Consider the following 228,902-nt stretch of genomic DNA (forward strand, 5'->3'; position numbering starts at 1 on the left):
CTTTCTAGGTCTTAACCTACTAGCTTTTTTAGTGAATTTTGGTCGGTAAGCCTTTTTCAACTTAGTAGATTGGCCATATTTTATCAATTTATCTCTTTTGGTTTTGCTCGAATGGCAATGCTTAGTTGATGATTTTTTTTCCACAATCAAACCCAATGGACACATTTTGAGTATTACCATCAATTGATAAACAATTTTTCCTAGGTGTTGTTCAAGAATATTAAATATTTTTTAATTTGACAAAAAATTGTTCATTCTTGTATGGTTGAATCTCGGTCATATCAACCATATCTTTCAAATAACTTTGCCTCTCATGATTAAGATTGGTGGATACATATCTATATGATCAATTTTTAAGTAACTCAAACAATATGTCTTGAAGAACCATGACTCTCAAATTTAGAATAAAAGGACACACACACATATATATATATATAGTCAATTTTTAGGTAGCTTGAGCATAGTTTTGAATGATTATGCACCCTGAGTTTAGAATTTGAATTTGGATGGTTGTATGGTTGCATTTTAGGTGAATCAACCACATGTTTTGAATAAGTATGCTCCTCGAATAAGATTAGAAGATATATATCCATAAGATCGATATTTATATGCATCGATTATATATTTTTAAAACTTATACCCTGAGTAATCTTGTATTTTTTAATAGTAGTTTTGTATAATTTGAGATAATCTAGCCATGAAAAATCACCTTATTTGAAATCATTTGATTCTTTTGGTAGCTGAAGTATAATAATTTTTATTAAATAGTCATACTTGACTTTCTTCTCATTTAGATGCAAAATCATATCTTAAAGTGTAGTCATAGTTGGCATCATAAATTAAATTACTCAGCATCCCGACAATAAAGAGTATCTCAGTGCATAAGGCTTTTGATACGGTGGGGTTTGGAGAAAGTCAAATGCATGCAGTCTTATCTCGATGTACGAAGAAGCTGATTCTATAATCTGAATCCGTAATACCTATGTTGCAAGGAAGCAATCGTACAACTATGCATCTCGGCAAGAGAAATAAACAAAATATTTTAATATTCCTCTCCCAATTGACCTTGATATGGATCAACAGAAATACACAATCTTTTCACTAGGTCTCAGGTAAGAGAACCTCATATTGATGAGTGATTAAAAGAAAAAGGCATCAAAAGCATGAAAAAGGTAAAATGAAAGGGATCAAGCGGTATTTCTGAGACACCAAACTAAGATGCACTCTAAAGTAAATCGAAACTCTGGTCTAGAGAAAAATCATAGTTCGACGATATGCAGCCAATTTGGTGTAAACACAGCCAAACTATGTATCTAAGGATACGAAATAGAGAGCCATAAGATCTTTCTCTTGCTTTTTTATCCTGAAAGAGGAAATCATTTCCAGCAATAGTTTCTCTTTGGCAGTTGCCTTTTGTCCTAGTAACTCATATGGTGGTTGTCGACGGTTCTTTGCATTATTAACTTCCCCTTTGTCCAAATAATTTTCTGTAGGAAGTTAATTACAAGAAAAACTTTTGGTACATGGCCTCTTATATGAGCGACAAATAGTCAAATATAATATATAAATTAGTTAACCAAAACTCGATTAATCTAATATTTTTGACTATTTTCTTGATCGATGATTGATTGATTTGTGGAAGTAATTTTCTTATACCTGTTATAATACTAAGTAATCTAAGAACCTCGACTTGCATGGTAGACAAGAATCAGTGCATTCTACTGCAAGTATACATCTTCTTTTAGTACATATAAACCTCATATACTCTTGTTTCAGTAAAATATTCTTCAAGCATTTTTGTTCCCACGAATATATTTTATAATAAAAGTCATGACCGTCTGCTAGTTCTCATCGGAACCAGGATCCATATATGGTTCATTCGATCATGCGAGTGCTCGTAATTTTAGGAGGAGAGGCCGAGCTGTCACTTTGTCGGCGAGCGTTGACGGACCTGGCCGACAGGAGTCAATTCTTAAACCGCTTGGATTCTTGGGATCGTCTAAAATCTCGTTCCGCACGTTGATCCATCAAAACAAAGATCGCTCCGCATCCAACGGCGGATCCGAAAACCATCAAAAAGCGAATTGAAACCTGCGCCCGCTAAAGACTTCAGATCTCTCCGCTGTCAGATGACATCTGTCGTCCATCCAGCCCCGTATAACGGATATCGACATCCGTATTCTGTGGTCTGATCGAGAGAGAGAGAGAGAGAGATGCGGCCTCGCGAAAGTGAGGAGGCGGTTCCGCTGCCGGAAATCTCGCCGCTGCCGCCGGCGACTCGTAGCGGAGGCGGTCTTAGCAGCATGGTACTGCGCCCGCCGGACAGAGGCGGAGTGGGCGACGTCGTGAAGCCCGCGGAGGTCCACGCCGCGAATGACCGCCGTGACTCGCCGCGGGACCTCCGCGGCCGGGATTCGCCGCGCAACCTATGCCGCCTAGACTCTCCGTTTGATCCACGCCCCCGCGACTCGCCGCAGGACCTTCGCCGCCGGGACTCGCCGCGCAACCTGTGCTTCCCAGACTCGCCGCCGCCTTTCCACCGCCGCCGCTCTTTGGCAGATTTTCGCCGCCGCGGCAGTCCTGCCGGTTTTCACCCCCGTTACCAACGATTCGGTTCAGGTGCGTATCTATTCTTATCCTCCTGAAACCCCAGATTCCGTGAGTTAGAATGAATTTTGAAGAAATTTTCTTTTGGGTTTACTTAAGCTTAGAGGTAATGTATGGCAAAGAAAAGTGGACGCAAGTGTCCTTTTTCCCCCTGAAATTTTGAGTGGTTACAAGTTGAGGGTCTCAGCAAATTAGGGTTTGAGGATTTAGATTGTATATCGTTGGAATAATATTAAACTTAAACTTGAATGATATCTTAAAGAAGCACTGAAAAATTTATTCTTTTCTTTCTGTATCTCTGCGTTTCTGGTCATACACTATTGGCCAGTGTACTATGATTTTCGTAACTATGGATACCAAGAATATCTGCCTCCTCTTTCTCTCCCTTTCAAATGAACAAAACAGGCTGAAGAGCTGAAATTTTTATAATAGTCTTTTCAACTGGCTACTTCTAAATTGATCACATCCCTTTTTAGTTCTGCTGTTTATTTTTTATTATTGCTATATAGTTACAAGTGAAATGATGAAGTTGATACTTGAAATGAAAGTAGGAAAGACAAAAGTATGAAAGACAAAGAAAGAGATTGACAATATTATGATGATGTGTGGACGACTGGGAGAGAGATGTATTTGAAAGCATTCTCTGTCAGTTGCCTTATTTTCCTAAAACTTTTCAGGAGATTGTTCAGAATGTTCCCTTCTCAAGGGTAACTCTGGAATCCAAATTTTGGTTTCCTTGAAGCATGTAGAGATTTGGTAACAACATGTTACGTGGTGAATGCCGTTAGTTTTGTCTGCTTGCTGCAACAAACATATGCTAATTAGTTAATGGATACCATGAAAGATTAAATCAAAAATCATTCCTTCAATCTTTAGTAGTTTATTGTGTTGATTGCTTTCATAAATTGTAGGACTTTCTTGGCAAAATAATCTTAACAATCATATATCTTATGTCTTTCTCATTCCTATTTAGCTTAGGTCATCTAGTGTCTAGTGATATGGTGAGCGCATTATATTCAAACTTGCTAATAAAAGCAGACATGTTTTGGGCTATATTGCACTGCAAGGCAATGACATCTGCAGCTATTCTGTTGCTAATTCTGTTCAAATTAACTGCAAGATATATGAAGTTAAGACAGTTGCATTCATGCACGGGATTGCATGTAGTACTTTGCTTTACTAGTTTTTAAAATGGTGTATTTCTATTTGTTAGATCTATAGATGGATAGAGTCATAACTCCAATTATTTTTTAATTAAGAAGATGAATGAACCTTGAATTGTTAGATGGTTGGTAATTGTGTATTGTGTGATAATTTAACTACTCTAGGTTGCTTTCAGTTTATGCTAATTGTCTATTAATTGTGTGAATGAGTTATAATTGCAGTTCCTTACATCAAACCTTGCATTTTCCTCTATTTGCCTAGACTTTCAAGTCTTGGTTGCATATCTGATATGGTAAATATTTGTGCTATCATCCAGTGTTGTCTTGACTAGTAATATATCACTGCTACTTAGAAAGGGATGCTAGATTTAGGATCAATCAGGTGTTCTCAGACTTTGATGAGTCATACTGTTATCCATATTCTCTATCTCATAATTGAATAGGCTAGGCTTGTTTATGAATTCACCCAACCATTTTATTTTGCCTTGATCGATAAACTGGAAATTAACATCAGAGGTATCCCGAACTTTGAACACCTATTGAATAAGGATTTTTGAAGCCAACCCCTTGTAGCTGGGGCAAGGTTTAATGCATTAGTTTGGTATTGTAAGCTAACAGTTCTGTGGGCTTTCAGCTTATACCTGTTAATAGGGATGGCAATGGGTTGGGTAGGTCATTGCCCATACCCGCCCCGTACTTGCCTCGAGGCGAGGTTGGGTGGGTAGGGTCTCGGGGCAGATAGAGTTAGACAGGACGGGTTGGACGGATTGGGTCAAATAAAGTTACACAAATCATTTTTTTTACATACAAATCAATTTTTTTTGTCTTGGAGAGGGTATTTGTGAAGAGTTATATATATCTAGATCGTGTTCAAAGTAGGTTTTACTATTATCTGTATCTATCTCGAATCCATCGTAGGTCAGGCTAAACCTGCCTCATTAGGGTCGGGTTAGGTCGGATACCCGATGGGATGGACTAAGTTGCCACCCCTACCCGTTAGCTAACACTTTGAATCAAATGAGCAAGTTAAAATTCTATTAACCATAAAACCATGTCGCACTGTATAGGGTACAAGAATAAACTTTTACACAGCTGTAGTTCCACATAGATTAGGAAAATCATAATATTCCAAGTTATAGGGGACTTATTTTTTTGTCTAAAACAAATTTATGGATCATAGACTGTTCACAGACCTGTTTCTTAGTTATCCTAAGTTTTTCTAATAATCAAATGGCTAATGTCACATAAGCCTTCCTTTATGACAATGAATGGGCAGACAAACTTTAAAACATACAATCCCAAATCTGTGCAAGTCATCAAAGGAAGTTAAAAAATATACAGGTCCCTAGTCAATCATACCAAGCGAAATAAATCCTAGAACTCAGGCCATGCTTAACCCTGTAGTTTATTGAACTCTTTCCTACTATTTTGTGTGAATTTTTCTCTAAATATTTGAGTATACATTATAACAAAGGGAAGGAACAGCTACTTTTTTCTTTTTGTCATTAGGTAAAGAAGCTTTGTTAAAAATCTGCTGAAGGGAGGATCTGGCTTTCTCCTAGGGCAGTGAAGCAAAATCCATTTTTGATTCAAAACATCATTATGAATCCGGTCACTAATTAAAGCTGTCCATTGGTTTCTCACTCCTTGTCCCACAAAGCCACCTTGTGCAGCTATCAGTCAGCTTTTGGTTGTAGATGTAAGCAAGAAGTTGTCCTAGTAGCAGTCATTTCAAGTTGGTGTAGTAAGATATTAGAAGTTTTCGCTGCTTCCCATTCCTGATTCATAGTCAAGCCCTTGGACCCTTTGCTTTGCTTCCTTGGGCCTTATGTTGGCTCGTCTTATACCTCTGTTGGTCTAGTCACTAAATATCTTCTTTATAAGATTTTGACTTACGTTTATGTGTTTGAGTCTCTATAATCACAAACTAGTCGAAAATAGCCTATAAAACTTGTATGAGTTCTGAATGTTACATTTAAGAAATTGTTATCATAAATTGAAGCTAGAACGGTTTAGTTGAAGAAAATTAACAAATTGAACATGGCGAATGCTTAGAAAGAGGGATTGATGAATTATTCTGCAAACATTTCTTTATTCATTTCATTATTGTATGTCTTTGCCCTTCTTGGAATTTCATATGTTGCTTGCCAAGTGTACTTCCTTGTCTTCAAAAAAATTGGTTCTAAGAGTAGCATCTGTAAGTGCTATTCTATTTTTATTATCTTATTCACATTACCTGGTGGCTTGCATGAGTTTGCATTTTGAGCATATTGCCATGCACATGCTATTTTACTTCTTGAAGAAGCTGAGTATCTTGTTTGTATCACTTCTGAGGCATGCTACTAAGCTCTTATATAATTTATAATTAAATAAACAGAGCAGGGTCTTATTCCAATTTGATGGCATGGTGGTCAGAGTCAGACTTATTATGAATATGCCACTTGATCATGCATCTACGATTCATAAGTAGAGCCTTTTGCAAGAAGGACCTTTTTCTCATCTGTGAACAGATATGTTTTGGAACAAGTTTCCCTGTCTTTTGATTTTAAGATTTTGTGTATGACTAGTCTGCAATGAGCATGTTATATACCTGTAATCTCATATTAATGTTTGTGCTGAATGCTTTTTGTTTAATTTATGCACTGACTTGAATGTTCAGTATAATGTCAAGCGCTACAAGCTCCAAAATATGCCAAATTGAGAATAAATTTTGCTGTTGTGCTGTAACAGTTTCCAAGTGGGCTGCAAAATCATTGGTAATGAAGGCAGGATTTTAGTTTGGTCAATGTGTTGGAAAATGCTTTTTTGGAAAATGTGGTGGGTCATGAAATAGAGCTTGAGGATGGATGTACCTGCTGAAAAAAGGACTGCTAATGGATGTTTGTGGTTGACATTACAATGTTCTTGATGTTGTTGCCATTTTGTGCTAAAAGGCATCACTGTGGTGTTCCAGTCTAGTTGATGGAGCTGTACATGGACCCAAATTTCACATAGACCATAGCCAGCGTACGTGTACAAAGCAAATAATGCTATCGGCACATTATTTAAGACATTTTTACAAGAAGTTAGGTTGAGCACTGAAACATGGTTCATGAATTGGTGAAGTGGAGGGGGAGGGGGAGATAGAGATTTGGGGGGGTTGGGGGGGAGGTGAATTGCCTTTTCTGGCATTTAAGTAAGTTCTGTTGTTTAAGTAACAGTACCATGACAGATTCTATAGTGCAAATCCTTGGAATGTTATTGAGTAGAAACCAGTTGTGCTCATGGAAGTTAAACCTTCTCGGGGCAGTCAAGATGGTTATTTGGGATTTGTTTTCTATTTCTTGTCCAAATATTTGGATGCATCAAGTGCATTGTTCACTATTTCCAACTTACAAAAGTCTTTTCCACCTTCACTCACCTTTATAGGTCAGAAGATCTTTTTCAGGTATATGGTAAAGGAAATAACATGCATTTTAGTAACTTTTATCGGTTAATATCTGTTGAAGATACAGATAGTTGGATTCCCCCCGGATAAAGAAGCCGACCTCTATGCTTTTTTTTCAAGAAAAGAATGGTAAATGAGTGTGTACTATTGTTTGGAGAAAGGAACAAGAGGTGAAGTCTGGGATTTTTGCTACTTGAAACAAATAATGACTTTGGAAAAGGGTCGATGGCACTGGCAGTTTCACGGTTTGGGTGAGCAATCAGTTGTGATATGAGACAGGCAATGAGTCGATACATTAGGTAGAATCACGAAAAGTGGAAACTGAAAAGATACTTTGAAATTACTCAATCTCTGAATGGGGGAATTGGTTTCAGTTCTGCTGAGGCATATTTTAAGGAGGCATCTCATAGCCTCTAATTCAGCAAAAGATTCTGGCACTGGATAAATTTGGTAAAGAACTTGGTTGTCAAAGTGATGCTCATCTTTAAGGATTCCCTTGATGCATACAAGAAAATTGAATGGAACCCTGTCATTAGTTGACTTGAATCTGCAAATTTAGAACCTTAATGTTTTCTGAGTGGTCTCTTTTCCCTTGATGTCTGATGGTTGGTCCTTCTGGTTAAGTGGGTGCAGCCTGGTAGAGGATTGACGTCATTGATGGTTCTGATATGCTATCTAATTCATGCACGGAGGAACTTGATAATTGAGGTGCATCTAGGCATGGTCTCTAGGTGTCGGAGGTTTTGAAGAAGGATTTTTTTAGTATTTGTCATTGTTGGTAATGAATAGTTGGCTCTATAAAGCAGTCTTTGGAAAGACTATCAGTGTTCTCCAGTCATTGAAGATTGAACTCTTGCACATGCGCTCTGATTTCCTCCGGCATTATTCTTCTAATTGGGAAGTCCAGCTTGATTCTCTCAGCAGCGGGTGGGTTATTTTGAATTCATATGAACTAACAAGAAATTGCTTTGTGATTATGATGTTTGGCATTGAGTTTCTTTGGGGAACCTGGACCGTTTCCTTTCTACCATATATGAAACCAATACTATATATGAAACCAATGGAATGCTAAAGCCAATGTGATTGTGAGGATTGTGGGAAATTTAACATCAATAGCTCCTGATGATACTTAGGTCTAAACTGCATAATGTGGTACAGAATAGATGGTTTTGGTTCTTGCATTACTGACTGGTTTCAGCGTGCACCTTGCACTTTTATTTGGTTATATACCCAATATGCTGGATTCTTGCATATCAAACAAAGATGTCATTGCTAGTTATGCATCTTTCTGCTTCCTGCTTGCATGGAGGAGAGCTTTTAGTGCTGGTAGTGCTCTTTTAAAGTTGTTTGCGTGATGGCATGTGACTGGTATACGAAACAGATGGCTTCTGACAGAATTCTCTTGTTCCTGTTATGCTGGTAAGTTAACTTTTTAAGCTTTCTGCTCTTGTTTTCAGGATATGCTATGCATGCAGGTTCCATTTCACCTTCACGCCGGCAAAGGCTGGATGATGGTCATTATGACCCGGAGTTTGATGGTCCGCTAGGACCACGTTTTGGCCATGGACTTCAAGGTGAAAGGTTTCGAGATGCTTCACCACCTTATGGACCTGGAAGGGGTGGCAGGCCATTTGGGAGACACTATAATGCATCTGGACAAGGTTTCCCACCCTTTGAGGGAGAATATGTTCATAGAAATGATCTGAATTTTTCTCCTAGAGAAGGTGACTGGATCTGCCAGAACCCCTTGTAAGTTCTCCCATATACCCATGCATTCATTTGCTACCAAACAGATATTGAATTGAAGAGCGTTAATCTATTGGCTATATTGATTTTTCTTGTTCAAAATCAGGGTCTATTTGGTTTTGAAAAAAAAATGCTCCTGGGTTCTCTCTTTTTGCTCTGTTATTTGCACATCTCAATTATCATTATTTTTTCATTCCAGTTGTGGAAATCTGAATTTTGCACGGCGAACTTATTGTAACAACTGCAACAAGTACCGCTATGAACCTCAACTCCATGGTCATGGTCGCAGTCCTCGGAGAGGCTACTTTAACTCTCCTTCCCCTTGTGAATCTCCTCCAAGGATCTTTGGTCCACCTATGGATCGTGGCCTGCGGAGAGACTTGGGAAGACATAGATCACCACCTCATGGTTGGGGTATGGATGGGCCCAGAGATTCTGGTTTTGGCTCACCACCCACAGGGCGCGTGGGAAGGTTTGCGGATCACATGCACAGGGAGAGATTCGACTACCACTATGAACTTGATTATAGGGGGAGAGGGAAATTTGACTGGCCAGTGCTCGATGAGCAGGATCGTAGAGATCGTGGGAGGGATGGATTTGTTCCTAATAGAAGAGGATATGATCGACGCCCTCCATCACCCTGTGGTCGGTGGTGGTATGATTCAATGGAGAGAAGCCGCTCGCCGATTGGAAACAGGCCACTGAAGAGATCTTACATGGCCCTAGATTGCGATGATCGGCACTTTGATGACTCATATATGGGTCAAGGGCTGACTGATGATTTGGATCTGCATCGTGGACGTGGTTATCGGCGGGGCGGCAATTCTTTTGCAGGTCCAGGCCAAGGTGATAGACGGGGCATAGCCCGTGGTAGGAATGATGATGTGTACTAAATATGCTGGATAAACAAATGAAATGCCTTCAGGTGGGAAATTTTTGTGGGACCTGCTTTAGCTAAGAGAACTCTCTTATATAGACTGAGACTCAGAAATTTGTTCAGATTAGTTTTTCAGGCTCCTTGTATGCCTTTTTTTGGTGGTTGTAGTTTCTCCATTATATAATAGAGTTTTTGACGGACTCAGGTTTAATGAAAGAGAATCTTCATGGTCATGTTGAAATGGCGAGTTTTGTTTTTATGCGGACTTTGAAGGTTTATCTGGTTCTGTTGCCCATTTTATTGATGGAGTTTCCTTTGGTCCTGCTTGATCTCTGTTTGCATGCTTCAGTTTGTTTTCAGGATGGGCTTTGTTGTCTGTCCTCATGCATTTCAGGCCATGTAGGGTTAAGAGCTGCTCCTGATTTGTTGTGTGTGAAGCTTCACATGATGTGGGAGTTGGCCCTCGGTTGCTTTATTGTTGCTCTATTCAATGCTATATTATTATATGTTCCCATTGCCTTCTCTAATCTTCAGATAGGAAATTCCTTCGTGGACAGACTTATATATATATATATATATATATATATATATATATATATATATATTTTAAAAGCCATTCAGTTTGATATTGCTAGGAGGAATAATCAACATTCTTGGATCTTGACTAAACGGATGTCTAGTGGTGATCCTAGTTTTGAGGCAGTGCTCAGAAGTTCTATGTATTGTTCTGTTGGTTTGTCGACGAGCCCCACTAGCTTATCAATACATTTCTTCCACCATGTTTTGGTAGCTCTGTAAGTGACTTTCCATACGCATATTTGGGTTTAAAATCCCAGCTAGTATGCAGCAAGTGAAAAGAAGTATCTGCTGCAGCTGTATACCAAAAGCAACAACCCTGTGAATTGGTCACATGTCTCTGTAAATTATTTTAAAGGTTAAGTTGGTGTTCATTATCTTCAGTTTGGTGCTCCTTTAAGCATTTATTCCATGTAAGCTCTCCTCTGGTCCCGTGCATGCAACATGCTTCTGAAATTATGCCACCTTCTGTTAGCCTAAGAGGACTTTAACATTCAAAGATTAAATAATTCATATTACCAAGTAGATGTTCATCTGAAAGTTAATGACCACGTAATCTTGTATGGCCATCTAGATTGTGATCGAATTAAAATAGTAGTATAACAACTCCGAATTTTATCAAAAATGACTAGTCGAAAAGTATATTTTTTGGATTACTTTGTATAAGTATCTAAAATTTTTTCAATGAATAACTGATATAGAATTAAACACACGTCCGTACGAATATTCATTGGACATGATCTAGGTTATACCACTATTTTTGAATTAAATCCATATTACTCCCTTACTCCATCTTGTGGATAACAAGGTCTACCCATGCAATTAACCTGCTGCAAGCTTGGCTGCTGCTATGATTCCTTTCGGGTGTCCCATACATTGTAACTTAGCTATTGCGAGTGGAAGACCAGTCATCGGAAATGAGTTTCTTGTTTAGTTAGCTTGTTTTAAGTCCGCTTAGTTCGATCTACAAATGCCTCATTTCCAAGAACTTATCTTCTGGTCAACCTGGCATTCTAATTCGTTGCAGGGATTAAGGTTGCCAGGTTCCACTACGAGCGTTTCCAAGTGTAGGCAATGATTAGCCAAAAACACTGTTCTTCAAGTTATATTTTAAAGTTAAGTTTGCTATTTATATATAGGATCCTTTTTTTCCCTACTATCTTAATTTCTTTTGTTTTATTAGTAACATAAAGAACGAAGATATCCATTGAAGTCTTCCTGCTGTCGTTGTGCTATCCCTTATCTTCTCTTTCTGGTTCTTCTTCAATTAAGTGTAGCTACGTAACCTAGTGTAACTCGGCGCTCCAGAGTCGTACCCCAATCGCCTGTGTTCTGTGACATTCAATTCCATCCCTACACGTGTCCAGATGAAAACGGCCCTTCACGATGAGAACCAAGTCCGGGTCGTTTGCCCCAGTAATTTTAGCGGGAAGAGCCCGCTGATAATCCTAACCCGTCGCGATGCATCCAAAGGTCGTGATGGAATCAAGCTATGCCATGCGCCCACTTTATCTTTCTTTTATTGTTCCCCCATTTTTAAACCCCCCGTTTTAACGCCTTTTGCAGGCTAATCCGACGGCCGCCCACCCGCCAGCTCCAATCCTACGAATTCGCACCGCACGATGCGTTCACGATATCACATCCGTCCGATCAATTATTGGAATTTGATTTCAAAACTCGAGAGGGAGAGAGAAGGAAGAGCACCCCCCCCACCCTTGGCTTCTCCTGCTCCTCCCTTCCCCTCGAATTTTTTTTTTCCTGCAGAACCCCAAAAATCTCTTCTTTTTCTCCCTTCCTCGCCCACTCCACTCTCCCTCGCTGGATCTCCGCCGCTAGATTCCCTCTCGGACCGCCGGGATCTCCCCGGTACTTTCCTGCTCTCTTGCTCGTGCCGCTCTCCTCTCCGTCGATCTCCCGGCTGCCGCCCGCCCGATCCGAATTCTCTCGGGTTCTCTTCAATTTCCCGCGCTGATGCTGGATTTGATGTTTTCCGGTGGGATTGAGATCTCCTGATCACATTCGTTGGCCTTTTGGTTCGATTTCTTGGTTGCTGGTTTTGGGATTCGGCGGCTGCGATGGAGCAAGGCATTAAATCGGCTGCGCCCGTGCCGTCCGATTTTCCCCCGAAGAAGCTCGCCCGGCAGCTGGATTTCACCGCGGCGCATTGTGGAGCGCCTGGGGCGGGGGGACCCGTGGCCCTCGAGCAGCCGTCGCCGGCGTCGGTGCCGCTGCCTGTGTCTCGCCACTCGATTCCGGCGTCCGTGTGAGTTATTTTTTCTCGTGATTTTGTTTGATTCTCGAATTCGAAGTTGGGGCTTTGATGCTTCTCGATTCATGGTCTTGGATTTAATCAACTTTGGGTCGCCCTTTTTCTCATTTGGTGGGGATTATTTTCCATGATTGCAGTTGTGTTGATAAGATTCCGCTATGTCTTTCGACAATTTCATTTTTGTCCGGGAAATTTGACGCCCGGTTTAAATTTTTTGGAGGTAATAAAGGGGCGCTTTATTTTTCGGTCTTAAGGTTTTTTGGATGATGGGCAGTTGAGATTTGGAAAACTGAGGACTCTATTGTAAATGGAAAACTTGATGATAGTTTCCTCTAAATTTTTGAATTGGGTATCAATTGTGTCACTAAATGGGATTCTTAGATACAAGAGTTCTGGCATGCTTGGTAACTCTTATGCATAAATGGTTTGATCTAAGATTACTTACTATTTATGATTGACTTCCCCTTTTTTCCTGATGCTAGTTCTTGTTGCCAATTTTGGTTGTTAATATCCAATCTTACTTTAATTGTCGAATAAATTAATTTTCTTAAAGTTTAAAGTTGAAGTACTGTTGGAGTACAATGATTATTCCATGACAATCCAATAATCTTCATATAATTCAGCCCATATGTTCTTGGAAACATGTCCAGATTTGGGAGGAAATTATGAATTTACTGATGCTTCCCTGACAATTCACGAATCTTCATAAGAAATTCACTCCATATGTTCTTGGAAGCATGACATGCATGGATGAAACATGGTTCATTTTCTGAACGTTTGTATTCAGCAGTGTGATTATCTATCCAAATTCTACCTGTTAGTGAATGTGAGTACCTGTTTTTCTATCTTCAGGAAGCCAGAGTCCCCAATATCAAGACCACTGCCAATATTTGAGGCTAAAGATGGTACTCCAAAGAAACAGAAGCAATGCAATTGCAAAAACTCAAGATGCTTGAAGCTGTAGGTGCTATTGCCCCCCTCCCCACTTCTTTTGTGGAGATATTGTGTTTACAGTTTCTATTTTCCTTCTTGGCTCCAGCATTTCTCTCATAAACATCTTTGTGTGAAATAAGCGTATCATGATAAACTCATTTATTGTTATTGAGGGCTGTCTTTGAACGAACCTAATGCTGGAACCTAGTATACCATTTGTCCATGAGGATTGTAAACATGCTTTTGTCTTTTCATGCAAAAATTGGCTATGTGATGGCAGAAGATAAGCCCATACTGATGGCTGTAGTTGACGTTGAGGTGAGAAAGTAAACAAGATGGAAATTGCATTGCTGCTCTAGCTTGTGGAAGATAATTTATTCGTAACGGAAACAATTTATGTGTAATTTGATCAAGTCAGAAGCTTGTTAAAATCAGCAATCGATATATAGATATTAACAATATGTAGTTTGTAAATATGTCTCCATGATAAATTCTATATATGGACTTTTAGATAACTCCTTGTTTGATAGTGCTTGGAGATTTTGGCACGTGGATGTCAATAATAAACAAAACCTGATTATATGATTTGATTAGTGTTTTGGATTGGGTTGAATGCATTGGTGACAATAAATCGATGTTTGAGGCTTGGCATGGAGTGCTAAGACTTGACCTGCATTCATCTCAAATATCTTGAGATCAACATTCAAGGGAAGTGCAAGGATGGAGAAACATTTTAGTACAGGTGCAGGTTACTTTTTGTGCCTAGTTGAGCTAGAAAAAAGTTATTTGGGTTTGAGTCAGACATGCAATTTGGTCCTGTAATTCTTATTTGGGGTCCTAAACCCAGGGTTTGTCTCAAATTTAATTGATTGTGTTTCTGGAAGAAATAGGTTAAACTGGAGTTGACCAGACATGTCTGAAATAACATAAATCGTTTGGTGTAACTCAGAAAAGTGGGGCTGAATCAAAAATTACCCGAACCCATTAAGTCAATGAGTTGCTTTAGGTTTACATTCGAGAAATTGAAACAATTTTGATAGTGCCTGAGACTCTAGGTCAAGTTGGAGTTAGACAGTTGGATGCAGCCTGGTTCATTTGCTTACTCTATTGCTTTTCTATGGAGAAAGTAAGAGTCAGACACAAAAGGGAGAAGGGGTACTACAGTTTTTTTTTCTTTTTTGCAGTGAGGCAGAGAGCAAAGTTGAAGAGTAAGACTATGTAATTTAGTATCAGTTACTTATTTGTTTTAGTGTCTTTGTAAGTTATTAATGTCTAATTTTTCACTTGGGGTGCCTAACCTGCTCCAGAAGCTTTATCTCATATCCCTTTTTTATCTATACCTGGGTTTCTATACTTTCACATGATTGTCTTGTATTATGTACCCTGATTTCCATGTATCAATGAAAAAATATTCGATTTATTAGCTTACTTCTATTCAAAGTTGTTACTCTTACCTGCTCTTCCTTTCTCCTAATTTAAATTTTAATTATTCATGCAGGTATTGTGAGTGTTTTGCATCTGGGTTATATTGTGATGGTTGCAACTGTGTAAATTGCTCTAACAATGTTGAGAATGAAGCTGCTAGGCAGGAAGCAGTTGAAGCCACTTTAGAGCGCAATCCAAATGCATTTAGGCCTAAGATTGACAACAGTCCACCTGCAAACCGGGACAATAGGGTATGCATTTATTCTTTGATTGGAACATATACTGGCAGTCATATATGTATATATGGATGTATATGTGGATGCACGCATGCACGCACGCATACATGTATCTTCTTACAACATTCATATCATTACATGCTTTCATATATTAAGATTTCCATGTGCTACTTACTCATAATGCATATGTAGTATCTAAATGTGTAGTGGCAATTCATTTTATTGATTACAAATTATTGCATCATGGAAGCTTTAAATTATTGGTACAATTTACATTTTCTTTATCCTTTTATATGTACTCTGTCCTGAGCAACGAAGATTTGGGCCCAGCTTGCTTACCTCTGAGTAGGGTAATAGGAATATTGGCCATTACATGCAAACCTCACCTTATGAAGGTTCATGAAGTTGTTTATTTCATTGCTTAAAAAATTACATATTGAGGCTAACCTCACCTCATTGTTTGCCTCCATTGCGCTCTTCAAAGATGCCTTGATGTTCTTTACAATATGAGTCATATCACATGAAGAAGCAAGTGAAAGCACACACCTTGTGTGCATCTTTTTTTCTTTTTTTTTCCTGCGGGGGGGGTGGGGGGTGGGGGGGGCTACATTTCACACAAAGTTTATATTGTATGCAACTCCAAGCCTCGGTATGGCAAGGTATGTGAGTGAGTCTAATTTTAGTACTATGGCTTCTGTCAATATAGGTCACCTACAATTGTTGTAAATGAGTAATTTGAGTTGGAAGTATTTCTAAAATGCTCCATGTTCCTGATATGACCTTGTCACGACTCATGAGATGAAATGTAGGGACCATGTTTTATTTTATTCACATTATTATCTTTGTTTGCTCCACCAATATTTCAGTCTGGTCTCAAGAGTTTTCTAGATGCCAACCATCAAGTTTTACTTCGAAATTCTATGGGTATTTCACTAAATCGTTTGAACTTAGTTTTTGTGTAGAAGTTTCAAAGATCAATGCTTCTATGCCAAAATTTAACTTGTGTAATAAGGATAACAAGGTAAAACAGAGAAGATAATAGAAACATAAGAAAGAAGGTGGCCTATTCAGGGCATCTAGGCCTATGCTAGATTTTTTTTTGTGGCATATTAGAATTTCTATCGTTTCTACATATTGAGTTACTGGTCTGTCACCAATTCTTCATAATCTCAAAAAAAGTACACCTAATCAGCCTATGGTATTTAAAGTTTAAAAATTACACAGCATATGGTTTTTTTCCCTATTATACAAGATGTTGAGAAATAAGATGCCACATTTAAAAGATTCAAAGAAGTTTTTTTATGATATACAAGCTTGAAAAATAATTTTTAAAAAATGTCCATTCAATATGGTGGGGGTCATTGCTTCATGCAATGGTAAAAGGCTTGGGATGACAAGCGCAATGGTACGGGTTCAAGTCCTAGTGCAGCCACTTTGTGAAAAAACAAATATGCCATAGGTTAGGTCTGTCCCCAATCTGCCCCTCCCAAGACCCCATATTGTTGGACCAGAACTAGGTAATCTTTTTTCATTTAAGATTGTCAAGCAACTGAAACAACATAAATTAAAGAATAGGGTAATCTCACGTCTCTTTGCAGTAGATGGGGACATTTTGTTTATTTTCTTGCTGATGCTTACTAGCACCCAATGCAAGTTGGTTTCCCCATTTCTCTTTAGGCACAAAAGATGTAACCTCTAACATCATCTTCTACTAAAACTCTATGAACTAGTTCTTTATATTTGGAGAAAACATTTCTTTCCTGTAGCTAACATTGCAGCTAACCCATCATCATGTGTCCCTTCATGATTAGATTTTCATGCAAATACATAAGTGAGATGTGGACAAATTACATTGTCTAAGTTGACTCTAGTGGACCAAGGTGTACCGCCATGTTGGAGAACTAAATGACATTCAATATGGAGGACCCAGAAAATACCAAATGTTCCATTTAAGGTGGGAGAACTCAACAGAATGAATGATTTTAGCATGCAAAAAATGGCAAATCCATGTGAAATTGACAATAGATGAGCAAATAGAATGAAGATCCAAAGTGTTCTGCAGTATGAAATGTAGGACTTTGAGATATCATGAAAAGGTTGGTTACCAGAACACATTGTAGGAATTGAAGATGCGACCACTTCTATTAGATTGGGCTTGAAATAGCTTTTCGATACAGTTCAAATCACTAAAATAGAAGAGTTTAAGGGGTCATTTCCTTGTATGTGAACTTTTTCCTCATCTTCTACTAAAACTCTATGAACTAGTTCTTTGTATTTGGAGAAAACATTTCTTTCCTGTAGCTAACATTGCAGCTAACCCATCATCATGTGTCCTTTCATGATTAGATTTTCATGCAAATACATAAGTGAGATGTGGACAAATTACATTGTCTAAGTTGACTCTAGTGGACCAAGGTGTACCGCCATGTTGGAGAACTAAATGACATTCAAAATGGAGGACCCAGAAAATACCAAATGTTCCATTTAAGGTGGGAGAACTCAACAGAATGAATGATTTTAGCATGCAAAAAATGGCAAATCCATGTGAAATTGACAATAGATGAGCAAATAGAATGAAGATCCAAAGTGTTCTGCAGTATGAAATGTAGGACTTTGAGATATCATGAAAAGGTTGGTTACCAGAACACATTGTAGGAATTGAAGATGCGACCACTTCTATTAGACTGGGCTTGAAATAGCTTTTCAATACAGTTCAAATCACTAAAAGAGAAGAGTTTAAGGGGTCATTTCCTTGTATGTGAGCTTTTTCCTTTTAATGATAACACCTGATTCTCTGCAAAACAGGTTTTATGAAACATAGGGGGATTCTTTTCCTCTAAACATTTTTCAGGTTTTATTACTTTGAGTTTCAATGTAGCAGATTTTATTATAAGCAGGCAAAACAAGGGTTGTTGTAAACCTCAATGGCTCATTCTTTTTGGGTTTTCTGTAAATCTGTTTAACTAAAAGTTGTCAAGAAAACAACCCCTAGATGATACTAAGGGTCTTAATTATAATTGATGGTTAGGATTATTTTGACTCTGGATCAGCTTTCTTCTTGAAACTTTCATGACAAACATGAGTTCTCTTTAGAAAATTTGGGGAGAATTCAGTATCCTTGGATTGTTGATGCTTTAGCATTCTTAGTAGGGGTGGCAATCGGGTCGGGTCGGGTCATAAACGGGTCGGGTCACATGCAGGTCGGGTCAGAAAATCATAAACTTAAATCCGACTTGTTCATTAAACAAGTCAGAAATTACAACATGAACCTGTCATGTTTAATAAACAGGTAACTCGACCCGATCCGTTTAACCTGTTTAATAAACAGGTAACCTGTTTGCCCAACCCGATCCGACCTGTTTAACCTGTTTACCCAACTCGATCTGTTTAACCTATTTAACCTGCCCAACCCGACCTTTTTAGACCTGTTTAGATCCGTTTAACCTGTTTAGATCTGTTTAACCTGTTTAACTCGTTTAACCTGTTTAAACTGTTTAACCTGTTTAATCTGTTTAGACCTGTTTAACCTGCCCAATAGTTAAACGGTTTAAACGGATCAGATATCTAAAATCCGTATCCGACCCAATTAATAAACAAGTTAAACGGGTCGACCGGTTTACGACCCGAACCTGTTTAGGCCAAACCCAAACCTGTTTATGGCGGGTCGAATACGGGTCGGGTTGGTGGGTCGGGTCATATTTTGCCACCCCTAATTCTTAGTAGCATTGAATAGGGGTGGCAATTTATGACTCAACTTGCCAACCAGATCTGCTTTAAATAGGTTCAGGTTTGGTATAAACGGGTTCCGGTCATAAATGAGTTGACCGGACCTAACTTGTTTAGTAAATGGTTTGCGTTCAGGCTTAGAGTTATGACCTATTTAGCCCATTAGACACATTTAATAGTTGGTTTCGATCACGGGCCATCCTATTTAAGCCATTCAAGGCATGCTTAACCTATTTAAGACCCATTTAACTCGTTTAAGACATGTTTAACTTGATTCGACCCATTGATTAGACGAGTTATCTGGGTCGATGTACCTATTTAATAAAAAGGCCTGGTCTAGGGTTTGGATTTTGACCCATTTAATAAATGGTTTGGGTTTGCATTGACATGTTTTCGACCCAATGCATTTGACATGACCCATATCCAACCCTGTCCAACCCGATTGCCACCCCTAGTGTTGATTCTTTCAAGTCATTGTTGAATATAGTGATTCCTAGTTCTTCATCTGTCAGTCTCTAATCTATCATTCTAATGAATTTTATATTTGAGGGTAAACTTTCATTAAGAAATTTTTATATTTAAGATTGTCATTTCTAGTTATTTGATTAACTCTTGCATATAAGTAAGGCAATTCTAGGGCAGATTTTTCTATACTTGTCTGGAATAAGATGAGTTTGAATCATGCCTCACTTATGTCCACCCTGTTCTACTCTCTTTTACCTTCTTTCTGTTCAACCCTTTTTTTGCTTTCTAGTGTATTAAATTAACTCAGTTTGGTACTGCAGATATTCAATTGAGTTTTCAGTCCCTTTTTCTGAAATTCCATGTATCTTCTCATTATGATGCAAACTTTAGTGTATACCGATTCTTTCCTCCTTTATGCATTGTATTTCCATTCAAATTCCTTATAATTCTCTTCTCTGTTCAAATTATTTGTCAAATGCACATTGCTTTTAGTTTGCCACAACCATCCATTTTTGGCTAAACCTATATATGATTGTAAAAACCTTATACCCTGGGTATAGCAGCCACTTGAGAACTTTGTTGCTTCTTTGCTCAGGTTCTCATATACCTCAACACATGCCATTACTACTATTTATCACTCTAAACCATTTTTAATCTGTAATCCTTTCAGTTTTTCCTTTTTAGATTATAGTAATCTTGATAAAATGACACTTATAACCATTGCTTCCTTGTTCCTATTGACAATTATACCTCCATTTTCTCTTGCTTTGTCTAACTTTAGTCCCATCATAGCTTCTGCTTTATAACTCATTTGATTGCTAACCAAGTGTCAGATGATTCAAATTATTCTTTTCTGTTGCACTATTGTAAATATATTTCAAAGAACAAAAGTTCCGACATTAGTGTATAAGATGTCTTGATCTTTCAAACTGAATGCTAATTGAGAAAATTTTGCACATGTTGCCTGGAATTTGGGAATTTTTTTAATAATATATGGGAATACTATAAAAAATTAAGTTTCTTTTTAATTTTGCTTGTTTGATGATATAATTGTGATGTGCACTATAAAGGTTGCCTGTATGCTAAACTTCTTTTAAACAGGAGTGTCAAGTTCTCAAGAGTTAATCTGAGACACTTAAGAATCAACTAGACTGCTTTCTTTTTGGCTATTGGTTTAGTGAAAAAAGATTAATTTACTTTGTGAAGAATGATATTACTGGCGTAATTTAGAGAGTTTTTTGTGGTGTAAAATTAAAAATTAACAACTATGCATCGCTAATATTTATTTCCTAACCATAGGCTCGATTTGGAATTTATTTTCCATATATATGTATTTTCACTACACAAGGCGAGCTCCCCGTTGAGTTCCTCAACTCTAATGTTCGTCATTACATTGCCAATGTATGACGCCCAGTCTCATCTGACATCAGAGTTGTCCTACTAAGCCACCGAAAGTACTTCGATTAGGAGAGCACAATGACACCAGTGACACCACAGCACCCCTAATGTGCTATCATAATTGTGAATCCAGCCCTGTTCGTTCTTGATTCCTGTATTACAACTCTCTGCCCTAACTCTCCTGTCATGTGTAACCACAGGTGTGCAAACATCCTGTCCCAGCATTTTACACTCATGTCATTGTGAATATCAGCACAATCCATCACTTGTTTAGTCAGAAGCATCCATCTCTTTGACTTCCTGCAAGGCCTGTGCCTTACTGGCTATAGGCAGATTAAGAAGGTTATGGGCAGATTAAGAATTTGAATCTGCTTAAATTTTGAACTCATCAAGTACACTAAGCTGATGTCAGGGGGGAAGAAGAGGATCTAGCAAGCATAGTCTTTCTTTTATATTAGGAGCACATAAATAAGATACTAAGCATGGTCTGCCGTACCGGTCCGTACCGGCTTGTACGGGCTGGTACGTACCGGTCCGGCCTGGGACCGGTACCGGATCAGCGTGGAATCCGATACCGGTAGTTTATTGTTGGAGAACCGGTTCGGACCGGTACGGGACCGATTTGGACCGGTACGGGACACCATCGGTACGCCGGTATGGGACTGGTTCGGACCGGTACGCCGACCGGTACCGGTACGGCGGACCTTGATACCAAGTGTTAATTCTTAAGGAGAGAATTATGACTATCTACCTCTTGCAGGTGGGCCTGCAAAATGCATACAGGGGCTGTGCCAATCTATAAGTGCCTATAAACCTGTTTGTTGTAGTTAATTGTTGTTGCTTTTGCCATCTTATGCTAATGCACATGCATATAGATCATTCGTGAGAAGATGCTGTTCGTCAAGATGAGGACCTTTGTTTTCAAATTGATATCATGTAAATTTTATTACTGCATGCTGTTGAGCATGCAAGGAGGGGAAAACAGTGAAAAGAAACAGAGGAAAAATAACTGATATAGAAAAGCAAGCACAATTAGAAAATAAGTTTCTTTACAATTACTGGTATGCAAACATGAGATATGGCTCATTATTTGTTCATTTGCTTGATCCAGAAATTGCCATTTTGTTCAGTTTTTTTTGCCAGACTTTGCTAAATTAGACCACTCTGATTGCATTTGAAGTGAATAAAATCTTTTCATTCTGTTTGCACACTTGTGAAATTAATGTGCCCTTATATGCTAGGAAGAGACAGGAGATCTACCTTTGGTGGGAAAACATAATAAAGGATGCCACTGCAAGAAGTCAGGGTGCCTCAAAAAGTACTGCGAGTGCTTCCAGGCAAACATTCTTTGCTCTGATAACTGTAAATGTATGGACTGCAAAAATTATGAAGGAAGTGAAGAGAGGCGAGCTCTTTTCAATAGTGACATGGGAAACTCCCATTCGTTCATCCAGCAGGCCGCCAATGCTGCATTAAATGGGGCTATTGGATCCTCTGGTTTTGGATCTCCACCAGCATTTAAAAAGAGAAAAAGTCAGGAGCCCCTTCTTCCCCCAACAGTAAAGGATCAATCTGTTCTCAGGCATGGACAATTCCCACAGGTATATTTCTGTAATCATTTTTGCCCCTGCATTGCAAAGTCACAAGTACTTGATGTTTTGGCTCATAAAAAAAATCCTATAGTGCATATGTTGGCAGCTTCTGATCTTTTTCAATCGCCTTGCATTTAAGTTGAAAATGCACAGAGTACAGCTCTTATTTGTTGCCACCACATATGTGGTTATGATGATCAAAATTAAAATTTTTAATGCTTGTGGAGTTTGAACAAGAATGCACAGATTTTAGTGTCACTGACATTTTCTGATGCTTAGTAGGCTAATCATATGAAGACAGCTGGACCTGCTTCTTCTTTTACTTCCAGCTCAGTAGCCCATGCTATTAATCCTAATCTACTAGGATCTTCTAAAGTCACATACAGGTGAGAAACTACCTTGAGATGATCTTAACCTATTAAAATATTTATGATAGCTTGACTTTCTAATCAAAGTTTTCGTTTGTTTTTCAAGAATTAAGTTATTGTTATTTCATTTTGTAGGTCTCCTCTAGCAGACATTGTCCAGCCTGAGGATGTGAAGGAGCTTTGCAAGTTCCTGGTCGTAGTGTCAAGCGAAGTTGCAAGGACATTTGCTGGTAGGTTTGGTAATAATATAACTTTGAGAAAATACAGCATGACCCCCTTAAGTTTTTGTGTTTTGCGCTTAGACGGTCCATGTTTAAAAAGTATCTGGCCCACCAATATTTCATTGCAATATGGTCGTGCCATTCATCTTCCTCATGACGCCATTGATAGCTATGCAAAAATATCCAAAATACTCCCATCCATCTGGTCCCTCTCCTATCACCACCGACTTCTAGCCGCTACATGCCTTCGTGACTGGATTTGGTTGGTTCAGCCTCTTCGGCAACAATAGTGCCTTTAGCTTCTTGACTGCAATTACTAGCTCAACAATAAAAATCTCATTGACAGCAGGGAGGGTGGTTGCTTGAAGATCACCGAACCATCAAGTGGCTTTGCCACAATAATGGCCTCCGTCGCCACCTAGGTGGACGCTCAACTCCGACAAGAGGGGAGAATACCAACATACACCAGGCCATCACCCTCCTCCAAAGGCTGCAACAGCATGCCAAGCCTAAAGAAAAATCCATGCCCATGTCCTCATCAGCGCCAACCTCCACTGTCGACACCGTAAAAAAATTCACACAGGCTCCTTATCAACAACTACTTCCACCATCCCACTGTCTCCACCAGGCTTCTCTCCTTCTGTGCCACCTCCGCCATCGATGACTTCTCCTGTGCCCACCTCCTCTTCTCCCACCTCCATTTCCTTCTCCTCGCCAACCACTGTAGCTCCTTCATTTGTGGCTCCTCCCGAAGCCCCTTCCCGCTCAACTCCCTCCATCTCAACAACACCTGGCTCGAAGCTAATCTATTTCCTGGCCTTGATGCCTTCATTTTCTCCTTCCTTCTTTAGGTTTGCAAGTGTACCATGGTCGTTGCCAAGTGCCGCAAGGCCCGCGGCTCGATCATGCAGAGCGGCGTCTTGTCAAGCATCATCATTTGCACCAATATGGCTTGTTCATATATAAACAATGGGTTCATGAAGGATGTGAGAAAGATCTTTCATGAAATGGTTGAGATGGGTTTGGTTTCTTGGAATTCAATGATCGGAGCTACACATTGATGCATTCGATGATTTGTAGCCAAAGAGAGCAAAGACTTATGTCACATTCTCAAAAAGATATGATGCTAGAAGTGAATGGGAAAGTTTGCAAAGACTAGGAGGTTGTTGAGAGAGGGATGTTCCATCTAGAAAAGAAAGGGAAACATAGATAGGGTCGACGACGGAACGAACAACGAAACTTTACAAAATGTTATAGAAAACACTTTCTGGCTACTGGGCAGGGGTCGAAGCCTTTTGTTCATATCTCTCATCAAAAGGTGCTATTCTATAATGTTTCTTTAGCAGATCCCCCGCTAATCCAAGGGGGAATGGAATACGGGAAGGCGGGAATGACATAGGGAATGGGAGACTTCGAATGGAAAGAACTGTGGAGTAAGAAAGAGGCCAGAATGAGTTGTAATGCAGAATGAGGTATACAGTTTTGTTTTTGGTGACAATTGCAATCCTTCTATTTATCTGGTTTATAAGGTATTAGAAATCCTGGTTCAGTACATGAATTAAGTTCAGATATGTCTAGTTTTCTGCCTAATTTGAAAGGAGTGGCATAATAGCATGTATATGATGTTACTATCACTGAAACAAGGATTGCACGATTTTAAAATAGGAATGCTTTTATGAGCAAGAAGAAAAGGGCCATTCATCATGACAGCTCACTCTTTCATGAAATGGTGAGAAAGTAGTCGGAGGAGGAGTTGAAGGACCAGCCACCAGCAGGAGGGGGATTCGATGTTGGAGGTAGTGGTGGTGGACTAGAGGTGGTAGTGGTGGCACCACCAGCACTAAGAGCGGCGAAGTTGGTGGGAGAGCTGCGGGCATGGAGGGCAATGAGGAAGGTGGTGCTGACAATGGCAACCATGACAATCAGCAAGGTGCTGAAGTTGGGGGTTGATCCTCGCCTTGGAGCAGCCATCTGGATTGCCTAAGATGGGCACCACTCAGACTTGTACTCCACTGCCTTCGCCAGCAGTGCAGGGGTGAAGGCTTCCCGTTTCCGTTCTCCTATTTCACTTTAGATGCCAAGGGCATTTTGATACTTCTAGCAAATTTTAAGACCCACACGATACTCGTGTATCATTTACCGAAGGCTGGTTAACAAAGATGGACAGAAGGGTCACATTGGAACGAAACTAACTTGTTGGGGCACATTGAGATTTTTTGAACATGGAGAAGTGTAAAACAAAAAATTTGAGAGGGTCTTACAGTATTTTTCCCTATAATTATTTATTTATTTTTCTAGGGCACTTGGAGATGAACAAATCAGTTTGGGGCTTTTGTCCAGCCCCTTAGTGCTAATTACCCAATTCTGAGTGACTCAATAGAGTTCTCTCTTATAATTTCAAATTAGATGTTTATTAAGTTGCCAATATTTTCATGAAGTATAGATGAATTGATAAAGTGGAAAAATTAAGAAATTTACTATTGAAATTGTCCATTTGTTTCCTCTCCTTTATATGGTCCACTTTATTATTTTCATTATTGTCTATCATTCCTTTATTCAATTTTTACTCAAGCAAATTGCTGAAAGTATCAAGTGATTCTCCTTTCTTTTCTCTTCCAATATTCAATCCTTACTTTTTTCTGTTGGTTTTGCTTAAGGTGTGACAACGTCATTCTTCTGTATAATGCAGTGAATTGATGTAATTAATTCTTATAAATTTTAATATCAATCATTAGTTAGAATCTCAAAAGATCTTCTATTGCTTTCATGACTTAAATCAAGTTGTAAATCTCATTTGTCCCTTAATCCCTTTCTTTCTCTCTCTCTCTCTCTCTCTCTGTTTTTCCCTTTCAACCTTGAACCTTTTTTTGTCAATTTCTTTGTATCTTCTAAGTTTCCCTGTTCAGCTTATCATCAACTCTGGCAAGTTGCAGCTTCATGTTCACCTTTCAAGAGGGATAAAATGAAAAAGGAAGTGTGTTCATCCAAAAGGGACTAATAATAGATTATTTGACATCGGTAGGGTTCATAAAATTGTTGTCATTGTCGCAAGAATGAACTTCTTGACTGCGAGAATGACATATTCTTGAGTGAGAAAATGATGCTTTAGATATTTATTTGGTTTTTTTCTTTGTTTTCAGCCAGCAACTAATAGGAACATGTTTGATGAAAAGAGAAACAATACTTCAAGTATGCTTTTACCGAAGATCTTAGAGCCTGCAATGCATGGCTACTTGCTATCACTAGGAGGCACAGGGGGCTTGCATAAGCGGTGCAACCTGCTTTGCGAAACTCTAGAGCCTGTATTATTTTGTCAAAGAAGGAAGATGCACATAAACTGAATAGGAAGAGACTTTGCCTGGACTTATGTGGTGAAAATAATGGCTTTTAGGATGATGGTGGCCACTATAATAACTTGAAAAATCTTTTCACAGAAGGTATACAAGGTAGAAGATCAAGGAGCAGAGATTATCTTAGTGTTATAGCCTCCCAATTATCCAGCTTGCCGCCCATATCTAGGGCTGGTAGCAGTTCTCCAGACATGAAAATGAGAAGGTAAATAAATTGATTGATAGAAGTTATGTTTCTGAAAAAAAAAAGAGCTGTGTGGGAAATATGGCCAACATAATGGTGGCATCAATATAAACTTGGGGTAACAATGTGAAGAAGTTGAATATCAGAAAGCAACGCATGGACTTTGTCTCTCTGATTTTGCTCCCCAGCTATTCAGCTTGTTGAAATCCTCCAGCAGATAAGTCCACAGACATGAAGAGGATTGGAAAGCGAAGGTAAATCCAACACCACTAAATTAAGTAGTTCAGTTCACAGAGGAGCAAGGAACATGCCAAAACATGAGGATAGTGTAACTTGACTTTTGAAATATCAAGGGATGACAAGTCCTGGCCAAGAGATAGCCAAGGAGATTCATTTGCAGTTTGAATTGTAAGAGAAGTAGGAAAGAAAGAATAAATTATAGAACTTTCAGATGCCACATGATGGAGGTCCCAAAGTCTGATAAACATGAGGACAATGAATTGCTGAGGTGCAATGTGTGATGCAAAAGGATCAATACTTGAGCCATTCGAGAGGCTTTGAAGGATCACAGCATATGTAGCTGGTGCTAGTACAGCTATCCAGGCTGCTAGTTTAGCTAAATAATGATGGGGTCAAGAAGAGGACTTGGAGAGGGAACTTGAAATCTAGCAACAGCAGGATAAGGTGACGTGCGAGTCTCCCAACTGCTTTTAGTTGACCTCCTTTAGGTAGTCTACCTGCTTATAGCAGAACATAATGAGAAGCCAACTGGGGAATTGACTGGATGAAATGAGACTTGAGGAGAAATAGTCAAAATGGTCTTGCAAGCAATGATCGGAATAATGCATATTTCATAGTTAGGTTTCTAAAGAAAGTATTTGTAATATTGATTGGTTAGCAATTCTCAACAACCTCAATTCATGATATTATGGTTTGCCGTACCACCCCAAACTGCTCGGATTGAGGTGTACCAAGCCGAACCTACAAGGAACTTTATGGAAATAGACAAACACTATGTACAGTTATATGTCTAATCGATATCAAGAAACATTTTTACGGCAAGCTGTGGTTTCTGTTTTTTCTTCAATATCTAAAAGATATGCATGTGGGTGTCTGTATTCTGGAGAGATGCCATAAGTTTTGCCATCTGTCTTGGATGAAATGGCTCCTCATTCTTCTTTTTCTTCTTCTTCTTCCTCTCTCTCTCTCTCCTCTCTCTCTCTGCATGCGCATGCTGCTTGCCTATGTATTTTTTGGTCGAACAAATCTAAGGACTATATTCATGAAACTAGTTGAGTTAGTACTGATTGATTCTTGGTTGAATAGCCAATCAAGGTTTTCTGAAAGAGTTCTTATTTATTACTTAAGCTTGTGATAATTTGAGATAGACTGCTTGTCTTTACCCAAACAATGCGTTGCCATAATTTTATTTTAATGTTTCCCATTTGGTTCTGTTGGCATTCTGATTTAATGAAGCTGTAATTTTAACATCTTATTTTATATATTACAGATCAAAAAGCTCATGAAGAAAAGCCAACAGGGAGGGAAGACCAAACAGATTGCTCCCTTGCCTCATCGAACGAAGACAGCAATGAGAGCCAGAGGGAGCCAGATATTCTAAATGCATCAGTGGATGACCGTTCAAATGGAACTGATGTGAACAAGGCAAATATGGAGGACTCTGGGTCTGACCATGTTGATGAGGCTGAAGGTGGTAGGCCTATGTCACCTGGGACACTAGCATTAATGTGTGATGAGCAAGACACAATGTTCATGACATCCCAGAACAATAGTACATCTTCTAGGTTTTTGTCCAACCAGAATGTATCAGAGGTCTATATGGAGCAAGAGAGGCATGTGTTGATGGGACTCCGAGACTGTCTCCGAAAGCTCATCACATGTGGAAAGATCAAAGGTAAGGCAAACTACTCACTACTCAGTAATACACATGAGATGTGATTATGCATATGTTAACTATTTAATTATCAATATAAGGTCAATGGCTCTCTCATGGATGAGTGGTTCCCAAAATATGATGTCATCGGTCACAGTTATGAACTTTTCACGACTTTTGCTTGTGCGATTCAGAAATTTCAGATGGGGTTTTCGTTGTATGCCATGAAGTGACCTGTGAATTGATGAATTTGGGTGTGTCATTCAAATTTTCATTGGTGGCTGGTTTAAACGAGTGTCCAGATATGAGCTTTATCGCCCCATCCACTGTAATACACTGATTAATATCTAAATCATAACATTATGTAATGGTAATTCTTGAATTGATTTTTAAGTTTGAAACTACTGAAAATGGAAATACCATTTGTATATTTGGTCATTCTTTAATGAATTAAGATCTGTTGTTCATTCATCTTTTCATATTTATAGTTTTTTCTGTTATTTTTGGCAAGTCATGGGAGAACTGATGTGTACTTCCCTATATTGTTGCAGAAGTACAGTACTCATCAATGGCCATGAAATTCGGAACTGCCAATCATCAGGATTCAGTCAGCAAGGTTCCCATGCCAAGTAGTGCAGATGCAAATCGATCTATGAACACAGTATCTGCTTCTGCAAATGGTTCTGTGACTCCAAAAGCTGGACACCGTTCAATGGCAAATGGCGACAGAAAAACTAAAGACTGAGAATTCATAAATGTAGAAAACAAAGCCAAAAGGAAAGGAAAAGAAATTTCACAGCGAACTGCTGCAACCTTATGTATTTTTCTCCAATAGATGCTGTTGGAAGCTTACTGTCAATTGAAACCTCATCGTTTATTAAAGAATAGATTAAGCCCTGCCAGCACAGTTATTTCTTTTCCTGCTAGTGATTAATGTAATATGCGTTTGTGTTTGTCTTTGTGTGCATGTATCTATCTATCCATCCATCCATATTATTCTATAAGGTCTCTGTCAACAAGATGATGCTTTTAGAGTTCCAAGTGCCCTGTTGCGCTTTGTATACTTCAATGTTCTTCGGTTGTGCTGTGGGTCTCAGGTCATACATCCAGGCTGGGTCGACGGCTAGGTTGGCCAAGCCACTAGGGGTTTTCTAAGAATATATCAGGTGGGCCCATACAATTGCAACGTTAGTGAATGTAACTGCTGTTACGGTTTTACGTGCTCGCATGGCAGCGATGCATGGGCTGCTTCTTCACGACAAATGCTGCCCTATTAAGATATAGCTTTATTCAAGATTTTAAATCTTGCAGGATGGGGCTGACCCATTTTTCTCTCAGCCCATTCCGATACTCAAGACAAGGGATATCTTAAGATGTCCGATCGAAATGTTGGAATAGCGCTCGGATGGTTATGTCATGGTATTTCATCTCGGTATCCCTTGAATCCTTGGCTTCAGCATCCGTTCATCACGTCTCATGCTGGCAATCAATGTGTCAAAATGTTTTCCCTGAATAGATTTAGTTTGACCGGCAGGCAGATGTTAAAATAAAATTATTCTTCTTCCTTGAGCAACGTTAAAATATGATTATTCTTTTTAAAATATTTTTCTACAGAAGTTTTCAGATAAAAAGAAACAGCCACTGTAAATTGGACACCAGCGGTTCAAATTGGTGACCGCCGTGCCGCTGTCCCTCTCCTGCTCCTGTGGGCCCCACCTGTCACGGGCTTCGCCCTCGCTAGAGAGTCCTCCGTGTTGCCGCGACCGACCTTTGGTGCGGAGCCGGCGGGGGGGATCAGCGGCGGCCGCCTCGTCCAACGCCGGATAATGGATAAATACGCCGCCGAGCTTCGGTCGGACTTCCTCCGCGTCCTTCGCAGCCGGCGGCGGACTCATGAAGGTTCTCGATTTTTCCCCATCCATTCCTTTTGGGAAAAAAAAGGAAAAAACCTCAGTCGATATAATTTGGTCTCGAGAAAAATCTGTTAAGTATAGAGATGTTTGGACAGAAAAGCTAAATCTTTTGTTCTATTCCTTTCTTCGATCTCTACATTGAAAGAGTTTAGTCGAACTGAGTTGGCCTATAAATAGCATTAAAGTAGTATGCATGTTTATACATCGAATTTTGACCTTGTGTGTTTTAATGACTCGAATTCTTTTTCCTTGTTTGGTGTATATTTGATGCTTATGTCTTGAAGCGGTGTTAATCCTATTTTTTTTTTTTTTGGGTAAACTAATCCTATATATTTTCAGTTCGTTTTAATATGCCAGTGTTGCTGTTGCTTTTTATTAAATTTGCGTAAATTATTGGTTAATTGGTTGGAATTGTATAAATTGGAGGTATGATCAAATTATCCACTCCCTTTGACTGCAAAGATTGAATCAGAAACAGGCATTAGCCCCAGCATTTAAAGTCTCTACCAGCCACAGGTAGTATATTTCGAGTCAATTTTACCCTGGCCAAAGTTTAGGGTTTCAACCTAAATGGTCATCAGGGCGCCGGACAAATAAATGACGGGAAGGAGGAGAAACAACGGCGAGGAGAATGGCAAGGTTGTTGGACCCGATTGGAGATGGTTAGGGTTCTTGCAGGAGGGAGGGGACGACCTTAACGCCCTCTTTTGCAAGCTAGGGGGTGGCACGCGTGAAGGTTAAAGACCATTGCGCATTTCCAGCTACATGGAGCCCACATCAGTTAAACCTATTTTCGGCCAAACCCTGCAACTGGAGTCCACTTGCACTCAGTTACAGATAACCAAACAGGCCCTAAGTAGGATAAAGGAAGACAGCACAGGACAAGATATCGTACCTTATATACATAGGAATAAGGCTCAATAATATTACTCTTAAATATTGATATTATATTTAATGTAATATATGACACAAAATATGCTATAACAAGTCAAGAATAATTGCCATCTTGTGAAGAATTAGATAATTTATTTCAATCTTTCAGTTTATTCCCAAATACTAATCAAACAGTGACTTACCCTATTCCATCCAGGCATCAATAACTTAGGAAAGCTAGAAGTACCTGGCGTAGCTTTCCTTAATAAAATTTTGGCTATGCTGCTACCAGACGCCACATTAAGGTTGCGAAGCTCATGCAATGAAAACAACATCATGTGCCATTATTCACTACATTTGATAAACAGCTAGACAACAAGCAGATCAAATTATTATCCCATCCATCATGTACGATTACTAGGGGGCAAGCAACCATCAATGGTCCACCCGTGTGATGATATGCTGTGCCACTGATTACTGGAACAGGATGAGGGGAGGGGAGGGGGGGGTAGAATAGTGGTTTATCGTTCACACCTTTTGCGGCAGCTAGCAAATCAAATACTACAAACAGCAAGGTAAAACATGTTGAATTATTTGGTGCTTCTCAGAGTGCTCGAGCTGATTGTATTCGAATCCTTCAAGCCAAAACAGATTCTATAGCCAAGCCCTGAAACCTTGTCCGGTTGTTGGGAGAGCCGCTTACATGCGTGACCTTGAAGCTTCTGATGGGGACAGACTGAGCATGCTCTGTAAGAACAAGTTCGTGAATTCAGAATATAGTGTAACGCATACATAGAGCGTCTAGAACCAATATCAGGGCATGCAATTATATCACAACTTAAATGGTCTATTTTGGTATAATTAATGACTTCAAGGACCAGTATATCAGTCAGTTTATGTAATTTTACTTCCTATTTATGCGATAATGATAATATAATGACCATGAACTCTCCATACTGCATATTGGTGGTGTGAAGAGACAGTCTAGGTAGTATGTCCAGCCAGCACCTCAGTTGCTGGCTTTGCTCCTGGACGAGCAGATCCTCAATAGGGCGCTTGTGATTGTGAAGCCACCTCATAGAGAATTCTTCTCTTTGTGATATAAAAAAAAAACACCAGTTTAGAAGTACGTTTCTCATAATATGTGCAAGTCATGTAGATCTCAGCAGTTGCAGAACTCCCAAAAGGTCGTTGTACCAAACGAGATTTGGTAGTTTTCCGAGACACATTTAACTTTAAGAAGCCTCCAAGCAAAGTAAACTGGGAGAACATATCAAGGTAACGTCTTAAATATATCAGGGAAAATAAAAACTTGGATGTAGCTTGAGCAACTTGAGGGATACAGTCTCTTTCAATTCTCAAGTAAAACTAAAAATAAAAACAGAAAAAAAGGTGGAACAGAGGTTCATTTTAGTCATGGTCTGCCGTACCCTGAGACCGGTATCAGATCAGCGTGGAATCCGGTACCGGTAGCTTAACGTTGGAGAACCGGTACGGAACCGGTACGGAACCAGTACGGAACCGGTATAGAACCGGTACATACCGGTCCGGGCCGCCACCGGTACATCGACCGATACCAGTACGGCGGACCTTGATTTTAGTGAATACATAATAAATCAGTGTCTCATGCAAAATTGGAATGACATGTTCTGGAGTGGGACGTCGAACTGAGGAGAGTGGCTAATGCATTACTATGATCCAGATAGCATGTTATAATGTAAAGAATATCAATGCAATAGAAAATGTGAAAAAGCTTCTGTATGCAGCCAAATCATCTCACGTAGAATGTATGCTTTAAAACAAAAACATCAAATCTAAAAACAATTGAGATTAATAAAAACTCCAGCAAATTAGTTGGCCCACCAAAAAAGTGTAGGAAACTGGAAGAAATCATAATGAAGTAATGTGGGGTTAGACCAAAGGATGATGAGGTTCATACCAGGGGTAGGCCTTTGCTGGCTCTTTCTTCCAAGTAAGATGATGGTTTAAAGAATCCACCATATACTTCTGCCCACTTTTTGAGCCTTGAATTTATGTAATCAGCTCCAACAGTATCAGCCCAAAACACAATGCCACCCCTTCAAATAGAGGGGAAAAAAATCAAGTCATATTTGTCGAACTCAATATGAACATAGAAATCCTAAGCCTACATGCATGCAAAAATGTTTGCAGATACGACCAAAATAAAACATCACAACAAGAATCAAGCATGAAAACATATGACAGCAGTAAGCAAAAGAAGAGGAGCATTATGCTACGCCATCATGATGATGTTTCAACATAAGAGAGCAAATATTAATGTTTGCAGAATATTAACCGTCATGAGGTTGCTAAGGATTCAACAAAGTTGATAGTAGTTAGCCAGTAAATAGTGGTTAGATTCTTTATTGATGATCCAACAGAGGCAGTCATGTCCAACAATGCAAATTGCCAATAAGTGATTTAATCTCCAATAAATGGTCATTGAAACTCTCATGAAGAGTCGAAGGAAGGAAGGAGACTCTTAGCATCTATGATTCAATTATATATAAATACAAGAGAAACATTGGAACCATGCAATAAAACAATAAAAATCACCATGGCAGCAATAGGCAAAATTTATCTACTAACAAAAAGCCACAGCCATCCCATATATTCAGGTAAAATGAATGTATATTAACTATCAAGTAGTTCAACTCTAGGTACAGTCAATATGGCATGCTTCAATACTTAACCTAGACTTCCTAAGGGCTCGTTTGGTTCGCGGGAAAAGAAGGGGGGAAAGTGTGGTCAACGGGAAAGTAATGAGATGCCTCTTGTTTGGTTGGAGTTTTCAAAGGAGAGAGAAGGGAAAGTTGTATTCCCATGGGAATGTGATTCCCACATTTCATGGGAAAGTCTTTCCCATGAGAAACATGGGAAAGTTACTTTCCCATGAGGTGGGAATCACTCCATTTTTACTTTTTTCCAAAAAGTCCCTTCAGCATTAAAGAAGCATTAAAGAGGCATTAAAAACCTAATTTTTATTAAGGGCATAATAGGAATTATATATAACTTTCCTAGGAAAGTGGATGGCCAACCAAACATAAGCACCTTGGAAATTTGTCACTTTCCCATGGTCAACCAAACATGCCAAAAGTACTTTCCTAGGCATCCTCTTCCTAGGAATTTGTTTCCCAGGAATCATATTCCTAGAAAGGAAAATGCTTCCCGTGAACCAAACGAGCCCTAAAACATGAACATATGAAGGTGAACACCTTTTTCTCAGGCTAATATCAAACTGGAATAAAATTGTTCTTATATAGTTGTCTCCATCATCTCCTTGGTTACCAGGTCAGCTATTCTACATTTAAAACAAATAATCAATATTCTTTAAATAAGTACATGGCTTTTTTTGTCCATTAATTCATCCATACCACATAACTATTTGATTATTCTTTAAACAAGTCCATAACTTTTTTTTCTCCATATTCAATTATTCTTTAAATAACATTTTTCTCCATTAACTACAAACGTGAAATCTGGAAAGTGAACCATAGCACATAATTATCGACAATTGTGAATGGACACTCTAATTTAATAATTTTGTGCTCCTTTCTTCCATAAATTATTATTCAATCTTTCTTATCTTAGAATGATTGTTCCATGTCCCCGAAAATGCAAGCAATCACGCTGGACCCTGATTCAACATGATCCAAACCTAACATGAATAAAATTAGGTTGTGTGTGTAGGTATTTTACTGGTAAAACCAGCCAATTTACTGCACAGTCAAATCTAGTCAGCTTGGACAAGGCTATAACAAACCCATCAGATGGTCAAAAGGCTTCATGTTGGTTGAATTAAGGTTTGGTCCAGCATGGTTGGTCCATCAAGAAAGTTGAAGAGGTGAAGCCAAATGTTCACAATATTGCTGCAGTTTATAAACTCATCACAAATTTATGGTAATCAGAGACTATTATGTGGCTCCAACCTAACTAGGTATAAACAGTAATAAAAAGCCTTTAAAATCTATGTTTATAGCAGAATTTCAAACTTGCTGACCTGGACAGAACCTTTTTTTCATAGCCAGGTCATGTGTCATATATTCAAGCCCAGGTTAACCAACTGGATCCACTGCCCCTTTCCATCTCCATGATACTCAATGTCCAAATTCCAAAACACCCACTTTTTTCAAGCCGGAAGAAAGGAAAAAGAGAAGAAGAGGAGGAAGGAGGAGAGGATCTAGCCTAAATCCTTTCTCACAAAAATGACCAGCTCTCCTTCCGGGATCTGGCTTAAGGAATCCCTCTTTCTCCCAGATCTGGCATTAGCTGCCCTATCCTCCTTAGATCTGCGACGCTGACCCTCCTCCGCAGACTTTATGACTCACCCCCCACCACACAAAATCTGCGATGGTGACCCTTCTTCACAGATCTCACGAGTTCGACCTGCAGCCTTTCCAGATCCAGCAAGGTCTCCTTCCCAGATCCAATGGGTCTGGTAACAACAATCTCTCTTCTTCCCCACATCCAGTGCAGACCTTCTCCCAAGATAGAGAAGACAAATCGAACAGGAAATGATTAGGAAAGGGTTGTTGATTTCACATTCTTTTATTTATTATTTAACCCATGCAGGTCAAAAGTGGTTGGGTCCAGTAGTTCGAACGGTTGAACCACCTGGTTCCATGGGTTGAACAAGTTCTATGATATGTGGATTTTGATATGACCTGATCACCCATTAGTTGTCAGGTCCACCTGCTCACACTTTAAAACACTGGTACACAGTAATTAAGAAATCATTTAGCAATTAATAATACTTTAAAAGTAAATTGTCAAGTGATCAATCCTTTTAAGGCCACAGAATAAATAACTCAGCCAACCAAGACTGACCACCAGATCACGTCTAACTCAGGTTACACTCAGTTAAACTTTAAGTGAAACATACACAATATTAAAGCTATATAAGATCTGATTCGGACCCAAATGTGATCCATGATGGCTTTGTAATTTGGGACTGATCAGTTTTTTGTCAGCCAATTCAAATTACCTTTTCTTGAAAACATTTTTTTTCTTTAACAAAAAACTCAGGGTTCTGAAAAAGGAAAGCTGAAGCTAATAATTCAATCACACGTGAGAAGCAAGTCTTAGCCTTTTTAGTTACTCACCTGTACCTAGGGAAACCCATTCCAAGGACAGATGCGATGTCAAGGTCTGATGCTCGAACAACAATTCTTTCATCCATCACCCTACATGCCTCATTCACGACTGGAAAGAAAATCATCTCCAGAATTTCTTGGTCGCTCAAAATTATAGGCTGCAAGGAATATTAAATCATATCAGGCAAACTCCAATCACAGACATTCAGGTTAACGCGAATAGCAACAGAAGCATAGGATGAGAGAGAACAAGAGAATAGCAACAGAAGCATAGGATGAGAGAGAACAAGAGAACCTTTCCACCAGGCATAATGTTAGTACGCCTTCTAGATTCCTCAACAATAGCTTGTATGCTAGGATCAGGTTTTGGCTTGCTTCCCTTTTCATATATGTAGAAACCCTTCCCATTGCTCTTTCCTGTCAGTAGAAAACCTCCATGAAATGCCATTTGCATAGATCGGACAAGAGTCAAGAGGACATACGTAGAAAGATAGAGTTGCAAGATCTAAGATACAGGGAAACTAAAATTTACTTCATACCATTTCGCCCATTTTCTACCAACAATTCGACCAGATCGGACTCAAATGTACGACCCTTGAAGGCAGAAGCATATATTTTCCCAACTGCAAAATACACTCCATATCCAGCCAAATCTTGTAGCCTGTCAACACAAGAAACATAACAATTCAATAGAGCTGGAAACATCACCGATTAATTAGATATCAGGTACATTATTCCACATGGTGCACAACCTACTGTTATAGCATATATGTCAAGAAAGGTAAGTCTGTTATATGGGATGGGACAGTTGAATTGTATCCCCGGATGAATGCATGTACACAACCCAAACATGATGCTTTCCAAATATGTGGAAGGATATTCTACGATCTACATTCTATCCCCCAAAGTCTTTCCTCTGAACTACTACCATCACCAACAAAAGGAAGGCAGAAGCATTAGCAATACAAATGCATCCATGGAAAATATAGGGCGACACATCAAGTTCAAGACCAGAGTACTATTTTATGCAGAGAAGCACAGATGCCACGGCATACAAATGAAAAAAGAATGTGTAATGACTGAACAAAAAATCCATGAAAGCAATCTAGAAGTACGAGTAAGTACTACTTTGCAATATAGTGACCTCATGAGAGAGGAAACAGATTGATGAATACATATCCCATACACAGCCCAACCCCCTGCTTGAAGTACTGTGTGAATCATATTTTGCTTTATTGTAGTCTAACCTATCCTAGTAGATAGTTAATTTTATAATCTTTTATTGATGGTCCCTTATGCCTATAGGTCTCCATGAAAGAGCTAAAGCTGCAGCTGAGGTGATAATTGATGGAGTAAGAGAACACATTCAGCTGCCAAAGAAGCTACAAAATGCCTGTCATTGCACGCGTGCCTTGAAAAATCTAATACAGAAGATCAGCACACACACAAAAATACCATCAAATATGGTGGCAAAATGAAAGAAATTCTGATAATCAAAGTGAAGCCAAAAAAAGAGTAGGTCACCAAAAAGAAAGCAAGATGAGAGAAAAAGATTAATAGGGAAAATATACTAAACATACAAATTTGCTTTATTTTGTAGATTCCAGAAGGAAAACACCTTCTTTCAATAATATTAATAAATACCAAAGGACATAATCTCAGTAGATGAAAAAGTTTCTTTTGTTCAATAAATTTTTTCTCCATGAAAATAAAAGAAACCGATCAGTCTTCCTCCATATTTTCTGCAGTCAATTATTAAGAAAAATGAGAAAACAATTGCTATCTTCTTTTCTTCCATCCAACTAACATCATTGCAAAACAGTAATGTGGGTAAAGAGAGCTTACTGAAAAGGACCCATTGGCATGCCAAAATTGCTTATCACTCTATCAATTCTGAACACATCAACACCAAGATGAACCAACAAATTTGCCGCTTGATTGTAAGGAAAGAATGTACGATTAACTGCAAAACCAGTGCAGTTTCCAACTACAACAGGGACTTTCTTTATGGCCTTCCCGACTGTCATGAGATCATAGATTACTTGTGGAGATGTCTTCTCTGTCCGAACAATTTCCAGGAGAGGCATCACATGAGCTGGACTGTTTATTGCATATCTCATCAGTACAAAATCATATTTTCCAATTAATAAAAACTGCACACAGAGTACAATAAAATTTTCGGGTGATCAAGGTAGAACTCCCCAACATATGTGTATTATATGAGTACTTACATAGATTGATCTCAAGTTTCCTTGCATATTCAATTTTAAATGTGTAATGCCCAGGAAAGAACACACAAATTTCAGAAATAGTTATGCAACAAAAGATGTTCATTTAGTGATTCATGAGACAAGATTTGATTTAAAATTCAAGTTTGAAGTGGTTCCACATTTACAAGAAATTAATAACAGATTACATGCATCAAGAAATGGTGTTGTAAACTAAAAAAGTTTTTCTTCCGCAGGTCTTTCATAATTATCATGGCTATTTATGATAGCTTCAATCTAAAAGGGCTTCAAAACAACTTGTAAAGGTCAACTAATTCTAGAAGATGCACCACTAGCTTGTACAAAGTAGAAGGCAAGCTATGCTATGGCTGGGCCTGCCCTATCATGGGTCTAGTTTGAGCCCAAATAAAAAATTTGGGCTATTCCAGCTAGGCCAGATCCCATTTAGGGCCCAGCCATGTGAAAAGTGGTCCTGGACTTGCACACCACCAGATCAAAAAAAAAAAAAAAAAAAACATGTCGACATGCATCAACAATTCATATACAGTCAAGCACTTTTGAAATGTAGAGATTCACAGACTTCAGATTTTAAAGATCATGCTCAAAGTTAGAAAGACTTGGCCCAAACCTCGCATCATGGGACTTGGGCTTGCCTGAGCCCATCACCAACCCTATTCTTAGCAGTTTGATAGCGCATTAAAAACTTCATAAATGGATATCTCAATGCACAAGGCTTCACTATAGGGTCTGGGGAGGGTCAAATTATGTAGCCTTGCCCCATATGCGGAGAAGTGGTTTCCATGTTTTAAACACATCCAAGTTACAATAGAGCAACCTTATCATTGTGCTGAGCCCTGCCCTCTAGCATTAAAAAGTTTATATCCATCTAAAATATGCTAAGTACTCCTGCAGCAATGTTTTAGGAGTATGTGAAACAAAAGTATAACCAAGTTACCCCATTGTTCATGAACTTATCAACAAGTTTCCGAACCATATTGACTTCATCATACAGTTTACTACTTATGGTCAACTAAGGTTTCCACCATATCTTGTTTTGAACAAGCTTTCCAGTCGAGTACTTATCAATTAAATGAATCACCTCTGACCTGAAAAAATGTGCCCCCAGGATACGATCTTGAGATCGTGTTCTCTCTCCAACAATATTCAGATCAATGGTGGATGTGTTGGTTGCCAAAATGCAGGTCGGAGGACAGATCTTTTCAATTTCAGCAAATATTGACTGTTTCAATGAAACATTTTCAATAACAGCCTGCAGAATAAATGGAAAGCTGTTAGAGTTTCAGAGAAGAATCTGGAAAATAAGGCCCTCCAAGATATAATAATTAAACCACACATTATAACAACTGAAAAATAAGAACCTTTAGCTAGAAATGCTTCTGTAGCCTATGTAACCATAGTAAGAAAACACTAATTTCAGAAAGATAGGCTGCATATTTCACGCTAATAATTTTCAAGTTCACTTGAACTTGAACTTGGTTTAATTTAAACAGACTTGACATTAAATCTAGCAAGTCAACAGGCACACTTGTACTATAAACAGAACCCTAATGCCTGAAATATATAATCAATTCACTAACAATGAATAGAAGATCAGAAAATTATTTGCTAGAATAGGAAGCATTTCTTTCATTCCAATTCATCAAACTGTAAATTTGTATACAGTTATATAAGAAAATTAAATCTAAATTACAGTACGGATGGTTCAATAAATTGCCAGGAAGAGTTGGAATTGGAACCTCTATGACCATATCAACATGCTTGAACTCTGAATAATCTAATGCACCCTTAAGAAGCGATAAGGCCTTATTCATCTTATCCTTTGTTAATGAGCCTTTCTTCACTAGCCCTTCAAGATTGGCTGCAATCAATAATATTGGCACAAGTTCCTTAGAACAACAAACTAAAGTTGGCATAAAACACAATTCTAGATAATCATCTGCTGTAATTCTTACAGCTATGAATTATAAACATACTACTTTGTCGAAACATAATTTGACCTTAATAAGGGGGAATCTACCACCGGTGATTGTAATGGCAGGAAAAAAAATTAGAGCTAGCCATTGAGGTTTAATGCTTTGCACACACCTGATATCGTTTTCAGCCCCTTCTGCAGAAACTTGGAATCAATTTCCTTGAGAATGACAGATATGTCACTTAGTATAAGGGCAGTAGCTATGCCAGAACCCATCAAACCACCACCGATAACAGCAACCTTTTTTATGTTCCTAGGTGTGATTCCGATATCAGTAACATTAGGTACCTGTACAGACAATCAAATAAGTACTAATCCAGATTCCTAAACTTATTTAGACAGGTAAAAAGTAAATTACAAGACAGGATGATCCCAAAAAAAGCATACAGAATTTATAGCTTGCACTGATTCAAATAAAGCAGATAAATCTTACTAGAGAATGCCACATACTACAAGGAAAAAAGGTAACAGAAAACAAAAGAAACTACCATCTAGCTTCTGCTCATGCAAAGCTGCTGGTATAATTCGCTAAAAATAATTATAATACAAAGTTCGGTTTCCGTCCCTTCTCCATTAAACATTCAATTGCATCAGGTAGATTGCAAATAAGTAAGGCAGACTGCACACACTTAGAATGGTAACCATGAAGCATGGTTTTAAAAACCGGCCCAAGCACCCATGTAGGCACTCACTTAGGCAGATCAGGCCCCTTTCTTGGGCCTAGGCAGCCCACCATGTGGCGGGCACCTGGGCACAGGTCCACACTAAAGCACATCTTTAGGCAAGCGCTTGAGCATTGAGCCACAGGGGCGGATGCACATAAATGGGTCGGGTACCCATCAACCTGGTACTCAGTCCAAATTATTTTAATCTCTTTACCCTTTTCTCCGTTCCTCCAAATCCACCATTTCTAACCCTAAATCCTAGCAATTGCAGTGGTCGTCGGTCGAAAATCAACAGTTAGTGAGCAGCAGACAGTGTACAGCGTAAGCATTGACACAAAGGTAATTTTTTCCTTCTTTTGTTTTTCTTCTTCTCAATCTTTCTTTCCCCCTTTTTTGTTTTCAGGATAGTGCGTCGCCAGCTGAATCAGCTGCTGCTGCAGTGATTCCACCAGCTGAAGCTGTTGCTACTGGTGGTATGCCAGCTCTAATGGTGCTTGTGCTGATGCAGCAGCCAACAGTAGCTGCTGCTATCATGCTGCTGCTGGTGGTGCCACTGGCAACCCTTGCAGAATGGGCTGTGGTTGAGCAGCCACCTAGGCACCGACTTAGCACCTAGGCACTGAGCACCCCCTAGCCACCAGCCTCACGCCTCCCATGTTTAAAGCATTGCCATTAAGCATAACCTAAGACTTTCTTTGCGCCCCCCGCCCCAACCCAAAAAAAAATGCCATTTTTGTTTTCACGAATAAATGAGCACAAACATTACTGTATCATTTTAATATTTTGCTACAATCTTTTTTTGCAACATTTTAAAATTTCGACAGAAACCACATTCAATTTAGGTTACCATATCAATTATGCCCCATTTTTTCAATCACTATCAAAATGATAAAAAACAACAATAGGCAACTGGGAAAGATAGACAATGAAAAAGAAATAATGAACTGAAAGCACATAATCAACAGAATTACCTTAGAAGTTGCACGTTGTGAAAAAAAGACATGAACAAGCCCCTTTGCAGTGCTTGATAACACCAACTCTTTAAAAACCTTTGCTTCCTGTGGATAGAAAATCAAATCTAGTACAAAAAAGTTGTACATATATAAAGCATCGGTCCCTCATAAACATGACAAAGAAAAATGAAATATTACAATATCTAGAAAAATACCCTGAAGAAAAGTTACAGAATGGATTTTCTTTTTCTCACTTCCGAATTTGGGAGACACCAAAGTCCCGATAATATTTCTTTGATGTCAACACAAGAGTGTGCAGTCCCCTCTTGTGAGCTCACAATTAAACTCACATAGCAGGCTACAAAGTGACCCAGTATGTCACCATAGGATCCGAAAATGCATCCTCATTTTTTTAAAAAAATCACTCAATATGGATCATTATTCTGGTTATCTGCATAGGATAGAAATGCTACATGTTCTGTTTCTTGCTTAATTGAAGGTTTAGGTTCTTGCTGAATTATCCCCCCTAATAACAAATTTAAGTAAAGAGAGGTTCCTTTATTTCTTGCTCACTTCATCCAAATTCTCGCCCAAAAGTGCGTATTTGGCATGGTTGATCAAACTTCCAACAAGCAGTAAGTGAAATACACAGAATAATTTTTACCTAATCAATTTCTTGAATTTAAATGGTCACATATTCAAAGAATGGACCTGCAATCCGAATCACAGTGGCTTCAAGCATAGAACTTAAGCGTTCTGCATTGCCAAATATTGCATCCTCATTATCATAGCAAATAAAGCAAATGCATATATACCTTCAGAACACCAGCATATCCTCCAAAAACTATGCCTTCCTCCATTGCGTCAAGGCATACTTGGTGCTGTGGCATATTTGGAGCTATCCTCTTAGCCTGTTGCCTAGCAGCTTTCAATATCTCACGTGCTTCAGCAAGGGAACTGAGTCTGTCAGTTCGACGAAGAGAGCTAATCCAAGGTTTGCGTCGTTCGGCAATTTCTAAAGCCCAAAGTCGTGATATCTTCATCAACTCTTCAGGGGAAACAATGGCATCAATAAGGCCATATTCTTTCCCTTCCTTGGCACGAATTGACTTTGATAGCTGCATGAAAATATTAGCAATGTGCCCTATTGTCAATTTTAAAAATATTTAATATAGTGAACTTCATGGATGTGAATGAAATGCATAGCATTAACAATAAAAAAAAGAAAAGAAATTGTCATGTCAAGATTACTTCTTCAGCGGTATAATGTCATTCTCATTATTAAGTAGTACGTGCTAATTGAAAATGAATTATCAGGGACAATATTATGATTTATGGATAATAATGAAATAATAAATGAGACGGCCAAATTTGCAATGCAAAGAGATGAACAGTAATATGCATAACAATTTCCAACATCATAATGGAATGGGTTCACCTCTTACTAAACAGGTTAGTTTCCTAAAACTTACCAGCACATTAGACTCCTAATGAAAATCAATATTGAAAGTGATCACTTGAAGAGTAGACCAAAAATAGTTCCTTTAAGACAATAAATTTCCTGGTTTAGGTTTACCTATGGCATAGAGTACATTTACTTATTTGAAGACCAAATGCCCTAAAGTCCAATGACATTATTTGTTTTAACAAGTTCTTAGGTTCATCAAATGATAGGAAATCATCCTGAATGATAGAATGCCCCCAGCCTATCATGGCCCTGAATCCAGTAAGGTCTAGGAGGGCTTGCATCAGGACATATTTTACAAAATTTAAAGGCACTCCAAAGGATTTAATCACCTGATCAAATCTTTAATAGGAAGCAACATACATGGACCTTAATATTTGGGGTTTATATCAGTGTGTAGTGGGGGCTCATTGTCTAGCTCGAAGTATGGCATATGTTTGTTTTTGAAAACTTTTAGTCAGGAGTCATGGTAGAAATGCTTGGAATTTTCTTGAGTCAAACAACTAGGCAGCTGTCTAATGTAATAGTTGGTTGCTTCTTGTGGTCATAATTATGTTAAGGGTTAGTGGAAGATGTAGATGGGCATCAGCTGCCACAGAGATAATATGAAGTTACTTTGCAATGTTTGGAACTCCCATATTGAACAGACTCAGTGTTGTGTATCTTCTTATATTTATAAGTCAAGAGAAACTTAAAGTCAGTAGAACTACGTTTTAGAGGGTCCTCCTAGATGGAAGATTTTCAAATTCTGGAACACAAAAAGTGACTGCTATGTAAAAGAACAGAGTTGTTCTTAGATACAAATCACCTAGATTAACCACTAGCTACAATCATGGTTTAAACTGCAGGTTCAATCCAAAAGGTACGAGGAGATTGCTTGATCTTTGGAAGGATCTCTGCTTCAGATAGTAATAATTTTTTTCTTATAATGCTATCCCCAACAAAGGCATGACTATCATCATAATATTAAATAATTAAATCACACCCTTGACCCTTCAATACCTACTCCCACATAATAAAACCTCAAGTTTTCCACATTAGCTTCTCATCTTACAGACCATTACCTGTACATAAATATCATGCTAAATACCAAACTATGTTTTTCTAAGATAGCAATCCAAGCAACTCTTGGTTCACAGCATCAAATCGATGTGAAGATGGCCAGATTAGTTCAGGTACAGTGTCATAGCAGGCAGTCCCACTAGTAGCCAGCCCATAAACTAAAACCATCTTCCCTGAGAGCAAGAGCTTAGATGGAGCAACATGACAGAACCAAGAGATCAGCTATCATTTTCTGGTTCGGAATGCTAATTGAAGCCAATAAGTTTCAAACTACCCGGTTATGAAAAGCAAAGCAGAAGATAAAAGGACATGGCCGACAAACAAAGGTAGCTCAAACTTCAAGAGTAAGAGCAATTATGAAATAAATGTATTATAACTTTGTTCCTATGAGTGCTCTGAGTTAAGAAGAGGTCAGAGAGCAAGGTCCTAAACAACAATATCGAACCTTGTACTATTTTTTCATCAAAACGGTATGACATTGGTACGGTACTGGTAACGAAAGATATGTACCAAAACTGACAACTTCACAAAAAGGAAACAAAAAAATTAAAAGTGTTGGTAATTTGATATGCACCAATTTGGTTGGTACGGCATTGTCAGTATGGACCAGTGTGACCTATAGGGTTTCATCATCCTGACAATCGTAGCAGTGCCAAGTTAGCACCAAAATGGTATAGCAGCAGTTGTACCATCCCGCTGATCATTTTTGAACCCATGGCATAGAGGTTTAAACTCTTCCTATTTCTAAATCAATAGGAAGCCATTATTACTTGTTGGAGGATGTTGAGCATTTATACATAACAAAGGGAGAAAAAAACATGCATTGTCGAGCTTTGTTAAAGGTATGAACCTAGACAAGAAGAAATCTTCTTCGAAAGCCTCAATCAGAAGTATATCCACGTATACATCACATGATTAATTTTAAATATCCAAAAAGTTCCTTGTGATGAATAAGACTCACCAACATCATTTCTATAGCCTTTGGCAGCCCGACAAGCCTTGGTAGCCGCTGGGTACCTTTAGATCATGAGTCTCCAAGTGAGTTTATTATTAGTAAAATGTACAAACAAAATAACAAGTACTCACTCCATGGATGTATCATATATGATAATATGAAACTATCATTACCTCCAAAACCAGGAATAATTCCAAGAGTCAATTCTGGCAATCCAAGTTGAGCTTCAGGGGTAGATATTCGAGCATGGCAACCCTATAGAAAAATAGCCACAAGAGTTTTGAGAATCAAATCTAAAGGACAAGATGATCAGACTGCATCTTGTACTAAGCAGTAAGCACAAACCATTGCCAACTCTAAACCACCACCAAGTGCAAGCCCTTGAATGGCTGCAACAGAAGGCTTTTTGGCATCTGCAGAAATTGATGCACAATGATTACACATCCATGAACTAGAACATTTATAAGGAATAGGTAAATGTTGGATTTAAGTATCATAAAGATATTTTCCAACATAAGCAACATAAAGAAAACTAGGCAAGAACTAGCAGAGATAAAATGAAGACCTTCAACTGTGTTCACCACAAGTTCAACAGATACATCTGGTAGACGTGACAGATCTCCTGCAGAGCAACAATTCATAAGTAAACCAACAGCGAAAAATTAGTGAAATAAGAATTATGTCATAGTTGTGCATCTGCAAAGAATTTCGTACCTGTCTTATGAACTTCAGCGAAAACATTGATATCAAAACCACCAGAGAACTTGCCCATGTAACCTTAAGAGCACATTCACATATCGGCAACAATGCAAGATAAGTCAGTCATGTTGGTGGACGTTATGATGCTTTGCTGGGATTCCCCACATCAAATTAAAACAAGAGATAACTAGAGCATTTCATCAAGCCTATCGTTATAATAAAATGCCAATTGTCAATCTATGCTCCTGTAGTCAGCCACCAAAAATCTGGATATTGCAAGTAGTGGACCAAATATAATATTACAAGGACATGTGTGCATGCATGCGTTCATGTAGGTTCAATCACCAAAGAATTATGTGTTTAGAAGGTTATCCACCTCCATGAAGAAGACAGAGTCAGAAAGCCAGCTATACCAATCATCTTAGCTTAAGAAAGATATCATGAGATAAGGTATCTTTAATCTTACCAATCATGTTTTAAACTTGTGTAACTTATGAAGTCGTGCAAACATTTCTCTTTTTTCATTGTTGTTTAAAAGAAAGGAGTGATCTATGAGATCATTGCATAATCTTAACTAAAAATCTCTTCGCTATCTTTGTAATACCTTTATCAAATCCTGCTCAGCGACCTGTTCATATGCCTATTTTCTGGATTAAAAATAAATATAGAAGAAAGCACTTAAAAGTAATCATTCATAAGAAAAAGGAGCTCCATAATAGTTTTAGAATGTAAAGAATCTCTGATGCTAAAGAACATTATCAGCGGCAAACCAATGACAACTAAGAAAAACAGCATACATGCAGTGTTGCCAATAAAAGATCCAAGCAGGAGCATGGCCGTTGCTTATTTAACATGACTGAAACTTTTAAATGGCAGCTGATCGATTAATCGAGACTTTTTGACTTTAGGTGAAGACTAATTGATAGATAGCGGGAGAAAATGATGCAATTGCAGATCGGGAATGTCTTGACCTCTATCGAGCATATTAGGGATGAGAAATGATGGAAGAGAAAACTAAGACCATAAATATTCTCCTTAAAATTCATTTATCGTTCTCCTTTGTTTTACACAATCACAGGAGTTCTGCGCCTTCACTAATAACTGTTAGCGCTGTTTTTTCATATGACGAAGCGGAATCCAGGACTAACAGCTTAGAAAATTCATTCCTTTACTACAGGTCAAAGAGGAAAATACAAGAACTTTTGGTCTATAAAGAACAGCTAATTAAAGCGAAAAAAAAATAAATTCTGGACCAAAGACACCACAAATCTTCAAGAAAAACCTAGAAAAATTTCAAAAGCATCAGAATCTCACCAGTCAACACAACAGCCTTGACGTCATCCCTGTTCATCGCTTCGGCGTACTTCTCCTTCAATCCGGCAATAACTACACCAAACCAATGTAAACCAATGTAATACCAATCCCAGAACAAGTGAGTCGGCAAAAAAAAAAACAAAAGTAAAACAATAGTCTTCAATAAGGACAGCAAGGTAAGCCTCGATTCAAGAAAGAGCGGCTCTCGAACCCAAACTCAAGAAAAAAAGGGCAGAATAGGGCATTGAAATTAAAGATACCCCCGAAAAGAAATGAAATAATTCAAAGAATTAAAGGAAACACGAGAAACGAATCAGAAAAATGCGGCGATCGGGATTACTTTTGGGATGCAACGCATTGACGGGAGGGTTGGAGATGGTGATGACTGCAACTCCGTCTCCACCGACCTCCATCGAGACCCAAATCCCCGCCATCTCGTCGAGCTCCAAGAATCAAAGCTACGGTTTTCGACTAGAAACGTAGCGTCCACCGATCAAGAATGCAAGAGAGATCGCCTCTTCTCCGACGCAGGCGGTGTGACGCGCGCAATACGTCGGCTGGTGATCTATTTTAATACGCTAGGATCCGGTAAGTTATTCCCTAGACGAGATTTTGTCGACACGCGTTGGACTACGTGGCAATCATTTATTTGCCTGGTGCAACTCCGCTTTATTTACACGCAACCCATCTTGAATCACGAGTCAATACAAGATAATATTTTATGTCAGACCAAGGATCTATCACGACCGTACAATCTCTCGTGGGCCGCGTGCTTGTGGACGGTCCGGATAGATTACGAGTGCGAGGAGGAGGTCCCGCGTTGCAATTGAGGAGTAGTGGAGTACGTATCCCGCGAGCATATACTCATAGTTGTCCACCGGATCACCGTACTGGGAGTGCGTTGAGCCGTTGATTTCAGGCACCACCTGCATTGGGAATTTAAAAAAAAAAAAAAAGAAAGAGGAGGAGAATTCCGATTGGAGGCGATCGGCTGAAAGGATGATATTAAAAGATATACGATTCGCCCGGACAGTTTGTCTGACACGAATCATAAAGTTATACGTGGCAGCAAATTATCCGTGGAGTTACCATGCCGCGAAAGGAAGAGCAGGATGCCGTGCATCAAGTTTGCTTTAAAAATTATTTTTTTCAAAACTATCTCTCTATTCAATAAATTTTTTAAAAATATTTTTTTATTTAATTGATTTTCTGATTTAATAGAATATATTAGAAAAATATGTTTATTTTAATTTTCATTCCAATTATTTTGATTTCGATATCGATTATATTTCTGGTGGCGAGGTTTCATCTCTTTGGCTTTCTCTATTGTTGCAGAAAGAAAAACTCTTTTTAAAGCCAATTTGAAGAAGGACTCTCTCGTCTTTCCTTTCTCATGAATACATGACATTAATCTCATAGCTCACAATTCATTTTTAAAGAACATTTATTCAATCAGAAAAGACTCCCATGAGCAGCTGGGCGTTATCAGTTCAGCTTTGACTTGGCTTGAGTTTGGTATTCCATTTCATTTTGTAGCCCAATTTGAAACAACTACAATATTAATCAATAAACAAATCGGAAGACCAATCTCTTTATGACTTCCGAATAGACGAAGCGGACAAGTTGGTGCTTGACGCGGTACCTGGTTGGTGCTTATCTCTTGAGGCATAAATTATATGTGGTTGGTGCAGTCTCTTTCGAGAAGATATGTGGTTGGTGCATTCAAGAGGAACATCAACGATCTACGGTTTACTGTCCCGTGGTTGGGGGTTGGTGTGCTTTGGAGAGCAGAATGCCAACCCATTTGTCATGTCCCTGCAGGACTTAAAACGAAAGCCTTGATAATTTATTTATCTTAAAATGTGTTTGATCCTAATACACAATTTATGTCATTGAAAACGAGTACGGGTATACATAATAAAATTAGAAAATAACAAGTTTCAGAGTGCTATAGACAACTTCGCATCTCTAGCCCACAGGGTATTACAGAATGGCAGGCTACATAAGAAGTCACCTAGTCCGCAGCCCAATTAGTCTTTCTGAATATATGCTTAGCCTAAAAGCCCACTTCATCAATCACTCATCATTATTCAAATATTCTAAAGCAAGTGTGTCCCTCTCCACCGCCGCTTGTCCCTCTCTGAAGTTGAAGGTGGCCGGGAACTTCGCCAACTTTTAGGCCTTCCCTGCCAGTTTCAGAGAATCGGTCCAATCTTGGTTACCTCAAACGTGCTTTCGTCTATCTTGTCCATGGATCCTTACCCTGACCTGGTCTGTGGGATCATGGATTAAATTTCCCTTTTTGAAAACTGGTGGCTCACCTAAGAAAGGATTTGTTCTGGCAAGTGGTTTGTTCTATTATTTTTTTTGGGGTCGTTAAGAGAAGAGTCAAGGAGACTTCTTTTTATTGGCTTGGTCCCTGTAGTTCCCATTAAGAATTTAAGGGGGGCCGGTTTTGAAGTTGAGAGGACACCTGCTCGGGGTTGGTAAAGATTCTTCCTTATCATATGCCCCAACTCTGAGAGAGAGAGAGAGAGAGCATTATAAGTCGTGCATTATATTTTACTTTGAAGAAACGCTGTCCCCATTGAAGACTTGCACTTGGCTGGTGTTTCACAGAAACACAACCTACCAACCTCGTGTAGTTTTCATCTGGTTTCATGGTGCCATCCACGAGGTTTCGTAATCCATTGACTTCAGTAGTTGCGTCCATATTATCTTGTGCTTTTCACCTTTGACGAGCCTGGTCAACGTTTCTTGATACAGGTCACTCAGCTGACTTGTCTTGTTCACATTGCTCCATCTGAATTGGCATGTGAAATGAGATAGAAGCAAAGTGAACGGTGCAAAACAGGTGGTGACTTGTTTGAGTGATCTTTCCACAGTTACCTCACTTACAGTTTTATAAACCATTTTTTTTGCTAAAGCGGGTAAATTATACATGACGAGTACAGATGCACCCAATAAAATCAAAAAATAAAATGGCTTAAAATGCACAATGCGTGTTTTGCACTACACAAAGCTGCACAGCTCTTAATAGCCGCCAATCACCAATCTTAGAGATGAATGACCATGGCCTCCAAAATGGACGTTGCGGCGACTATCTAGAACATAGATAATTGAAACTCAACAATTTGCATTTATACAAAATACAGTGTCCAATATTGACCTAAAAATAAATTACCATTTGACTGCTTTTATTTTTCCTATTTTCAGAAATAAAAATAAAAATATATTATTATTTTTTACTTCTAAAATTATAAATATATTTGATATTATCAATTATTTATAAAAACACATGGCAAAGATAATAAAGATGGAGATATTTGCAGTGATGGCATTGCAGTGGTTATATTGATCGCAAGTCCAAGTCTAGCAGCACCGCAGCAATGGTGACAACAATGGTGGCCATGATATGATATGGAGATGATGGTGATGGCGGCGGTGATGATAGCAACCAAGGCACCAACAACATGACTGAAAGCCACGCATTCCGTATAACAAAATTATGTAGCACTCACTATAAATCCATGATCTCTAGGCAAAAGGTCTATAACCAGTGCCATTCAAATGCATGCAAAGTAACAACATCAAGACCTGGAATTGGAGCTCATAACATAGTAACCAATTTTATCCACATGCATTAACATCACAATAACATTTGGATATGATGGTACACACAATACAAGTGAGTGTCCATACATGATACACTTCTCTTGAAGCTTAACCTTTTTTTGGCATCGCAGCAAGCCTTGTATACATCCTTGCCATCGACCGGTAACCCCTAATGTCTCCAGATCGGAGAAGATTGCCTGCACCAAAAGGAAGATTTCATTCAAAGAGAATGAGGCGTATGAAGGGTCTCTATAAGCAATTCAATGTATATGAGTTTACCACAGGGTCTATCCATTATCCAACACGATATAGTAACACAACAGATAACAGGTGGTTAAATTCAGAAGCGCACATTTTGATATGATAAAAGGTCATAATTTCGCCTCTTGAATTACAAGAACATTAATAGAGCCAAAGGTCAAACTAATACGTTCAGAATTACTAGATCCTTTGTTTTTCCTGAATCATACCTCCTAAGCCATTGACCCTAAGGGCTGAAACTTGTAGAAAAGGAGCAAGGAGTGAGAAAGGGGGAAAACAAATAGGGGAGTAAGAAATAAGCTAATTAAGTCGGAGAAGCACGAGCTGATTTGATTACTACTTTGCTACGGACCAAATCTAGACCGTGATTCCAATTGTAATATTTTACTCCCCTACTTCACTAAGTTGGCCATTCAGGATGCAAAAGGATTGAACCTTCTTCCAAAGAAATCCAAATCAATTATCATGGGTCTTTGACAACAGTGAACCTTGGAATACAGAACTGCCCTCAAATTTGTTTTATTCCCAGTCGAGTTTATTTTTCCATTTGGTTAGAGAGATCAGATATTAATTTGATGATCGGAATTGTGATCTCCTAGCATGAAATTTCATAAACACAAGGCAGAAGAATTTATTGTTCAGAGAGATCAGACATTAATTTGACGATCAGAATCGTGATCTCCTAGCATGAAATTTCATAAACACAAGGTAGACGAATTTATTTTCCATTTGGTTAGAGAGATCAGATAATAATTTGACGATCAGAATCGTGATCTCCTAGCATGAAATTTCATACACACAAGGCAGACGAATTTATTTTTCCATTTGGTTAGCGAGATCAGATATTAATTTGACGATCGGAATTGTGATCTCCTAGCATGAAATTTCATAAACACAAGGCAGAAGAATTTATTGTTCAGAGAGATCAGATATTAATTTGACGATCAGAATCGTGATCTCCCAGCATGAAATTTCATAAACACAAGGTAGACGAATTTATTTTCCACTTGTTTAGAGAGATCAGATAATAATTTGACGATCAGAATCGTGATCTCCTAGCATGAAATTTCATACACACAAGGCAGACGAATTTATTTTTCCATTTGGTTAGCGAGATCAGATATTAATTTGACGATCGGAATTGTGATCTCCTAGCATGAAATTTCATAAACACAAGGCAGAAGAATTTATTGTTCAGAGAGATCAGATATTAATTTGACGATCAGAATCGTGATCTCCCAGCATGAAATTTCATAAACACAAGGTAGACGAATTTATTTTCCACTTGTTTAGAGAGATCAGATAATAATTTGACGATCAGAATCGTGATCTCCTAGCATGAAATTTCATCCACACAAGGCAGACGAATTTATTTTTCCATTTGGTTAGCGAGATCAGATATTAATTTGACGATCAGAATCGTGATCTCCAAGCATGAAATTTCATAAACATGAGGCAGAGCAGTTAGCATGAGAATGCCTATACAATGCAGTCCTTTGCACTGGCCTAAATAGCATAAATATATAGCCTAATAATAATAACAAGATTCATGTTCAATGCAATTTAAGTAGATAGTTGAATGTCTTTTGACCAACTTTCTTTAAAAGGCTGGGTGCAACTTATGAATCAATGAACATGTGAGCTAATATAATCATCATGAGGCTCAGTTTGTATAGATAAGTCTAATGAATGAACGAAGGAACAAATGAATTAATGGAAGGACCACATCAGCAACTATAATTGGAATATGGCTCTTGCGTTATTTGCAGATCCAACTAATTAGTTTAATAGGTTTTCATCATTAATGAAAAGGAACAACATATAGCATGAGCTTCTGAGACTCAACCGATAGGTCTGTAAACTAAGTCACGGTTGCACAGAAACATATCTTCCCGTCTAAGAGGATTTGGAAATGTTGAAACAAGAGGACCCCAGCCCCCTTCCTTCTCTCCCCCCTTGCTCCCTTGTGGTAAAACAACTAAGCCAAGGCATCTCTCCATTGTCCAAACAGCAAAACATGTGCCCAACCATTATGTTTTACTTCCGACAGAATTTCAAAAAGTCTAAATCATGCTTTGACTCTCTCTTTTCCCCTAACAGACCCATACCACTTATGGGTACCATGGAGTAAATGAACATATAACTGAATTGACTGACAACATGAGAAAAAGATCTCCACTAAAACAACAGTTTGTGGTTCAGTTTTCACAAGCCTCAACTCATCAGAGTTAATAGTGTGACACTGCCAACATAATTGCTTAGCAAAAACTTTTGTGTTCTTTTCATCACTATGATAATTGTAACCAAGTACATCCTATCTCAATGAATTCAGATTGCCATTTTCTTAATGGGGCTTAAGCTTAAAAGTCATGAGTAACTTGGTATTATTTTAAAATTTTTTAAGTACTAATAACTATAGTTTCAACAGGTAGAACAAACTTGGAGGAAAAAATGAATCAAAAGCTTATAACAAATCAAGAAGAGTGGCAGCTTTAACTACCTTGAGTCGTATGGGTTGGATATTTTAGTTAATTAAATACAGTGAAAGTCATCTCATAATCAACATTCAAAGTTTGAAAACAAAATGATAAATTGTGTTTTAGTAAATACATGTGTAGCCAAACTGACTAACCTGAATCGCAATTGAGAGGGCTATCAGGTTCTGGATGAGCCATTAAAGCAATTATAGCTCTGCAAACAGACTGAAGGGTCCATGCAGGACTCCAAGCATTCTTCAAGATATCAAGGCAAATCTCCCCAGACTAGAGAACACGAGAAAATGAAATGTTAGAACTACAAGTACACAAGGAATAGAAAATGCTATTTAATTATTCAAGCAAACTTTCATGACAAACATTAGCAATGAAGTTAAAAAATTTCTAACTTCCTGGTATGGTAATGTTAGAACTACAAGTACACAAGGGATAGAAAATGCTATTTAATTATTCCGGCAAACTTTTACGACAAACATTAGCAATGAAGTTAAAAAATATCTAACTTTCTGGTATGGTCAGATATTCTTAGCTACAATTACAAAAAAAACAGATATGCGATGTGATTGAATTTGAATGACCACAAAATGACACCATTATTTGGACATATAATGAAGTAGATTACCTAGAAGACAAGCATCTAAAGGCATCTGCTTCAAGTTTACATAACTTCTCCAATGTTTATTTCTCTTCAGCTAATGAACTGCCCCTGTTTCTTACATACAATGAGATGTAGATCTATTGTCATGGCAGATATGTTATAGCTAGTATCTATTTGAAGACCACCTCTTGTCACAGTTGTGGAGAGATATGATTGTATAATGTCCATGACAGTGGAGAGGCAACATGATGTAAAAGAGAACATGTGATGACTGGAAGGGGGGATCAAAGGGACCATTATGAATTTGGATAGAGTTATCACAAAGAACTTAAGAAGAATTACCACAACAAACACATAAGTTGAACAACCTGCTTAGGACCCTACGTTGGCTGATTATATATAGATTCCAAGAATTAACAGTGTGAAAGATTCTACACAGACTGTATATGTACCTCACCTCAAGAACTCCCACCATAAACAAAATCCTACAAATTAAAATATGTAATGCGGAGAAAACCCTGAAATCTGGAGTAGTTCACAATTTTCATCAATTTTTGACTCTTGAAATTTGACCTTGACCTATATCCATCTAAAAAGATTTTCCCAAAGACCATTGGACCATAAAAAATTCAGGTCATGGCGGTCATATATACTTTTTGGAGGCTGGATAACATACATGAACTTACTTAATTATGCAAATCAATGTGACAGACTTACAGACATCAAGTTCAGTCTATCCTAGCCTTCAGTCAATAATTTCTGCTATTCATGTTTTCCAGCATACAATGCATGAATTCCTTAAGTTCAGGAGGTATATACAGATATATACATACAACTCTTTGAGTTAATTCAAGGTCCTTAAGATATTATTACAATCATATGCCTTAAGTTCAGTAGGTGTATATATATATATATACACAAACTCTTTGAGTTAATTCAAGGTCTTTAAGATATTATTACTATCATATGCTCCTAGTTCCAATATCAGGGTGCCAATCTGTTGATCTATGGCCCATGGTTGCATATCTATGGTCATCAATGGGGTATAACAGTGGTGAAGTGGGGATCCTCTATCTCACCAGGTATCATTCTCCTCTTCCCTGCCTATATGACCCGGTCCTCTGGTGATCCTCTATCTCAGTCATTACCCTCTTCTCCACCTATGTGACCAGGCCCTCCCAATCCTAGGGTTTCTCTAAATTTCTTCCAACGTCCTTCTCTTGCAATCCCAGTTGACCCAAGCTCGAGCTGGCCATTTAGATTGTTAAACTAAGCTCGAGTTAGGGTAAGCTTGTTCATGTTCAGCCTGTTTACACCCCTAAATGTCAGTGACCATAGCACATAGCTTTTAAGCTTTGGTTAACATTTGAAAACGACAACAAAACATGTAGCTACTTTAAGTTGACATTTTCATTATATTGTCTCATATAGTAAAATGTTATATCTGCATTCATAGCTAGAATTCTAGGAGCCTTAGTACTTATAATGAGCTCTTCTTTCTCCTGAGAGAGATTAGAAAGATCCGTATAAGCCAAAAGAGTTTGCACATCAGTTTAATTTATTGATCTCTACACAACATGATGAATGAGACACATGCATATGGGTCATTTAACTAACTTAACGGCACACATAGATTAGGATTAAAGTAATAGCTAAACATCTCCATATGCGCAATGATGCTTTATCTTCTAACAGCTAAATTATCACCTTACTTTTCCTTTTTTTATCTTAAACTATTGCAAAGGCAAGGAGATGGTTGGAAAAAAAAAAGAGTTGCACTATGCAATTCAAATGAAAAGCAAAGACTTCTTACCTTGAAATGCACATTTGGATGGAAAATTTTAGTCAGGAAACGCACTTGTGGAGGTAGCAAAGGGTACTGCTCTGGAATAGCAAATACAAGCTGAAACACACCACCTTCATAAGGAGTTTCTGAAGGTCCCTATATACACAAAAAGAAGATCCTTTAGTTTTATCATGATGCTGCCATTAAAAATACCTTGCTATTACATGCTTACCTTGATAAGAGCAGTCCATTTGAATATGTTAGAATCATCACATACTAACTGGATATCTGGGTCTGCTGCTTTCTCTCGTTGCACCTCTTTGTATTCCTTGAAAAGCCTTGCTCTTGAAGCCTGTAAGAGCAAAAGTTATTGCTTTAAATAAGAATGACGCAATCAGACACAGAGTAATTCTCGCTGCGCTACTTGAAAAGCATTTCATGGTCTGGATGATAATAAAGAAAACCAGGGCTGATATATCCAAGGAGGAAATAAATTAAATTCAAATTTAGCACAGTAAAAATATCATGATTAAATAGAAAAATGTTAATTTATCTATACCGGTCTATTTTATGACTCATAAATCATGATACATCCACGTATATGATTGTAACATTTTTCCGCTTGTCCAAGTTAATAATATAATTACCCTTCATGAACCTTACTTCCAAGTATTGGTATCAGCATCCATAACCTTTACAGGCATATGGTGTATCATGTGTTGGTATGCTATGTTGGTCCAGTACCATGTGTCAGTATGAGGGGTTGCACTAAGTACCAGTTCCCTACCAGTCCTGCATGGTCCAGTAGTTAAAACCTTGCTTATGCCTATGTTTGGACTGAATGTTTAGCTTCATATCCTGGAAAATGGCTTATGATCTGTCACTTGCTCATCCAGGGTCATACTTTATGACTGAAATAATTACTCATGACACTCGTAGGCGAAAGAGCCTGCTTGGGTCTCTGTTAGGCTACAGATTTGTACAAGCTTGAACATAATCTCTTTTTTTGTTGAAATGGTGAAACCTTAAGTCTCGTGCATATTTACTTTTTCGTTTTTTTTAATTTTACCCTTGATCTCATTCACATCTCGTATAGCCCTTAAGTGATGAGCGTATCTTTCCACATATTTATAGAATGGATCAACCCTTATATCTGAATCCTGTAGACATTTAGTGATCATTTCTTACAGGAAGACATATTATACAAATGTTGGCTATCAAATAATTCAAGTGTTGATTAATTATATATATACGCATCTGTTCTAAAAGCCTAATGATTACTAGAAATGGTTCCATAAAGTACATCCAAAATGTAGAACAAGCATTCAGAGCATGAAATATTAACTAACTCAAAAATAAATTTGATTTATAGATGCTTGCCAACTACATCACTGATATTCCACCTCAACAAGATGAAACCAAACCATAAAAACAATTATTGATGGTAAGAATCATGTCGACGCCAACAGAATGCACAAAAATTTTAAATAAAAATGTAATGAATAAGTATTGAAATAGATATCGGCTCATGAATATACATGTTTATCTATTTGTGTCTCTAATTTGTACTGCAAGATTATTAAATCTTCTAATCAGCAGAAAACCTCCAGTTTCATATTCATGGTGTGATGCCTATGTGATATTAAAAATAGTAAAAAAAAACACATATACAGAAAAATATAACACAAATTGCAGATTATACATGCATATTATGTACATTAAAGAACAGAATGAGCATAAGATTTGTCTAACATTATGGATGGTTTTACAATTATTTTAGCACAGGAATATTACGAGCAAATATTTCGCACATGAGATAGGAAAAGAACAGAGAGTAAGTTGCACAAAGAACTGAATTACTGACCTGCATGACTTCTGCTGAACGTACCCCACAACTTAAAAGCCCTGAACTGCAAATGGCCTCGAACTGAAAGCAAATCTCGTTAGGGGTAATGAAACCATTAAATATGTGCAAATTGGAAGATCCATCTCCCAGTGATGTTACTGAAAATTTATCTGTAACACACTAAGGAACAACAGACGGATTCATGATAGCTAAGACCAAGAATTTTTGAAAAACGCCTTCCTACCCAAGTTCCAAACAATACAATCGGCAACATATAGGATAGCTCGCCCTGGGAAAGAACTCATGTCTCTCACTGATCGACTCTATTCACCAAATATTATGTTGGTTAAAAGCATAACCCTTCATGTAAAAAAATTAAAGCAATGTTCCCTTTGCAGCATGCATCGGATCCCAGAACCAAGATAACTGAAAATTTGCGAGTTTTTTTTTTTTCACAAAATAGAGCTAAGAAGTGCCACATAATGTGTGCATTACATAACGATCAAAAACCCGTAAATCCAATAAAAAACACCCAGATAATTTTAACAAAACCTCAGATGGGATCAGAAACGTAATATTTTACCCCTCCCAAGCAACATCAACCAGATCAATAGAGATCCAATTCACCGTTTCAATCAGAAAGACAGACACAGACGCATCAGATTGCCCTAATATATAATATAGTCTAAAATTAATAGACTCTAAGATCCATGGAAGAGCATATAACAACATTCAAGAAAAGATAGCATGTTCCAGAGAATCTATCACACAAAAATCCAAAACTTAATGAATAATCGAAAAAAAATGCCTATCGAGAGAGATGAGAAACAAAAGCAGCCCGAAAGAAAGAGATCAAACAAATTAGGGTTGAAAAAGATTTTTAAAAGAGAAATTAATCTTTTTCAACAGAGAAATTAGGAATGGAGGAGAAAAGGGAAAGAGTGAGGGAAACGGGATCGGACCTTGAGGCTCGAGGAAGAGCAATCGAGAAGCCGTCGAAACGTGTACGGACACCCCAGCTTCGAGAGGGTCAATCGTATAAATCCGCCTAAGAGACAGTTTCGTGTTTCGCGAAACCTCCTCTCCAGTTTTATTTACTGATATAACCGGTTAACAAGGTGTTTTATGAAAAATATTTAAATGCACATTGAACTAGTTTCGGCACGCCGATGGACGAGACTAATTCAAACATCAACTAGAATTCTATTCACTAATGTGGCTCGTTAATTCTAAGACTTTATAGAAGTTATATGTAAATACTTTAAAACAAAGCACGTAATGAAAATCGAGTTTGGATTCGGATTGTAAGCTCACATCCAAACTTGATTAATAATTAAATTTAAATTCAAGATTAAGATTTTTTAAGATTTAATTTAGCATATGACTTAGTGCAACTAGCCAAGTATTAATAATTTTTAAAACTAAAAGGACTCTTTTTTTTGGTAAATTATAATATAAAAAAGCATATATAAAAAGTAGAGGTTTGATTTACAAAAATCTAATCATTTTTAAAATAGATTTAAAATTTCTACCTATGTTTGGTGTCACTGAAATATAGTCATAGTCTAAATACCAACACAATGTAGTTATTGAAGTATTTCTAAGATTTAAATACTACATGTAAGCCAATATTAGCTTTAACACAATTATCATCAAAGTAGAGCTGAGAGCAGTATGTGAATATCTCATTTATGTGAGGTTCGTTCTGCATATAGATTATATTTATCTTGAAGAGAATTCTACCATGGTGATCGAATCGTCTTTTTTTTTCTTTTGGTCAAATTTTTTTTTGACTTTATGAGCTGCGCTCATGCAAAATCAATGTGAGTTGTTCGTGTGAGTTGCCAGAAAAAACAAAAAAAAAAAAAAAATATATGCAAAGATTTTTAACCTGATTAAAACTAGCGTCGGCAAAGCAGCTGCCAATGTTGGCTTCGCATGTGAGTCCAATACATTGTAAATTCGTGTACCGTCGTTGTTAGATTAAAACCAATGTCGTAAAAAAGAGCGGAGAATGCACCAATTGAACGGCCAAGATACATCAAGAACTTGGGGTCCACTGTCGGTATCGTTCGCCGGAAGGCACCGCCCCTGTAGGGTAAACCCTGCACAAAACCCTCCTCTTCTTCTTCCCAGGCGCGCAGCTCCGAAGACGCAACGAAAAGAGAAGGAGAGAAAAATGTGCGCTTCTTCTCTCCTGTTCCGATCAAGGGTTTCGGCTCGGACCATTTCGATGGCTCTGAGGCCCTCCAAGAAAGCGATCCAATTCGAAATATCTCAATCGACGTCGAGCTCATGCTCGCAGATCTCGTCTCCCAGGAGGCGCATTTCTTGCATTTCAAGGTCAGAGCTTTCGGTTTCTTTGGTTATTTTTAATTTTTTCTTTAAATATTTCGCAAAGGAATGATTTGGATACGTGTTATAACTGTTATTGATTAGGTCAGCGACGTGTTCGAGCTGTTTGGTGTCGATGCTGCCTCTCCACAGCGCGATTGCTTCTGCTCGTCTGCGATCGGTCCTCTCCGCGGAGTCACAAAGTTGGGGAATGATTCCGCAAGGTTGCTCTTTTTTTTCCTTTCATATTATCCGTATACACACACACACAGTGACACACACACACACACACACACACACACACACACACACATATATATATTGTCAATTTTTGCTTTTTCTTGAATTCTTAAACCTTTTTCAAATTCTTACATGAAACATGAAAAAAAGAAAATGGTCATGAACGAAGAAAATTTTAGATGATACGTTGTTTTCAAAATTTCTGTTAGTGTTTTGTGACAATGGTGTTCATCTGTTCTTCCTCGATATAACTACTTTTTCCATTTTATTTTATTTTTTTTATTGAAAGCTGCAATTATATTTTTTATCTTGAGGAAGAAGAAATTGAGTCTCTGAACATATCGGTGAATTTATTTTAGAAACCTTTTGTGATTTAATGACTGTAATACTTCAGGAAATATAAGCTTCTTTCGCTGTATTTTCTTGATTTTGATACCTAGCAGCCAGAATCTCTTGCCCAAGGATGTTGCATACACTCTAGAATCTGGTCTTAACTCATACACTTTCTTCCTGATTTCTTGGACGATTGTTGTAGTCATTCCCCCTTGCAATCAGTCTTTATATCGCTTGTACCATAAAATGGGTATGTCCTAACTGTCTAAAATTTAGTTAAATCAAGACACTGAAATCGGGTGAGTTTCTTGTGAGTGTTACTTTACCATACCCATTCTCTAGCCCACTGGTCTAGTTTTGAATAGCACAGAATCAAGAATATGGTTTTTGGAAGGCCTCTTGGTTATGGTCCAAAATATATGATATCCTATACAGTTACAAGTACTCCAATGGAAATATTCTGTTGCTTTGATGGAGGGTTAATCTTATGTTATCTTAATTTGTAAGGCTAATGTCATCTGTCTTCACCAAAGGGAACCAAAGACAAATGAAGATGTGCAAGATATTCTCATTTACTTAGAAATGTTTGGATTATAGGTATCCTGTTTGTGTCAATATCTTTTCATCATCCTATGAGAAAGTTGTGATGGTTATAGACTTTTTAATTGTTAACTTTTTGAACAATCCTAAGCATTTAGCTGTTGAATTCTAAGGGCCTATTGTATTTCAGTTCCATTCACCTGCTATTTCTTTGTTTATGTTTGATTGCTTTTTCAAACCTTTAAAAAATTCATAAGCATGGCCTTCAATTATTCTCTTCCAGAAATAAAATTTGTTTTAGGGCTAAATATTTAAGGGAATTCTAAGGCATGATTCCTCTATGGGATGACTTACCAACTAGTGACAAAAATGCCAATGGCATTGAACTGAACATACATGAAGATCCCACTACAATACACTACCCATCGCCATAGTAAATTTTAAAGAGGTTTATAGACATTCATATTATACCCAATTGACAATACTTGTTGTAGACTTACACCATAGGAAGCTTGGATACAGATTAAGTGATGGTACGGTACTGTCTCATATTGTCACGTACTCGCGGAGCACTACCATCTGCACCAGTATCAATCCTATTAGGGCAGGACGAGACGACAATAGGTAACCATAGTGGTTTTATGTCAAGGCTGTCAGCACCTATTATGATAAGGTCAATTTAACCACATACGTTATACGTTATCACTTCGTTACTTTGTTGAATCAGGCTCTGATCATTGGAGGTATGAGACTGCAATCACACTTACAACAGGGTCAGCTTCCCAAGATGATAGCCTCGCTTATATGATGATAGAGTTACAAAATAACTTAATTGAGTCTATGAATGACTGTCTTCAGTCTTCATGCTGCTGTATCGATCATATGGAGAATCTTTCGATAAATTTAAGTTTTTGATTAATGTATATAATATGTCATTATTAAGTAAAAGCATGCATGTGCATTAGCTTGTTATATATATTACTGCTTGTTTAGTAGGCATCTAGCTCAAATTTCAGCATAAATTTAAATATTCTTTTCAATTTTTTTTAGTGAAAAATATTTAGTGTGAGATCAAAATAATTATATGAATTATCTTCCATATTCATGGTGGAAGATAAACCGTACAAAATTAGATATTCATACTGTGAAAAAAAGATGAGAGGCAGGTTGTGTCAATTCCAAGATGCTCTTGTTAAGTGGGCTGTCAATATTATAGCATGTCTTAAAAGGCTACCATGTTCATCTTCAAGTAGTAGAGTTTTTACTTTTCCAGGCCACATTTGGATGCCTGATTCCTTAATTGGGGAGTGCCAAATAGAGATGGTTAAGAAAGAAGAGAGGTGGGGAATGATGGGGATCATCAATCCATATCCCTCTATTCTTTTGGATATGGAAGAAACCTTTGAACAGGTGATTTCCAGTTCGTTGGAGAAGTTGGATCTATAAGATCGCGTGCACCTCATTTTTCAGCCAACCATCCTCTGATCTTTTTCCCTGCCCCATGTGGAGACATTGCATGAATATGGTGTTATAGGCATCCAAATTCTATACATGCCCATGAGTGATGGACTATATTTATTTGCTTAATCTTTGCTATTACCTAGACCTATGAAGTCATTGAAGAGTCCATGAAAGATGTTAGGCTGCAGGGAGTTCTCTGGTGTAGTATGGAAACCCTACAATACATGAAATGTCAACAAGGTGGCTGACTTGTTTTTGAAGCACTAGACATGAGCTGGCTAAATATGATTTTTTTTTTCTGTGAAAACAGTGTAAATATGATTACTAAGTAGTTTTTAAAAGCATCAAAACCTTCTTGGAATCTCTGTAGTTTTCATTAAGTGGGGATTTCAAAGTTTGGAGAGGCAACTTGATTGGAAGAAGGGACAATGATGTTCCACCTATATGTATGCATATGCTTTGGACACATTTAGTTGTTGATTTTTTTTTGATTAAATACGGAAGGACCTTTCATCTGGTTTTCTAGAGGGTATAGGGTCCCTTGTCCGTTAGCAATAGGTCTAACGGATTATGAACCTAGTGTTCATTTGCTTACATAAAGACATGCTCTCCTTCGAGGCACTTTTGTAAGAGATGACACTTCATTCATTTCGTCATATGCATGAGAAGTTTGCAAACTTTGGATTGTGATTTTGTAAATTGCTAAGGGGAACAAATAATTGTTATGAGTGGTGGATTGGGCACCTGGGGGACCACCTAGGTGGTAGACAGGTCATAGAGTGCTAGGTAAACTTTGCCTAGACTTCCAGGAGGTGTGTCATCCACTTACCATTATGTACATATATGTGTTTGTGTGTGCCTATTGTTGTATGTAGGTATATATACATATTATAAATGTTTGTCTAGATCTGTGCACGTGCTCTTACGTTTTTACAAGTCTGGTTAGGTGTTTATGACACATTATCTTTTGCACTCATATACCTTAATTCTGAACTCTTGAATGGCAAAAAGCTAAGCGGCTTCTGCTGTTTGAGCAGAAACAACAATGCACATTACTATTTATATCAAACAACCATGCACATTGCTGTTTCTATTATATTTTGCATGTGATCTTAATATCATTTTCTTAAGATTATTATATATCTTGAAAAGTGCACTTTACTTTCAATGATTAGTTTGTAAGAGTGTTTTCTGCACATTTCTTGAGGCATGTTGAAGTTTTAGTGATGAAATATATATAGTGCGGATTCTGATAATGTAAATGAAGTAGATTGGTTGAAGGTTAGCAACTTCTGTACTAAGTTGCATGGGTGATCAAACGTGGACCTTCCTGCCTGGGCAGTCATCTGGCAGTTGGACAACCACCAAAAAAATATAAAATGACTCAAATTTTCTTGCTGTTTTCTATTTAGGAATGCTGTCCGGTGAAGCTTAAATTATCAGCAGACATTCTCACAAGTGCATTTACTTTGTCAAATTCTAAGAACTTTGTTAAGTTTCGCTTCAATTTATCAGCTTGACCAAGACTGCTGCCATAAGTGGATTACATAAATCCTTAAAACAACCTGGAGCAAAGTTATTAAATGTAGACTGTAAAATGTTGCCTTATTTTGAGTTATAAAACACATGTTACTTCAGTTATTCTTGGTTAATTATAACTCTCTTTATAGATGACGGCTTTTTAAGGTGGTTATAGATATTTATATAAAAATGAAGCTGGTACACCATATAAAGGAAAACATGCTATTATCAAAGCCTGTCATGGTGCTGAAGTATGCACACTTTATTTTGCTATGTCCCCAAACATCTCTTAGAGTGAATTTGTATTAACTACCGTGCTTCCATTTAAGGGTGGTTGCTTCCATTTGAGTGTGATTCAGTCGTATTTGTCGAGCAGTAGGATCGTTAATTGAAGTAAGTTCATCACTAAACAGCTTTTGTTTCCCCTCTTTCATTTAGCAATGTTAACAAGGTAGTTTTTTTATTAGCCTTAGATCCTGTCTTTCTTTATGTCTTGCCAGCTTTATATCAGGCCTGGGAATCAACATTTAAGAGTTGCCAACTTATTGAACTCTTCCACAGTAGGTTGGGAACTTATGTGAGAGGCATGAACCGGCCAGGGAGTATTCTTTTCTATATGGAGAGGTTTAAGGACTATGTAAATAGGTCAAACTCATAAAATGTTCAAAAGGATTGCCTCGGGCAGGTTGTTAGCTGTCTGCTGGTAGTTTTGATAACTGACCTTTACCGCCTTGTTTAGGAGTCTTGCTTTAGCCTACTTATGTTGTATCGGGAGGCATATGTCTTGCAATGAAAGGATGCACTGATGAGGCCTGCCTTGGGTAACCTTGCATGTACAAATAATATGTAGTATAGTGTGATGCTTTCTAGCTATAATTTTCTCCGACAATGCCATACCTGATTTGGAATTTTATTCCGTCTCCCACACCTGCTGCCAGATGCTTCATCCACCCCCTTTTAGCGGACCAGGTCCAGTGGACCAATCCAAATTCTGGAGCATATGTACGGTGGATAACGGGCACCCCTCATTTGATCTTGAATTGTTTAAGTAGAAGAGGGTAATGCGGCGAGTGACTATTGGACTGGTCCACTGGACCTGGTCCATCTAATAATTAGATGTATTTCTAGAATAGGACTTCCTTGTGATTAAATTACCCTTCTTAAAGTTCCAATACAACCAAAAAATAGAAATGCTTATCGTTTCAAGAAAATCTACACAAGGGTATTGAGGTTGGAAAAAAAATCTGGTGATGAAACCTTCTTTCATTACAATAGTAGAAATATTACTCAATAACCAAATGAGCATCCATGTGTTACTTTATAAGTTTAAATAATGTGTAAGCAGGTTTTTATGGTAGCCGAGTAGGCTTGCATTTTGATATTTCTGTGTTGATCAAATATTTTTTACTTACTGATATTTATTTTGTAGGCATCTCCATGCCTTTATGACGACACATGGTGGTCATCTTGCCTGGCACCTAGACGCTTCTCTGTTGGGCAGGGGACAGAACTGCATGTTGTATTTGCTCGCTTCTCATACTTCGGAAACTATTATTCAAATTCATGAAGGCTTTGTTGGTATTGTATGAAGACATTTTATTTTTTTTGGATTCTCATATTCTACTATAAACTGTTTCTCTGCTCTTATACTCACTTTGGCATGGAAAGCAGTCATTGCCATTTTGAATAACTAAATACATTATAGGATTTGATGAAAGATAGCTGAAACAATTGGTTCAAATAAGCAATATCATGTCTTTCAAAACGTTGGTTTGCATTATGAGGCACATCTCGGGTGAATGAATATTGTGGAGTAATCAAATTAAGTTGCAGCCGTAGAAAGGTAAATGATATTTCAGAAGGCTGCAGTTTTCTGTTATGATTTACATTGTCCTGGGCTATAAAAATGTTTTAATATTTGGAAACAGGTACCTCTGTCATACGATGCTTTCAGGAAAGATTGGGAAACAAGATATTTTCTAAGAGAACGCTAATGTTATTGTGTTAATCAGTGTTTTTTTTGGGTTAAATGCTGCAAAAGGTGTTCAGAGAAGAGTACCTTTTCAGTTCCTGGTACAGGGATTTAAAGCGATCCAATATTCATTCAATTCATACCCATCACAAAGTTATGGCCTCATCTTTAAGGGTGTTTTTGTAAGTTTCACACCCTACCAAAGCGTAAGGCGGGCCCATGTGGGCTTTTTTAGGCCGTAATTCCTTCCTTCTACTTGGTTAAGTTGTACTTTCGCTTTATTACCTAAAATAATATAGCAAGAAAGAGAAAAAAATAGATTACCCAAATAAAAGAGAACTCTTTACTGTTAAATGCAGCAAGAGTGCTTGGCAGAGAAGATTTCTCTTGATTTATATATATTTATATATATATATATATATGTGTGTGTGTGTGTGTGTATATTTATATATATACATACATAATTCCCAATCAGGAGATTTAAAGTGATTGGGTCTTAACAATTCATGCCCAACTTAACAAAGCAAATAAGCTTAACCAAGCACAAACTACAGGTTGGGTCATATTGGTTTTTGTGTCATATTGGTTTTTGGGTTAGGCTAATCCAAGTCGCGCATCTTAACACATTTCTCCTTGAAAAACTTATATTTTTCTAAATTATTTAGCTGGCTTTTATATCATTTCCCTATTTTTATTACTATTTTTCATAATTCAGAAACTTGCTAATATAGGCTTGTTTATATATGTTTCTTTTTTTCTTGTTTAATGCTAGAACTAGACACATGCAGAGCACATGACCAAAGTTCAAGTTAGTCTATGTTACACTTCCAAAAACATTTATCCTAGGAAACTATTTTTCGCCCCCAAAATCTTCATATTAAGTTCTCTATTTCTTTGCTTATTTTTTATCAGAAATTTTATCCATAATCCATAATCTAAAATTTTTAGGCTTCTATTTACATTCTTATTTTATTATATCCAAAACTGTAACCAAATACATGCAAGGTTTATGATTAAGGAAAACAAAAGAAGATGTTTTGGGGTAGGGTAGGGCTCAAAGTCTATGGATGTATGTGGCATTGGAATATTTGGTTGTATAAAGATAAGGATGTTGCTACTTTGCGCAACGACATCTACATCATGAGCGCAAACCCAACTTCTTAGAGTCACACATGAGGGGTCAAGCTGTCAATGTGGGTCCAAAGTGCCAATTTTACTCTTCACGGTTCGGAATAAAATATGAGTTAGATGCGTTTCAGGGAGATTTTGGGGGATGCAAAGCATTTTCCTCATGATGATTCAGCCACAAACCAAATCTTTCAGTTCCGTAAGCATTTCTTATTAAAATGGTAGTGATATCATATTATAGAATCACTAATATTGTACAAGTGCTGGATTGCATGAAAAGTAATTAATTAATTAGTATGTAAAATAAGTTTATTAGATGATCTTTGTGGAGAAAGGATCAATCCATTAGCTTGTAGATATTTGTTGCACCCAAACAACATATAGATGATCAGATGCATCGCTATTGTAATTTTCATAGTTAGAAGAGTTAATCATACCACAGAATTTAGTTATCAAAAGTCTAATTTTTATTTTGATTCCAGAAGAGGATGTGAATAATATTTCGATCCTCGAAAACTCAATCTTTACTCTTCTTTTGTATTTAAATTTTATTAAATTTTCGGTTCTAATATAGGTTGAGACATGGCCATTCCAATTTGGGTCGTACGTAGGATTCTGATTTCTATGCCATCTATTCTAATTTGGATTCGGATTTAAAGCAAAACACCCTTTTATTACAGGTCCCGAGTCAGAAAGGGCAACACATGAGGCCAATCCTGTTATGACATGTGGCCTTGGCTCGAAAGCGTTTTGCTTATCGGGTGCCGTACGGTTGTCCTGTGGAGACCGCAGCCCGCCCCGATCCAGCGAGAAACTGAGAGGTCATCAGCGTAAATTTCGTCTTGGCCTTCCCAATCCTGTCCATCTATTCTAGATATATCCTCTCCCCCGCCATGGAACTCTCGCCATTCCCGCATGGCTTCCTCCGCTTCCCGCCCTCTCCACCGAGACCTCTTCCTCTCTCGGAGCTTCTTCCCATCTCCAAGCAGCTCCAAAGGCCACTCCATTCCCCATTTCTACCCTCTCTCGGCAACCACAGCTGCTCTCCTCCATGAGTTCCCGATGCTCTCCGTTGCTAGATCGCACGCGAGCAACGTAGCTGAGAAAATCCCCCAGAGAGAAGAGACCTGTGAGAGGAATGCTAAGAACCACGCGAGACACAAGGACGCTGGCTCCCCGCTCCCGTCTCTGAGTTCGCTGGATGAAAGGGTGGAGAGAAATGATCGAAAAGCTGAGAACCGTCCCGTGGTGAAGGAGAAAATGGTAGAACTTGGAGCTGGGAAACAAAGGATTAGGTCGAAAGGTAGAGGTTCCAGGTCGGGGACGTCTTCCTTCGGATCAAGAGTTGAAGGGGGAGCTAGAAAATCAAAAAAGATCGAAACTTTGGGCAGAAGTCACGGGGAAATGGAGGAGAAGAAAGGGATTAAGAAAGCTGAGGTCAGTGCAGCAGAAGTTGATCTGAGACTTGGGCTGGACATGTGCTCCAAAACAGGGGACGTGATGGGGGCGATATCTCTATATGACTCGGCTGTGAGGGATGGCGTCAAGATGGAGCAGTACCACTATAACGTGTTACTTTATCTGTGTTCTTCTGCGGCCATTGGGGTCGTTCGTCCTGCAAAAAGTGGTACCGGTGGTAGTAGTATCGCATCCTTCAAAGAGGACGCAAGTGACTTGGATCAAGACAGGGACTTGGCTGATGGACGGAATCCAAAATGGCAGCTTTCAGGTGACATCAGAGGAGAAGGTCAATTACAAGATGTTCTGCATCATTATAGAACAGAGTTGAGGCGAAAAAATCTGCCCAGGTTTGATGTAGGCAAGAGCAGAGATGATCTCTTGGATGGAACAAATGAAAGTAGTAAGAAATATGGCGTTCCAATTCAATTTAGTGATGATGCCAGAGAATATGCACGAAGGAGGGGATTTGAAATCTATGAAAAGATGTGCTTGGAGAAAATTCCTATGAGCGAAGCAGCTTTAACATCAGTAGCTCGAATGGCAATGTCGATGGGTAATGGAGACATGGCTTTTGAGATTGTAAAACAAATGAAGGTGCTGGGTATAACTCCAAGACTGCGGTCATATGGTCCTGCTTTATTGGTCTTCTGCAATGGTGGTGATATCGAGAAAGCATTCGAGGTAGAAAAGCACATGTTGGAGTCTGGGATCCACCCTGAAGAGCCTGAACTGGAGGCACTTTTAAGAGCTACTGTGGCAGCTCGTAGAGGAGACAAGGTTTATTACTTACTGCACAAGCTTAGAACTAATGTGAGACAGGTTTCCCCACCCACAGCAGAATTAATTGAGGCATGGTTTAAGAGTTCAACTGCTTCCAGAGTAGGAAAAAGGAAATGGGATGTAAAGATGGTAGCACAAGCCATACAGAATGGTGGAGGGGGTTGGCATGGGTTGGGTTGGTTGGGTAAAGGAAAATGGACTATGGCACATACAAATGTTGATGCAGATGGTGTCTGTTTGGGCTGTGGCGAGAAGTTGGTGACCATAGACCTTGATCCAATTGAGACTGCAACTTTTGCCAAATCTGTAGCTTCTATAGCTAGCAAGAGGGAAAGGAATACAAACTTTCAGAAATTCCAAGTACGAGAGCTTTACCTATAAATTACCATTTCATAATGCAGCGTTAGATACTATATAGTCAATCTTCTTGTAAGATGCTCTTCTCCTGCAAAAAGCTTTTATATTCTGAATATTCATGGCAGTAGGCTTTGTGCTTATGTCCAATCATAATGAGTTTTCCAGCAGTAGCATTTTTAACTTTTCTGAAACTGAAAAGAAGAAATCCTAAATTTTGTCTGAAAGATCAGATATTCTTTTTTTTCAGTCCATTTTTCATATTTTTATTTTTTATTTTAAATAGGTGTTCTTAGCTATCCATTTTGAAGAGCTTCTGATTTTTTTGATTTGCAATTTTTTCCTGCAATTCATTATTTAACTCCAACTGAGCTTCATGATGTCTTATGATCCGTGAATGATACACATCTAGGTATGAGGCTGATAAAAACTTATTTCACTTTCAGAAATGGTTGGACTACTATGGCCCTTTTGAAGCTGTTGTAGATGCTGCAAATGTGGGTCTTTTCAGCCAAAGGCGGTTCTCAATAAATAAGGTGTGTCTTGAGTTCAATAATAAATAAGGTGTGTTATAAGAATATCAGTATTACATTTAAAATTTCCTGATCTTTAAAATTCTTTGCTATTGCTACTATTTAAGTTTTTTTTTAATATATACATATGTATAGGTAAATGCTGTTGTCAATGCCATACGCCAGAAACTTCCGTCAAAGAAATGGCCGCTGATAATTGTGCATAACAAACGGCTCAGTGGAGGCAAGATGGACGAACCTATCAACGGGAAGTTAATAGAGAAATGGAGAAATGCAGATGCTATTTATGCAACTCCTACTGGATCAAATGATGATTGGTGAGTCTGTCTTGATGATCTTGATTATAACATTTTCCTGATTGGCATAAGCCTATATTTGCTATCCAGCTTCTTTCGGTGATCTGTCTTTTATTTAATTTGCTCTATCTAGTGATTTAACACCTTGTTGCTTTCATTGTGTGGAAGCTGAAAAAGGAACAACCAGCTTGAATTAAGCTACTTTAGAACTTGAACCATGGAAAAACATACATTTTGCAGCAGCAGAAGCATCCATAATTGTATTAGACCTATGATGATTAGAGGAGATTTTAACATTCTCTTGAAATATACCAACATTTCTTCGGCATGAACCATAATTGTATAACCTGTTTTTGCATATTCAGATGGGAAATTTTCCAACAATCAACTCAACCTATGGGTCGAGGAGAATGGAGTTTTTAGAGAAAACTGAGAAGCGTGTGCAAGTAAGAGTGATTGTGAGCCCTTAAGAATTCCACTAGATTGAGAAGACTAAAATTGGGGGAGAACGGAAAGAAAGGAGGAAGAGGAAGATGAAGATAGAAAGAGAAATTTGGGTTTGACAAAGCATGTATATTGAAGGTGGGAGGTGGTAGAAAATATTGCAGTGCTTCCATAGTCACTATTTAAAGAAGCCCCAGAGCTGACGGTACTTCTCCTTAAGTTGGCACATAGATATCTAGCAAAATTAACTTGTGAAGAAGTTGGCTGTCAATATTGACGTTCCGTGATCACAAATGCAAGACATCTTTTTCCTAACAAATTTTCCCCAACAAAATAAGTTTACTTCTAGATCTTCACTAGAGTCATGCTGAATGGATTGTTCAGAAGCAGGAAGTAGAAGCCCTGCAGAACTAGCTGTGATGTGTGAAGACAATGCCAATTGGTGATAGATATCTCACTATAGAGTTAAAAAGAAAAGAAGGACAGATTAATGGGAAATCTTTCTGTGGACTAACCTATAACTTTCTCCAGGATGCATGGATGAAGAATCTCAGCTTTAAACTGACCCATAACTTACTGCTGTTAACAGTCCCAAAGTTCTTGGGTCTAGGCATACAACATGGGCTTCGTAGCTGAAACTCCTGTACCATATAAGTGCAACGTGTAAGTCATACATGTATAGAACTGCTAAATTCCACCATCTTGTTCTCATAAATAAAAAGAAAATGCAAAAAGTAGAATTGCTTTATAACTTGATTTCTCTGCTCGGCCGGACGGCCCATTACGACTGTTGAGTCAGTCCCATTTTTTGAATGGAAGAGAGGAAGAACCATCCGAATTTAATTATAGGAAGGAAAAAAGTTCAAAAACCTTCTGAGGAGGCAGATAATTAAAGATTATAAAGCTTGCCATAGAGCCCAGTAAAATTAGAAAATTGCTTCTGATTGTAAATCAACGACCAGTCGCAGAAGAGGGACCAAGCAGCTTGAAGAAAGAGGAATCAGAAGAAGATTTCTTGAGTAAGAGCCTTGCATTCCTCTTGTATACTTGAAAGGTGTATCTAATTTGCAACGGATAATTACTTAATACTGGACTTTTGTTTAGATCATCCATTTGCCCTTTCATGTTATAACCCCTTAAAAGTGAAGCTTCATGGAGATACAATTACGCAGAAAAGTTGGTCAGAGGTAACGAGTATGCGCCATGCCTGATCCATGGAGTTTCACATGATACACGCCTATAAATGAATGCTTGGTGTGCTAAGCTTGTAAAATCAAGAGGAAGCTAAGGGGGCAACAATCTCCCACACTTAATCAGACTCATTGCAGAAGAGCTGGGTAAAACATTATGAACATTTAGAGAGCTAGGTAGAACTATAACCAGATAATAACACATAAGAACACCTAAAAACTGGTTTAGTTGAGAGAAAATTAGCGCGATATCTCTTATCTGCAATGAAACAGTAAATGGTTCAAATTTGTAAACCTGATATTTTCAGTGGATCATGCATGCAAAAGTCAAAAAAAATAAAAAAAAAATGAACTTATGTGGATTTAGATTCTTTTTAATCAGAAAATATGACATATATAGGATAATAGCAGTTATAAGGGGCTATAAGAGAGCCTTTTGATCTCTCAGCTAACTTATTGAATGAATGACCCTAAATGGATGATGAGGGAGATGTACCAAAATTAGATTGGATCTTTTAAGGGTTAAGGTTTAATACTGAGCATTTTGTGGTTGCAAATCATAACTCTGGATATTTTTCACCAATAAGGATTATTCTCGAACCAAACTCTATGGTACTTAACCAAAGTCATGATTCAGAACCCCTAAAGGGCCTAAACTCATGTATCCCAACATATTATTGAGCAGTCGAAGGTTCTCAAGTCGCGAGATTCTGGAACAAGATTTTATGGTTGCAAAGTGTTTATATGATTTAAAATTCAGCGGCGACAATGAGCTCTGGAACTCAATTTTTAAGGAAATTGTTCTCCCTATAAAATCTGCAACAGGAGTTCTGATAAGGGTGAAAAATTAATTGCATCTATCAACTGATAAGGGTGATAGTTACTTAGCTAGCGTATGAACAAAATCCAAGGTGGTATGTCAGCTTTGGCAGTGAGCATATAATTGTGCAGGTATGCACAAGATGCATCTGATCAATATCCTACAATAGTTATGATGTTACATGCAATCGACATTTATTTTCACTGTTCATGTCTATTGGATGATAAAACATGGCATTTTGCTTCCAAAGAAAAACCTGCAGAAGCTTAAGCAAGAACTATTTCGCATTTTGTTCATTATGTTCTACAGTGGCTGTTAACCTGACACCAAAGCCCAAGTTTTCCTGCCTAGAAATTGATAGAAGCTGTGTTTCTTTATCGTCTATTATGCATAACCACTGTCATGCATGTAATATTTTAGTTTGTTGTCACAGTCATCGCTCAGGTTGGTGATCTCTTAGGATGGCACAGAAGAATTTGGTTTGTTTTTTGGAGTTTCCTTGGACAAATCGTCAGCTGCTGATTCTGTTGTTCAGGTCATCTTGAAATAATTAATACATTATGGGCACTGGCGCCAAATACATCACAATACAATATCTATACATATTTAGAAATCATATAGATCACAACTCAACTGTTGCATGTTATAGCTAAGCAACTCTGTTTTTATTCCCACACCATAACATTGTTCTTCTCTCTCATATTGCTTTTGCAACATCTTATGTGCCTTTTTGCCCAACTGCAATAAATCAACTGTAAGTAATGACATATGGTTCAGGTATTGGTTGTATGCAGCTATAAAATGTAAGTGCTTGATCGTGACGAATGATGAAATGAGAGATCACATATTCCAGATCTTAGGAAATGATTTCTTCTCCAAATGGAAAGAAAGGCATCAGGTATGTATGCATTTTCCAAAAATAAAATTCACTCATTTTAAATAAAGCTTGTTATTATGTTTATTCTGTGCATAAAACAATTTTTTGGTCAAAAAAAGAAGTGAACTTCTACAAGATAAAATGACCAGAAATGCCAAAAGTGGAAGTGGTACACCCTGCATGCAATGACGACACCACTCTAGATTTTTAGTAGACAACATGTTTTTGAACTCCTTTTGCAGTACATCTTTGATATATTTAACTGAAAGTTATATACCTTTCTGGTTGCTAACAGCCATGTTAATGTTTTAAAAGCTGATCGATGTTTTTTGCTCTGTTGCTAGGTACGTTTCAGTTATCATGACGGCAATTTCGAATTTCACATGCCGCCTCCTTGTTCTGTGGTTATCCAGGTTTAATTCACTTTCACTTCCCTCTTCACTAGACTTCATTGTCACGTCTCATATTTCTGAGTCAGAACTATGGACAACAGTAGAATTTATGTCAACCAACATGCTATATTTGCATTATTTAGATAGGATAGGTTTAAAGGCTCCTAATTTTCTTGTCCTCTCGTAGACTCTTTACTTTACCAAATAGGATGCCTTTGGTTTTCTATTCAGTTATTTTATCTTATACATGCTAAAATGTTAGCTAATAAGGGGATACGTATGGCAGTGAAAGCCTAAATAAACCTTGATGTAAATAACTACATTGTTATGCCAAACCACCAGAGGAAAAAGTAATTTAAAATTGCACCGAGTGGCCACAGGTCACTTACATTTTGACCATAAAGCACTGTGCTAGCTTGATATTCTAATGGAAGTAATCCACATGCATATATTGTCAGATATGATGAACTACCAAAAATCAGAAAAAAAAACTAAAATGTGATTTCACTTGATGGAAATCCATATGACAACCAGAATTCAGTTATTTTAGAATATTTTTTTCCTTTTTAAGTGGATCCAGCTTTTCAAATCATGATATCTACTTTATCTGAAGTTCAGGAATCTGAGAAAGGTCATTGGCATATCCCCATCTCAGTGGAACATGATGAATCAGAGAGAGAGAGAACCTGGTTATGTGTAACGCGTGCCCGCTCGCATATGATGATGGAAGAATTGTCAAATTCACCTAAAGGTTTATTGATTCATTCCTTTGACTTGTTAGATATTTTGGCAATCTGTTATGATATAAATGTCATAATTCCTGTTATCCTTCTAGCTTGGTAAAATTTTACATTCAGAAGTATCTAATAACTCTTATCTAATAACTCATCCTTTTCCAACACGATACTGGAAAAAGGAAGCACATCAGGACTTAGAGGATGGCTGACTGTAACTGGAGGTAATATTGATTTATATATATTTTAAAACAGAAAAACAACCTGAGAAGATGGCAATCAGTCCTACTTTATACATTGGAGCTAGCAACCAGATCAGGTCTAGTGAAAGCCCAAAAGAGAAGGTCATGAGAAGTCCCCAAAGAAATATAGCTGACAGGGAAAATTCAAATACAATAATATCCAGTATTGAGGCTGCCGAGGAATTGTGTGGCTGTGTTATTGATTTCCAAATCTAACAAGGACCAACAAGTTTTAATCAGCAGACATGATATGGCCTATCAGCCAGGAAAATTTGTTGTTAGAAGTCAGGAAATATTTCAGGTTCATGAAATCAAATTTTCAATTTTAGTGGTTCTTGTGTACATATTTACTTCTTTTTTGCCCCTTAATTACCTCTATCTTCAAGAGTATATGATATTCTTTTCTTCTTCTTTTTTTTTCCAATGATATGAAACATGAAACCCGCACTGAAAGTGCTTCGCTATATTTGTCTGTTGCAAAAAAATTTGAATTATGAAAGTCATTGTATAGCTGGTGGTGAATAACCGCTGTGTTCTCAAAAAAGTAGAGACATTTTAGAGCTCCAAAGGACATGGTGCTAAAGCTGACAGATTAGTTTGAGCATAAATACCTGAGTCATATGATGTCGGTATCCTCTCATCAATCCTCCAGAATGAATCAATGATAAAATACATTCGTCAGCTGATACCTGGAAGTTCCAGATGAGCCGCTTGCTGCCAGCCAGCTACCATTTATGGTGAGACAGGAGATGTCTCCATAATGAATTTTAACGGGCCAAATAGGAGCAGGGGTGATTATAAGTAGGCTAAACAACTAAACAGCCATTCTTTTCTTCTATTTATCTCAGATCCATTCAACTCAGAGAAAGCCTTAAGAGTCCACTTCAGGCATCCAGGCATCATTCGAGACTAGCTGGTTAGTCAAATGGACTTTTCTGATCATATTTGGCCACTAATATGCTGTGTCAGTACAACATCGCGAGAATGAAATCCAAGTACTTTGATACACTCCTGCTTGGGTTTCATTCTCGCATGGAATGATAATTGAAGTGTAATTCAACTTAAATTGCAGTATAAATTTAAAGTCATTCCTATGTATAACAAATATGAATGATAATTCAACTTGAATTGAATTATACTTAAAATGATAATTCAACTTAAATTGGCTTTAAAGAGAGGAATTGCATTTGTTAATTCTCACTCGTCGCACATCCCACCACTCCATCTCCAAAGCCATTCCTATCTATAACAAATACAATTCAACTTAAATTGGAGTAAAATTTTCAGATTATATATCATTTATGTAATTTGATAAATATACACACTCAAAAGTCTCAGAAGGTGAATTTTTCTTGTTAGAAGGAAGCATCATGCTACATGTTCTTTTCTTTTTTCTCTTTTAAGGCCGGGAGGGAGCCCTACCGTGTTTTTTTTTCTTTTCTTTTTTTCTTGCTAAAATAGAAAGTTACACTAATATGAATACATCCAAAAAAATCAAAAAGAAAGAAGTCCCAAATATTGAGAGAGTCAAAAAAAAAAAAAAAAAAAAAAAAAAAAAAAAAAAAAAAAAAAAAAACTAAGAAGGATTCCTCTCTACTTGCGGGAATGGGCTTGGGAAGGTTGGTTATCGTGTGGAGTAGGCGGGGCCTGATATACTCTAATGGCGTCATGTTTGGAAACTTCCGGCGTAAAAAGCCGGGGTTGAAGCGGAGTTTGACAGGGAGAGGGAGGGTACGAGAGAGAAAGAAAGTGCGAGAAAGATCTTGAGAGGCATTTTTTCTGATCCTGTGGACAATCTCACTCCAGCTCCCACTACCTGCCCTTCGTGCTACAGCCCTAGGTAAATCCCACCAAAGTGTCTAAATATATTGGAATCCTGTTCCCTATCTCATGAATTCAAGCTTATCCAAACAGGTCCTGATCTCTGTGGCATCCAATGGATCAGGAATAAAACAGGCCTAAGGTTTGCCTTTTAAATAGCGGTTCTGAAAAATAGGCATGAGTAAGGAGTATTTATATCCATTTATGCCTATCCACCTGTTTTTTTAATGGACAATGAATACACCCCCAAGACTGGAAGTATTCTAAAAACGGTAGCCAACAAGAAACAAGTAACTTGTCAGATAATTATTCTACTTTTTTTTAAAAAAAAAATGTTTGGGAATTAAATTTTCATGCCAGCCATAATTGTTAGCTCCAGTACCAAAAAGTTTGTTTCCGTCGACCAACCTAGAAATATAGTTAAAAAAATAAACTTTCTCACTCGGAAGAATGAGTGGAAGGCGTGCTCCACACAATGCAAAACGACATTCAACAAGAAAACTATTTCGTATATAAGCCAAGGCACGAAAGTATCAACTTACCAAACTGGTAAGGTCTTTAATAATTGTACCTAATAAATTGGGATCAACCCTACATTCATCAGGGTTTGGGATGTTATAAGCATTTGGAGGAAAGATACCCCCATCCACTATGAGTCCTTTCTATCAAAAATAATAATAACAACAACAATAATAATAATAATAGGCTAAAGAGACCTATAAATGTCTCAAAACAGTACATGTTTCTTGCGGAAGTTATTCCTGCTTGAAATACACTAATTTTAATTGCGTCGTGAAAAGAAGAAAAATGAACCAAAAATTCAGACCACCAGCAAGAGGAGAATATAGCAACTGATGCGAACTGAGGAGATGCATCCCCACCTTGCAAGCAGTTGACACCGTGAGAATGCTCTGCTTGCACGATTAAAGAAAAAATTCGAAAGTCAATCCGCAAAAGTTTCACTTTTACCTCTCCTTGGACTAACATGACAACATCCGAAGGCTAAGTCTCTGAGTTACTTCAGCATTTCTGAAATTTACTATCATCCACTAGGACTTGGTACTTAGCAATCAAATGCAGTTTAAGTAAACTTAGAGATTGTAAATATCTGATGCACACCGTTCAAGCCTTCAAGGACTTGCAACATTATAGATAATGTAACTTTTTTCTATAAAACAGCCATCAAGACTCTAGTCATTAACAAAAACTCTGAAACCTTGGGTTAATAAAAACAAAATGGTATCTTAAATCTCCCTAATCAATCTATTTCCATTTTCCCTCTCTATAATAAATGTACATGATTAAAACCAACAGACACAACATACAAACAGGGAGGCAGAAGAGAAGAATATTTATAAAAGAAGGAGCTAAAGCGAGAACAGCAAATCAAAGAAAAAAAATATAAAGAAACAAAACAGAAAGGACCCACTCACTGATTTTACAAGCTCCCAACTTTACTAGCAGAAGGTTTATTTGGCTTCGATTTGGCCATATTAACAAGATCACCAAACAGCTTATCTTCAGGCTTGGTTGGCTTGCTGGACTGCTGCAGGTAAGAAGAGGAAGTAGGTGTCTGATAAGAGGGAGTCATGTTCATATATATGCTGTTATCTTGCATGGAAAGCCCATACATTCTTCGAGAGAGCTCATTTGCACCAGCAGAAAGGTACATAGGTCTCCTCTGATCATAAAACTGAGCTTCTGGCTGCTGTCCATATCCATATAGTATTAGCTGACCTCCCTGCATGTGTGGTTGGTGCATTCCTGCCATCTGTCCTCCCAGCACTGCTTGAGAATAAATACCTCCAAGCTGGCTGTTCGGCATCAGTGGAGGATACATGCCTGCAAACTGACTGCTCTGCAAAGTCTGCATAGGCTGAGGTTGCAAGCCTCCAAGCTGGCCGCCTGGCAATAATTGGGGGTGCATGCTTCCTAGCTGGTTGCCTGGCATTGGTTGGGGAAACATACCTCCCAGCTGACCACTTTGCATTAGCTGGGGCTGCAAATTAGGCAATTGGTCACTCTGCACTGTTTTAGTTTCCCAGGGTGGTGGGGGGAGAGCTCCAGCTTGATCACTTGCATCTGTTAAGAGACATAATAGCAATCATAGGCCAGCAAATATGCACGTAGAAAATTATTGAAAACGCCCTCGGTATGGGATACTTGTTTTCACATGAAACAGTTTTGGAAGAAAGTAAACCCAGAACTGCCCTTGTTATTATTAATCAATCAGTAGTTTCATACAGCACTTGCTTCGTTCTGTCTCAATACATAATTTAGCGGTCTCAATCAATACCTTTAGTATAAAAAAGATTTCAAGCAGGTAGCCATAGATAAAATGTAGGCACATCTACAATCAAAAGCAGTTAGGATTCAAGGAAAAAGGTACCAGTGTTTACCATAGCCTAGTGCCTGCTGCTGTGGATTTAAGCCCTGAGAAGCCTGACCATTCCATGTAGAACCTGCATGGTTCAATTGGGCTCCTTGATCATACGCTGCCTGCTCATATTGAGGAGCGCCTGTGTTTGGGATGCCTCCATTTGGATAAAGGGCAGGCTGTTGTGGCTGCAGCTGAAACTGGGGTGCAGCAGGATATGTTTGTGATGCTGGAATTGTGGAATGTGAATCAAGAGAGCTGGAAGGATTGCCATTCCTATTGTTAGAGTTGTTTTGGGGAAACATGTCCACAAGAGCTAACAGGTTCTGATCAGAAACAGAAGTTGCAAGTGGTTCACTGACAGGAACAAGGGCCAGTGGATTATCATTTTTAGGTGTATTGTAGTCCTCCCCGCTAAGAAGGTCCATATGAGGATCAATTTTTGCTGCTGGAGTTGCTGAACCGTTGGATGCTGGAGGTGCAGGCAACAATAAGTGCTGAGGAGGCTGCTTACTTGTGCTTGCACCTGTACTGGACCTACAGAATTTTTTCACAAGCATCAAATATGGAATATGTATTGTGACTGAAATCAAAATACAAAATCATCCACTTAATTAGTGACTCATTTGCAATGTAAGCCAAAGAAAACCAAATATGTAGCTAAATATTTTCTTAAGTCTAATCTTGAGGACAATCAATAAACTATAAATAAGAAGTCCAAATTGATAAATTTCATTTAATCCAACTAATATACATGTCTATGTACCGGAAAACACAAGCAGGACATTCAGATCAAGGAGATTTTTGTACCCTTAGCAGCAGCTAATGTGTTTTAAGTGAACCAACTACAATGCACTTGAAGCTTAAAACTGACAAAACTTCATCACATATGCTGCATAAGAGAAAAAACAAGTGACTTAGCAAGATTACCTACGATCTGGCTGTACTGCAGAATCATCAGCATCTACTAATGCCTGAAGTGATTTGGGTTTTTCCACACGAACAGCAATACCTGCAGCAATGGCATCACGTTTTGCTAGCACACGCTGCAAGTCATCATTCAGAGAAAGTCCTTGGGCAAGTAATTCCTCATCCCTGTAACAACCAGAAAAGTTGTTATGCAAGCTGATAGACCATAATCTTCTTTACAAGACAAATAAGTTCAAGGGCTTTATGATACAATCTAACAATTGTCAAATTCAAAAGTGATAATCAAAGAAAAAGCAGGCATCTAACCAAAAGCATGACTTCTGCACGCATCTGTTCCAACAACAGCATTAAATGAATGAGAGAGTGAATGAATTAGTGAGTGGGTGAGAGAGAGACAGAGAGAGAAGGGGGAGGAGCTACATAAAAGAAGGGGGCATACACCCAAAAAGGATGTAGAACGTGCAAAAAATGCACTTCCAAAATTTTATCTATTTCCATTTACACTTATGCCGGACAAGAAGGAAAAGAAGTACTACAAAGACTTACGAAGTTGTGTTCACAAGCTGTACCACTCTTTGTTTGTAAGTACGGCACTGTTCGACAAGGTCAACAATTACCTCCTGCCTGAGTCCCTGCATATTGGCATTAACATGGCTCAGCAGCTGGGATTTTAATGATTATACCAACTTTGTATTGAACAATCATCGGACAAATTGGAGCAACAATATTTTAAAAAATAAATCAGCATGTGAACATTAAGAAACTTGAGTTTGGCAAATTGTCTGATAAAAATGTACGAATAAGCAGCCAAGTTAATGACAGAATTGATATTATCTTCAACTGCAGAATTTAGGAGATCATTTTGAGGAAAAAGATGCATCCAATGTTTTCAAGCATTAACTTATATGGTTTTAACAGAAGGAAAAAAAAAGTAACAGAAATATTTTCTCAAACAGTATAACAAATCACGTTATGATAAAAAGTGTCATATTGCAGGATACCTCTCTGTTTCCAGGATCTAAAGCATTAAGCATTTCAGCAAGAACATCCATGATTCCACGAGCATTCTGAATTTCTGTCAGGCTGATAAGATAAAGAAAATTTCAATCCCAAATCACAGCACTGGAACTTAGAATGTCAATCTGAATGTAAAAATTTGCAGATAGAATTGCACCCAACTATTGCATGATTCTAAATTAAGGAAAGGAATTTCTACTAGCTTAAATGATGAGAAAACACTTTATATAACCATTGTTTTTATTTGATTCAAGAGAAATATAAACAAGTTTATATTTTACACTAATAATTTGATATATCATTTGAAGGAAAAAAGTATTACTCATAACATAAAGTGATCCAGTAGCGAATATTTTTTTACTACCTCTTTTATCTAAAGTCAGCATGAAGTTCAAAGAATTGTAACGTATCAACATATTGATCACTTTATGTTTTTATCAAAAATTATTTCATATTAGTTCTAAAAAACATTTCTAAATGTAATTTTGGCTATCAGATTTAATATGTGGCAAAACAATATAGTGAAAACTAAAAAAAATGAAGAACTGGAATATTAACCAATGATCATATGCATTTACAAGTATCATACTTTGAAGATGTAGTATATTCCAAAATGTAGAGATCAGAAGTTAGGCACTGCACCTCAAAACAGGAAACTCAGATCCAACAGATGACTCAGGCACTTCTTGTTGATAATCAGGACTTCGCAAAGATGGTGGATAGGATCTCAGAGGTTGCGTCTGTGGAGGAGTAAATATAGGTGCAGACCTCTCGGGCCTCTGAGGAAATACAGCTCCAGCACGCTGATGTAGGGGGGAATTTTAAGAGAACATTTAATTAGAAAAAGAGTTTTTTGCTAGCATATTATAATTATTACAGCACTTTCTCCTACACTTAAAACAAGATAGGAGCTTTAGTCAGATAGTGTAACTTGCTTGGCAACAGGTTTAGATGGTAGACATATAGCTCATAACCTAGCTTAAAAAATTATGAACATAGTCTAGTATACCAACAGCTCCTGGTAAGCTGCATAATATTGTGGATATCTTGCCCGTGGACCACCAAAGGCTTCTTGCCAGGTATCTATTAATATTAAAATCTTCTCCTTGACATGAAAATCTGGCTGCAGAACGAAAAAGCATCAGACTAGTTGAGATTTTCATCATGAGGAAAGACATAGCAAAAATGGAAAATATTAAATGAGCTATTACAACCTTTCTTTTCACTATCTTCACCATCTCATGCAGTATATCTTTCTCTGCCACATGCATATGGACTATGTCTCCACAATTTTTTATCACTGTTTCCAACAGCTGAAATATGATAACAAGAGCCAAAGACTAAGCAAAAGACTAGATTAGTGTAAAATAACTGCAATATGAAGCCTTCAAATAATACAAGAACCATAGAAACAAATGATGCTTCTCAATTATTAAGAGCCTTAACCAACAAGTCTCGTTCAATCTAGATGATCTGACTTTAGTCGCTACCAACTGGATGCTCACCATCAAAATGTTCTAAGACAGGCTATCAACCAGATGGTAACCCTTTGAGTTGGTGCAAAAGTCCTGGCTGAGGCATCTTTATACAAGAGCAGTTGACTGCCATGAAACCTGAAGGACAAAAGACAGGCAGGACCAATATTTTTTTTCCTTCATTTCACACTTTATGCTTGTGCAGTCACCCAATGACACTTCAAAGTTCCCTTAGGCTAAGAAGCTAAATGCAACAGGAAGTGGAGAATTACTTATTATAAAATTGTAAACAATCTGAGACATCAATTATTAGCCAAAGAGCCCGCTTACAACATAGCCCTCAACATCTACTTAAATTAGAAAGAAAACATTTATGAAGAAAACAATATCTTCCTTACTGTCTTCTAGGAAAAAAAATACTTCCTCCAATTACTTGTTACATTATTTGTTCTTTCGAAAAAGGATCCTCATCACATCTTTATGAAGCTCACAAAAGAAGATGACAACTAAAAGGCATCAATGGACAACTGGCTCCTAATATTAAGATCACTTGCAGCAACATGACAGGATATTAATGTTTTGTACTGAAATGAAATAGGCCATAATTTATCAACTCATCCCGAGCAATGTCAATAAACTTTAGGAGGACAATGCAGAGATAGCCAGTGAATGTTTTGACCTACGCAAACAGCCAAACAATATAAAAATTCTCTTCATCCAAAAAGGTTAGAAAGTGCAATGGGCTAATAAAAAACAAGCCTAGAAGTATCAAAACATCTTCGAAACCAAGATTACAATCATGAGAGAAGATTTTTAATTTACCATAAATGGTGGGAAAGATAAAAGAGCAAAAGAAAACAATAAATTTGGTTGAAAAATTGAAAATCTAGAACAGAATATAATGTTCCTATCGGCTTCATGGTTGGATGATTATGGCTTGTACCTTAAGTCTAGTTTATGCAAAATGGACCTGCATCAAGGTTATTTGCATCTTATAGAATTAATTATTCTATGACAAAAGTATGGAGCATTCCATAGAGAGCAGTCATATCCCCTGACCATTGAGGGAAAAAGACCAGCCGACTACTGATGAAGCTCAACAAAGATAAGCAATTTCTAATGGTCTTGGGAACTGCCCAAAAAAGTTCATCATTTTGGCACAAATTTGTACCAACATAAGATAGAAGTGCAATTAAGTCTTGTAAAAGTACAAACTCGGTCCAACATAAGATAGAAGTGCAATTAAGTCGGAGGATTAAAGGGCTGGTCAACATGGTTGGCAGAGATCAGCATGTACTGTGCTGGTACTTTATTGGCGCCATCATGGGTGTGCCCCAGGCAGCATGCTAGTGCATGCCAAGCACTGGCATGGCATGATACATATTATGTCAGTGTCACACTGGCACAGCATCGGCACATGATATTCAATACTTACAACTGACAACAATGTAATTGATCAGTGAAATGACTTGTACAAAACAAATCCAGACCCAAACCATTGCATAAGAAAAGCTGCAGACCTATCAACCACACCTACCAATATTATAATCAAGCCAGTCTTCAAACCTTAGCTACATAAATATGAAGCAGGAGCTGATTCAAGTGGAAGCAAGCAAAAAGGACTTGAAGAAAGTAAGTGCCTAGGAAGCACTTGCAAAACAAGATTAAAAGATATTTTAAAGCAACTGCATCACCATCGAAAGAGGACTTTGGTTACTTAATTCTATGCACAGCTATTACACGTTATCCACAAGTAGCAAGCCATGCAAGATTGGAGAAGGTTTGTAGTCATCACCAGTCCATTAGCAAATTATGACAATTGAAGATTTACAAGTTTTCTCAGATATTACTATATTAGATTGTATTATATGAATCTAACTGACTATAACATCAGATTGAGGTGCCAGCTATATGTGCCCAATCATCACATGGCATCATCATGTGTCAGTGTATTGTAGACCGGGGTACCAAGGTATGCCAAACATTGGCATGGCACACACTATGCCAGCACCGAGCCATTAACATGCAATATTTAAAGCCTTGAACTGTATCGCATATGAAGGGTTACAAAAAGTTCATATTCTGTTTAGGTTATAAAAAGACAATTTGAAGCAGTACAATCCAAGAGATGAAGCACCAATTCCATGAAATGATACTGGTTGGCACAGGAATAAGGATCTTAAAGCTTTAAAGAATTTAATATCACAAGAAATTCAAGTTACAGAAATTTTCTGTATTAACATACAGTACTTCATGAATAGATATCTTAAGCAAATTGATATGAGAAGTGGGGTTTAACCTGGTTTTATTTGGGAGTTGCAGTGACATTTCGAAGGATCAAAGGAAATCTCCAGTTTGCTCATCAAGAAACTATAAATTCGATTATATATAAACAATGTAAGTCATTCACATGATCAGATGGTTTTACAGGATCGTTTTAAGAATATGGGGAGACTGTGATGGGTTAAGATAGAGGAGGAAAGGGAGTTAAAGGGCATGGTGCAATAAAATAAACGAGAATATTTAATAGGTAATATTGCACCACTTGGCACTGGAAAACTTCCAAAAGGTAGCAAACTCGCTTAAGGATCTCTTCAAAAACTCATCTTGCACCCGATTCGTAAACGTTTCCTTATTCACTTTTTTTAGAGTAAAAATGCTTCACTGCATCTGCACCTATATCCACTCCCACAACTGGACATGCTTTTGGTAGCTAAGTTGCAGCCTCCATATTATTTAGCTGCCACAGGTCAAAAGGTACAGATGTTTTAAGCATGAAGTCGCACCTGAAGAAAATATCAATGCTCTGCTGCCTTATTGCAATGAGACTGCATCATAGAATACATTGTAGAGCTGGTCCTTAATTTAAATGTTATATGTCATTCTAGCAATAAGAGGGAATGAAAAAGTAAAGAGATCCCTTCTCTTAAAAAGTTCCAAAAGGCTCTTATCCTCACTTTCCTAGACTTAGCAATATGGAGGCAAAAATTAAAAGAGTTAGAAAATTCAGATTCCCATGGAATCCCACTTAGGTTATAAAAATTTCATCCCCTTGATTTTGAAGGTTGTGCTTGATTCAAATGATACCACCTCAACAACACAAAAAACATAAAACCTATATGTTACACCTTGGTTTAATTGCCTAAAAAACCAAACGAAACACATGAAAACAAGTGTTTTTATTTTCTTCTTGAAAAGAATTAAGTTTTCTATTTCTAGACAGGGCTAAGCCCTTAGGGTTGAGTAGTTTTTCCAGGGTTTTTCGAGCCTTCTCTATTAAACTAAATTCCAAATATGGAAAAATGAAGCCTTTGAGTGTTCACATTTGTAGGCTTAATCAAATGTAACAGCATCAAATCAAGAAGATTTTTCTTCAAAATGTTAAAATTTCTGACAAGGGATGCAAATGACCACACACTGGGATATGAGTACAAGTACAATTGAGTAATAGCAATAAAGCAATGAAGATGGAGAAAGGCACAATGGGGATCATGACGGATTTTTCAAGTCTACACAAGGCGAGCAAAGAAACATCGCCTTTGGATTGACTTGGATGACCTAGGGCCATGATGGGAGCTTCATGAGCATCCTCAAACATCATTGGATCTTGCCAAGTTTTTGGTCTTAGTATCAATTTGTTTTTGTTCTACTTTTATTTTCTGTTTTAGCAGTTCTAGTCCATGTTTGGCTCAGTTTATTTGTGAAAAAGACTGAATTCAAGTGACTAAGTTCAGTCGCATGATTAGTGAGAGGTTCGAGGGCATTTTAGAAATAAAATTTGTGCAGGTTACTGTCCACGGTACTGTAGACTGAATAAAAATACAACAATAAGCATCTTTTAAGGGCTTCTTTTTAGGGTTCTTTACGATGATGGTATTGTATGCTTGCTTTTCAATGAATGAAGGAACTCTTTCTTCTTCTTTTCTGCATGTCATGGGTGGAATATGGGTGTGAGACCCCAGGGAATGAGTCCCTATTAAACCGTTTGAAATATCGGTACCCTTCTTCCTTTGTGATTCTCTTTTGCATCTAGTTTCCAGTTCTTTTTTCTTTTTTGAGAACAATTTCTAGGAGAAAAATGCTTATGTCTGACACCAATTGAAGCCAAAATGAAACTTTCAACTTCCCAGCCAACTTCCTCTATGTAAATATCTCTAAGCAGAAAAAAAGCAAGTATTATCCTAATAAATGGTTGATAATGTATCACATCGGTTTCACAAGAATAGCTAATACCTCCATATAGAGGACTATAGATACCCATAATAGTTAAACTCTTCTCAGAACTTAAAAATATATGCACCAAATCAACCAAGCATGAGCCTTTATTGATCATTAAACATGAAGCTTGGTTTCCTCGGGGTGAACTTTATAAATCTCCAATTGCCAATCATTTCTACTAAGCAGCATGTCAATCTTATTACGAACCTCTCAAAATCCTTTCTGACAACTTCCATATATTTTAGCTTAGGACATCTTGTCTTCTTGATAAACCCTTTGAAGCTCTGACACAATCTTTGTGGTGATAGGGCAAAGCCTTCATGACAAGTGATATGAGTTTCAAAACCAGTACAGTATGCAAGATATAAATCAGGCAAGTAAGAACCATGCATGTTCACCAGTGAGTATAGTTTAAACAAAATATGGGCAAACTTAAACATTTCATCAGGTTTTGATAACCCACTAAGGGTTTTGATGCAGATTTTTTGGTGGTAGGGCAGGCTTCATGTCAAGCGAATTGAGATTCAGGACAAGTACAATATACAAGATATAAATCAGGCAAGTAAGAACAAGGTGTATACAAGTTCGCCAGTAAGTAATAGTTTAAAGAAAATACGTGCAAACATAAGCATTTCACCAAGTTAGTACACAAGCCTATTACAAGCAACTCCAGAAAGTCAGTGATCAAGTATAGATATCTCAAACTTTATGTAAAAATTAAGGAAATGAAAACCATTTGTGGAACTTACTGTCAGTGCGAGAAGCTGAATCTTTGGATTCTTATGCCCAATACGTTTTTTGAGGGCTTTTATGGCATCTTTTACTTGTCTGTAGTCAAAAGAAGAAGAAGAAGAAGAGTAAGCATGGCATATGCCAGCTTAATAAGCCAGCATCAACAAGTATATGACTTTACATCAGAACATGAGTACTCTATATAATTAGAAAGGCATAAACTTACACGTGAATAGCAGTTTTTTCTACGTCCATACAAAATCATTTATATCTACATGATTTTGCATTAGGATCCTAGGGGTTAAATATGTGCATATTCTGAAGCAGAATCTCAAGAAAAAATGTCATAACCCCAGGGAACATGTCACAATCTCATGCAGAAAAGGTTCTGGTCATTTGGGCAAATAGGCAGCGAAGGTCATTGTCAAGCACATTGGGTGTGCCAGTGTTCTTGCCTATTTTTAGCAGAAATTAAAAACTTGGTCATCACTAAGAGATTGACAGCGGGCAAGGGACATAAGATATGCTGGTGGTATAGCTGCAAATAAGTCCCTCCATGTATTGACCCAGAGATGGAGAACTCAGTTCTTGCATATTCTTGCCTAAATGATGATAAGCATGAAGCCATTTGGCAAATGGGGATATCTGACTTGGCATCTCAAAACAAGAAAAATTATCTCACCTTCCACCACAACTAATGGAGTGCATCCTTCAAATTCTTTACAATGTTGCTGAAAAATAACTAGGAGAATAGGTAGGATAAAAGGCTTAACTATCAAGGCATATATTGGAGTATTGCTAAGGGTGTATCTGCTTAATAATAGTCTTTTGTAACTTTTTAAATAAAGAGTTACTTCCTAAGAAAAATAAATGTCTACCAACATTATCTGAGAAGTGATTCTACAAGAAAAAAGCTCAAAAGGTGCTTCAAGAAAAAACTAGCTGCTAGCTTCTTCCTTTTTAAGAACTTTTCAAAATCAGATGCAACACCATACACGCGACCTAAGTGGGTGGCTTTTTTCATGGGTTAGAACTTGATCCAAGACTTCTTAACCTTCCAATAATAAGAAGATTTTTCAGAAGACAAGTATGGGAGGGACTGCAACTAGACTTACATAAAATACTTTGGCTCATAAGCTAAGGCAAGCTAACCTCATCAGCATCTTGCATTTCATACCTTGAAGCATGAGATTCATCAATAGCCATGAAGTGGTGGTTTGCTTTTTCAGTTTAAGTGTTCACAAGGTCAGGATCATGGTTTTCTTCAATCCAAACCCCACCACAAAACTAGCTATAATAAATGGCCGTCACCCACAATGGATGTTAAATTCTTGTTGAAAAGGGAAGGACCCTACTCCAACTAGAAATAAGTCTCTTACTAATTCCCTCGCAGTGTGTATTCCTAACGATCACTTAGTTTTCTTAGAGAGTCTTCCTTAAAAAAAGCTGGCTCGAAATCAAGTTTGATGAGGTTACAAATAACATCAAGTGAAAGCACTTTATTCATGTGCTTCAATATTTAATGAGTGTAATAATTGAGGGGGGGCTTTCGCTAACAGGAAACCACATTAAGATGAAAGCAAATATAGTATTTTTTTTATTTTGTGGCACACTGATAATTGTAATCCAACTCAATACATTGCAGTTGAATACATGGTGAAATCTATACATTTGTATGTTCTTGCATCTAGTCTAAAATCTTGCTCCTACTCCTCATGCACTCACTTCCTAAAGCTTCCATACCTCTTCCAAGTATCTATATGATCAAAACAAAAATTTACTATAGTTAACCTTAGATCATATTTGTGTCATTCCTTATCTTATCTTTTTTGAATACCTCCATCAAGTGATTATCTAAAACTTAATAACCAAATACATAGATAAGGAAAAGTTAGTATTTAATAATATCCTTCCTAAGCACTTCCACACCCTTGATTTCTTTAACCGATCGAATTTCACATTTCTGAATCTGCTCTTGCATCTGGTCCTGATTCAATCAACCAAGAACAGATGCTAAAGAGGCATTGGTGAATCATTTTATCTTTCCTTTTTTTGAAAAAGAAAAAGGGACATTACAATCGAAGTTTGATAAAAAATGACAGGATAAGATTTGATCATTTGAACTTATTTTCAATTTGAGAAAACAAAATAGGGCAAGAGAGCCAGGCAGACAGAAGGAAAGTGGAAAGGTATAGGAAGATTTAGAGAGAGACATTTTTTTTTCTTTTTGATAAATTAACTCTCTATCACACACACAAACATAACTTGCATACTAATTGAAAGCCCGATAAAACTTATCCTTCAATCCATCATGCTATTCTCTTTTTCCTTATTATCATTTACTCTAGGTACTTCTTATCAATCATCTTTCCTTAAATTTATCTTAGCATCTAGCAACCTTCTCCACCACTACCATAAAGTGATCAAAAGCCATTCTCCAATAAAGAATCACAAGCAACAACCCTTGTCCCAGCTATGTGTTATCAACCTTATGAGGCCAAATTTGCAATTCATTTTGACTAGGGGCTGAATTGGTCATTGCCAACTAGTGTAAATCATTTCTCACAACTTCCATTAACGTAAATCTTTGAAAGGAATAGATCTAAAAGACCATGTATCAATATATTCAGATTTAAGCATATTCTAAGTTTTTAACATTGTCTCCTGAATGAATCAAGATTGTGTCCTATACGATTTTGGGATAGAACATCATATTTGAACTAGCAAACCCTGTCTCTCTATGCTTTTTTTCTCGCACATCTATTTTGGTACTACCCAATTGCACAATCGATCAGCTGGCATGGCTACTTGCAATGCAAATGATTGTGAAAGTTGGCATCCCACCATTAGTTTTGTAATTCTATTACTAGTGAAAACAGTAGAGAGAGTTCAGACACTTTTTTGTTCCTCCATAGGGCTAGGAGGATCGACACCACTCAAAGTGAATCTCCGGCGGTTGGTTTCCATGAAGCAGGCCTTTTTGTCTTCATCTCTATTTCACTTTCTTCTTTTGTATCAGATATATAACAGCTGTTATCAGGGCATTGACTGGACCATGATTACACTACTAGGGATCCTAATTCACAACAATTTAAAATAGTTAAGATACTTGTACAAGAACTAATAGGCAGATAATGAAGATTTAGAGAAGGATTAGACCAAATAAGTGTTTTGACTAAAGACATGGACGCTGTGACTGGAGAATTTCAATTTGGGAGTAGAGACATCCAACATGTCAAAGCTCATGAAGTTCAAGGACAATGTCTCAAACATCTAAATTGTGTCCTTCAAGTGTTCTTTCATATCTAGGAGTTGCCATGATGCGAAGGCAGATTACAATCTTCTTGTACTCAACACTGTCTACAAAGCTGGAGCTTGCAAACGTTAAATTCCCTTGCATAAAAGACAAACAATTGGCAATCGGTTTTTTTAGAAAAACAAAAAAAAGACTGTATCTTAGAGATTCTAACCCTGATGGCAAAGTCATCTTGAGGTTGGAATCTTGTGTACTTATTCTGTCTCCCCCCCCCCCCCCCCCAAAAAAAAAAAAAAACAACACCACACATACAAAAAAGAAAATAGTAGATGTAGGGGTTTTCGATTAAAGGCATCTAGTTATTTCCGCATCTAACTAGTTAAGTGATCATTTCGGGTGGTTATCACAGAAGGACCAGTGACGACTTGGCAACAGACCAGTTGTCGCCTTGTTCTGCTTACCCTTGTATCAAGGAAAATAGTACAATATTCAGATTCAATTTTGTTCGTTTGGAGAACTAGGAGGCCGACGACCCAAGAAGTGAATTTCGGGAGGTTAGTGCCCTCAGAGCATATTTTATTTTTCTTATTTTCTATTGTCCCTTATTTAAATCAAGAACCTATTCTCCTACAACAAAAACTATATAGAACCCAACCTTACAATTCAAACTTTTGCACAAAAAAACCCACTTTTGCTTCTAAATATTACCTGTCAATGAACCAGGTTCAAGAAAACAGGAAGCTTCCGAAATAGATCGATTGGAAAATAACAGTGGGAAACGAATCAAGAATTCCACATATTCAGCGGGAAGAACATCTTATCTAATGATTACCTCCAAGAAATTCAACCCAGAAGCGAATACACGTAAAATTTAACCATCGAAGAATTTAACAGCAGAAAGGAATAAAGGCTAATAGAGCATACACAGGGTCGCGATTGAGGATATCGCAGATCTCGAGGTTCATCGCCCAATCCGGACCGATCAGCATGTCACTCGTGGCACGCTCCACCAAAGAAGCCGCCATGTCTCCAACAACACGAACCGATCCCAGAAAAGAACGAAAAACCAAAACCCTCGAACGCAATCAAGGCGAAATCCGGCGCTCACCGACGAGGATCCTGGCAAATCCGGCGAATCCGACGATCAGAGACGAGATTGGAACCCAAATAACCCCAAGAAAAGAATCCCTAGACGAGAAGGCCGTCGAATTCGAAACCCGTTTAGGGAGTCGTCGGTGTTATATTTTATCCCATTCCCCTAAACCTTTCATTCTAAAACCCCAATGGAAACAAAAAATAAAATAAAATAAAAATCTCTCGCCTTTCCGTTCGCTTCTCGGCTACAATCCCCTTCTCCGTCGAAATGCTCTCAGGTTTTAAGAGGAAAGGGGCAGGTTTGACCAATAGGGTGCCTCCACGTATCGATGATAACGAGGTAAAATGTTTCATGTTCTCCTCTTTGGAAATGTAGTGAGCTTTGACCTTTTTACCCAGCAGTAAAAATATTGTGAAAAGATCTACTCCAAGAATGGTAGAAAACACCGTTGACCGGGGGGATCAGGACCGTCAAAGATTGCTTCCTTGCAATTTTTTTTTTTTTTTAAGGACTATAATAGAATTTAGTTATCATGGAAGATCTTCATGTCTATCTTTTGAAATATGATAGAATATATTTATCAGAACCATTTGAATCTTCAACCTCTCGATCTAACTCATCTGCTTGATAAGGTCAAATTGTGCAGTTTCCTGTTTACATCGAGGCAAGAAAATTTGGTCTACATTTAAGTTGCCGCAGGCTTAGGTTGAATTTAAGATCAACTACATAATGATGCCATTATTTTTGCTTTGAGCTATATTTTTTTTTCTATGTGGATAAGTGGAGGGTCTCAATGACTCAACTAGCCAAGCTTCCCTCCTCATTCATTTCCAATATTTATACATCCTTTCTTCAAGATTAAGCATTCTCAATTTTAGTAAAAGCTATCGATTGATATTTTGCCAAGGAAAAAAAAGGATTGAGATGTCATAATTCCTCTACTTCGCATTTAGTCATTAACATTATAAGGTACATACAAAAAAAAAGCATGATTAACTAATTTGGTCAAACTTTTATGGATAAATTAATCAGATTTATATCTTTAATATTTCATTGAAAAGCAAAATATGCAAAAAGTCGTACTAAAGAGGATCCGAACTCTATTATAAAAGAGTTTGGCTTGCATGGCCCTCTAGAAATAATTAATAGTCATGGCCGGCATCTCTGATGGATGGAGAACAATATCAATTTTGAGCCAACAATGTCTACATTGGCACGTCAGATATATATTTAATTTTGTCGGTTTTGTAGACGGTTGGCACGCTAGATTATATACTTAATCTTACCGGTTTCGCAGACGGTTGCATTAAGGGAGGTGACTGCCGCTTAAAAACAAATGCCTGCTATTCAACCTTCAGTCTCCATCTCTTTAAAAGAAAAAAGATTGGAGATGTTAATCTCAGATTCTCAAGTCAGCATGTTGAAGGGTTTGTCCATAAAAAATTCCATTGCATGCTCTTTTATCCATTAAATGCTTGTTTGAGGACGTGGTAGACTTCTTCATCCATATTTGCCCAACATTCTCCTCCCCATCTCCTCAAACCCCAGTGGCCCACCATGAGAGATGTACATTTAGTTGATAGCGATAGTCCCAAAACAAGGGACAGGGCCATGATTTACTTAAGTTATGTTTGGAAGAGCTTCTAAATGTCCAAAAAGTACTTTCTGATTCTCTAAAAATATTTTTGAATAAAAAAAAAATATTTAGTAAAAATTTTAAAAAATTATTTTAATTTTTTTAAAAATCTAAAAATAGTTTTTTATTTTAAAACTTTTCGTAAAAACTGATTTAAATTTTATCCAAAAATTATTTTTTGATCAAAATATTTATAATAAAATATAATAATTAATTTCCGAATGTGTGAGATGGTGGTTGGATTCCAAGGGACTTGTTTTCGTAGAAAAAAAAGACCACGATTAAAATCCATTATTTCTCTGCGACTCGGAGTAGTGGTTTCAGTAAAAATGAGTAGTCCTTTCCCAGATGGAGCTAGTTAATTTTAACCGCAGAATTAAATTACATTCAGGTCCAGAGATTTCTTAAATTATGCTTTAACTTTACTGCCTCCGTCAGCTGCCGTAAATAATGAACTTGTCCCCGTCACGCGGCCTGACGAGACAAGTTCACTTTAATGGCGGGCGCTGAATTACATGCTACCCCCTCGATTTTTTTTTTTATTTAAGTTCCTTGAACTCTCGTCCCTCAGCCGTTGGTAAAATTGAATACTCAGTCGTGCGGCGTGACAAAACTAGTTCAATTAGAAATTGCAGGCTTTGTTTTTATTATTTTTTATTATTTTTAAAAGCCTTCATTATATCCCGAATTTTTTTTTGACTTTTACCATTATATATATATATATATATATATATATATATATATATATATATGGATTTTTATCTCCTCCTCTCCTGCCCATCTCTCATCTTTTACCGGATCTCACTCTTAACCTTGTCACCCCTCCTCAATGATACTATCAGCTTCTTCATCCGACTCCAAGTTATTCCTCATCCCAGCCATATTGTCAGCGCCATTCCACCTCTCTCTCTCTCTCCCTCTAATACTCTTCCGATTACCTTTCTGACTAAATCACACTCTCTCTCATTTCTAACCACATCGCCGGCCTTTTCCTCCTCATCCCTCTAGCATTCTCTAAGCCACCTCTCCGTCTAACGTTGAGCTCTCTCTCATCCTCAGCCACATTGCCGATTCCATCTTCTCTTCTTCTCTCTTGTCTCTGGCCATGTCGCCGACCCTCGTTATCTTTTGTAAATAAAAAAAATTGTAACAAATATATTTTTTTATTAGAAATCTAAAAAATTAAAAATAAAATTTCTGTTTCAATATTTTTGTTTTGTTTAAAAAAAAGATAATTATGCCAAACACAGCCTTAAAAATTATTGTTAACTGGTGGTGGCCGCACCGTACGGCTGGAGAAATGAGCCAGTCCCAGCAAGTGAAGTGGCGGGACGCCATTTTTACGGTGTGGACTAAATTACCCGCGGGTCCTTATAAAAGTTATATTTGTTCTCATTTAACATGATAGCTGAAGTGATCTGATTATAATTTAGTCTGAGCAATTATTTGGTCTTGTCCCGGCAATTCAGTTGCCGGAACTAGCCTAGAAATTTTGACGGAAACGAGACTAAAGCCTCATGAACTTTGAAATACGCATAAGCACTCAACTTCTGACATCCAAAACTAAATTTATATAAGGAGCAGCAAAAGTATACTTGGAGTGAAAGCTCATACTTGAGTATTTTACTAACACATGCACAAAGCCTTTTAAGCTTCAATTGTTAATTTAAACTCTTTAGTGCCTGGAATGTGTCATCAAATTTTGAATACATAGACAGAGTTCTGCCTTACTGTACTTTTCCTCCTTGGGTACATAATATGGATTCAACTCAGATAATCATAAAGGAAGGTCCTGTTTCGCATCAACTGCCAGTTTCCAGTTTTTGATTTTTGTTTCTAAAATTATGGAAACTGAGACTGAAAACTGCGACTTGCTAACAAAAGACATTAAAGACAAGCTTCTTCATGATATTGACATTCTCTCTCTCTCGCTTTTTTCTTTTTTCTTTTTTTGGTATACCGGCTTCTCAGACCATACGTATATGAGTACAGCCAATAAAGTTAGAAATATTGACATTCTTGATAGAAAGGAAGAATCAATGGATCTCTCTGCTTAGGAACTCTCGATTAGAAGAATCTTAAAAAAAAAAATCTTTTAATGATATTTGTGAAAAAAAAAGAAAAAAAAATCACTTGGCTCAAAGGAGACCGCAACACTTCATTCTTCCATAAGGTGGCATCTGAGAGGAAGAGAAAAAGCCTCATTTCTTCAGTGATGGAAGATGGAGTCGGCTGTTCTTCCCATGAGGATATCTCTGAAAAGCTCCAGTCGTTCAGTGGCTTATTTGGGTCTTTTAACGCTGAAGCAGTGTATGAAAAAGGAAAGAAAATGAAGAAAAAGGCACCCCCTCTCGCAGTTGTAACTATTTCTGCTTTCAATTAACAGTAAATCACTTGTGGGTACTTTTTTTCAATAAACTTGAACGAGTCATAAATTTGGAACCTGATTTATTATTCTGCAACTTAAGGCACTAGCTTAATAAGAGAAGGCAATGAAACTAGCATTTTCTAAATCAAATGATCTGATAAAGTGAATTGTTTCAACTTACATCACAAGAATTTTGAAATCTGACAAGGTATAAGACCTAGCAAATTTATATCATGAGGCCAAAGGTTCAGGTCTGATACCATATTTTTCCACGATTAGTGAACAAGGGAAACAGCCAAGCAAGTTCAGTAAGGTACGGGTACGCGAACTTCTGGAGGACCGGACTTCATGTCCTCCAGAATGAGATCAAAAAGAGCTTGAGCCACAGGACCTTCTTTGCCTGTAACAATAAAATGAAAAATCAGCATTCCAGTGATCAGAAGGTTCATATATTTGTAAGAGGCTACAACTATGAAGGTTTAACCTCATTTACATAAATATTATTTAGCAATGTATGAGAGTAACAGGATATTTTCAAACCCAGGTCACCTGATATTGTACAACCAATCATGAATGGTTAATTATTCAAATAATAAGGTGTCTGCTGGATACTCATTTACACCGATGGAAAACAATTCAAATAAAACCTCACTTACATGCCAATTTAGTGTAGTGAAGCCCAGGCAACACTATCAGAGGTGTGCATTATATATCAAAACATTTCAGCCTCTAGGCAATTACCATCTTTAAGAAACAAAGACTGCTAACTGCTATAAAAATAACCCAGTTAAGGCCTGTACCAATGACTTCCTAGCCATAGTGTCAGGCTGAAAGCAGATGATCATGATTTAGAATTCACAACAGATCCCAAAACATGAATGCAACTCTTACTGATACAACATAAAATTAAAATCCATTTTATATGACATCAAATCCAATGGGATACTGGATAACAAAAATATGAGACTTTCAAAAGAAAAATTTAGTGTATTAATCCTATTTATGTTCCTCTTTTTTTTTTGTGTGTGTGTGTGTGTAATCATGCTTTCAAGCATCTTCAAGTGTTTGACGAAGAACATGCATTTAATGCATATTTGTTGCCCAAACTAAATGACCAGAACAAAAGAAAGAAATTTGTTAATTATGGAGGTAAACTCAGCATACCAGCACCGATGACTTGGTCATCCCATTGCAGGACAGGCTTTACGATAACACCACTCCCAATAAGCATCATCTCATCAGCCATCTTCCCTTCCTGGACAGATACATTCCCTAGTCTGATTCCTCTAAGTCTCCCATCTGCCACAAGTTGTTCAGCAAGAACCAAAATTCGTTTTGCTGTGCACCCACTAAGAATTTTGTCAAAGTGGGGCATCAGAAGCTCTCTATCTGATGTCACAAAAGCAACATTCATGTTAGGACCCTCAGCAACAAACCCTTCATCATCTAACCAAATTGCTGCAAATGCTCCATTCTCTTCGGCTTCCATCTTGGACAGCGCATTAGGTAAGTAGTTTACACTCTTCATTATGGAAAACTGTGGTGATTTCATTGGGACTGATGATGTAATGACTTTAACACCCTTCCGGTCAGGTAAAGCTCGGCCTTTGATCACAATGGCATAGAGAACAGGGTTTAGACATCCGGATGGAGATAATAAGAAATCACCAGGTCCAGGAGAGAGCCAGTATCTCAATGAACCTTGCCTGCATCTTGAGGTGCTTACAGTTTGGATAAGGATGCCTCTCATGGTTGAGCGCTCAAATGGGAGACGAATTTTGGCCATAGATGCAGACCTTAAGAAACGATCTAGATGTTGATCTAGCTCATAAAGGTATCTGAGATCATGAAAACATACAAAGAAACTGTGTCAATATTTGGAGTGAGTATTGGCTTATTGGTGAATATGGAAGGCATGGTTGATTGACATGAATGGGATTTCTCTTCCTTAATCTTCTAAATTTTTGAATTTTTCTCATTGCCCTTCACTGTATTTAAGAAAAACAAAAGAAACCACACAAGGCAAAGTGAGTTAACAAATTACCAAAATATATAGATATTTATAAGGTTATCTATAAAAGAGGCTCAATTTAGATAGCTCACAATAGATTCCTTTAATTAAACATGCATTCTCATATAGATATTTCTATATTTCATGTATTGCATATCTGCAAACATCATCTAAAGAAGAAAAACTCCAAATAAAGTATGAGAAGGATACCCTTTTTTTTGACAGAATATGACAAGTCCACGCGTCCTCATAAAAAGAATGCATAGTGAAAAAATTGACAATGAAAAACAAATCAAGTGCATGAATAAATAATCTTAGTGGTCTTCTATGTGAAGGCCATGAGTCACCTTATTTTTGTTTACCAATGGAATCTTAAGATTGTTGGGTTAGAATAATGGAAAGTTCAGGTCCATGAAGAGAAAGGCTCACCCAAGTGATCTGGAAAGATCAAAAGTCGACGACTAATCATCAACCATACCACAGCTATCTGTTCTATTAGTTCAATAGTACTAAATGATAAGAAAATATAGCCCTATTTCCAAGCCAGAAAGTAAAGCCAAAATATTTAAGCCACTCCTTTCATCACTTTAAGAAAAGCATAGACAATATCTGCATCTTTCACATGTCCCAAAGTATCGCAAATACCTTGGTTCTTACCCATCCATTATGGCTGCAGTATCAAAAACACCATGTCCTCGATGGACCATGTGATCATCCATGTGTATCACCATAGCAGCAGGATCTGTAGTTATCCCACCAAAGATGCTAGAGTACATTGCCATGTAATTTTGCCTGCTAGTTACTTTTTCCTGGAATTCCCTTAGCTTTTCTGCAACCTTGCATTCACAAATAAATTGAAATTTAGCAAATATGTTCTAACAGCAGATAAGTTAGCATGACACACTTACACAAATAAATTAAAATTTAGGATACTGGGCCACCAATCAATTTGTTTGGCTCCTCTCAAAATGAAAAATTAATAAAAAAAAAAGCTTAGCAGCCTATTCATCCACAGTTCGTTGTGCCAAGGCATTATTTGAGTTAAGATAAAAGATACCACAAAAGGTAAATGCTTTTTTTTAATGTAGTAGTTCTAAAGTTCATATATGACCACAGATCTTTGTTTAACAAACATAACAAGAAGAACCTTATGAGGCTAATTAAATTACAGCTCTGTATGGCTTCTAAATGAACGTCCTAGTGCACTACACCCATTCACTCTGCAGGAAAGAATCTATTCTCTCCTTTGATTCCACTGCCAAGCTATGCTCACCAACCAATCAGCTGGCTGGAGCACTTCGTTCTCTCAAAATGTGTTGTATTTTTAAGTCCTCAAGCTGAAAATAAAACAGCTATTTGAATTGCGATACATGGTCAAACAGATACAAAGTTTGAAACGACAAACAAACTCAGGATTCTCTCTCTCTCTCTCTCTCTCTCTCTCTCTCTCTCTCCCTCCCTCCCTCAAAGAAATACAGTGGGAATGCCACCACCTGATTCTGAATTGTGGACCTCTCACTTGAGCAAGATCTTAAGGGAGGCTGTCAATCACTGAACCCAAGTTGTGTTGGCAACAACTCCGATACTTTGATCATGGCTGCATTCCTCACTGCCTCACCAACCAAAGAGCTCTCTGAAACATTCCCCTCGTTTCCACCACTTTGTAACTTAAAAGTATAGCTGATTATTAGAAAAATTCTCCAATATTTTGATTTTGGTATTTTTTTCCAATTCTTTTCAATCAATCAATGATACGGGTTGGAAAATAAGGTATTCTTCCTACATCATCCCTCCCATCTGCAAAGAAGTCATATTTGCAAAAAAGTTCACTTCTGTGCAGTGAATCCAGTGATCTGCCAGCACTCAACAAGTGCCTATTATGTGTATGATTATACATTATAGGATAAAAGACAGTCTATGAACCCAATAGCTAATTTCATACATTAAGAAACAACCACAAACAGATAAAAAGTAAATAAATAGTGAAGGGAAGGTCTTAATCAACACATATTACCATGAAAGGAACCTTATTATATCACTAGAAACAAATTATATGCAGGTGTGAATTTCAATGTTAGATCAACAAGTTGGTAACTTAGAAGGAAAGAGACGTTTTAATATAGAATCATTAGAAAATGACAAACCAACAATAATAAAATATCATCATTAACCACCATAAACAAGCTTAGTTTTATCAAACCATTCTGCATACTCTCCAGTGGTGATTATACTATACTAATTGTTGTGAAGTAAGGAAGGAACCAAGGATTGCAGAAGTACACCTCAGAGCCGGACAAGAGAGGAACACGAAATGTGTCGATGCCCACACCAGCAGGATCTGCTGAAAAAACTAGCAAATTAGTCTCTCAGGTGATGTTTATATAAATTATCTATCAATAAATATAACAATTTCTCATTTCTGTGGCTCAAGAAAAAACTCAATCATGACAAATAATATAGGCATTAGAACCTTCTATTGCAAAAATAGATCTAAAACCCGTAATTGATTTCTAATTTGAAATGAAAAGAATCATGTAACATCTCTCCCCCTCCACTCCCCTCCCATCCCAACCAAAAATATTCATATGAATTTTACTCCATAGTACTAGAAAAGACCAATCTCTCGATTCCCCTCCTCTCTCCACAAGTTTAGGTTCATCCAAATCATGAGAGATAGAGAGAGTCCATTGCTCACACCTTCCCTCCCCCTCTTAATGACTCTAATTGCACCCACCAAAATAGAACATGAATTATACTTCTAAGAAATACAAAAAGCCAACCTTATTTTCCCCAGATGTAAAAGAAAAAACCAAATTTTCAACTCCATTTCCTTCTCCTCCTACACACACACTCTCTCTCTCTCTCCCCATCCACATTCAGGTCCAAACAAATCAGAACAGCAGGCATAAAGAGTGTTAGAAATAATTTTGTGAATTCAACCAAACTCCTCTTTCTTAAAATAGAATTCAACCAAAATCCCTTTATCAAAAGAAAAAAACAAATAATTAATCAATAAACAAGGGGAACATCCAGCTAATTCATAGAACTCTTAAAGGCCAACCTTCCTGCTCCTTTCCTCCTCTCGCAACCATTTAAAGTCTACCCAAATCAAAAACGATAGCCAGAAAGAGTATTAAAAAGAGACCAAAATCGAACTCTTTTAGTCAAAAACGAAACAACCGACTCAAAAAGAGAGGAAAACCCGATACCCACCACCCCAATTCGAACTCGTCACGGCCCTCGTGACTCCCCACCGCCTCGCCTCCACCCCCACCCCAAAACCCCGATACGAGCCGCCGTGAAACGCGACTCTCGCCCTTCCAGGTGATCGAATAACTCCCGGAAACCCGGCGATCCTCCCGATCGGCCAGTTTCCCGATACCGGCTCGCGCAGGGACGGTGCCGTGAGAGAAGCCATAGCAGCGAAGAACAGAAGGTCGAAGCTATCTCGAGATTCGTCGCCCGAAGATCACAGAGAAGAGACCGAAGGCTCGGCACCGGATGCCTTCGTCTATTTAGAAAAAGAACAAAAACTCCAGCCCGTATAATAAACGTATCGGCCGGAAGGCACTGGGAATTGTTTATTCTCGGAGAAGAGCATGCGAGTCTGTACGAGAAACACGTTAAAGTTGCACCCCTACTCTCTGGCTTTGGTCCCTTCGAAAGCAAGCTCAGTAATTCCATCTTATTCCACTATTCCGTTATTCCATTTGTTGGGCGAGCAAGACTAGCTGACTAGTGCCCACCAACCGCAAGTCAATGTATTCCTATCCTAGCTATCATGTATCAGCTTGGCTTTCGTAAAGAACGCCATGACTAATAAATCGAGCAATTTCTCTGGTTGAGTTGTTAAAGCACGCCGAAGACATCCGATAGTTGGTACGAGAAACACGCTGAAATCAAATTAATTGTTGGGTTTGGTCGCTGAGAGCTTGTATGAGGAGGAATACATTGGCTTCTAAAGAGAGTGGCAAGTTGGATAGCTACAAGAGGCATCTAAGTGCAAGACACCAGCAAGGCCCGGATCAGCGTCTCTTCATGTACGTGCATGCCTCTGCATGTGTTGCATACGTGGGAGCATAGGTATGCATGCATCCAAGTGCATGCCCGTGCTAAGAAGAAGGCAGCTAACGGGAAGGCCTGCACGAGGCCCAGCATGTACGAAAGATCGTCAGGTTCGAATCCGAGACGGCTCCCGGCAGTAGAAGACTGCCAAGCAACTGATCCATCCCATTTACTGGCATACCAGATTAGCAAGCTAGCTCGCAATTTTTCCACTTTATTTGTTATATTTTATCTATTACTTGCTTCTGCTCGATTTTGATGTGTTTACATTAGATTAAGCACACATTGTCTTGGCTGTTAAAGGAGGAGCGATGTTGCATCGACCCACTGGCAGACCTTCACTTCGACGTAGTCCTTTCTGAGTCAATTGAGGGATTCAGCTCGGAGACTTGACACGGCAGGTAGGAAAGTAGCATGAGCTTATGTGGCATATTATATCTGGCTGAATAGGAATGCGAGGATCTTCGAGGATAGAGATTTTTATTCGAGATCAGTGGTTGATAGAGCTTTTGCACATGTTGTCGAGCTGGTGAGCGTTGCAGCTGACATTTTATCTGGAGATGACAGAGACACTTGGGGTTCCTCTTTGGCTCCTATAGCGCCTAGGTATGCCATGATACCGACAGTATTCTGTGAGCCTCCATCCTCTGGTTTTTTCAAGGTGAATTTCGACTGCAGCATATCGGAGGGCGGCAGCAGATGTGGCGTGGGTTTTGTGATCAGAGACCAGAACTCCAGACTAATTATGGCTAGAGGTCGGCGCACATTTGATGAATCTGTTCTTGTGGCGGAGTTGCACGCGGTGTGGGAGGGTCTCGTCCATGCTAGAGTGTACCTGGGTGCTCGGTGGATATTCCTAGAGGACGACTCGACAACAGTAGTCGGCTGGATCTGGTGCCGGCATGCCATGCCGAATCTACACCCACACTCCGGAACATTTGGCGCATGGTGGAGTTAGATTTATTTCGAGAGGCGAACAGTACTACAGACTGGGTCGCCTCCTATGCAGCCCACTACTCCGGATTTGTATTATGAGGTATTTCTGATCGTGTGCCGCAAGCATTAGATTGTGTTTTGTCTTGTGATTGCTCGGGGCCCTCTCACGGCCGTGTGTAGCGAGATGCCGGTTCCAAAAAAAAAAAAGGAAAAAAAAAAGAAAAAAAAAAAAGAAAGAAAAGAAGATGTTGGGGAGAGGAAGGATTGATGCGGAGAATTGTCAGTTCCAAAGGGACATCTCTTGTAGTGAGAAGCGACCAGCCTGCCCAAGCGAATGCTTTGAATCTCGCATGGACTTTGAAGCTCAATATATTGAGTTGTGAAGCAGGGTTCTGCAGATAACCACAAAGAATTTTTTTGTACTTGAGGAACACTTGTTTCTAGCCAGAACTATGGTCAAGCAGGAGCCATGTCTTTGAATGCATATATAGATGAGAGACATTCTTATCACAGAAATAGCTGAGTTTATTAACCTCAGCTTGATAAGAATGAATGGATTTCAGTTTGCTGAAAAGAAAACAAAAGGAATGGATTCTCGGTAACAACTAACAGGGTTAAAAAAAAAAAATCAGAGATACCCTGTTAGTGGGTGGCTTGATGCAAAGTGCTTCAAACTAGCTTGATCTCATACGGTCAATCTGCATGGGAGTTGATATATGGGGTATACAATGAGTCCTCCTGTCAGCCAGGTGTAGCTCCTTCAAGTAAGGATTCATCGTGCACAGATCTAGTCAGGAAGTTAGGGATTAGACCATAAGGATCTGTTACATAACCAGAAACCAACCAGAATAGCAATTGCAAGCTAGTGACTGCTTCAATCCTAGTTCAGAAGTCCCACGGTCTAAGAGAATTGTTTGATCCGTTTTCCACACTGAGTGACCAACAGTCTTTTGAAACTTCGCAGAGCTGTGGGAACGTGAGAAATATCAAGTCAGAGATTAAAAAGATCAGGCATGATAAAGAACAACCAAAGCAAGAAACTTGTTTGTGTGGTTGTCACCTAAAGCAAGAAATTTCTACAAAGCCTGTCAAAAAACAGAGAATTTCTACAAGAACAAGAACCAATGAGACGAAAAAATGGAAGTTGATTTCAAGGTTATTATTCACCAAAATATAATTGCACAGGCTTGGCGATTTTATTTCATCAAGCCCCTCTCGTGTTTCTAAATCTCTTTTATACCGGTACCTCAGTCTGGGTTCCCTTTGTTCAATAGATTCTGCATTTAAATAAACTCACCAAGCTCAAAGAAAAAGATAGTAACCAGAGCAAATAAACTATTTAGCCTTCAGAAACATAGATTAAAACTCCATGCATATAAAAAAGAATATCTTCCATCTATAGTTGCCAGTAAAGTCCATTTCTAAGCAGTCACTGGCATTCGCCCAAGCAAAATCTGAGATCAGGTGGTCAATCTACAATTTAAAGGGAAGCAATGGCTTCTCGAATTGTGCAGGTGGCACCCAAGTGCCAGAGCCCCTGAACCCAAAGCCCAATGCCCAAAAGGAACGGGGTGATGGGATTACTCTTAATGATCAGTACTGTTGATTTGGAGATATTATTCAGGAGTATGCAACAATGAGCTCATGCCACATTCATTTTCCCTAGCAGCAATTGCTTCTTTGAAGATGCATGTATGGGTGATCCTCGGTCCATGTCATCCATGGGGACCTTCCTTGCTTATTTAAAGGGTTGCAGAGGCAGATCTTCTTCTACCCTCTCGACCATCTGGATTGCTTATCTTGCTTATCACATATGGTAGGCCAGAAATACCAGAGGTTTCACCTATAACATGCTTCTGAATTATCTACATTTAAATCCAAGCTGTCTCACTCCCTATCTGTGTCCATTTTCACATCCCCTTTGCTCTGCAGAACCCCTTAATAGCGATCGTATGGGACATGGAAGTGCGCTAGATTTCTTGATGATTTCTTCAGTTATTGGCATTTTAGTTAGATTAGCTAGATTATTTGATTTATATCAGCACATGTTATTTTGAATTTATTGTAAAAACTATTTGATTAAATTAATGTTTAAACAAATTTGAAGTATTTGTAATTGCTTTAATATGATCAGCTGCCTTGCATGCTTGTACGGTCCGCCGTGCGGGCGTGCGGCGTCTGTCGTGCTCCGGGCTCGAGAGGTGACAATTTTCACATCTCCTTTGCTCTGCAGAACCCCTTAATGGCGAGCTGTTGGACTTCTCAAGCCTCCCAAGATCTCGAGCTTCTCTCTATATGAAAATTTCTTTGCCCCAGTGTTAGGAGGCTTCTTGAGTTTTTCCATGTTCTCACGCAAACTCCCTGAATCCTTCTTTTCTGCTTCCGCATCTGGATCAAAATGCCAACCCATGAAATCTGACAGTGTCATTGATGTGGGTGCTTCCTTCAACTTCTCTAACTCTTCCTTCGGGTCCAGTTTCTTCACGATTCCTGTTGTGTCTGAATCAGACCATGAGTGTTTTCTGTTTGAGTCCTTATGCGATGGATCTCGAGCAACAGAGTCTGCATAAAGGACATCTTCAATTTGCGACATCACGGTGAATGCTAAGCTTTCTAGAACCCTTGAGTAGCTTTCTAGAACAGCTTGTCCAAAATCCTGCAGAAAATTCAGTAGATGATTAAGAGCTTGCTTTCATTGCTTTTCAGTAGAGGGAAAGGCATGTTATTTTAGGATAATGAGGAAAGAGAAAGTTTACTCTGTTGTACTGGATTTTGCTTATGTCAAGGGCTGATTGAGGAATGCCAGGAAATCTTTGCTTGATAAGGTGTAAGATGGTTTCTGCTCTCTCTTCAAACTGCTCCCTCTTCTCTGAGCTAATAGTAGAACCCCAAGATGACTTGCCATCCTTATTGTGCATCTTCCTCTTCCAAATTATAATGGATGCTTCAATCCGGTTTTTAAGGTCAAGGACCCCGTGCTCCGTCGCCAAGTCCATTGATGCAAGAAACTCTTCTGGGTTAAACACTTCAACAGTAATGCTCTTGTAGATTGCATCTCCAAGGCTTGACCTCCCATTCTTTCATAAGGAGAAAAAAGCCTAACTCAGAAACTAGATATCATTAACAGATAATTAGAGTGAGCATGTTTCTTTTTCTTCTAACGGTAATGAGGATCAGAAAAATTAAATAATACTATCCTATAGGCAGGTTCTTCCAGAAATCAAACACATACTATCAGAATATCTGGTATGCAGACTGATAGTTCTCTGGTAAACTTTACTGAAAATGGTAGGGGGCCAAGCATGATGGTGAAAGATGTACTTTGATATCTAAATAATTTGCAAATCATCGAACATGACACAACAGAATAGTCCTTTTTATTATTTATATATGATTAAAGCGACAATTGGACCGAAATGCCAGAGTCAAAAGAACGGGCACAAGGATTGCTCATGGAAGAAGCATGACCTTTCACAAGTCATTTTAGATGTCAAAATTCCTGCACCAAAGTGTTAATTCTGGTATGTATTATTTATGCAATTGAATCAGTGAATATTGAATCTGCATTTATAACGTGGAAACCTGCTAATGTTTGGTGAAAAATGATATCATTCTATGGTGGCATCTCGGTAGGAATTTCATGATTATTTTCATAAAAAAAAAAAAGAATTTCATGATTGTGTGGCCTTGCAGCACATATTAACTGGATAATAGGAAGAAAAAAAAAAAAATCAAATGAGTGTCTACCTTTGGAAGCGATTCAATATGCACCTCAGGGACCTCCATTTCCGTAAGAACCTGAGCATTTATAGCCATAGCTGCCTTCAGAACTTGGTTTACGGACTCTTTTTGGTATACCAACCATCTTGTGGTGACCTCAGAGAGCCCATTTGGAGGCACTTTGACAGTGGGAAGCCACCACTTGTCATCCTTCCTCCCTGTGTTCCCCTTCTCAGACTCATCAGCATCTCGTGATACATACCAAAATTCATCCTGATCTTTGAAGTTATCAAGATAGCCCTGTATTCCCATGGAAAAGGATATGAAATTAGAACTGTATATCTTCATAAATCATAGAAGATTTCTACCTTAAATAAAAAAAGAGGGTTGGGCTATCTCACAATAAGCATTGCATCGAGCTTGCGTAAGGCAGGGATGTTAAAGTAAAGATCTCTTCGTTCTTGAGTTACCATTATCTGTACAAGTGAATGATAATCAAATTCATGCAGATTTGAGGCAGATCATTACGTGTATGCAGTGCTTAGATTTGGAAGTAGTAGTATAGTGATGACTATCTAAGGATGGAATAAGATAAGAAGGAAAAGAAAGAAAAAGTTCATCTATGACCTCCATGTGTGATCCATCTTTTGATATCTGTTTTGAAGGAACAAATTCTACAATATGATCAGTGACAGATAAAAGCCAATCAATTTCTCTATGCCACCTTGCTTTCCTTTCAGCAGACATTGGCTCTAAACGCCTTTGCTCACCAAAAACAGAAGCTGCATTAATCAGAAAAGAAACAACAAGAAGCTATCAAAAACAATTTTAATTTGTGTGTGTAATGTGATATGAGATATATCTAATAGTGTAGAAAGATGTTTATGTCAATATCTAAACTTAGTGAGATGAATGTTATCTCTGCAGAGTGAAGAACTGGCTTAAGGATTGTTATCAAGTCCTTAAATCCAAAAACCAGCTGAGAGTTTAGTGGATCAATCAGAAAACTCAAGCTGATAACTAGAATTTTAGTTGAAGAGTTATTCTAATATTTTCGCTTCTTCGCGTTGGGTCTTCGCATGGGATTGTATAGCTTTGCATGTTCTTTATCATTCACTTAATGAAAATTGGTTTGGTGCTTCTTCACCTAACTGTTTTTTCAAAACTAAAAACAAAAATGAAGGAAATACAATTCCCGTGACATATATTTTACAATGGCCAATGCTAAATCAGCAATTGAATCTCATGTTGTGAACGCTAGAGCTATTACCAGTTAATGTAAATCAAAACAATATGCTCTCAATCATTTCTAGATACAGGGGTTGCTTGAGATCAAAATAAAGATGCCTAAACATATAAATCAACTTTCAAAGGAAAAACAAAATTTATTTTCAGTCAGCACTTACATTTGATTTCATATAACTAATTTTCTTCCAATTGCCTATATGAACTATACTAGTTGTTTTCTACCAACAAATATATACATCAAGAATGAAAAAAAAATGACAGGGAAAATTAGCAATACCGGCAAGATTGGTGATGGCATTGGACAGAGCTAGAGCTGAAGAGACTCCTTTTCCACCACCTGACATGTCTTCGCCGAGGAGCAGCTTCGCAAACCTCTCCTTCATGAGCTCCATATCTGAATCAGACTTACGAAATTATATATTATCATCGACCTAGACCTGCTTAATTGCCTGTGTTATAAATTTAGCAGGATGATAACATGGTGTCGCGGATCCAATCATAACTGGCATTATTATATTATTATTGTTCATCAAAGTTGGCTTATGCAATATGATTTATTTAAAAAGAAAATAAATATCTTGCGAATGCATGGGATCTTATAAAAAAATAATCCATACAGGATTCTTTAATAATTTTATCATGAAGTGCACTTATAAGAGTCGACCTGCAGAGCAATGTCCGGATATCATTTTCAACTAAGGTTTATGCATCATTTTTAATCAAAAAAAAAAATATTCTTCAATTTCCATCCTAATTTTTGAGTTTCAAATTTTCTCCTCCACTTCTTTGCTTTATATTTTTCGCAGTTTGTTTTTTTTTTTTGTACTTTTACACTCCCCAAAATTAATTAGTACCATTGCTAGGTAGTGGGCCTAGTAGCAGCTGAAAAATTCGAGTGCATGGAGCACGTGTACTTTGTGTGAAATGAATGTGAGATATGAGTTAGATTTGTTGGGAAGACTAAAAAGACTTTGCAACAACTTATTTAACATATCAATGACGGAAACTGTTACTGTTTGCAATAACTCATGCTATAGTATCCCTTAATCTATATAGATTATTGGTTGGATCCACTCTGAAGCCATTTGTCACAATCCAAAATCACATCTTAAAAAATAGCCAAAAAATATTATTTAATTTTTTAGTCTTATATATATACTTAAAATCTCTTCGATAAATAATCAAACCCCCCCCCCCCCTCCCCCCCCCCCCCTCCCAACTGCACTCATCATTGCTAACCATCAGGTCTTACATCATATTAAAGAGCTTTAAAACTTGCTTGGAATCCTTAAAGATCTTAAATTGTAGATTTTAAACCAATAAAGATATGCTTGTGTTAGCTCGCCAATAGGAGAGCGGCCGGTGGCATCGGTACATTATTATATATCATCGATAAATTGGATCAGATTTACGAAATTATATATTATTATCGAAACCATCTTTACATTATTCTATCAGATTATTAAAGCTCTATCCAACACCTACCAACAACTATGCATAATTTTGGAGAAAAACTCTCCAGATAAGATGATCCCTCAATCAGGGAAAAAGAAAAAGAAAATGAAAGCGTGATATGCTGAACGGGTCCAATTTCCGATATAGGGTGGTTTAATCTAATCTAATCCTATTTCCGTACTGTATCTCTTAGTATTAAAAATTTTCAAAGTCCAAATGGTAAAATAGCCTCAATTTGGATACAGTGGCTTTTACCTGAGGGCATCCCACCATTGCGCAGGTGAGATTTTGGGGCATTGCCGGAGGACCGGTCGAGCGCCCAGCCGATCTGCTGCCCGTCAACAGGACGACGACCCAAAGTTTCTCCCTGGCTCCGAAAGATCGCGTTCTCCTCACTCCCACCCGCACCCTCCAGAATTAGGCTCTGCGCCTGGCGTCCCGAGATCTCGCACGTCTGCTCCCTCCCCTGCACCGGCTTGTCGAGGCTCGGTCCGCGCTTGAGGAATCGAACCATCACACGTTTTAGCGACTCTACCTTGGACCAGATGCCGCGGAAGGGGAAGAGGTCGTTTCTCTGAGAGGGAGAGAGCCAGGAAGTGGGAGTCGGGCGGGCGTGGGAGACTGCCTGCCGAAGGAATTTGAGGAGACCAGAAGCGATCCACCTATCAAAAAATGAAGCTACGAGTCGGAATGGAAGGGAAAGGTGGGAACCTGATGGTTCTAAGACCAATGCAATCAAGCTAGGAGATGGAAAGGATGGGCAAGCTGGGAACTTGATGGCTTCAAAACCTATGAAATCACGCTAGGAGATGGAAAAGAGAGGAAAGGCGGAAACTTGACGGATTCCAGAGATGAATGAAGAAGACCGCCTCTCCACCAAGGCCAAAGAAATGGAGAAAGAAGGAAAGGTGGCAACTTTGCTGCTGCGTTGGAGAAGGCTTCGAGCGAATGGGAGAAGCAATTTACCCCTTCAATAAGAGCAGGAGATATGGATGGGAAGGTAAAAGTAGGAGCTTGAAGCGGGAGATAATTGAAGAAATGGGAGAGAAAACTCACCTTCCTGAAGCCCCAAGGAGTGCTTAGATGGGTTCGTTTCTCTTCTGTTGAACCGCGGCAGATGAGGGGAGGGTTCTATTTTTACTATTTTTAAGAGCTCAAACGTGGGGTGCATCTTTGAGTTTGAGCAGAGGTGGTGGAAGGGAGTAGAAGAATAGTTCAGAAAGGAGTTTTCGTTTTCTCTTTTTTTTTTTAAAGGAGGGGAGATCCAGCGAAAAAATGCGATCATTTGGAGGGAGGGCAAGAGATGGGGATTGTTAGTTTCCCGTTTGAAGGTGCAAGGCTGGCAAAAAGCCCGGGAAATGTGCATAAGAGTCCTCCCTCCCTCTCGCTTTGTGGGGCCATCACAAGAGTCGCTTTGGTTAGGCAGATGGCCAAGATATGGCAAATTGAAATTATATTGAGTGGTTCTGGAGACACACCAAGGAAGACACCTGAAATATCCCACATCGGCTAGATTAGTTTCAGAGCCTGGCTATATGAGACGGGTGTCTCCAAATCCTACATATGTGTTTTGGGTGGAAAACAAAATCGGAAAGGAATCTAAGCAGCGTGCGCGCACGTGCAGATACCAGAACCGGATAATATCTGACAGAGGAGCTCCATGTTCCCTTCTCATGTAGCCCCCACGTGGGCACTGGGTGCCTCATGTGCCTCGTGCAGGTGGGAGCGTGACAAGACCCAAGTCATATGAAAGAGACTTCTTTTTATGGTATCTCTATAGGATAAACTTCAATTTTAAGTTAAAGTCCCGTGACTTTGAAAAGGTGCTTTTGCACTAGTTATGGGACAACCATCGGTATTAGACTTTAGTTTAAACAGAAGAGTTATGTATTTATGGATTGAAGAGTCACATATCTACGGTTTGAAAGACCATATATCTACAGAAAGATATTTTTGCACCTATTTGAACTCTATAAATATAGAGCCTTGTAACCGAAAATAGTAATCTTCTCCATTCTCTTCCATCTTAAAACCTTTATTCTTCCTTCTAGCTTTTAAACAATTTTTTAGAAAGTTCTTAGGAATTTCTTTATAAGGCTTTATTGTATTCTGAGGGCGATTTGCTGCAAACCCATTAGTAAACTTATTGAGTGGAGATAAATATTATCTTAAAAAAATGATTTACACGCCTCAAAGCCTTGGATTGTTCTATTGTTTTCTCCATTTCAATCTACTCTTCCCCAACATTATCCACGTCAAATTAAGATGGCTGAGCGCCAGTTCTGAAAAACTTGGGCTTGGAGATGGCCCTAAGCAACTATTCAGAGATTCATTAGTTGTCGAGTAGCAAATTTTTCAGAGATGACAATTATCCAGACACACACATCTGTTCATCTGTGTCACCTCTATCGTTATCAGTTATTTTGATGACAGGTCTGATGCTATTTTTTATTCATGGCTGAGATGAGAAGAGTAACAGAGTCCATGTTCCCGAGGCAGCCAATTGTCCCCATGTTGCCTTTTACAGAGGTATCAAAAACAAATATAAAAAAGTAAAGATGCTACACATTCCTGTCCCAGTAGTATTTCAGGACCATGTAAGACTAGAAAAATTATTAAGGAAACTTTCTAGCTGAAAGATGATAAGCCATTCAAGCAAGTTAGGATCATGGCTTATGTATAAAAGTAGATGACATGAAATATGCAGAAGTTATTGTTCCACTCTGAAATCTGTTTAAAAATCTGACAACAGGTCGTGTAGAATGAATGCCACAAAATTTAACCATGTTCTCATATCCAAAGAAGAGCATTTTGGGACTACAGTTGATGCCCATATTTTTGAGGCTAAGGGTTGGTTTCCATATCAGTTCACAAATCTTCAGCACGTCATGCCCATATTTTGGTCTTCAGCACAAATCTCATATCAGTTGATGCCCATATTTTGAGTGGATACACTACCTGTTAATATGCTTCACAAGACCATCTCTCTGAATAATGCTTAGAAGAGATGGGTTAAAGTTATTTGCATCTAGAACTTCATGCAAGCTTCACAGCACTCTTGCCTAAAGTTTTACATTGCTGTTCCAGTTATCATAAAATATAATGGAACAAAGAAAATCTTGAGGTTTATGGTACAATAGCTTTGGGTGCATGCAGATCTAAGTCTTATAAGCAGAGAAAAGCGATGTTTACAATTTTTAACTTACAATTCAATCTTCTTCTGACCAATGACTTCTGGTTTAATATAGATGATGCACTCTACAAATACTTTATAATTAACTAATAGTAGTGATCCTCCTCAAGTTTCTCTTTGTGATTTCCTTTCTTGCAATAGAAAGTGAAAGATTTGCTTGTCCTTGCTAACAAAATGAGACCGTTCTCTACGTGAAGGGGCTGGATGACAGGAAGGAGAAAAGGGTATCAGAGAAAATGAAAAAAATGAGAAAGTAAATAACATGATTCAATGGAGGAATATCAAATTATACATTATAAATTTGGACAAGAACCTTCATCAAGGACCCGATTAGCTGTCCTGCAATTGGAAAAATGCAGGACCAAAATGAACTTGAAATACATAAGAATACCCCGAAAAGCGAGAATAAAATAAATCAATAGAGTCACAATGGAAAGGGGCATATACATTACTAATAACATCAACACAAGATAAAATATTTACTTCTGGCATAACCACAGCCAGCTACCGGCAGCCCTTCAGAAGATAAGAAGATGGGCTTGAGAAGATTACTGAAGTTCCCATATTGCCTACTTTCTTGTTTTCTGTTTTCCTGACAGGTGTTCCGCATGCACTGAAATCAAGAACTCTCGCCTCTGTCTGGGAAACATTCAAAAGGTTAGTAGAATAAATCATGAGCCATATACAGAGGCATAATTGTCATTAAAAACTCAAATCATTACACCAAGAAAAAAAATATTGATAAGGATGAAGAAAAAGCTTCTAGACAAGAAGTATAAAGGAGACAAATTTTCAGAAATTACATTTCAAAACAAACATTATCTAGACTTAAACATGATGCAACCATATAGATAAAAATGTCTCCAAAGCCTTTTTAGTAATAACCTATCATGTAATAACAAAAGTTTGGTATAGGCTACATGATTTAAATTCTAGCCCGCGGCACCTCCCCCCACCCCCACCCCCTCCCGCGTCTCTTTTTACTGTCTTTGGATAAACATATCAGCTTTTCAAGTCATTACTGGGGCATTAGAAATACTATGCACTAAAGATTTTTTTCGTTCCTCTAGACCTAGAAGTGAACGCTAGGTTCCAAATTGTTCCATACAACATTTCAGTTCAGTAATGAGATCTGAGATCAGCTGTCTATACTGACCTGTGAAAGCATTCAAGTCTTTCATGTCAAGTGTCATATCCACATAATATAGGAGGATGAATTGGATGGGATGCCAATGCAGATGGCAGATCCATCAATGGCATTGAAAACATGATCCAGAATAAGAAAATTGAACTAGCAGATTTTTAAGTTCCTCAAGGGCCTACCAATGTACAACACATAGTTAAGGGTTTCATATAATATTCATATCCAAGGAAGCAGATCTGCTGCCCAGTTTCCCTATTAAAAATTTCACGCACTTTATGTGTAGTATCACATCCACCCTATACCAGAGGAGGACAATCTGATGAGAATGTTGATGCAGATGGCAGATACTGGAATTGAAAATGTGGATCCAACGTTAAGCCACTTTAGTGAGAACTATAGTATCATAAAAAAAAAAGAGTAAACTATCAAAAGCAAGCTACCATGACTTCTGATGTCATAGGATGACCTCCCAGTTCTTTGTCTGACTGAATATTTTCCTTCTGGAAGTTTTCCTTGCCACTGTTCCCAGAGTGCCTTTCGTCAAATGCCACTCCAGGGCTTCCACTTGCCAATACCTCCTGGGCCTCAGCCACAACAGAAGCAGTGTGTTCACTTAACTGTCTCATCAGTCCAATGGCATCGTAGGTTCTGTCTACTGGGCTCATGAAGTACCCTATGTCCTGCAAAGATCAGAGAACAGAACAACTGAAATGAGTAAAAGAACTCCAAGGTCCATGAGATACACAAATGAACCACAAACAGTTATCAAGAACTTTTTAAGTCTTCAACAGTACAATGGAAGCTACGATATTTCTTTTTAAAAGTTGAGATAAATGATCAATGAACTGACATGAAAGTAGTTAAAAAAAAAGGATCCATAAACTGTAGCTTTTCTTCAGTTAGAGGTAATGTGAGCAATTTGTCAGTATCTCATAATGTATCACTAAAATTTCAAGTCTCATTGTATCTTGTAAAGGTTATCCAAAGTAATTGTTCTTACTAATAAGTTTTCCCGAATATGGATATTGGTGAACTTTATAGGTCCCATATATGACTCAGATAATCAATGATATACTTCAGCTACCTCAAATGTTATGTCTGTATCAAGTCTGTGTCCCGGAAGAAGTGAATTCATAAACCAAGGTGATTTCCATGCTGAAGGAGATTCTATCCCTCTTTTGATGCCCGGAGTATCAGCAAAACTGTTAAAGCAAAATACAAAAAAAGAAACCAGAATTAAAGACAGCTAAGAGCACAGGCATGCACCATTACTTCATATTAGTCAAACAAATATGCCACCATCTCTTAAATTGTTTACTAAATATTTGCATACCTAGCTGACTCAAAGTTGCAGAAACCAAGAAGATGGCATACTTATGATATCTATGCAGAAACAAGTCAGTATATAAAAGAATTCTGCCCAACTAATTGTTTGCTTCTACGATAACATAAACTTGAAGTAAGGCTCTGGGAATAATAGAGAACAACAACATTCCAAGTCATAGTAGTGATATAGAGTTAAATGCAGAGCTATTTAAGAAGGATCCATGTAAAATAAAGTAATTGAACAGAAGCAAATTAAAGAAGTAAATCAATGATAAGGAAGATAAGCGTCTAATTCACAATTATATGTTGGAAGGAATCATCTAAAGAGATTACTCTTACTGTGAACAAGAGACAAAAATGAACAAACTATTCCATATCCATTTCATCTTAGTAGCTTCTCTTTCTTGCATCCCATAAATTTTTAGATTCTGATGCTCCCACAGTCTCATGATGCTTATTTAAAGAACAGAAAGAGGTATAGATAGCAAGTAAGTGACTTCTACTCTCTATGTAGTGTCAATGTCCTGCATAACAACAGAACTTCACATAATATTTTTTTATCAGTTAACATTTTGTCCAAATTTGGTTGGCATATGTATAATTATATGCATTTTGTTTCCCTGAACCTATTATACTAATTCTGGAAAGCATATATGCGACAAACATAGACATCAGGTAGCTATCACTAAAGCATAATCGCACGTATTTGTATTTCCTCAGTTGAAAAACAAACATCATTTAACTAACTCCCATAATGGTATGGTAGCTATAAACTCATACATAATCGCACGTAATTGTATTTCCCCAGCAGGAAAACAAACATTATTTAACTAACACAATGGTACTTACTGATATAAAGTAAGCCAGACAAACATGTGGAAGGGGACTGCTTGGTCCAAATATGAGTATAACACACTTTATATTGCTGTCCAGTTGAACTAGAGTCTACTGGAAAACTCTTGCTCAGATGCCATCATACCATGACTTAGCATACTTTTAACTGTTGAATGCAATCAAAATTGTTTAGGATGTACTAGAATTGAAATTGTTTAAGATGAACTAGAGACACAACAATTGTGTATAGCAAAAAAGCTCAAAATTTTTCTCTAATCAGCAGACTGCAGCATCCAAAGTAATGATACGGTTATCCAAAACATTTTGTGTACTGAAAAAGAGAAAAAGGAGCAACTGTAAGACTTGGCATAATCATGGGTTGCGTCAGTCAATCTTACATGCTTAAGTTTTCAAGGTCCATGTCAATGGATGAACCATGCTTTTCAATTGAAACCTCTGATAGATGCACTGATTGAGCACATTGTGCAGATGTAACTCGAACCTGATGCTGTACCTGCTCACTTTCACCAACTCCAGGAGACAGGAAGGCAGAAAAATCAGATAAAGACTTTGAATGGACATTTGGCTCATCCTTATTTGGTGTAATCTCAGAACTTCTGAAAATCTGGTCTTTCAAAGACCCAGCAGCGGTACTCGTATGTCCATTTATGGGATGCCCATCTCGATCAGTGGAAAATAATAGCATGTCATTGTTATTATGTTCAACAAGAACTCCAGCAGGCAGCTGCATGAAAACCACATAGGTGGTGCAATTGCAATGTTAAGTGTTAAACGATTGAACAACAACAAAAAAAACAAAGTAAAATCTACTTGGAGAGCACTCACAATCATCTTAAAATCCCTCCAGGACAACTTTGTTATCTACTGAAAACCATTTAAGAACAGTGCATCACCAATATCAAGGTCTTATAAACTTGAGGTGAGGCATTCTGTCCATAACAAGTTCAACACATTTGGCATACCATAGTCACCTAATGTATTTCAGTTGCAGTCACCATATCCATACCAATGGGGCAGCAGCCATATACAGCACAAATGGTCTCCCTCCAACAGTTCATTCCATAGGATAATATTCTTAGTAATCTATCCAACCTCATTCCTCATATTTCAACCCAACTACCTTAACATGCGAAATTTGAGAAGTACATGTTGGACTTAAAGCAATATTTAAAAACCAAAACTGGATACCCATTTAAGAATGTGAAGGCCTATTCCAGACCAATTCAACCAATACATATAACATGGGAACGATTGCTTTCTTCTCTCAAATGCTTCTGCTCCCTCTTGTTTATCACATGATTTTTTTTGATATTCTTACCAATTAGAAATGTTTGGATGGTTGGAATTTGGGACAATATATATTTGATTAATATATATGAGATAGTTTAACATCATCCATCAGGTATAATCTTATTATGACTTTGGAAATAATTTAATAAGAGAAAAAAAGGTAGCAAAAAGAATGAAGTGCTTGAATTATTTGTATAAATTATAGTCCGGTTCAGCCACTATTTAAGTCAAACTTATAGTCAGTTCTGATAGTCTGCTCTACTCTCAAAGACACTACCTATAACGCCATCTGAATCATGCAAACAAGAATATAGATACATATATACACAACAGACATGTGTTCATGCGCACGTGTGTATGAGTCAGAATACATACTTTAGAGTATGTATATCTATACAAGGTCTCCATCAAAAATGTGCCAGCATACAAACTATATTAGTTTCAATCAAAAGCATTCTAAAGCTGCTTGAGTTGGCTCAGGAAATTTAGTTCAGCTCTGGTCCAGTTCCATGATTTGATCAAAATGTACAAATGTAAAGCTGAAATCCTGCTACTCTAAGGATAATTGCTTTTAAGCAGGATATCAAAACTGAGGATGCACCTACAAATTTCCTGCAAATATAATAATGCCTGATATATATACAGCCTTGTGCAAAGTATAGAATACATAAATGGAAAATACACCAAACATGCATTACCAATTTACACAATAGTACAATACACCAGGCTAAGAGATGAGCTTTCTCCAACCATGCAAATTATTAGATCACTTTATATAACAAAATCATTCCATTCTCTTTTTGCTACTAGCTTAAATTTCAATGGTCAAACGATTTAATAGTTTTTGTTATGATATACTACTTACATATAGTTAATGGTCATTCTGCATTATTGGATGACACAAGTATCCTTTGATGTCAATAATTGACTGCAGTGCATATGCATGCTTTGTTTACAGCATCTCCATCTCTAATATCATCAAGTATAGGCATGTCTTAAGTTGATGCGCAACTTCTTAACAAAATGCAGTAACTTTTCTAGCAATATACCGGGCATTACAGCCACTTGGAATCAGAAATAAACCCAATTCTTTTTAGCAAAGGAAATTTACATCCATACAGAGATAAACCAAGTGACCATAAAAGGATAAATGAGTATTTATCTGATTCAAAGTCCATAAAGCACACCAGATACGGCATGTGATATTACTAGGTGAGCTTCATCCAACTTGGTCTAGGCACGTTTACCACCCCAGATAAGCTAGCACATGAAGAAACTACAAAAGGTCAGCTTTTTTAATTTTACAAATCCACGATGCTGGCTTTGCTCGGCTGAATTGATCTTGCCCCAACCAATCTCAAAGCCCACATAAACTACAGATTTTTATAATTCCAAAAATATTAGTTAACTTGTCATTATATCATTACATATAAAAACAAGCCAAAACTAATCTAAGTCAAGCTTAACTCAGTTGCCTTGTGCAATGCAAGGAAACTGAGGCTGGGGTCATTTGCAAGCCAAAAACTTATAACATTCACTTATAACAGGCCAAGCAAGCTTTTTATTGGCATTGCAAGTTCTCAAATAAAGAATTGCAAAAAACAGTGTCTGGGAAATGGTGATTGCAATCAGTAACATGTAACACTGCAGAGAAGATAAAATACAAGTCAGGAAATACTTACTTCTGTTTCTCTAACATTAACCTCATGTTTAGTGGGGACACTGATGGCAGATGCACATTGTTCCATCTTAGCTTGAAAATTAGTGGTTTTGGATACTTTGCTTGAAATCCTGGCCTCTGTGGAAGCACTTTCATCCTTTTGATAGCTTGGAGCATGGTCCAAATTTTTTTTCTCCTCCAAACAACTTTCATGTTTCTTTTTCTGATGATTTGAAGGGGAAAAACCATCTGCCTCACTAGAGCATGAAGAAATTCTGTAAGCAACACCTTCATCATTTATGGTACTCAAGGAGGAATTATCAGTTCTGCTTATGGAAGGTGTTGAAAATAACACACGATCCATGTCTGTCCCAGATTTCTTGTCAATTCTCCGCTCCTGCAAAGGTGACAATAATTCTCGTTGCCGTTTCTTCATAATGGAAGGTGTGCATATGAAGCTTTTGGCAGCACTTCTAAGTAAAGCATCAGGACTCTCATCATGAGAAGGTGAATCCCATAGGCTGTATGGTGTAGAAGACATCATCAGTTGTCGAATTCCAAGGGGACTGTATGCCTGCTGAAGATCTCCAGAGGATATAAGGTCGCAGCTGACAAATGGAATTTCCAAACTTGGAAAACGAGGAGGTTCATAAAATAGAGCTCCAGAGTCCTGATGTTCTTCAGTCTGTATAGCTGGATTTTCATCTTGTGATGTAATTTTGCCAGTAGCATTTGGAGTTTCCGAACCCATCATTTCCATATAGCTTTGCTTTGGAGTTTCGTTTTCCTTGCCCCTGTCTGCCGGCACACAAATCTTAGACCTAGCACCACCACTAGGGGATAATAAAGAAGAGCAGCGGGAATAAGCAAAGCCACAATAGGTGCATTTAATGAGTTCTGAATCTTGAGTTCCAACAGAAATCTCTCTCATCTCAACGTCATCACTTCTATATATTGGTTTTCCATCACCTGGGCATACATAAGATGGTGGAACTACAGTTGCCAAGCCCTGACAATATGAATTCCCCAGCATATCTGATGAATTGATTGGATACAGAGGCTGTGAGCATGAAATCAAATCCCTGTAGTCCAATGAACTGCAAAAATCAGGTTGGGAATTTACAGATCCAGAGTTGTAATCGATATTTGTAATGCTTGGTGCAGTAAAAGGATCTTCCAAGGTAATATCTCGATGCATTGCTGCTCCGAATAAATTATCACTGCAGCAGTCAGCTTCAGCGATCAAAATTTTATCCTGGTTACCAGATCCTAAACCAGTGTTTGTAACAGAAGTAGGCATTTCCATTCCCACGGGGTCTGGTAAAGAACCAGATCTGCTTTCATAATTTTCAACACAGTGTGCATGGTATTCTGTTTTCCTTTTTAACTCTGGTGATTTCTGAGTGGACTCCAGCAAAGAGTTGGTCAATTCTTCTGAAATCAATTGGTTAGCCAAGTTTTTTGATACTTCAATCTGATGTACACTATGAATGGGAGCAGTTACCGAGGCTGCATCTCCACATTGTATTTCAGGGAGAACACATGCAGTTTCCTCCATGGAAGTGTAATATTCTTTGGAGCACATTGGCAACTGAGAATCTTGCATTTCTTCTTTCTTGGCATCCTCCCTGAGTTTTATATCATCACACAATGGAACTGTATTAGCCAATTCGTAATCAGATTGAGAGTAACTGACCAAGGCTGATGATGACCCTTGACTACATTCTGATGAATACTCAACCTCTTGCTTGTCTTTAACACCACCATATTCATTGTTTTGTTGATTCACTACAGATGAAGAGATGCACTGGGCAGGCTTTTCCACATGAGGCAGGCCTTGAAACTGGGCAAGAAGACCTGATGCCATATACGAGTCCAATTTCTTCTTTACAGAGCTGTTCCAATGATTTTTTATAGCATTGTCTGTCCTGATGATGCATAGCACAATGGTTTTCAATATTTACAAGAAAAAGCAGTTGAATTAAAAGAAAAAAATGTTGACATCAGTCCATTGAACAAAGAAAGAGTTGAGCAAGCACCAATAAATATTCACAGGAACTGTCAATTAATGGACAGTAGTATCAGTATACATATCTGCACCAATGCAAAAAAAAAAAAAAAGTTGAACTCTTAAGATGATGATGCTAAACAAAGACTGGAGATATTAAACAAACATTGATATGTCTATGAGTGCATAAGCACATTCATGCATGCAACCCACTGGACAAAAGCACAGACAAAAGAGTACACAGATACTTTCCTGCAAGGCTGCAAAAACATAAATATACACATGTATATAAACATCAATTTATTCAGAACATATTTTACTATGGAAGTAATAAATGAATATAGTCTAATATTAATCCGGCAAACTGGCAGGAGAGGCCCTGAAAAGAATTTGCATGGAATTTTTACAAATTTATAACATCTTAAGTAAAATCTCTACTTATTTTCTTCAATGCATGGATAAAGTTTCAGATTCACACCTGCCTGGTAAAAATTTTGTCAACTCCGCCCACTTGTTTCCGTAAATTTGATGAGCATGAATCAGTGTTATCTCCTCTTCTTGAGTCCATGCCTGCTTGTTAATGGCAGGGTTAAGATGATTGTGCCACCTAAAATGTAACTCTTTCACAATTAGTAGATCATTGATAGTGAAATGACAAATCAAAAAATCGAAAGGATTGGAGGGTCGAGAGACCAAATGTTTTTAAGTTCAAAACCTAAAGAAGATATGATGCTGAATTTTCCATATATTATTCCATAAGTAGCTGGGTAAAGAAGCTACTAAATGTCATATTAAATATGTAGAAGTTTCTCACTTTAGAAGCTTGCATTGTATTTGAATCTTTATAAATCTAAGATAAGATACTGAACAAAAATTTAGAATGTAAAAATAGTTTAACCGAGCACCATTGACAACTAACAGGCTTTAATGGATTAACAATTCACTTCAAGTATCAGAGGATCATTTCCAAAATTGCATGTAAAATCAAGTGACGTCAGAGGTGAATCTTAAAGGATCTGGGCATGCTCTAGTTGGTCAAAACTAAAGGTTGAATCCATGCAAAAGGCAATTCTTAATCGCCTTTTCATGTGGTTCAACCATCACGAGAAACAAGTAACTCTTAGCCAGCAGACACCAGAAACACAACAGGTCCCTATCCATTTCTTGGGTATTTGAAGATTCTTTAAAGTGCCCACCCCTGGTGCATTCAGATCATCAGAAAATCATCACAGTAAAAATTTTTACCATATACTTCTTTTGAGAACAAGAAGTAGAAGCCTGGCTGAATACTAGAGAGAGGACGGGACCGAACTCGGGCCTCTTATTTGAGCAGAAGAGACTTCACCAACTCAGCCAGTTGGCACCCTCTACTTTTATTTAATTATTCTTTGTTCTTTCTTTGTATACTGTCAATGATGCACCCAGAGGTTCATATTTCATCAAAAATTTGAGCAGCTCTAGAGAGGTCAACAAGCATGTCATTTCTTGGGCCCTCTGAAAATCTTCCCTGAAGGTTCTCTTTTAATGTTGTCTAATGATTGTAACATCCTGATGATAAGGAGTTAAATTTAATTTCTATGAAAAACTATGAATTGCAATATGAAGAGGTTTTTGTTTGTATCTTCCAAACTGTTGATAATTTTATGCTCTGGGTTTGTATGAAAGGGTCATCTAAACTCTCTCTTTCCCCCTCCCTCTCTCTCTATCTCTCTCACACACACTTGCTCAGGTCCATCTGCGGTCATCAAGGTTTTTGGAGCCTTGCTACGCTTGGTGTCGGTTTAAGAATCAGCCTCCTGATTTTTAACTGAAAGCAAGTCAAAGTTATATTGGGTCCGCCTATCTTGGCTCCTATAGGACTACCCATGGTTAGCAAACCCTGAGATCTTCCTTTTCCTTTCCGCTAAGTCACAATTTGCACATCATTTTCCCAACTTTAGCATGCAATCTCCAAGTTGCCCCATTTTTGTTAAATTTGCTCGATTTTACCCATTTTAAGAGAATTTGCCTACACTCATTATTTTGCTAATTCACTTGATATCGCGTCATGAGGCTATCCTGGCACAAATCATCTAATTCTACATATTTCCCATATTTAATGGTTGACTCTTTATTAATCAAGTATATTGTTTATTTGTACTATTCAGCCTATTTTCATTCCATAAAAGGGTTTTTTTGCTTGTAAATATTTGAAATTGCATGCATATCCTCATCAATTTACTATTCCCATGTTTACCCTTACCAATTATTTCTTATTGCAAGTCTATCCTCAACATAATAGTCCGCTCAACAATGCTAGTTTAACTAGCATTTAACTAAAAAAAATTTGCATGTACACCCTCATAAATATCTAAAATTGAGTGTATAGCCTCACAAATTTATTATCTGCATGTATACTCTTATAAATTATTTCTTTTTGAACATATACTTTTACTGAGTTAAGGTTATTTTAGTTATTTCATTGTAAACAGCTTGTTTCTTCATGCTGACTGTAAGGTAGATATACAGAGGGAAAAATTTTATAAGGATACACATGCAAGTTCAGATATTTATAAGGGACTACATTGCAAAAAAAACCCTTCATAGAATCAATCACCATGCTGCTAGAATTAGGGTTTAAACCATCCTTTCCAGTCTGCAATGTTACCGCAAGTGGGTCAGTCCTCTACTCAGCTAACTCATGGTCAGATAATCACCTAGAACCATACAATACTTGCTATTGGAAATGTGCACGTTTAGGGTTTTTGCTTATCTAAGGGCTTATCAAACATTTAACTAAATCTAGAACACCCTCTGACACAACCATGCCTCTTCCTAGTTCATGATTCTTGACTTCCATTCATTGTCATTTACCTCCAACTGACTAGACCATCTTCCCTCTTCTTTCATGTGAATTAACACTCATCGCATGCTAAACAAACTGTGTCTCAACTCTCAATCACCTCAGGTTGATCCTCTCGGGTAAGCATTTGGCTCATTTGCCATTCAGATGACTTTGTTCCAATTATCAAGCATATAATCTTACCTTGGCTAGGGACCAAACGCCATAGGATACATGGATATTTCTTGTCTAAATTTCCACATATATGTGATCGAAATGTGGATCATTTTCCCTTTAGACTTGTTCTTGATTCTGCTAATCAAGCTTAAAATCTTATCCTGGATGAACATCTACCTCCAACACATGGTTTGTTTATGCACTTCTATCTTCATAAGTGGACCGGCCAATCCTTGTGTTTAGCACTATATTGCTTCTCGATTTTTCCCTTTTGATCTCGTCTTTGCTGGCCCAGATAAATCAGCTAACTTCAGTACATCCCTACACCTATGGAATGGCAATCACTAAACCAGCATCATCTTAAGATGCTCATAAAAGGATCTAGCTTACCTCCTTAAACAATCATAGAATCCATTGGTGGCAAAAAATTTCCTCCATATTTTGAGCTACTTCAGATTTTCAACTGCATTGTCAATAATGGCTCTCCTCACGTTGTCCAACATGTCAAATATTTGCCCATCAGAACATCACATCTTGTTGAGTAGACTGTTATTGCCGCTAATCAACTTCTTCACCTAGAATCTTGCTGCTAGCATCGAAGTCTTGGCTCGTAGTTATTATAACCAAAGCAGTCCTTCTGAGCATTCTTCTCATCCTCCTATTTATGGGCCAATCGGCAGTGTAGCTGGAGGTTTCACACCTTAACTGGAGTATTTTGCATGTTATTTATGCGGTAAACAAATATGGCATCATGCTATATTCAATCAATACCTCCTTAGATCCACTTGTTGATTTATCTTATCACACATATGAGCATCTTCAAGTTTCTAACCTATTTTCATTTGTTAATATTTATCCTTAAGCCTCTGATCAACTCCATTGAACCCAACCTAGGCCATCTCCTCTATAGGTTCTACTTGCCACAAAAGATTGATACCTATGGTTCAAATGCAAAGGGACATTAAGGGATCTGTACATGATCCAAGCTCAATAAGTAAGCAATGAGCTTACTCCATTGCCTGATTGGATAAGGTTTCAGATTAGGATACGATGAGATAATTAGAGACTAAGGAGGATGCAAGGAAAATTGTTGGAGTTGGGCCAGGAAGCTGAGACAAGGGAAGGAGTGGGGCAAAAGGAAACAAAAGGGGAACTGCATAAATGTGGGAAGATGGAAGTAGGCATGGGTCTACCAAAATAATCTATACTGAGGCACATAGAATCATAGTCTAGGTAGGTGCCTAGATAGCATAGAGTAACAAGGCATCAAGTGGTGAGAAGTGAAGCTAAGATTGGTGCAATGCAATGCTTATTAGTGGTGCCATTACTAGATAGGGGCCATCAAGTGGTGCTTGTTGCAAGCTTAAAGTTGCGTGGGACTTCCAATGGTGGCACTGCTAGGTGGCATTACCAAGCAGGAGTGACTAGGGGTAAGGAGAGTTATGGGGAGGGGAGTGATGACATCTGCATGTATGTTAAAGAAACTGAATATTTGATTTGTTCAGCAGAATCGGAACTCAAAAAGAGATCTATCAAGCACAATCTTCTTGATTCAAATCCAATATGGACTGAATTTGGATAGGATTTGCAAAATATTAGCCTACATTGCCACACCATCTTGTTATACTGCAACCCTTGCAGGCCTCTTTTAATGTATAGTACTATTGCTAATTGCAGAACATATTGTACCAATATTTAGCAAATTTGCTGTGGAGATCCCTTTTAAGGTTAAGGGCAATGCTAAAGATAGATATAGTCATTTTATTGTGTTCATCTACCAAGATACCCGTTTGCATTCTTTATTAATGATATAGGTCTGTGAATGACATCATACATATATTCTATGTATAAAACACCATTTATGCTGTGTCTTGCTCATCTGGCGCAAGACACTGATACATGTTTATGCAAGGCTGGCACCATTATAATTTAAAAATTCTCCAATGCTTGATCCTCAAGTTCTGATAGCAATCAATTTTAGTTAAAATATATTATCAAATTAAAAAATAGGTAATTGTAAGTAAAACTTTTATTAATCATCGGGTTTCTGGAGCTGTGATAGAGCAAGAGACTACGAAATCACAAAATGGAAATGATAGATGACCTATATGAGTTCACCCGATTTTAAATGTCATACCTTTCTCGGCATTGTTTTCCAATACGTCCAGGTAATGCTTGAGCAATGGTGGACCACTTCTTTGGTCCATATGTATCGACCATTTGAATGATTTTCTCATCTTCCTGTTAAAAGAAAAAGAAAAACAATTGGCAACTTTACTTATAGACGGGTCCCATGTTTTCTAAGGAACAGTTCAAACAAATCAAAAAAAAAAGCAGTGCACAAGGGACAAGTTACATAGTTATGTAGTATACGTCTAGAATGTGTTACCTCTTTTGACCATGGTCCTTTCACAAGCTCAGGATTTAAAACCTTCTGCCACCTGTGCAAGCACTGAACATCGGTCCGATCTGGAAAGCATTCAGCTGCAAGCAGATAGATGAAACAGTAATAAAGCATGCTTATAAAACTTCAATATGTGAGAAGAAATAAACAGCATTTCCACATACATGCAAGATCTAACCTCTAATTGCATAAACTGAACAATGTCACTATAGGAAAAATTGTAGCATCTGCTTACTAAATTAGAAAGGTTGAGTTTTTTCAAGCAGAATAGAGTGAACTACTAAAATTTGGCAAACAGAATAAACAAACTCAAGAAGGAACAGAAAATTTCGTAATTTCCTACAAAAATAAAAATAAATAGCTTAATAGATAAAAATATTAAGAGAACAGCCTAGATTCTCAGGATGTATCTGTTTCTCATTTACTCTAAAATTTGTAGAGAGAGAGTGATAAAAAGGTCTGTTCATTTGCTGACAAACGTCACAAGGAGCTAAATATACCTACAACAGTGAATATATATTTTCACAGTAAGTCCAAAAAAAATGCACTTAAGCCTGAATAACTATAGGTAACAGTTTGCCATTAAAAGAATTAAAATATAATTTCTATTATATCTGAAAATGGAGGCAACTTTACGGTAAGACTTCCAAACCAGATTGCAATCAACTTGGTAGTAAAGGCTACAAGGAAGATAAAAAAAATATATATATACCAGATCTATAGATAAAAAGATGGAAAAGGGCAGACTTGCAGATGGAAAATTGGTTGTTATACACTTGTTTACTCTGTACAGAACTACAGATCTTTTTAATCATGATCTTGATGGAAGCCATGAGTGCAAAGAAAAGCACATTGAAATTTCAAAACACATCAGAAGGTCCAATGATTAATGTATTCAGTATTAACTTTGACTCCAATGCCCAAAATTTCCTAGGGATAAACTCATATAGGAAAATTAAATAAATGTGATTCTCGTATAACTGTCAAACAGACCCACAGATAGACGTACTATGAACGAGATCGAGCATAGTGGACTGCAAGCAGAGGATAACATGTTTAAGTGAATTTGTTAAGAATTTTAAAAAATATAAAAACTTACTTAATATACTGAATAATAAAATTCAATATAAAAAAAACAGAATAAATCATCTTGGCTGCTTTCATAATCTAGCATTATATATAAGTTACATCAACTTTTCATAATGAATACCTATCTTTTTCCAATTTTTCCCTCTAAACTTTTGGACAGCTCTGCACAATATTGCATCCTGCATGTATAATCAAAGCAATACATGACATTAATTACACAAACCCAAAAAAAACACAAGCTGTGAAAGAAACAAAAAAAGCAAAATAGCCTCTGATAGATTGGACTAAAAGATATGTCTTATCATGACTAGCCAGTAAACTAGAACTGATCAGCATATGTACAAGACAACCTGGCTTCTCAGAAAAGCAATATTACATGATTAGTAACTTAAGCATGAAGAATCAGGGTAAACACAATCATAAATTTGTAGAGAACTAGCCAATCTTTTCAAACTCAAAGAAAACAGCTTCCAGACATCCAAAGATCCATAATGTAATATGTACATTCAAGGTTCGCTGTACCGACTGTACCAACCGTACCGACGTACCGGTGCAGTCCGGTACCGGTACCGAACCGGCACCATACCGAAAGTGCCACAACGCATGGCTTTAGCCACGCGTTGTCTCCCGCGAAGAACACCCCGTATCGGAACCAACCGAGCCGGTTCGCACCGGTACAGGCCATGAACCAATCGGTTCCGATCCAAATTGGGTCAGAACCGATTTCAATAGCCATACCGTACCAGTGCCTGTCGGTACCGGTACGATACGGGCTAAACCAACCGGTACTGGTCGGTTCAGCAGACCATGTGTACATTATTTATGAATAGAGCTAATCACGGGCCTTCTGGCCCGCCCAGCCCGTCCAGCCTGGCCCGGAATTTTTCGGGCTTGGGCATTAAAAAAAGGCCCATGGGTCAGGCCTGGGCAAGAAAAGTGGCCCGACTTAAAAAATCAGGCTGGGCCTAGTTGGGCCATTCTGGCCCATTTCCAGATTCCAAACAAAGAAAAAATCGGGCTTGTCGGGTCGGGCTTATTGGGTCGGGCCGGGCTAGACGGGCCTAGAACCAGATTTATAAAGTCGGGTCGGGCCTGGACAAAAATTTAAGCCCGACAGTCGGGCCGAGCCGGGCCTGGGCATAGCCATCGGGCCTAATTTCTGCTGTAGAGCCCGGCCCGGATTTTGATAAGCTCTACTTATGAATGTGCTCATCAGAATTTTGAAAACATCTCTTGATAGACTTATGCTTGATGACAATGTGTTAAAACAAGGCAGAAACAGGAACCATTGGGCATGAAGAAGGCGGCAATTTACTTAGTAGACAAGAGGTTAAGCAGAAAAAGATCATCTGGTCCAATTATCACAACTATCACAAATCATACCATGGGGGTAGAAAATCGTAGTGGGCAATCACATTTTGTATGGCTGCAATCTACAAATTGGTTGAATAAGTTGTCAGCAATAAATTATCACAAATACTTCATATTTTCCTCCAAATTAAGCAAAATTTGTAATTCTTTTGGATTTACAAAGTTTTGTATTGGCCTTCGGCCTCAGCCGATTTTTGCTCTAATACAAGAAAGTAGAAACCATGAGCTTGGTTACTACACTCACTAGTTAATGATATCATTGGTGGGATTTTGAAAAATCATAATCCCACATTGGGATAATTAAATAATTCACTTTAGCCAATTTAGAGGAGAATTCAAAATAAATAGATGACCGCTAAACAAGAAAAATTCTATTATAAAATTTAGAGTGGACCAAACCAAAGTCTTGAGGATCAATTGTTGAAAATACTAGAACACTAGATGTGCACTAACATGAAAACATCTAAAAATATGATGTAAATTTCAAGGAAAACAAGCAGAATGTACATCATAACTTTTCCCTGGAGCCAGATAATAGAAAGCAAGAAGCATATTAGGAAAAGGTTGATCTTCCATGATGGTACACAAGAATCAGAGTTCTGTAGCCTCGACATTTTCAATCTACATAATGCAGAATGCAACAAAACATCCCTATGATCACAATTCCTTCTACCATTTATATAACTGCTTAGCTTAATGTCCAAACACAATGACTCTTAGGATCACATCAGGATGTACAATACAAACACCTAAATTACCTCTTCAGGTGTCCACTGCCCTTTGGTTGAGCGGCGCGTTGGACCAGTGGTCCTCCTGCAAAACAATCCAATTTATGCATTAGCTGGATCTTCCTCTGCAATAACCTGCTATCAATCATTTTCTATCATCCCAACAAATCTAAATCAGTGGACCAATTAACTGGGATATACCATACTTCAAACCCTCGACCATCAAAGCATGGAACTCAAGTCAGAGTTTCCAGATATGGAAAGGAAGATAACCCAGGTCTCAAACGCATTAAGGACTTACCCATGCAATGGACGCTGTCTTTGAATCTCATCACTACTCCCATCCTGAACAGCAGTAGAAGAAGATGCAGAAGTTTCACCTTTCTTAGCACTCTTTCCCTTGTCACTTGCCATTGCCCCTTAACTGATGAGTGAATACAGAAGTCCCAATCCCCGCTCGGTTGCAGAACTCCAGAGAGAAAACTCTCCAAACCATCATCAGGAACACGGGAAGGTGATGATATATTCCTCTAACAAAAGAAAGACCACAGACTGGAAAAGGAAACATAAAATATGATCTTTAGGCTACATAAGATCCAGCCTATCCCAGAAGATTCACAAGAAGAACACCCGTTTGATGGGCGATGAACAACATAACTCGACCAAATCAATGCGAATCAAAAGGAAGGTTAATCAACGATAAATATTTCAACTTGGCGAGCTAGCTATCTAGTAAAATTTCAAATTGGCAAGTTAAGCTGAGAAAAGCCAATCAAGGAACGACCCAAATTGCCAAATTTCCTATACGGATCTGTTAACCCCGCCAATTTCCTATACCTAATCATCAAAAAAGACAACTCGTTGAACCAATTGTCCTCTCCAAGGTGAAACCAGGGCCAGAAAAGAACCACTAAAAGAACCCTAATCATCAATTTCTTCAAGAATTCGAGATTCAACGGAAGAAATGATCATGATCTCCGGCGCCTCGCCTCAGAGAAAAACCCTAATTGAATATGGCACTCGAGAAATCGAAACCAACAGGGAAAAAAGCAAGAACTCACCGTCCCGGTGTAGTCAGAGAGCGAGGACGCAATAGATCCATGGCGCATTTGAGATCTCCGCGAGCTTTTCTTCAAATCGAGAGAGACGGTCCGAAGACCGAGAGGAGGGCGTTTTTTATTCTTCTTTTCGAACTTGACAGGGGCGGACTAGAGGAGTTTCAAACCCTACCTTTAAACTTCGAGCATCTCTTGTGCGATCGGACGGAGGGCGCTTCTCTCTAAAGTGCATGGCAAGATCCGCCCCGTCCGTTACGAGGGAGTCCACGTCGGATTCCTCTTCAGCATTTTGAATCGCAACGGCTGTCAAACCGGCTGTAGCCGGTGGAATGGTGGGTCGGTGACCGACTCGGAACTTTCGGTGATCGTTAGTTGCAAATCAATGCCGTTCAACTAATGGAGCATTTGGCTCTGATTAGCCACTGTCTCATAGATTTAGCTTGTTGATTTCCTGTAAATGAGCTAAGCTGTACAAACCTGAGAAGTGACTTAATATGGTGACCCAACTTATGAAGAGATGAAATTCATCATTTTTATGAACATGGCGCCAAAGTAGGTGGATTTGTGTGATGTAAAGTGGGTGGACTCATGTGATGTTGTTTTATGATCATCTGAGAAACTAATCGTATGGGAGGAAAACCTTGGTTTTTTGTTGAAACTTTTAGGATTGTTTGTTTGGGGGCAAAATCTTACTAAAATAGTTCGCAAAACACGATGCTCGATAAAATAGGTTTCATGAATTGTCTTTCGTAAAACTTATTTTTTCAAGTTCTATAACACCACTTTTAGCCAAACATGATTTATGAAAAAAACCAAATAACTGTTTTAGTAAAACCTATTCATTTCGAATTTTTTAATACTTATTTTAATAAAAAAATTTAGCCAAATGGCTTCTTAATGCATGATATACTACTAAGACCAGCATGAGTACCTTTTCTATCATATAAAAGAAAACTTTACAACAATATCCATAACTTTAGCCCTTGTAGCATTTCATTATTATTTATTATAGCATGGCCCTAAATTGAATATTTCATGTAAACTTTATATGAAACATTAAATATCTAATATTTATACATGCAAGACCAGTAAAAAAAACTATTTATCCCGAGTAAAATTAAGAGATATATCGCTTTACAGATATGGTTTTAGAAAAGATGAACACTATGAGAAGAAAACTCTTAATTTCTCTATAAATTTGTTGTCCTCATTTAATATCTAATGGATAAGTAAAATTGACAAAATAGTTTTAGCCTGTTACGTCTCATGTCAAATAAAAGAAAATGTCATGAAAGCATCCTTAACTTTTGTAACCTTTGTAGTATTTCACTATCATCTCGCGTGACATGAAATATATCAAGACATTAGTAATTTCTAATGCCCTCGTAACATTTTACTATTATGTAGATTGATGTAGCACAAAACTTAAGCTTTGGTTTAAATTTATTGCGCAACATTGTTTGAGAATCATAGAAGCAGGACTCCCAAAAAAATACCTATCTCGTGATGCTTTGTCTTACTTACATGAAATTTCATAGTAGTGTCCATAAATTATATTGCCATCATAGCATTTTAACATCATCTAGCATGACTTGGCGCAAAATTGAAGTTTTTGTTTATACTTATTGTGCAACATTTAATATCTAATAATCATACAAGCAAGACCAACTTCATCAGTTTCCATACATTATATTGCCCTTCCAACACTATGTCATCTAACATTACAAGGCACAGCCTAAATTTTTCCTGAAAATAGGATTTGACTGCAGATGACTACAGGACAAGTTTGAGTGTGGTGGTATCTAGTGCTTATACTCAGTATTTGGAACTATATTTTTTTATCCAATCAAGCTCATGTCAACAAGCAAATATTTGGGTTTGGATCCAACCTTGTGAGACTTCAACCTAGCTCTACAGAAAATGCTGGCAGCTAGTCTATGTTCCCGGATGGAACCAATCCTTGAACCGTAATCTAAAATGAATGCCAGGCTACAAAATTAGATCAGTTTGTGATGAATCCTATTGCATCAAACCCACTTGACCTTTGAATAAAGTAACTCAGAAATCTCACTCGAAGGAACACCAAGTTAATATGGAGCATTATGTTGCTCATCTTGGACTCATATATGGTGTGTAATCCATCTGACAGAGGAGCATTGAGAAAGTTTTGCATGGTGTTCTTCTAAAATTTTTGGGCGAGATTTATGAATTACTAAATCATCTCCCCTACAAAAAAGACTTCTATATGCTTGTAGGTGAAGTGCACCAAGGAAGAAGATCTTATGATGAAACTGATAACCAATCTTCATCAATATAGTAGAGTTGTTAGAGACTAATTAACAAGTTTACATGACCTACTTGGGAGACTGTATATATTGGCTTTTAGTAGGAGGAACAGTGACTTGTTCATGGAAACCTACTAAAATCCACTACTTTTTATGAACTTTTAATGGATTAGTCATATGGTAGAGGAAATTCTAAGGTGACAACAATGGCAGTCCGTTTCCCCATTCTAGCTGGACCATAACCTTTAGCATGCGTTAAGCCAAAAGATTCAAACTACCAAAACGTAGTTTAACCTGATTTAAACTCAGGTAAAAGTATTTAGATTGCAGGTGCTTGCAAAAATGGACCTCCAAGGTCAACATTATCCCTCTATAGTTGCTTAACAAGGATATAGATGTTTCATTTAGAAAAAAGAAACTCCTCATGCATGCATTATATATAGTTTAATTTATTATATATTACTGAACCATCATGCATTAGCATAATAATCCCTATATTTGTTTCTCTTGAGGCTTCCAGTAAGGGGCTCAAGTATCTTAGTAACTTACCAACCTAAGAATTAAGATACATACAACCTAATAAGTTGTTATTTATTCATTTTTTATTGAGAACCTGATAATTTTGTTTAGTTCTATTGGCACATGCTTCTCTCCATAGGTCTATTAACCATCAATCAAGCCAGAAATGAACATTGGAGCTGCTACAAATTATGGTTGACATTAACCAAGATAGGATCCCAATTCTCGAGGACGGTATTCCATGGACAGGCCAAATTAGAACTTAATAAAGAAGATCTCTATAAATTCTATGCAATTTTTTTTTTAAAAAAAAAAGTGTTCCGGGATCTAGCTTTAAATAGGGCTCCGCAACTATAAAGTGTATGAGCACATGTGTACGCATATGTTTAGTCCCATATCGGCTATGTACTGATTAGATTTTGAGTATTGATATAGGGCCAAGATATTCAAATAATACTTTTTGGCTAGTCTTTTTAGAAAAAGTCCTAAGTTGCTATTGATGGTATCAGAGTTATTAATTGTATCAAAATAGATTCAATCCATAGTCATGTGGACTAGGGGACACTACTCCACATGCTTATTTAGACTGGCCACAAGCTGATCATACTATTTATAGTTGGGTTCGTAGTACTTATGATTAAATTTGAATGGATTTAAATTTTTAGCTTGGCAAGGATACTAAGATTTGAATGAGAAGAGTATGTAAGGACTTGTATGGATATGTAGTTAGACCCATATCATCTATACACTGGATAGATCTTGGATATTTGTATAGAGCTATGAGATTTAAATAATATATTTTGTTTAGTCTTTTTGGATAAGGCTCTAGATTGTTACACCACGTATCTTTATGCGCCCGTCCATAAAATGTCTTGATAAACTCCAGCTTGATGCAAAATAAGCCTCTCACAATATATAAACTCGTGCTTGAGCTAGACTGCATTCAAATTCAGATATAAATTGTAGAAAATAATAAGTTTCATTATAATCCAATCATTGACATATGACTGCATTTTTATTTTTATTTTTTTATTTTTTTTTGGTGAAGGGGCAGGGGGGAGGTGCTAAAGGATGAGAAATCACTAATAATAATCAGCGTAGGGATTGTCATGGTACTGAAATGTAGAGTTGAGCGATTCTTCCGGGCTAAAGTAAATAGGCGAACCCCCAATGGTTCCAACCCAAGTGGGGCCACCTCAGAAAGCAAAAACGGCACATGGAGGAACCAGGAAAGGAAGAGAAATAAAGAAAGGTAGGAAAGCACATTTAAATAGTTAAATGCATATAGGTGTATTGGATTAACTCTAGTAAATGATTTTTTTTTTTTTTTGCTAAGACGGATGGATCATACCTACCGAATATGGATGCACAAAATAAAATCAAAAAACAAAATACTTTAGAGTGCCAGGGGCAACTCTTCATTACTAGCCCATAGGATACTATCGGAATGACTGGCTACACAAGCAGCCATTCAGTCCGCAGCCTCATTAGCTTTACGAAAAACATGTTTGACCTAAAAGGCCCTCCATTCCTCACCATCGCTCAGATAAGTAAATAGTTCCCTCATGTGATGCAAGATGCAAAATGACTTTTGAGACGTCTAATTTGGTGTGTTAAAAATTATAATACCACGACGTCCCGATTCTATTTAGAATCATATTTTTCTTTCACATTTTGTTTATTTTCTCTCACTTTTTTTTTTTACATGTTGAATAGATCGAAGAAGAGTTCGCATCTGGACGGCTCATAGATAGAAGCTGACTTGTTGGTTATAAAATTACCAACTTTGTATTATAATCATCATAAAGTTTTCGAGACATCTATGAGTAAAACATGCTTCTTGAGGAGACCCAATATTTCTTTAGCATATATTAGTGTCATTTCATTTCACCTTTTGTGAAGAACCTAGGCAATTTTGGACTTGGCCATGTAAAGGTTTCACAAGTAACATGAGATGCTGCATCCAACTCAACATGGGAGTTTTGTGATTACATTTAGCAATTTCTTGCATGTTTTCTTTTGCCAGTGGACAATTTACCCTAAATAATCTATTGATTGAAGACCACTAAAACAGTAGACAATTTACCTTGTGCGAGATAGCCAATGGATGGATATTGGAACAAAAATTATATAGGGCCGGCGTCATAGAGGAAATATAAAGCGAATTTTCTATTTTATTATATATTTTAGTATTTGTTTAAAAAAAATCTAAAAATCATAGACTTTCTCTGCGAATGGAGTCATCAGACTATGATTGAAAAAAACTAAAAAAAAAAACAGAGAAAGAAAGACTGCTATATGATTTTTTTTGCATCTAAAAAGACCACAGGACTCTTGCGCATAGGGAGAGAGCAACCGCTGGTATGTCTGAGGAGTTCCGACACTCTCTGACCAAAAAATTTAAGCGGACGCGGACCACCATAATAGTTCTCGGCCATGTTGCCACATAAAAAGTTATAAAGTATTGCCCCCATCGATACTTCTGATCTCATCCAACCGCATGGCCTCGATTTCCCTCTATCACGGTCAAGGAATGAATGGTGGCCCAAGAAACAAGATCTGTGAGAACTTTTCTTGGCAGTTTGATCTTTCTCAATGCCTTCTTCGAGTTGGCTTCCTCTTTGGCTCTTTCTTTACTGACCTTTACACTCTTCTATTAATTATGGAGGTGTCGGTATCCTTTTTCTTAACCAGATGTTGCTTTCCTTCAGTAGTCTTTTTCATGTACTGAGTTGTATTATTTTCTTCCTAAAAAAAAAAAAAATGGTGTATTATTTTCTTGACATCTACAAAACTGGCAGATCCACCATGTTAATTCAGAGTAAATGAGCCATGCTGTGAAGAATTAAACACTAGATTTTTGAAGAAGTACATGCACCAGAAGATAGAAATTGTGGCCTCTCATGGAAGAGGATCTGCAGGGCATCTCAAAGAACCCATGGAAGTAGGGGGGAAGAGCACCCGGAATTCCTTTGGGTTTGCAGGTGAATCTTCTTTTTCCGTTCACCTATTTAATTTTGGTAGTTAACCATTTGCATTTAGGACTTGTTTGATCATGGAAGGGAAAGGCAATACAAAAGAAAACTGTTTAACCAAACAATTCAATCACACCTTGCGAAGAAGTGTTTTAATTTTACAGCCTTTGGGAATAGTTAAATCTTTACCTTTTTCTTGTTCTTCTAAATCTCTTACGTTCATAGCCCTGGCAATCACCAAGTCTTTGCCTTTATCTTGTTCTTCATTGAATCAGACGCTTGTGGGGAGTTTTATGGCTCTTGGGAGTAGATTTTTAGAAGCTTTCAGTGCTGTGTAAGTTCCAAATCATGTAAGTTTCTCTTGTAGAAGTAATGTTTGGATTGGGGAGTTGGTTTTGTGTGTGCCATCTGACCTTGTCAGTGATTTTTTTTTGCCCCCTGTCAATTCTCCACAGTAGGATATGCCTCAAGGCAATCTAAGATCAGCAGTTCACAGATCTTTAACAAAGAGCCTTCCTGTTGGATTTGAAGTTGGGAATGAAACAGTCCAATGGGGGACAAGCAGAAGGTCCAAAACCTCCCAGTCTGTTGCATTAGAGCCTATAGATCGAAGAGGCCGCCGTGGCTCAGATCTGATGCCCTTCAGGGTTAAGGAAGAAGAGAAGGTCATGGCCTACCAAGAGGACGGCGAGTTGCAGCTGTTGCATGTCTCCAAAGGAGCTCAGAAGCTGGACCAGATGATCGACTCATGGTCAAAGGCACCAAATCTTGATGGGCGATCAAAACATTTTGCAGAAGATCTTCTGAGAAGTGCTTTGGATCTCCAGGAGTCGCTGGTCATGCTCGAGAAGCTGCAAAATGCCTCAAAGATAATGGCCAGGATGAATAAGAAGCAGAAACCAGAGTTCATTTATGAAAGAGAGCAAGAGCTAGAACAAGAGAACTCTTCTGAAACATTGGGTTCTAAAACATTTGAAGGTGGTGGCTGCCACCATTGGTTGCAGGAACCATGGCTTTCCATCAATGGATCTTCGAGGAATCTTGTTGAGGAGCTGAAACAAGTGATAGGAGACAGCCTCTGTAGGCAGAACCTCTTGTCGTTATCCTCTGATGATAAGAAGGCTTCTTCGAGCAAGACACTGGGGTACTCTCAAAGCAAGGTTGCCAATTATAAGCATATTGAGCAAGAGGTAGAGGCAGTTGGTTCTATTCGTGCCTCAGACCAGCCTAAGAAGCCAAAAGCTCGAAATTTGATTGCTAAGCTTATGGGTCTGGAAGAAGTCCCTTCACAAACTGCACAGCCAGTCAAAAAAGAAGAGAAGGGGAAGAACATAAATTCCCCAAGGCATAGTCTTGATATTGAGATGCCCAAGGCAAGGAAGCTGCTATTCATACCACAGATTCCAGATCCAAAGAGAAAGACACTCCAGGAAATCATCGAAACGATGCAATTCAAAGGGCTTCTGAAGAGTCTACAAGCTGAACACCGCAGATGTCAGCCTTGTTTCTCTGATACTCCACAGCTGCAACAGTATGCCAGAGATTTCTATGGGGATGATGACGTGCCACCAATTGTGATAATGAAACCTCTGCATTTACCACGCTGGGAGAGAGGTGAGATCCATAAGGAGCCTACTTTGGAAAAGGTGACAGTTAAGGAAGACATCAGATCCACCAAGTTGGGCCAGGAAGAGAAAGTTTCTGATCAGAAAAATATGGTAACCGGAACAGCGGAAAGGAAAAAAATGAAGCCCAAGGGGAAAATCAAAGAGAAATCATTTCCAAATGTTAAGTCTGTTTCCGTAGCTTCTTCGTGTCAGAGTCAGCAGAAGAAAGAGGCTTTTAAGACTCGAAAAAAATCTGATAAAGAACAGAAAGAATTATTTTTGAATGAGAAGAAACAAGAAGAGAAGAAGGATTTCAAAGCCACAAAGGTGTTGATATCACCTTCCAAGACCTCTACAGCAGCTGCAAAGCATGATAAAAGACTAGCAGCAGCAAGGAATAATGGTTCCACTCAAATAAGCACATCACAAAATCAAAATCTAAAATGCTTATCAAAATCGGTAGCACAAAATTTCTCAGGTTCCACAAAGAAGAAGAAGACCACAGGAGCAAAACCAATTAGAAGTTCTAGCAAAGAAGTTGTGAGTCTCCTCTCCAAATATCTTCTTTACATTATAACTTGTTTGTTAAACAAAGGCTAATAGTTTCAATTAGCAGCCAGTAGGTTTTTGTCTGCTGGTTTCTGCCGCTCTCCTTCAGGCAATTGCTAAGGAGAGCTTCTGGTTTCGAACCACAGAAGGTGGTAATCCCACCATATTTTTCCCAAAAAGTTAAACAGAAAGAAAAGAAAAAGATTTTTCAAGAAGCATGGATTATTGGCATCAATGCACTGTATAAGTGATTTCCAATGGAAATATAATCAAGGAAATCATTTAATTTTACAGATATAGTGATTCTATTTTTATACATTTTTTGGTAGTCTTAGTTTAAGTTACCATGCAATCAAATTTTATTAGATTGGTGCATCACTGACCATTCTCTTCTTCTTCTTTTTTTTGTTACTGTGGAATGATGATAAGAATTGCAAAGAAGATGACAAAGAAGTCAATTCTCATAATAAAACCGATAGTCTTTCAACAACAAGAAGCACTTTCTCAGGTGAAGAGCTCTCTGAACAGGCAGACCAAGATACAGAACCATGCAACAGAGGTAAACAATTTATATAATTTTGAGATTTAGCTACAAATCCTCTTCTTCTAGTCATAGGTCTTGCTTCAACTTGCACATTTTTACTAGTTATGTCTGTATGTGCACTTCAATTCAGATTGTTCAAGTTGCTTGTTAGCTAGCTAATAACTTGGTACATGGAACTTGTAACTTTAGTTTGAATCCATGTTTAGTATCTTCTTCTGCATAGTGAGACCAGAGCAGAAAACGTTACGTAGTCTTAAAACTTATAGTCAACTAAATATTTTTTAAACTGCAGATGACACAGTAAAATCTTGGAAAGAATTATGTGAAGTTATTGGAAAGATCAATCAAGACGGAAACATCTCTGGGTCAGGAGAAGAAGATATTCAACTTCCTGAAAAGAAAGCGACTACAGGAGAAGCAGCTGCAATAGAAGATGACCTCAAACTGTTACTTTTGAGCAACCAACCATTCATTAACCGTGCACGAGAACTTTTCAATGTTGATGATAACAGACCTTCATACCATCAGATTAAAGGCACAGATGAGGTTGGAAAGAGAAATGCTAAGCTCTTCTTGGACATTGCGGCAGAGCTAATGATGCGCAAAAGCCACCAGCGGAAGCACTTGATTCATTCATCACTCCAAACCCACTTGTGGGGCAGAACAGTATATTACACTATGGACCTGTTGGTGGATGAAATCAGTAACGAGATCAGTAAACTGACTAATTACAGTATCGTTAATGATGATGCTGCTACAGATAGCCTTTATAGAAGACTGGAGAGAGATCTCAAATGCAAGGACCCAATGATAAATGCTTTGTGGGACTCTGGCTGGGTGGATTGGATTTGCATGGAAGAGACAGACCAAGTTGTAGATGAAGTAGGAGAGTATGTCTTGGCTTCGCTCATCGAAGAGGCTGCTATAGAATTAATATATTAAAAAAGCTTTTATGTTTTTGGGCACCTTAAGTTCTGTTTGTATACCAAACAACTGCTAACTTTTCTATTTTACATATGATGCTATGTTTTGTAGTCCGAAAAGGCGAAAACATTCTGCTTTTATGGAAACGCATGGAACAATATAATCAATGGAAAAGAGAATCGAACATCAGTTAAGGTGTTGACATTGTCCGAGTGCTATTTGAGAAGGTTGTTGTGACTTAAAATGTGAAAGTTCCTTTTTTTGCTTTTTTGCAAGCACTGGTGATGATCAATAGGCATAAATCTTCATGATTCTTGTTATGTTATGAAATTCCTCTTTTTGGTTTTCGACGTAATATTTATCTCTTTTTCACAAAGTATCAGGCCTAGAAGCTAAATGATAGGCAGAGTTTGCATTTGTTCTTTGAGAACTTAAAATGGAACAACATCCTGAATCAAAATTCATTTTTATTTTCGATATGAGCAGGTTAATTCATCTGGCCACCATGATACTGTCATGATTGTTGTGCTTATATCTAGCTTCAATTTCACAAAGAGTGGTAAATTCCACTCGAACAAAAACCAACATGACTAATCATAGGTTGAATGAGCCTTTTTTGATGAGATTTGAATAATTTCTTCACAATAATATATAATTCTTTTGGAAAACTCTATGCCTTGGACCTTCCTTGTTCTTGTAAGCTGAATGGGACTTTGTACCTGAAGAAAATGCTGCTGCTTTGATGAAAACATGACGATGGCTAAAGGTTGATTGGAAATATAGTATGTTTTAAGGCTTCAATGTGACGGATGGATAAATGTAGATACTTGTCTTACCACTTTGGTTTTCCCGTGGGCTTTCTCCTCTACCGCTAGTTCCCAGGCTAGAAACTATGGGTTGCAAGATGGTGTAGATTTATTGAAGCCAAGAAATCATTCGCTTTGGCAAGAAGATAGTACATGAAGGCAGCGGTAATGGGCTTTCAAAGCATATCGTACTGAGGTGATAATTGTGAGGGCTTGAAAGAATGAATTGGAGGAAAGCTTTGTTGTGGAGATGTTAAATTTGGATGGAAAAACTGAGTGTTATGGAGAAGCATGATGAGATGGGGAGAGAAGATTGTTTTGCAGGAAGGTGCAGTATAAAGATTTTAAGAAATAACCTAAATAGAATGGAATAAAACCAAAATGCAATAAAAGCTAAGCTAAAGCCATGCAACTATGCAAATTTTTTTTTTTTTTTTTTTTTTTTTTTTTTTTTGTGGAAGAGGGCAAGTATGCAATTGCTGTTTGAAGCTTCAGACACTCTAAGGTTTTGCAGTTTTAATTCCTTCGCCATGAAGCATTTGGTACCATCTTATTTGCATGAAATAGAAAGATTGACTGGCAATGAACTGCAAGATACTTGAAATGATTTTTGAAACAGATTTTTTCTCTTTTTTCTTTGAGGAATATAGTGGAAATGATTTTAAAACTAAGAAATTTAGCTAGCTGAGGAGAGAAGTGCCAACTGGCACAACAAGGCTCTTCCATCTAACCAAATAAAAAATTTAGAAGTTTAGACATGTTGGGGTTATGATTGGTATCAAGGTTCGCCATCCCTGAACTTTGTACTGATGCCATACTAGCATAGTATCGGAATGGTACAATACGGAATTTTTTTAGCATACTAAGCGTCGGTATGCCACTCGTATCGAGTACCGGTACCGAGCCGGCACGATAGGTACGATATGCTCTATATCGTCCGATTCGGACCGGTACAACATATATTGATTGGGATGATGCATCTAATCAATACATTAAGCAATTCAAACTTGTTTTAACCCGATTTTAAGGCAAACTCCATCATTCTTATATCTTTATGATCATATTAGGCAGCCATGACCACATAATAAAACTCCAGAGTGTGCATACCGTCTTGGAATCATTTGTATAATAAATGGATCTACAAATAAACAAATCAAACTTCAATTTTAGTTAAATTTTCAGCTCGTCATTACATATCTATGCTATATCTTCGGTTGACAAATAAGCGAAGGCGGCCCAATCAAATCACTCTTGCCTGCATAAGACTATGGAACAAAAGTAATAATCTGAAATATGCAACATATATCTAGTCGATAATTTGACATATATTTTCACTAATCTAGGATAGATTAAGCAATTTCAGATTCACATCAACACTCTTTAGGTCTTTAAACATTATTTTTTGATAAATAGAGCTGATCCATATAAATGTCCCAATCGGTGTGGTCTCTGCAAGATTATGTGCATTGCATGTAGGACATCCATTATGTTCAGATTTAAGACAGGCTACAAGAAAATAAGCTTGCATGAGTTCTCAAAACCTATAAGAGCTCGTTTGGTTCGCGGAAAGCATTTTTCCTTCTACAAATATGATTCATGGAAAGAAGATTCCTAAAAAGAGAATGCTTGAGAATGTACTTTTGGCATGTTTGGTTAAACATGGAAAAATGACAGATTTTCAAAGTATTTATGTTTGGTTGACTATCCACTTTTTTGGAAAAGTTATGTGTAATTCCTATTATATTCTTAATAAAAATTAGATCTTTAATGTCTCTTTAACGCTGAAAGGTTTTTTTGGAAAAAATAAAGATAAAGTGATTCTCGCCTCATGGAAAAGTAACTTTCTCATGTTTCTCATGTAAAGACTTTATCATGAAATGTGAAAATAATATTTCCATAAGAATATAACTTTTCATCTTTCTCCTTTGAAAACTCCAACCAAACAAGAGGCATCTCATTACTTTTTCGTTGACCACACCTTCTCTCCTCCTTTTCCTGCAAACCAAATGAGCCCTAATAATTGTATACATGTGCCGGATGATCAGAGACGGATATTTGTGTCCCTGGTCAAAATAAAACTGATCAAGGACTAGCTTCATTCTCATCGATCTGAACCGTCCATTAAGAGAACGATACACGCCAACTCCCATGTCCGACAGTACAGCCGGCCTAGGTAGGCAGCGCAGAATCTAAATCCAGAGATACTAACGATTGATAGTAGCCTCGAACAGTACCACGGACGATACGCGTCATGCAAACGCTTGCTTGAAACGACGCCAGCTGTTCTAGTTGGAACATCTGATCCGGAATTCGGCATTCGTCCCCTTATTTACCACCAGTCCCCTCTCGCCGGCGAAATCGAACCAAGTGCCGAGTGGAAGGCGTGGAAAACGAGGAACCGAGGACGACAAAAGCCCTAACGCTACCCCTAGCTCTTCGATTGCGCCGCCCCGCTGCCGGTGATGGAGTCCCTTGGCGTCCTCCTCACCTTCCCCACGAACTCCTACCTTGAGGAGGAGCTCAGCAAGCGGTGCAAGCTCTTCCGCCTGTGGGAGACCCCGCCGGAGAAGCGGCGGGAATTCCTTCGGGCGAACGCCGCCTCGATCCGGGCGTTGGTGGGCAACTCCGGGGTCGGGGCGGACGCGGAGATGATTGATGCGCTGCCGGCGCTTGAGATCGTGGCGTCCTTCGGCGTGGGGCTCGACAAGGTGGACCTCGCCAAGTGCCGGAAGAAGGGGATCCGGGTCACCAACACCCCCGACGTCCTCACCGACGACGTCGCCGACCTCGCGATCGGTCTCGCCCTCGCCACCATGCGCCGGATCTGCGAGGCCGACCGCTACGTCCGGAGTGGGGCCTGGAAGGCCAAGGGCGATTATAAGCTCACCTCAAAGGTTTGGGAAGGATTCTTCTTCTCTTCTTATTAGGATTCTTTCATGGAAATCTCAAAAAAATCGTGTCTTTTATTAAGAATTTACATCAGATAGCATGACTGTTTTGTTTGCTTTCGTATCCTGTCGATCTCTTATTTTTCAGTTCAAACCCCACCTAAAATATTCTAGCTTATTCAAGAAGTGGACAAAATATCCTATTGATCTCTGATTGCTGACTTTCTCCCATTATTTTTCGAGTTCTTTTTTTTTTTTTTCCTTTTTCATCCTATGTCCTTTTCTCTTTCCTTTCACCTTCATGTCCTCTAGACCTCTATCTCTTTGCACCCATATTCTTCCACTACTTCCTCTGCCCCACCCCCCGCGCCCCTCTTTTCTTTTTGCCTATGTATCATGTGGGAGATGCAAAGATCAAATGCAAACTATAATGCGTACGAGAAGCATAGGGACTAATTGGGAGATCCTCGGGGTTTTGCAGAATCCACCATGAGAAGAAATTTTATTTATAACTCAAAGATATTCCTTATTGAATTCGTAGGTATGTCTTCCTCTATTTACAAAGCCATCGGGGAATACCTCGTAAACCAAGACACTTGAAAAATTCTTTCCAACCAATATCATACCACCTAAGATTTTTAATTGAACCCAAATATAATATATAAATTTTCTTCAAATGGCAGAAACTCAACACTAATCCCATTTTGAAACTTTAAGCCAACTTTTGACCCTCCTAATCACCAAACTAGCTAAAACTCAAAATATAAAACTTCTTGTTAACTTCAAGACAATTAGTATCATGTCCCAAAGGAACATGTATAACTCAAGTTATGTCACCTGAAAGAAAGCTGCCTTGAAAGACCCAAAAATTAAAAAAATCCTATTTCTATTAGGAATCTTGATTTGCATCAAAATATTATTCGAATATATGTGGTGTTCCCCATAGTTGAGGAGGAATATTGCTTGGTGTACCTTAATGTAAGCTCCATTATGAAATTTTAGATTAAGAAATGTGTGCAATAGAAAAAGGCTATTAAGGTGGAGCTAAAAATTGAAGTTGCTAACAGTCTGCATGGCATACTAAACCTCGATCTTTATCAAGCTCATTGGATAACCTAGTGGACCTAGAGTACATGGGGTATGTTCAAATTAATAACCCAATTATACTGATCGAGAAAATATCTCATTTGTCATAAAAGATAATTGAAGGAATGCCATCTTGTAAGCTGAGTCCTAGTTCATATCTGAAATCAGGTCGATCATTTCTGGAAATCATGATGCTTTATTAGTTCGATTATGTCCTCTTTCCCAAATTTTAAGGAGTGTTAGTACCCTGCTAGACCACCAAATCTTGAATATTTCAACTTCCGTCTGCTGATATGCTTATCTGAACAGTTCTTAATTTCAGTTGCAGATCTTCGGTAAGATAAAAGATGGAATATTTGAAGATCTGTAAGTTGTGAATCAACTCTGTGTCTAGGATGGACCTTCACCTATCACAAGAGACAACTATAGCAAATTAAAATGAGGACTGCTGCTATGTGTCCAAATTCTAATTAGATTAACTTCACCTGACATCGGAGAATAGACATATTTCAGGAGGACTCTATGCATCTGGTTTATACACCTAAAGCATGTAACAGCTTAAAAGATAATTCAACCAACAATGAGATATCTGAAACAAAAAAGGGTTCATGTATAGTTAATAGCATAATATCATAACCTGGTATATTGTCAAATAAGGGTTTGGTTTATAAAACTTTGTTCGCTGATTGTTCTATCAATGACTAAATCTGGTATTGCTGCCGGCTTCTGTAGATCATTTCTAGCAACTTATGTTTATGTTGCTCTATGTTTTTCCTTCTACTTTTCCTACCATTTCCCATAGATCCAAGCTCTTCTCCTTACAGGAGCCTTCTTCACTCTCTTCTTTCTAGCTTCACAAAATATCCATTCAACATTTCTATCCGCCTCTTTTATCTTGTTTGCTTAGACTCTCTTCGTTCCTTCACATTCATAACCATGCAACACTGTGGGCCTTGCTGCTGGATTAATATACTTGCCCTCAAGCCACCAAGTCTTGCCTTTATCACATAACACCCCACAGACACCTTTCTATTATCAGCTGCCTCACTCTAATTTTATTAGATTCGCCTTCATGCATATCTCGATTCCTTAGAGTACCCACAACGAAATAATCATAATGTCATAGCTCTTGGTTATCAATTTTGAGGGCAGCCTCATTTCCTCAATAAAATTGCATTCCACCAAGATCAATCTGAATATAAGTGCAGCATTCCAGCTGTTTGTCGGATGTCTGATTCACGCCTTTCAATTTTACTTGGAAATTAAAAGCTATCAAGGTAAAAATAGTGCATCTCTCTCTGCAAGTTCTGAGTACCATGAAAACCATTTCCAACAAATGAGAACCACCATCAGACATGCTGCACTAAGAAAGAACTTAGGTCCCACATCGTGTCATTTAATTTAAGAAACTTGTATTAGAATATATATAAATAGAACTGACACCATGCCATAAATTTTTTTTTCCTTTCTTTCTTGCAGTTCAGTGGCAAAACAGTTGGTATAATCGGGCTTGGCAGGATTGGTTTGGCCATAGCCAAAAGAGCTGAAGCATTTGATTGCCCCATCAGCTACTACTCGAGATCAGAGAAGCCGCACACAAATTACAAATACCACTCGAGTGTTGTCGATTTGGCGGCCAACTGCCATGTTCTCATCGTAGCATGCGCGTTGACGGAGGAAACCCACCACATCGTCAACCGTGAGGTCATGGATGCCTTGGGTCCAAAGGGTGTGCTCGTGAACGTCGGACGGGGGGCTCACGTAGACGAGCCGGAGCTTGTTTCGGCACTGCTCGAGGGCCGCCTCGGAGGGGCTGCCCTCGATGTGTTCGAGCAGGAACCTCATGTTCCCGAGCAGCTATTTGGATTGGACAACGTGGTGTTGGTGCCTCATGTGGGGAGCGGCACCTGGGAGACTCGCAAAGCAATGGCAGACCTGGTTCTTGGGAACTTGGAGGCGCATGCGACCAACAAGCCCCTGCTGACTCCGGTGGTGTGATTGCATGCATAGAATGCAGGAGGGATTTTGTTTTTTTGGGGAGATGATGAAGGATTTTATCGTAGATTTGTTTGCTTTCTCATATAGTGGTGGAGTCCATTTGTCATTTTTATCCTGGATGGATGGATGTTTACTTCATGTTGCAATAATCTCCTTGGGGTTATTCCAATTCTGCCTATGGTTGGCGATGCCATTTGATTTAATTCTATGTTGCAGCTATAATACCAGGCGTCTTTATCTCTTTGAGGGTGCAGGAAGCCTACAAATGCGATGTTCGATTCGGGACCTGGAACTTCATGTCTGTGAAGTTCCAAATAACTTTTTCCAATCTGCTGCTGCTTTTTTATTTTCTCCTGTCTCGAATGCTAGCACTCTCTCTACCATTCAGAATCAAGATGGTGAACAGGAAAGGAATATTTGTAAGAAATCATACCAATTGGACTGCTGTTCTCAGTGCAAACACAGGAACAGGTTAAACCATCAAAAGATAAAGCTAGAAGATTTATCTTACTTCGTTGCTTACAAGGCAGTTAGAAGTAGAAGAAAGGTATTTCGACACAAGAAGAGGAAAGGCCCTGAGGGTAAGCAGCATCAGCTCTGCAAGATATAAAGCAGAGGGCGCCAGAGGCTGGCTAAACAGGAGTAAGAGCAGCAGATTCGAAGATGAGGAAGTAGAGAGTCTCGAAGCAGAAGTAGATGAAGGTGCCCCGCCTGTGGGTGAAGAAGCAGCCGAAGTTGGAACCCACCACGCACTGCCATCCAGGCCCATACCTCATATCAAACTCCTGCCACCGTCCGCACCCCCAACATAAATAAGATACATTACTAGTATCAATCCAGGATGCAGGAACTGGAGGTGAATCAAAAAGGTTCCAACCTTCGAATTCTTTGATAAGAAGAGATAATTTGATGATTATATATATATATATATATATATATATAGAGAGAGAGAGAGAGAGATACCTTTTTGATGCGAGCGGCGATGCTCTTGCAGTCGAGGACATCGAAGAGGTCGAGGGCTTGGGAGGCACAGGACATGGCCTGCAGCTGCATCTTTACGGGCATGTCCGTATCATGGATCACTGCCTTCCCTTCCAACATCTTCTCTTTCTTTCTCTCTCCAAAACCAAAGAAACCCGGAAGTACTCCTCTCTCCCGTGATCACAACTGGTCCTTCTTTATCACTCTAAAAGCCTTCCAAATGTAGAGGAATCGACGAAAGAAAAACTACCGGCTAAAGCTTTCTTGCCCTCTCTGAATCCTACTAAAGACGAACAAAGTCGCTCTCTGTCTCTCTGAATGCTAGCTACTGAAGGCAAAGAAAAGCCTCTCTCTGTCTCTCTCTCTGACGTGCCACTACTAGCCACTTCCACGTGCAATAATGCCGCGGACAGAGGAGATGAGGCAATAAAGCTAACTCTGTGTTCCATTGCAAGAGACATGAAGTAATATTTTTAAAATTTTTAGATCTTGTGGGCTTCCAGCGATGACATCAAGACAGGGTGCTCTTCTATCATAATCTTTTCTTCTTTTTTTTTCTCTCCACGAGTATCATCAAGACATGTATGATTATATTATTGAAATCATGCTTTTCATCTATCAGAATTCCGACAAGAAGTCCTCGCGAACATGAAGGAATATCACTACTTTTGCTCCGTAATTATTATAAGTATCTGAACAGTAGTTATAAAGGTTATTATTCAAATTGCTGCAGAAAAAGCAATTGAGGGCGAGCAGCCAATTGATAATTGAGTGGTCGGGTAGTCATAAGATTGACACTTTGACAGTATGACAGGATTGCATGCGAGTGAGCTTGCTTTATAAGATAACTCTTTTATGTGCTGCTATCTTCAATTGAGTATAAGAGCAGATGAAAGAATTTGCTCGTCCGCATGGAAGTGGTTCATGAATCTTCGCCCACGTAGAAGAGAGCGAGGGCATGTCCTTTCCTCGTTCTTTAAAGTGGCAATCAAGATGTCCTTTCCCGAACTCTAGGATATGACTCGGAAAGATTTCTTCGCGTTCATGCAGCCCACTCTTTATAATAAAAAAAAAGAGAGAGAAAAAACGAAACGGAATCACATCTTGTACCAAAGAAAGAAAGAAAGAAAGAAAACAGAATCACAGCATTATGTTTAACATGATCCGCATCCGTTCCTAATTATAGATTTCTGGATTTCAGCATACGAAATTAGCTGAAATGGACCCATTTTTATTTCACCCGAACAATTTTCCGTATGGAACCTGTACCATAGATGAAGTGGTCGGAGCCCAATGAGGTTGAATGGCATCCTTTTTATCATATAGTTTATTTATTTTTTTAAGGTTATCAGCATATACAATTTTGTAATGAGTGTAAACTCACAAATTAATTATTATTTTATTTTTTTATGCTCTGGATGAAACATATGAAATTATATTCTAGACTAAATATTACAATAAACCAAATACACAATGATCAGGCCAATATACTTGTCCAAATTCTAATGAACTCAATACCGGCATGGTGTGATACACCATGGACCGATTTTGCGAACCATTTGTGTCCATTTGGGTTATCTAATCCATTTCTCCCCATGGTTAGTCGAAAAGAAGGGATGGTGATGACCAAGCAAGTAATCCTATGGAATTTAATTTTTCTTTTCCACTCTTAAAAAAAAAAAAGGCTGCATGCAGTCAAAATAGAGTCTCTCCCAAACAGACAGAAGAAAGAAAGTAATAGAAGGATCAGGATGGAAGAGCACATGGAGTCTTTCTTTCAGTGCCAGAGGCAAAGGACAAAGCTTTTTTTTTTTTGCCGAAAAGGGGACAAAGCTTTGGCTTGGCAAGTAAGGGGTGGCTTGGCCTTTCAAAACCTTGAAAGTAGCGGTGGGGTTTGGCGCGGTGCTTTTTCTTATTTCTTTCCTTTCACGTGAAGGGAAAAGGTATTAAAAAAATAACGGGTTTCAGGGGGGTGTGCCCTCAGCAGGGAGATCTTTATAAAGCTGAGCATAGGCGAAGCCTTAGACCTAAATTATATTTATTTTTATATAAATTTTAGACTAAATTTATTTTAAATTTGATATTTTCCGTACTCAAATCCAACACAGCCAGACCTTTAGACTCACATCTACACCCTAACCAATTTAGTTTGGGCCCAACATGCAGCTAGGGTTCGTAGACATGGGCTAAAAATGAAGAACCAGGTTCCATTCATGTCAAATTATGGACCTCGCATACATGTCATGGACTTACCAGTTCTGATGAAAATCAATTAAAACGACTGGATCTTATTGCACTAAGCATGATTTGTTAATGATCATTGCATAAAAATTAATATGCTTAATATTCAAAATTTAGAAATCGAACCAACTAAAACAAAACAATCAATTTAGTAAAGAAGATTGCATCTGAAGTGAGGCCAAGTCACAACATTCCTAAGTAAGTTTTTGAAATGTGACTCACCACCATAGGTATCAAGCAGCCAAGCTAAGACCTTGCTACTCTCTAGAGTTCAACAATGATTTACACTCGTCAGGGGGAAAGAAAAAAGCTCAGATTTGGCTCAGCTTGGTAGAATGGAAAATAATCATTCTAATGACAAACATAAGGCAATCTAAATCATTAGTCTTTCATCATCTGTGTAATAAATTACTTGTATCAACCACAACTGATAAATGATCACATTGCTTGTTGACAACTGGTGATAACAAACAGGTCTGAAGCTGGTGGCTTAATTAAGTCATCAGAACATAATTTGTGTCAAAGTGACCTGTATCATTCAACTTGCTGCACCGATCATGTGGAGCTTCCAAAGTTGGAGCTTTCTACCAGCCATGAGTAATGCGCCGCACTTACATGAAGTCTTCTTCCAGTTCTTGCAGGGATTTGTTAGCCGATGCAATTTGTTTGTTGGATGTCATCTTTTCTGACACCATCAGGCCCTTGTAGCTCCTTATCTCTGCCTGTCTCTCCTTCTCAAGCCTCTCCATCTCCTCTCTCCGTTTCTGCAAGTGCCAGCATCACAAATGAGATTTCTACAGAAAATTCTTTATATACTGCTGGGCCTTTTCCCCTAAAAAAAGTTGTGATCATCCTCTTCAAAATAAAATTCAAGCTTTTTTCCAAAAAAGATGGGGCTTGCTATCACTTAACACTCTAAATCAAGAAGGTTCCATGAAAGGATCAGAAATCTTTATGACAGTAGGTCAAGTTGATGTTAAACCTCTGATAATTGGTTGCCAATTCCTAGCCAGGTCAACTTAAGATAGAGATCTAGCAATGAAAACTAGAGGCTGGTAGGTAGGGACACCCGTCTTACTTAAGCTCATGCAACCGAGGAGCATCCAACTCTCCAAAGTTCCCTTGGACTTTGGAAGGATCAAATAATTAATGATTAAAATATCAATGCAAGATCCTCCTTAAACATGTCTCTTCTAAGAGCCATGTTTGCTATTGATCTTAGTCAACAATTATAATGTTTTTTCCAAAGATTTTCTTGTTGAACTACTTAACATCTTTATGTTAAAAAGGGACTCAAGGACATACTTTCTCTCTTAACTGAAGCTTTCTTTCTGCTTTTTCAGCCGCATTAACAGCTTCTCGCTCAGCTGCACAAGGAAACAGGCACAGACAAATTATCATTTGTTTAGCATAACTATCAGCCAAGCTTTTCTACTATATAACCAAAAGATGCAGAGAAAAGTCCAAGAAAAGCCAACAATTTTTTGTGTGCAAACAAAGGATAGCAGCTATTTCTACTTTTAAAATTATAAGATTCAAATGTGCGTGCGGGTTCAACATACTCCAACCATAAACTAGTGCAGCAAAATTTCTCATTCTTCAGAATGAGATCATATTCCATTCATGCTTTCTTGGCACATTTCAATCAGCCACGTCACAGTTAGAGCAGCCAACATAAGAACAAGAAGGTTACATGAACTAAAAAGTTGTATCACAAACTTAAGCAAAATCATGTATAAAACTTAAGCAAAATTGAGTAAATTAATATGATGCATTATACTTCAATTAATTGGAAATACATATACACATACATACATACATGTAAATAAAATTTCATACTCTGGCAATTGAAAATTTTTTATGAAGGGCAATTTGAATATGCACCCCAGTGATTAACGTATTTGCAGGCTGTGCATGTAAGCCCTATCATCTGCTGCCAGTACTACGATCTAAAAGCAAATCAAACGAGAAATTGCCCACTGCCGTTTGTTTGTTAAGACAAAAAATTTGGTTAAATGAATTGTACAAAAGGTATGCATTCTTTTCCCATACTTTTTCAACCCAACCCTCTTTCTTGAATCTTTCGCTGATTAATGCTAGATGCAACGTTGGCAGAACCGGTACCAGGCATCGTATCGGTTGCCCGGCGAGATGAGTCAGTACGGGCCCATGCCGTGCTATGCCGAGTCCGTGCCGACATAGTAGAAGAGGCGGGGGAGAGGACGAACGGAAGAGAAAAAGAAAAGGGGAGGGAGGGAGACCGGTGGAGGGTGGCGGAGGCTGTGGCCATTCCCCTGTTTCAAACAAAACAGGGATCCGGGCCACAGCTTTCGTCTGCAGCCCCAATGACGGCCCTACGCCGGCCTCCCTCCCTCTCCCTCCCTCCCCCACTCGCTCTTTTTTTTTCCTCTCTTTCCTTCTTCGCCTCCAACAACGGTTTTCATTTCCATTGCCGGAACCGTCCCGGTAAGCCGCCGGGACGGCTCGAAACGGCCGGAACCGCCCGGTTCAGGACGGAACCTCGCCGGAAGGGCTCGAAACGACCGGAACCGCCTAGTTCGGGACGGTTCCGCCGACCCTGGGTAGATGTTTTGATTTTCTTCTTGATGGAATGATGGCTAAGCCAGCACAAACATCACCATCCATGCCATAAGAAAGTAAATCATCAGATGAGCACCAAGGCATGCCCCATGTTATGGATCCATTGCTATCAGGTTAGCACAGATTATTCACCATTATTTGCCAAAATACACTCTTAATACTCGTACCATACCCATCGGGTAACAGATTAACAAGTCTATTTGCTAATTCTGTAAATAATATGCTCTTTAGACCAGACACTAAACAGAACACCCAAGCATGTCTGCAACCAAACAGAAATACCATAAAATAATTTTACTACAATGTCACCATATCTGATGTGACATATTAAAGTGTGCAAATTTAGATTGCATGACTTATTGTCCAATTGCCACTTTGAGCATACAGATTCGGTAATCAGCCCTCTGTTCACGAAGTTGCCAAAATGGATGTCCAAGAAACATCATCCTTTTCAACAAAGTCAGACAGTGAACGTTTTTGATTATGTTGTGTTAAGCATATTTATGAATGATAAAATTCTAAGAGAGTATTTTTCTCCATGGGATCAAATTACCCAGCATCATCATGCAAAGTCACAAGATATGAAATCATAAAATTTCCTATTTACAAACCTCAAATCATAACAATCCCCTCTAGCAAGTTTCTCGAAAGAATTATATGGATATTAACGACAGATACTTCCATGCTTTGACAACATGCTTTATTGTTTTGCAACTTCTGTTGAATTGGGTTGGTTTTGGATGGTGGGTTATTTTATGTCTTCGGGGTGGAGGGGTGGGGGGCATACATGATTTGTAACATGCTCCATAAAATGTAGGTTTATCAGTTCATATATGCATCACCTGGCATCAGCAACTAAGCATTGTATCAAGTGATAACTAATGATATCAGCTAATACAGGGCAACGAATGGTTCGCCTACACGCACATGTGCACCATGTGCACCCATTGCATAGTCATGTTAGTTTCTGGGCTTAGGTTATTTGAAAGTACACCACATAACAGGAACTATCTAACAACAACCAGCACAAGTCGTCACAACCCTTAGAATGATAGATTTACTTAGCTAGATCCAACAGCATAATGAGTGTTCAAGGCATACCTACTTCCACAAGAGAGCAATTTGAAATACTTTAGATGAAAAAATAATTAGGAAATCATATTGTACTTTAGTCAGTCGAGTATCGCCTAGTGGTGTTCACTATCTTTCTGAACAATGGTATCATGTGAAGTTGCAAACCTTGGACAGGCACAAACCAGCTAAAATAATCTTCAATCCTTGGCTGATGGTACTATTTTCTTTAGACATAAGCTTGCTTAATGGCCTGTCCATGACTGAAAACTATTTGATGTTTGGTACTCTCAATCATCATAGCTTAAACTTCAATCCACTCTTTCCTTCTCTATTGTTTTACAGAGTACACCAGCATCTGCAGAGATTTTCGAATCCCTTTATAATCTGCAATATTAATTGTAATGATGTCATGCCTCTCTTAGTGGAGAAGCAAGGATGGTTGCTCCAAGACATCTTCCTCCTATCATTTCAAAATTTCATAAGCCCCCAGCCTGCTACACGAGAGTGCAGACAAAGATAGTATTCAACTTGTTTACATCATCAAGGGGAAACCAGTCCCCCAATATATCTGTTATATATTACCGGACAAGATACTTCCATCATATCTTCCTACAATGGAAATGTATATTAACAATCGTGGTCTAGCGGTACTGATACAAATAATAGCATGGCTAGATCTGCAGATATCCTATGGCTTCTATGCAAACACAATAGTTTCCCGAGGTTTATAAGCAAACAATCCCTTTAATGAAATAAGGGTTACCCAGCTTTTCAAGTGTAGATAAGGGGATTAAGCAATAAGACAGCACATAATATAAGGATATAAGTTATGTGATGGTGTATCAAGAATTACAACAACAAAAAAAATCTGAGATTGCATAATGCAAATCAAAAGACAGATAGAACTTGGCAAATGTAAATTGACCAAACACTATTATATCTCCAGTACAATAAAAAGCAGTAGCTAATTGAGGGCTTTGGTGCCTCATCAAATTTTCAAAAATGAAAAAAAGTTGGACCACAAAAAATCTAAATACTAATGTTTAACGGATTTAGCATGACACAATATGAGAACAGTAGGGCATAATATGCCACACCCAGCTAGCACTGATAAGGTTGTTTTATATTTTAATAACTCCTGCCAGTTTGATTGCATAACTATAACCCTATTTATATTGAACAAAAAATTGTTTATTATAATAACATCTCAAACAATTCTTCAAAAATATGGAGAAACAACCTTGCAATATGCTACTAACTTTGTAAATATTTTCGATTTAGTAACTCCCATTTTCATGCATATGTATCGAGATCAGCTTCAATGTAGAAGATACCCCACTGGTTTTGTGATGAAATAAATCCAATCAAATATAGTTACTAGTATTGCACACATGATACACATGTGATGCAGTAAAGTTAGAAGATAATGCATGTTCATCTATTGAACAAAACAAGTATATAGAATGGATAAATAGAGTTTTTCAATTGATAAGGATGCATTCCTAAACTGTTTGTTTAAAAATTAAAATGTAAGCGGTCTTCCGTAGATCCAAAGCTTATTAAATGTTGCAAGTAAGTAACAATTTTATCGATACATTGATTTTAATATTTAGAGATAATATATCTTAAATGCATTAAGTTAAATACTAAAAGTAAGAACTTATTTAGTAGTTCAAGCATTTGATAATGAGTGCATGCAATCACTCATCAGTTGTTTGTACTTGAAATGCTTTACAGTCTCATGTCAGCAACCACCTAAGGCATTTCATATCAGTTACAACTGACCTGAAATAATTTGAAAGATCATGCAATATTAATATAAAACAGATTTCATCATGTTTTCTCAAACAAGTGTTACAAGAACTGTAATGTTTTTACCTTTCAAGTCTGGCTTTCTCTCCACCTTTGTCTTGTTCAACCTGTTAACAATCTCATTTATGCGTTTTTCCACCCTTACAGTACGGACCTGTAAATAAATAATTAGGTCACTTAGGACAAATGCCTGGGGGGAAGGCTTTGCTGAGAAATCTATCACATTATTTAATGAAGTTTCACAGAACAATAAAAGAATATTTTCAGCAAAGTATATGTTATCTTCATTAGTGACAATAAAGTTACTAAAATATAACCATTACTATTAAAATCAGTCCTCATAGCTATATAAGAATGATCAATAAGTCAAAAAAAAGTAGCAGGCAAAATCAAAGTCATACAACCAACAATGAAGGGCATCACCAGGCAAAACCAAACATGAGGCACCGATGAGCTTCTTATGTGTTGCTCAAAAGCACAGAGCATACCAAAACATCCATAAATTACACTTCCCTTTCTATATTATGGACCTGCCCTGATTGCACATAAAATTGGGAGATTTTTTTTAAAATACCATAATAACACCAGCCTAGCTGATGAAGTTATTCAGAGAGCGTTATCAGAAATAAGAAAGATAAGAGGCCGGCTATAGGAGGCTTAAAAGCTCTAGTTGTTGCCCATTCTGAACCAGGAAGGAAAGGGTGAGAATTGATCTTATGCCAACACTGTATGCAGCAGCAGTGGCAGTTAAATTTTAATTTCCTCAATCAAGCAAGCGACAGGCCCCAACTTATGCAGAGGGAAAACCGAGATAACTGAAACAGAAACTGGAGAAAACAGCTTGGATAAAATTTTGTTGGTAGGGAAGTTGGCAAAAGAATCGCAAACCCAAATTGTGAAAGAAGATTAGGAACTATACATGCAAAATAAATAGATAAAAGGAAAGATCAGTAATAACTAATAAGTGCTATCACTAAAAAGTTCATTCTAATGAACAAAAGCAGAAGGAATCATTAATCCAAATTCAAATCATCAGTTCAAGGTTTGCTAGTACATTTCGGGTTGTAATTGCTGAAAATGGATAAAATAAACAAACCTGAGCCTCATCGAGAAAGTTTGCCAGTCAAGTTTCAAGACAAATCATAACTTCAGCACTGTAGAGGAAGGTTGCACCAATGAGCAACCGTCATGTTATATTTTGGCCACACCAAGACTTTAAGGACTCAGGTTGCAATATTATATAAAGCAGAGGTTCATTCCAAAAAGATAGACTTATTAGAATAAGAATTAAGACTTACGCAATGACGTGTCAAACAATTAAACTGAAAAATATTAAAGTTTGAACTGCCATCAGCTTAGAAAGTTTTGGTGAATGACCATGCCCAAGAAGTCAGAAGTCACATAATTTGAGTAGTGTCTGTGATGCTGCAACAAGGTCAAAAGATTATCTACAGACAGATGACTCACCATCTTAGGATTGTGGAAACCAACTTGACCAACATCCATTGAAGGAGTTTTCTTCAAATTATACCATGGAGTATAAACAACATCAACATTGTTCACTTTATTGCCTGCACAAATATAAACAGGATACAAAGGAAACAGCAAGCTTGAATTGCTGGAAGATGACAAAAAATCAGCATACAGAAATCAGATACAATAAAAAGTGGCACTAGAAAGGGGGGGAAACCACCAAACCCTAGCTATATCTTGATAATTGCATGTGACACAACAAATATTAGCTGGATGTTACCTTGAATCGAATTGGCTTTAACGAGCTGGGCACAATCTTCCAGCAGAACTTCACTTATATCATCAATAGTCTGACCTTTTTTCAATCTGACATAAACATGAGCAGAGGACATTTTATCCACATGAAACCTGCAGTCATGACTGACCCAGTAAGGCAACTTGTAAACATAAAACCTAGTGGATGTTGAATAAGTTACAGTCTACAAATATTCTAAAACCTCAAAAAAAAAAAAACTTATGCACACCATAGAACATTGGAGGCCCAGCATAAAGTCTTAAATCAAGAAAATAAGCTGTTCATCTATATTTATACATGTAATAAATTACCAAAATAAAAACAGACGTGATAAAAATTAGGAAGGGCCATATTCAAGGCACAAGTAAATTTCTAGCAGAGGATCCATAAATTGAAACAAGAAATCAGGGTGTCATGTGCATTATCCATGAAAAAAAAGGTAGTGATTAAGTAACAAGAAAAAAAAAAGGAGAAGAGACAATGTTGAATAATGTAGTCCCTCAAAACAGGATGTACAGTAGAGAAAAAAACATTAATGTGACATCAACTGCTCAAATAACAACATAAACTCCATCACACAGTATTGGGAGGATAAGTCACAACTTGCAAAATCTTCACCCTAACAGCACCACTACAATTCATTCACCCAACTATAATCTTCAAATTTCCCCATCTGTTCCTCCATTTTTCTGCAGTAAATGTGCACCAGCGCCTCAAGGCACGAGGAAGACAGAGTGAAGCAGCATGGTCTTGCTATTCACAAAAGAGAGAGGTCAAAAAGGTGACCAGTGAACTAGCAGGCAACAGCACTAAGGAGGGTTAATTTATGGACGTCGTCGATGATACAGAGGTTGAGGAGGCACGAGCAAAGGAAAGATAATCATGGGAAGGATGAGGAGGTTAGCAATCACAAAGGGCATAGAGGAGCTGCATTAGCAGGAGCAGGAAAAAAACAAGCTAGGATGGAGAAGAGGCGAAACTACGGAAGTAGGTGTCTCATGAGGGAGGTTGGATGTGTTTGCATGAACAATCCATTTGAAGGTGAGATTCGTTTAGCAAGATGTAGGGTACAAGGAACAAGAGCTTGTAGAATTCGAACTGAGAATTTCTAGGCCAATCATCTGGCCCACCTTTGGGTAGGCCTAGGTTGTAAGCTTTGTCCGAATCAAGTTCTAAACTCAATTGTAACTCAAGACAGGCTCAGGTTTACTAAACTTAGCCCAACCAGGCCAAAATCATATAATACCATAATAAACATAAATATTTCATATAATATAATATATGTTACATTCCTAAACCCTAAACCTACCTAAATATTAAAGGCCAGACCCTGTGCAACCTATCTCCGAACCATTTTCCCCTTCCTCCTCGATTTTCTCCAACAGATCGTCTTCTCTAATCCATGCTCTCTCCAACGAGGCAACATCTTCTCCAACCCACCAAGTACATCATCTTCTCTCTTCCACTCATCACACATGCAATCATCACTATAGTTGGACCAAGAAACCACCCACCCTTTCTTCCTCTTGCCATCGCCAAATTGTGCCCACCCTCATTCCCTTTCTCCCTATCTAGCATAGCTACCACTTAATCCATCATCACTGCCTAGAATCATTGCCACAACAGAGCTACCAAAGTTACCTCCTCTCCCCTAGTTTCCACACAGAATCCTAGTCTATGGAAGAAAACATGAATATCTGGGATGAGCTAGGTCAGGTCCAAAACCTCAACCTTTATATCGAGCTTGGCTCAAGTTCCAAAAACTACACATGAGGCTGAGCTAGGCTTGATAAAACACTTTGTGGCATGATCCTAGGTCTTGATCCAACCTTATTGACAGATGTTTGGGCCTAATTTGTTTAACAGGGAAGTCATGATGGGTGGCTAGGTTCATGCAATGACTCTTGAGTTGAAGCTGTGATGGTAGAGGGTAGAGTGCAGAAAGAGGTGCTACGAAGCTGTGGAGCCAGCCATCCACTTTTTTAATCTTAAGTTTACATATCCAATCACAAAACTGATATATTGGGAAATAATTAACAATGAAGGGGCATCTCAATTAAGGATGGAAAAGATCTTAAATGAGGTTGTAACCTTCCTTAGACACATAAGGACATCAAAAATCAATAACTATTAAGTTGTAAGTTTGTGTCTAACCCATAGCTTTGGCTGAAACCAACGACTTCAACCTTCATGGCCCAATTGGAAAAGTAAAGGGATGTAGTAGCAGCACCACTTTGCTTTTGTAAGGCCTGAATGTCTCAACCTCCCAATCATATCCATTACGCAACTAGGATGCATTCACCCTATACATCTCAACAATAAACACTAAATTCACGGCATTTATGATTTCTTCAGATAAAATCAAGATCTTGGAATTCTAAGCCATAATTGACACCGGCAAAGAAGAATAGAACCTATACGTCCGGTGATCACCCCACCCTTTAGCAAAGCTAAATTTATATTTTTCTCAAGCATATATTCACATCCTTGATAACTATGTCACCATGCTCTTGACAAAAATATTCCAGTTCTGGCATGTTATTTGTTCCCTGCCCTGATAAAGAAGTGAATGTGCATAGCCAAACACCTGGAACCCTAACCAATACCACCATATCAGAACATCTGTTCTATTCCCAACCTACCAATATAACCAATAGGAGTAATATTTTCTTCCTCAGATTTAAATGTAAAGAAACAGAATATGACTAAATGATGTCAAGCATGTTTTATTGCTTATCAATTAATTAACCTTGTGGCTTCAAGAAAGCAAACCTTAATTACCGCTCAAACTCAAAGCACACGCCCCTGAATGAGTATGTGATTAAAAAAAAGGGTATAACGATGTATAGTGAAAGAAATCAGAATGGGTCAGAAGGATATCGCTTTAAGTGCATGACCAAAAGGGAGAACTCGTGTGGATTTGGATAATAGATATGTGAGACAATCTTGACAGCAAACTGAGAATGAAATATTGGCACTGACAATGTTAATAACCAAAAATGTCCTGCATGAATCCTATATCAGAGAATAAACACAACGAGCAGAAGATGGCAAGAAAATATAATTCAAAGAACAAATCTTGAACTGAAATTAAGCAGTTTACCAAGAAATCATTACGTTCAGATAAAGAATCAACAGAACTGTGACGAGAAAATAAGAAATCTGAGACAAAGGAATAAAATCAAGGTAAAGAAATTACCATATATCCTCAGGAAACCCGTACTTGATGAGCTCCTCGTTCTCGTACTTGTCCAGCCCCATGAAGATGGTATAATCCCCCGCCTCGGGCCGGGCCTTGAAGTAGAAAACCATCTCCTTCTAGCTTTCTTGACCCGGAACCAGGGAACTTGGAGATTTAGGGTTGCGGCACTCCCTTCAGATTCAACGAGGATATCTCGAATTGGAAACTAGGGTATAGGGCGACGACGGAGGATACTTATTGCGTGCGATCAATCAGATTTGGGAACCGGAGCCTGGGATTCTGAATTGTTTCCAAAATAGGGTTCCCTTGGACTGGAGGGGATTTCGAGGGGAATTTCTTGTCTGCGGTCAAGAATAAACAAAGGGAGCGAAAGCTTTTGCAGGGGAATGAAATTAAAATCGCAGGAGTCGGCATCCGACAACCGACTTCCGTTTAATTTACGTTAGTGTCGATGGAACTTATCGACGGGTGGTTCTATATACACCCCCCCTATTGCTCAGGACACCCCCCAAAAATTAAAAAAAAATTAAATACTCTCTACACCCCCCCATTTGCTAAGGACACCCCTAAAAAATTAAAAATTCCTAAATTACCCCCCACCCTCCCCACCCCCTCACCTAAATTGCTCTCTACACCCCCCAAACCCCCCCCCCCACCCCGCTCTTCCCCTCCAAAACACCTCGCCAACGCCCAAAACCCCCCCGTTCCCCCTTCTCCCTCTCGTCGCCGGCATTCTCCCGATCTCCGACCACCTCGCCGGCTTCTCCCGGAACCACCTCGCCGGCTTCTCCCGAAAATTTTTTTTTTCACGGTTCGTGCTCCGTTCGGCACTGGATCGCCGAACAAAAGGCTTCTGTTCGGCTGAACAGTGCCGGACAGAAGCCTTCTGTTCGGCAACCCTCAACCGAACAGATCTGTTCGGCTGCACAGTGCCGAACAGAAGGCTTCTGTCCGGCACTGTTCAGCCGAACAGAAGCTTTTTGTTCGGCGATCCAGTGCCGAACGGAGCACGAACCGTGAAAAAAAAAAAAATTTCGAAACAAGGTGGAACACGTACCTTTGCGGCCGATTCTTCGTCCCAAATCACTAGTTGCTTGTCCATGCTTCGAATGGGGCTTAAATCTCCTTCAAAGATCGCCTAAACGATGTAAATGGATCGAGGGGTTTAAGGGGGGTTTGAGGGGTGTTTTTTTTTTTCTTTTCAAAACAAAACGGAGGAGGAGGAAGGGGGTGTATGAGAAAATTTCAAGGGCAATATGGTAATTACACTAAAGGTTAGTTTGGGTATTTTTTTTTGGTTTTTGGGGGGTGTCCTTAGCAATAGGGGGGGTGTATATAGAACCACCCCTTATCGACGGGTCCCTAACTACAAACTACTTGTCCTGTCTAAGAAGCCCCCACCACTTCCAAGAAAATTATTTACGGATCCCTGATTTAACAGTGAAGTAAAGCTTGATGTTAAATAGGTTGGGTTTATCTGTGACTGGCCTGGCCTAATCTATTTAGACCTGATTCAATCCAATTTAAAGCACACATAAGGCCACGTCGAATTCTAAAATTGGACCAATTATATTTTTCGGATCAGGTCTGAGTTTACTAAATTCTGATCTGATCTGATCCATTTAATTTTTAGAGCAATTTTGGGTTTCTTACCTTATGACCCGATCCGATCCGACCCGAACCTAGTACACTGTTAGGACCCGTAGGGATGCTTTAAGAGTCTCTAATTATATATTCCTCTAACTCTTATTGTGTTTGAGGATTAGAGGAATGGAAAAGGTTATTTTTGTGTACCGTCGAATGATATGAAATTTACATTAAGGCTTAGGTTAGTTCTATTAAATAGGAATATTGTTCTCCTAAGAAAGAAGTTCAAATTAATCCAGGCAAAATAGAGTATAACTTTGCTATGTAAAAGAAGATGGGTTCATGATGAATCCTTTGCAACCGTTGAACATTACCTTGCGTCGTTATCAGATGCATTTTAACAAATTCAAGAAATATCACTGTTGAATAAAAAAGATTAGCATATATGCAATTCTTTTCGATTAAAAATTTTGAATATATGAATAGAATTTTTTTTTTTGTAGCTAACAAGGTTAGGTCTATCATTATTAGGTTAGTTTGTAATAGCATCAATTCTTGATGCTTAGATAGTTTCACTTGTATGGTTTTGCATAACCTGTTTTCTATAGTTTTCATTCATTACAAAAGAAACTAAGTATAGAGAATAACAAGTGCAAAGATCCAACCTGGACCCGACCTGGACCCGAATTATATATGGACCCGACCCAACCCGAATGATCCATTGGATTAGAAATTTTAGCTATGGACCCAATCCGACCCGATCTTCTATTGAGTTGGATCTGGGTTCAATATTTGAACCTGAATAAGAAACCTAATGGGATCGGGGTCATTCATGCCCGATCCGACCTGACCAATTTGCACCCCTATTCATGTGACAGTGGCAAGATTTGCCGATTTCGTTTTGTATGCGTTATATTGAGATTTTTTTTTTTTGGAAATTGAGGAAGATTGTTTAAGATCTTTGTTTTACAGCAGTAAATTACTATTTTTAAAAATAAAAATAATAATTTGCTTATAATTATCTTGATTACAACTTAAAAGCTTCGCACGAACTTGACTAAGCATGCATCCTGCATGATTTTAGATAGAGGCTGCTTAACTGCTACTGGAATCTTCAAAGGCCTCGAATATCAAATCATTACCGCATCATTCGCTTTGAGGAAGGAATGAAATAAAATGGAAATATTTGTTTCAAAATGGAGAATAAGATTTCCATTATTGCATATTTTAATCCTATTTTACCTTGGCTATGCGTGCATAAGCTCAAAAGAAATTTAGGGGACTTATTATTATTTTAAGATCTCCTTAATAAAAAGATGATGGAGTGCATTCATGAGTATTTTTTCTTTCTATGAGCTAAACGCCTACCTTTGGACCTCATCCCATCATTTAAGTTTCTAGCACTTTAGTTAGGCGGTGACTCCAAATCAAACCATGGATTTTAGAAAGAGCCTTATAAAATAGTAATAGATTTGTTTGAAGAAGCAGGCAATTTATGTGTTTTTATCTTATTAGTGGAAACTTTTGAAGCAAAATTGTTGGCTCTAAAAGATTGATTTTGATGATGCAAAATAATTGAGTACAAAGATGATTAATCTATTGTATTGAGTTTGGTTGATTGATTTCAGAAAGCTAAAAAAAAACCTACGGTGACTCTTGAAGAACGTCTATTCGAAGCTCCACACCAAGAAATACAATTCCCAAGAGGGCATGAAACAATCCTTGGAAGCTCACATACAAATACAGAAAATTTCGTTATGAGCTATCTTAAGAAGTGACCCTAAATTTGCAACAAGTCGACCCTAGAACACTATCATTGGTTGATATGCTTTCACTAGCCGACCCCATAAACAAGCAAGTCGACCCCCTGAACGGCCATAGTGGAAAGACAGAGAACAGTAAAACTCAGTCCGTTGAAGAGTCGACCCCTATTATCAGACGAGGAGACCTCTAAACTAAGAGAGCCAACTCTACAATGATGACAGAAGGAAAGTGAGAGCGTAGTAAAAGCAAAGCAAGCTCGAGTGGACCCCTAAAGATTACAAGCTGACTCATGGCGATCGCAAGTCGACCCTTGAAAATGTCGAGTCGACTCTACTGCGCCTGACAACAGTAACAACTAGTTTTTCTGTAAGTCAGAATGATTGTTTTTATCTCACAACGGCTCGTTTAATCGATCTAATAGCTAGAAAAGCGTTCTAACCACTTCTAATTGGTATAAATACATAAGAACACCGAAAGAAGAAGAGAGCTCGAGCTATGCAAAGAGAATTCTACAAGAGAAAGAAAGAGAAAGCAAAAAGAAGAGAGCTTCAAAAAGAAACTCATTCAAGAGCATTCACTATGAGCTGAATGGTCACATCTTCTACAACTGAGAGTTGGTTAAGTACATTCAATATCAATTAAACCAACCAACCGAGTCAAGCTCCATTTATTGCTTTGTATTTATCATGAGCTGTATTATATTGTGCTTATATTTTATTCTTTCTATACTCTGCTGTAAAAAGTTTCAGAAACTGAAACTTGGAGCAAGATCCATCCAAACTTTGAATTGGATTGTGTAGCTTTGGTTGATAGCCTATAAAAATCAACTGGATTGATTATGAGCCCATGTAAAACCATCGAATTGGAATCCCGGAAAGATTATAATGAACATTATCAAGAAGAATATCTTGGGGAGTGGACATAGGTGCAGGATTGACACCGAACTATTATAAATTTTGTGTATTTATATTGCTTGATTTATTTGCATTAATTTTCTACTTATTTACTTCTTAGTTAATGAAATTACTATTCTTCTATCCAGTTTTTATTCCACTACATTACTTTTAGATTTTTAAAAAGCTCAATTCACCTCTTTCTTGGGCTGCATAGTGGGCAACAAAGATCAACCACTTAAAATGATTAGATAGCTTGAAGTGAGGCACCCAATTAATAAGTCGGGGAATAAGTTACCAGGCTTACTTTTTGAATATTTTAACATATTCATACAATAGAAACTTTCTCCTCTCAAGAACAACATAATACACCCATATTACTCTCCATCACTCTCTCAATATATATTAAACTATTTAAAGAAGAAGAAGAAAGCAAGAGAGAGAAAGAACTTTATATTTTTGTTCCATCATGTTTGGTATATCTCAAGGGTTATATATACTAGTATATAGACTCTATATAAGAAAAATAATACAGGCTGATATAAGATTATGCTAATAAAAAATATATTATAAACTGATACAAGTTATTATATGATCCATAAAATCTTGCTAACATCCTCGCTCGAATGGATGATTGATCTTCTTTCATGTCGTCTACCACTGAATCACGATCTACATAGATCTCCAAATCAAATCATGGATTTTATAAAGAGCCTCAACCAGATAAAATGGCTATTAGGGCTAGAAGTGTGCTGGGCTAGGCTGGGCCAGGCCATGCCCCTAGCCAATTTTTTTTTAGGCTTCGGGCCAGACTTAGGCCCAAAAAATTTTGGATAAGCCAAACCCGATCCTAGGCCCGGGCCCAACCTAAACCCAATTGGGTTGGCCTGAATTACCCATTTAGGCAAAATATAGGTTTAGCTTGAATCGTTTGAAGTCTAATATTTATAATCTTGCTTCACAAGTAAATGAGCTAGCAAAAAATTGGTCTTTCTTTTATAATACAAGTAAATGATGCATGATATATTATTATGAGCTAAACCCATTTTAATTTGTCCTTTACTTCCTCATTATTCTTTCTAAATAATAACTTACAAAAATAAATTGATTTGGGCTTGAAGCTGGGCTTGAATTTCGGCTCCAATTCAAGTCTTGTTCAAGCTCGAGCTCAGGCCGGGCCAATGACATATCCGAGCCTGGTCCAAAAAATAAATGGACTGTACATTTAAGCCCAAATCTAGCCTAAACTCTTTTGGACTTAGCCCGAAGCCTAGACCGAAGTTGGCCAGGTCAGAGCCCATTTCCACCCTAATTGTTATAAATTCATTTGAAGAAGCTAGCGAGTTATGTGCTTTTATCTTATTGGTTGAAACTTTTGGAGTAAGATCAGTGACTTGAGATGATTAGATAGCTTGAAGCCCTCGTCCATCAATGCATGTGAGAGGTAAAGTTGAGTGTTCATCAGAGGGTCGGGGAGGGCTTATTGATTCTCTATGACATCCATTAGACAATAAAACCGCAAGGCACCCAAATTAATGAGTCAGGGTATAGATTACCATCCTTACCTTTTGTGTATTTTAACATAATCATACAATAGAAATTTTCAAGTTTTGTGTCTTCTTGATGTATAAGTTAGAGACCACTGAGTCATATCATTGTTTTTGAAGACATCTTTTGTGGTATAGAATATAATTAATGATGTGAGTTCTTGATTTGAGTATCCAATTGCTTTGGACCTGATACCCTTTCCTCTCAAGAACAGCATAATACATCCCTCTCCCTCTCCATCTCCATCTCTCTCTCTCTCTCTCTCTATATATATATATATATATATATAAGACCCTTGCAAACTATCCACCTACTTTAGAAATGCCGGTTAAAATTGAGAGAACAAAATAGAAAAAAGGAAGAAGGTTGAGAACGGGGAAGACGAGGCTTGGGAAACAAGTAGCCCAGCTCGGCCCACCTTCCGTCTAGCCAGCCCAACCTATTACACCGTTGGGTTCGGAATGTATCTTTTGGGCCAACGAATGGTTGATCTTCTTTCATGCCGTCCACCACTGAATAACTGTCTGCACAGATCTCCAAGTACTCTCCAAGCTCTTCCCGCTGTCCGCCATTTCAATTCAGTTCGCCGTGATGGAAACGGCCATCTCAGAACATGGTGTACATTTTTTTATACGGTCTATATTTCAAATCCTGTCCGTTTATGTGTAACGTCCCGATGAGATACACCGAGGCTCAGAAAGACCGCATAAATGGACGGATGTGATTATTTAACCGGGCATAACGGATGGCCCATAACTTCCCTACGATTACACGGCGTATCTTGATACAATAGCTTGCATTATACGCATCCGAGAGGACCCACCGTCTATAAATAACGGCAGCGCTCTTCGACTTTCTCCCGCTTGGTTCAGACAACGCGACAGCGAGCGAGAAAAGAGAAGAGAGGATGAGAGAGCGAGGGAGACGCAGGAAAGAAGGAAGAAGGCGTCGCACCGAGCGGTGGACGAGAGGCACACACAGTTGAAACTCTACGATTATTACACCTAGCTAGGGTTTCGATCCAATGCCGGTACTCCGTCTCTCCGCCCCTCTCTCGTCTCCCTCCTCTATTTCTCGTTCTTCGTCTTCTTTTTCCGTTTCTTTGCCCAGCTAGGGTTTCGATCGAATGCCAAAGGGTTTCGCGCCATTAGAGCTCCGTTTCTTGTTGCACTTCTTGTCGTTGTTCGAGTTCTTGGAGGTAATAGTCACATTGTCTGTTGGAGGTTTTGATTTTTTGGTTTACTTCTTCTGTTTCTTGATTCTAACTTTTTTCTTTACTTCTTATGTTTCTTGATTCATATTTTTGGTGGCGGCTCTGGGAGTTTGTGAGGATGAAACATGTGCGGTGTTGGTGTATTTAGAGGAGTAGATGGTGAAGGAAGAGCTTGACGCAGAGCTGGTATACATCATGGTACCTTGAACAGAATTCAATTATTGTTTTCTGTTTTTATATTCATATTTTCGTTTCAGTTCCATCTTAATTTCCACTATTCCTGGGGGTTTATGATACAGTGTCGGCGACCTCAACCAATTATGGAGGGAAATATCTCTTGTCGGTTGGTGTCTTGATAAGTTGAGGCGTGCAGTAGAGCTTGTTAAAAAGAATGGGTAATGTTTCTATCTCTCTGAATGGGAAGGTAAGCTTCTGTATTACTGGTCTCTTGGCTATAGAAATTATCTTTTCTTTGTGGTAACATCTTGATATGATCGTGAATATTTTCTTGCGTTGTTCTATGATAGATCTGTTGTGATGTACCTCTATGAGCTTTCTTTGCGGGTTATTCTTACGGGATCTAAAGGATCCCAAGAGATCTGGTATAACAATCCTTTTAGCGATTTTGATGTGAAATTGTACAACTATGAAATAATGCTGGCGATTTTTGCCTGGCCAGGAGCTCAGCCTCACCAGCTGCACCTACGGCATCTTGCCTTTTCTCACTCACGCTTAAAAATTGGTGATTTCTTGATGTCTCCTTCTTTTAATTTCTTGGCTTCTAGGGTTTCTGCATCTTTTCTTGCTGTCTTATTTCTTTTTTTTGGTTTTCTTGATTTCCAGTTTTGGAGAATGGTTGACTGTTTTGACATCATCTTCATTGTGAATTCTTCTAGGATGGGAAAAGCTCTATTTCAGAAGGATAAAGAAGAAGAAAATTGGAAAACATCAGAAGATAGTATTCAAAAGCAGAAATCCTGGGGAGGAACAAAGAAAATCTTGTGAGACTTTGCAATATTCAGGGATTTTACAGGTTGTTTCAATTGCGTCCATAATAATTAGGGCAATGGAGAATATTAGCATAATTTAGTAATTGTCCTTCTTGAAATATTTTATTCTTCAACTGATCAAAGCAGTACTGGAAACCTTGTTAAATTTAATTAGTCAGTAGGCTTATTGCTTGCTTGTGGCTTGTGAGACATTACCTCGTCAGCTTCCAAGATTTAGAATTAACAAAGTGAGTAAAATATTCTTCATGTAGAGGCAACCAAAAGAGCTGCTTAAGTGAATATGTTTATTTCATTTGATCAAATTTTAGAACTAAAATGTGTAGAGAGAGCAGGAGATTAGTTCATTTTCCATCTTCTTTGACACAATAAAGGAAAACGATGACTGATAAAATTGAATGAAGGGCTGATTGATGTATCCAGGTCCTTTTTGTTGTTTTTACACTTTCTATTCTTGCATCCATTTTATGCGATACAAAAGGATAGATGATGTTTCTGATCCATGGTCAATGCAGTGGTTGGTTTCTTACCGATTAATATTATTTCTGTTTCTCATATATCATTACGCTTCCTTTGTTTAGGTTGATTGCTGTATGTGCAATAAATGTGTCTATACTGGTGAAAAAGTATGATAATCAGTTAAAGGTTGTTGAAAACCTTTTCATTGGACGTGCACAAAGCAAAAATTTGGACTTCCAACCACCATAAAATTTCAAGTGCCCTGAAAAATGTAAAGTTTTTTTCCCCCAAATATAATAAAGCTGCAGCTGTACCCTTTTTATTGTTACTCACATTTGTATGCGAGGGTTTTACATGTTGAGTGTTGGTTGTTAGTTTGTTTCATGGTCTTATATCATAGCCTTATTTTCCTTGTTTGTGCATGGCTCTAATACTTTTTTTCCTCAACTTCTCTCTCTCTCTCTCTCACACACACACACACACACAAACATGCCTATAAATGGCATATTGGTACTAATCCGCCGCAAGAAAATAACAAGCAAAATTCATTTTGTACAGATGATGCACACACACACAGACATATATTTATGTTTGGTGTTATTTGATAAACAATACTTCTTAGATAAGTAGAAATTAGCAAGCATGTTTCTACAGAAACTAGTTTATGCCTTGTGCCTATTCACAGCTGCTACTCTGATTCTCATAACTGATGATTTTGTCTTGCTGAAAAGTAGACTCAATAGTGATGCAAGTTGATTGGCTAAATCCTAATTCAAATCATCATGTATTCTACTCACCCAAAATTGATCATGTAGGCTGGACCTCCAAGTTGTTCTTGTACACTTAAAACCTGAATCGACTTGGATAAAAATCTAAAATGTGGACTGATATTCCTACCATGAAATATAGTGGATTTGATATTGCTTTGGATTATAAGATAGATACATAAAACTCAGATCCAAAACCAACTAATTTTGGACTCGAAATCCTACATTTATATCCAACTGAGGTCAGACCTACTCATGCTAGATCTAACTGCTATCAGAGTGGTAAAAAAGTTATTATACTTTATGTGTCCATCAAACATTTAGCAGGTAAAATACTTCTCTTTGAAGCATTACATTAGAAGTGCTTCTGGATCAGAAAAGCATAAGCATTAGAAGTACAACCTTATAAATCTTACAAGTGAACGAGCATGGAACAGTGAACTGATTGATGGAAGACAGTTCTGAACCAGATATTCTGTGGATGGGTTGAATGAGTATAGGACTAGATCAGAAGAACCATGGCCGAACTTGGATTATCTGGTGCTGGCTTACCAGGGAAGATTAGCTTTTTCACCATGTGAAGGTCAGGTTAATGTATTTATCATTTGATCTTGTGATGTTCACATTTAGGGATAGGAAGTAAAGAATAGAAAGTTAATACAAAGATATATAACAGGTAACAAATTTTAGTTGTTAAATACTGATAGTTCTACCATTATGCTTTGCAAGATAATATAGTTACTCTGTTGATAAGTTCTCAATCTGTTGTATAGATCACAGTTGCAGCAAATAAAGATGGTGAAATTAATGGAAGGAAAGATTCGGGTGAAAAATGTATTCTGCTCTCATCTTTCTTTTAATAACAAATCTGGAAAAAAAGATTTTCATGTCAGCTTTAAAGCTGAAATTGCAACAATTCCTTGCCTTTCCTGTGCTTCTTACTCTTTATTCCTTCATCTTGATATGGTGACATCTGCAATGGGAGCAATCAACATAGAAGAATCATCAATGTGTCTACTTTTCTGAATGGGCAGGCAAACTTTAAGGTTATCGTTATCATGGATATTAACTTTGTTTGCTGGTTATTCATGAATTAAATGTTTGTAAATTAAAGGACTCTAAGAGATATCTTATAAGAACCTTCATGGAAATTTTGATGGGGTGAAAATTGAAATTTTGCTGGTGATTTTGGCCCAGCCAGGAGGTTGGCCTTGCCGACTGGGCCTATTGCTCTGCTGGTGATCTTCGGAGGTTGTCAACCTTAGGATCAAGTCATGTTGATGCATTGGTGGGTAATCCTGGAGTTCTTACTTTTTTTCTTTCTTCTTGTGTATGATTTAATCATCTTTTCAGTGCTTTACAACACGAGAGGACTTGAATGGAATTTCTTTCTTTCTTTCTTTCTTCTCTTCTTCCTTCTTTTTTCATGCTGGATGGATTTCTTATTTCTTGTGAAATATTCTTGTGCTACCTTTGATTTTTTTGGAATATTTCATTGTTAGAATGCTTGAGTAGAACTACTGCATTGCAGTTTCCTTGTAGTTTCTTGTTTTCTTCCTTCCTCCCTTTCTTCGATCCTTCTCCATGCCTAATAGATTTGTCTTATATCTCGAGAAAGATTTGATCTTGTGCTATTTTACTAGTATGTTAAGTAATTTTAGTGTTGGTAAATTTGAAAGAATTACTTTCTCATTCATTTCTTTCTTTCTCTTCTGTGCTCAGCAGATTTCTTATATATTGTGAAAGATTTGATCTTTTGTCATTTGACTGATTTATTCAGTGATTTCAGGATTGGAATGGTTGCATAGAATTATTATAGTGCTCTTCTCCCTTTTCTATGCTCGATAGATTTCCTCTTTCTCATAAATGATTTGATTTTGTGCTATTTTACTAATGTGTTTGGTGTTTTTGAATCTTTGATGGTTTAATGCTTGAATGGATAATTGCTTTGCAGTTTCCTTCCTTCTTTCTTTTCTTGATTGATAGAACTCTTTTTAAAATTGGACTTGATAATGGCTTATGATTTATGAGGACTAACATGGATATTAGTTAATAAAATGTATTGTTTAGCCCTATTTTCATTTTGTGTTTCTTTGAGAATATTTATAGAATCAGGCCAATTTGAGTTTATATAGGAAGGCATCGGATGTTGAGGTGTAGGAGATTGCAATAAACACTGATTATCAAATGCAATAATAGCAGTATTATAAGCAAAAATATGTTTACACAAATTTGTAAGCATGAGGTATCATATTATGATTGTTTTTACTAGCAGCGGCTGGGCACATAAGTGAAACAAAGATGAAAATGCCGAGGTGGAAGAGGATGAATCATGTTAAACACACTAATGTTGAACACACTAAGGAAAAGTTGGTTGATATATGTTGAATGGTTACCAGGAAATTAAGAGTAGTATAAGATAACTTGAGTAGTGAAGGGATTTTAAAAGCACAAAATGATGGTAGATGTATCCTCTGTGGAAAGTTATGACACCAGAGGCCTCAAAAAAGCTCATTCCAAATTACAGATAAGCTTATCAGTTATGCTTTCTAAGAGAAACAAGTAACTTTATTTGTATTTCCAACTCTCATTCCTTCAAAAATGGGATACGAAAATAAATTTCTATGATTTTAATGATCTTTGTAATACACATCTTGCTTCTGTTTTCTTAGTGGAACACCAACATTGTTTGATATTTTCATTTAGAAAAACGTTTTACCACACTACTCCTTTACTGCATCAGTCCCTGCGTGCTAGAATTATCATGGCCCCATGGGTATATAAAGAGCTATGGCGACTCCAGAACCACAGCTCGTGTGTGAACGACCAGACTTAACATAAATGTAGCCACGGGAGCCATTCTAAAAAGGGAGAAATTAACACTACTTGGTGAAATAGGTTCTTTTAGAATCAATGCCTGTCCCCGTGCATGTACCACACAAATCCCTGACTTCCACAGGGGACTGGTCCTGTGAGTGAGGAAATGCTTCAAATTCTGCCAGTTAACAGCACTCTTTCATTTATGTAGAATTGTAAAGCTTCCAGAGTCCAAACCAAGGTTCCAAATGCTGCAAATTCTGCCAGTTAACAGGATAGTGGTGGAGAACTGACTTAGTTGTTATGAACACCTTCAACACAGATTTGAGAAGTCTCTGATAGGGTGAGCTTGAGTTTGTGTTGTCATTCCACAATATGTGATACGGAAAAACCTAAAATTACATGCATGAAAGTGTACGAAAAACTGGTGGTGACATCAAATCTAAAAACCCCTCGAAGAAATGGATTCCAGAGCAGGATTCATAAAATTGATTGCAATATTTGGGATAAGGGTTCTTGTTTATAGTTTTTGAAACTTGTGGGTTGATGGGAGTCTATAATTTGGTGCTTGTATTTCCTGCTTGTGTAGTGAAGATGATATCTGTCTCATGTTCACATTTTGCTTCTTTCTCAAATACAGTTACCGTTTTATTCATTTTTTATTGGATGTCCTCTTATGTTTGTTTTCGTTAGCTAGCATTTTTTTTTTCTAATTTCCAATCATCTGTCCTCTTCCATAAGTAATCCGTAACAAAGCCCTGCTCATGATAACATTACCTATGGTACCAGCTTTGAATCATAAAAGTTTCTGCTAGTGCCAAACAATATCTATTAGCAGGTTTGAAGTCTTCACATGTTGATTAATTTATTTACTTTATCTATGTAGTCCTTGATTTGCCTTTATTAATCTAATTATTTCTTATTTACTTTGTTTTTTTATTTGCCCTGCCTGATAAATTTAAGGTTTCATTGCTTACATTGGAGTCATGATCCTGTAGGGGGAAGCCTAATAAAAATGAACAGGTATGTTTAAATCATTGCCCTAAATTTTTTCTGTTAAATTACTTAAAAAAGTTCTTTGTTAAGTTATTTTCTTTGTTTTGCAATACTGTCTTAATTTTAATGAAAGCTTGTCCTTTATTTTGATCTCGAAATGCTAGATGATAGGGTAAACACATTATTTGCTTTGTAGTTAGGTGTTATTATTCTTGCTCAGCAACTTCAAAAGAGATTCTTTGATCAAAACTCCCCCCATCCTCTTGTCAAGTAATGCTTCACCACATTTAGTAATATTTTGCTGGCTCATAGTTACTTACTAGCATGTTTTGTTCTTAGAATTCTAGCTTATATGCTGCTTTGTCTTGACAACTAGTTAAAACATTCCCCTTGACATTCTGGATTTGTACTGAGCTTTGTTATTTCTGTCATTTTGCTAATCAGTGTTTGAACTTAATAATATTTTTGCTTCTCTATTTCTGTGCATTTGCATGGGTCGTCTACTAGGTAAGATGGTGGTTCACTGATAAAATAATACTGGGTAGTGAAGATTCTTTCTCTGAAAAAGTATTTTTAGATCGAGAAGTTATGAATTTTAAATCTGGCTAGAAAAATGAGATTATAGGGCTTGTGTCTCAAATATGCATTTCTAAAGTGTTTCCATATCATGGGCATCTCCAAGAGAAACATCTGCAAGTATAGATGTTTGTAATTGGCCATAAATTATTGAGGAAAAGAAATTACTGAGTGGTATGTTGTTCAAATATTGCATGTAGCAGTTAGCCAAATTTTATCTTATTAATGGAACATGTTCAACATTCTAGCTCTGAAGCTGATACTGCCATCTTGTAATGTTCACCTAATACTATTGAAAATATTCTGCTTTTTCTCAAACATAGGTACATCTATCCAATAAATTTCTTTTATGATTAGAAATAAATTTTGTTGAGCTTCTTTTTTATTTTAACTGATATGTATGCTTAATTTATAATCAAATGAATCATTTTGGTTATGTACTGAACAAATACATGCGCATTGGTGTTAAGAGATAAATTGGCTATACAAATAGATGCACGTAGACTAGAGAATCATGCCTTGGCCTCATCATGGAATAGAGATGATCTGATATCACAATGTGGCTCCTCAAGTTTCATATGCAATAAAATTGAACCCTATGCTTTCTTACACTATTGAAATAATTTTCGGGTAAACTTTTTATTGCTGAAACTGTGTGATGCTCATATAGCTACCTATGGGAAAAGATGCTCAAAATAAGGTGAGAGAGAGGGGGGACTATGTAGACTTACTGTATTCTCACCCCATCTGACTTGTGAGCAAGAGAAATTTTGAATAATTTGAATTCCACCGAATGTGCCTTGTTGGTTGGAGCAATACTTTGTGGAGCAAACTATTATTTTCCAGTTAATCAGGCTATGGCACAAGACCAGGAAATCTTGAAGTGCTGGAAAGAGGAAATCTTGTTTGTATTTGAAGCTTCTTCAAACTCGGAAATTAAAGTTATAATTTCTTTAGTATCCTATCTGTTCCCTGCTCCCACAACTTGTTCTGTTTTATTCTTTTTTTGTTAAATTTAAATTTCTTGTGGATGAATTTTTCTTAACAATTGCAAATAAAAACCATGATTCTCTTTAATAATTATTAATGGTTACTCACCATTAATAATTTGTGTACATAGACAGTATGAAACTGCCAGATGCAATATTTATAGGAAAGAACAACTGCTTTTTGCCCTGTTGGAAGATCTTATTGGTCGTGGAAAACCTAATCGGACTGATGAGATTTTCTGGCATCCAACAGGGCCTTAGTGAATGGCTAGCAAACACTTAAACCAGTTGGAACTGCCTCATGTTAACTGTTATTATGTCTTTTTTTAAATAAAATTCTCAGACACTCAATGGGATGGGCCTGAGGTTGTAAGCGAGTTGGTTGGAGAAACCGAGAAAAATAAGAGAGATTTACTTGCTGATTCTGAGGAGTCCCAAAGGACTTGAGATGTGCAACTAGTATGTTCTTGGTTTTTTTGATTATTTTGTGCCTTTATAATCTCAGGTCATTATTTATCATTTTTGATGAAATTGATGCTATCGGTAGAAAACATATGCTTCTAAAGTCAGCCATATAGATAGCTTGATTATTAAGGTTAATTTTTCAGTATCTTTTATGCACCATCAGATTCAGAATTCTATTTATTAACATTGTTTTCTTTTTTCACATAACTGAATTGATGTTAGTCTATTACCAGGACATGTCTTTGTTATCATTTTTTCAGCGTTTGAAATGATATACTTGAATCTCAAAAGGTCTTTAATTGAAGTGAATATAATATACAAAAAAAACAAACAGAGAGAACTCAGTGAATTCTAGGCAAAATTAAGAACTGTCTGAGAATTCGGTAAAGACATTGCTAATGAAATTTAAGCAATACTGGTGAAGTAAAGGAGGAAATTAGAATTGTTGCAGGATTAAATTTTGGTAGCTCATATATGAAGTATATAGAATGCACTGATTATTGAAAATGCAGAAGCTCAATTAGAGTTGTTTTCTAATAGATTCTCCTAAGTAATTGTTTCAAATGACAGAGGTTGTTGATGGTATTTAAATTGAAGCAACCTGGCTGAAGCCAAGAAACAATTGCAAATTGTAGGATTATTTAATTCTTTTGAGAACTAAGTGAAGATCTATTGGATGACATGCAGACTGTGAATATATGAGCTAGATGTTGGGCAGACAAGAAGGGTGTTAGCATGTAGATGAGTATCACAGACCATCAATGTGCACCTAGATGAGAATCACAGGCTATCAATATGATGACAATAATAAGTTAATATTCAAAATAAGTACACCATAGGAAGTTTATGATTGTGTCAATAAAGCATGTATATAAAAAACTAGCCAAGATGCCACGAGCATTTGCTACGAGGTTTTGAGCTATTCAAGTCAAAGAAATGACGATGGTTTACTTGCATTGGCAGAGGATGTAAACTTGAAGAGCTTGTATGATTGAGTTTTTATAACCAGCTAATCTTTTGCCAGTTTCCTTAGTTTCATGCAGTATTGTCCGAGGTCACAGCTTGTCAAAGTGAACTTCAAAGTCTTTTCATCGAGGTGTTCTGTGTTTCTTTCGGCCAGCCATGTCCTCAGCAGTTGAAATAGGATCCTTGTCAACAAATTGAGCTGTACGTTTGCATTCTGACATCTGCACTTGCTTTTACATTTGTTATTCTTAACTTCTTTACCCAAAGTTTCTTTTATGAATCTATACTGATTGCTGACTTAATGAAATGATCATGCATTTAAGAAATACTAACAACTTCCGTAAATAACACAGGATATTTCTGCACTTCATAATCAATGAAACTATTCACAAAAAGTTCTTGAACTTTTCTGAATTTCCATAATCAATGAGATATTTTTTTATTTTTTTATTCCATTTAGTCTCTAACATATTGTAAAGACATCAGATCTTGAATTTTTATTTGTTGGCAAAAGAATCCTGAATATTTGGCCACCTTTTCATTGCGATTCCATTTGATCATCTCTGTTGCTTTATTGTTTTCCTTCTTATTGTGAATCGAGCAATTAATAGAATATCCACTAAATAGTCAACTTATTTACTTAATTTTTAGTACTTATTATATTTGTATGCACTAATCTTGCCTGGTTTTTTTAGGACCATTACTACCTTGTTCATGTCATGAACCCAACTGTTGTCATCATTCATCTTTTTGCCAGCATATCTGGAGACCCTAAACCCCTTTGAATAGTTTCACTCTTTTAAAACTAAAAACTTATAACCAATGATTGTCGTCTCATCCCGCACTGCTCGGTTTAGGGTGTACTGACTTGTACTGGGTCAAAATCGGGATGAGTTGGGGTTTCAGCTTAGTACATGCCTCGAACCAGCCTGAACTGACCTAGATCAGTCTGTACCAATCTGAATCAAGAAGTACTGTCTTGTACTGGGGTGTGTACCATACACATTGTAATAAAAAGTGAGAAAAAAAGGTTTGGAGCTGTTTTACCGGTAACATTCCGATACAGTATCTAGTACTGAGATTGTGAATGTTGCTTGTAACCATTTATTCACAATAATGTTCTTATTTTGGCATTGGATGCCCAGCTAACTGTCATAGGAGTACAAATAACAGTGATGCAATGAACACTAATATTTTATTTAATTTGCTAGGGAAATCTGCATGTATTATTAGATGAGAAAGATAACTCCATTGTGCATTTGGATGACAATGCATAATTACATGCTAAATGGCATTGTTGACTGTGGTGAGAGACAAACATCTATGGACGAGTTGTGCTTCTTGTGGAGCAAGTTGAAGTGAGCAAGGGAAGCCCAATAATTACTTGTCTATTAGAAGGCAGGCAGGCAGGTTTCTTAATATCTGTTTTTATCACCTGCCATTTTTGTTATGTTTCAGATGCTTCATTGTGTTGTCAACGATAAGATTGCAACGGCAGCTAAAATTGATTGTGACATCCACTTCCCCTATGTCAAGATTATAAGATTATTGTTCCCTTCAATCTATGATTCAGAATACTTGTTTATGATTTCATTTCTAGCTGGCTTATGATGCTTTCAAAATTAGATATTTGCAGAAACATAAGCAGGAGCAGAAAATGTGCAAAAATTGTTTGACAATTTCTGTAGAGTTCTGATCATAATCTGGTGGGTTGGCAGGGAAGAGAGCGCTAGAGGGCGAGAAAGGGAGGGAGCCAAAGCGGAAGAGGGGAGGGAGAGGACAGAGGTTCACGGGGCCTGATCCCCACTGGTTTTAAAAAAGACATTGACAGGCTCTTTTCTTTTCTTTTTTCCTTTTAATCTCACAAGGGATTGGGCTCGCAACCCTCCATGATCTCCTGTTCCCTTCTCCACCTCCCCCTCTATATCCACCAATCCCACTGATGTCCAGGTCCGGCATGATTTCACCAAATATGACCCTAATATGATTTCAGGATATTAATCTGTTTCTATCGTATGTACTATATTGAATCTCAAAGTATGTTTGTATTAGTAAAATGTCTTTTGAATATTCTTGTCTTTCATATTCTTATCATTTCTGGATTTTTAATTGATTGTTCTGTGTCTTCTCTGTATAGGTTTTGGAGGATATCCTAAAACTCTGATTAGCATTATAATTTCAGTGGCATTGAAACACAGCTTCTAATACTTATACTTCCTATCAACATTAGGCTCTCAGGTAATGCTAATATGAAAAAATTGTTAAGCTACTAGAGAGTATGAGAGAAATGAATTCTGGGCAAATATAGCACAAAGCAGCACATTTAAATACCTGTCTGAGTAAAGGATTAGGAAAATACAAATTGAATATAGAAAATAAAAATTATATAAAGCAAAAATAGTTTTATATGAACTGGAAACTAAAACATAAAAAATACATCGAAAAATATAAAGTGAAATTAAAATATAAAAATAAAAATATGAAAATATTTGATGGATGAATGTGATAGGATCGAGCATTAATATATCTTTCAGAGTTTGTGATTTACTTATTTGTGTATGTGAATTGCCAGAAGTATTTCTTTTTTATTGAACTTATTTGTTTTGGATATCTTTCTTTATGGAAAGAAATCATGAAGGAGAGAAAATATCAATAAAAGGAGCGTATATTACTTGACCTCTGCCAAGTTTAATTTTAGGGTATTATTTATTTGGACAACCTGATCAGAGGTGGAGGGGGCAGAGAGGGGAGGGAGGGGTGGGACTTTTAAGCTAAACAGAGATTTGGTGATTATTAGGAAAGCGGGTGTGTGAGATTGGTAGGAGGAAGATTGGATGTGCAAAGTGGATGAGAGAATTGAGCTTGGGTCTCTAAAGGAAAATTTTAGGTGGAGTTTTTATGCTGAAAAGAGAGGATTAGAGATAATTTGGAAGGTCATTGAGTGGGATTGAAAAGTTAGTGGATAAAAAAAGGCAAAGAGAGAGGGGCAAGAATCATGAGGAAATGAAAAAAAATATAAGCTTGCTCTACGTTACATTTTTTTTTTTTTGATATGAAGCATTCCAAGTAGGAATAGAGTGAACATCCAATATTTTGCATGAGTGACTTGCATTGTGCAATTTAGGGCATGTTTAGCTATTCCTACAGGATTGGGCTGAAAATCCTATAGGATTCGTGGACAGGTTCTTAGAAAATGCAAGTTAGACGGGTCAACAGGTATGATTGCTACAAAATTTTCAGCCCAATCCTGTAGGAATATCCAACAGACCCTTAATGGTTTTTCATGACTTCCTTGAGCTACAAAAATCTAGTTAGTAACACAAGAACACAACAATACTTATTTATTTGATTCTTTTGGAGGGAAAGAACATTGAAACAATAAGCAAAATGGACTTTCTAGGGTCTCTTGTTATTTATCATGCGTTTGATGTAATTGTTAATGTTTTAACATTGGGTAAGAAAGATGTGAAACGTAAAATTATTTGAGAAGAAACATTACTTGTTTTGCTAGAATGGACTGGTAAATGTATTTAGATTTCAATAATGAAATTATGGAATCGTAAATTGCCTTTGAGATATTAGACTTTTGAAAAAAAATTCCACTTCTGATGTTCTAGAATGATGGGTTGGGTGGGAAGAGGGGAGTTAAAAGCAATGCATTGGAGGCTGAAGGAGGCATTCCCATAAATTTGATGCTAAACCAATCACATTCCTCTATATATCAAAAAAAAGGATCGCATTCCTCAATATATTCTCCAAGATCGACCGAAGTACCATATCGAAATATTTATTTTGCTCCAATTGATCATAAAACATTAAGAAAATGGATTAGATACTTTCTATGTCTAGTTAATGAAACAACTTATTCTGTAGTCTGAAATTATTGCTTACAAAAGTTCTCTTAGAGACTAGGTTTGTCAAGCCAGTTCCAGGGTTCGTACCGGCAGGTGATCGGTTTGTTAAGGTACTAGTGTGCACCACACCAACCCGATGCATACCGGATCAGAGAGGGAGAGGAAGGAAGGGAGGAGGGGGGAGGAGAGGGGCAGGGAGGGAAAGAGAGGACTCACCTGGGTCTCACCATCGATGGTGACATCGTCAGATGGGAGGCGCTAGGTTTTCGTTACAAGAACGAGAGAGGCATTGTCGTCCAATGCGGACAGGAGGCAGCTTGATTTGGAGTTTTTCTCAAGAGAGCGGGAGAGGCATCACCATCAGATGGGACTAGCGGAGGAGGATAGGAGAGAGGGAGAGAGAGGGAGAAGGGAGAGGAGAGAGGGAAGAGGAGGATCTAAGAGAGGGAGAGGGGAGAGGAGGATGGAAGAGAGGGAGAGAGAGGGAGAAGGGAGAAGGGAGAGGGGAGAGGGGAGAGGAGGATCTAAGAGAGGGAGAGGGGAGAGGAGGATCGAAGAGAGGGAGAGAGAGGAATGGAAGCGCCCTCGATTCGAGATTAGGAGAGAGACTAGCCAAAACTCTCACGTCTTAAACCACTTCGAAGAGGTAGACGGTTCTGGTTAGGGACCAATCTAGTTCAAGACGGTTTGGCAGTCCCTGCGTGGGGACCTTGGAGCATGAAAATCTCAAGCTCCTAAGTTAACAGCTACAATGTCCCCATGTATTCAGAGGCCAATCTTGATATACTCAAATAAAAATTTCTTCTTAAGGTAGGCTTCATTAAAGCATGGTTTCCCTTGCTTGTTGAGTCAAGTTTAAATGGTTTAAACCCTCATTATTTTTTTCTTTTTCTTTTTTTAATAATATTTGTTGTGATTTTTTTTAGTTTGCATTAGCTGAAGTTGTGGGTTTGTTTAGTCTAGTTACTAACTTTAATATAATAAATATATTAAATGGCTAAGTCTCCTAAGTTATGCATATGTGTATGTGGATGCTTGTCTGACTGGAAGTTCAATTTAGGTCATACTTGTTCTGAAAGCTGCACTTTGTTTAGAAGAAGCCACTTGGCTTCGAGAAAGAAAATTTAATCAACTAGCAGTACTACCTGTTCAGCTAATGCTTCAAAACTGTCATCTATCTGCATGCCACTAAACTGGGAAAAAAATTTTTCATTTACTAGTACTTCAGATAATGGGGTCTTTATTGATGCATATGCATTGGGTTCTTTTTTTCTGTTCTATTGTTAAATAATTTATCATTATAATCTGAGACGTGAGTTGCATGTGATTGTACTTTTGCCAAGATTATTTTGTCGATGTGCTGGATGAAGGCAGGAGGGATAATTTTTAGCAATTGCATGCTATTTTTTCAGTATTGCTTTTCTTAAGATTTCAAAAACTCAACCTTAGACAGTCTTCTTTTTATCCTCCTCTCCATGATCTGTCTCATATGCTATATGCTCCATAGGATTTATCCTCAGAAACCTCCCTCTACAGGTGGTGCAAGGGCTGAATGTATTTGTGAAAAAGTCAACAGCTGAGGCATTGCAGTGTGAGCTGTATCTTGTTTCACTTTAAAGCCTTCTCTTTTTCTGTATTTTTGATTCTGCACAAGGAAAAGAATGTGTAAGGATGGAAATAATTTATTACTGGCATGTGCTCTCTGTAGGGGCTACCAAGCACAAACCAATAAAAATGATGACAATAGTGTTAACAATCATCCGGATTGTTCAAGTTGCACCATACTTGTGTCAGATGTTAGATTATATTGCTTCTTCTAATGAACTCTTATATAGACCATGATTTTAGGCTTTTTTTTTTCTGGGAGGGTTAAAGGAGGGAAGGACCCACCAAATTTATCAAGGAAAGGGGAAAAGATAAAAAAAATTATGAGAAAATAAGCAGAAGCAGAAGTGGAAAATACAAAAAGTTAGAGGAAGGAAGAGAAGACAAAAGGAAGGCAGTAAGTTTTCTAAACAAACTAAATTCGACCACTTCTGCCAATCATTGTTTCATTCCCCACAAGATTCATGCTGGGGGGGTGGTGTTGGGTTGATATAGGTCATGCTCAACAGGGTTGCCCAATCCATAAGTCCAGCAGAAAATTCAGTCCAATCTTGCTGGATTATGCAAACAGGCCTTTATGTTCTTGGTATATAAATCAATATATGCACTCCCACTTTTAACTACTGCACCCAATAATGAAGATCATATTTACCAGAATCACTTCAGACAAAAGTTGGGCAATGGTCCGATGTCCGCTCCTCCAACCCCCCACCCCCACCTAGAGCATATGCATCAGATAGAGGAGAAACAAACACTTGGCATGTGCTAAGCATGTTACTAGATTAGGATAAAGGATCACATGCCTCCTCCACTTTTGGTTGTTGTACCTGTGTTTCTCCTTCTCAAAATATAGATAATCTGTCCCATTTTTTGTTCAGTTCTTGTCCCAGTGTTGGCTATACAACAGGAGGTGCCCCTCCCAAAAACAACATGCTATCTTGCTTGCCTTCATCCATGCATAAATCCTGCACCCTGCAGACCATATGCACCCATCAGGGTACTCGGATTCCACGAGTTCCTTGCAAATCAGCAGCACTTCAGTCATGTGGGATGCAGTGATGCCTGTCAGTTTATGCTGCAAGATATGATCTTCAACCTCTTCTTTTAACTAGAGCGACAAGTGAAATGCCACTTTTCCGTGCATGTATCCTGTGGGACTCTCGGGACACTTATTTGGCATTTATCATGCTGATGAGAACTGAGAAGTCAATTTGGAATTTCAGTGTTTGGAATACTGTAAATTGTCATATCATGCATAACCACTCTTTACTGCATTATGTGCTGCGGAATTTGCATGATATAAATTGTGAGTAATGATTTAGGTAATGATCTGTCATTGTTTTTTCTCCAAGTTAAAATAATGTCATTGTAAATGCTATCAGTTTTGCAGTCTGCTAAATTCTAGAACTCTGATCACCAATATGCTGGAGGTTAAGTATTGTTTGGGAGAAGGCCACTCTGCAATTTTTAGTAGCCCATTGCTTGCTGACCTCTTCTTAGAAAAAACAGAAAATGGCTGACAGCATTAAGGATATACAAAGGGGTTCGGGTTGTATCTTTCGCACGAAAGCTGTTTTTTGCCACGTGCACAGTTGAATCGCACAATAGCTGCTGCAAGATTTTTGCAGGCAGATGAAAGAGTTCGGTGTGCTTTGAGATCTTTGCAAGGCATGATCCAAAGCTTGATGTCGCAAAAGATCAATCATTCTTTTGCGCAAACCCTATTCAAAGGTCAGTATGCTGCCAGCCTGATTAACTGGAACTGGTTCCACTGATGTAAATTTTGGCCTGCCGACCAACCCATTTGCATCCTGGCCATGGAGTCAATATGTGATGATTAATGTTATCAATACTGATTTATCCCAAGGTGGAAATGAGCATGTGGACTGGAATATATACTTTATCAACAGAGAATTTTTACCCTCTTGTGGGGCCTGCATTCACCCCTATTTTTGTTGTTCTTATAAATTTTCATGGTCTTTGCTGCTTGATTGAATTCAGTCTCCATCTCATTAATTAAGTTTCCTTTTATATATGCTCTACTCTGGTGGCAATTTTGCAGAAGGCAAATTTGAAACTCCGTTTAGCATCCTGTCTTGGATGACAATACTAATCGACATAGTATCTAAAGTCCATTAATTTTGAGCCTTTTCTAACAAACAGAATCAGATTCCAAGTCTATAAAATTTCCTAGAGAGCCTGATCAATAAAACCTAAACGATCATAACGAATATTTTATACTCTTCAGAAAGGTGAATAAATATCTATATTCTTTTGGGGAATAATCGAGCTAACTTCCCGTTACATAAATAATCAACCCTTTTTACTTTAATAAAAGAAAAATCTTAGTAATAAAATGAGATTTTTTTCGCGCGACCAACATCCAATTCTTGCGGAATGAAAGATTCAAAGAGAGCAGCAGGCGGTTAACGTAGTTAATGTCAGGAAATGACATAACCGTACGCAGATGCACCTTTGGCATTTTCGATCATAGAGATAGTTCTTCGATTACATTATTCTTCTTACTGTTTGTCATGTTCATTTTTACTAAAAATTAATGCATCAACTTGTTTGGCATCCAAAATCAGGTCTCTAATCCATCCATCGTCGATCCTAATCCGAACTCATAAGATCTCAACCGTCCGCTGGATGGGGTTGCCTCCCTCATCGTGTTCTCCTCATACCGGCTAGCTCTTACCCAAGAAATGTGACTACTCACGGATGCTTCTCCCTGTCTCGTGCTCGCTTTTAGCTGGAGGACATCTGGGATACTGAGACCGTCGATTGGATCGACGTAACGCTCCCCACTGGGCCCCTTATTGAACTAACCTCCTCTCCATCTGTCTCTCCGCTGCTCCCCCCTCCCTCTCTCTCTCTATCTCTCTCCCCTATTTATTTTTTCTTTTCCAAGAAAGAGAGCCGAGGGAGGAAACTCGGCTTGGCAGTTCCCTTCGCTCTCAAATGCCCTAGAGATAAAGAGAGAGAGAAGAAACCATTTCCTTGCTTCGGTCTCTTCCTCTTCTAAAATCCAAGAAAAATAAAAGTATAAATCGAGAGAGAGTCAGAGAGAAGCCTTTGGATGAGAGTGTGATGGGAGACGATAAGAAGGCGTCTAGCGCGATGGGGAGCAGAGAGAGAGATCGGGAGCTGCTGATCCCGGGGGCAGAGGACCCCGCCGACGACTCCGATTCCAAAGCCTCCGCCTCCTCCTCCGCGGCCGTCCACCACCACTCCGGTCGTGAGGTGTGATCTAATCACCCTTCCTTTCTGTATGCTTCATATTTTAGGGTTTATTTTTGTTGACTTCTGGAATCTTACGTCGTTTCTTGGTTGTCTTAAGGGGCGATTAGAGGGTCTCTTTTGGATTTGTGGATTAGGTTTTTGTGATTTTCGTTCTCCTGGGTTTGTTGGTTTTGAGGATTTGGTGGAGATCCCCTTTGTCCTGTATGTTTCGATTGGTTTTCGTTTGATTGGAACATCGACTGTTGGAACAGTTTCGACCTCTCACATGAGGACAGGCACGCCGGCTAGCTGAGCTGAGGCTGGTCGGCTGTTGGGGAATCGACTGTTGGTTGAATGGTTTGCAAGGAATTGAATTTGGTTTGCTCCTTTCTTTCTTGCCTTTTTATTAGGATTGTCGGGTTGAAATTTGTCGGTTTTTGATAAACAGGAGTCTTTATCTTGTTTTTCTTCTATCTGGATTTGTTGGTTGGTTGGGTGGACTAATTATGTATGTGGTTTTCAAATGAAAGTTTTCTCTTTGGTTTGGGTTTTGTTTGTTTCAGCTGTTGTGAATATTAGATGAGCTTGATTATGATTTCAATGACGCACTTTATGGTTCATGCTAGGCAGTAGAAATGTTTGACTCCTTGCTATGGAACTGTTCAGTTTAAACAATAATTCTCTGCATGCCATCTTTCCTTATACGACAGTCATATCTCCTGCTGATATATTTTCTGATGCCTTGTTGATTGTCTGAAAAATACTTTCTGTTACCAGATTGACCTACCTTACATGACCATCCAAACATCCATGCATCCTTATTAAACATAATTTCTCCCTCTCATGTTTCCTTAAATATTTGTTTCAGTTTCGAACACACCAAACTTTCATGTGCATTATGGCCTATTTCTGTGGCCATTATAAAAGAAGAAGAAGCAGAAACTTTATTAATATCCTTTTTCCTCCTATACATATTGGTGGAACTGTGTGCAGATTTGCTGATATACTTCTGGATTAACGACATAAGTATCTGATCCAATTTCATTTTAGTTTGCTTTAATGAGAAACTGGGCCTGACTTTTGTTAATTGGTACATCACCTGCTACCCCTTCAGATTGCGCTATGATACAATTTCAGCTCCATGTGTAACTTGATTATTTCTCCACCTGCAGGGTTACTGCAGTGATATATAGGCATAACTTAGTTGCAGTGGTTTCAAATGTTTGCAGTCTCTGTTTTGTTTGTCATTGATGAACCCAATTGTGTCTGCAGTATACAGTCACTTGTATAGCAGAGGTCATGGTCTCATGGATAGCCTTCCAAGGTAATCATAGAATACCAACCAAGCCTAAAAGCATCTTCATGTATAATTTAAAGATTTAGGTACCTGGAAGGAAATGTATGTTTCCAGCTTTTTCTATATATTGAATAATTGAGCAACTTCAAGAAACACCATAACAAGAGATTTGAAACCCAAAGGAAAATGTTAAGTGTTTATACTGGCCTTTTCTTTGTATATGGAGTTAAATGATAATGAGCAAAGATTCTTGTCACATTTTCTTTAGCTCCTGGGGTTCTTGGTTGGTTATATTTTGTGGGATAATTTGGGCTTGAACTCTTAACCTCATTGTTGCACATCTCCTTGTCTACTCATTGCTATTTTTCACATTAAGCCCCAGGTTCTTGGTTAAATTCTGCTGTCACTTTTATTCAGTAAAATCAGCCTTAGGAAATGTGAGAATTATTGGTGGGATTATGTTTCTTTACATGACATCATGCATGTGTTGGGGCTTGAATACCATATCACAGGTAACATTCCCAGTGCTTGGGGAAGAAAGAGTGATACAAATGTTTGGAAAGAAGAGCTTATCTACATGACAACTAATGGAATGGTGGCAATCTATCTTAGCTCACCTAATGAATATAACTTTGTGTTAAGTATAATATGAGATTCATCACCCATGCACCTTACTCTGTTCACATAGCTCATGCCTCATTAAGTTTTCTATAACGATGCCTCTTGGATCTTTACCTAGGTATGAAATGTGTTTAAAGATCTTTGTTTACCTTGTGAAGATCCAACAAGTGTAAGTGGATGCGTGCAACTTGCACATTCCACTAACAACTTATGCCCAAAAAGTTTGAAGCAAGGATCCCTGAACCTTTATCGGGGGTCATACTGCGATTGGTTTGGTATAGTATTTGTATGTACAATATCGAGCTGAGGTGTACAGAAACTTGGGGGAGCGAGAGGGAGAGGGGGAAGAAGGAGAAGGAGAGGGTGGGAGAGAGAGGAGGGGGATAGAGGCACACCAATTATCGTCGTTGTGGAATGGAACCCTAATCGCTAGCATCATCACATCGTCGCATTGTTGTTGTCTTGAAGAGGAAGATTGGGAGGAGAATCAAGAGAGAGAGGAGAATCGAGATCAAGAGAATGGGAGAGAGGAAGAGAGAAGGAGAGGGAGAAGGATAAGGATAGAGGGAGAGGGAGAGAGAGGGGGAGAGGCATATCGGTTGTCGTTGTCAAGGAATGGAACCCTAACCGCTAGTTTTTTCTAGCCATCATTGTCCTGGAGAAGAAGATTAGAAGGAAAATCAAGAGAGAGGGTGAGGGAGAGGAGAATTGAGATCAAAGATCGGGAGAGAAGCATCGAGACTTCGAATCGACCGGCCAAACCATCCCAGTAATCAATTGGTCTAGTTTGGTACATCCCGAACTGCTCGGTTCCTAATGATTCGACGGTCACTGGATTGAAGTGTAGGTTAAGACATTCATATAACAGAAGGAAAGCCTTTATACCCCCTCACCAAAAAGAAAAGAAAAGAAAAGAACAAACATTCCAAGTAAACTTCTAGAAATTATTTTCTCCTATTCCAAATGCTTAGAAGTGAATTTTGCTTTCAAGGAACTTACTTTCAAAAAGCCACTCTCATGACGTGTTATACATTAAACCAAACATATCCAAAAATCTAAATTTAGTGTTCTGAAACTTCTAGTTGTCTAGAGTAGTTTATGGCATTTCTCTAGAGTCCTACTATCATCTCATAATTTTTTGTCAACCTTTAAGTTACTATAAATTATTTATGTTGGCAATCCCTTGTGAACCTCATCTATCATATGGTCCATTTCCTTTAAGGTTTTTTTAGCTTATCATGCTATTGAATTTGAATATTACTTAATATACGAGATCTTCTATGACTCTATGATTGTTTAGAAAAAATTTAGGTGTGAGATGCATGGCCAAGGTATGTAAGTGCTAGGCGGATGCCTAGCAGTGACAGACGTTGCTAGTAACACCATTTATTGGTGACTTCTCCAATAGCACTATCATCAATTGTGATTAAGGGAAATGATAAGAGAGGATAAAAAAAAGATTACCACCTTATTTCAGCCACTAATCCCTGCGAATTGCAGCTGCCACATAGAAGAGCAATGCTCCGTTGACTATTGAGCACTGTACCAGCATTTCTCTTCTCTCCTTCATTCCATGTTGACTTTTTTGTCGTGAAGGGTTAAGGCATGTGGAAACTGACATAGGGTTTAAAATTTTTGAGGCGCCTGGCTTAGATGCAAAAGCATGCCAATTAGCTGCTTAATAATGGGCCCACCCAGGCCTGTCAGAGCACTTGGTTGCCTCGACCCACCCAGTCCTGTTAGAGCAATTGGCTGCCTCGATCCATGTGAGGCCTGTATGGGACTTTGGTGCCTTGATCCACCTAAGGCAGCTGCCAAGGCCACGATTATTCTTTTTTTCAAAATGATGGGTGCTAGACATATTTCATAGTCTTGTCAATGCGAAACATTTAAAGAAAACAGTTGTCGAAGGTTAGAGATAGACAAGGGTCCACGAGGGAGATTAAGTGAAAATTGGCAGAATTCCAGTGTGATAAGGGTTTGTCGGTATTTCATTATGTTATGTGGCAGTTGTGAACAGTTTTAAGATCTTATTATGTACATCTAGTGGTCTCCTTGTATTTGGTGCATCAAATACGTATATTGGTGACTAGCCTCCATTGCGATGTCTAAATAGTAGCATTGGTCATCAGTCTCTGTTATGATAGCAATTTTACTCATGAGGGGATTAGAAGAGGCATGCTGCAGAAGGATATCAATCTGAAATGTTTTATCTTCTGCAGCAACCTCTCTTTAAGTTGAAAAATGTAGGTTGTGACATATTTTCTAGGAAGTTTTTAGCTATCTGGACCTTTTAGGAACCTATTAAACTTCTTTTCCCCCCTTTCTTTCTTTGATGGCTGACCCTTTTGAGCTTGTAAGTTCATTTAAGGAAAACATATATATGGACTTGAGTTTGACCTTTTCTTACTCATTAATCTTTATATTTATTCATGTTTTGCAATAAAATTTGTGAATTTTATGCCTTTATATTAGCACCTTCAAGACTGGCCAACTAATTCAATTTGTAAAGAACATCAGACTTGTATTTGAGTCTAGTCTCTACTATTTATAGTTGGAGCCCTGAAGTAGCTGTTGAAGAAGTTTAGATTGAGAAGATCATTTTCCATAAATCTCTCTTTATGTTTTTTACAAGAAAATTGCTACATTACACTATTCCGCATATATGACATTTCTATCAGATATTAAATGTTCAATAGCACTCAAAAGTATGATACTTCTTTGAGAACTAAGAATTGTTATGCAAAATATGTTCTAATTTTTAAACAAAAACAATTCTACCATGCAGGCATTTTATAAAGTTGTTCGTAGTTGGGCTTCAAAAAAGTTCATGACTGGATGGTATGTTTCTTGTATTATCTGTTTCTATTCATATATATTGAGCCAAGTATGTACTTCTTTGTTGCTTCTCTGTTTAGTTCTACGTATCTTATAACAGCTGTCTTCTGCTCTACATTATAATTTCATTAGTTGGAACTGTTTAACATGACACATTAGACCTCCGGACTTGTACTGCTGTCTTCTGCTTTGTACCTGCTTTTACATGTTTAGTGCCCGTACTCAGGCATAGCTTGTTGCTGGCAACTTCCATTAAAACCAACTTTGACACAAAAGTTTCATTTGCATGTTATCTTTGAGTTTTTATATTGTGCTTCTTACAACATTTGTAATATTCGACACCTCTTAATTTTCCTTGATAGCAAGGATATTTCAAGGTATTAACATGTGCAGTAATCATCAAATAATTATTTATGTCAGCTTCAGTTGATCTTGTTTCACTGTTTGTTCCTATTTTATTAGGCCTGGTCCTTTGACTATGTTAGGTGTTCCATGGGAATGGCTTTCATAGAAAGTGATGGAAAGTGGGAGTTTCCAGGAAGCTTTTGCATAAATTGTTACTAAAAGCAATAAATCTTGCTTAGTGATATTTCTTAGAAAAAGTAAGGGATAAAAATAGAGGATATAATTCAGGTTGAGATTTTTTTTTTGGGGTAATGGAGAAACAAGTCATTTAAATGGCAAATGGTAGCATTTATCAAAGATATGCACCAGAAAACTTGGAAGATCTTTGGAACCAAGGTTCGCTGTACCGGTCGGTACCGAGCGTACGGTACCCGTACCGATGGGTACCGGTATCGGTACACCAATGTCGGTACGCCTGACGTACCGCATACTGTACCATATCGACACTCGGTACACCTATACTAGCGCGGCACCGGTACGGCGAACCTTGTTTGGAACTATGTTTAAAATAACACCAAACTATTTTAATCACAATAACTACAATAATTTTGGTTGATAGAAGAAAGTTAGAGCAAAATTTGACAAAGAAGTCCTCTGTTAAGAAGTTGTGGCTACCCAGAACAACATCCAATGGTAGTAATCACCAAATGACTGTCTTATGGTGCATTGTTTATTAATGTTTATCTAATCGTGTATTTCTTTTTATTCCACAACTCAACTCAACTAAACTAAGCCTTAATCCCAAACAAGTTGGGGTCGGCTATATAAATCCTTTTTCCTCCTCTAGCATTCATGTTCATAGGAGGTGACTATTGTTTTATTATGGCCGTCAACCTACTGCAACTGAGAGTGACTATGTACAAATATTATACACAGACAGAATTCTTTTTTAGGCAATATAATCTTTTATTAGAAATTTAGATCATATTTTAAGAATTTGTGAAATCCAAGTATTCAACTGATGATATTTTTATTTGAAAAAGAAATCATCTCTGGATTATTGAATTCAGTTTATATATTTGCCGAATGTGTGTTTAGCATTTTTTATTAAACAAAAGTGATATGATAATTGTGTCTCCGTCCATCCATACATATATATTTTCAAATTGAGGGTTAAGGAGGCACTAGGAGTGACCAGTCTTGCCGTCATATATATATATTTGAAGAAGAATCTGAATGCAGTTGAGGATGATTACTGAAACATGTGCAAATGCAACAGTGTTACTACCTACTTGGTCAGTTTTGGTTAAGACTTCCAAAGGAAGCTTATAATGATTCTTTTTCTTCCTTTTTATGGTCTATTTTGCTTGTATGAAATGGATTGATATAGTGCAATACTGCTGCATTGTGATCCTATTTGATTTGATAAAATAGGAATAGCTTGCACTAGTAGATATATAAAACATTGGATTCAGTAAGAGACTGACAAGCGAGTCCCAAAATTATGTTGGGTTTTTATGATTAATATGAAACGAAAGTGAGCTTTATGCTATATCATTTTTTTTAACTTGTTACTTGTTTTCCTTACCTCTTTCTGCATCTTGCAGTGTTATCTTGTTTCCAATAGCAATCACCTTCTACATCACCTGGTGGTTTATCCATTTTGTGGATGGATTTTTCTCTCCAATTTATGCTCAACTTGGAATCAACATATTTGGTATGCATCATTATTCATATAGTCCTTCTATTTGGTTATGAATTTCTAGTTTAGTATTCTATGCTTGATTTATGGATGCCATTCCTTTTCCCTTAACATGTTTTATGCTTATCATCAATTTGAGAACTTATCATGCTTAAGTCATTTGACTCTTCATTAAGCTGAACTAAATGTTTATTATTTTCTTTTATTTTATGAAATGTGCTATGGATCTTTTGCTAAATATTGTCTAGATTCATCAGTGGGCATCACTGTGTTTCCTTTTAAATGGCCATCAGATTTCTGGCTTTTCTTAACAATCTAAGTGTCAATTACTAAGTGTTGCTTTGTAGCTCCCAAATTCCATCAACAAAATAAAGCCGAAATTTTGTTTTTTTTTTATCTGCAAGAGTTTAATGGTAAAGTTTTCATTAACTTATTGAGTTCTTACTTGCCATTTTTTGTTTATGCAGTGAATGAACATGTGAATATTTAAGTGCCAAAAAATTGAACTGTAAGCTATTGCTTTCACTAGAAAACCGACCATGTATTATTCATCTTAATCACAACTATTTTGCATAAAATTGCCATGGCATGAACAAGGAATATGCTAACCTGGCTTTATGCTGTGGGGGCTCTGTTTGTTTTCTTATTTTAGTTTTGCTTGATGTTTGTGGGTGGGCGGAGGGGAGGTATCAATGGAGCTATTTTGTTGATTTCTCTTATTTGTTCTGCTCATTCTTCATTCTTTTTGAGCAGTCATATCTTCTGCCCTACTCGTTATTGCTTTTATCATATGGTTAGTTTTTGTTCTTTGCTCTCATTGTCAGCTAATTTTGAAGTTCTTTTAAATTAAATTCTTATGTTGCCTCCTGTTTCTAACATTCCTGATATAAAACCTGTATTTATTGCTTGACTTTGTTAGGACTTGGTTTTGTTACTTCCATATTGTTCATCTTCTTGGTTGGAGTGTTCATGTCATCATGGCTGGGGGCATCTGTTCTTAGCCTCGGCGAATGGTTTATCAAGCGGATGCCATTTGTTCGACATATATATAATGCGTCCAAGCAAATTAGTGCTGCCATATCACCTGGTGATATTCCGTCACTTTCGTGATTATGTCAGTCTGTTAGTTACTTTCTGTTGCTAACATTCTCTAACTGCAGATCAAAACACACAAGCCTTCAAGGAAGTGGCCATCATAAGGCACCCACGTATTGGTGAATATGCATTTGGATTCATCACTTCAGCTGTCGTTCTTCAGGTCTAAACATCAGGCACTGAGTATTATTGGTTTCATGCATTTTCATTACCACACGTGCTCGTTTGTTACATTAAATTCTACGATGGTTTCTGTAAGTCTATGGTATTAATTTGGATTATCTTGGAAGGTTTTAGGAATCTAAGTTATAAATTTAGTTAGGAATCTAAGTTATAAATTTTCTTGCTGCCAGATGAATCGAACCAGATGTATATTTTAGTAAACAAAAACTGTTTGTATTCCATATAATTTCACAAGGTGTTGGAAAGGATTAAAAATGTGCTAAATTACCATATAAGATTAAGGGGTTTGAGATGGAGACCATTTGGTGGATAGGTTTGTTGATAGTAGGCTGGTTGGACAGGAGACTAGGCTTGGTAAAGCCAGCCAAAGCTGATTCTCCAATTTGTTGGGATTTTTCTTATTTGTTTTTCTCATCACGGATTAATTAAACAGAGGGGTCATCAAATAAGATAGAAGTGTTTTTTTGTATGAGATGTAGAATATTTTCTGAACTTTTTCTGTTAATTTCAACTTGTTGGGGAGACATAAGGGCTCAAATGATACTGAAGCAATATCTTGTGCATAAAAAAATAATGAGTGATTTATGTAGTTTCGGGGCTTGCGGTTAACTTTGTGGAAATAGAAAGAAGGGATAGTTCTATGGTAGAAGTGGAAGAAAATAGTGAGAGAACTAGGATGCCTTGGAGTTCCACTAGTATGGGTTAAAGAGATACGAAGATATTGATATTTGAGAATTTAGTAGTATGATCATGTAGTACAGAAACTTGAGAAGAGGCCATAGTAAGAAAGGGGGCTCCAATATGTTAATGAGAGGCCTAACTAGATTAAGATGAATATTGTGCTGAAGGATGTGGTAATGGCTCGTATTTAAAAGCATGTGACGTTATGTAGGAATGAGTTATGAAGAAAGGTCTTGATCCCATCCCTACTTAATGGATGGATGTATGTATGGATGGATGTATGCATGCATTGCATGCATGCTTGTTAGTTGTGTACTTAAGGTCCTAATGATGGCCTTCATAAGACTAAACTGAGCACATTGGATGCATTAGGTCCAGACCCAAGTCATGGTGCTGGATACAAGTCAAAAGCTTACACTTGTTCACTTATCATGACAGTTCACCAGGGCGTCTTTTCTGCTCACTAGTAGGGGTCCCGACCCCCACAAAAGGGGAGGGAGTCGGCTGAACATCTCAGCCATTGGCAGGAATTTCACCCGCATCCAATCCTTAATTCTGGGTTTTCCTACATGGCTGCATATATGTATGCATATGCATGCAGAAATCTAAGTCAAGCGCGTTGGTTTAAATTCAGCTATATTCTCTTTCATCCTTCGTCAAATAATTATTATTATTCATAATTTTAGTAGTAGGATAATTGATATTTTTTTCTCTACAGAGTTATTCTGGTGAAGAGGAGCTATATTGTGTCTATGTTCCAACCAACCATCTCTACATTGGTGATATATTTCTGGTCAATGCCAAGGATGTCATTAGACCAAACTTATCTGTCCGCGAAGGAATTGGTAAGCTACCATCTTCTTGACCAATTCTCTTGCAAGGCTATAGATGCTTATTATTCCTTTGCTGTTTTACTGAATGCAGTCATAATTGAGCTGGTGCTTTTACTGTTCTTCAGGGAAAAAAAAAAGAAAAAAGAGAAAAGGCATATTGTCAGTTGTTCCTAATACTATAATGTTAATGATGTTGTTTAATCATGTTTACGGTGCAGAAATTGTGGTCTCAGGGGGCATGTCAATGCCTCAAATTCTCTCAACGCTGGATTCACATACAATCCAAGTGGATAGAACCAGATCTAGTCGAAACTGAGTTGCACACTTTGTTTTCTTTTGTTAGAGCTGCTAGAATTGATCACGTGGTTCATTCCTTATGGTTTCAGTTCGTCAAATTTTCGTTTTTGTATCGGCGAGCCAAATTCTGATGGCATGTAACATTCTCCCTCTATTTAGGTTTCTGTTGCTGTGTAAAAAGTAGATGAAGCTGATAGCAGATATGGCTCAATGTTTTGTATGCGTTTTACATCAAAAGAACAAGGTTTATTTCAGCTTTGAATATGTGCACTCTCTTAAGATTGTGGGTCAATTAAGAAATTGAAGTGGTTCCATATTGCAAATGTCCCTACATTCATAATCATTCGTGGTGTGACGGATTTTTTGAGCTGCTCCGAAATTTGTTTTCCTGCATTCTGTTGAGCTACGTGACTCCATTTGCATCCCTCATGAGCAAATTTTCCCTTTGCAACTTTCCATTCTCATGAGCATCTTAGCCCATTTTAGGACATGGAGACAGAATCGAGTTAAAATGCCGACTGATCCAAGCTCTGCTCATTGGATGTGGTGGCAGCCGTGTTCTCTTTGATCAGCACAAGGCGGGCGTTCGAACTGAGTGGCAATACAGGATCAATGACTCGTGTGGCAATGTGGGGTCCTTCTGTGAGCTTGACATCAAAGAAAGTTGGTGAATTTCTACCAAAAGGAAAAAAAGAAGCTGCATGATACATCTAGGTCATGGGGCCTTGACAATTATTGTGGTTGTGAGGTCCTTTTCATAGTTTCTTTCTTTCTTCACTGGAGACTTCTTATTTTAACAATATTGCCTGTAACCCATTTATGAGGGGAAGGTACCAACCATATTCTCCAAATGATGGATTAGTTCCTATACCGTAGCATTTCTTCCGTTCCATGGAAAACAAATGGGGGAAACCTGATACTGTAGAATTGAAGTTTCCAAGACACCCCTCCCCTCCCCACCCTTTCCTCCCTTTCTCTTATTTGCGAGTATTTTCATTAGACATTTTAGGTTCACAAGATCGTCCAGTTCTTTTGTGAAGTTGAAAGTTCACATTTGCCTCTCTTTGATGTCTTATCCTAGGCTTGTGCATAACTGAGGTCCAGAAAATCGGTTTTTTTTTTTTTTTTTTTGTGGGCAGGCTGATAGCTGCTTGTGGTCGTCGCATATCAAAGCTCACCGTTGTTAGAGCAAAGCTGCGGGCTGTTTGGAAGGATTTATCCTATGCAAGGAGGGTTTTCGGTGGCAATCGGGTGCATCTTAAGGGGGACTCTTATGTGGTGATCGATTGGATTCAGGATGTGGATAGGTACGGTGACAGTTATCCACTCATCCTTGAGATCAGGAGACTGGCTCAGGAGATGGATGATTTTCATGCTACACATGTGTACCGAGAGGCGAACAGAGCAGCTGACTGTATCGCCTCCTACGTCGCCTGGCACTCTGGAGAGTTTTTTTGGACATCTGTAGCTGATAGTCCCACTCCTTTGTTTTCTTTATTTTCTTTTGATATGGCTGAATGTACTCAAGTTAGAGTTATATGAACTGTCATTTTAACTAAAAAAAAAAAAAAAGGGTTTTACGGTGGGGACACGTAGAAGGACCATGTTCAAACGTTCAGAACACTTCTTAGTGATTGGAACCGGGAAGGGACCAAGGTAGATGAACTGTTTTCGCTTGAAGATTACATGATTACCATGAAGAATACTGTGCTGTCTTACAAAAGATGCAATCGACTGTTTGGGACTAAGCATGCCAAAATGACGATTGGATACCTGAGAGAAAGGCATCTTCTAACAGGCCCCATGCTTCCAAGTCGGCTCTTCAATGAGCGCTGCTGCTAGTCTCAAAAAAAAAAAAAAGCTTCTTTATAATTATTCCTTGTTGGAATATAGCGATCAGTTCTGTCATTCAGCTCTGAAGTTGGAACATGCAACCTCTCACTTCAAAAAAAAAGAAAAGAAAGTATTTTTGTATGTTATATGATGAAAATATTTTGCACAACCTATGTGTGACATAAATGTAAAGAGAGTTTAAGGTGCCAATAAAAACAACCAAAAATTTTGACCTCAGCCGTGCAAGTTAATTATTTGATGTATAGTCCTAATGCATAAGTGCTCGCATTCGTGCACACGAGGCATCCCTCATGCAGGTGGGTATCTCATGGATTTAACCTGAATCCGACCGGTCTACAGCTCCTCTTGGACATGGTGCCGAGCATCAACCATCTTTAACCTACAAGTAAACCCACACAGGCTATGCCTATGCCTTAAAGACTGCAAGAGTGCTTTACCCTTTCTTTCAAGAATCAGATGCCATCAATAATATACTATATCCTTAGGGAACAAGAAGGCTCTTGATAAATTACATCGTTATATAACAATCCAACTTCTCCAGGCGGTGAAGGCTGTCATGCGGGGATAGGCTTGTCTCTTCCTTCCTCCTTCCTCTTTTTTTTAAGCAATATATATATATATATATATATATATATATATATATATATATATAACAATCCAATAATACAAACCTACTGCCATTAATCAATCTATAACGACATACTATCTAAACCCACCGTATTCAGGGAAGAAGCCAATAAAAAGGGAGAATATAAAAAGAAAAAGAAACCCGGGAAAAGATTCTCTGCCGACGCTTCTCATTCCAATCCCGCCGATTTGTCCGGGCTCGGGAAAGACCGGTAAAAGAACCACAAGCCCGCGCTCACAAGCAGTTGCTGTTGCCCCAAACGCCAAACAGCCTTACACACCAATCTTCCCTTCGTGTAACATTCTGGGACCCACACGTAGTGTCTTTTGGACGGACTGATCTTGGCCTGACAGTGTTCGAGATAAGACAGCAGATCCTCGCTCACTTTCACGTTTGGCTTCTGTTACGGGCCGACACCCGAAGCTAACTCAAGGCTCTCCACGTCCGCTGTCACTCTCCTTGGTCTCTGCTTTCTTAATGGTGGAAGCAGCTCTCGAACTCTGCTTTTCCTTCTCCCCGCTGGGCTCCATTGGGAATCGCCTCGTTTCCTTTTTCCCCTTCGCTGAGAGAGAGATGAAGGGAGGAGTGATCTCCGCTTTGTAATCGGAGAGCTCTTCGATCGCCATTGTCGTCTCGAAGAAGGCCTTTCTTAGAGAGGTATATGTTTGTCTCTCTAAATTTGGTTAAGTTTGGATTGTAGATCGATCATGGTGGCGCTCCCGTTTGCTGAATTCGAATGGTTTAAAGGTGGAAATTTGCAGTAGAATTCTGCTTTCCCCTGCTTGGTTTGCTGTAAAATTTCTTTTGTTTTTTTTTTATTACGAATTTCGGAAATTTTGTGGGTTCTTTTTTATGGTTTTTCATCTAGAGTGGAGGCGAAGGAGGTATTAGAAATCTGGTGTCTCTTAATTCTCCTTTTCCCTGAAGAAATTTTCCATAATTCCCTAGCTTTTTAGGGTTTTTGAGTTGTCCCTAGTTGCTGAGAATTCAGGAAACCCAATTAATAAGCTATTTCTGGAAAAAGAACAAGTTTTGAGTTCGCCTAACTTTATGTTATAAGATTAGGTCTTTTATCGCATTTGCTGATTTCTCGACTGAAATTGTAATCCTCAATAGCTCCGGTGTTGTTTTTGGAATTCTTGTTAGGATTGGCCTGCATTACCATCGCTTCTCGAACTAATTCGGAAGAGGAATTCATTTAGAGCAAGATGATGCATGCTAAGTCCGATTCCGATGTAACCAGCTTAGCCCCCTCATCCCCACCTCGGTCGCCGAAGAGGCCGGTGTATTACGTGCAGAGCCCATCCCGGGACTCCCACGATGGCGACAAGTCATCGTCGATGCAGGCCACCCCTGTTTACAACAGCCCTATGGAGTCCCCCACTCATCCTTCCTTTGGGCGCCACTCGAGGACCTCCTCAGCTAGCCGGTTCTCGGGGACTTTCTGGTCGTCGTCAGGTCGGAAGGGAAATCGGAAGCGGGTGAATGATAAGGGGTGGCCCGAGTGCAATGTGATTCAAGAAGAGGGTTCATATGATGATCTTGATGAGGACAAGGGGCTCTCACGCCGCTGCCAAATCATGCTTGCACTTCTGAGTTTTGTTCTGCTGTTCACTGTCTTCTGTCTGATCATATGGGGTGCAGCCCGGCCATACAAAGCAGAGGCGGTCGTGAAGGTATTCTTACAATTACCATTGATATCTGTATGTTTTTTGGGTGTCTACTTGCTCCATCATATGGATGCCTTCCACTAAGAAAATGGAACAGTTCTGTTCGCATATTTGCCGAAGTTTCAAGTGTAAGCTTGTGTTTCCATATTTTGAATCATGTTTGCATCCACTCCCTTCTTTTGGTAAAATGAAAGAGAGATGATCTAGCGTGAAATCACGATCATGTTCTAGGAGCAATTTGGAAAGATTAAGATTTTTTGTTTGTCATAGCCCTGGAAATTAGGGAGAATTATGAGATCCAAATGTTAGGAGAGATTTAAAAAAGAATACCAGAAATAGTTCTGTCATCTGTGAAACAAGATCTTTACAGACTCGTTATCAACAAACTCATTATTGATTCATAAGTTTTATCTGAGAAATTTTGCATTCATAAATAAACTGGATTCTTACCACTAGTTGTGATGAACTCATGAAAATGATTATAAATGCTGTCTTAAAAAAAAGGAAAAATACTTTAGGTTTTATGAGTTATTTGTTGCATTATTCAGTATCAGCGAAGGAATGAAGAGAAAATGCAATTGCAGTTTTCTATGGGGAACCATGATATGTTTTGAGTAGTAGGACCAATAAGTAACTAAGGAACCATGAAGTGTTGCTTATTTTGCCTCAGATGGGATATTCATCATTATCACATTTCATGTTTTCATTGCAAAATTAGTAAATCTCTGATGTGTATGCTCATGAGACTGTTATCTTGACATGCCGCTCTGGGCCTATTACATATGATTATTTACATCATCATAAAGTCATCCTGTCCATCTTACACTTTTTTGCCACGAAAAGTGTAGATAGGAAAATCTGATCATAAAGGTGGCACTATCTTCTTTCTTATTTAAGAAAAACAAGTTCAATCCTCTCTGCACAAATAGTTTAACTATGTTGAGTGTTAAATATGAGCATATAACCTAAAAGCTCCTTGTTCTATCTTTTATCTCAACAGGACTATTGACATCTCTTTTAACCATCATTCTGCTGTTTCAGAGCCTGTCAATGGATGACTTTTATGCTGGAGAGGGTTCAGACAGTACCGGTGTCCCTACCAAGATGGTCACAGTGAACTGTTCAGTGAAGATAAATGTGTACAATCCTGCTACAATGTTCGGCATTCATGTCACTTCAGGCCCTATCAATCTCATCTATTCTGAGATTACAATTGCTACTGGCCAGGTAAGTTTGTCTCCTCCTCCTTGATTTTTGAAAGTATGTGTAATGTTCCATTTTCTTGTCCTGTTATACTAGAAACTTGAGAAGCCATCTATTTGAAAACAAACATTTCACATGCATGAGCAAACTCTGTGATTTCCACATAGACAACTTCTTGCAAGCAAAGTGTTTCAGGAATTTGAGAATTCACCTGACTGGAGGGCTATCTGAACCTGTCATAAATTAGATGCTTGCTTGCCTGCACATTCCCTTCTGCAATTTTAGTTGGGCAACTTTCTTGCATGACATCATGCTTCAACTCCATTCCAAGGGAAGGGCATTAATCATTTTCGTTTATGCACAACTTGATCAGTTACACACTTCAGGCTTTTCTATTATTCAGGTTGTGAAATTAAGAAGCCTTGGTTTTCTCACCCTTTTACTCTTAAAAAAGAAAAAGAAAAAAAGGGTGCTTGCACACACAGGGACACACTTGATATGGCAGTTCATAAATGATTTTCACATGGTTTGAATTTATGGTCATGATATTTTGTTTAAATTTTTGCTTTTCAATTTTAACCATAACGTGAAGTAGCCAAAACACTCAAGACATAGAGTCCTGTATGATTTGGTTTATTTTGCCCTAGATGAATATTGTTATTACTAGAAGCATTGTTTTATTTAAATGAATAAATTTTATTGGAGACAACCTTAAACCAGCTTGTATGCTTTCCAGAATTTCAGCTTATGAATCTGTCCTTTTCCTTCCTGCAGGTTTAAGCTCATTTTGTGTTTCACTATGTTTGATTCTGTTTTGGGTTGTTTCAGCTGAAATTGTCTAACAAATTAAATTGAATCTTTTTGATTCTATGCTGCCGTAGTCAATATCTGAAATCAAAATTATAAACTGAGTATGCTATTCTATGGTTAGGTGATACTGTTAGAGATATTTATGGACTGTCGACTTTGCAGCATGTTCCCTGTTGGTTTTCTTAAATGCCTCGTGGCACTGTCGGTCTTATATTGGCCCACCTTGCCTTCATAAACAATAGCATTAACTGCACTATACATCATCAAAGTGTTCTGAACTACTCAATCATGGCTGTATTGCATAGGCACAGCCATTCAGATTTGATTCCTGAGACGAATTATAGACCGGTGTCTCTGTTCCTAAGCCTTGATAACTAATTTCATATTCAGTTCCATAGCACAGCATTCCTTAAACTTGGATAAGGTTGATCCTTACAATTCGAGAAGTTCAAGTGCTTAGAGGAACTAATATGGCATTCGTTTGCATTTGATTACAGTTGAAGAAGTACTACCAGCCTAGAAAAAGCCATCGGACTGTCTCTGTGATCTTGCATGGAGACAAGGTTCCTCTATATGGGGCTGGGGCAGGCTTGGCTCTATCAGGCAAAGGAGCTGCAGTCCCATTAACTCTGGAGTTTGAGATCATATCTCGGGGCTATGTGGTGGGTAAGCTGGTGAAAGTAAAGCACCGAAAGCATGTGTCATGCCCTCTTGTTGTAGCTTCTCACAACACCAAACCGATCAAATTCAAGAAGAACTCATGTACCTATGTTTGAGTTGTAGCCTCGGTGGTAAGAATAATAGCAAGGAGCTGTTAATTAGCTGTCCATTAAAATGAGAGGGAGAGAGGAAGGTGCATTTCATTCATATATTTGGTATTCCAGCGATTATATTTGTTAATCGAAGAGATAATGATATCTATTTGAAGTTTGCTTCTTCTTTTTTTTGTTTCAATGCTCCATTCCATGGCGGTATCTGATCAATACAATCACTCTGCCTTCTCCTGCACTTCTTTTAAGAGGAATATACTATGCTATCATTGTGTAAGGCTTATGAATTTCGGTACCAAGAAGCAGTAACTTTCTGTGGCATGGAGGTATGTATATGCACATGCTGGGTTAATTGCTTTGTTAATTGCACATATAGACTAAATACTAGAATTGCTTCAGGAATCATATTTGGCTTGTAGTTGATGGGAACACTAGAGGGTTGCCTTATCATTGCACCGGCTTTTAAACTGCTAAACAATATGTATTACTTGCTATAATCTTTGTAGTTCCATGCGAGGTCCGTCTTGTCCAATGTTGCCCTCGATATATAAATCTTGAAATTAATCTTGTTAAGAATGTCTATAAATGTTGTCCGACATGGAAACTTGCTTTGGTTCATAATGTTAAACTCATATGTATAATGGACAGTTTTTCTTTTAAATTTGTTAGTCTTTCCACCATGGTCTTAGATAAGTAGTAATCTTTTCATACCATTATGAATGATGCTGCAAACTTTCAGTGCATAATTTAAACTTACGATAAGTTCCCCAGTGTATCAAAATATTTTATCCCTTCTCAATGTCAAGGAACAACCAGCATTTTATTTGAAACTTTGCACAGCTCTGGCTTCATTAATCAATGTGAAGCGGGAGTTTCAAAAGATCAGATACGCTGAAGAACAACCAAAGCAATAAGTACTTTCACAAGGTTGACATTGCCACCTAAAGCAAGTAAATTCTATGAGAACAAGAATCCAACGAGGGAAAAAGATTGACATCCACAAAATCTTTGTGAAGTCGAGTTTCTCGATAAGGTTGAACACAGATATCAAGTTCTTGTTAGAGAAAAATCATACTAATGTAAAAGTAATTTAGCTACTATTGTTTTATGTGTTGGACGAAGAAAACATGAACATGAGTAACAATAGACATCTTTTCTCCAACTTGGCCTAAATTCTCTGACTTCATCTCCTTTCCTAGCCTGTAGACTTGGCCCCATGTGTCCCTCCCATTGGTAGTCTACCTTCATTTCATTTCAAATCCTTTTGACTGTTTTGAATTGCTCCTCTGCTTCTTTCTTGTTGCTATGTTTATTCTGTTTTCTCCAAAATGGTTGCAAGGTCTCCGCGTCCTGCTCCTTGGTGAAAGTGTAGTCCTAAAACAAGTCAAGAATTACAGAGATCGTATTAGTAAAAAGAGGCACAATAAGAGTTTCAGTAATGCTGTGATCTCCTAATAACGGACCCCTATACAAAGCATGATTTACCATTTTATTAAAATTTGTGATTGTCATTGTTGAGGAAAATTTGAATCAAAACCTTTGAGACAGCGAGTATATCACGAGGCAAGGAGGGAAAAAGTAGATCTACGTGGTTCGACAAGATTTGTTTACATCAACGGTGAAGACAGCAAACTGGAAATTCAAGATTTGCTTACGTCTACGGTGAAGACAGCAAACTGGAAATTCAATATGTAACAGAAGATTACGGAATTTTTTTTTCCTCACAAACCCAAATCCTCATACACCCTGTTTTCCCTCCTCTGTTTGTATTTTGTGCCGCCTCTTATCTCCTCCTCTCACACCTTCTCTAACCCTAAAGCATCTATACATATATATATATATATATATATATATATATATATATATATATATATATATATATATATATATATATATATATATATATATATGAACCGGGTTAAAACTGGATAAAGAAACCAACCCAAATAAACCGGTTTTACAGGGTTTGAAACAGAGAAAATCAAATAAAATAAGAAATTTGCAATTGCTGCCTCATCTGGGTTGAAATCAAGACACACTCAACAAATCTCTACATTGGCTTGATTTTGACCAACCATAGAATACATCTAAAACTTCTCTAGCTATCTTCACTTCAGCCCTTCTAGGCTCTCAGGTACTAACAACACCAATCAAGTCCAAGTAATGCTTGAACTTGGCTTCCAGAAGGAGCTTAGTCATTATATCTGCTACATTCTCTGCTGTAGCAATTTTCTTCACTGCAATAGTATCTAGAGAAATAACATTCCGAATAAAGTGAAGTCTAACATCAATGTGTTTGGTCCTCTCATGGTACATCAGATTTTTTATACAACCAATATTGCCATAGAAAAAGCTTCTAAAAAAACTGACATGAAACACATTCTAGAATCAAAACAAAGATGCAGCATAAGTATTTTGAAAAATTAGAGCCATCAAAAATCAGAAAATAAAAATATCGGAAAGATACTGTAGAACAAGGGCGAGTTTGAGAGAAAACAACATCGACTCGTGCTCCAATCCATTTTGCAACCTCTTAATACCAACTTCCTCTGGTGATCAATGATCTTGTAGTACTGTATGGATTGATTTGTCATCCATCCGAGTTCTTTGGTTTCGAACCTCGGGCCTAACAGTGGATGCTATAATTTAGCAGCTTTGGGATGATATAAAAGATCATAGAATTAGATTATATCATTAACTTAGAAAGCAATACGCAGGACATGCCAATAGCCAATAGGAAACGATGATGATTAGGAGGCAGTTCTAGTCAATAGTGAGTGGCTCGGGACATGCCATATCTTACAGAGCAATTCGCAGGAGGATGTCGGAAAATTTTATTGGACTGATGAGATCTTTTGACGAGGCTTGTTTTCTTTTTGTAAAACATACGGACCAACATGGAAAGCCTCATGGATATTTCTAGCCGTCAGATTTTTTCAAAAATAAATAATTATTTATAAAGTAATTTATTTAGCTGTTGCGTTATAATTGGGTGCAAGGTCGGCGGAGCCGATACCAGACACCATATCGATTTTTTGGGCTGGCATTCTGTTCTCTTTCTCTCCCCCTCTCTCTCTCTTTTCTTCATCTTCTTCGGCTCCAGTACTAGATTACGGCCGAACCGTCTCAAACTCTGGTTGGATGAATTGAGTAAAAGGTAAGGGGACACCCGTTAGCTATCAATATTTTCTTACATCATGTGGCCGTGCCTGTAGCGGTCCATAGCGTTGATGAATTGAATTTATAGAAATGGATGGCTGTGATTGGTTAAGTGCACGGTGCAGTGTAGGTATCATATCTCCACCTGGTCAGATTCATATGAACCAAGAAGACTTCTATAGCCATCAATTAAATGAGCTACAACGAGACAGCGGCATCAAGCGAACCCATCCAGGCATCCAGCCATAAATCACGGCAAGAGTTAATCTTATTTTAAGCGCGCTTGCCCATAAAAGAACGGCCTGAGCATTCCATTATTTTAAGGGAAAAAACAAACGAGCAGTCGAGCACCAGATCTCTCCACGACTCCTTCGCTCTTTTCCTCTATACTTCTCCAATCACACCTCTGGGATCTCTCCTGATCCCAAAACCCAACCAAACCATTTCCCCAAAATTTGGATTCTTTTGTTCCCTCCCAAGTATTATCAAAATCTTGTATTCTTTCCATCTTCTTGATAAAAAAAAATCCTAATCTTTTAAGCTCAATCCTTCGCCAATGCCGACATCCAGACTATTCCTCAGCCTCACTCTCCTCCTCCTCCTTTTCCAATCTCTCTCCCTCTTCGCCGTCTCTTCCTCATCCCCAATCGACGACGGCGACGACGATTTGGAGGGCCTCGAGGAGCTGCTGGCGATCGACGAGGAGGAGGAGGAGGGGCAGAAGGGCGGCGGCGCGGCCGCCCAAGGGAAGCTGTCGGAGGCCGAGGTCTTGAGCCGGGCTCAAAGGATCGTCCTTGAGCTCAGCAACGAGAACGCCAAGAAGGTGATCGACGGGAATGAGCTTGTTCTGGTTTTCGGATACGCTCCGTGGTGCCCGAGGAGTGCTGAGCTGATGCCGCGCTTTGCTGAGGCTGCCATGGCCCTTAAGGAGATGGGCAGCCCTCTCCTGTTGGCGAAGCTTGACGCCGAGCGGCACAGCAAGGCTGCGTCGCTTCTTGGCATTAAGGGATTCCCGACGGTGCTTCTCTTTGTGAATGGGAGCGCACTGGCTTATACTGGTGGATTTACAGCGTAAGATCTCTCCTTTTTGTATGCTTCATGAATTGCTCTTCTTGTTGCTTTGGCCTTTGACGCTGCCAGCATCTCTGTGTGTTCCGATGATTGGTATTTGTTGAGGGTTAGCACTGGACAGTTTTCACCAATGAATCAGCTAATTTGTGCGATCGATTATGCTAGTGTCAGATTCTGTTATGCGTTAGATGGGTTAGCTGTTCTGCTATTTGGAGACTTCTAGTTTTCCTGAAAGTAGTTCTTTGTGTGTGTGTGTGTTTTCCGGATGTTGTTTTTGCAATTCTGGATAACGAGGCTCGAGTTCCATCTGGTATCCTATTGCTTGTACGTAAAGCTTGTGTACATGTTCGGTCAATTCAGATTTATATTATGAATCTTGTTTTCAGATCACCAAGTGGATGGTTTCTGAATTTGATGCATTGCTAAGCGTAGTAGCAGACTCCATGAGTTAAGTCCTAGTGCTTTATCAACTAAATACCAAAAATCTAGTGAAGCCTCTTTGAACATGTTGGGAGTCCTGACATCTGCCCTTCAAGTTTATAGGTTTATCTTTTCCTGCCCTATATATCAGGATATGCAATCGGGTGATATGAGTTGCATGGAATATATTGTGCACCTGGTACAATTCATAACATTCAAGATAAGCTGAAGCAATTCAAATGTGTAACGACAATCTCTTCATTTTGCTTTCTCCTGTGAAACCGTTAAATTCAGTCGCATATGTTTCATGCCATACTCTCTAGAAAGACCTAATTGCATCCTTAATGGATATAAATTCAAATTTCATAATTGTTCTTGCTCTGTCTCCGATTTCTACCAGGGAGGAGATTGTAGTCTGGGCAAGGAAGAAGACTGGTGTGCCAGTTATTAGATTATCCTCTACAAATGCAGCGGAAGAGTTCCACCATAAACACCAGACATTCATCATAGGTCTCTTTGAAAACTACGAGGTATGGGACTTATTTGGGTTCAGTAGGCAACTTGCTTTTACCATGAGATAATGTACATCTGATGATATTGGTAACATGTTTCTAAAACGTATTTAAGGGATGCTATAGATGGTAATGGTACCGATCTCAGATGCCATTGGCTTCACCTTTTAATTGCTGCTAATAAGCACGTCATATCATCACTACTGCTGATCATGCTGCAGAAGTTTGTTGCAGTTTCCAACTCACCACTGTTAAATGTATAAAGCAGCTGAATGCATATGCCATTGTGGATACTCAAAATCGAGCAACTAAATTATCAAACTCTTTATTTCAAATTTTCGACAACCAGCTAGTTTTCACTTTCAATTTCTCAATACCAACTTGATGCTAGTATTAGGTAAATATTTTATTATTCATTAACAGATCTAGAGTTTAACCTTTCTCCTTCTTTATCTACATTCAACTCTTTGCTAGTTCTATTATAAAGTGGCACCTTTAGGAGACTGGCTTTCGTTGTCTATATTGTGCTAAATTTTTGGGAAGAGATTGTGAGGTCAAGGCAGTGGTCATGTGATATCTCACCAGGATCTCTTTACTCCTACTCTGATGTTAGGAATTTCTAAGAGTAAGTATTTTCAGGGAAAGGATCTTCTTTTTTAGTGTGCAATTGACAGCTCAAACCTTTTTCAGCTGACAAGTAGCTTAATACTATTTTGTTTTGGCTTGTTTCCAATTTATTAAGTTAGCAGCTGATCAAGAGGCTATTCTTGCTGGTTGCTAGAGTTCGGCATGACCTTTTGTTTGGAACTCCTTTCCTTTAGCAGACATTGAGTATCAAGCACGCTATGATCTTCTAGGGCTGTCACTGATTTTCCATCTCTCTCTTTTGGCAATTAGTAACAGAATGTGTTGCTGGAGGCTGCCATCTTTCTCTTGGCAATTAGTAACAGAATGTGTTGCTGGAGGCTGAACGATTTAATTTTATGACTTTTCTGTTGTCTATAGTGATCTTAGTTTTTGGGGTTGTACTGAGAAGTTTTTGGCAAAACAGGATACCCTTTTAAAGTAAGATCATTAATGTTGCTCTTGAATTGGACTGTTCTTTCTCATAAGGTGCTTAGAAGAAGGAAGTAAATTGTCTGCAACTTTCTGTAGTGTTCTTTCCGTCAGTTAAAAAGTGTCCAGGGAGAAGATTTCCTCTCTGTGATTCATATATTTTGGTGTACTTTTCTCTTGTCGGGCAGATGCTTCCTGAAGCTGGGCACTAGTGCTGAGTCTAATATGGGGAAAACGAGGTTCTTATGTTAACGCTCTGTCGTTTGCTTGATGTTGCAAAGTCTGACCTGAGGAAATTCTAGAACAGGAACATTTGGTTGGAAAGCTTTTGTCATATCTTTCTCCTGTTCGAAAGATGCATAAAATGGGGGAAAAGCGCATTATCTACTTTCAAGAAGAGATAGGCATAAACAAATACACACGCATAGAGACGCACACACATTATATATTTACTATGGATTCTTATATTGCAGCTGATATAAAATAGTTTGAATTTATTTATTGATACTTGTGATAGATTGAAAATATCACTATCATATGTGTATGACTTGGTGCTTCACTACTTCCCAGTTCTATATGTCAGTCTTTTATGCCTAGGCATGAAAAATCTGGTGCTGGTGTAATTTTTAGCGTCTTATCCTAGGCTAGTTTTGACATATCTACTGTAGGCATTTCTCAGTCAATTTATATGGTTTTTGTTATCCTAAGTTGATTTGTTTTTCTCAGGGAACTGATTATGAAGAATTTGTGAAAGCAGCAACAACTGATAATGAAATCCAATTTGTTGAGACTAATGATATCAGTGTAGCCAAAGTTCTTTTTCCTGATATCAAACCTAAGAAGAATTTCCTTGGCCTAGTCAAAAGTGAACCTGAGAGGTTTGAGAAATTTGGTGAGTTGATGGTATATTAGTGTTTGCTTCTTCCATCACCTTTGTAATTCTACTGGACCTTGTATGAATTCTGGTTGTACGTTTCTTGTTCTTAAGTTTTGATAGATAATGGTAAACTATGCCTAGAAAAACTTCTCATCAGTTTGTACTATACTGTTCGAATTGGAATATTGCTACATTATCTCTAGGTTGTTTGTATAGGTCAGCCATCTCATTTCTGTAGCATATTTCATCTTTATGCTTACAAGTCTTGAGTTTGGATTTATCCGCATTAAGCATCATTTTACTAAAAGCAGTTTGACACAGTTAGTTTCATAAGATGCCTTATAATTCCTCTAGATATTTGCTACATATGTTATGTTTATTTTGTTTTATTGACCTGGTAGAATTTTATAGTTTGCTGCCACAAGGCTGGTTTCTACACATAGCCCTTTCTACTTCTAGAAAAACATGACCTTTTAAAGAAAAAATTTGTAGTTATATAATCTATCCACCTACTATTACTATATTTGCAAGTATCCTTTATGTGGCTTATCACTTTTATGTGTTCGTTATTCATGCTGTGTTGTAGCTTTTGATTTAGATTTTTCCCTGCTTGTTGCTCCTTCAAATGATGTATTCTAGGATTCAAGGATGAGTATCTCCAACTTGTTACTAACTTGCAGTTGTCTCTTTGGTCTTGCAGAGGAAAATTTTGTAGAAGAACAAATTTTGCAGTTTGCAGAATATAATAAATTCCCTTTAATTACTGTATTGAGCGAACTAAATTCTGCCAGAGTTTACTCCAGCCCTATGAAGCTCCAGGTTCCTCTGATTTACCAATTTCATGTCATTTTGAAAACTCATTTGTACAATGTCATCATTTAAATTTTGTACAGATATTATATTTGGAACATGTCCCCAAAATTTGATATATTGCAATCTAGACACGCAAATAGCAGAATCTAAGTATACCTTTGAATAACTTGGTAAATACCTAAATGACCTCCCAAATCCTTTTTTTCCCTCCTGGTATTTATACACATGATCAAACATCTGTGGTATATCCTTGTCGCCACCCCCTGCTAACCCTGTCACCTGGCTCCTTTGGCATTTTCTCCTATCTCCTGCCTCCTCCTAACTGCTCACAGATTCATTGTGGCCCTAGTCATCTGCCCTATGCTTTGCTACCCACCCCCTTACATCCTCATCTGAGGGCTCCAATATTGGTGCTCTTTCTCCTCTAGTGAGTAGGGTTGGAAGTGGAGGCAAGGAATGGAAATTTAGGAGGAAGAAAACCTGCTGGAGAAGCAAAAGGGATGGTCAGAGCATGATAGCAATGATTGATCAGAACTAGAAGTGGCAGGAGGCGGAAGGCAGAACTGGGAAAGAGGGGGTTGCTGGGGATGAGGAAGAGGTGACGGAAAAGGAGATGGGAGGTGGATGGCAGTGATTTTAGTCTTTAGAGTGCAGGATGGAGGTTTTGCAAGGCATAATTATGTGGCTAAAATTGTGATAGGATTAGACACTTACTCCAATTGATAGCAGTGAAGCTTAACACACATATACACAACTATACTTGTATAAGAGTGTCTAACTTAGTCCTATTTCTTTTTAGGTTTTTATCTTTGCAGAGGCTGATGACTTTGAGCACCTTCAGTTGCTTCTTCAAAATGTTGCAAGAAAATACAAAACAAAGGTGCATAACTCATACACTTGTCTGATTTTAGATGGCTTCTGTAACCCATTATCAGGTTGTAGCTAAAATTTTTAATCTGCTTTGATTGTTTTGCCCATTGATGCAGATAATGTTTGTACTTGTGGACTCGACGGAAGATAACCTTGCAAAACCATTTCTTACTTTATTTGGGATGGACTCAGAAAAGCAAGTTGTCAGTTCTCTAGTTCCTGATTCTGTTTTTCATAATGCCATATTTAATTTCCTTGGCATTGTTTTGGGATCAAATAGCATGTGATTTATTGCTTTACTGAGTATTGCATGCCTCAATTAGAGAATCTAAGCTTCACCAACTGCATGGGCTCTATGTCTGGTCAATTGGCTTGAGCATCAATCATGATTGTGTATTTATTTACTTTCAAGAAAAGAAGCATATTCTAATGCAGAATTGGAGATAAGCAAGAACATAGTAAATGGGGGGAACACCAAGATCCGGTTCCAATTCCAGATACCTTTGAAGTTAAAGTGATGTGTAATATTACCAAAGATTCTGAGCTTACCCTCATATTGTCCATTCATATGTCACATATAGCCCTCCCCCCCCCCCCCCCCACCTTGGCATCTCAGTAATTTCTTGCTTGTCAGATTATCCTTCAATCTGTTTTTGTTTGCTTTGGTCTAATTCCTGCTCTGCGCCTGCGAATCACAAATTACCATCTTCTTCTCTTCTTTTGTCACTACATTAAAGTTCATGTTTATTGCAGTTATTGTCAATAACTAAATTTATTGTAATCTAGTTAATGTCAATGACATGATTAATTAAGGTCTAAGATAACTAATTGAAACTCCATACTTCAAATCGTTATGTAGTATTACATTGGATCCCTTTTTTTCTTTATCCAGCTCATCTGAGCTTGTCATATTTCAGTTCTAATTATTATCTTGTTCTACTCGGGCTGGAGTCATATCTTGTTCTTAATTAACTAGAAGTGATACCTTATTTTTACTTGTTTCACAGGTGACTGCTTTTGATAGCAGACATAGTTTCAAATATTTGTTGGAGTCAGATTTTACACAGAGTAACTTAGAAGTATGTGTTGCTCAGCATGGTTTTTTTGCTTTTTCTCTCTTTTTTTGGGAACCTTCAGCGGTAATCTTCGTACCTCTTTGCAGGAATTTTGCTCAGGGCTGTTACATGGTACTCTCTCACCGTACTTCAAATCAGAACCAAAACCAGATGAAGTAAGCACTCATTCATTATATTCTAATCTATATTAGATATGTGATTTGAACACCTTGCTACTTGTCAGAACCTGGCTATCTTGGTCCACTAGGTCAATGACTTTGCTCCAACTCAGGAATCAACTCCTAGAATGGGCAAGATGACCAATATAGCTAATTATTTTTGGTTTTGACTTGTGTTGATGCTACTGTGTGCAAGCAGTTACTATTCTCAATGATCTCTCTCTCTCTCTCTCTCTCTGCTCTGTCTCTCTTGTTTTTCAATCTTTGAATTGCTATACTTGATTGCAAAGGTCTACTGGCCACCATCATATCTTTCTGCACCTAAACAAATCAAGGAATAAGAGAAATAAAGTAGCTGCTATGACTGGTAACAATAACAAAGCTTCTTGTGATGGTGGATGATTACCCAAAGCCAGTTTCATATGCAATGCTTTAGAGAATAATAGTCGCCAAAATGTATGATGTCCTTTGTCTATAACAGTAATCATCCTTCCATGATAGAGCACATTGTAATGGTAATATTGTCACTATTTTCCTATGCATATTATTATTGTTAACTGAAAGCATCCTACTTTTTATACCTAGTGATTTTTTATGTGATAGCTTTTTACTGTGGTGAAAAATGCAGGGGGGGTTGATTGAAAAGGTTGTTGGAAGGACATTTGATGCTTCTGTGTTGGACAGTGCTGAAAATGTTTTTCTTGAGGTACGCATATTACTTAATTATTGATCGGCAAAGAACTCTGTTTAAGCTCTCTTCCCTGATGTATCATTGTTTCTTTTTGACTTGTTTCTATAAGACTAATGGGACATTTTTCATCTTAAATCAAAGGTGTATACACCATGGTGTGTTGACTGTGAAGCTACAAGTAAACAGATTGAGAGACTGGCTAAGCACTTCAAAGGGCTGGACAATCTAAAATTTGCGAGAATCGATGCTTCCTTGAATGAACATCCAAAACTGCAGGTATGCAATTTCAAGTAATTCACATCAATGAAAAAGTTGATATATTGTGTAAATTGTGGCATCTCTTTTGTCAAAAAATTGCATACTAATGAAGTTCAGGCTAAATTCATATACACCTTTTGGTTTCTCAATGCAGCATTTTTGTGGAAAGTACTTAAGTCAGTCATGTTGTTTGATCTGGCATTGTCTTTTCTCATTTGAATGTAATACCATTGCTTATGCTACTTTCTTAGAAAATAATTAGGAAAATGAACAAATTTGGAAGTTTAAAAACTTAAGACGTGACATACATGATTCACCAAGATTCACAAAAGCTAAATTTCATGTAAAGCGAATCAACTTAGAAGTCATTAATTTGAGCTACTTGGTTGGAATGCCAAACTTTTTGCAGAGCACTAGTCTTAATATATGGTAAATTTGGATTTAGTCTATAGCTACTAAAGAGCAGATTAGGAGTCTTTTAAATTATTTTTTTATAATTTGTTTCCAAATTAAAAGAAAATACTGTACAAACAAATAAAGAATCCTGCCAAATGCAAAAGAAAAGCACAAGGTATAAAGGTGGAATTCTGGAGTTTTGCTTGATCATATTGAGAAATGCCAAGTAGCCATACGTTTCTAAACACAAATTTTGGGAATCATGATGCCATTGTTATTTGACAAAACTGAAATAAAATGTCTCAAAGTGTTGCTTTCATGATTGTTCCAGGTGAACAACTACCCGACACTCTTATTCTATCCCGCTGGAGACAAATCAAATCCGGTAATGTACAGCCAAGACGTGATTACTCGATTTGTATGTTAGATCCAGTTTTTTTATGCCCTTCAAACTTTGCAGGTCAAAGTATCCAAGAAATCAGGCTTGAAGGAATTGGCAGCCTTTATCAAAGAAAATATGAGATCACAGGATGACAGAGCTGTCTCGAGTAGTGACCAACGAAAGGATGAACTATGAAAGATCATTCGCATTATTTGAGCTACCTTATATAGGTTGATGATCGAGTGTAGAACAATTGTTTTAGGTGTTCAAGCACAGGGACTGACTAGAAGATGAATCTGCATGTATCCTCTGAGTTCGTTACATCATCCCCTTTGTTGTGCGTTGTTGGCAAATTATAAGAAGACAGCACTTAGTAGAGGTTACACTGATTTATGGTTTATTACAAAGACGCAAACATATAACTAAATATAAGTTGAAAGATGAGCCATTTCGCGTACATGCCAATTGCCAATCTCTTTATCATTTTTCTTATCATGTTCATTCTTAGTTACGCTAAATTCTAATTGACGAAGTTCACGCTAAATTGGCGGAATCTGGCCTATAGAAAATTCCGTAAAAGAATCAGCAAAGATTAAGATGTATAATTCGAGGAACTTGATGAAAAAGATTAGCAAGTCTGTACGATTCTGTGGCAGCTGGGTCCTGAAGCAAATTCTTGCGAAGTGAACGCTAACTTCATCTTCCTCTGTCATGGAACGCGGCTTCAACAGAACGTTTTCCTTGGATGCTGAATAAAGATTATTATAAAAAACACTATTGAATACCCGTGAAAAAAACAAACTGAAAAAAAAAAAAAGAATCAAAGCAAATCAATCCGCTTATGCTGAATAGAGTACCCCCTCCCCGCGCACTGTTGCTCGTGGGTGCTGGACATAAGAAATCTCTCACAAGTACATGAATCAATCTACAGGATCGTCTGCTATAAAAGCACAATATGGCAAAAGCAAGATGGAAACATTCAGTCAGCATAAATCCAATTGGTCGGAGTACAAGAACTGAATTGAGTTTTAGTTTACAATGAGGCAGAATGAAAGAAACCTGAAGAAAAATCGGTTTCTTCGCCTCCATTCCTCTTTTCCTTAATCAAAGGAAGGCAAGGATAAACTTGGTTTGATGGCCTTCCTCTTTTCCTTCTTTGAAGGCAAAAAAATGATTAACTAGGCGTGTTCTCGCAACCTCCAAATGCTCCCGGATCTGTAAGTAACAAATTTGACTTTGTTATTGCGGCACTACTGAACTGCTCTTTGGCTTCAGTTCGTCACAACCATCAGTAAGAATTGTGCTCCCAATTCTTGCCGGTGGCCAGTAGCGGAATATGGATCGCCCAAGTATATTCTTGGACGGAAGAGGACCCCTGAGAGAATGCAGCTTCAATCAGCCAGAAAGAATGTACACCAAATTGAATTTATAACTAGCATAACCACCAAGGGCAGAGTGAAAGGCGCAATAGCACAAATTTTCATGAAAACATCATTACCATACGTGTGAATCGTAACTATTATTGCGGTTGTCACCCATCACAAATACAGAGTTTTCAGGCACTTGCTGCAATTATAAACAAAAGAAAGCTGCTAAATAAAACTATGTTGACATCGACAAAAATAATGGATGGTAATATTAAGAAGCTTGCAGTAAATTGTAATAAAAGAAAATTGATTACAATGCAAGAGGCAGAGCACTTTTGGATGGCTATAATTTAATGAAATTTTTCATATTAAACATTCTGCAGTGAAATTTTCTATATTTTCAAATATAAGTTGATACATGTAGTTTCACTTTTGGTTGATGTACTCTTTATTCTCTCTTTAAAGCATTATCTAAGAGTCCCGAGACTGGTTTGTTCGCTAAAGAAGCAAGTATTTGAAGAGGTAAGCCTTTTAAGGCAACATGTTCAAAAGTCCATCCAGAATAGGGCGTCATATAACATAGATTTCTTACATAGTAATCTGTTATATATGACAGAGATTTCTTAAAAATACATGTAGGATATAGACAAGCAAAGAGGAGAAATATTACTTGCTTGGAAGCATAACAGGAAAAACATTAGCGAGTCAAATCCCAGCTCAGACTAAGCTAGTCTGATCAGCTCCCCAGACCAACTTCAAGACTATTGATTTACTTGGGCAAAGAAACATTTTGGTCCTTATTTTTCTCATCTCTTCTTTACCCTCTTAGACTACTTTACGAGAGAGAGTAGGGTAGAAAAAACCTAATTTAATTCCCTCATAAAGTTTCCCTAACATGTTAATATCATACCGTGTCAGCTATTATTTTTCAACAGTTTCAAATTTTACGACATCTATGGAGACGTAATTCAACCTACAGTTAGGCCAGCATCTTCTTATATTGTTTTTCCCCCAATAGATTGTTAAAAATAGTTTGAGAGTAGCCATGCTGGATTTTATCAGTGAACAGAATAAACTCTTTCTCAGGTTACCATAATTTTAAGGAGAAAGCACACAAAGGGCATGAAAATTCTTACAGTGGGGTTCATGTCATAAGATGGTGGCTCAAGAATGTAATCTTCATTCCTCATGTTGCCATTTACTATTAATTTGCCATTATGCACCTGCAAAGGAATGAACAGAGAACCATTAGTTCTGCCAGTATAAGATGAAGAACTTCCAATACCAAGGGGCCAGCCGGCCAGCAACTTGAAAGCAATCAAGTACTATGGGTAACCTTGCCTGACATAATGAATTTCAAACAATAACCACAAACAGGAAAACAGGAAAAGGCCAACTTCTAAGCAGAATCAATATGCAATTTGATCATGACATTGATCAATGAGGTTTGCTAGTTTTAGCATGAACACTTGAGTGAAACAGAGAACTGAGTATGATTGATCAGGCTGGCAGGACATTAAGAAAAAACATTTATGAACTAATGATGTCCAATGCACTATATTATTACAAAAATTTCTTCCATAGACCATAGACTGGAATTGCCTACTGCAGTCATCAGCAAGTTACTACAGTGTGCAGATATCTAAAAAGCCTGAGTTCTCCCTATTTGATAACAGACAGACCACGGACATTTCAATTTCATCTAAACGAATGTTGCTTTAAGTGATCCTTACAAAAAATAGAGATCACATGGGAGAAAAAAAATCACATTAAGACGAGGAAGCCCTACTATTTTCAAGCATCTTATATGGCTAGCCAACCAAATCGCAGCCCTCTAGTGGAATCCCTGTAGGCCTGTACTATTCTTAATCTGTGGTTGCTGGCTGTCCAATCCTATAATACTCAAGTAGGTTCCCAGGCAATGACGTTTTCTTCTTGACAGCTTCTATGGAAACCTTGGAGTCTGAGTAAATCTGAAGGCTAGTTATTGAATATCTGATAAGATATTGAAGACCATGGAAATTAGCCAGCATTTGTACCCAAAGTAAGTTTTTTTCCCCATAAAAGCACCTGCAAAACAATCCATGATCTAATTTTTTCACCCTCCCATGCCTTCTTTCTAGAAAACTTTCGTCACTCAGCCGAATTGCATGCTCGTTTTATACCTCCCATTGCACAACCATTCCTCCTCTAGGTATTCAGTTCTGCAGGTACACGCAATTTTGGTAAGACTACCCGAATGCCTGATGAGAATGCACAATCAATTTCTCTGCCCGAGAGATGGCCTTTCTAAACAACCTTATGGTCCTTTCTCTCACCTCTACAAGAACAATTTCAGATATTTATTAGAGCAATCAACACAATCATGTGACACAGAAACAGAAATCATATATGGCGCCAGCGTCCAGCTGCTTATCTTAAAACCTTCCCTTCTGCCGTTTATCAGAGGGAGGCTACAAGAAGTTTCTCAATAAATGCCACAAGTACCTTGTACCTAAGCAGTTAAGCAGAATATGTTTTTAAGGTTCCAATGGCAGCTTTGCATCAGGAACACATTATAATATAGAACAGCTAATATTAAAAGCAAAAGAGAGAGCCTGAACAAGGATTAGGCCTGAACGAAAATGCCTATTTAAGTTTTTAGGCCTGATCCTTATTCTGAATGTTTGATCCCTCAGAATTCCAACATTAAGACTGAACAAGCCAAGACGACTCGCCACTTTCATTCCATGTAATCTTACAAAAATAACTTAAATAGGCAGCCTTTTGAATCATAGCAAGGCTCAAAACTAGGACAATAAATATTTTTGATTTTTCTTTTTAGTACAGAGAATTGTATATATTTAAAAAATTATCGTACATTTTAGAATACCGACCTCTACAACATCACCCTCCTTGGCAACAACTCTTTTTATAAAAACATCATCAACAGTATATCCTGCTTCCTGCATGGTAAAATGTGCATTGAGAAACTAAATGCCATGAGAAAGAAATTGATATATATGGGCTATTGCTTTCAAAAGAACTAAACTTACCTGCAAGGCAGGTGGGCTTTTGAAGATCACTATGTCATTCACACATGGCTTTCTAAAGTAATATGAAACCTAAGAAAGACAGATAAAATGCCTGTGACTTATGAAACATCAGATGTATAACAATAACCCAAAATCTGACTTTTGCTTGGTAAATGCACAAAAGTTTAAATGATACAAAGGAATGAGCACTTGCCTAGAATATTTATGTGAAGATTCTGCAGAGAGATACAGAGGATACAGGTTGATATAACAGCAGAAAAAAGGCGTTAATATCTAAAAAAAGGCCTGTAATGACTAATTATTTTGATGGATTGAGATTCAATTCTTTAAGTAGTTTTATAAATTTCATCAGGTTGCACCATACTATTGTTTTAAGGGTTTATATGGCTTAACACTAGGAAAATTGTGATTAACTATGTATTTGCTTTATTTCATCTTCTTTGAATCTTTTGAATCATAGATAGATAGCATTTGAGAAAATAGAATTTGAAATTCAAGGTCGACTAACTCCTAAATTACATGGTTTGGTATATAACTCTTACATATGCTATCTTTGCTTGTGTGGCTGATAACCTCAGTCAGAATCAACTAACAAGAGAAAGGTCTAATTAGTCTTTACATGTTAAAAGTAGCAGGTATGTGATATTCGGTGCCTCCATGGCTTCACACAAACAAATGGAAGAAGAGAAAAGAAGCTTCACAAGAAGAAAAAAGAAAACATAGTAATAGAGAAAAAGAAAACAAGAGGATCTTTGCAGCTGTATTCCTGAGATATTGTGTGACAAACAAATGAAAAAGGATAAGGATCATCTTCTGCTAAAAAATTCAAACATATGATCCATGAAAATCTCAAATACACACAATAAAGTAGTCCATTAAGGAAATAAAGAAGACTAGTGTAGTGACCCCTCGATGCAAAAAGGAAGTTAAGGAAACCTCTCAGAATATTTATCCAAGATTCTAACCTGAATTCGCTGTTCTCCAAATCAAGTTACTAACCAACTTTTGAATTTGCATAATATATTTTATGCCCTAAGTAGCAATATTTTGTCCTGATAAAGCATCGAAGATTCCAGCCCACATTTGCTTTCCCATCAATTAATAATTAATGGAACATTTCTACTTGAAAACTCCAACACAGCAAACATATAAATTTGCAACCACTTTAGGTTCAAAACTATAAGACCAAACTTCCAAATAAAGAGCAGTACCTTCTCAGCAACAATGCGATCTCCGACTTCAAATGTGGGGTACATTGAAAGGGAAGGGATGAACCGTGGCTCGGCCACGAACGTTCGAAAGGCCAAAGAAATCGCAAGCGCCGCCAAAATGGTCTTCACATCCTCCGCAGTGACATTAATCCATTCTGGAAGGAGTCCCTTCTTCTTCTCCCCTTCCTCTCCTCCTTCTCCCCCACCCTCTCCATCCCCATCTCCACCTCCCCCGCTCTCCTGCTCCAATCGGGGCTTGGCCTCGGTGGTCTCGCCGCCCTGGGCCTCGACGCCGCTGCTGCGTTCGATCTTCCTCCGCCAGGGCCTCGGCTGGAAGAGCTGGAAGCCAAGTAAGGTGGAGTTTTTAGGGGGAGGGCCGACATGGGTGGGGTTAAAGTTGGAATTTTTGGCGGAGGAGAGCGATTTTGGAGGGCTGGAACTCGGCCTTTTGGAGGATAATAGAGAGGTAATGGAAGAGGGTGAGGAGGAGGAGGAGGAGGAGGAGGAGGAGGAGGGGAGAAGGGTGGCTTTGGTGATGTGGTTCTTGGAGGAGGAGAAGAGGTGGGTGCGTTTAGGGTTAGGTTTAGGGTTTTGAGAGGTGGGAGGGAAGAACTGGAGCGAAGTCATCTTCTTTAGCTCCGACCCCTCCTCCCTTCCCTCCTGGAAGATAAGCTGAGGATGAGATGTTGGTCTGTAAACCTCGAAGACCGACCGGCGAAATGGGTCAACATATCTTGGTCTTCTTGAAGGGTGCCCGTACAAAGCACATGTCCCTTTTTGCCCTTTCTGGTCATGGCTTAAAATGGTCAGTGTTGGTCCCTCGCTTGCAAAGACGGTCTACCAAGCTCGATCAACCCTCAAGCTTAGGATATCTTTAAGGCTGGGAAAGTAGTCCCATACAATAACCTCTTCTAGATTCTTGCTTCATGCCAGCCATTTTATTTAGAAGGGCAATACTTTACTATTTAATTTATTTAACTTGATTCAATTTATTATAAATTAAATTAAATTATTTATTTAATAAAATAGTCAATTTTAAATCTGAAATTTTGATTAATTTAATAAATAGATCTATTATGTATCCTAGTCGCCTGCGATCTAATTGCCATCTTTAATTTTATTTTGGCTTAAGTTTGAGCAAGACTTTATGTTTTTTCAGATTATTGAGCAGGACTGCATTTAAACTGTCGAATGACTCGCATCATGATGGATTGCTTCTTAATTGCATGAAACTTATTTAACATCATGCTTGCAATAGGGGAGTATGTATGACATGATAGATGGCTCAGCTGCTTAGGTTCTCTGTTTCAACAACTACTGTAATTTGCTACTTTTGATCTTTTAGCATCGCTCCCGAGGGTATTCGATCTCATATTATCATCACCATGCGGACTTGGTGATTCATCTTCCTTGTTGACGTACACTATGAAAGTTGTAAGAATGGCTGCTAACTTTTCCTACTCGTTGATTTCTTTAGATACCAAGAAACTTTCTCGTTGAGTGCAGCCATTAGTCAACAATAGTAGCAGTTGAGAGTCAAGAACTACAGGAGTTTAGCAAGTTTACTACTATGATTTATAGTACAGTGGATTGGCCCCGGTATATAAGCAGTGATTTCAGAACTATTGGGTCATTCTCTTGTAATTGTGCATGAGGCATAATTTGGTTTTTGTGGGATGATAATAGAAAAAAAATTAAAGCATAAACAAATCATCTTACTAATATTAGCAAGATTTTTCACTTCATAATACTCTTGTTAAATTCTTTCAGGTTAATCTATTGTATATAGAAAACTCTTAATTTACCAATATTTTTTGTGTTAGACTGAATATTGTTGCAAACATGTTCATTTCATACCAATTCATGATTTGCTCATGATTAAGCGTATCGAGCAACTAAATAAAAACACATCATAAACTATAGATTGCTTTCCCAAGCAGTTTAGGCCGCTGCTGTCCCCCTGCTCCCACCCTAAGCCATTTTTTTTTTATTTATATCCAAAAATCATACAGCATACACATGTATTCCAGTACAAAGACTAGCTTCTCAACTCTAATGTAGCACCTCATCAAAAAGAAAAAAAAAATGACAAAACCTCTCCTACAACCAACCAACCAAGGTATGCTGAACCGGGTCGATCCATCTGGTACCAATGAAAGACCGGATCAATTAGGCTCTAGATTACGAAATCCTTCCCAAGCCACCCTAAAGTGCTCCGAATCAGATGGTTTGGAGTGAAACTAGTGCAAAGCCGGTTTGAACTAGTTCAAGCCCTACCAACATCTCTAAATGGCTTAAATCATAGTCTATTGAATCGGGGCAAACCGCCTGTTTCACTCCGTATCGAATAAATAGCCCACCGGCATGTATTCTAGTGTCAGTTCGGCGGACCTTGCCTAACCTTACCTACAACGAATATTCCAGCTCAAAGCTCAGATGTTGGACGGTAGTATCACCTCCTGGGCTGCCAGTCGAAGCCCAGTTTGTCCATGTGGAGATGCAGACATAAATAAATGGAATAGAAAATAGATCCAAGATCAAAACAAAAACGACAAATAAATCGAGAATCTAATCGCACGAGCACTAGGAATAACAAAATTCCAAGTTTAAGGTTTTGATTTCGAATCTATCTCTATGACCAAATTCTGAAGTGAACTAAAAAGGGAACATATTTGAAGAACATTTATTAGCACTAATAACTGAAAAATTGGTACAAAAGCATGGCAGGTCGACTGCCCAAGGCCCTTCTACCTAAACGTGGGGGGAAAAGAAAAAAAAAACCTGGGGCCCCAGAGTTTGATCGAAGACATATTTCCACCTTTTGCTTTAATGCTAGTAGCCAGCTTAGTACTTGCAGAGGTTCTCAAACCCCATGTACTCGTGCCGCTGGATCTTCTGAATCATGTTTGAGATACCAACTCCACCTGTTAATTTTGAGAACTGTTGAGAGGCATCATGAAAGAACGCAGAGACGAGAGCAGAGATCCTTGCTTATATCAAACAAGAGATAAAAAGAATGGGACGTTTTATATTCTTACCCAATGAGATGGCACTGACAAAAATAGTGAAAGCTAGGATGAAGATGATGAGAGATGCCCTCCCCAGTATATTAATCAGCTTCCTCACCGCATGTTGGCCTATAAAGGCAGCAACCGTTGCCACGGCAACAAAGTAGGCAGCTGCCCAAATAAAGGGAGATCAAATGAGAACAGGAAGAGCAAGAAGCGTACTAAATTACTCATTTCTTCACTCGAAACTTGTTTTCATTGACTTAGGCCGATAGACCAAGGAAATGTAAGCATAGATGTCGATGAAGGTGAAGGCAAGGAAATCATATGAATTGCTTCCGAATCAATATTAAACTTTAGAAGTCAGAAAGTATATGTTTATTTCTAGATGTTGAAGAATGACAGTTGATTACCATATGGAACGGGGAAACGTTTTAAGAGGTAGTATTCTACAACAGACATGGATGAGGAAAACGTCATGGCAAAAGTTGCTGTAGCACTTGACGCCTGCTCAAACATGCATAAGATGTAAGCATGTAGATCTAAAAAGAGTTGAATTCATATCATCAAATCAATAAATACTTGATGTATTCTAAAACGGATGAGCCATTGCATTCCCTGTTTGCCTACTTTAACCAAATCGTGTTGATAAAAAAATAAGTTGTGTGCGCATGCTGAAACCAGTCTTCCACCAAAACTTAACTTTAGCAGCGCCTTCAATGCCTTGTTTAATGTGAAAAATATTATCTTTTACAGAACCATTCGGAATTGAAACTAAAGGAGGAATCGTTATGCATGACTCAAGAAAGAGTTATCAAATGGTCATCGGCCTGAATTAGGACTTCATTTTGATAATCTACAACATGGCACATGGCATGGCATGGCATGCATGACTTGGAGACTTATTATTCATGCATTCTCATTATAAAATCAATATGCAGAGAGAGGGCAAGAGCAACCAGAAATTAGCATTGTAGCTGCATGGTAAATCATATAGCTGGGTTGAGGAAAAAGATATTGCACGCACCTGAGGAGGAATACCAAGCTCCAGGAAAAGAGGGCCCAAAATAAACCCTCCCCCGAGCCCAAGCAATCCACCAACCATACCAGCAAGAACACCAGTTGCACAGTATAGAAACAGCTGGAGAACTCTCCAATTCGTTCCTTCGTCACCCTTTGAAGCAATCACTCTCTTTCCTCTGTATAAGCTAACTGCTTCGTATGAAGTCACTACCACAGACACTGGTATCTGCAAGATGTCAGCAGCGCTGCTGATTTAGGTTAACAAGACCATGAGAGCATCACTGATTGTAAAGACAGACCCATAATACCTGTAGCAAATCCAAAATCCAATACGATTTCGAACAATTCGAAGTATATTCCTGCAGCCAAGGCCAGTCACTAAGCTAGTTAGTTTATAAAATCAAGGTAGAATTGATAGCACAACCATGTCGATAGCTCACCTTCATAATCTGCAGTGCAAGGAAAGCCATCCACACAAACATGAGAAGGCCAAGCTCCTTCCAGCAGACATTCTGAAGAACCGAGACCTGCAATGGTTATCAATGTCAGCATCAACAGCTTGAGTATGTGACAATGAAGGTTGCTGCCTAAGTACCTCTAATTGCCGAGTCTTGAGCTCCTTGGCATTGCCTGGACCAGTAGGAACAGCTTTGTATTCGATTTTTTCACTTCCTGTGCCAAACAGTGGTGGAAAAAATGAACCACAGGTTTTGATAGTTTTCCAGAAACATGCAACAGCACCAAAGTGTTCAATTAATAGATTACCGTTCGTGTCCGCAAGTTTGGCAGCCTCCTGTAATTAGAAAGCAGAGTCTCATGCAAATTAGGATCCAAGCGAATTAAAATTATCAGTCATGAAATCATGAAACAAGAAACGAAGAATACCTTTTTCAACAATGTCTCTTTCTTCCATGTCTCAACACCCTTCATAAATGCCTTGGATGATGTTCCTAAAGAAAAATAAGAAAGACAGACGAAAATAAAATCCATGAATGAGATCTTCTGTTGGAAGGAAAAAGAACATCGCAAATTATGGTGATGCAAAAAAAACATTTAATTACCTAAGAAGAGGAGAATTAGAAGAACTGTAACCATCCAATCAGCAAACACTACATTGAAAGCAACTCCGATACTGATTCCAAGCATGAGCATTGGTTGGAAAAGCAAAGCCAAGTCATAATCGATAATGGGCATATCTAGAGTTGGATGCCTGAGCTTAAGATTGCAGTATACAGTTGACCCTGCCGCACCCATGATCATACCTGCCCAAAGTGTGTGACCAGATCAGCAGAAATAGTAACATAACTAACCTAAATTTCAAGAGCTTCTAGGCTAATTAAGATAAAGCAGAACAAAGTTACTTAAGTTCATTACATATCAGCCCATAAGCAAAATGAGAACCTTTCTTCAGGAATCAGAAACAAATAAGCAGCAATAATTCACATACAACACGAATTAGATTCATGTTCAGCATATACAAGTTACTGTAAACTCAATCAGTTCAGCATATACAACATGAGTTAGATTCATGCTCTCCTCAGTTTGAGCCTTCATTATATCCATGCAGATATATGACTTTTTCTAATTTCAATAATCATAATTTCCAAGTAAAAATATTTTACTTGCTTTTTTTACAAAAAAAAATCATATGGATTGCTTTTTTGGTAAAATTCATATGGACTAGTTGAAACATCAAACTATAGCATTAATCTAGTATTATTATTCACAATATTACATAATAATTAAATTCAAGGACGGTAAATTTTTTCAGGTATCCAAATTTTTGGAAACACAAAAAGCTCACATTTTTCCCTCGAAAAAAAAAATAAAGCTCACATTTTGATATAGCGGTTGACGATTTCGGGTCGAACCCAATGATCAGCGTGAGCATGGGAACAAAAATTCCACCTCCACCCACACCTCCAACACTGCCGAAAGCCGCTCCAAAGAACCCAATAATTGATCCCATGATGATATTCCAGCCAAATCTCATCGGCTTTAAATTTAAAAACACATACATGCAATAACTTCAGACGTTAATTCTCATAAAACCGTTCTAAGAAAAAAGCGAAAATAATCAGAAAAAGGGGAGGAAATAAACGGGATTCTTACCGGCCAAACATGGTGATAGGAAGATTCATTGGGCTGCCACAAGAAATTTACCGCCTTTAGAAGGTAATCTGAAGCACCCATCTCTTCTTCGACGGAAACATCAGCTCCCGACGCCTCAGACTTCGGTCCTCTCTCCGCCGAGGCCATCGCCGCCGTCAGGAGGAAGCTCAGGCAAATCACCACCACCGGCCACAACCACTTCTTCCGCCATTTCCCATCCATTCCTTCTCTTAAATCTCCCTTTCCTTGCCCCCAAACTCGCCGGAAAAACTCTACCTTGCCGCAGAAAACAAGAGCTCCGGCGATGTCGCCTGTTCCAAAGACTGAAGTGAAGCGCCCGAGCCGGATCGACCAACCGCCGGCCCTCGACCTGTCCCGCCCCGACAGGAGTCGTCGATCCGATCCCGCGATGCAGGGAGATCAAGACCGAATCCGGATGATATGAAAGATCGATTTTTTTGAGATCCGAGTCCGTAAAGCACTGCGAGAACAGCTGAGACTTGAGAGTGGGAGCTTCCAAACGAACGTCAAGTTTCTCGGAAGAAAGGAGCTATGAAACAAGAAGCGGGGCCGCGGCGCTTATATCTAATTCCTCTACCAAACTACCCCTAGAGTTACTGATATTTACGATTGGATTTGGAGAGGAATAAAAGAGCTATGGAAGTGCCCAAAATGCTTGTGCTGGCCTGCTGGGCCTTGGATCCTTAACACTGATCGACCAAGTGAGGTGGCAGAGACCGTACGATATAAAGCAGCACAAGCGTTGGTGCGACGGTGTGGAAAAGCTGAGAAGGCTTGCGAGTATGGTGTACGTTGGGGTTCGAAGATTATAACAGTACCGGTAGATTGAGTGTGGTCATTCTCCGTGTTAAGAAGGGATCCCATGGATCGTTTGGCCAGGGGGATGTGGGAAGCGGGGAGGAGGTGAGGATAGGGGACGTCACCGAAAGTGACGAGAACGCTGGGTTAATAATGCATTAATGCAACGTTTTTGGGGCTCCGTTCATGGTGCAACACGTGGGGGCACGGATGTAATTACGGATGATTATTAGGGTAATTGGGGTGTGCGAGGGTCGGTCACGGCAAGATCGGCCACGTAGGTTTTTTTCAATTTTTCTCTTTTATTTTTATCTTATTTTATCTTTTCTTATTTTATTTTTTTGGTAAAAAGAGGTCAAAGCTCAAAAATTTAAAAAAAAGAAAATTACTGCAGATGATGCGAAATAAACTCCGGCTGACTCGGCACCAACCAGAGTTCTTATTTCAAATAGCAAGACAGAAACGGCAAAAAAAAATCTACCAAGTCATCGAGCAATCTTGCTAATCTATTCCTAGGCTAATAGCGAGTCGCTAAGGAAAAAAAATGAAAAAGAAAGAAAGCCAATGATGACAAGCGACAAGAAAATATGTCGATTTAGAAGTTAGAATGAGTGGATATATTACTGCTTGCTATCTCTAAATCTTTTTTACGCGAGACAGAGGTGTGCATGAAGAGAAGGGCGAGAGAGATCTTCTATTATGATTCACCAGGTAAATTATAACATATTTTTTGTCATTTTTAACCAACAGTTACAAGACATATTCGACTACAATCTTGTGGGAAAGATAGACCTACACCAAACATTTCAATAAGATAGATGGTCCATACAAAAGACATATTCCCAAAACTGCAGCCATGGTTTTGCCTCTTCTTGTTTTTTTTTCTCTCTCTCCGTAGCAATATAATATAGGTGTGAACTCCTGCTTTAAATTGAACTCCAATATTTTTTTTCACTTCAATATTATTCTCATGGCTAGAAATTTTAACTTCCTGACCTAATGATGAAGTGCCAAAACTTCCAAAAGTTACTACAACCATAACACATGATGTACCTACACAGCAAAGTAGATCCAATGCATTTGCTGTGTCGGAACACGCAGCTACTTCCAAAGAATAAGGATTTCTTTTTCTTCAAGGGAACGAATCAACGTATCAATCTATCATTGCATGCATACACCAACCAGGCCAGCGATAATAAAAATCATGAAAATAAAGTTTCATTATCTGATAGCACAGACAAAACACTCAAACAAAGGCACTCGTTCTCTCTTGCACTGCACCATTCCCGTTGCTTCATGGTGTTTTCGCGATGCCAGTTCAAAGAAAGCAAATATAACGCCTCAGCTGAGGACATTTTCTTTTATTTTTGATTTACTAAAGCATTTGTTTGCTAAAACATCTTTCTACCTTTTTTTAAATATGCTGTTGCTATGGTATTGATGGGATTTCTTCCATCTCCACCACCAATAAATAAATAAATAAATAATTGTACCAAAAATCAATAATAAATAAATAATGCTTTGGACTGATGGCTTGAGACCAGGGCTGTTACCCCGGGGCCCATAAAAAAGAGCTGCCCAAATGCAAATGAGAAGCAAGTCAAATCCATTCTGACCTGACCTGATCTACCTGCCCAGAATGTTGGATTTGTGGCCCATAAAATGTAGCCCTGACTCGATTCACCTGTTCCACTAAAACAAATCCATAGGCTCCTAGCCGGAGCTGGCTCAGGTCAAAACCTGG

General features: G+C 38.0%; 19 protein-coding genes across 57 annotated transcripts; 9 read left to right on the plus strand and 10 right to left on the minus strand.

The window, feature by feature from the left end:
• The first annotated feature begins 2,143 nt into the window (after window positions 1-2,143).
• On the plus strand, window positions 2,144-10,061 carry LOC103702598 (uncharacterized). Of its 2 annotated transcripts, none has more exons than XM_017841679.5 (3): window positions 2,144-2,619; window positions 8,673-8,946; window positions 9,143-10,061. In XM_017841679.5, the coding sequence occupies exons 1-3, from the start codon at window positions 2,214-2,216 to the stop codon at window positions 9,834-9,836; spliced, it is 1,374 nt and encodes a 457-aa protein (XP_017697168.4). In that variant the 5' UTR covers window positions 2,144-2,213; the 3' UTR covers window positions 9,837-10,061. The 2 variants fall into 2 exon arrangements, with proteins under 2 accessions (XP_017697168.4, XP_008783311.4); XM_008785089.6 differs by having other exon boundaries at window positions 2,148-2,619; window positions 8,655-8,946.
• A 2,001-nt stretch (window positions 10,062-12,062) lies between these two features.
• Window positions 12,063-29,410, plus strand: LOC103702599 (protein tesmin/TSO1-like CXC 5). Of its 2 annotated transcripts, XM_088722328.2 has the most exons (8): window positions 12,063-12,659; window positions 13,518-13,625; window positions 15,097-15,274; window positions 22,090-22,449; window positions 22,723-22,826; window positions 22,944-23,038; window positions 28,074-28,478; window positions 29,009-29,410. In XM_088722328.2, exons 1-8 carry the CDS (start codon window positions 12,472-12,474, stop codon window positions 29,200-29,202), a joined length of 1,632 nt encoding a protein of 543 aa, XP_088578454.1. In that variant the 5' UTR covers window positions 12,063-12,471; the 3' UTR covers window positions 29,203-29,410. The 2 variants fall into 2 exon arrangements, with proteins under 2 accessions (XP_088578454.1, XP_088578455.1); XM_088722329.2 differs by lacking the exon at window positions 13,518-13,625 and having other exon boundaries at window positions 12,341-12,659.
• A 2,156-nt stretch (window positions 29,411-31,566) lies between these two features.
• LOC103696074 (peroxisomal fatty acid beta-oxidation multifunctional protein-like) lies at window positions 31,567-48,271 on the minus strand. The gene is made up of 18 exons (XM_008777590.6): window positions 48,032-48,271; window positions 47,692-47,763; window positions 46,393-46,455; window positions 46,244-46,300; window positions 46,024-46,091; window positions 45,852-45,933; window positions 45,685-45,740; window positions 43,012-43,314; window positions 42,215-42,301; window positions 40,692-40,866; window positions 40,343-40,464; window positions 39,692-39,855; window positions 38,203-38,457; window positions 36,897-37,018; window positions 36,653-36,774; window positions 36,367-36,515; window positions 33,183-33,321; window positions 31,567-31,990 (listed from the first exon to the last, which is right to left on the minus strand). Exons 1-18 carry the CDS (start codon window positions 48,123-48,125, stop codon window positions 31,943-31,945), a joined length of 2,178 nt encoding a protein of 725 aa, XP_008775812.4. The 5' UTR covers window positions 48,126-48,271; the 3' UTR covers window positions 31,567-31,942.
• A 2,956-nt stretch (window positions 48,272-51,227) lies between these two features.
• PEX4 (peroxin4) lies at window positions 51,228-59,385 on the minus strand. Its single transcript, XM_008777588.5, has 6 exons — window positions 59,255-59,385; window positions 58,311-58,373; window positions 56,679-56,798; window positions 56,474-56,602; window positions 54,200-54,329; window positions 51,228-51,503 (listed from the first exon to the last, which is right to left on the minus strand). Exons 2-6 carry the CDS (start codon window positions 58,314-58,316, stop codon window positions 51,415-51,417), a joined length of 474 nt encoding a protein of 157 aa, XP_008775810.1. The 5' UTR covers window positions 58,317-58,373; window positions 59,255-59,385; the 3' UTR covers window positions 51,228-51,414.
• A 9,116-nt stretch (window positions 59,386-68,501) lies between these two features.
• Window positions 68,502-76,410, plus strand: LOC103696071 (proteinaceous RNase P 1, chloroplastic/mitochondrial-like). 6 transcript variants are annotated; one of them, XM_008777586.6, is made up of 7 exons: window positions 68,502-70,422; window positions 70,863-70,952; window positions 71,085-71,266; window positions 74,477-74,597; window positions 74,921-74,989; window positions 75,587-75,719; window positions 75,958-76,410. In XM_008777586.6, exons 1-7 carry the CDS (start codon window positions 68,737-68,739, stop codon window positions 76,158-76,160), a joined length of 2,484 nt encoding a protein of 827 aa, XP_008775808.4. In that variant the 5' UTR covers window positions 68,502-68,736; the 3' UTR covers window positions 76,161-76,410. The 6 variants fall into 6 exon arrangements, with proteins under 6 accessions (XP_008775808.4, XP_088578457.2, XP_026656565.4 ...); XM_088722330.2 differs by having other exon boundaries at window positions 68,606-70,422; window positions 71,115-71,266; XM_088722331.2 differs by lacking the exon at window positions 74,921-74,989 and having other exon boundaries at window positions 68,513-70,422.
• Window positions 76,411-79,002: 2,592 nt separating this feature from the next.
• On the minus strand, window positions 79,003-93,130 carry LOC103696069 (TOM1-like protein 9). Of its 3 annotated transcripts, XM_088722335.2 has the most exons (12): window positions 93,092-93,121; window positions 92,695-92,889; window positions 88,532-88,610; window positions 83,595-83,702; window positions 83,304-83,402; window positions 83,099-83,212; window positions 82,732-82,892; window positions 82,074-82,155; window positions 81,619-81,704; window positions 81,073-81,237; window positions 80,165-80,679; window positions 79,003-79,847 (listed from the first exon to the last, which is right to left on the minus strand). In XM_088722335.2, exons 4-12 carry the CDS (start codon window positions 83,595-83,597, stop codon window positions 79,204-79,206), a joined length of 1,869 nt encoding a protein of 622 aa, XP_088578461.2. In that variant the 5' UTR covers window positions 83,598-83,702; window positions 88,532-88,610; window positions 92,695-92,889; window positions 93,092-93,121; the 3' UTR covers window positions 79,003-79,203. The 3 variants fall into 3 exon arrangements, with proteins under 3 accessions (XP_088578461.2, XP_088578460.2, XP_088578462.2); XM_088722334.2 differs by lacking the exon at window positions 83,595-83,702 and having other exon boundaries at window positions 93,092-93,130; XM_088722336.2 differs by lacking the exons at window positions 83,595-83,702; window positions 88,532-88,610 and having other exon boundaries at window positions 92,695-93,121.
• A 3,876-nt stretch (window positions 93,131-97,006) lies between these two features.
• ADCL (D-aminoacid aminotransferase-like PLP-dependent enzymes superfamily protein) lies at window positions 97,007-102,518 on the minus strand. Of its 2 annotated transcripts, none has more exons than XM_008777582.6 (5): window positions 102,095-102,518; window positions 101,164-101,219; window positions 99,539-99,717; window positions 98,035-98,708; window positions 97,007-97,270 (listed from the first exon to the last, which is right to left on the minus strand). In XM_008777582.6, the coding sequence occupies exons 1-5, from the start codon at window positions 102,297-102,299 to the stop codon at window positions 97,176-97,178; spliced, it is 1,209 nt and encodes a 402-aa protein (XP_008775804.4). In that variant the 5' UTR covers window positions 102,300-102,518; the 3' UTR covers window positions 97,007-97,175. The 2 variants fall into 2 exon arrangements, with proteins under 2 accessions (XP_008775804.4, XP_026656566.4); XM_026800765.4 differs by having other exon boundaries at window positions 101,164-101,222; window positions 102,095-102,480.
• A 3,412-nt stretch (window positions 102,519-105,930) lies between these two features.
• On the minus strand, window positions 105,931-111,002 carry LOC103696067 (rho guanine nucleotide exchange factor 8-like). Its single transcript, XM_008777581.5, has 7 exons — window positions 110,561-111,002; window positions 109,128-109,244; window positions 108,230-108,384; window positions 108,004-108,078; window positions 107,630-107,902; window positions 106,639-106,959; window positions 105,931-106,538 (listed from the first exon to the last, which is right to left on the minus strand). The coding sequence occupies exons 1-7, from the start codon at window positions 110,817-110,819 to the stop codon at window positions 106,122-106,124; spliced, it is 1,617 nt and encodes a 538-aa protein (XP_008775803.5). The 5' UTR covers window positions 110,820-111,002; the 3' UTR covers window positions 105,931-106,121.
• Window positions 111,003-113,363: 2,361 nt separating this feature from the next.
• On the minus strand, window positions 113,364-131,590 carry LOC103710919 (transcription factor MYB3R-1-like). 11 transcript variants are annotated; one of them, XR_016413299.1, is made up of 14 exons: window positions 131,433-131,581; window positions 130,673-130,923; window positions 130,402-130,456; window positions 128,394-128,451; window positions 127,169-127,263; window positions 126,917-127,020; window positions 122,260-122,388; window positions 119,796-121,701; window positions 117,201-117,547; window positions 115,727-115,844; window positions 115,083-115,322; window positions 113,982-114,137; window positions 113,791-113,837; window positions 113,364-113,698 (listed from the first exon to the last, which is right to left on the minus strand). XR_016413299.1 is itself a non-coding variant. In XM_088722337.2 (13 exons), exons 2-12 carry the CDS (start codon window positions 130,783-130,785, stop codon window positions 114,003-114,005), a joined length of 3,300 nt encoding a protein of 1,099 aa, XP_088578463.2. In that variant the 5' UTR covers window positions 130,786-130,923; window positions 131,433-131,581; the 3' UTR covers window positions 113,364-113,698; window positions 113,982-114,002. The 11 variants fall into 11 exon arrangements, 5 of the variants coding, with proteins under 5 accessions (XP_088578463.2, XP_089787006.1, XP_008795072.4 ...); XR_016413301.1 differs by lacking the exon at window positions 130,673-130,923 and having other exon boundaries at window positions 131,433-131,590; XR_015987354.2 differs by lacking the exon at window positions 113,791-113,837 and having other exon boundaries at window positions 113,982-114,133.
• A 4,968-nt stretch (window positions 131,591-136,558) lies between these two features.
• LOC103710918 (uncharacterized) lies at window positions 136,559-141,041 on the plus strand. 5 transcript variants are annotated; one of them, XM_039129094.3, is made up of 6 exons: window positions 136,559-136,907; window positions 137,035-137,217; window positions 137,484-137,558; window positions 137,664-139,355; window positions 139,794-139,923; window positions 140,201-141,041. In XM_039129094.3, exons 4-6 carry the CDS (start codon window positions 137,670-137,672, stop codon window positions 140,848-140,850), a joined length of 2,466 nt encoding a protein of 821 aa, XP_038985022.3. In that variant the 5' UTR covers window positions 136,559-136,907; window positions 137,035-137,217; window positions 137,484-137,558; window positions 137,664-137,669; the 3' UTR covers window positions 140,851-141,041. The 5 variants fall into 5 exon arrangements, with proteins under 5 accessions (XP_038985022.3, XP_088578465.2, XP_038985024.3 ...); XM_088722339.2 differs by having other exon boundaries at window positions 136,570-136,794; window positions 137,484-137,542; XM_039129096.3 differs by having other exon boundaries at window positions 136,718-136,794.
• Window positions 141,042-144,000: 2,959 nt separating this feature from the next.
• LOC103710917 (hydroxyphenylpyruvate reductase-like) lies at window positions 144,001-147,779 on the plus strand. Its single transcript, XM_008796845.6, has 2 exons — window positions 144,001-144,532; window positions 147,092-147,779. The coding sequence occupies exons 1-2, from the start codon at window positions 144,101-144,103 to the stop codon at window positions 147,608-147,610; spliced, it is 951 nt and encodes a 316-aa protein (XP_008795067.2). The 5' UTR covers window positions 144,001-144,100; the 3' UTR covers window positions 147,611-147,779.
• A 326-nt stretch (window positions 147,780-148,105) lies between these two features.
• On the minus strand, window positions 148,106-148,851 carry LOC120111601 (uncharacterized). The gene is made up of 2 exons (XM_039129098.3): window positions 148,574-148,851; window positions 148,106-148,395 (listed from the first exon to the last, which is right to left on the minus strand). The coding sequence occupies exons 1-2, from the start codon at window positions 148,709-148,711 to the stop codon at window positions 148,243-148,245; spliced, it is 291 nt and encodes a 96-aa protein (XP_038985026.2). The 5' UTR covers window positions 148,712-148,851; the 3' UTR covers window positions 148,106-148,242.
• Window positions 148,852-151,196: 2,345 nt separating this feature from the next.
• On the minus strand, window positions 151,197-161,739 carry LOC103710915 (uncharacterized). Its single transcript, XM_008796842.6, has 6 exons — window positions 161,287-161,739; window positions 158,073-158,200; window positions 157,787-157,890; window positions 156,386-156,473; window positions 152,138-152,199; window positions 151,197-151,596 (listed from the first exon to the last, which is right to left on the minus strand). Exons 1-6 carry the CDS (start codon window positions 161,397-161,399, stop codon window positions 151,444-151,446), a joined length of 648 nt encoding a protein of 215 aa, XP_008795064.3. The 5' UTR covers window positions 161,400-161,739; the 3' UTR covers window positions 151,197-151,443.
• Window positions 161,740-167,911: 6,172 nt separating this feature from the next.
• LOC103710913 (uncharacterized) lies at window positions 167,912-185,838 on the plus strand. Of its 11 annotated transcripts, none has more exons than XM_089930881.1 (10): window positions 167,912-168,492; window positions 168,594-168,718; window positions 168,822-169,036; window positions 169,191-169,327; window positions 171,729-171,815; window positions 174,308-174,367; window positions 176,249-177,537; window positions 178,548-178,742; window positions 179,055-179,286; window positions 182,727-185,838. In XM_089930881.1, the coding sequence occupies exons 2-6, from the start codon at window positions 168,711-168,713 to the stop codon at window positions 174,332-174,334; spliced, it is 474 nt and encodes a 157-aa protein (XP_089787007.1). In that variant the 5' UTR covers window positions 167,912-168,492; window positions 168,594-168,710; the 3' UTR covers window positions 174,335-174,367; window positions 176,249-177,537; window positions 178,548-178,742; window positions 179,055-179,286; window positions 182,727-185,838. The 11 variants fall into 11 exon arrangements, with proteins under 11 accessions (XP_089787007.1, XP_088578470.2, XP_088578469.2 ...); XM_088722344.2 differs by having other exon boundaries at window positions 177,395-177,537; XM_088722343.2 differs by having other exon boundaries at window positions 167,913-168,492; window positions 177,404-177,537.
• On the plus strand, window positions 185,684-196,223 carry LOC103710912 (protein LIKE COV 1-like). Of its 2 annotated transcripts, none has more exons than XM_026806170.4 (7): window positions 185,684-186,038; window positions 190,724-190,776; window positions 192,726-192,835; window positions 193,740-193,907; window positions 193,981-194,078; window positions 195,498-195,624; window positions 195,704-195,837. In XM_026806170.4, the coding sequence occupies exons 1-7, from the start codon at window positions 185,886-185,888 to the stop codon at window positions 195,784-195,786; spliced, it is 792 nt and encodes a 263-aa protein (XP_026661971.2). In that variant the 5' UTR covers window positions 185,684-185,885; the 3' UTR covers window positions 195,787-195,837. The 2 variants fall into 2 exon arrangements, with proteins under 2 accessions (XP_026661971.2, XP_008795061.1); XM_008796839.5 differs by having other exon boundaries at window positions 185,695-186,038; window positions 195,831-196,223.
• Window positions 196,224-198,834: 2,611 nt separating this feature from the next.
• LOC103710911 (uncharacterized) lies at window positions 198,835-203,028 on the plus strand. The gene is made up of 4 exons (XM_008796838.5): window positions 198,835-199,048; window positions 199,538-200,067; window positions 201,103-201,288; window positions 202,572-203,028. Exons 2-4 carry the CDS (start codon window positions 199,600-199,602, stop codon window positions 202,848-202,850), a joined length of 933 nt encoding a protein of 310 aa, XP_008795060.4. The 5' UTR covers window positions 198,835-199,048; window positions 199,538-199,599; the 3' UTR covers window positions 202,851-203,028.
• Window positions 203,029-205,858: 2,830 nt separating this feature from the next.
• Window positions 205,859-215,040, plus strand: LOC103710910 (protein disulfide isomerase-like 1-5). The gene is made up of 13 exons (XM_008796837.6): window positions 205,859-206,001; window positions 206,129-207,074; window positions 207,895-208,024; window positions 209,789-209,954; window positions 210,640-210,758; window positions 211,552-211,632; window positions 211,739-211,825; window positions 212,630-212,701; window positions 212,785-212,853; window positions 213,485-213,562; window positions 213,689-213,823; window positions 214,533-214,586; window positions 214,662-215,040. Exons 2-13 carry the CDS (start codon window positions 206,560-206,562, stop codon window positions 214,776-214,778), a joined length of 1,623 nt encoding a protein of 540 aa, XP_008795059.4. The 5' UTR covers window positions 205,859-206,001; window positions 206,129-206,559; the 3' UTR covers window positions 214,779-215,040.
• Window positions 215,041-215,539: 499 nt separating this feature from the next.
• LOC103710906 (chloroplast processing peptidase) lies at window positions 215,540-220,939 on the minus strand. 4 transcript variants are annotated; one of them, XM_088722350.2, is made up of 6 exons: window positions 220,197-220,939; window positions 218,986-219,054; window positions 218,827-218,895; window positions 217,087-217,173; window positions 216,087-216,149; window positions 215,540-215,958 (listed from the first exon to the last, which is right to left on the minus strand). In XM_088722350.2, the coding sequence occupies exons 1-6, from the start codon at window positions 220,821-220,823 to the stop codon at window positions 215,872-215,874; spliced, it is 1,002 nt and encodes a 333-aa protein (XP_088578476.2). In that variant the 5' UTR covers window positions 220,824-220,939; the 3' UTR covers window positions 215,540-215,871. The 4 variants fall into 4 exon arrangements, with proteins under 4 accessions (XP_088578476.2, XP_008795052.4, XP_088578477.2 ...); XM_008796830.6 differs by having other exon boundaries at window positions 216,082-216,149; XM_088722351.2 differs by lacking the exon at window positions 216,087-216,149.
• A 1,908-nt stretch (window positions 220,940-222,847) lies between these two features.
• On the minus strand, window positions 222,848-226,893 carry LOC103710932 (sulfite exporter TauE/SafE family protein 3-like). The gene is made up of 12 exons (XM_039129100.3): window positions 226,340-226,893; window positions 226,064-226,223; window positions 225,289-225,489; window positions 225,113-225,177; window positions 224,993-225,020; window positions 224,823-224,899; window positions 224,668-224,754; window positions 224,536-224,586; window positions 224,232-224,453; window positions 223,618-223,711; window positions 223,235-223,375; window positions 222,848-223,120 (listed from the first exon to the last, which is right to left on the minus strand). The coding sequence occupies exons 1-12, from the start codon at window positions 226,559-226,561 to the stop codon at window positions 223,041-223,043; spliced, it is 1,428 nt and encodes a 475-aa protein (XP_038985028.3). The 5' UTR covers window positions 226,562-226,893; the 3' UTR covers window positions 222,848-223,040.
• Window positions 226,894-228,902: the final 2,009 nt, after the last annotated feature.

The sequence above is a fragment of the Phoenix dactylifera genome, chromosome 5, assembly GCF_051530095.1.
Source record: "Phoenix dactylifera cultivar Ajwa chromosome 5, Ajwa_hap1_PhDact_Kaust_v1.1, whole genome shotgun sequence".
Taxonomy (NCBI): Eukaryota; Viridiplantae; Streptophyta; class Magnoliopsida; order Arecales; family Arecaceae; genus Phoenix; species Phoenix dactylifera.

Excerpts from the sequence above, each read along its gene's own strand:
- LOC103702598 (XM_008785089.6), top strand. The coding sequence starts at position 2,214 with ATGCGGCCTCGCGAAAGTGAGGAGGCGGTTCCGCTGCCGGAAATCTCG. Across the intron at positions 2,620-8,654 it reads TTACCAACGATTCGGTTCAG|GATATGCTATGCATGCAGGT; the intron begins GTGCGTATCTAT and ends TCTTGTTTTCAG. Across the intron at positions 8,947-9,142 it reads TGGATCTGCCAGAACCCCTT|TTGTGGAAATCTGAATTTTG; the intron begins GTAAGTTCTCCC and ends TTTTCATTCCAG.
- LOC103702599 (XM_088722328.2), top strand. The coding sequence starts at position 12,472 with ATGGAGCAAGGCATTAAATCGGCTGCGCCCGTGCCGTCCGATTTTCCC. Across the intron at positions 13,626-15,096 it reads AACTCAAGATGCTTGAAGCT|GTATTGTGAGTGTTTTGCAT; the intron begins GTAGGTGCTATT and ends TTATTCATGCAG. Across the intron at positions 22,450-22,722 it reads GGCATGGACAATTCCCACAG|GCTAATCATATGAAGACAGC; the intron begins GTATATTTCTGT and ends GATGCTTAGTAG.
- LOC103696074 (XM_008777590.6), bottom strand. The coding sequence starts at position 48,125 with ATGGCGGGGATTTGGGTCTCGATGGAGGTCGGTGGAGACGGAGTTGCA. Across the intron at positions 46,092-46,243 it reads TGTGGTGAACACAGTTGAAG|ATGCCAAAAAGCCTTCTGTT; the intron begins GTCTTCATTTTA and ends CAATTTCTGCAG. Across the intron at positions 38,458-39,691 it reads CTGGGGGCACATTTTTTCAG|TCCAGCTCATGTGATGCCTC; the intron begins GTCAGAGGTGAT and ends TGCAATAAACAG.
- PEX4 (XM_008777588.5), bottom strand. Across the intron at positions 56,603-56,678 it reads AATGGACTGCTCTTATCAAG|GGACCTTCAGAAACTCCTTA; the intron begins GTAAGCATGTAA and ends TTGTGTATATAG. Across the intron at positions 54,330-56,473 it reads ATCCAAATGTGCATTTCAAG|TCTGGGGAGATTTGCCTTGA; the intron begins GTAAGAAGTCTT and ends CGTGTTCTCTAG.
- LOC103696071 (XM_008777586.6), top strand. The coding sequence starts at position 68,737 with ATGGCTTCCTCCGCTTCCCGCCCTCTCCACCGAGACCTCTTCCTCTCT. Across the intron at positions 74,990-75,586 it reads CTTGTTCTGTGGTTATCCAG|GAATCTGAGAAAGGTCATTG; the intron begins GTTTAATTCACT and ends TCTGAAGTTCAG. Across the intron at positions 75,720-75,957 it reads ATTGTCAAATTCACCTAAAG|AAAAACAACCTGAGAAGATG; the intron begins GTTTATTGATTC and ends ATTTTAAAACAG.
- LOC103696069 (XM_088722334.2), bottom strand. The coding sequence starts at position 92,795 with ATGGCGGCTTCTTTGGTGGAGCGTGCCACGAGTGACATGCTGATCGGT. Across the intron at positions 81,705-82,073 it reads TAGATCCTGGAAACAGAGAG|GGACTCAGGCAGGAGGTAAT; the intron begins GTATCCTGCAAT and ends GCCAATATGCAG. Across the intron at positions 81,238-81,618 it reads CAGCTTGTGAACACAACTTC|GGATGAGGAATTACTTGCCC; the intron begins GTAAGTCTTTGT and ends TGGTTGTTACAG.
- ADCL (XM_026800765.4), bottom strand. The coding sequence starts at position 102,299 with ATGGCTTCTCTCACGGCACCGTCCCTGCGCGAGCCGGTATCGGGAAAC. Across the intron at positions 99,718-101,163 it reads CTCTCTTGTCCGGCTCTGAG|GTTGCAGAAAAGCTAAGGGA; the intron begins GTGTACTTCTGC and ends TGTGAATGCAAG. Across the intron at positions 97,271-98,034 it reads TGACCAAGTCATCGGTGCTG|GCAAAGAAGGTCCTGTGGCT; the intron begins GTATGCTGAGTT and ends TTATTGTTACAG.
- LOC103696067 (XM_008777581.5), bottom strand. The coding sequence starts at position 110,819 with ATGGTTCGATTCCTCAAGCGCGGACCGAGCCTCGACAAGCCGGTGCAG. Across the intron at positions 108,385-109,127 it reads TGCCATCACCAATCTTGCCG|CTTCTGTTTTTGGTGAGCAA; the intron begins GTATTGCTAATT and ends TGATTAATGCAG. Across the intron at positions 106,539-106,638 it reads GCAAAATCCAGTACAACAGA|GATTTTGGACAAGCTGTTCT; the intron begins GTAAACTTTCTC and ends AATTTTCTGCAG.
- LOC103710919 (XM_088722337.2), bottom strand. The coding sequence starts at position 130,785 with ATGGCAAGTGACAAGGGAAAGAGTGCTAAGAAAGGTGAAACTTCTGCA. Across the intron at positions 127,021-127,168 it reads AAGGACCATGGTCAAAAGAG|GAAGATGAGAAAATCATTCA; the intron begins GTAACACATTCT and ends TTCTTTTAACAG. Across the intron at positions 122,389-126,916 it reads GGAAAACAATGCCGAGAAAG|GTGGCACAATCATCTTAACC; the intron begins GTATGACATTTA and ends GTTACATTTTAG.
- LOC103710918 (XM_039129094.3), top strand. The coding sequence starts at position 137,670 with ATGCCTCAAGGCAATCTAAGATCAGCAGTTCACAGATCTTTAACAAAG. Across the intron at positions 139,356-139,793 it reads GAAGTTCTAGCAAAGAAGTT|AATTGCAAAGAAGATGACAA; the intron begins GTGAGTCTCCTC and ends AATGATGATAAG. Across the intron at positions 139,924-140,200 it reads TACAGAACCATGCAACAGAG|ATGACACAGTAAAATCTTGG; the intron begins GTAAACAATTTA and ends TTTAAACTGCAG.
- LOC103710917 (XM_008796845.6), top strand. The coding sequence starts at position 144,101 with ATGGAGTCCCTTGGCGTCCTCCTCACCTTCCCCACGAACTCCTACCTT. Across the intron at positions 144,533-147,091 it reads ATTATAAGCTCACCTCAAAG|TTCAGTGGCAAAACAGTTGG; the intron begins GTTTGGGAAGGA and ends TCTTTCTTGCAG.
- LOC120111601 (XM_039129098.3), bottom strand. The coding sequence starts at position 148,711 with ATGTTGGAAGGGAAGGCAGTGATCCATGATACGGACATGCCCGTAAAG. Across the intron at positions 148,396-148,573 it reads TCGCCGCTCGCATCAAAAAG|GAGTTTGATATGAGGTATGG; the intron begins GTATCTCTCTCT and ends GGACGGTGGCAG.
- LOC103710915 (XM_008796842.6), bottom strand. The coding sequence starts at position 161,399 with ATGGTTTTCTACTTCAAGGCCCGGCCCGAGGCGGGGGATTATACCATC. Across the intron at positions 152,200-156,385 it reads GAGAAAGCCAGACTTGAAAG|CTGAGCGAGAAGCTGTTAAT; the intron begins GTAAAAACATTA and ends TTCCTTGTGCAG. Across the intron at positions 151,597-152,137 it reads AGCTTCAGTTAAGAGAGAAA|AAACGGAGAGAGGAGATGGA; the intron begins GTATGTCCTTGA and ends TGGCACTTGCAG.
- LOC103710913 (XM_089930881.1), top strand. Across the intron at positions 169,037-169,190 it reads TCACTCACGCTTAAAAATTG|GATGGGAAAAGCTCTATTTC; the intron begins GTGATTTCTTGA and ends GAATTCTTCTAG. Across the intron at positions 171,816-174,307 it reads CAAGTCATGTTGATGCATTG|GTTTCATTGCTTACATTGGA; the intron begins GTGGGTAATCCT and ends GATAAATTTAAG.
- LOC103710912 (XM_008796839.5), top strand. The coding sequence starts at position 185,886 with ATGGGAGACGATAAGAAGGCGTCTAGCGCGATGGGGAGCAGAGAGAGA. Across the intron at positions 190,777-192,725 it reads AAAAAGTTCATGACTGGATG|TGTTATCTTGTTTCCAATAG; the intron begins GTATGTTTCTTG and ends TGCATCTTGCAG. Across the intron at positions 192,836-193,739 it reads ACTTGGAATCAACATATTTG|GACTTGGTTTTGTTACTTCC; the intron begins GTATGCATCATT and ends TGACTTTGTTAG.
- LOC103710911 (XM_008796838.5), top strand. The coding sequence starts at position 199,600 with ATGATGCATGCTAAGTCCGATTCCGATGTAACCAGCTTAGCCCCCTCA. Across the intron at positions 200,068-201,102 it reads AAGCAGAGGCGGTCGTGAAG|AGCCTGTCAATGGATGACTT; the intron begins GTATTCTTACAA and ends CTGCTGTTTCAG. Across the intron at positions 201,289-202,571 it reads TTACAATTGCTACTGGCCAG|TTGAAGAAGTACTACCAGCC; the intron begins GTAAGTTTGTCT and ends ATTTGATTACAG.
- LOC103710910 (XM_008796837.6), top strand. The coding sequence starts at position 206,560 with ATGCCGACATCCAGACTATTCCTCAGCCTCACTCTCCTCCTCCTCCTT. Across the intron at positions 211,826-212,629 it reads TGGACTCAGAAAAGCAAGTT|GTGACTGCTTTTGATAGCAG; the intron begins GTCAGTTCTCTA and ends CTTGTTTCACAG. Across the intron at positions 213,563-213,688 it reads CTGAAAATGTTTTTCTTGAG|GTGTATACACCATGGTGTGT; the intron begins GTACGCATATTA and ends CTTAAATCAAAG.
- LOC103710906 (XM_008796830.6), bottom strand. The coding sequence starts at position 220,823 with ATGACTTCGCTCCAGTTCTTCCCTCCCACCTCTCAAAACCCTAAACCT. Across the intron at positions 219,055-220,196 it reads ATCGCATTGTTGCTGAGAAG|GTTTCATATTACTTTAGAAA; the intron begins GTACTGCTCTTT and ends TGTCTTTCTTAG. Across the intron at positions 215,959-216,081 it reads AGTTACGATTCACACGTATG|GGGTCCTCTTCCGTCCAAGA; the intron begins GTAATGATGTTT and ends GCATTCTCTCAG.
- LOC103710932 (XM_039129100.3), bottom strand. The coding sequence starts at position 226,561 with ATGGATGGGAAATGGCGGAAGAAGTGGTTGTGGCCGGTGGTGGTGATT. Across the intron at positions 225,178-225,288 it reads TCTAATTCTCCTCTTCTTAG|GAACATCATCCAAGGCATTT; the intron begins GTAATTAAATGT and ends ATTTTTCTTTAG. Across the intron at positions 224,454-224,535 it reads GGATTTTGGATTTGCTACAG|ATACCAGTGTCTGTGGTAGT; the intron begins GTATTATGGGTC and ends GACATCTTGCAG.